At 44.4% G+C, this 288,358-nt stretch overlaps 6 protein-coding genes and 1 long non-coding RNA gene across 16 annotated transcripts; 3 read left to right on the top strand and 4 right to left on the bottom strand.

Moving 5' to 3' along the window:
• Positions 1 to 25,664: 25,664 nt before the first annotated feature.
• Positions 25,665 to 97,919, top strand: CTNNA1 (catenin alpha 1). 6 transcript variants are annotated; one of them, XM_083435300.1, is made up of 18 exons: positions 25,665 to 25,978; positions 34,237 to 34,343; positions 37,878 to 38,073; positions 40,220 to 40,386; positions 41,186 to 41,305; positions 43,098 to 43,364; positions 45,393 to 45,596; positions 60,382 to 60,462; positions 61,430 to 61,582; positions 68,675 to 68,767; positions 69,454 to 69,610; positions 73,146 to 73,346; positions 76,073 to 76,224; positions 80,387 to 80,497; positions 83,164 to 83,345; positions 88,703 to 88,808; positions 90,935 to 91,069; positions 96,573 to 97,919. In XM_083435300.1, exons 2-18 carry the CDS (start codon positions 34,239 to 34,241, stop codon positions 96,858 to 96,860), a joined length of 2,718 nt encoding a protein of 905 aa, XP_083291426.1. In that variant the 5' UTR covers positions 25,665 to 25,978; positions 34,237 to 34,238; the 3' UTR covers positions 96,861 to 97,919. The 6 variants fall into 6 exon arrangements, 5 of the variants coding, with proteins under 5 accessions (XP_083291426.1, XP_083291427.1, XP_083291424.1 ...); XM_083435301.1 differs by having other exon boundaries at positions 25,741 to 26,000; XM_083435298.1 differs by lacking the exon at positions 25,665 to 25,978 and adding an exon at positions 26,009 to 26,273.
• Positions 49,934 to 58,292, bottom strand: LRRTM2 (leucine rich repeat transmembrane neuronal 2). Its single transcript, XM_083435362.1, has 2 exons — positions 57,663 to 58,292; positions 49,934 to 57,384 (listed from the first exon to the last, which is right to left on the bottom strand). The coding sequence occupies exons 1-2, from the start codon at positions 57,664 to 57,666 to the stop codon at positions 55,838 to 55,840; spliced, it is 1,551 nt and encodes a 516-aa protein (XP_083291488.1). The 5' UTR covers positions 57,667 to 58,292; the 3' UTR covers positions 49,934 to 55,837.
• A 35,443-nt stretch (positions 97,920 to 133,362) lies between the features above and the next one.
• SIL1 (SIL1 nucleotide exchange factor) lies at positions 133,363 to 189,044 on the bottom strand. 2 transcript variants are annotated; one of them, XM_083435393.1, is made up of 11 exons: positions 188,823 to 189,044; positions 182,275 to 182,344; positions 177,827 to 177,940; positions 177,402 to 177,537; positions 174,543 to 174,663; positions 168,800 to 168,908; positions 162,870 to 163,061; positions 160,450 to 160,571; positions 144,176 to 144,272; positions 139,196 to 139,360; positions 133,363 to 133,791 (listed from the first exon to the last, which is right to left on the bottom strand). In XM_083435393.1, exons 3-11 carry the CDS (start codon positions 177,932 to 177,934, stop codon positions 133,438 to 133,440), a joined length of 1,404 nt encoding a protein of 467 aa, XP_083291519.1. In that variant the 5' UTR covers positions 177,935 to 177,940; positions 182,275 to 182,344; positions 188,823 to 189,044; the 3' UTR covers positions 133,363 to 133,437. The 2 variants fall into 2 exon arrangements, with proteins under 2 accessions (XP_083291519.1, XP_083291520.1); XM_083435394.1 differs by lacking the exon at positions 182,275 to 182,344 and having other exon boundaries at positions 188,823 to 189,024.
• A 1,903-nt stretch (positions 189,045 to 190,947) lies between these two features.
• MATR3 (matrin 3) lies at positions 190,948 to 221,755 on the top strand. 2 transcript variants are annotated; one of them, XM_083435318.1, is made up of 16 exons: positions 190,952 to 191,159; positions 197,721 to 197,820; positions 200,835 to 201,889; positions 206,422 to 206,483; positions 208,294 to 208,335; positions 209,978 to 210,078; positions 212,099 to 212,151; positions 213,848 to 213,973; positions 214,580 to 214,705; positions 214,866 to 215,036; positions 215,612 to 215,743; positions 216,844 to 216,887; positions 216,973 to 217,342; positions 218,167 to 218,533; positions 220,254 to 220,375; positions 220,760 to 221,755. In XM_083435318.1, the coding sequence occupies exons 3-16, from the start codon at positions 200,996 to 200,998 to the stop codon at positions 220,805 to 220,807; spliced, it is 2,658 nt and encodes an 885-aa protein (XP_083291444.1). In that variant the 5' UTR covers positions 190,952 to 191,159; positions 197,721 to 197,820; positions 200,835 to 200,995; the 3' UTR covers positions 220,808 to 221,755. The 2 variants fall into 2 exon arrangements, with proteins under 2 accessions (XP_083291445.1, XP_083291444.1); XM_083435319.1 differs by lacking the exon at positions 197,721 to 197,820 and having other exon boundaries at positions 190,948 to 191,159.
• Positions 221,756 to 226,152: 4,397 nt separating this feature from the next.
• Positions 226,153 to 248,182, top strand: PAIP2 (poly(A) binding protein interacting protein 2). 3 transcript variants are annotated; one of them, XM_083435516.1, is made up of 4 exons: positions 226,153 to 226,261; positions 240,993 to 241,152; positions 243,827 to 244,006; positions 247,075 to 248,182. In XM_083435516.1, exons 2-4 carry the CDS (start codon positions 241,015 to 241,017, stop codon positions 247,129 to 247,131), a joined length of 375 nt encoding a protein of 124 aa, XP_083291642.1. In that variant the 5' UTR covers positions 226,153 to 226,261; positions 240,993 to 241,014; the 3' UTR covers positions 247,132 to 248,182. The 3 variants fall into 3 exon arrangements, with proteins under 3 accessions (XP_083291642.1, XP_083291641.1, XP_083291640.1); XM_083435515.1 differs by having other exon boundaries at positions 226,244 to 226,378; XM_083435514.1 differs by lacking the exon at positions 226,153 to 226,261 and adding an exon at positions 235,534 to 235,675.
• LOC310675254 lies at positions 227,777 to 235,404 on the bottom strand. Its single transcript, XR_014510001.1, has 3 exons — positions 234,977 to 235,404; positions 229,128 to 229,307; positions 227,777 to 228,778 (listed from the first exon to the last, which is right to left on the bottom strand). It is a non-coding gene; the product is annotated as an uncharacterized lncRNA (long non-coding RNA).
• Positions 248,183 to 249,542: 1,360 nt separating the features above from the next.
• Positions 249,543 to 278,907, bottom strand: SLC23A1 (solute carrier family 23 member 1). The gene is made up of 14 exons (XM_083435355.1): positions 278,682 to 278,907; positions 273,989 to 274,108; positions 269,833 to 269,990; positions 269,639 to 269,727; positions 267,577 to 267,644; positions 266,392 to 266,573; positions 264,110 to 264,230; positions 260,708 to 260,864; positions 258,811 to 258,958; positions 258,177 to 258,282; positions 255,722 to 255,851; positions 253,574 to 253,717; positions 251,232 to 251,327; positions 249,543 to 250,181 (listed from the first exon to the last, which is right to left on the bottom strand). Exons 1-14 carry the CDS (start codon positions 278,715 to 278,717, stop codon positions 249,934 to 249,936), a joined length of 1,803 nt encoding a protein of 600 aa, XP_083291481.1. The 5' UTR covers positions 278,718 to 278,907; the 3' UTR covers positions 249,543 to 249,933.
• Between the last annotated feature and the right edge of the window lie 9,451 nt (positions 278,908 to 288,358).

Genomic DNA, 288,358 nt, shown 5'->3' with positions numbered 1-288,358 from the left:
CAGCAAACCATTTGCTGCCTTTTCATGACCTCCAAAATCTGATGCCTCTTCTGTCTGATAGTAGAACCGGCCCCAGCTCAAGTTCTGGGGAGCAAGACTTCTTCATCAGGTTCCTCTCCCTTGAACGGTGGGACACAGGCCCTTCGTGAGGGTGGGGGCAAAGGAGGTCTGGTAGCCGATTTATTTCCCCTCCCCATCAATGCTACTGTGGTGTAGTGGTAAAGAGTGGTGGACTCGTAATCTGGGGAACCCCGCTCTTCCACATGCAGCTGCTGGGTGACCTTGGGCCAGTCACACTTCTCTGAAGTCTCTTAGCCTCACTCACCTCACAGAGTGTTTGTTGTGGGGAGGAAGGGAAAGGAGAATGTTAGCTGCTTTGAGACTCCTTTGCTTAGTGATAAAGCGGGATATCAAGTCCAAACTCTTCTTCTTCTTCTTCTGCAACCTGGAGTCAGCTGTTGGCATCCGTCTGTCTTGAGAGACTGTGGAAGATTGTGCTGTTGGGAGGTGAATTTAGCATGATCACATTAGCAGCTGTGGGATGCAGTCAGTGACCATCTCTGGGCTCCATGGGCAGGGGCTGATATTGGTCTTCCCAATTTCAGCAGTGCCCTGCTCAATGCGAAAATTCAGCACCCTTCCTGCCTCTCGCCTTCCGTCCTGCTAAATTCACTGTGTCAAAGTTGCTTGCAGCACCTTTTGGCACACCCTAAACCCTAGGCGGAAGGGACGCGGGTGGCGCTGTGGGTTAAACCACAGAGCCTAGGACTTGCCGATCAGAAGGTCGACAGTTTGAATCCCTGCGACGGGGTGAGCTCCCGTTGCTCAGTCCCTGCTCCTGCCAACCTAGCAGTTTGAAAGCACATCAAAGTGCCTGTAGATAAATAGGTACCACTCCGGCGGGAAGGTAAACAGTGTTTCCGTGCACTGCTCTGGTTCACCAGAAGCGGCTTAGTCATGCTGGCCACATGACCCGGCAGCTGTACACTGGCTCCCTCGGCCAATAAAGCGAGATGAGCGCCGCAACCCCAGAGTCGTCCACGACTGGACCTAATGGTCAGGGGTCCCTTTACCTTTAGCTTTACACCCTAGGCGGAACTGGTCATGCTGCCCTAAATCTGCCTCTGGCAGTGGTATACAGTGGTACCTTGGATTAACAATTTAATTCGTTCTGGAGGTCTGTTCTTAACCTGAAACTGTTCTTAACCTGAAGCACCACTTTAGCTAATGGGGCCTCCCGCTGCCGCCGTGCCACCAGAGCACGATTTCTGTTCTCATCCTGAAGCAAAGTTCTTAACCCGAGGTAATATCTCTGGGTTAGTGGAGTCTGTAACCTGAAGTGTCTGTAACCTGAAGCATCTGTAACACGAAGTACCACTGTAATAAGAAGGTGCATAGTGCAAGTTGAGATTCTGTCTGATTACCCCAAAGACTTAAATAAGGGACAGGATGTTGTGCTCCTCCAGATAGCAGTGGATTCCAACTCCCATCAGCTCCAACCACTGTTGGCCATTATCCCACGGCAAGGGATGATGGGCTTTGTAATCCAGCATCTGACAGGGCCCAGGCTTCTCCAACCCAGCAATATAACCAAGTGATGATTAATCTTGCAGGGGCTTTGCAAACACCTTTTTAAAAAACAAGCAAACAAGAGCCCTTGTTGTGTGTGAATGCTGAGCAGGGCAAGAACATGTGAAATGTCAAAACTTTTGCAAAGCCCTTGAGTGGCAAAGAAAACCCTTTTCGAATAGGCGATGCTGTGCATCTTCACCCCTTCGTTCTGTACTCAAAGCCACTGCAGATGGACTCATATATCCCTTCTCGTAGAAGATACACTTGGAATGCAAATCTGCATTAATTAATAACAGCTAAAGTCACGTCAGTGCTTGGGGTCAGTGACTCATAGAAGGAAAGGTTTGTTTCTGCTGTACATTTGCTGAGGGGCATTTTCTCTCTCTCTCTCCTAAGGCTATGGTGATGTATTATACGAGAAAAGTGTGTGAACCAGAGGTGAAAGCGAATGGCTTCCATGGTGGCAGAGTGTCACTATGACTCTCCCCTGGGCCTTTTCAGAACGGCTTAAAAGTTTCTCCTAATTTCTCCTTGTTATACTGTTTATTGGAGGAGACTCTTGAGAGTCCCATGGACTGCAAGAAGATCAAACCTCTCCATTCTGAAGGAAATCAGCCCTGAGTGCTCACTGGAAGGACAGATCCTGAAGCTGAGGCTCCAATACTTTGGCCACCTCATGAGAAGAGAAGACTCCCTGGAAAAGACCCTGATGCTGGGAAAGATGGAGGGCACAAGGAGAAGGGGATAACAGAGGAGGAGATGGTGGGACGGTGTTCTCGAAGCTACCAGCATGAATTTGACCAAACTGCGGGAGGCAGTGGAAGACAGGAGTGCCTGGCGTGCTCTGGTCCATGGGGTCACGAAGAGTCGGACACGACTAAATGACTAAACAACAAATACTGTTTATTTCTGGAGAAATATATCAAACTAATACAGACATCCCATTTGTTAAATTCCTAAACGTTCCTCTGAAGTTTGCCTTCCTCCTGAAGTCCAGAACACTGCATTTAATTGAAGATGTTCTTGGAGTAGAATATAGTACTACACTATTGGGGGGGGGGTCTCAAAATATATACAGTATATTCATGTTATAGAGAGACGGTGTGGTACATTGGTTAGGTACAGTGTTTTTTCTAAAAAAATGTTTAGCGGTACTCTCATTTTCCCACTCAAATTGAAATACTGCCCCTCAATGAGGCCAAACTTAGGATTCACAAAATGTTTAGGGGTATGCGTACCCCTGTTCCCCCCCCCCCAAAAAAAGCACTGGTTACGTAGCTAGGAAGACCTCACAGAGCTGCAGTTCTCAGAGTGTTTCAAAAGTCGATCTTTCCTCCCAGTGGATTCTGGGATCTCCTAACAACTCTCAGCACCCTTAACAAACTAAACCTCCCAGGAGTCTTTGAGGGAAGCCATGATTGTTTAAAACGACACTGCTTTAAATTTATTGTTCATATGCGGCCAAGATTGCTTCTTAAATCTCTCATAACAGTTGCTGAAGAATTTTCATGTGTTATCTTTTCCTGTCTTTTGAAGACCTTCCCACTCAAAGGTCAGGCTTTGTGAAATCACGTTGCAGCTGTTTCTTCTCTAGTATCCCTTCATTGGCCTACAACAGAGTGTTGGTTTGTTGGTTTAAACCATTTATATAGCACTTCTCAAGAGACGCGGGTGGCGCTGTGGGTTAAACTACAGAGCCTAGAACTTGCCAATCAGAAGGTCAGTGGTTTGAATCCCCGCGACGGGGTGAACTCCCGTTGCTCGGTCCCTGCTCCTGCCCACCTAGCAGTTCGAAAGCACATCAAAGTGCAAGTAGATAAATAGGTACCGCTCTGGCAGGAAGGTAAACGGTGTTTCCGTGCACTGCTCTGGTTCGCCAGAAGCAGCTTAGTCATGCTGGCCACATGACCCGGAAGCTGTATGCCAGCTCCCTTGGCCAATAAAGCGAGATGAGCGCCGCAACCCCAGAGTCAGTCACGACTGGACCTAATGGTCAGGGGTCCCTTTATCTTTACCTCTCAAGAGAACCTCACAAAGCTGCTTACAAAAAACCCCAATAAGCATCAATTAAAGGGTTTTGGAAAAATTACAGACCACTAAAAATTTAACAATACAATAGGAACGTGCAAAATTAAAAGAAAATACAAGATAAGCTCTGCAGTTCTCATAAAATACCATCCGCAAATATTGTCAGTGAATATAGACAGACTCATCTCTCTGGGAGCCCTTGCAATTTTTTAAGAAGGTGTGTTTAATAGATTATGGAAAGCCTTAACCGCCAGTGGCTGTCTGAGATCTATGGGGCATGTGGTCTATGGAGCAGTTGCTCTTGTACTAAAGGCCCTAGTCTGCCTGGCTGCAGAACAACATCTGGTGCACGTTGAGACAAGCTACAAGGAAAAGGCTTTTGGAAAGCAATATATGTTCTTTCTTCAGGGCAAGATCCTTTTCAGTAGCTCTGTGATGGCAATAGGGGTTTGGGGGGGGCAGAGGCCACTTCAACTGATTTACTGAGTAGATAGTAGCCGGTCGTTTTGCCTTTCCTCTCTCCTTCCCTCAGGTTGAGATGTTCCCCATAAAGTCCTGTGTGGGGCAGTTGGGAGAGGAGAAAGGCTGAGCTGGGACACTGAGCACCAGATGGTGGGAAAGCTAACCTGGTTTTGTACCGCAGCTCATGACTTGATAGCACTGGCTGCATACCCTCCAACATTTCTCCGGTGAAAATAGGGGAGTCCTATTCCATACCCTCCAACACTTCTCCCATGAAAATAGGGACATCCAGAGAAAAAAGATGAGGTGACTCACAAAGCTATAGAAAATAATGAAAATAATAATAATAAATTATTATTTATACCCCGCCCATCTGGCTGGGCTTCCCCAGCCACTCTGGGCGGCTTCCAAAAAAAATATTAAAATACTGTAATACAGTGGTACCTTGGGTTAAGTACTTAATTCGTTCTGGAGGTCCGTTCTTAACCTGAAACTGTTCTTAACCTGAAGCACCACTTTAGTTAATGGGGCCTCCTGCTGCCACCGCGCCACCAGAACACGATTTTTGTTCTCATCCTGAAGCAAAGTTCTTAACCTAAGGTAATATTTCTGGGTTAGCGGAGTCTGTAACCTGAAGCGTATGTAACCTGAAGCGTATGAAGCGTGATGTACAGGTACCACTGTACATCAAACATTAAAAGCTTCCCTAAACAGGGCTGCCTTCAGATGTCTTCTAAAAGTCTGGTAGTTGTTGTTCTCTTTGACATCTGGTGGGAGGGCGTTCCACAGGGCGGGTGCCACTACCGAGAAGGCCCTCTGCCTGGTTCCCTGTAACTTGGCTTCTCTCAGTGAGGGAACTGCCAGAAGGCCCTCGGTGCTGGACCTCAGTGTCCGGGTAGAACGATGGGGGTGGAGACGCTCCTTCAGATATACTGGACCGAGGCCGCTTAGGGCTTTAAAGGTCAGTACCAACACTTTGAATTGTGCTCGGAAACGTACTGGGAGCCAATGTAGGTCTTTCAAGACCGGTGTTATATGGTCTTGGCGGCCGCTCCCAGACCAGGAAACCAAAACAGAATTAGATTTGGAGCTCTCTGACAATATGGCACATTAGGTTTGCGAAAGCACATGAGCTGTACATAAATGTCACACTGGTGCACACATGCAAACCTTTCCACGGGTAGGAGGGCACCAGTAAAATTGGCACAAAGGCAGATCTGTTCTTCCTTGCTGAGGGCAGGCTGGCTCCTCATACTGAATGGAGAGGTTGGCAGAAATGGCTGAGGGGCAATGCACAGCACTCTCGCAAAGATGGGCATATGCATCATGTGCCCCATTCTTTCTTTCCTGGAAGTGCTATAATAATTTTTTACTCTTTTCTTAATGCATATTTATGAATCAATAAGACAGGAAGGTAGGGAACTGAGATATGAAATAAAATAGCAGTGGATAAAGCCATAATGTAAAAAGAGCACACAGCAGGAATCCTAAGAAGGCATCAATCCTAAGGTGGCATCAAGGCTGTAATTGGAGACGATCCTTCAAAAGTGTGGCAGTAAAATAAGAAAAGCAGGCACACCATAATTTCACTTTACCACGGGGGCAGCTATGCACTGTATTCTTGCTGAATGTATAACTAGGCTTCGCCGGAACATCGAGGAGAACCTCGTTGACATTGCAAGTGGAATCTGCAACAACAAAAAGTTGCGGCGTACCTTTGCCACCTTGCAGGAGTGCTCCGGTTCAGAGTTTTTGCCAGTTAATAATAATAATAATAATAATAATAATAATAATAATAATAATACCCCACCCATCTGGCTGGGTTTCCTCAGCCACTCTGGGCAGCTTCCAGCAAAATATTAAAATACAATAATTCATCAATTATTAAAAGCTTCCCTAAACAGGGCTGCCTTCAGATGTCTTCTAAAAGTCAGGTAGTTGTTATTTCTTTGACATCTGATGGGAGGGCGTTCCCCAGGCTCCACTACTGAGAAGGCCCTCTACCTGGTTCCCTGTAACTTGGCTTCTCATAGTGAGGGAACCACTAGAAGGCCCTCGACGCTGGACCTCAGTGTCCAGGCTGAATGGTGGGGGTGGAGACGCTCCTTCCGGTTTGCGGGGCCGAGGCCATTTAAGGCTTTAAAGGTCAGCACCAACACTTTGAATTGTGCCCGAAAATGTACTGGGAGCCAATGTAGGTCTTTCAGGACTGGTGTTATGTGGTCTCGGCGGACGCTCCCAGTCACCAGTCTAGCTGCCGCATTCTGGATTAGTTGTAGTTTCCGGGTCACCTTCAAAGGTAGCCCCACGTAGAGCACATTGCAGTAGTCCAAGCGGGAGATAACCAGAGCATGCACCACTCTGGCAAGACAATCCACAGGCAGATAGGGTCTCAGTCTGCATTAGTCAGCTGTTCCATGAAGTACCTCAGCAGCACCTCAGCAATGCACCAAGTATTAGTGTCAAACCATCTGCTTCTCTGTCCAGCACTGGGTCTCTTAGTGTAGACCCGGGTCATCAGTTCCATCTTTCCACAGCCCCTGCCTGCCATGAACCACCATTGGCAGCAAAAGCAGCAGACTGTTTTATGTTCAGGATAATATTGTGCTCTCTTGCTAATTACGCTGTTCTAAATGTGTATTCTGTATTAGACCTCCTTTAGTAATGCTTTATTTTGAAATGTTGAAGATAAACAATTGTCAACTTTGCTACATTAAATGTGTATTCTAAACGCCACCTTCATTTGTAATGTCTTGTTTTGAAATCCTTGAGAAAACATTTTGCTTTCCTGTTCGTTATGTTGCTTTGAAGGTATATTTAATATTTTATTTTCTTCTGGAATGCTTTAGCTCAGAATATAGGATTGGAGGATGGCTCTGTCAGCAAGAGCATAAGGCTCTTAATCTCAGAGTCATGAATTTGAGCCCCGTGTTATATATATTTGAAGCATCTGAGAGTCACACCCAATCTGCATTTTAGCTTGCTGCAGCTTGAAGAAGTAGCGGGGAAAGGTGGGAATTTGCAGGATTATGCAATTCCTGGTGTGAAACTAAAAATAGAAGCTCTTGGGACATTTCTGAAAATACCCATCATTATGACAGTTGAGGATTAGGATCCTCATACTGATGACATGGGGACGCAGGTGGCGCTGTGGGTTAAACCACAGAGCCTAGGACTTGCCGATCAGAAGGTTGGCGGTTCGAATCCCTGCAACGGGGTGAGCTCCCGTTGCTCCGTCCCAGCTCCTGCCAACCTAGCAGTTCGAAAGCACGTCAAAGTGCAAGTAGATAAATAGGTACCGCTCCGGTGGGAAGGTAAACGGCATTTCCGTGCGCTGCTCTGGTTCACCAGAAGCGGCTTAGTCATGCTGGCCACATGACCCAGAAGCTGTACACCGGCTTCCTCGGCCAATAAAGCGAGATGAGCGCCACAACCCCAGAGTCGGCCATGACTGGACCTAATGGTCAGTACCTTTATCCTTGCTTCATACGGGGGCAAACCATGCACAAATATTTTGAGCTTACATTTGGGTACCACAGAAGGGGAGGGGGCTGTACTGTAAATGGATGTATTAAAGCACCTCTTATCGCAGATTTACAACCACCTGGAGCTTGGGGAATCACCAGGCCTCCATGTTTGATGGATAATTCCCCGACTGCAGGAACCCCTTGAGTAAGGCTGCTTGCCCCAATAAAGTATCTTTAGATATACTCTCACAGGCTCTTTTCTGCAAGCATATTTATTATTAAAATGATGTCTAGGTCATGAATACTTAACAACAATCATTGGAAGGCTGACATACAGTAAACGGTAGTTAATACACAAACGTTTTTCCTCTGTTCTTTCCCCTTCTGTTATTGAGAATTCACAAACAGGTACAGTATCTGAAACCACATCACACAACAATCTCCATCACCATCATATTAAATCAAACAGGCCTCAGATCATCTTTCTCTGCCGCCTGTTCTTGCAAGTCAGAACAACCCAGGCTGCCCTCTCTCCATTCTTCATTTCCCTCCCATCTTATACTATGCAAGATAGAACTATAGTTTTAGAGGCTGAAAAGGTCCCATCATCCCTGACATTCGCCATGCTGGCTGGGGTGGATGGGAGTTGGAGTCCAACAATATGTGGTGGGTCATTCAGGGTTGGATTTTCAGAAAAGCAAATGATTAAACTGGCAGGATAACTTCTCAAGCAAACAAAATGGTTCCCTGTTTCAGTTTCCAGGTGGCATTGTCAAAATACCAGGGGAGCACGGGGGAGCAATTAATTTTGACAGGGTACTTAATTTTTCTCTCTCTGCTATCCATGTTACTGATTAAGATCAACCTACCCATTCCAAGTTGATTTCTCCCCACGTGGTGAAAAATATTTGGGTGGTCTTCAGAATCCCATTTTCAAAGATGTACTAAAGTCATACTTTTCCACTATCATCAGGGCATCGTGGTCTATATGTGTGCTAAATTGTTAGGAATTTTGGAGCTTCCTGAATGATTTGACACTTCTGCCTCCATTTTGAGGTCCAGAACTGCTGGTTATCAGATTGTCTCTGGTAACAGAGTTGTCTAGGTCATTGAGACGAATCCTTGATATTCCCACGACTGTGAGACCAAGCATCATATGATTAGGCACAAAAATGCACACACACACACATTCTTTCTGAAATACCTGGCGTGTTCACATGCAAAGTTACCACCACTTAGCACTTCACCTATTACCGAGCAGGTTCTGGTAAACCGATGTGAAAACATGTGAAAGCAACCTTTTGAGAGATTGAGGGGGTTCTAGTTAGGTGCAAAATATTTGTGGAAACTTCCATGAACCTTAAAACAGGAGTGGGGAACCTGTGGCACTCCGAATGTTGTTTGACTCCAAATCCCATCAGTCTCAGCCAGCATAATCACGAGTCTGAGATGATGGCAACTGTAGTCCCATATCAAGAGAGTAACAGGTTCCACATACCTGTCCTGCTTGCATATATTAGATGTGAGTTTTAGGCCTGTGATGTTTCATACCATTTTGGTTGCACACGCACAAACATCCTTATTTTCATCGGAGAAATGTTGGAGTGGTTTCCCCAGCCACTCTGGGCGGCTTCCAACAAAGATGAAAAATACACTAAAATGTCACATATTAAAAACTTCCCTGAACAGGGCTGCCTTGAGATGTCTTCTGAATGTCAGGTAGTTGTTTATCGCTTTCACATCTGATGGGAGGGCGTTCCACAGGGCAGGCGCCACTACTGAGAAGGCCCTCTGCCTGGTTCCCTGTAACTTGGCCTCTCACAGTGAGGGAACCCTCGGAGCCCTCGGAGCTGGACCTCAGTGTCCGGGCAGAACGATGGGGGTGGAGACGCTCCTTCAGATATACTGGACCGAGGCCATTTAGGGCTTTAAAGGTCAGCACCAACACTTTGAATTGTGCTCGGAAACGTACTGGGAGCCAATGTAGGTCTTTCAAGACCGGTGTTATATGGTCTCGGCGGCCGCTCCCAGTCACCAGTCTAGCTGCCGCATTCTGGATTGGTTGTAGTTTCCGGGTCACCTTCAAAGGTAGCCCCACGTAGAGCGCATTGCAGTAGTCCAAGCGGGAGATAACCAGAGCATACTATAAACTTCATTTTATAGATGGCAATACCGTCAGTAGAAAAATGTTAGCTGAAACAAAAAGAGTCAAATCTAGAAGAAACTGGACATTCTAGTGTGAACTTAAATGCAGGCATTTGGAAACCCATCCCTCAAATTTAAGACACTGTAGTCAACACCACGCCAAAACATCTTTTTTTTAATACCAAAAATAGACTGAAGTATTACTTTTCTAATCAAGACATGGAATCAATCTGGACTTCTTTATTTTCGCCATATCTCTGCCTCATTAAGACTGATCATGCCTTTGAGAGCTATTTTCAAGATTTAATCTCCACACTGTTCGCAGGGCCTGTTTGTTTTTGCATTATGCACTGAGATTCCAAATGAGGCACTCTCAATCGCTTGAAGAGCTATAGAAGAAAATTCCACTGGACCAGCACTCCTGCATCTGTCAAGCTTGGGAAATCAAGAATATTTGCCACTACCATACTCCATGGTGTAATATTCATACAATCTTAGGGGGAAATTCATTGAGAAAATGTTACAGGGCCCAGATAAATCAGATGATTTGACAAACATGGTTTTTATCTTCTGTCTAATCAAGAGAAATGTGTCATGTATAGAGCTGTGAGATTTGCCATGGTTGTGCTGAAACTGCTCATGAAACTTATTGAAACAAATGTAAGGTAAAGTAAAAATTACGTATGAAATAACGCTTTGCTTTCTTTTATATTTAAAGGAAGTTTTGAATGTTTCAGATCTTGCTTTGGTTGTTGTAACAACTGCTGAAGTTCCATAATGGGACACATTGGTTAAAGAATGAACATAGATGATTAGGGTGCTCTTTTTGAGGAGATTTCACCCCTCCCATACTCAAGAATCACCTCATCAGTCTCCTGACACTGAGGAGAGGAGGAGGCGTGTTCTTATATCTGCATGTTCCAATCCAGCACTCAGTGTGAGTGTGAGTATCTCAGAGTGTGAGATAGAGACTCAGAGAGAGAGAGTCAGCCAGTGAGTGAGTGAGTCAGCAAGTCAGTGTGTAGAAAAGACTGAGAATCTCCATTTGTATATAGTGTATAGAACAGTAGCTGTTAGAGAATAAAAGAAGATATTCTTCAGCACTGTCGTCCGAGTATTTATGCTCTGCTGTATTCTGCTGCACAACGACTGTTTTCTTGGTGAAGTGATTTGCGGTGCTCACAGCTCTGAGTTGTGAGTCCACGGCACTTGGATCTGTTCTACAGAGGAAGGTGGTCTCTGGAAGTGCCATCCAGCTCGCCTAGCCCAGTCGGGGCAGAGGTGGACGAGTCCAGTTGGTGACACTGGCTCTAGGGCGATGCTGACATCGGTTATGGGCCCAGTCGTTGTTCCAGTCGTCTGACCAGGCGCTGTTCCAGTTGTACCAGTCATCCCAGTCGTCCCAGTTGCCAGAGGTTTCTGTTGCTGATTGCCGGACGGCGGAACAGAGGCTGCATGCTGGACTGATTTGTGGTGCCCAGAAGCAGAGCTGTTTTGGAGCAGAGTGTTCAAGCTGCCGCTGTTGCTGTTGCTGCTGCTTGATTTATGGAGGTATGTTGCTGACTGCCAAAGAAAGAAGATAGCATCCCTGTTTGCCTGTTAATTGTGCTCTGAGTGGGAGAGAGAGTGGCTGAAGGAGTCAAGGCTTTATCTGTGTTGCACGAGGGAAGTGGCTTGCTCTAAGTAATAGCAGACATGGCCTGTGCACATTCTGGCCAGATGGCTCTGTCTTTTCCTCTCCTGACGCCTGAAAACTATGCAGTATGGCAAGTAAAGATGAAAGCGCTTTTGCAGAGGGAAAAGCTATTTCACACTATAGAAGATGACCCTCCTGATAAGGATGATGCTGAATGGCCTGAGTGGCATGCTGCGGACATGAGAGCCCGAGGGACAATTGTTTTGAGTGTTTCAGATCACTTGCTGGTTAATTTAGAGGGTCAAGAAACTGCACGAGCTGTTTGGCATAAGTTGAGAGATATGCATTTGAGGCAGAATGCTGGTTCCAGTGTGATTTTCTTCAAGAAGCTGTGCAGGCTGCAGTTGGAAAAAGGTGGTGATTTGCCTAGCCATCTATCTGAGTTAAAGCGTCTCAGACAGGACCTTGTTCAGCGAGACTTGGCTATTTCAGAGGCTGTGTTTGCAATGCTGATGATAAATAGCCTAGACGATTCTTACGATGGAGTAGCTGCCCAGATCTCTACCATGCCTTCTGACCGGCTAACGGAAGATTATGTGTTTAGCGTGCTCCTGAATGAGTGGGATCGCAGACAAGCTGTTAGAGAAAGCCGGGGAAACGGTGCTGTTGAAAATGTGCCTAAGTCTCCAGCAGGGGAAAGTGAAAGTGAAACTGCTGCTGTTAAAGCACTAAAGTTGAAGCTGTGCTTTTCGTGTGGAGCACAAGGCCATTTGAGTTTTCAGTGCAGCAAGAAAACTTCAAAGAAGAAGGGAAACTTCAGAGGCAGAGGGGGAGGAGGACGAAACCCCCAAGCACCTGCTACTTCAAAGGCTTTGATCTCTCGCTGCTGCAATGAACGTGGGCGGAGTTTCTTCGTGGTCAACTCTGGCTGTACCAACCACGTAGCCAAAGATAAGGATCTCTTTGTTCAGCTTGAGAAGCAAGAGAAAGAAATTAATCAAGCAGATGGGACTGTTGTCACGAGTTTGGCTAAGGGAACTGTGTTCTTAAAGAGCCTGAATGCAACAATTAAGAATGTCCTGTATGTGCCTGATATTCAGGACAATTTGTTGAGTGTTTCCCAGCTTGAGCATCAAGGGTTTAAGGTGGTGTTTGCTAAATCTCGCTGTGAAATTCGTCGAGATGGCAAGCTCATTTTATATGCAAAATGTGTTAATGGTTTGTACCAATTGCCTTTTGTTTCAGGTACAGGTACTGCAGAAGCAACTAAGAAAGAGTGTTGCAATTTATCTGTTGATAAGAATGAGAAGTTGCATGACCAATGTATTCATTTTTACCACCGTGTTTTTGCTCATTTGAATTTCCAGGCTGTGGCAAAAATGCCTGATATGGTTCAGGGTATGAAGTTGAAAGAATGTCCCTACCACATGAAATGTGTTTCTTGTGCGGAGAGTAAGGCAAGGCAAGCTCCCAAAGGTACAGATTCTGGGAGAGAGGCCAAGAAACCATATGAAGTCATTCATGCAGACTTAGTGGGGCCTCTAGCGCTTTCTAGAGGCAATTCAAGGTTTTTCATGGTTTTGATAGATGCCTATTCAAGATATGTATGGGTCTATATGCTGCAGAAAAAGTCTGAAGCCTTTACCAAGTTTCGCCAGTTTTGTAAATGGCTCAGAAATGTGCATAATGAGAACGTACGTTGTCTTTTCAGTGACAGAGGAGGTGAGTTTTGTTCAGAGGAGTTTGAGAGTTTTCTTTCTGAACAGGGCATTGAGCATAGGACTGCCACGCCCAGATCACCCTGGCAGAATGGTTTATGTGAGAGAGTAAACCAGACCTTGCAGCAAGGAATCAGGACACTGTTACACGATTCGGGGCTGCCCAATCCCTATTGGGCCGAAGCTCTTTCATTTTTCTGTCATGTGTATAACAGGAGGTACCAGTCCGCAGTAAATTGCACCCCATATGAGATGCTTCACGGAAGGAAGCCATGTGTAAAGCATTTTAAAATTTTTGGGTCAGAGGTTTGGGTGCACACCTTGCAGGGTGACAAACTGAGCAAGCGTGGAGAACATGGCGTTTTCCTAGGATATGAGAAAGGGTCATATCGTGTCCTGATCACAGACACGAAAACCATCAGGCTGACCAGAAGTATTGAGGACAATCCACAATGGGACAGAGTTGGCATTTTTCAGTGCCATCCCATTTGTGATGATGGTGCAAAAGGGGCAAAGACAGTTAAGAGAGAGGCAAGTTCTGATGTGATTGATAATCCTGATGCCAATGTAGATTCAGATAGTGGCACAGATTATCAGAGCCCAAAAGCCTCAGGAGAGTCTGACGCAGATTCAGACTTAGCAGCTTCATATACTTTAGCTCCCCATTCTCCTAAAGAGGAGGAAGCACCAGAACAAGAGGATCAGAGAGTTTTGCGCAGATCCGAGAGAACAACCAAGGGTGTACCACCGAAAAGGTTTTCTGAAGAGTTCGCCAAGACTGCGGTCACGTGCAACTCTGGTGTGGTTTTTAAACCAGGCAGAAAGTGTGCTGAGGGTAATAGCACAAAACGCTTTATTTATTTCCTTACCTGATATAAAGTGGTTCATGTATAATATGTTAGAAGGATCAGGATTGAAGGAGCAAATGTGTTTGAATACTGAAAATGGTTTGTTCAAATCTGCCTAAATGAGCAATGTTAATTTGCATGTGAGAAAGAGAAACGTGTATGAAGATTTTTCTAGAAGCTGCTTATTCATTTGAGTGTTCACAATGTGTTTTGTGTAAATTGCAGATTGAGGTTTATGTTTTAACTCCTTCCTAATGGACACAGAGTGGTTACAGTGATTGTTTAATGGTATTGTTAAAGTGTCTTAGATAAAGGGGGAGAGAGGTACCTGCAAATATGTTAACCAAGGTTGTAAGCAGAGAACAACTTTTGGAGTGTGTGTGTAAATTGCAGTTATGTTAAAGATTCTTGGAATGGTCGGATGAAAAGGGGGAGGATGAGGAGATTTCACCCCTCCCATACTCAAGAATCACCTCATCAGTCTCCTGACTCTGAGGAGAGGAGGAGGCGTGTTCTTATATCTGCATGTTCCAATCCAGCACTCAGTGTGAGTGTGAGTATCTCAGAGTGTGAGATAGAGACTCAGAAAGAGAGAGTCAGCCAGTGAGTGAGTGAGTCAGCAAGTCAGTGTGTAGAAAAGACTGAGAATCTCCATTTGTATATAGTGTATAGAACAGTAGCTGTTAGAGAATAAAAGAAGATATTCTTCAGCACTGTCGTCCGAGTATTTATGCTCTGCTGTATTCTGCTGCACAACGACTGTTTTCTTGGTGAAGTGATTTGCGGTGCTCACAGCTCTGAGTTGTGAGTCCACGGCACTTGGATCTGTTCTACAGAGGAAGGTGGTCTCTGGAAGTGCCATCCAGCTCGCCTAGCCCAGTCGGGGCAGAGGTGGACGAGTCCAGTTGGTGACACTGGCTCTAGGGCGATGCTGACACTTTTAAGTCTGCAATGATATTAATGAGGCTTAATATTGTGCTTGTGGACTTCTTTTTGCCATTCATTAGTTCTTTTGTGCACTTCCTACAAACCTTTGCCTTGGAGTCTTATGGCATCCCCTTCTTTTGTGCCTTATATAAGACTGCTCTGTTTAGCACACTACGGGACGTGGGTGGCACAGAGCCTAGGACTTGCCAATCAGAAGGTCAGCGGTTCGAATCCCCGCGACGGGGTGAGCTCCCGTTGTTCCGTCCCAGCTTCTGCCAACCTAGCAGTTCCAAAGCACGTCCAAGTGCAAGTAGATAAATAGGTACCGCTCCGGTGGGAAAGTAAACGGCGTTTCCGTGCGCTGCTCTGGTTCGCCAGAAGCGGCTTAGTCATGCTGCTCACATGACCCGGAAGCTGTACCTCCCTCGGCCAATAAAGCGAGATGAGAGCCGCAACCCCAGAGTCGGTCACGACTGGACCTAATGGTCAGGGGTCCCTTTACCTTTATTTAGCACACTGCTGGACAACTGCCCCAGGTAGGTGCAAGATCTGGCCTTGGTTTCATCTTCTGGAAGGCAGGCAAACAAGTTACTGGAGAGGCATGCAGTACTCCCACCACAAATAATAATAATAATAATAATAATAATAATAATAATAATAATAACAACAACTTATTATTTGTACCCCTCCCATCTGGCTGGGTTTCCCCAGCCACTCTGGGCGGCTTCCAACAAAGATGAAAAATACACTAAAATGTCACATATTAAAAACTTCCCTGAACAGGGCTGCCTTCAGATGTCTTCTGAATGTCAGGTAGTTGTTTATCGCTTTCACATCTGATGGGAGGGCGTTCCACAGGGCGGGCGCCACTACCGAGAAGGCCCTCTGCCTGGTTCCCTGTAACTTGGCCTCTCGCAGTCAGGGAACCGCCAGAAGGCCCTCAGAGCTGGACCTCAGTGTCTGGGCAGAATGCTGGGGGTGGAGACGCTCCTTCAGATATACTGGACCGAGGCCGTTTAGGGCTTTAAAGGTCAGCACCAACTCTTTGAATTGTGCTCGGAAACGTACTGGGAGCCAATGTAGGTCTTTCAAGACCGGTGTTATATGGTTTCGGTGGCCGCTCCCAGTCACCAGTCTAGCTGCCGCATTCTGGATTAGTTGTAGTTTCCGGGTCACCTTCAAAGGTAGCCCCACGTAGAGCGCATTGCAGTAGTCCAAGCGGGAGATAACCAGAGCATGCACCACTCTGGTGAGACAGTCTGCAGGCGGCTTCCTTTCAAACCTCCTGCCTGCTTCCTGTAACATTTAGGCACACTTAGTTACGGTATGTCATTAATTAAGCAGCTTTTGCTGGGGGCTGTCAAACCATGACTGGGGACTGCTGGCAGGAAAAGGTATGATTCAATGGCATCACACCACAGCTAAATGTACCCAAGTCATGTAATTAAACATTTCAGAGGAGAAGAGGGAGAACTCAACATAGGATTGCTACTTTGGGTAGCAGCACCTCAATGTCAGGCGTGAACATGATGCATTGCTCCTTCCCAAACCCTCCGCATGTCAGCCATGACCGGCATTAAGAACAATCCACTTTAGGAGAGTGAAATATTCTGGGTTTGTGAACTCACCAAAAAGACGTGTCTAGTTATTTATTTTATCACATATGCATATATTTCCACACAGTGTCTCCAGTAATCAGCTGCCACATTCTTTGCTCAATAATTACAGTGGGCTCCATGGAGTTTGTTAATCACACAGAATAGCAATCAGCAGAAGGCATGACTGTTTTCCTCCTTAAAAAAATAACATCAGCTGGTGTCAAGCGGCTGGTTTTACACGTACATGGAGTGGCCTGGTTGCTGCTGCCTTCATGGTTGCTTACGTGTCCCTCTAGGATCATTACAAACTTTCACGCCTGTGGTTTCACTGAACAACATTCATTTCTATAGTGTATAAGTTATTTAAGTGATCCATGCCCCCCGGCAGATGAGTCACTTGTGTTTTATGTAAAGGTGTTGTAAAGCAAAGATCACGTGGATTTAATGTGCCTGGACTAGTGTGTGTGTGTGTACACTTAAATGAAGTTCATGCCAAAGTAAGCTACTGTTGCTTGAAGAGTGTGGTTGTAAAAGCACCATGCATCGAGCAAGCATCACCCTGAGCCCTGCCAACTGAAGACAGCTTGTAGCATCCTCTACTCTGTATTTATAGAACAGGGGTTTTGGAAGCAAGCCCTAGGGATCAAAGGAACACAGAGAGCGTCTATTGCAGGCTGCAAGGAGAGGAAGCAACCTTCTTTTCCCAACATGTTTTAGAGAAGTCTGATGGTAATCCACTGGCCAATCTCCAATAGATTGTCTAGTGCTTGTTGCTTGCTGCGATTCTTGCGTTATTGTATTGCTTTTGTGTACTAGTGTGGTGTAGTGGTTAAGAGCGGTAGTCTCGTAATCTGGGGAACCGGGTTCGCGTCTCCGCTCCTCCACATGCAGCTGCTGGGTGACCTTGGGCTAGTCACACTTCTCCGAAGTCTCTCAGCCCCACTCATCTCACAGAGTGTTTGTTGTGGGGGAGGAAGGGAAAGGAGAATGTTAGCCACTTTGAGACTCCTTAAAGGGAGTGAAAGGCGGGATATCAAATCCAAACTCTTCTTCTTCTTCTACTACTACTAACTGAAAGATATAAAATCTAACAAATACACTTTTTTTAAAAAAAAAAACATATTTGCTGGATCTTGACACTTGGGTTTTTAAGCAGGAGTGTAATGTCAGGTTCTGTTAACCATTAGGCAGAAATAATCTATGTTGACCCTTTAAAAGATCCTTAGTATGATTATTATTATTATTGATTAAATTTGTATTCTGCCCTTCATCCGAAGATGACAGGGCAGCTTGCGATATAAAAATATAAAATACCTAATACAACCACAACTAGGAGCCTCCCCGGAGACAGCATTCCACAAATGGGGAGCCATCCCAGGAAATACCTGTTCTCATGTTGCCACCCTACCGACCTGTTGTGGAGGAGACACACAAAGAAGGGCCTGAAATGATTATTGCAGGGTCCAGGTTAGTTCATATGGGGAGAGGCAGCCCTTAAGGTCTTGTGTTGCTGAGCAGTTTAAGGCTTTATAGCTCAAAACTAGGACTCTGAATTGGGGCCAGAAACTAATGTTGGGATACTGCCAGGGAGACAAAGTCCATCATGACTCCACGTCGTCTCCAGATGTCCATCGATCTCCCGTAGACACGCAGTATCAGCAATTAGTGACACGAGCTCCAGAAACAGCTTGCCACATTCCAGAGCCGTGCACACTCTATCAGCACATAATGCACACAGCGAAAGATGCACTCAGGAGAGCATTATTTACAAGTTTATTTAGCGTTGGTCAGAACAAAGAAAAACATGACTGCCTGCTTCAGTGTTCCGGCATAGAGAGAGAGAGGAAAGCAAAGACACAACAGAAACATCCTGTGAAACAGGAAATACGCAGGCTGTGACACAAACATCCTGGTCCCTTTTAAGGTGGAACGGAAATATCCTAACAACTAATTGGTACCCTGGAGTGGGAAGAACAAAGTAAGGCTGAAGCATCAGACCCCTTTTCCCTGGCCCTCGCCCCACACCCAGCCCATTGTCATTCCAAGCTGGGGGCGGGACGACGGCCGCCCTATAGCCGGTGGGTGGTCCTGGCCAGGTAGTCTCATGCGGTGTTGCAAACCCCACCCATCCATTGGGAGGGGTTGGGCGGAAATTGGTCGCCAGCGTAGTCAAGCCAGGATAGGTATTATATGCTCAAACCATCTTGCCCCACTGGTCACTGAGGTCCAGCTCCAAGGGCCTTCTGGCAGTTCCCTCACTGCGAGAATCAAAGTTACAGGGAACCAGGCAGAGGGCCTTCTCAGTAGTGGCACCCGCCCTGTGGAACGCCCTCCCATCAGATGTCGAGGAAATAAACAACTATCTGACTTTTAGAAGGCAGACTTGTTTAGGGAAGTTTTTAATGTTTGATGTTTTATTGTCATTTTAATATTTTGTTGAAAGCCTCCCAGAGTGGCGGTATAAATAATAATAATAATATGTTGTTGTTGTTGTTGTTGTTGTTGTTGTTGTTCAGGGAATAAAAATAACAGGGAAGTGTACAGGGAAGTTTTTAATATGTGACATTTTAGTGTATTTTTCATCTTTGTTGGAAGCCGCCCAGAGTGGCTGGGGAAACCCAGCCAGATGGGCGGGGTACAAATAATAAATTATTATTATTATTATTATTATTATTATTATTATTATTATTATTATTACTGTCTCTCCCCCAAGAAAAGTCATCAAACAGGGTGACCAAAGCAGTTTCTGTGCCAAAACCGAGCCTAAACCCTGATTGAAATGAATCTAGCATGTTGTACTTGGTCAATTGAAAAGAAGACTGATAGGCCACAAGGAATAAAGTAAAATAATAAGTGACTCACTCAAGCCTGATGATAGCTGTCCCTGCCTCGCAGGACTATATATGGAAGAGGTTACCCAAGGGTAGTGTCAGTCGGTTCAGACTTGGGAGGATATGAAACATAGCTTCAAAGCATTATGAAATTCATGTTACCTCCTCAAAGACAGGCATGAACTTCTGCATAGTTCATGATACTGCCTGCCATTCAAACATGAACAGAAGCTTGCTTGGTTTGAAAGGTCTGGATACATTGAATTGAATTGTCTGGATGCATCTATATGCTGGCTTTCCCCAATGATCCAACTTTGGCAGGCATCAGACACGACAATAAAGGACTGAGCAGCAGAATGGTATGTCTACAAGTGTTTCATAGTCGCAAAACAAATTAAGAAAAGCCAGTCACGATTGCAATGGCTCCCCCCCCCCCTTCTGCCATGAAGTTATATATGAATGTTTGGGGGCGGGGGGGGGTTGCTGTAGAAACTTTTATATCAAATGTCATCTCAAAAGCAATGAACGCACACACGCCAGAAATCTGTGAATAAGATGAAATCAGCTTCCTACAAAAAAGACAGTATTTCTTCATGAAAAACTTTGGGGGAAATTTGGTATTCAAAGATTTCTCTGCTCAAGCCTGCTTCAATTGCATTAACTATACATCCCACCAAAAAAAAAAAGAGCACTTCCTTTCTGACTAAAGTTATCCTGCTGTGTTAGTCAATGAGACATTTCAAATAGCATGCATCATTTTCTGAAGTCTTCCTCGTTCGCATTCCCACAGGGTGACAGCTATTTTATATTTTAAGTGATCTCCCCCCCTCCTCCCCTGGTATTTTTGTCTTCTGCAATTTTACAAAGAAAATCCATCTGAAGTCAAGACTCTTTTATTTTCTTTTTAAAAAAATAGAAAGAAAGAAAACTGTCAAAAATGTTAAGGTACAAAACATAGAGCCCGAAAAGAAAGCCAGAACAGGTGTTCTTATGACACTTCTTTTAAGGACACAAAATAAAAAATCTTTTTGATATATTTCAAAAACAGCTGCATGTTGGCGTGTATCCATGAAGCTTCTTGCATCTTTCCTTTGCCTCTCCACCCGGATCACCAAACAGCACCTCGAGGGCTGTCCCTAGGTCCTTGCAGGGCCCAGGGAAAATCATTGGGGGGGGTCTGCCTTTTACCTTCATCTCCCCTTCATGGTCTCTCATCCTGGCTTATCTTTTGCTGAGGTGGTGGGGTTTTGCTGCCATCACCACATTCCCCCTCTCCTTGCTTCAGTGGCAACAGGGCTAGTTAAGTCTTTGGCCTCCACCTCCTCCCTCCCAATCTGGTAGGCAGGAGGTGGAAAACCTCGTTGGGAAATTAAGCTGCGGGCAGGGGTGGACTCCAAGATCTTAAGAAGCAGAGACATCACCTTGACGACCAAGGTCCATATAGTTAAAGCTATGGTTTTCCCAGTAGTGATGTATGGAAGTGAGAGCTGGACCATAAAGAGGGCTGATCGCCGAAGAATTGATGCTTTTGAATTACGGTGCTGGAGGAGACTCTGGAGAGTCCCATGGACTGCAAGAAGATCAAACTTCTCCATTCTGAAGGAAATCAGCCCTGAGTGCTCACTGGAAGGACAGATCCTGAAGCTGAGGCTCCAATACTTTGGCTACCTCATGAGAAGAGAACATTCCATGGAAAAGACCCTGATGTTGGGAAAGATGGAGGGCACAAGGAGAAGGGGACAACAGAGGACGAGATGGTTGGACAGTGTTCTCGAAGCTACCAGCATGAGTTTGACCAAGCCCCAGGAGGCAGTGGAAGACAGGAGTGCCTGGCGTGCTCTGGTCCATGGGGTCACGAAGAGTCGGACACGACTAAGCGACTAAACAACCCTGGAGCTTCTGTGTTGCACCCCCTTGGCTTGGCGCCCTGTGCGGGGGAACTGTCCACACTGCTACATTGGGTACTGCTGTGGTTTGTGGCCACCACTATCAGGCATGAGGTGCATGGACTGGGACAATTGTCCTAATGGTCCTGAGCACCTCTCCTATGCTGTATTAACAAGGTTTTTTGTTATGTTTTGTTTTAACTAGCTATGTGGTTTGCATTATAGGGGGCAATGGGGGGGGGAGAGAGCTGTTTAAGATAACCCTGTTTCCTGCTACTCACAGGCTATAGTCTAGAGAGAGAAGGTACTGTCATAGATTGGTGCTATTACTGGGATGTTGCCTTGCTATAGCACTGTCATTGATCAAAAGTTAATGTGATAAGATGCCATGATCATTGGCACTATGGTTATGCCATGTTCTCAAGGGTGCTGTTAGCTTGGCATGAACTGCGGAAGAAGATGTTACTGCTTCTAACTAACATGCTATTGTAACTGTGAGCTCCAGGTATTGTTGGCTCAGGGCACTGAAAAACTAGTGACTGGTTTGGCACACCCAAACTCCTCTAGAAACAATTCATGTGTGCACTGAGTGGCGTACCTACACTTCTTTTGGCTATTTGCATCACCTATAACAGGTGATAAGGGACGCAGGTGGCGCTGTGGGTAAAACCTCAGTGCCTAGGACTTGATGATCGTAAGGTCGGTGGTTCGAATCCCCGCGGCGGGGTGAGCTCCCGTCGTTCGGTCCCAGCTCCTGCCCACCTAGCAGTTCGAAAGCACCCCTAAGTGCAAGTAGATAAATAGGTACTGCTTTATAGCGGGAAGGTAAACGGCGTTTCCGTGTGCGGCACTGGTGCTGGCTCATCAGTGCAGCTTCGTCACGCTGGCCACGTGACCCGGAAGTGTCTTCGGACGGCGCCGGCTCCCGGCCTCTTGAGTGAGATGAGCGCACAACCCTAGAGTCGGTCACGACTGGCCCGTACGGGCAGGGGTACCTTTACCTTTTATAACAGGTGATGCTTAAACATTTGATCCAGTCTTAGTAAAGCAAGGAGGTTGAAATCCCAGTCTCACTGATGCGTGAGTAAGCCCAATTGAATTCAATAGGACTTACTTCTGAATAGACTTGGTTAGGATGGGAGCCTAACTCCAGTGCCATTTTTGATCCTCATGTGCCTAGAGAAACTTACTAATGCTTAAGCTTTTAAAATTCAAGTAACATATAGGAGAGTGTAAGGCAGAAATTATACTATGTAGTCTGTTTTAGCTCGGCATTTAGCACCAAGTAGAAATCCTATTTTCTAGCTGGCTATGTTAGTAGCCCAGTTAGGGGTTCCACTTGTTCCTTTTTTACTGCCAGCTTTGCCAACTGCGTCCTTCTTAATTTATCTCAAAATTATATTACTTTAGTAGCAGAGAGATGAAATGTAACTGTGTTCTTCCAAATTATGCTCATGCAAAGCTCTGAATACAGTATAGTACATACACCGTATTAGTTACAGTCCAGTGCGTACATTTTTTGTAGAAATTATAGGCTCATGTAACAATCATGCAGACTACTAAATCTTTATATATTTTTCTTAGGTATCGAAAGCATTTCAGGTGACTCTTGGTCTGCGGTTATGTTTGTGTCCCTGATTAGGCTGCCTTGGTTAGTTGCTTCAGACCGAGACAAGAGCCAAATTCTGTAACTGATCAGTTTTAGCCTACCACCAAGGAAGATTTTCATTCTCACCATCAGTTAATAAATTATCACTGGTGAACTAGCCAGGACATTTCTGTGGGTATATAGAGAAGCACACATATGCACACAAGTAAATTAAGCTTGCATTTGGCAGGCAAAGATACATTTTATTGGCTGCCTTTCTCCCCAATTCAAGCCTGTGATTCAGTGGTGTGAAAAGGAAATATAATTCTCACAACACAACTTTCTGTCCCATATGTAGCTTTGAATGCTCTGTGCTGGAATTCTGGCCTCAACAATAATTTATATAGAATATTTATATCTGACTCAATAGCCCTGAGAACTTACCCCCCCCCCCCAAATAAACAAATCTCAAAATAAAAATCACACTCAAGTCTAGTACGGGAAAAGAAATTGTATGGTGTCCATATGGAGGTAGGATTGTGCAGGCAGCATTTCCTGCCCTTGCAACTCCCTTCAAAATCCTCAGAGGCAAGAGACTGGGGCTGAGCAGCTGGATCGTACTCAGCCCACAAGGGATGCAATTTTCCCCGTGCTGGCAGCTGGCTGTCTCCAGGCAACAACGGTCTCCCAAGGTCCTTTGAGGCAAGGGAGTAGGGCTGAGCAGCTGGAACTGGTGAGCTTCATGCCTCGCATTCTGATAGTCAGGTGTTTAAAATGTCCACTTGTTAGACTTTTCTAGCAGTAGGTGCATTGTGGGCTTTGCGTGTGTCAAATTTCATCTCTGATGGCGGTCTAGAAGTCCCTTAGCCAGGTAGCGGTATACTTTGCCACATGTTGTTGTTGTTGTTTAGTCGTGTCCGACTCTTCGTGACTCCATGGACAGGATCACGCAAGGCACACCTGTCTTCCACTGCCTCCCACAGTTTGGTCAAACTCATGCTGGTAGCTTCAAGAGCACTGCCCAACCATCTCGTCCTCTGTCATCCCCTTCTCGTCCCATCTCGTCCTCCTTTTGCCATTAATCTTTCCCAACATCAGGGTCTTTTCCAGGGAGTCTGCTCTTCTCATGAGGTGGCCAAAGTATTGGAGCCTCAGCTTCACGATCTGTCCTTCTAGTGAGCACTCAGGGCTGAATTCCTTAAGAATTTGATCTTCTTGCAGTATACCTGAAGGAGCATCTCCAGCCCCATCATTCTGCCCGGACGCTGAGGTCCAGCGCCTAGGGCCTTCTGGCGGTTCCCTCATTGCGAGAAGCAAAGCTACAGGGAACCAGGCAGAGGGCCTTCTCGATAGTGGCGCCCGCCCTGTGGAACGCCCGCCCATCAGATGTCAAAGAGATAAACAACTACCTAACATTCAGAAGACATCTTAAGGCAGCCCTGTTCAGGGAAGTTTTTAATGTGTGACATCTTAGTGAATTTTTGTTCTTTGTGGAAGCTGCCCAGAGTGGCTGGGGAAACCCAGCCAGATGGGCAGGGTACAAATTATTATTATTATTATTATTGCAGTCCATGGGACTCTCAAGAGTCTCCTCCAGACCATAATTCAAAAGAACCAATTCTTCGGCGATCAGCCTTCTTTATGGTCCAGCTCTCACTTCCATACATCACTACTGGGAAAACCATAGCTTTAACTTTACAGTAGTACCTCAGGTTAAGTACTTAATTCATTCCGGAGGTCCGTACTTAACCTGAAACTGTTCTTAACCTGAAGCACCACTTTAGCTAATGGGGCCTCCCGCTGTCGCTGCGCCGCCGGAGCACGATTTCTGTTCTCATCCTGAAGCAAAGTTCTTAACCTGAAACACTATTTCTGGGTTAGCGGAGTCTGTAACCTGAAGCGTATGTAACCTGAGGTACCACTGTACGGACCTTTGTTGGCAAGGTGATGTCTCTGCTTTCATTATTATTATTATTTCACGGGTGATTTCTTTTCTGCAGTCGCGCCAAGGTCTTAATTCTTGAGAAGCAGCAGTGAGGTCGGGAAGAATGGCAGATGAAGCTGATGGACTACATGGAATTGGCGGAAATGACTGGCAGAATCCAAGACCAGGGAGAAGAGTTGGTGGAAGAAGATTGGAAAAAATTCAAAGTATATTTACAGAAATACTGCAAAATTAATGAATGTTAGAAGAATGCTGGAATGAAGTTACCGTATTTTTTGCTCTATAAGACTCACTTTTTCCCTCCTAAAAAGTAAGGGGAAATGTGTGTGCGTCTTATGGAGCGAATGCAGGCTGTGCAGCTATCCCAGAAGCCAGAACAGCAAGAGGGATTGCTGCTTTCACTGTGCAGCGATCCCTCTTGCTGTTCTGGCTTCTGAGATTCAGAATATTTTTTTTCTTGTTTTCCTCCTCCAAAAACTAGGTGCGTCTTGTGGTCTGGTGCGTCTTCTAGAGCGAAAAATACGGTATATGGTTTTAGCAGAAATGTTATAAAGAATTAAGTAAAAACTGATTGTTAATGGGCTAAAGTGGAAAATTTAAAGTTAGATTGTGTTAAGATAAATTATAGAACAAAAAATTGAGAAAGATGGAAAGGATTTGCTGAAATAGCTAATTGAACTAGAATACAAAAAAGGGAGGTGTGAGGAGGTCGATGAAACAAGTAAATGAAAGGTAAAGATATGGAAATATTGGATGTGTTTTTAAATGTTTTTATTTTTCTTGTTGTTTTGATGTATTGATTTTTTTTGTTTTTCTTTTCGATGTATTGTTTGTTAAAATTTTTATTGTTTTTTTCCTTTTTTTTCTGTAACTATTAAATTTTTAATAAATATTATTTAAAAAAGAGAGAGAGAGAGAAGCATCAGTGACGTCATGCAGGGTTTCGCTCACGCTGACGGAACTTTTCCTCGCAAATGAGGAAAGGCCGATCCAAGGGAGTTCTCAGCGCCCGAATGAGATCACGGGCCCCTCCCGGAAGTGGCTGAATTGCACCTCGCCCGAGGCCAAAGAGCAGGAAGGAACGCCAGGCCTTATATGGGGATATACGGGACAGAGACGCACAACAAAAGTAGCCCTTGGGCGGGAAGTCCGCGCCCGCCTTCCCCCCTAGGATAAAGCGAAACCAAAGCAGTTTCGCCATGTGACCGGAATCCCAACAAACTCTCCCCTGAAAACTTTCCCCCTGATTCATTCCCTCTAGGGCAGCTGAGGCGGAATCTCCTCCCCACACAAGCCAGGTGCGCGGCTCCGTCAGGTGTTGCGTGAGGTAAATTTCGTTACCTTCTCAGGTAGGCGGAGGGCGGTGCTGGGGAACAGCCGGACGGACGGCGGGCCGAGGAGGGCGGCGCTTGGGAAGAGCCGGCGTCGTTGCGGAGGGCGGTGCTGGGAAGAGCCAGGCCGGGAGGAGGCGGCGGCGGCCAGGAGGGGGGAGGCGCCCGGAAGAGCCCGTTCCCTAGCCGCCTCCTTCGCAGACTCCGTGGCTCGGCTCGGGACAGGGCGCGGCGGCGGCGGCGAGCGAAAGGCCCAGACGGACGGGAGTCAAAGCGGCCGGTACTTCACGGGTGAGGGGTCGGGATGGGGGGGGGAGTTGTTGTTTTTTTCTCCCCCTGAGGTAAATAAGCGCCCCCGGTGCGGAAGGTTTGGGTGGGTTTTCTGAGGTAAATAACGTTCCTCTGAGGAGGAGCGGCCCGCCTCAGGTAACTTTCCACTCAGGCGTCGCCACTTTTCGCCCGCCTGGGCCTCCTCAGGCCGAGTTAGAAACTTTCAACTTCCGAAGGTGGTTTTAAAAGGGCGGCGGCGGCGGCGGCGGCGGCCTTGGCGCGGCGCCCCGTCTTTTCCCCTCGCCCCGGATATATTCTCTCGCTCCCCTTTCGAAGTGGGACACGGAACTGCCGTGCGTGTGAATGGGAGGGGGGGGAGAGATAATCCACTCAGATGCTCGAGGCCTTTTCCTCGCTTCCCCTCCCCCCCCTTTCTGGGCGGCGCCCTCATTCCAGGGATTTGTGAGCTGCTATCTATGGGAGGGAGGAAGCACACACACAGAGAGAGGATCTGGTTTTCTTTTCTTCCCCAGTAGTTAGTTGAGGAGGAAGTAGGGGTTTGGGTCTCCTTTCTTTCGCCCAGGCTTTATCTCTGGTTTGTTTTTTTTAATGTTGGTGGTTTTTTGCCCGCTTGTGTGTGTGGCGACATGTGCAAATGCACAGAATGGAGGGGGAGTTGCGCCCCATCAGCTACGGAACTTGCATTGGATCCTCGCCCGCAAAGTTAGGATGGAAGTTAAGAGTAAAGAAAAGAGAAAATGCAAGCTTTTTGCTGCTCCGCTTGACTTCACCTTGAATCAGCAAACTCCTCCTTGACACACCTTTTCTCCTTAAATCCAATTATAAGCCTAGGGTGATCTGATAAACATTGACAATCAAGATCTTGTGCGTGTCGATAGTAGTAGTGTCTGGATCATATTTTTTTCAAATGCCGTGGCCGCCTGCCATAAATTTACTTTTCTCAATCTTGGTTTAGTTCACATGCGTTGCGTTAATTTGCCCATTAGCAAAACATCCCATAATTTAATAAATCCAATCTGTCTCCTGTTAATAGCCAGGATGAGTTCCATTGTTGGGCTACAAGCATCTGTGCCGCAAGTAACATATGTTGTATTGATTTTTTGTAGGAAGGAACAAGTGGCATGTTAAGTGTTCAGAAAGTATTTATATAGTACTGTAATCCTGGGCACGTTTGCTTGGACTAAGCTGCAACTCGCCCTGCCCTGAGGACTTAAGATAGGTTAATGTGTTTGAGGTAGGTTAGGGTAGGGTTGCCATATTTCAGGAAGTGGAAATCCGGACGCAAAAGTTGGGGCAACGTCACCCACCAAGCTTGGTTGCTGAGTGGTGACTTGATCCATTACAAATTTGGATAATAGCCAGATCAGCAAGCACCGCCCCGCCCCCCATGCTGTCCTTTCCTGTTCTAGAATAAAAAACAAATACTGTATGAATTGTGGGGTGCCTGGTTGTTTGGTTGGCCAAGGTGTTCAGAGCTACTGTACTTATCTGAGCAGTGGGCAGCCTCTTGAGTCTCCCTTTTGCCTTGGAAAATTGGGCAAGCACAATTTCTGACTTTGTCACCAAGGCCAGCCAGAAATTATGGACCCATGCGTGGAACTTAAGGTGTAAAGAACTGGTGCGGGAATGCAATCCCAGCTGCTGTTTATGAACAGCAAATATTGTACCTCCCAGAACTCTGTCATATAACCGCTGCAGTGCCATAACAGTAGCATTTCATATTATTGAACTCACTTCCATTTAAATTACAAAACTACATCTAAAAGCATATTTTAAGAGCCTTTCCTTTTTGTTGTGCTTTATCATGTGGTACATTTTCCTTTAGAAACATTTTTTCTTACAATATAGTGTTTTGTAAACATTAGCATAATCTTAGAGAATACAGTTCTAAAATAGCACATTAAGCAATAAGTTATGTTTGTCATATGCCAAATTGTTATTGATACGATAAATCCAAGAAGAAGAGTGTAGCACATAATGGTTACTCCCAATGTCACCTAAAACATGGTTTAGTAAAATATGAACAAGCCTAGCCTCCTCCTGGGCTTGTGTTCTTCCTCCCACCGTTCCCACCGAGGAGGAGTTAAAATGCTTTTTGTTTAACCGGGGTTTGGCATACAGTATTAGATTTGAAACTTTGGTTAATTATCTAGTGGTTAACAAACTAGTCAGCTTCATACCACTGTATCTGAAGTGGCTTCTTTGAAACCAAGTGTTGAATGTTAACCACAGTGACAGGTCTGGACAACATGAGAAACTGCAATTAACCAAAAGCAGAAGTGAAAGCTTCCAAACTCCTTAGTGGAGGGGTAGAAGGAATGCATAAGCCCAGAGGATGCTAGCCTCATTCATATCTTGCTAAATTGTATAATACTGGAATACAGTAATACGTGTTAATATTTTGTTCCTGGGATCCCATGGATTATGTAGGTTTCCCCTGTTCTATACTTCTTGGAGACAGTATCTCATTTTTTCACTTTGTTTATAGAACCACTGAGTAAAAGTTACAGGTGTTTTGAGAATTGAACATAACTGTTATAAAACACTGTACACAGGGTTACCTTCTGGGTGATGACTAGCAGGAACATTAGTTGCACTCCTAGACATTGGTATAGTTCAAATCTAATTAATTGTTGCTTCCAATAGATAGAGTATTGCTTATTGTGTTGCATCAATGTACATGGTTAGTTTTTCAAAGAAGCCACTTTCAGAAAGCCACTGCAAAGTTGACTAGTTTTAAACCAACCGCTAATTTGTTCAACACAGTTGCAGGTTTGACAACATGACAAACGATTATGAAGTAAAAACAGGTAGGACAGGGCCCTACCCAGATAGTTTACAATCTCTTAATTCAACACACAGGAAGGGAGTGGGAAGTGGAGAAGGAAAGAATGTCCCATTTGAGTACCTTCACTTTCATTGAGAAGAGGTTAATGGAATCTAAGAAGGCTTTGATGTATTGTAACGATGAAATCCAGGGTGGGGTGAGGGCTTTGGTGTCTTGTCTTTGAAGTCTTTTTGGGTACTGTGCAGGAATTATATGAAATTCAGGGAGATTCATATTTTGCTGAAGCTGTAGGGGGCAGCTTTTGTTGCCAGCACACCACTGTACTTCAATAACCCCTAAAAGGAGCAACCGCATGGTTGCCCAGATAATTTGACTAATTTCCATGGTATCACCAGCACCCTCGGAAATGCTGATGTGGGAAGCAACTGTATCTCAACCCTGTGGTTACTTCTCATAGGTGTTATTGGGGTTTCGTGATATTGAGGCACCTGGAAGCAGCTCTGTGCTGTTCCTATAGCACAAATTAGCAAACACACTTTGCTTTCTGTCGTCAGCTTGTGTCTTTGGCACAAAGGGAACTTTAAGTCTGAGAAAACTGTTGCATCCCTTCTTGTTCAAGAAATCTCTCTGGAAAGGAAAGAAACCTTTCTTGGCATTTCTTTGCAGAACGGCTTGCTTTCAACTGTTTTTTGGGGTTGTTTTTTTTTTTTTTGGATTCTTAAAAATTCATTCTGGTTCAGATTTGGCCCTGGCTGCACCCATTTTCAGAGTAATCAATTTTTCCTTTGCAGCATACTGCCCAATGTACACACCACAATGTACACACCACTGTGTATCATTGAAAATAGCGCACGGAACTTGGTTAGGTTCTGAATTGTACCTAGTGAAAGAGATTTGGGGAGCAAGAAACAGGATTAGTTTATCTCATTGGATGAACTATTCATATCAGAGGATAAACATTTCCAAGTCAGGTTGAAATTTGATTTTGTTTTTGCATCATTCCATTATATGTTAGGCAACATTTTCTTACCTCTGTGACTGTTACACTGGGTGTGGGGCAAAGGATGTTGGGGAGGACTATACTTAAAAGATGAAAGTTTTTTATGATTGAAACATGATAGCAGATACATTGTATTGCAGACTTCTAAAGTATGGAGTAAGTACTACTTGACATAAAGTTAGTGGGCAGTGTTCTGAGTTGAGGGACAGATTAGGGCAAGAGATTTTGTTTCCCCTTCCAACTTGGGTGTATATTGTAAAACACTATAAACATCCATTGGAACTGAAAATTTATGTGTCAGTCTCTGGTATTTTGGTCTGTCTGCAAAAAGTTGAAGCTGGCATACTATTATCATCTGACTCACCAGTGTCAAAAGTTTTAGAGGCCTGCGATTTTAGAGGCCCTTTTAAGAATGTTAGGGGGGGAAGGACTACTAGTCCATGTAGAAAATGAACATTGTATTTTAGCTGCAGTTCATTCATTTTCAGCTTTGTATTCTTGTTATAAAAAAAGTGTGCCTAGACATTCTGTTGTTGTGCCCATAACCTAGATTTAAGGTGCCGTTTAGCTCCTAGCTTTCATATCCCAGTTTCTAACACTGTATGGAGGTGATTGCCACATTAATTTTAGCAGAAAGGTGCTAGTACAAACGGACTCATTAAAATTCTGCTACTTGAGGGAGGGAGCCAATCCTAATAAGGGAGAAATGAGCCTCAGCAGTTTCTTCTGACCTCTTTGGTAAAGGGGTCTCTATTTTGAACAGGATTTTTGTTTTTTGGGATGTATCAAGCCATATCCAGTACAACATTACTTTTTAAATCACTTTTTAAATCCATGTAAGCTTCATTCCTGCATGCATGCGTAGAATTACTCATTTTGGTGTACCTACTTGGAAATTTAGTTTCCTACCCCCAATTACAAATGCCATACTGTGATTCCACATTTTCTGTTAGGGCAAACAGGAGGGACAGGTAATGTTAAAAGTTCTGTCATGGGTGGATAAAATTGCTAGGCAGTGTAATTTTAGGGTGTACTTGCATATATGTGTTCTTTCTGGAATAACTGGTTTCTCTTGTCCCCCTACAACTGCTTCTCTACGGAATCAGTCAGCATTAAGAGGATGTGTTGCCATTCTTTCTTTCCTTTTTACTATTTGTTGAAGGCACTGCCTGGAATATGTGTGTGATGTGTAGTCAAAGTTCTTTGGATAGGATGATTAATGTCTGGTATGTAGTCTGCCAGACAAGTACAGTACTTGCATTAATGCAGTCATTTAATTGTCATCTAGGCCTCCTGCCAAAACTGATGCATTGCTCTATTCAATATTGGAGGTGGTCCCGTCCCCCCCGTATTCTCTCTGACTGGAATGGAAGCAGCACAGAAGAACAAAAGTTTGAGTGAAAAGATGACATCACTGCACAGATATTCCTTTTCAGCAACCATTGCCTTCCTCTTAAACTGATACTGTGAGCTGATTTCATTGTGAAATCTGTGGCACAGATTCTTTCTCCCTGCTAGAAGCCAATATGGTTTAGTGGTTAGATTGTTGGGCTCATATCTCAAAAGATGAGGGTTCATATCCCTACTCACTGAGTAACCTTGGGTCTTAGCATAATCTGCTTCCCGAAAGGTTGTTGTGAAGATAAAATGGGGCAGGAGGAGAACCATGTACAGTGCCTCGAGCTCTTTAGTGGAAAGGCGATCTATAAATGAAGAAATACTGTGGTACCTCGGGTTAAGTACTTAATTGGTTCCGGAGGTCCGTACTTAACCTGAAACTGTTCTTAACCTGAAGCACCACTTTAGCTAATGGGGCCTCCTGCTGCTGCCGTGCTGCCAGAGCATGATTTCTGTTCTCATCCTGAAGCAAAGTTCTTAACCTGAAGCACTATTTCAGGGTTAGCGGAGTCTGTAACCTGAAGCGTATGTAACCCGAGGTGCCACTGTAATGCACTTTCTTCTATTTAAATTTCTGCAGATGATGCTTAGTCTGCTACCTGTTCACCCTACTGTGAACCTCGGAGTCCAGAGATAATGTGGCTGAATGAGATCTGGTGGTGGGCTTAGAACTCAAAGGATCAGTGATAGCCAAGACTGAATGAAAAGAAGGGTGTAGTAGATAGGAGGGACAAAACAAAGCACACAATGGGTAGACCTTGCAAAGATTTCCAAGAAACAGAATTGATGCCACAATTCTGTAGTATTGGCAGGAACATTAATAAGGTAGAAAATATTGCACTTGTGGAAGGGGGGTGGAGTGTGTGACTAGAATCATGTTGTGTGGGTAGTGGAAGACTTTGTAAAGCTAATTTCACGTGGTAATGGACTCATTCTCTGGCCTCCATGCCCATCCTTTGCCCGGAGTGTAATAGAAAATGTGAGGGAAATTTTGCTATGCTTAGAACTACTGCTTCAAAGGTGAACTTAGGAAGGCACCATGGTGATAAAAATGGGGGGAAATCAGCACTTTTTAATGCAAGCATGTATTTTAGCAAAATGGCAAGACAGTAGGCAGCTTTGGGAAGTCATGCCTGCATTGCAAATGGCACCTGTTGCTCAAGGTCCTAAAAACAATTCATGTGGTTTGTGACAGATAAAATAAGCATTGCACGCTATCACTCCCTACAATGACTCTTAAGCCACCATCTTTTGTATGCATTACAGCAGTATAGTGTAGTTTTTGGCAAATTATTGAATTTGATCAGTTTCTGGGTTGTGACTGTGTAGCAGTAAGGATTCATGTCTCATTATCAGAATTGGATTATCTCCCATTTCACATTCAGTTGAGCATATTCTCACTGGATTTTAAAGTTTAAAGATGCTAGAGACATCTTTAATGCATGAATGTCATTATGGATTTTTTTTTATTTAACCATAATAGGGCAATTTATTTATTACACCAACCAAAATATCACAAAATCCTAGCTTGAAACTTGTCTGGCCTAAACCATAATAATAGCTACCGTTTAAGGAGTTATCCTTTTCCCACCCCCTGCTGTGCAAGATAGTGGACTCTTTGTACTGATCAGAGTGGAGAGAATGTGTTACCTGTTCCCACATATCAAAGATTTGTACCTGTGGTCAGGGTCAAATCATGAGGTGGTAAGGTAATATACTTAAAAGTACTTAAGCAGTGATGTTGTAGTCAGCTTTTTCTATATACTTGGCTATGGAAAACGTACAGTATGTGGATGCAGACTTGGTTGTATTATTGACTGTGTCTATTCTGGAAAGTGTAAAGCCAAATAATCTGTTTTCTACTGTGCCATGTAATATGGAACTGGATAGTTGGAGGGAGTTATAGAAGGACTAGGAGCTCAAGTGGGGGTGGGGTTCTTAAAGCATTGAAAGTACCACATTGTTTCCAGAGTTTGTGAGAACCGAGAGAGGAAATCCTTGTTTGTCTTCCTATGTTAATGGTGGATGTAGCTATTGTGTAAAGTATGAAGGGCTGTCTTAGTCCCAGCTGCACTGCATTTGTTGTCAGTCCCTGTCTTCTTTTTCATGAAACTTGAATGTGTGTTCTCTGAGGGTTTCCAGCAAGTACAGATAGGATGCTGCTGCTGTGTTTTTATTGCAGCACTTAAAAATCGTGGTAGGAATGACAAGGTGTCTATCCTCCTGTTCAGTCAAGACCATCAACACATTAATTCCTCATAGATCAACCTATGCAATCCACTTGAGAGAGAAATCTATTCTTTCTTTCTTCTCCCAACTGTCATCCAGCTCATTGGTCTTTGACTGGGGGGTTGCAGCAGTGACATATATAATTTTAAGTTTTGTTCTGTTAGGGGTGGCTCTCTTAGCAGAAAAAGACTAAGGAAAAACAGTAGATGAATATAAAAATAGTGGAGGTATATAGAGAAAAATGCAGGGATGGAAATCAAAAGTAGATCTCATTTTGCAGGTCAGGGCTAAACGATGGCTACTGATCCAACTCTTCCTTTGATGGATAGGACAAGAGTAAATTTTGTCTGCTCTTGTGGCAGAGCTCTAGTACTAGAAGTAATTTGTCCTAGCCTGCAGCTGAGGCATCCATTCTATGCATGCTTAACTTTTGAGTAAGCCCTGTTGAATTCAGCAAGTCTTCTAAGTTAAAACAATCACCAGTTTGTGCTGTATACAGAATTTTAGTAAGTGAAATAATAACCAGATATGTCTCTCTTCTTCCCCAGAAATGACTACCATTAATGCAGGAAACGTTAACTTCAAATGGGATCCGAAAAGTCTGGAGATAAGGACATTGGCAGTTGAAAGGTTGTTAGAGCCTCTCGTTACACAGGTAACAAAAGCTGTATGTGGTGATTTCTAATAATGTTTTGGATCAATAGTAGTGAGTTGGGTAACTATTAGTTTAATTGTACTAGTCGGTAAGATCTGCATTGGACTTCCAAGTATAAAGTGGGCACCATGGCAAACTTGCAATGTGTAGTCTTCTGCCCACATTTTCTTTTTTTGTAAAAAAAACTTCAAAATAAAACATGAACAAGTTAAAAAAATCACCTTTTTAAAATAGCTGGTGCATAGATAGTAAATATGATGTGATACTATCTTTCATAATGCCTTCTGTGTAAAATATTCTTGAATGTTGAGTTTGAATGGGAGAAATCCAAGTTCAAATCCTTGCTCATCAATGAAGTCCACTTGGTGAAACAGTGGAAATAAACCAGATTTTAATATAGATAGATAGATAGATAGATAGATAGATAGATAATTAAAGCAAATCTTATATTGGTCTCTTAAAATGGAATCTGTGGCCCTCCATTAAAACCACAAACCAATATCAAAGGTATTGTGCTCGATTCAAAATAATTCCTTGCAGTAGCACCTTAGAGACCAACTGCACTGGAAGGATTTTTTTTTTCCGACTACGGCAGACCAACACAGCTACCTACCTGATTCAAAATAAGTTAGTCTTGTTAATCAGTGAGGACACATTTGTTTAAATGGGACTTAATTAGTTAAGTTTGTCATTTCAATCAGATTTGAGTGCATCTGTTGAAGATTTTGTCGATAGCACTTGGTGGTCTCTAAACTATGTCTGACTTGACAGACAAGGAGCACCCAACAGTCCATTCACTCCTCCTGGTGCATGCACTCCTTCCCTTTCCCCTTTTCGGTGCTAATGGTTGGTACTAATATCTACATTGAATCAAGTGATGATATGGTTAGAAGCATTTTTCAGACACTGAGCATAGATAACTTTAAAGCAGAGATCAAAACCTCCTTCCAATTTATAGCTTCTAATTCTTGTTTAAAGTCAGCTATGAGTAGCATTCAACTTGAGGTAAGTGTAATACTGACTGTAATTATCTCAGGGGAGTGATCATGGATATCATAGCATATGAGCCTGAGTTGGCACATCTGATCCAACCATGATTAAGAGGCTGCAAAATGTCATATCTGCACCGCGCCTCACTCACTGACTCAGTTCCAAATAACATTAGAGTGCGTTTCTGTTCAAAGGAAATCATGACCAAAATATCTCCTTTTTGAGATCAAATGTAAGTGTGGCACAATAGGTCATGCATATTACAGACAATACTGAGGGTCAGGGCATGACAAGTTGTCTCAAGTTTTAATATCAATCTCCAGGACAATCCAACCTATATCTCATCACAATAATCTATTAAATTAAGAAAGAGGACAGAGTTGTGCAATCACATTATGGATATGTGATTTTGTTTCCTACAAACATGGAAGTTTCCCACATGGAAATACCTTGTTTTGGACCTTAACTTTCAGCTCTTTGCTTCTAAGAGATTCTGAGTGCTTGGTCTGTGAGCAAATCACTTTGCTAATTGTTCTTGCATTTACTTTTAATCACCATCCCAATGCAGCTCCATTATTTCTTGCAGCTGGCCCTTCCTGATATAGTCCAGCATAAAGGTAAAGGTAAAGGTACCCCTGCCCATACGGGCCAGTCTTGACAGACTCTAGGGTTGTGCGCCCATCTCACTCAAAGAGGCCGGGGGCCAGCGCTGTCCGAAGACACTTCCGGGTCACGTGGCCAGCGTGACAACGCTGCTCTGGCGAGCCAGAGCCGCACACGGAAACGCCGTTTACCTTCCCGCTAGTAAGCGGTCCCTATTTATCTACTTGCACCCGAGAGTGCTTTCGAACTGCTAGGTTGGCAGACGCTGGGACCAAACAACGGGAGCGCACCCCGCCGCAGGGATTCGAACCGCCGACCTTTCGATCGGCAAGCCCTAGGTGCTGAGGCTTTAACCCACAGCGCCACCCGCGTCCCTTCATAGTCCAGCATAGCTTGATCCAAACCACAATTAAAACTTTAAAACAAAATCCAATATAATAAGCAAGCAATAATACAATTTAGCAATACACAGTCATTAACGAAGAGTTAATGTGATATTAGCAAAAATATCACAAAATATTTTCTAAAACAGTGAAAAGGAAGTATCCTGTTAGGTAGTGCAAAGGCTTTCTTCAGTTATAAATCAACAGATTTGTGTAATGTTTGATCTCAGAAACTTAGGTATTTCCTCTGTGGTCTCTACGCAGATTTTCTTTTGCATATCTGTTGAGGAAATATTTGAAACATAAATGGGGAAACTTAAAATTGGTCTATCCTAGTGGGTGGCCTCAGCCAAGTAGCTTTCTCTATCTTGCAACTTTATTAGGATAAAATGGAATGGTACCATGAATGCCACCCTGAGCTCTTTAGAGGAAGGAATTCAAACATAAGAAAGCAAAATCCCATGTAACATTAAACTGATGTCTTGTGTATACAAAACAGTGACCTGTTTCCATAATATAGAAAGTAATTGTGAATAACCACAGACATGTAGTATCATGAGAAGAAATTGGCTTGGAAAAGGATGAGAGAAAAGCAGTTTTTGAGAAAAGCAGTATGAATATGAGCAATGCTTTTTTCGTAAATGGGGCGCGGGTGGTGCTGTGGGTAAAAGCCTCAGCACCTAGGGCTTGCCGATCGAAAGGTCGGCGGTTCGAATCCTCGCGGCGGGGTGCGCTCCCATTGTTCGGTCCCAGCGCCTGCCAACCTAGCAGTTCAAAAGCACTCCCGGGTGCAAGTAGATAAATAGGGACCGCTTACTAGCAGGAAGGTAAACAGTGTTTCCGTGTGCGGCTCTGGCTCGCCAGAGCAGCGAAGTCACGCTGGCCACGTGACCCAGAAGTGTCTCCGGACAGAGCTGGCCCCCGGCCTCTTGAGTGAGATGGGCGCACAACCCTAGAGTCTGTCAAGACTGGCCCGTACGGGCAGGGGTACCTTTACCTTTACCTTTTTCTTAAATGTTTACGGGTACTTTCATTTTCCTACTCATATTGAAATACTGCCCCTCAATGAGACCAAATTTAGATTTACAAAATATTTAGGGGTATGCGTACCCTGCATCCCCCCAGAAAAAAAAAGCACTGAATATGGGAGAGGGTGAAATTCAGTGCTAAAGTGCATCAGGGAAAAAGCAGGCAGATGAAAGATCCACAAAGTCAGAGTTTACCAACCAGGTAAGTGAAGATAGACCTAAAGATGCAAGAGTGGAGAAATAAAGGTGAGAACTGCCTGTAAAAACTGTTCTGGAGCAGAAAACTGAAAATTTGCAATAAAGTCTACACTCCTAATCAGCAACTAATGTTTCAGCTACTTAACTGTTTGACATAAAATTCTTTTAAACTCAGCAGACTCTTTTAGCTTGATGTGTTGTTTAATTAAAATGCAGTCGATCCTGCTTGAATTGTGATGCTTGTCCAACAAATAAATCTGGAACCATATTAGCAGGGAAGGTTCTTATAGTTTGTCAACTAATAATATGTCCTGTGTGATGCTGCTTTCCAGGTTACAACACTGGTTAATACCAGTAACAAAGGTCCCTCCAACAAAAAAAGAGGTCGATCTAAAAAGGCTCATGTTCTAGCTGCATCAGTTGAGCAGGCAACAGAGAACTTCCTGGAGAAAGGGGACAAAATTGCAAAGGAGAGCCAGTTTCTTAAAGAAGAGCTGGTGGCAGCGGTGGAAGATGTTCGCAAACAAGGTATGTAGTAATATCACATTGTGGTGGGAAGCTTAATTGCTGTCCCAGCCCTGTGAATTAGTTCACTAAAGTTATCAGTCTACAAAACTAGTAGCCTGCCTCTCAATACATGCACATATTTAAAGGTCAGTTTTCATTCCTTTGATTATGAGAAAGCAGCCAATATTAAGTAATTGCACTGATTTTATTTACAGGTGTGTTTCATTTTAATGTTGCCCTTTCTCCATGGAGCTCAAGGTGGCATGTATAGTCCCCCATCTTCTTCTTATCCTCACAATAATCCTGTGAGGTAGGTTAGTCTGAGACATAGTGACGGACCCAAAGTCACCCAATTAGCTTTGTGGAATGCCATTTTCATCTTCAGTAAGACAAACTACTAAAATTCTGCTTCTAAAATAAACTTAAATAAACTGAAGCTCAAACTATTTAAGACCAAGGCACTATTAGCAAGTGGTTCCATAGACCTGATGAAGGGGAGGTTACCTTCTCTTGATGGGGTTACACTCCCTCTGAAGGAGCAGGTACATAGCTTGAGGCCTCAGTGGTGCTGAGTGCCTTCCATCAGCTTCACCTTGAAGCCCAGCTATGCCCCTATCTCAGTGGTGGCGAACCTTTTAGAGACCAAGTGCCCAAACTGCAACCAAAAACCCACTTATTTTTTGCAAAGTGCCAACACGACAAAGTTGTTGACATTTTTATTGCGGGGAGATTACACAGGGTTCTGGAGGTTTTTAGGGGGCATGCAGAAAATAACTTAACACCACTAAAAATGCTGCAAATAACTTGCATCAGCAAACATGCACCTCCAGCTCACCAACAGCACACCTCCAGCTGATTCGCGGGCATGGAACTTCACTTCACACAACGTGTGCTTTTACGGAACGTTTACTGCTCACAGAGGATTGGACACCCTCCCAAAAAAACACCTCTCCCCGGCACCACTGTGGGCACAGTACACACGGAGGAGCGCTTCCCACCCATACTGGTGTAGGGGGAGCGGATGGCCACTGTGCTTGCTGGGCCAATGGCTCATGTGCCCGCAGAGAGGGCTCTGAGTGCTCACTCTATCACGCATGCCATAGGTTCGCCACCACTGCCCTATCTGGACAGGGATAGCCTAATTTATGTTGCCTACCTTCCGGTAATCTCTAGATTAGATCACTTTAGTGTGTTATATGTCAGAAACCGTAGCTGGTGCAGATAGTTTGCTCACCGAGGTAAGATGGTCTGAGCACAGAACACCAACCCAGGCCACTGCACTAGCTACCAATTACAATTTGAGGTGCTGATTTTGACCTATTAAGTCTTATGTGGTTTAGGACAGCAGTACCTCAAGGACCGCTCTCCCCGTATGAACTGACATGAACCCTTCAATTGTAATCTGAGGCCCTTCCATGGGAGGTCTGGAGGGTATAAGTATGTGTCTTTTCAGTGGTAGCTCACTGCTTATGGAGTGCTCTCCCCAGGGAGGCTTGCCTTGCACCATTGTTACATATCATTATTAATAAAATTAGGCACCTGCCAAAAACATACCTTTTAATCGGGCTTTTAACTATTGACAGCCTTTTTGCATGGGTGGAATTTTTTTAATCTAGAGGTTTTTTAATGCTGATTTTAATGTATGTATATATGTATGTGTTTGTGTTTTTTTGCTTAAAATATTGTAAGTTGCTTTGAGTGGCCGAAAAAGCAACTAATAAATTTAATAAATAATAATAGTAACAATAATGCCCCTTTGTAAAATGAGATCTCAACTATACAATTTTCTGATAATTACCTTGACCTCTCTGCTTTCGAGAGCATGGTACCAAATTGTCTGATTTGAGAAATTTTCTTTTAATTGAAAGAAATATCTCTGTCTTCCGTCTTGGGGGGGGGGGGGGATCCAGTGCATTATATTTTTCTCTTTTCAGAAGGTAGGATTTATTTTAATTAATTTTAATAGGATGCAATGTCTCTCCTGGCAATTTACAGCTATTTTCATAATTGCAGTAGATATTTATTAGGATTCTGCCAGTTTTGTAAGAAAATAGTGCTGTTTCCACATATTCATTTATTGCCATAGGAAGTGTAAACTACCTCATCCAGTGATAATTGGAAAGACTGAAGAAATGTAACCCCTTTTTTGCTAACTTTGTGTACGTAGGAGACTTGATGAAGAGTGCCTCTGGAGAATTTGCTGATGACCCATGTTCTTCTGTGAAACGGGGGAACATGGTGAGAGCAGCCCGTGCCCTCCTATCAGCAGTCACCCGGCTGCTCATTTTGGCTGATATGGCAGATGTGTACAAACTGCTTGTTCAACTTAAAGTTGTAAGTAGTGACTCAACTGTAACTTTCTGTCTCTTTTTAATTTGCTTATTATTAAAGTTGTTTAGAATAGTTTTTTGGAATAGCAGGGAAGATGGGACTGCAGTAGGGGAGTGCTTTTGCCTTCATTCCTCTGCTAATGGGCTTCCTAGGAACATCTGGATAAGCACTGTTGAAAACACATTGATGGATTAGATCCGGCCCGTGGGCCGGATGCGGCCCAATCACCTCCTCAATCCGGCCCGCGGATGGTCCGGGAATCAGCGTGTTTTTACATGAGTAGAATGTGTCCTTTTATTTAAAATGCATCTCTGGGTTATTTGTGGGACCTGCCTGGTGTTTTGACATGAGTAGAATGTGTGCTTTTATTTAAAATGCGTCTCTGGGTTATTTAGGCATAGGAATTCATTCATTATTTTTTTCCAAAATATAGTCCGGCCCACTACATGGTCTGAGGGTTGGTGGGCTGGCTCACGGCTGAAAAAGGTTGCTGACCCCTGGATTAGATGGACTAACAGATCTTCCTCTGTGATATGACCCCATATACAAGTCTTGGCTGACATTTTGGCCAATGGGCTAAGTATTACTATGTAAAGTCAGGCTAGAGCTATATGCCATTAAAACAGGCAGGTTGCATTGTCATTCAGATTGCATGCCTGTTTCGTTGGGGGTTGGAGGGGCCCCACAGATTACTACTGCTTAAGTGCTCTTGGAAGTTACTGGTACTACTTGTATAGAATCTGTATTACATTTTTAAAAGTTGTGTAGTCCATATAGCTCAAAATCTGATTTAATCTTCTAGGTAGAAGAAGGCATCATGAAACTAAGAAATGCTGGTACTGAACAAGATTTAGGAATACAGTACAAAGCTCTTAAACCAGAGGTGGATAAGCTTAATATAATGGCAGGCAAAAGACAACAGGTATAGTAACTTTTAGCATGTTTTCAAATATATGGTTGCTTTATATACTGGTATAGTATCTGACAGTATTTGTAACAGAATCACAAGATTACAATGCTATAAATACTTTTAAGGACTGTGGGTGGGTGGCTTTCATGTCCAGGAAATGGGTGTTCAGCCTCTTCTGGATGGAGTTGTAGGTACAATGGGAGGAATTCAATATCACAGTCTTCTGACCATTCCGCCAGTGCAAGTATTTCAGCCTGTCAGAGGAAACAATTCCCTCTCCTCCCTCTGCATCTCATTCTCCCAACACATACCCTGATCTAGTTTTTTTTGGCGGCGGGGGGGGGGGGGGGAGAGACCCCATTATGCAAGCAGGGCTTCTGCAGATGGGACTTGTTAGGTGAATCTTACCCATTGTCTGGAGACACTTATAGTTCTATCTCTGTCATATGAGGCTCAATTGGCTTATGTGCCAAGGAGTGCCCATCTCCAGTCTTGTCTACTTCATCAACTACAACTGTTGGGATAGCCTAGCTATAGTTATGCGTACTCTGGTAATCTCCCATCTTGACTTCTGCAATGCTATCTACACAAGGCTGCTCTTGAAGATGGTCAGGAAATTGCTGCTAGTGCAGAATGCTACCATCAGAATACAAACTGACTTTTTGGTGGGCAGACATACAGAATACCTATTTGGCATGATCTTCACTGGCTGCCTATACTGTATGTTACCAGTAGGGTTGGGCCCATGGACAAAAAGTTGTGTTGGGTCAGTTTGCCATGAAATGGCTCTAAAACCCATTCCATAGAATTTAAGGACAAGTCCCTATAAATCCACACAGAGTTCAATTAAAAATTGGGGGGGGGGGTGAGTGCTGATGAGTTGATCCAAGGACTGACTGTCCTTTAGTATGCTTTTTAATAATTTCAGCTGCCTAAGTGGTTAGCTAGTGTGCAGGACTTTTGCTGCTACATGCATTGAAATCTCCATGTAGCAAGCTCCCTGGAAGTGACTGGCATCACTCTCAACGGGAGTTCTATTTACTTTAAACTGAACTGCCACTCAGTCTCAGGAATTGGTTCATAATAAGAATCTGTTTTTCTTTGGTTTAAGATTGGAAAAGGAATCACATCTATGCATACCTCCAAGACAGTTACTGGAAATGGTGTGGGGCCTTAGAAGTTAAGTTCCAGAGTAGGCAAAGAAAATTGCATTCAGTTTTCATATGACTTCCAATTCCTTGGGCCTGTTTACAACCACCTGAACATCATTAGCAAAATATAGAGGAGAGTTCTGCCCTTTCTTCAAATTACAACTTAGCCATTATTCTTCTCAAACAACAACAAAATAGCAGCTAGCTCTGTGGAGGTGATGCGTGGTGGTTTTCTGCAGAATTTTAAGCTTCAGTGAGTACATATCATGGTCTGAGAGAATATTGTGTATGTGTATAATTATTAAGATTTGAAACCATAAGAGACCTGACTGAGACTTTGCTGCTTTACTATTAGAAGCTTCTGATGCAACTTGTGAGACTCTTGCTCATACTTCTCTCTGTTGCCTACAAGTTTTCTAATTACCTGAACTTCTATTAATGAAACCTAAACTTTCAGGAATCTACTGTTGCAAAATAATCATGTCTTGGAAGCCTTGCAGTTTGATATACTTCTTGATTAATGTTATGCTATTACACTACTTCTTCAAAGGGAACAATATGCAATGCTCTGTTAGTTATGGGGGAGTCTCAAGTGCTGACCTGCATCACATTTATCTCTTAACACATCTTGCTATTTGAAATATTCTCTGCAGGAATTAAAAGATATTGGCCATCGTGATCAGATGGCAGCAGCCAGAGGAATCCTTCAGAAAAATATTCCTATACTTTACACCGCTTCCCAAGCATGTCTCCAGCACCCAGATGTAGCTGCTTACAAAGCCAACAGGGATTTGATCTACAAGCAGCTGCAGCAGGCAGTCACAGGAATCTCTAATGCAGCCCAGGCAACAGCTTCTGAAGACTCTGTTCAGCAGCAGAGCGGTGGCGGAGAATTGGCATATGCACTTAACAACTTTGATGTAAGTACTTCATTTTGCAGGTGGGGAAATGTATGTTCCCTTTTCATAGTCAGTTGGTCGTAAGTTACCTAGAAACAGTTAGATCTCCTCAGGGTGATGAGTAACCATATCCTTGGTTTACACATGGCTATTCAGAAACTAACAGATTTGTAAACATCTGTACCATCTGTGTGAATATGATGATAAATTTACATTTCTGTAGATACACTTGGGCACCATGAGAACACAAACAGTTGATTACATGACTGCTTAAACATCAGGAGATGTGTAGTTAGCAAGACTGGTGCTTAGCTCTGGATAATCCACCTTCCTTATTATGACATGTTGACATGGTTATTTTCAGAGAACTATTAGGGGGTAGCAGTAAGATTTGGTGCTTAGCTTCATTCAAAACAGGGCTGAAATTAGGAAATAAACTCACTTTTCTCAACTTGCGCCATGACCTGATAGGAAAGCTGGAGATTTGAAACAGAATATTTTCCCTATTTAGGTTGCATTTCACATATTCACTTATATGCTCTTTTTTCCTGACAATGTCTTCTCTTCTTCCTCAGTCCTGTATGAATAAGTTACTTCACAACTCCCCCCACCCTGCTTTGACTCTGTCTCCTTTTAGCTCTGTACTGTTTTCATCCAGCTTTTGCATAGGCTGCTACTACCCCCACCTTGCATTTCAGCTTTCCAGATTTGCCTCCTTGGATCCATTTCCTTAATCCACTTTTGCAAGGGGCAGAAATAAAATTGCCTCTGACAGGAGTGCAGTGTCAGAATCTCCACCCCTTTCCCCAGACCAGGCATAGGCAAACTCGGCCCTCCAGATGTTTTTTGGGACTACAACTCCCATCATCCCTAGCTAACAGGACCAATGGTCAGGGATGATGGGAGTTGTAGTCCCAAAACATCTGGAGGGCCGAGTTTGCCTAAGCCTGCCCCAGACCATAGAGAAGAACTGGGACTTCTTGATCCAGAACTGACTTTTGAAGATATTTGAAAAGCAGTAAGGCATTAGGTTCCTTTCAGAATTGCTCTTGGGCTTAGTGCAGCAGGGATAAGCCACCTTCACAGATTTGAAGTGAGCAGGGATTTTGTTACCCCACAGTTACATAGGGGTTCAATATCCCAGACATCTTTGGGTCATAGGAGCAGGCAGGGTCATAGCAAACGCAAACTTTTCCTGTCTACCAAGGCCATCAAAAATGTGTTGCTTACCCTGTATCATACCCTGATCAGCATTTCTATGTCTTCTCTGTGTTCCTCCCAAAACCATCCAGCCTTTCCTGTCCTCATCCCTGTTTGAGGCTTGTTCTACATCTCCTAGGAAGCTCTGGTATAGAAAAGTTAATCAACCTATTAAATCAAATCTTGTTTGTCTTCATTGGCTGCAAATACATTCCAGGCTCACTACCATGTGCTAGTGTAATTTTTAAAACCCTCAACAGCCTTCTTATGGCACTTCTCGACCCAAGTGAAATTGCATTATATGTGAAATTCCTTTGTAAAGTAAAATTTAGGCTGTGATCTTGCACCCTCTTACCTGAGAGTAAACCTCATTGAACTCTGTGGGACCTCTGAGTAGACGTGTACTGAATTGGGCTATCAGTAGTGGTCAAAAACCCTTTTCAGTGGCTGTGCTACTGTGTAACAGAATCCCTAAGAGGATTAAACACTGAAAATATTGCAGAGTTGACAAACTGCAACACTTTGTCTGAAGATCCTTTTTAACATGTTAATATGACTCTGAAAAAGATTGAAGTGCAATCTGCTGTAGCTTTAACTTGGTATAAACTATACTGTTGCAAACTCTGTTAAAAAGGCTTTTAAGCCGGGAGGAATTGAGTTTGATGTACTACTTTGTTCTTAGTCCAAGGAAGATTTTAGCCCTGCATAGGTTGAAAAGATGTAACTGGGTGACATGCTCGATGTCAAAAGTATGAGTTGCGTTTCCTAATATTTCTAAGCTGTGTTCATCAAACTGACCCAGCGTAGTATGACACTTACTTGGAGTTTAAAACTTTTTCTTCCTGCCAGAAACAAATCATTGTGGATCCTTTGAACTTCAGTGAGGAGCGTTTTAGGCCTTCCCTGGAAGAGCGCCTGGAGAGCATCATTAGCGGTGCAGCCCTAATGGCTGACTCATCCTGCACACGTGATGACCGACGGGAACGCATAGTTGCTGAGTGTAATGCAGTGCGACAAGCCTTGCAAGATCTGCTTTCCGAATACATGGGAAATGTGAGTAACCAAATTATGTTGTGTGTTTATTTGTAAGTGAAATTTGAAGAGAGGCCGTAAAACGGTATGGTTTGAATTTGACTGGAATCTCTTAAGAAATAGAACTGGGAGTAAAGTAACTTTTTGCTTTCGGATATACTCTCTTGGTTTGTTGGTATAACTTTCCCCTAACTTCTAAATTACTCCGTATCTATTGAATTGAAATGAGGGTTGGATGGAAAAGCTGGATGTTGAGTATTCTGTAGCTCCAGCTTCCTGCAGCCCTAAATAGATGTGTTGTGGCCTTACATTGTGCAATTACTGTTGTGTATGAAATGGATCTTAAATATAGCAAGAGTCCTGCTGGGGAATATTAGCAGTATATAGTACTTTTGAAGAAGTAGGCTCTTGTCTATAAAAGCTCATGCTACAATTATTTATTTAAAACAGCACAGCTGCTCCTCTGAAACATATGGCGCAGCAATAATAAAGTATTTTTTGTACAGGATGTATTTTCATTCCAATGTGTGGACTATTTCAGTGACCTTCCCACATTCTACACAACTTGCATTGTGAACAAAAACCACTGGTCAGGTCTTGAGACAAGTGCAGCTCTAGAGATGCACTGAAGAAACACTCAATGCTTTAAGTGTACCAGCAGATTTTTTAAACATATGCAGCAGATATTGACAAATACAACCATATGAGTGCATGTTGAGGGTTAAAGTGTCTAAAGTGATGTGGTCTTTTAATGAATGACGACATAGCTTAAGATGGTGTCGATGCTGCAAATATAGCATCAGTGACATCTGTTTGCATAAGATACATTTCTGTTCATTCCACATACTGTAAAGAGATTTAAAAGATGGCAATAGAACTGAAACAATTCAGTGCTGACATCCAACATTTAAGCATTTGAATTCAGGATGGATTTTTGACAGCAAAATAAAAATCCTTGCTTCAAGTCCACATAAGACTTAACTGCATTGCACAGTGATAACTGTCAAACCTACTGCTGGTACCTGTCATATACTTTCAGACTGAAAATGTTCAATCTTCCATCAAATGCATATTTGTATATCCTTACAATATTTGTAGTAAACTTGTTAAAATGTGTGAAGAGTTTGTGAGGAGAGTTTCTTTCAGCAAATTTGGTGTCAACACTAATTACAAATGTAGGAAGTAAAAAAGATTTGTCTAAGGAGAATGAAGGAACAAAAGGCATGTGCAGTTTGGGTGGCTGCAGTGTCAACTATCTGCTGCTTGGTCTTCCTGTTGCAAGTTCCACACATTTCTGGATTTTCATCTATCTCCTCTCACCCACGCCCATGAGTACAGACTAAATCAATTAAGACTGCAGTTTGAGAACAACTAGGTTAACAAGCATCTCTTGTTTGCTTTATTGGGAGAATGAGTGTCTGAAATACTTTTACTACATTTACAATTCTTGCTGTAAATTGACTTGATGTATAACAACACAGGATGCATGATGATTTTAAAGCGTATGGAAATGACTGTTTGAAATAAAATTTGAGAACTGATGGTCATTGCCAACAAATAAATTATTGGAGGGGGGAGTTGTCAAATCCCTACGAGACTGAATAGTACTTATAGATGTAGCTTTGAGTGTGTGCATAAAATGGCTCTAAATTAATTTGACCTCATTTACAAAACAGGGCAGAGGGAATTTGGTAAACTGCTGCTCAAATTGTGTTGCAATCAATGAGTGTCAGATGTTTGCTCTAAACTGCAGGCATGACGAAACTTGGCCCTCCAGCTGTTTTGGGACTACAGCTCCCATCATCCCCAGCTAACAGGACCAGTAGTCAGGGATGATGGGAATTGTAGTCCCAAAACAGCTGGAGGGCCAAGTTTGTCTGCTCCAAATGTTTCTTTTGCTTCAGCAGTTAGTAATCTTTGATTGGCCATTGTAGTGTTTATTCCTTCCTAAGTAAAGTGTTAAGGGGAGTAGCAATAAGACATCATTTAGAGAGCTATCTATGGCTATGCTTGGGTGGGGTGCAAAGAAGGAATAAAAAGAAGGTGGTAGTAGTGGGAAGATTAAAGGCAAGTATATTATAAGCAGGGGAAGAATTGGAGGATTTTGTGGTGAGTGGCACTGTTTTAAAAGTTCAAGTTAGGATTATTGAGATTCCATTGGAGGGGTTGGTCTAGATCAGGCATGGCCAAACCTGGCCCTCCAGCTATTTTGGGTGCTACAACACCCACCATCCCTAGCTAACAGGACCAGTGGTCAGGGATGATGGGAATTGTAGTCCCAAAACAGCTGGAGGGCCAAGTTTGGCCATGCCTGGGCTGTTAAGGGTCCCTTCCAATTCTATGATTCAAGGAAATCTTAATTCTATAACATTTAAGTGTATTGAGCTGGTCAATAAACTTATTGAGGATGATTGTCAAGCAGTATACCTGGGGTGAAATCTAACAATAGCTGTCCACAACTAAAAGATACTGTTGGCATAACAGATTCCTTCTCCCCCTGTAAGCCCCCAGTATTATCTGTGAAGGGCAGGGAGAAGGATACTTTAGCATTTGTGGGAAGGGAGCTGTGGAATAAAGGTGTCCCCTTGCATAATACTGGATGTTGCCCAACTTCTATTAGAGGCTTTTGGTGAGGAGTAGTTATTCTATGAAATGCACATTCATGGTGTAAGTAAATTGACCTATTAATGGATCGGCAGCTAGATTTTAAAAACCGGAAGTCGAGTGTAGGAATCAATTACAGTGGTAGGGAAGCTTCTTCATATTTGATTTTTTTGCTGCCTTATATGCCCCAGAAACATTCTCCCAAAATTGGACTTCAGGCAGCATTCCAGGAGGTGCCACTACTTCTATGACCATTCCCCCCAATCCAGATCACAGCAAATAGAAGTAGATCTTATTTCATGGGAACATAGCTTTACTGGTTCACCTCATGCAATAACATTCCCAGTGAGCAAAGCTTTCAGATCATTAGCACTATTGCAACAGGTAATATCCTTAAAACTTCACCTAAATATAAGCACAAGATAGTAGAGGCAGCAACCGATTTGCACAGGGATTATTCTGGACCCCTACATGTGTCACTGGGGCCCACTTAAGGCTGCCCCAATCCGCCCCTTTTTGTGACATTTTTGGGACATTTCTGGGTTTGGGCCATGCACATGTTTGCAGTTGCACACATCGGAGAAGCGTAAACCAGTCTTTGCCTCTAGTGTGAATGAAACTTGTGTAATTAAGTAAAATTATTTGGTTCCATGAGAAATCTGAAGATGAAATCTCCGTGAAAAACACTTGGCAGAAAGTAATCTTATGGTGTCACTTGGCTTGCATATTGGACAACTGATGGCTAAGGGCGTTTGTGTTGAGACAATTCATTTCCTTCATAAGAAAGCAGAAACCAAAGTGGTTTAATCTAAAACACAATTAGGCATCTGTATCAACGCAACATTAGCAGAATGATGGTCAGAATCTAGAGAGTTACATTTAAGTGTATCCGAGGCTTTGGGCATATCCAGTGGAATTTGGCTTGTTTTTCTTTGACTTGCGATCCCCAGTACCATGTAAAAACTACTTGAGAACTCAGAAGTTTCAAACCAGGCTTGCAATAAAGCATGGAAAGGAAGTACTTGAGCACAGATCCAAACTTTTGTTAGATGTATAGAGCTAGCTGCAGTTGTTCAGGTCCTGGACCATATGTCTACTTCATGAAGTCCTCTATGCCATTCTTTTGTATGTTGAGGGAAGATAAATTGCTGAAGAGCTAATTTACCAGGTAATGCTTCGTTTCACAGTGCTTCTGCTTATATTAGAACATTATAATCTTAACTTTGAAATTAAGGCAGAATTGTTTTTAAACAAAAAACAAAAAAACCCCACCCCAACTTTCAGCATCATAGTGAGAAACGCTACTTTAACTGACTTGAAATGCATATGAAGGTGAACTTAACCACATTTAGGCACTAAACCAGCAGTGTGTTTGCAAGTGAGACATAGGTGCTAAAGAAAAACAAAATTTTGTAGTTTGCTATGCCATAACAAAATAATACTCATTGCAGCTGTTTTCCTCTCTTCACAACCCCAATCTAGAGCTGCATAAAAATTAATAAATAATAGTATTCCATCCATCTGACTGGGTTACCTTAGTACCTTGCTCATGCCACATGTGTTTCCGTAAAATCAGGAAATGCAGACTCAGCCCCCTTTTCCCAGTCCTCTCGTCTTACACAAGATTGGGTTGGAGGGTACTGATGGTGAGCACAAATAATGCTTTTAGTATGGCATGACTATCCTACTGGGCAATCCTATCCTTATCAAATGGACTGCCAGCTGTACCCTTGCAAATCAAAACGACATTCGCATTGTCCATGCTAGTTCAATTTAATGGTTGCAGGAAGAGTATTTAATCTTTACCTCTCAGACAGTAGTCTGACATAGAATTCTGAACATCCATTAAAAATGTTAGTTTTCAACTGTAGGGTCAGGATTCATTATTTGGTTCAGGATAAGATCACAACAGCAGTACAATCACAATTCATACATATATGATAAAAAGATGAAGTAGGTTCCCAAATGCATATTTGGGCTTAAAGCAGATTCAGTGTCTGAAATTTTGAAGACTTCTGCCTGTGAGCATATTGTGAAACTTAAAGGTGAACAGGTAATCCTAGCTAGGCAGATAGAGAAGAAGAAGAGAAATTTTTTTTTACATAGTGACAGATTCACAAAAACCCATTCATTGGGTTCCCAAATTGTAACTTTAAAATGGAAGCCAATGGAGCTTTAGCAATCACAGCCAGTCTAGGTCATGTTTGTTGAACAGCTAGGAAACAACCAGTTTATACACAAATCAGAATAAACACACAGTTCTTTTCCAAATATTGGGGGGAGGGGTTACTACTTTGTGTGGCACTGTCTTGTTCATGAGTCACTTTAGGATGCCATCCTAAACTAATTTGGAAAGCTGGGCAAACTCAAATCTGTGTCTTGAAAATAAAAGGATTTAAATCCAGCAGGTCCCAGGCTATTTCATGCTTGTTAGGTTCTTCAGGTCTTTAATATCAAACTATTAACCCAAAGTGTTTCCCATTTTTTAATCTCTCCACCCGCCTCCCTGATTCAGTAATTGCTGCTTTTCACTGCTTCTTCCGTGTAGTATTTCCTTCCATTGTTTGTTGTTCAGCTGTTGGTTACATTATTTTTGTTTATTACCATGTTATGAATTGTTGTGTTTTTATATTGTAAACCACTCTGTAATCCTCAGATGAAGGGCAGTTTAGAAATTTAATAAATTATTATTAATAATAACAATTCACTTGAGGATCCAGAAAGTTTGCAGTGGCCAAAGTGCTGCCCTCCATAAGCTGTCAGACTACAACTCCTATGAACTCTGACAGCAGGGACTGGTCTATGCTAATGTAGCTAACAGTTGCATCTCACTGGTGTGTAATGGAAGGTACCATACTCGGAGCCTTTCTAGACAGCCTATATTGCAGGAGCAGGTAATTTATAGCTGGTCCTGAAGACTGCCGTTGTTACATTTTGTCACCAAATAGATTGCATTAGCAGTATTTTTCATCTTAAAATGGCATCAATAAAGAGGCAACTTCTATTTTTACAGTATACACAATTTTAATGTTTTTTGTACACTGCAATTACTGCATTATGAACCTTTATCCTCCACCAGAAAACGCATCTTGGAACATTATTGGCACAAGTCATTTGGAATGTCTGTTAATATTTGATTTCAGAATTAGATGAAAAGTTCCAGGGGGAAAATTAGTAATGAGAGAAATGATAGACTAGAAGTACTGGAGAGACTTCTGAAGTTTGCATCATGGATGTAGCTACCACCTTGTTCTCTTAGGTGACACGACCTGCATTTATGTTGGGTAATGGTGTAACCTAAACCTTTATACCCCTGTAGAGTGATTTGTGTTTGTGTGTATCACACACAAAGCAAGTAACTACTTGAATATTAAAAATGATTCCAAAGTATTTAATGTTGCTATCAGTTGAAGGCAGATAATGATTGTGATGCAAACTCCCATGTATCTGATCTTGGAGTGCAGAAGATTGTGGCACCAAACATGATAAAATCTCGCCACCTTGTTCTTCCCACATGCAGCAACAAATTGTAATTCTGAATCTTGCTTGCAAGGACCTTAATGGACCATAATGGCAGTAATTCATACACTGAGGGATTTGTTGGGCAGTGCAGTTCCACAAATAAGATGTGGCTCTGCTTGTTTTGACCCCTCCCCTTCTAAGGCTCTGTAAATGTAGCTGTAGAAGACATGAAGGAAAGCATTCTGATATTAGCAAATAAGAGAAAACGTCAAGCATGTGTAGAAACCGTCACTATTGAAAACACATAGTGTATGAAGGTTGGGGGAGAACTACAGCTGCATGACACAGTTCATTATGCTAGTCTTGAGGTTGATTCACATGTGCATATCTCCATGATACATGTTTACGGTGCAGCTTCTATCCATTTTCTCTGTAAACAGTGTTCTGCTTTGATGTTGGTATTCTTATGCTTTATATTTCTTATTGCCAAAAGAACATATTTTTCTGGGAAGAATTAATGTTATGCCTTATACAAATTTGGTATATATATATATATACACATATGGTTATAAATCCCTACTTTTTTCATTCTTTAACTTTTGAGGGAGGCAGAAATAAAAGGAAGTGGCCAAAGGGAGAGGCAGGGTATTAATCTCATACTAGTGAATTAAAGGTGCCTGACCTTTTGTAAGCTAAGAGAAAACATAAATATTACTCCTCCTGAATAAATTTAGTAATTTATTTAATGATAAAAGGCCACCTGGCACCTTCACTGCATGGGTTTAGGCTTAGGCGCCAGGCGAAAACTTTTCTCTGTAACCAGGCCTTTGTCTGATTAACATTTTATGGTCTTTTACACATGTTTGTTTGTTTTTGTTCTTGTTATGTATTTTGTGTTCTATTTTTGTATTTTTACATTGTGAATTGCCCTGTAATGAAGGGCAGTATATAAATTTAATAAATAATAATGCATGAAAAACTCTCACTTATTTGATATTTGATGTATATTGGTCAAATTGTAGAAACCTGTCTTAACAGAATTTTTTTTGTGTTTGAATTCAGTCTGTTTGCATTTCATACATGTACATCCTTCGTAGATGCTATTGTCAGTGTGATTTTGCAGGTTTGAAATGATACTCATACTGTATATTCTGTTGGTTAAAATAATACTCCTGACATCTTTGCCTTATACAAGACTGAATGTGACTGTAGTAGCAGCCAGTTTGCACTCAATAAAATACCCTCTTTCCTAGCTAGACAAAGCAAAATAGAATTTAGAAATATAGTGAACATAACTAGTAGGCGGGCTTGCTGTGTACAGCTCAGTGTTGTTTGAAAGACTGGTCTATTTTTATGGATGCCAGTGAATCATCACGTAAGCCATATGATTCCTCTTACTGTGCTTTGAGTGATTGCAAGTTCAAACTTAGTAGCCCACATAGCTTTTGGTTAAAGCAGCCAAAGGTCACTATAAAGACAAGTATTCATTGTGGCAATGGAAGTATCTGCAAGACATGTCATATCTTTGTAATCCAAACCTGCTTGAGTATGGAAATAACATTGGACTGTCCTTGCTTAGGTGTCTACAAATACTAGCTCAAAGGGAAAGGATAGATAGGTGGGTTAACATGGCAGGGAGGAATAGAGAATTTCCTTGAAGGGAAAAGTAAACACAGATCAGACTATATCAGCAGTTCCACATACTCACTTGCTGCAGACTATCCCTTTCCTACCACACATTTGGAGGAGATAATGGCAGCAGTAGAATTCTACTGGCGTCTCTTGCAAAAGCCCAGCATAAGCCATAGAAAGTACCCTGGAGGGCAGGGCTTGTTGGGAACTAGAAATGTTGGATAATAAGTCCAGCCAGTTTCACAGCCCCTACATAATTTTTAAGTAATTAACTGGGATAATGTTGGGCTATTTTCAATTGGAAATATGCTATAGGAAGCAAAAAGGGTTTGTAGTGGTAATGATCTTGGGCATGTAAATGGTTCTGTGTAAAAACTACTGGAATTTATATTTCCCACTTTATACTAAATTCTACAGAGTTAGTGCATTGCTACTCAGCATAGTGAGGAACTGCAGACATTTTTGAAAGAAAAGCCTGTTTGCTACCTGTTAAGGAAGGGACCGGCTTCTGCTCCTTAAGCATTTATCTTTCATTGCCAGGTACCCACCTATGTCCACCTTCCTAACACACTTGTAGAGTTATGCACAGCTGATTCTTGGCAAGACATGAAATTATCTGTGTCTCCATATGGAGTGGGAGCTGGGAGAAGAGGCTGACAGTTTGCAAGAGTTTGGTATATAGAACACTAATCTCAATGAAGCTGAATAGATTCTTGGTGGCTGCAGTGTTTAAATGCAGAGAGAAATTCCCTTTACCCAGATGCATAGAATACACCGTATATGGCTAAAATAATGGCTTACTACATGAGATATTTGCAGATATCCTTCCATCTGTCCATCCATTTTCACTCTAGTAGTAAACAGTCAGTGGCTTAATAGAACTAGAAAAATAGGAACCCTCCTATTAGTTAAAATAGAGTCCAATATGAAAAGCTTAAGCTCATGGGTAGTGGACTTTGACTCGGTGGCTTTAAAGTCTTGCATCTCCAGACTACTCACTTTTATGTTAAAGCATTGAAATATATTTATCCAAGTACTTCACTAAGAGATATTACGCATATAAAAATGGATTTTTGAGCCAATGGTTAGGTTGAGAACTTTGCAGCATAGTACAACACACAATACTATATACTGATTTAAGAAATCCAAGCACCAATGTTTCTTTTCCCTCTGCATGTACTTGTAAATACTTTTGCAGCTGAACGTGGCATGATATGTTAGATCTACATATGTACATTTCCTTCTAACTTTATAGCTTTGGTTATGTGTTCATGATTTTTGAACAGTTGTATTAAATTCTCCTCTCCAATGGACTTCTGTCTACGTAGATGCACAGTAATATTCAATTCCATAACCCAATCTGGAAACTGTATTGTTATCCAGAAATCAGTTTTGTTCTGAGTAGTTTTGTACTGCTTTAAATATTTCTAAACCTTCTGTTCAGCAAAATAGTGTTCCTAAAATTGCTTTTTTTTAGTAAACCATCTCTGATATCCAACATTAAAATGTTCTTACGCCTCCCAACATATTTATCTGGAAGTAAGTCTCACTTCTGAATAAACCAGGCCACGATTTGAGCATAAATCTTAGTGGATTGTGATGTTACAATGGTAGATGAAAGCTGTACTGCAAGGCCTCCAGAGAAACCAGTAGTTGGTGCATAAAATAGTTTTCTGCTCTAGACAAACAGCTGGAGATGAAAGGAATAATTTTCTGTTTGCTTTAAAAAAACAACCATCTCAGCTTTCATTTGTGTAAAGTATATATTGATTCTTAGTCTGAAATGTGTCCCATTAAAAGTCAAGACAGATTTAATAAAAGTTGAAGTGTATCTAATACTTTGAAGACCAAACTGCATGCTACTGATTGCCTGTAGAAGGTTGATATTTCAAAGCAATGGGGATGTAATCCTGGTTTATTCAGAACTGTCAACAGCTATATTCTGAATCTGGAACACATTTAGATAAGCTGAACTCTCAATATGGAGTTAAGAAAATAATAATCTTTTTCCATGCTTCAGTACACTGGAAAATCCCCTCTTTTGCACCTTTCCACTGTAGATCGTAAGTCCCAAGAACCAGGGTTTTTTTTAAATGAAGAAAATTCCATTAAATCTCTACTTCAAAAGAAAACCGAGCCAGCTGAAATGTTGGGGATCATAGCTACAATGCTTCAATTGGTAAAATGTCCTCCCTTCACTGGGTCCTGTAAATAGATACCTAACATCTTTTCATCCAGACTATTTTTCTAAATCAAATCTGGAGGCTTGAGAGTAAAAATTTACACGTATAATTACATAACATGAAGCAGTTTACATATTTTGGGTTGAGCATATTTAGACTTCCAAACATTAGGAGTGCAAATTGAATGCAAACATTGCTGCTTTAACACAGAAAATACTATGGGTTTAAAAAAGCCACCCTTAAATACTGCATCACTCAAAACAAGTAGCCTAGAAAAATCCAAGCTTTCTCAACATTTGTAAAAAAATCAAAAATATGTGTAGGATCCCTGCAATTTAAAATAAGTTTATCTGATTTTGTTTTTTTGATTACCTGTATATATTATACTTCACATTCTTTATAGGGTAGTTGCTGACACTTGCACTGTCCATAACCATTAATGATGATGAAAGGTCCTTCATGGCTGGCTTCATATTCATTATATGGTCCTTGGTCTGACATGTTTGACATATGTAGCCGTGTTTGAGATCGTAGTTGCCTGTGGCTTTGAATCATTGAGCACTGCCTAATTTTTCTTAATGTGGGAGGGCAGCACTTCCTGGAGATGAACACTACAAAAATGATAAAAAAGAAAGAAAATAATAAAGCCATTGTTCCTGTAATTACCTGCTGGCTGAAGATGGCATTGTTCGGCTCAGGCAACTGCTCTTCTGTAGTAATGGGTATGCCTGTCGTAGTTGAAATTTCTTTGTCTCCCACATGGAAATTTGAGGAGCTTATCCTTTTTGTATATTCAGTCGTTGGAGCTCTGTAACTTGTAGCAATGGATGTAACAACAGTTGATAAATTCCAACAAAGCTGAAAACCATAAACTGCATCTAGAATATCCTCTCCCTGGGTGTGGTTTGGGCTATGACAAAGTATCGAATGCTCCCACCGACCTTGGAAGCCACTCAGCCATGTGGCTAGTGCACATATTTTGGGACTGCATTCCCAGGGATTGCTGGAGAGGCCCACTGTAGTAAGGGTTGTAAGTGAATATAAAACCTTGGACTCCAGAGTGGTTAGCTTGTTGTTATCCATTAGGAGTACTTTAAGATTAGGCATTGTTTCAAAAACTGTCATATCAATGGCTTTGATCTCATTTCCGGACAAATCTATCTTTTCTAAAGTGCCCCAGGTCCATTCCATCCCGCATGTCAAGTTGCTAATTTTATTCCCCTGCAAGAAGAGCATGTGCAGATTGCTTAGCCGTAGGAAATGAGCAAAGTTAATCTTTGTCAGCTGGTTGTGCTCTAGGTGAAGTTCCCTCAGTTTGATTAATCCTGCAAATCCATTGCGTGCCAAACTTCGCAAGCGATTTGTGCTCAAATCCAGAAAATCCAAACTACGGCAGTCTGAAAATAGACGGACTGGGATAGTCCTCAGGGAATTGGAACGTAAACTCAAGGTTTGCAGTTTGCGAAGGCCATAGAACAACTCAGGATGCAAAGCAGACAATTGATTGAAAGAGAGGTCCAAATGTTGCAGGTTAAGCAGTTGGCTAAAAGTTGTGTTTGGCAAATAAGAGATTTTATTTGAACTTAAAACTAATTCCTTGAGTTTATACAGTCCTTGGAAACCATCTTCTCTTATTGTATCAATTTGATTATGGTCTAAATGAAGCCAAGTAAGTTGACTGAAGCTTGCAAACTGATCCCCTTCAAGTTCCATAATAACATTGTGCCTCAAAGACAAACCTAGACAGCCCTTGTCAGTGGTGTTTGGCACTGAGTGAAACCCCTGAGAGTCACAGTAAAAGAGCAGCTTCTCGCAACGGCATTTTGGCGGACAAGCCGTGCCCAAGGCAGGCAGCATTTTAAAAACAATACTCATTGCATATACTGCTGCCAGCATAGGAGCCCCTAATGGCCACTTGAAATGTAAGCCTGCAGAATATAATTCAGGGAAACAACAAAATAGGATATTTTTATCAGATGTATGCTTCCAACAAAACGGAGAAAGAATGCTACAGATAAATCACATGCATTAAAATGCTTCAGGTCTTAAGAATATAAAACAAAACCTCGTGAGCATCTCTCTGAATTATTGACATTACTGATAAGGCAACTGAAAAGTGCCTTTAAAATCTATTGTTGTCCAAATGTGCATTTCTAAAGCAAGGTTGACTGCACATAGTGCAACAAACAAAAATATATAAACTTACCCATTCTTTTGAGTACGTTGGCGGTTGCATTCAGTCGCAGTTTTAGACTCAACACAGTGAGTCTGTAAAAGGCTCTAACGCTGACAACCTTTGAATAATTTACTTTCTTCTACTGTCCTCATCCAAGGAAAAAAATGACTTGACATCCTCTTTTCTCATATTCCTTTTGAATTCATTTCCTTGATTTCCAGCGGTAGGTCTGTTAATTCCTTAAACAGCGCTGAACCGGGAGTTCTTTTTGTACTGCTGCTTAATTGAAAATGCTTTCCACTGCTATGGCTTTTTTGTCTTAACTTGTTGATGGCAGAAGGGTGGCTTATTGCTGAGAGAAGCTTCTGTAGTCGCTTGGATGCATTTGCTGAAAAGCTTTCAGGGATACGGTACAGGAATGCATTTGCTTATGTGCTGCGACCACACAACTGTATATAGGCTGACGTCATCCTGTGACGTTCCTTTTTGTTTGGGTTTTCCAGAAGCTTTGCAGTTTAAGACACAGTGGTGCATACTGTGAATTGTGAGATTAGACTACCACTAAGAGGAAAAACTAATTGTAGGAATTTTTCATCCAGCATTCAAGTAATAGGGATGACTTTACATGAATCTCTCTCGCAAGTTACATGTTTATTACAATAGCCCTGAGCTATATATCTGAATTTGTGAAGTAAAGTTACTGATTTTTGTGACACAGTGGTCCTGCTGGCATTCTTCTGCCTACATGTGTGAGAGCAGGGTGCTAATTTTTTTTATTAAAAAAAATCTGCCAAGGGAGATTAGCATGTCAGAAATTATTTGTATTGCTATATAATTAAAGATCTAGTTTAAAAGGAGGATTTTCTTTTATTTTATTGCTAGCAATGGAGAAAGAGTGTTTTGGAAAAGACCACATAGGAGAGTCAATCAAATGCAATAGCTTTAATAAATCTCTTTCTACTTTAAAATGTGTTTTTTTTAATAAAATAAGATAATGTCATTCAAAGCTCTAATGGTTCTACTTCTGGATAGTTCGGATATTATTTGAGAACAAGCAAACTTGAGTCCTATTCCAATGAAACAAATGTGATAATGAGAACTTGAAGAACAAAAGCAAACCTGGGTGGACAGAGAGTTCACAGGGAAACTTGAAATAGATCTTGAGGATGTGTGCAGGCATCCTGGTCAATTTTCAGCCTTTTCTGGGGAAAAGTAAACTTTACTTTCCCCCCTACCTAGCCAAAGCAAATGTTAATTGCACGAGTCTGGGTTTGTTTGGCAAAGACTACCATAAATATTTAATTTTGCCATGTGGGTGATACAGTACAGGTAAAAAAAAAAAACTACCTGCAATTCTAATAAGCAAGAAGCTTGTGGCTTTTATTTTTAAAATAGAAGTGTTAATTGGAGGAATTTTGTTCAAGTTGTGTAGCAAATTATATCAATTGTTCAAATATCAGAATAAATAGGCTATGGCAGTAAGAATGAATGCTAACTAACAATGCTGTCTTAAGTATTTCGAGACTTGTTCTGTCATTATCTGTATTCTGCAACCTTAAAATGATTTTACATATAACAAACTCAGTTGCTAAGTGAAAGCTTTTCAGTTGTCATGCTCACTAGAGGGCAGCACTGCACTCACAGTGGTAAGCAGACATTTCAAAGCCTGCTTGAAATGCCAGTCTCACCCAGTAGCTCTGTCGGTTATTTCCCTTTTTGTACCTCTGGAAGGAGGCTTTCCCAGCATAAATTGCCTCCCCCACCCCCAAGAAAAGAATCCTGTTAGGTTCTCACCTCAGGCTGCCTGCTTTGGATTTTTTAAACCCCAATGCTAAGGACCTCTCCCTTCACTCCATCTGTAACGAGTATTAAACAGTTTGATTTTATGTTCCTACTGGCCAGAGGACAAGGGAAACTTCACAAGGTGTGTGAAGTTCTAACAACACAAAGAGTAGCATAGCCGACATGCACGTGGGGAAAGTTTTAATGAAAAATTCCAGAGTTTTTCCCTAAAACCAGCGAAACCAAGTGTTAAGATATGAAGAATTATTATTTGGGGAAAGAGGGAAAAGGGAAGAAAAAATGGAAGGCCACAATCACTCATAGACTTCTTGACAAAAATGTAAAGTTTTTGCAATGTCTGAGTCTTAGAGAAAGGCAGTTCTAAGAGAGTATATCTTTGGTCACCTAACTAGATGGTTTCAAGAGCCAAAATATTGAAAGGATGCTTCCCCTAGTTATAGAAATTTGAAACCACTATAAACCCATGACTCTCTAGATGTGGTTGAACTCCAAATCCCATCAGCCCCAACTAGCATAGCAATGATCAGGGATTATGAGTCCAGCAGCAACTGGAAGGCCACAACCCACCCCCACTGTGATTTAAAGTATTTTATTACAGAACTAAGTTTTTGCCAGGTTCAACTATGTATAAGTGCTTCATGTGTTCAGAGGTCCCATTGTGTGAGAGCAGCAGTCTGCTCGTGCAGTGTTTGATTCAATCCTATGTCTGTATCAACCAGTGTAAGTATTCAGACCCATAAAGGGGCTCCTTACTTGTGCATGTGACCTGAGCTTGCAAAGCATGGCATTCGGTTTGGACTTCAGTGTTGTTAGTCCATCATCTATGAGGCATTGCCCTTGACACTGAAGTCAGCAGAGAAACCAGGATGTTCAAATCTTTGGAAAAGAGCCATTGCAATGGGTACAATACATTAATGAAGCTTGTTTGTTTTCTCTAATTTTCTAGGCTGGACGCAAAGAAAGAAGCGATGCTTTAAATTCTGCAATAGACAAAATGACAAAAAAGACAAGGGATTTGCGTAGACAGGTACAGTATTAAATATGTATAAAGTGTTCATGAAAACAGTTACACTACATAACATTCCATTTATCATGTTAGCCTGATTCTAGCAGTCTTTACTGTTCTGTTCATTGTAGTAGAAAACTAAAAGATTGGATTCAATTAGAAGTTGAGTGAGCTGGCCTTGGAAGAAGGGAGTCGCAGTGTCTTCGCAGAAGCCTCTTAGGTGCAGCTTTGCTGGAGGCGGACACATAAGCTCTTCCTCCTCTTCTCTTCAGCAGCAAAGGCCAACCTAATCGAGCCACTGCTTACAAGGATTGTCTTCCTAGAATGAACTCTCTCCTTATGAAGAGAGAGCATCGAAGCGAGCCATTAGCAATGACTATTTTGTTTTTGTCTTTTTCCTTGGCCACACGGAAAGTCGAAACTGCTTTTGTGTCACTCTAATCTTGTCAAAACACGAGAAATGACCAGTTTCGATGCTCCCTGTCATGGGTCGCCATACTTTGTTATAAAGTCACCAACATCTCACAGGTAGTGGGACAAATCAGATCCAAAAAGGCCAAAACATTGTCATCAAATCTTGGATACATGGAAGACGTCTCACAGCTTTTTAAACATTATTTTCCCAACAAGTGAAATCTGATAGAACTTCTGCAGTGCCTTGATTTAAAACTTGATAGGGCTGCTGAGAACCAGGTTTTGTGGGCCAGATCCGGCCTGTGAGCAATACAGTGGCCTTACCTCATACTACCTAATTGTTTAAGCAAGTACTGTGTTTCCCCATTAAGATTATTATTTTGAGGCTAAAACGATTATGTGACATGAAACATTTACTGGGGGAGTTAGCTTCAGAATAGTCTCCATACAGCAATGCCAATTGCATTAAAGTGAAGGATTATGTGTGTTTAATAGTAGGGTTGCTGACAAAGTGAACTTTTTATTAATGCAGTTTACACTGAAGGGGCAACATTGTTTTGTTCTCTGTTCTTAGCTCCGCAAGGCTGTAATGGACCATGTTTCAGATTCCTTTCTGGAGACAAATGTGCCACTTCTAGTGCTGATTGAAGCCGCCAAGAACGGGAATGAGAAAGAGGTTAAGGAATACGCACAGGTTTTCCGTGAACATGCCAACAAACTGATAGAGGTAGAGTGATAATTTAAAATTTGAATAACTTGTATCAGGTTAATTATGTGTTGCGTGAAGTATTTATCTTCCATCTACAACCAGCCGGCTTCATTGGATCACTTCAGGTTCTGGTATGCTGATAGAGAAACCTCGCTCTTTCAACACCAAGAGTTTTCTGTCCTCGCTTCTCTTTTATAAAAACAGCCAAACAAATGAAGTATGTATCTGAAAATTTCCCTAGCTAGCCTTATAGCTACAATACTTGATTTCTAAAAATTCTCCTTTGACTTGCAGTTGAGTTTGGGGCAGCATGTTAAATACAGCTTTTCCTGACTGGTAATACTATGTGCATTATAGAGTTTTATGGGTTTTTTAACAAAGTTGTGGAGAGAAGTTTGCAAGTGTGACAGCCTAAGTGCTTAAGAGAAAAGGAGCCAGCTGGCTAGTGTCAGATAATAGAACATTTCAAGCTTTGGTAGATTTGGACCAAAATGATTACATTTGAAATGGCTGTAGATTTATCTGTTTCATAACTATGGGAAAAAGTATTTTTATTATTGAGGACATAAAAGCCAGAATTTCACCGATCACATTCCTGCATTTTGCTAACATTAATGCAAGATTCCAAGTGGCTTTACCAATGCCACATGCTGCTATTAACACAAGTATAAAAAGGCTTTGTACTAATATGGAATTCAATGTTATAGAGAAGCTATAATTTTGAAGACAGGCATTTGTCACACTTGAAAGCCTGTTTAATGCATACATATTTATAATTCTTTGTAGTATCAAGTGGTAACCAATCACCACAGACAAAAGACACCACACCAGCCAACACCAGTTGTTTTCAGTGGAGATGGTCTGTGCATGTGGTTGAGATGTCAACAGGGACTGAAAAACACTATAGATAATTCCATCATACAGAAAGTATCAACAGATCAGCACACAACTTAATGTAACTGCTGAGGAGGAATTTTAGGGAACTGCTAAATTAAAATTAAATGCAAAATCTGTTCAGCAAAACTTAAGATTCTCGGTTAATTAAAAATTCATGTAGGCCTTGTGTGAGAATACATCTGTGTGTTATCTATTAAGTATGTTTATCTGCCTTAGCCCAAGTGCCTCAGGGCTTTTATAGAAGAAAATGAGAGGCCCAGGCCTTGAAAAACAATGTTGTAACTAAGTTGCTTTAAAAAAAATTTTTTTTAAAGATTTTGCAAATACAGAGAGGAAAGCCATAAGGTTAGTCAAGACTGGTGAGAGCCAGTGTGGTGTAGTGGTTAAGAGTGGTAGCCTCGTAATCTGGGGAACCAGGTTTGTGTCCCTGCTCCTCCACATGCAGCTGCTGGGTGACCTTGGGCCAGTCACACTTCCTTGAAGTCTCTCAGCCCCACTCACCTCACAGAGTGTTTGTTGTGGGGGAGGAAGGGAAAGGAGAATGTTAGCCGCTTTGAGACTCCTGAAGGGGAGTGAAAGGCGGGATATCAAATCCAAACTCTTCTTCTTCTTCTTCAAGAACAGCATATTACCAGGTGTCACTATATAGTGATTAACATTCATTATAGTTACGTATAATCAGCGATATATACAAGATTTCTACAAATATATTTTTAATAAACCCTTTTGCAACCTAACTTAATCATTTGCCTTTTCAGCCAGGGCCACCCTCCACACCCTGTCATTCCATGCAGTAAAAGACAAGTTTAAGGCAAACTTCCAGTTTTTGGAACTCCTTCCATACTAATCTGTGCCTTGAAGACTGTCCAGAACGTCAAGGCCAGATAATTGTGAATGGTTTGCTGCATAATATCACAGCTTGGAATGCCAGCAACCAGAGGAGCGAAACAGGAAGCAGACCACTACATATGAAGGAGGGTCCTTTTTTCCTTTATGCCCCCTCTAGCATAAGGGCCTCGGACTTTTTTTAGATATAATGAAGTTGAACTCATGTTGGATGCCATCTAAATTTAGCCGAGTGACCCTTCTCTAATTAGGGCTGAGGTAGACTTGATTGATATGGCAATTCCATTGCCATTCACTGATTTCTCATGCTGATGTCAGTTTCCCAGGCACCTTTCAGGCTCATGGTAGAAGAGAAATCCACTTCAGATAAATGTTACATATTACTGAGAGGGGCAGCTTTGAAAAGACAAGTTCATCCAATAGCTTATGTTTTATATAGTCTTGAAAGTAACTCAATAGATTGATTTTAATTTATCTGCTGTTATGTGATTCAGTATTTTATAAAACACTGTGTCTTGTAAACTGCAATATGATGGCTTGTGGGTAATGGTGAGCAATTCAATACTCTAAAAGATATTTGTTTTTTATGATCAGTAGAGAGAAACATGGTTTAAACACAAATCAAGAAGTGCTGAAGGCTGGGACTTCAATCTAAAAGTGTGTTGAATGGGGTAGCTAACACAGAATCATAGAATCATCAAATTGTAGAGTTGAAAGGGACCCTGAGGATAATCTAATCCAAACTCCTGCAATGCAGGAATATGCAGCTGTCCCGTACAGGGATCCAACCTGCAATCTTATCACTATAAGCACCACGCTCTAACCAACTGAGCTATCCAGCTCCATCCATGTTGCCGTGCAGATACTTTGGACTACAATTTCTATCATCCCTGAATATTCACCATGCTAGCTGGGGCTAATGGGAGTTGTAGTTGAGTAATACCTGGAGCGCACCATGTTGGCTAATGTGGGCCTATATCAACATTTCCTTGCTCAAGGAACTGAGCCTTGTGCTTGCTTTCTACAAGTAAACTTAAAGAGTTAAGAATGCCTCACTTGAGACATCAACCTAATTTCCTGCTCCAGTGTCATTGTTAATGAATTTCAAAGCAATTTTTAAAGAGCTGATCCACATATAGAATGGACAGCCTTCTAGAAGACTACCCACCGCTTAACGTTCTGTCACCAGCACATTAGCTCAAATCATAGTGCAGTGTTTTAGGGAAGTAGTTGTAAGTACGCATTTGTTACTATTATATGTGGCAGGATTGTCACTTGGGGGTAAATAGAAAGTTGTTCATCCAAATGCTAGCAGCACCAGTAGGCAGCCCGAGGTCATCCATGCATCTTAAGATGTAAAGGGCAGATTCTTGGAGATGGGTTACAGAATTGGCTCAAAGAGTGTGTGTTTTTTTATAACTGTATTAAAATTAATTTCTTCCGCCTGTATTACAGGAAATACTTCCAAACTCGTAACTACTCATTCCTTTTGGATTAGCTAAATTATCATTCACAGCATATCTGTCACTTCTAAGCCTGGGGCAGGGGGTATGGTCATTGATTTGCTGTCAGTGTGTATGTATATTAGCCTGTCACATGGAATAGTGTATGGGGCAGGTGTCTGGCAAAAGAAGCAATCTTAAATTGTGTGCATTTGGCCGCTTTTGTCCCACACTGCAAATGTGCAGTGTTGGCTATTCCAAACATGGAGAATATATAGCAGGGATGGTCAGCTTTAGGTTGGGAGGCTAGGTTTTCCACAGTCAAGTTTTGAGGGACTACAGAACAGAAACACACACTAATGACATTCCCTAGTTTTAGCAGCCAGGTCAGTGGGGTGATTGAACCCCACTATCTCCTGAGCTGAATAACCTGGGGTTGGAAAGGCTAGGAAAATCATGTAAGGATCACACTTAACTGTCGTGGCTGTCCATTGTATTGGGAAATGGGGAAGCAGCCATGACATGGGAGCTTTTAGGATCTTCTTCAGTTTCCCAATAGGAGGCTGTGTTCCTCAGCCTAGTGAGGAACACTGCTTTGCCATCTCTCCCTGGGCTTGGTTGCATGAAATGTCCTGGACAACTGGGCAAGCAGCAGTTGCATGAGGACATTTCGTGGGACTGTCCCTAACAACATGGCAGATGGTTTGCAAGTCCTTCGACATTCACACAGTCCCATGACATTAGAATGTTTTGGTCATAATCATGTGAAAACCTTAACCTTTGGCAAGGATTCTGAAGTCAGCTCAGTAAGAACAGAATGATTTGATAGATAAGAGGGAGAAAATAATTCTTTAGTTTTTCAAAGGCCAATACAGGGAAAGAATATTGTGTCAGTATTGGTTGTCGCCCATATTTTCCTATCTTTTCCTGTGCAACCATAACAGTGAGAAGTTTTGTAGTATGGATTATACTCTCCACTACCCAGGCACTGAGTAGGACATCTGGAATCCTGCTAATATGAGTTTCTAGCCCATGTGATAGCCACACCATCTTCCTTGCTGACTTCTGACTCCAAAAAGGAGACAAATCCAGATTCTCTAAGAATATACAAAGTGAAGTGAAAAGACATTTGATCTTGCAGAGGATCACGACAACCCTATTTAGAAAACATTTATACCAATTATCTGGGAATGCTGATGGAAAGGGGTAATTTCCCTTGCATGCCTAGCAATTTATCTCATTACTAGGATTCTCAAATGTGGATTTAAAAACTAATGTTTAATGCAAGTTAGCATCATGCTGGGGCACACAGTTCAAAGTTTTCACTTTGTTCCTGCTGCTGTGCCACCAGAAAGCGAGTCAGTGTCTGACTTGTCACAGTGCCCAAACATGTTTCAGGTTCGTTTCTTTCCAAACAGCCACAGGTGGTAACCAAGGTTTATTCTTGTCTTACTGCTTGTGGGTTTTGGGGGGAGAAGTGTCAGCCCAAGTTCAGATATTGTGACAAACCAGATTTTGGTTTCTTTCCCAGCAGCATAGCCAGGAACAAGGGAAGAACATCAAGGAACTGCAATAGCATACTGCACACAAATAATAATATAATAATAATAATTTATTATTTGTACCCCGCCCATCTGGCTGGGTTTCCCCAGCCACTCTGGGCGGCTTCCAACAAAGATGAAAAATACACTAAAATGTCACATATTAAAAACTTCCCTGAACAGGGCTGCCTTCAGATGTCTTCTGAATGTCAGGTAGTTGTTTATCGCTTTGACATCTGATGGGAGGGCATTCCACAGGGCGGGTGCCACTACCGAGAAGGCCCTCTGCCTGGTTCCCTGTAATTTGGCGTCTCGCAGTGAGGGAACCGCCAGAAGGCCCTCGGAGCTGGACCTCAGTGTCCGGGCAGAACGATGGGGGTGGAGACGCTCCTTCAGGTATACTGGACCGAGGCCGTTTAGTGCTTTAAAGGTCAGCACCAACACTTTGAATTGTGCTCGGAAACATACTGGGAGCCAATGTAGGTCTTTCAAGACCGGTGTTATATGGTCTTGGCAGCCGCTCCCAGTCACCAGTCTGGCTGCCGCATTCTGGATTAGTTGTAGTTTAAACCATAGGGTTTTGGGTTGTTTTTTTACTGTATTTTAATGTGATGTACAAACCTATTAAGCTTTTAAGATTAGAACACGAGTTTTGAATTTGATAAAACTGTCAAAAGAGTAACAAAGCCTTTATCTCCAGAGGTATTACCAAATGTTTGTGTTCTTTTTAAGGTAGTGATTCCAGACTTGTCTTTCCAACGTACAGCAGATTTTTGCCTGTTCTAGAATAGCCAACCCTGTTATTCAAACCATCTAAGACAGCTCCTGGATGGGTGACTGGCTTGAGTTCTAGGTCAGGAGGATATTAATGTAAGCAAAAGAATTTGGAAGGTCAACAAAACATTCACTTAGTTAGAAAGAAGAAACACCTGCATTTCTTGCTATTTTTTCTATGCCCTTTTTTTTTTTTTTTGGTCTCCAAATAGCAAGGAGAAGGATGAACAAAAAAATCCTTTCATGCTTGTGTTCCACAGATTTGCTCTTAATAAGGTTAGCATCAAATAAATTGTCAACCTATGATCTGTGTGTGTTTTTAATGTAACAAAAAGCTTGATTATTTTTAGTTCTGTAGACTCATCTCTCCTAGCAGTTAATAATAGGGTTGGTGACAGAGATTCACAGTAGATAATACACTTGTCTTTATAATAAGCTTGAAAATAATCCTAACAAAAAGCTTTGATTTTTTAAAATGTAAAATTATTTATGAACAACTTTGTTAACGAGCCAGTTAGTTCTGTCACTGTTCAAAATACCTAATCTATACAATATGATTCTTATGAAAGCATAGATAAAAGTACAAACACAGGTGCAAAGATCCCTGAAAATAACTAAAAGCCTTTATCCTTAAGGCTCTGGTTCTGCCTGGTTTCAAGTCTTGACAGCAAAAACTTTGGCTTTCCTTCCATGGCAGTGTCTCTGCTTCTTTAACAAAACACATTAAAATGCTTTTAATTGCTTCTCTCCTTATTGGTGCAGAATGTTTATAGGCACGATAAATCTCTACAAGAAACCACCTGTTTACTAACCAGAGTTTAGGCTTCCTTTGGCTGGCTGCTTGCTAGAAAGAGGCGAAATTTTGCTGCTTATAGTGGGATGGAACACACTGTTCTTGTCTTTGTACTAATTTTTACATATTTCTGTGCGCAAATGTAGGCTTTAAATAACAAGCTGTCATTCACCTGTCAGTTAATAACTACAAACCCTTTTAGAATCCCTCCTCCGAGAACAGGTTCCAAAATATAGAACATTTTCACTTAAAAATAAGTGTGCCCTTCCATTCCCCTTCCAGAAAGCAAATGGAAGGACTTGTTTCTAGATAGCAGCTCAAGGTTCCAAGCAAATCTCTAGAAACGGCCAATTGTCATCTTTTTCTGCACCAGTTGGCAACAATGTATTCTGTTCTGAATCTTGGATGCACATAAACTGCTTGCACATGAGTAGAGGATGTTCCCACACCAGGCTACGCTTCTGAGAGGCCAAATGGCTAAGTGAAACTACAGTTCAGGAGTCTCAGTACACCTTTAGCTAAAGTATATGTTTTCTTTAGAATAGCCAAATGAACTGACTTCTACACGGGCGTAAAGAAATAATATCGGATAGCAATCAGTCTGTTCAAATGTTTTTTACTACATGGAATTTGGAAGACCAAATATTTAGAGGCTAGCCCTGAAGTGTATTACAAATGTTTGGGTTTTTTTTTGTAATTTAAGAATTGTCATTGCCAGTTGCAAAAGGCATGCAAACTGTAACAGTTTCCTTGTGAAGAGCGTTTGATTCCAGAAGCAAAAACACCTTCCTAAAATACCTTTCTGTCATCTGCACAGGTTGCCAACTTGGCCTGTTCTATCTCAAATAACGAAGAAGGTGTGAAATTAGTCCACATGTCAGCAAGCCAGCTTGAAGCCCTCTGTCCTCAGGTAAATTATGGATGGACCTATGAATTCTATAGTCTAATTTTGCATGAAATGTGGGGAGTGTAAATATATTTTTAGTGTGTATAATAATATTTTGCCTGCTAAAATCAACACAGTAGGGTAGGTGGTTTTTCAGATCGTAAAGAAAAGTTATTGTAGTCTCTTAATATAAAGCATAAGCCAGAGGTAGCTTTAAAGCTATTAACATAAAATATTCTGGTGAGTTGTTCCATCAGTGGTAAATAATATATCCTCTGTCATCTGTTTCTCTATTGAGCAAAGGGGTAATGTGTGCCTGACATTACTCCATTGTTTAGACGTTGGAAGAAAAACAAAATTGCAAAAAGATGTGTTCATGACATTGTTATTTAAGTCAGTTGAACATGTGCAGACTCTGTGCCAATCCCAAACATATTTATATCTAAATTAGGGGAGGGGAACCCTCAGTCTTCCTTGCTTTTTCTTCATACTGAGAGCTGCTGTAACGTAAAATCCCCAGTTTGATTATTGTCATGAATTAACTCAAGGGAACCTTAACCAAAACAGCTGTAGCCTCTGTTCCCACTCCCCCCAGTCAAAAAAACCCCTACTGATTTGTCAGTTTTGCAGAATGTAGTTCATATTTAGTACATAAAGTCTGAAAATTTGTAAATTCATAGTGTGTTTTTAAAAAACGCCTTGCGTTACAGGTAATAAATGCAGCTTTGGCTTTGGCTGCCAAGCCACAAAGTAAGCTAGCTCAAGAAAACATGGAGATGTTTAAAGAACAGTGGGAAAAGCAAGTTCGTGTGCTTACAGATGCTGTGGATGACATCACTTCCATTGATGACTTCCTGGCAGTATCAGGTAACGGGCTGCAGAATGCTAAGATTTCTTTCATGTTTAGCTTTATTGTTTATCCTGCTGCAGTGGCACTGGAATATCCTTTGGAATTCTGTGAACAGCACTGTTGGTTTGCTGCAACAAAGAATGTAATATGGTAGCAGCTGACTCAAGCAAGCAGAAGCTTTTGTAGGCAAGAGTCTACAGCATTTAGCTTGTGCACATTTATCTTTAATAGGGTTGCCATACGTCCTGGACATACCTGGAATACTGCAGTTGGAAGGAGTGTTCAGGGTTGAAACCTTTGAAATATGGCAGCCCTATCTTGAAGTTAGACAACAGTAGACATATGGGGTAAAAATACAGACAATCCACTTGACATTGAACCCCATATGTTTTGACTATACACAATTTTGACGTTAGGCGTGATCCCTGGAACGTAACCCCTGCATAAGTTGCAGGCTTACTGGATTTCATCAGTTGCGGGAGGTAAATGAAAATGGATGGTGAAGATGTTGATATATAAATATAGAAGAAGTGTAGATATACTCTTATCAGTCCTGTGGGAGGAGAACTTGCCTTACAATGTGAGAGTAGAGTTATATATATGGAAAACCTATATTGTACAGTCAATAGCACTGCCATCAATATATATACATCAATATATATATTTGTGGTGTACATGGAACAGTACTTCCATATCCAATAAACATTTTCTACTGTTCTGGAAATTCCTGTTTGCATTACGTGCACACAATACAATAAGGTGACAATCATTATGGTTTGTTGCTGTTGAATGATAACAGTTTTGTACAAAAGAGTGAAGTTTATTCTATAAATTATTGTAGATTGCTGGGAGAGTAGTCTATTTACGCTGCTTGACTTATTTGCTGGCATAATTGTTTGGATAAATGGATAGAAGATACAATGTATGCCAACTTTAATTTGCATGTTATTTCCTTTCAGGCAGCATTTTGAATACTTTATTTTATTAATCACACGGCTTGCAGCTAGGTTTTGTGTATTACTTTTTAAAATAAATGTCTGACTACCTCAGGCACTTTAGAGATAGCAATCACCAGTCATTTACGGTTGGTGTTCAGCATGTAAATAAAGAAGTATACCAGGTCACTAGAACAGCTCTTGTCTTCAGCTATGGCTATGCTGTGTTAGAATGTCAGGCTTGCACTAAAGCTTATGTCTAACATTACCAACAGGTTCAAGGGACTGTAGCTGAGCACTCATTAACAGATATTTCTTTTCCTGTAAACCTCACCTCCATGAGATGAATTTTTTTCTTAAAAGCCCTGCATTTCCTCAATCCAAATTTTAGAAAGTACTGCGAGCATATGCAAAAACACAGAAGCCCTCACTGCTGTTTCTACTTCTCTGGATCTCAGGCTGGTAGTGGAAGTGCAAAATATACCACTGGGCTGCCTCACTCCTTCCATATATGGAGCTAATGTAGACAATGAGGTGTTGAAAATGTATGCTGTGTGAGTTTGGAGCCGTTTGCCACATTTCCCACTGTGCTCTGCCACACACGCAACTCGCAACCCAGCCTTACTGCAGACTTCAGCAGAAGTTACTATTTATTATCTTACTACAGTGGTACCTTGGGTTAAGTACGTAATTCGTTCCGGAGGTCCGTCCTTAACCTGAAACTGTTCTTAACCTGAAGCACCACTTTAGCTAATGGGGCCTCCTGCTGCTGCCGTGCCACTGGAACATGATTTCTGTTCTCATCCTGAAGCAAAGTTCTTAACCCGAGGTACTATTTCTGGGTTAGCGGAGTCTGTAACCTGAAGCGTATGTAACCCAAGGTACCACTGTACTGCCAAGCTAAGATGCCTACAACTGCAGCCTTTACTTCTCTGGGGCTGTGGAGGATGATGGTGATAATAATAATAATAATTTATACCCCGCCCATCTGGCTGAGTTTCCCCAGCCACTCTGGGCGACTTCCAATCAAGTGTTAAAAACAATACAGCATTAAATAATAAAAACTTCCCTAAACAGGGCTACCTTCAGATGTCTTTTAGAGATAAGAAAGCTGCTTATTTCCTTCACATCTGAAGGGAGGGCGTTCCACAGGGCGGGTGCCACCACCAAGAAGGCCCTCTGTCTGGTTCCCTGTAACCTCACTTCTCGCAATGAGGGAACCGCCAGAAGTCCTTTCCTCCCCTTCCGTTAATAATTAGTTCCTTTATCTATCTATCTATCTATCTATCTATCTATTTATTTTGATAACAGCACTCTATAAAGATCTTTCCTAAAAGCATTGACCCGGGGTGGAAGGGACAGAAACTTTAGCCAATGACAGAGTGAAGCTGAGGAGGTTGGAACCTGGTGCTGCACATCCACTTTCACTGGATTCAGTCTCTGGATTTTATACTGTGCTAAGAATCCCCTATCCTAACTGTTCTGCATCCCCAGCTGCTTAATTTTCATTCTGCATTCACTCGTTTGCTCTTTGCTGAATAATGTTTGTTACATAGCTAATGACGGCATAAAGTTGCTCTCCAACGGTGCCATTTAAAAGACAGTGGAAACTTGAAACAAGCGGTTTGCAAAGGCTATGTGTGGTGGCCTGGCTACTGCTTTGTATAGTTCTGATTAACATTAGACTATTTCAGAATGGCTTAATGTCAAAAATAGGAACATGTGTGAGGACTTGGAATGAGGGGTGAATGTCAAAAGCATGAAGAAAAATCTTTCTTGTAGTACATGTCTCACTTTTCCATAAAGGAGCATACCGCTTCAGTGCAAACATTTAATACCTTCAGTGCCAGTAGTATCTGGAAAATTGAGTACCATAAAGCGTGAAATTGTCAGAGCTGCCTGAGGAACATGGGCAAATTATTGCCAATAAGAACTTGAGCATCTTCATCTTTCTTGGGCTTCAGAAAGATCTTTTGTTTCCTGAACAAGTAGATGTAGGAAAGTGAAAAGCATTCTCTTCCCATCAAATCATTGAGAACGTTCTTGGGTATTTGATTTTGTCTGCAGCTCTCACTTTGTTGTCCGATTTGATCTATAAAACTTTTTAGAAGAGGGGTGGTGGAACCTGTGGCCCTTAGCTTGGTTTTCTGCAGGTGTGGGGAACCTACAGGGAAGAGAGCAGGAAGGCGAGCAGAACAGGATAACCTGAGGGAAAGAGACAGGGGAGCCCTTTGCAAGTGATCTGCTGCCCCCAGCAGACTATCACTGAGGGAATGAGGTTCTCAACAGGATGGGAGAAGGAATTAAAGATTCCCACCCCTGTTTTAGAATGTTGATTGGAACGTGACTTATTTCATGTCCATATTGCAAATAAAATAAACTTTGAACTCGTGAATGATTACAATTTCCTTCAGTCATGAAATGGGGGTATAGGGGATTTTTTCTTAATTGAAATTTTTCTTAATTGCTGCATTTTGTACTCATCACGTAACAACAAAAGACTTGGATTTTTCACAGTCTTGACCAATCCCCTTCACCCTCCGCACTGATGCTGTTGTATACCAACCTAGGGCAGAATGTTAATTTTGAATTCTATTCTGTTCTATTTTACTACCAGAGAATCATATTCTGGAAGATGTAAACAAATGTGTCATTGCTCTCCAAGAAAAAGATGTTGATGGCTTAGATCGCACTGCTGGTGCAATTCGTGGTCGTGCAGCTAGAGTAATTCATGTTGTCACTTCTGAAATGGATAATTATGAACCTGGAGTGTATACAGAAAAGGTTCTGGAGGCAACAAAGCTGCTGTCAAACACAGGTAAGATAAACTACCTCATCAGGCTTTTAATTTCAGATACTTACCCTGTTCAGTGCTTTCTGCTTACAACTTTGTGTCGGTAGGTACAGCAAATTTATTAACTGTTTAAACCTCAGTGCTAAATCTAGTGTTTTGCTGGAATATTTGCTTGAAATGTGGGTCTTTTTATCCATAGCATTGTTCTGTAAGCCCCATGCTAAGTACAGATGATGTCATGGAGACCTGAGAGTCTTCAGATGCTGTTGAACTACAAGTTCCACCAGTCGAAGTTAACATCCCATCCCTGGGAAGTTACTGAGAAGTTACTGGCTTGCAATACTAAAATTCATGTCCTAATGGAACAAGTTTGCTCTCTTGAAAGAAAAAAATGTAAAGTCACAGATGAGAGCTAAGCGGGACTGTAATTGGTAAATTTAAAATGTCATTAATTTTAACCTACACACTCAATACATTTCTGGTCTGGAAGCAAGTTTGATACTCTGTTGAACTGTAAAATGCAAACCAGAAGGAATTTTTTATGACCATTCTGTCCATGTGTAAAACCACAGCAGACAATTAGTTCATTTTGACCTTGAATTAAAATGAATTAATCATAAAAGCAATATCATCATTCAGAGGAATTTAACTTCATTTTTTTTTTTTTAGGCTAAATGTGCTAGTTTTCAATTGTTTGAAAGATTTTGCAATCAATGGAGTTTGCCTTCTGGCATATGAAAGGAGAATTCAAACCAATTCATCTACAAATGTGACTTCCAGCATTAATTTTCACAGCTTAATTGTGTAAATCCTAAAATCTGGCACCAGATTAAATCTTTATGCCACTACTGCAGTCACATCTGGCTCTGGTGTGGCTGTGCTTGCCCTGAAAATGGAAGCAAGAAAAGAGCAGGATACCAGCTTCCCCACTGTACGAAATGCTGTGCCTTTTCCACCTGGTATACAACCCAAGAGGGGTGGAGGCCTTTTGGATAGAGCCCAAAGTTTGTGCCCCATTTACTGAGTTGGATTGAATTTGAGCTACAGAAGCGCATCTTAATAGTTTTCCCAATGAACTGAATGTGGCATTGATTGTACCATCAAATGTCTCGGGTGGTGCTGATGACAGATAAGCCAGAATCCTTCTGGCAGACTGATTACAGTGGTACCTCTAGTTGCGTGCACCTCTAGATATGTATCCTTCGGGTTACACGCAGCAAACCCGGAAGTATTTTTCCAGGTTTCTCCACGCATGCATACGCAGAAGTGCTCTACCACGCCCCGTGCATGCGCAGAACAGGCACCTCTGGTTGCGAAAACCTCGGTATCTGACCGGAGCTCCAGAATGGATCCTGTCTGTAACCAGAGGTACCACTGTAGTTCCATTTTGTTCCCAGCACCAATTTCCTGTATCACTATCATGCAATGATGATCTTGGTAACGCACAGTACATTTGGGGTCAGCGTTTTTAATGCTTCATTGCAGATCACTGTGGCTACTTAAAATTTCCTTAATTACCATCATCAGCATCATGTATTTGTATGCTGCATTTCTATAGTAAACTATGCTGAAGGGAGCTCACAACGTGGAGAATAATAACTTGATGAAAACATTTTCTTAATAATAATAATTAATAATAATTTATTATTTATACCCCGCCCATCTGGCGTGGTTTCCCCAGCCACTCTGGACGGCTTCCAATAAAACACTAAAATACAATAACCTATTAAACATTAAAAGCTTCCCTAAACAGGGCTGCCTTATATAATTTTATTGAGTATATTAAAAAATACTCAACAAAATTATATAATCCCCTTATAATTAATTATAAGGTCTAACAACAAAATACAAAAGCATAATCATGAAGATTCAGTGGATCCCCAAAATTAAATCTTGGCCCCAACAGCAGCCCCAGAACACCCCCACCCTGATAGTCTCTAAACATCCTGAGCAGCATACTTTTCTGGACTAAGAGCAAGAAGGTCCCCGGTACCTTCAGCAACTACTTTGATCTGGACCCCACACCACCAGGCCAGGTGGAAATTGACCAGCAAAGCAGAGAGCAGGTCTAGCCAGGACTCAGGGCAAGAAATGCAAAATTGAATATACGTTATTTTATCTGCCGTTGCACTGGCAGACTCCATTTTCTTGCTCGTCTTTTTGTCACACTAACGGCATCTTAACAAATTAGTATTCTTTATATGGCCCAACAAAATAACTTTTATTAGCAGCCATGGAATTGTAGAGTTGGAAAGTGATCGCAAGGGTCATCTAGACCAACCTCTTGCAATGCAGGAATCCTTTCCAGAGCCAGATCTGGACAGGTGGAAGCAAACCACCAACCTTCTGGTGAACGCACTAACCTGTTTATTAATGGCATTTGTATACCACCCAGCAACTCATGTTTTCTGAGTGGTCAACATCACCATCATCATGTCTCGTGGCAAAACCTTTTCATATGTACACATTTCAAATGCACAATACAATTAATGTACAAAACTAGCATGAATGTAGTCACATCCCCACCTTTCTTAAGTGTGTGTATTGTTTGCCCTTTGTAGGGATACGATTAGGAAATCTGAATGTGTGTGATCTGTAACATTTCAAGGAAAGAACAGTTGTACCAGTAATATTTGTGGATTAAAAAACTGCATTTCAGTACTGTGTTACTGCAGAATCTGCGTGCTAAGAGCCACAAATTTTATTGTATTCTGGTAAGCAGAATGTTTTTCCCCCTCTGTGTTCTTTAGTTATGCCACGTTTTACTGAACAAGTAGAAGCTGCTGTAGAAGCACTGAGTTCTGACCCTGCTCAACCAATGGATGAAAATGAATTCATCGATGCTTCTCGGTTGGTATACGATGGAATTCGTGACATCAGAAAAGCAGTGCTGATGATCAGAGTGAGTCAGCCTTTATTTCCTTAAAATAGCATTCACGGGTTTTTATTAAACAATAAGGCAGTACAATAGCACTAAGAGTGTCTGCATAAAATATACACACACGCATTCTAAATTTATACAGCTGCTTCACAGCATAAGCCCTCTGGGCAGCTCTCAAGGCATATATAATAATTAAAATACAAAATGAAACAATAAATGCTGTTCAACTAAAAACACATGACACAGATTTAATCCTAAATACTGCTTGTACCCCTAATTCCGCCCATTACCTGCAAATTGGTATGGGATCTTGTTTATATATTATGTAAACAATTGTGATCACTTCCCAAATGTTTTAACCGTGATAAGTCATAGGTCATTATTACAGTTAAAAGACATATCAGAGACGAATAAAGTCAAGTCACAGTAAACGTCGCACATTTGTTGGCTGAACTGTTTTTAGTTCATTAATGCTTTCATAACTGGCTACTACAGTATGCTTTATGTGTAGCTGTCATTTGGCAAGCATTCGAAAGCTACAGCTGGTGCAGAAAATGGTAACCTATTCCTTTTATCATAATATATACTTTGCTTTTTAAGAATTCAGAAACAACTTGCATCAGTATGCAGCAATCACAATAAGACAATATTAGAACACAAATTCATTGGGATGCTTCTTACAGGACAATTGATGCTGGTGCCTCTGATTAGAGGGGCACAGTGGTATGGAAACCGAACATTTCTTAGCCTGCATTACCTAATTGTTGGCTCTCTAATGTCAGTTGGCCCAAATTTGGGGGAGCGGGGGCGCTGAAGGTTCTTCAACCCTGCTTTAGACATATATGTGATTTGTGATCAAGTATCTTTGTGCTAGAAATATCTTTTTAGGAGTAGTATGACCACCTACCTATTTTCGTTCTTCCCCCGAAAAGTTTTTAATTATTTAACTGAAAGATATTTTAAGTTTTCATCTTGTTATGTGGTTCTGTACATGTATTTAACACTCTTAATTTACTGCAGCTGCTTTGAAACTTTTAAGAGTCTGATAAATAGCTCTAGGATTGACGACACAGAATAGAACTGTCAAGGCTAAGATAAAAAAGCAGGTTTTGATAGGCTCTTGGGGCACAGCAGGGGGAATAAATCTAAGAAAACCCTATAACGTTAAGATTACATCTAGTGCTTCAGGAAGCAAAGTCAAAAGACAGCCTGTTTGCTACTTCAATTTTACCAAATGCAGAAACTCAAACTCTAATGAATCAGTAGACTATTAAGTTAAAAGTGTGTCTCATCTTCTTGGGCCTATGTTGAAAAGCTCTTTTATTGAAAGCTTCACATTTCAATCTAAAATGCAAATTGGAAAGATGGTAGAAAGCTTTCAAAGCAAGTATAAGAATGAATCACAAATATTGGAAGTTTTAACTAATACGGTTCATTAATTGTCAACATTTAAATATAAAGCATGATAATATTAAGCATTTGTGTATATCTTGAATTAAGCCAATACGTACTGAGAATGTAAAAGCTAGGCGGAGAAACCTTTTTTATCTAACAAAGGTTAAACTACAGGACAACGGGTGGCAGATCTTCATTTCCTTGTGTTTTATGTATTAAAATAGGGATCTAGATTAAAGGGGCTTTAAAATTACAATGACCTGCTGTGACATTACCACATTGGCATCACTTGTATTCTAAGGCAGACATAGGCATGCATTCCCAGATGAGATTATGAGGGTTGCTTCATGTAATACTTCCCCAACTTCTTTTTTCCATTCTATGTTCCTGTAATTCAAATAGAATATATACTTTCCCCAAAAGCTGTATCAGTACTGGAGAGAAAAAAATAACATGAGCCAAACCTGAAAATTGAAATATTGCACCTTGTCTCAGCAGCTGTAGATTCTTTTGTCAGAGCTTGCTTCATACCTATTTGCTCCCCTGCTGCAATTATTCCAGTTTTTAGACACACACACACACCAGTGACAGACTTGGGTACTATGGCACCCTGTACAAGGCCACAGTGCGCGCCCCCAGCCCTCACGCTACCTTCCAAAAGGTGAGTAAGGAGGCACCTGGCTTTGGGAAGGAGGTACAAGAACGCTGGGAGAGTCCTCCTGCTTCCTTCCCAAAGCTGGGAAAGCGATAACTGGGCTTTGGGAAGGGGAAGGGAGGATTCTAGGACCCTTTCAGAGTCTCACACCTCCTTCTCAAAGCCTAGCGCTTCGCTTATGGGGCTTTGAAACAATGCCCCCCTCGTCTCAGCACCCAGTGCGTTGAGCACCACTCGCACAGCCCTAAATCCACCCCTGCGCACACACACTGGTGAAAGTAGTTTATCTAGTACGTTTCCAAGCACAATTCAGAGTGTTGGTATTGACCTTTAAAGCCCTAAACGGCCTCGGCCCAGTATACCTGAAGGAGCGTCTCCACCCCCATCGTTCTGCCCAGACGCTGAGGTCCAGCGCCGAGGGCCTTCTGGCGGTTCCCTCATTGCAAGAAGCCAAGTTACAGGGAACCAGGCAGAGGGCCTTCTCGGTAGTGGTGCCCAACCTGTGGAACGCCCTCCCATCAGATGTCAAAATGACATTCAGAAGACATCTTAAGGCAGTCCTGTTCAGGGAAGTTTTTAATGTGTGACATTTTTGTTATTTTTGGTCTCTGTGGAAGCCGCCCAGAATGGCTGGGGAAACCCAGCCAGATGGGCGGGGTACAAATAAATTATCATTATTATTATTATTATCCAAGCAAGCTAAACTGGGAGAGTAGAGCTGTCTCTGCCTTCCTTTCTCACCTCCATCCTAATACACTAAATTGGGGGTAGCCATGTGCAGCTCCCAACATCTCTGACCATTGGTCATGCTGGCTGAAGCTGATGGGAGTTTGAGTCCAACAATATCTGAGGTATTATGAGCCCATCTAGGTAGTGCATTAAGTTTCTGTCTCTGGTTAGATCAAGGAAACTGCCAACATGAATCCCAGGGCTAAAGTGACATACAATTTTGTTCACGGAAATTATTTCTGTGCTGGGAAACAACTTTTATGTGATGAGTTTGCATGTCTGCTTATTGTATATACAAGTATTAGTAAGCCATAGCGGATCGCTGCTTGGCACAACACAGCGTCAACAACTCATAATGCTACCTCTGCCTAGGGAAGCCAAGCTCATGCATTCACTGCTGTGTTGGCCTTTACATGAGTTCATTCCATAAGCAGAATAAATGCAAAAGTTTACTGCAACATATATTGTATACTAGGTATTACTAATAAAAGTTCAATATGGAACAAGGGCTTCATTATCTCATTGAGTAGGAAGACAAACATTGACTTTCCTCAGTTGACAGGGAGATAAATTTAACCGAAGATAAAACTAGTATAGCCTGCTGTCAAGCCATTAACACAGTCAAACGCTTTGCTACTGATGGCATCTGGATTATAACAACAGAAGGAAGAAACTGATATGAATGAAATGGTAGCTGCGTTTTTCCAAACTTATGAAAAGCAACTTATTAACTGGGTTGACTTGTAATCCAAAGTAGTAACGCTCTGAACTCTTGGATTAACTTCAAAAATTAATACTAAATTGTGTGTGCTGCAGATAGAGCTATAATAACAAACAGAGATTGTTGCATTTACTTTTGCTGACTGTCATCCAGCTCCATGCTTGAGACTCAGAGCAGATTGTAAGGTAACAAAGACAAACATACAGTAGCCAGAATAAATATCAAACTTCCCAAATCTTGAGCCTGTTCTCTGAAGGCTTACATCATTCTAAATGGGGAGTGTCTTATAAGTGTTGTGAATCCTATTTTAGTTGTCTTCGACAAAAAATGTGAAGGAGGCTTAATCTTGGAGTATCAGCTAATGAAGCAGGTGAGCCCGATGCTCTGCAGTTTAACATGTGCATCCCAAATCAGTTGTCCACAGTTTTTAAAATATTTATTTAAAACATTTATATTCATTTCTCTCCATCAAATTATCTACAGGATGCTGTAAATGTCATAAGCCGTACGTTTAGCACATGTGGTGGCGCTATTTCTAACTGCTTATCTGTAAACCACAAAATGTGAAAATTCATTCACGTTTAGTTTTAAAGCTTTTAAATTAGATGCATTCCAGAGGGAATAACCCCAGAGATGTTAGTTCACTGAATTGCTCTTGACTTTTTGTATTTTTGTTTTCCCAGACTCCTGAAGAACTGGATGATTCAGACTTTGAGACAGAAGACTTTGATGTTAGAAGCCGAACAAGCGTTCAGACTGAAGATGACCAACTTATTGCAGGCCAAAGTGCAAGAGTAAGGCAAACTGTTCCAAATCTCGCTGAACATATGCAGACCAGATCAAGAGGCTAGCATTCCTCTCTGCTTCTGCATTTTAGAAAAAAAAAAAATTGTGTTTCAAGGGTTTTATTGTCTTAACATCCATCTTTCTCCAACCATCTTTTTCCTTCTTTTCTGCTTTGGAAAAGGAAGTAGAATCAAAACGGAAAGAAGGGTTGCCAATGGGGCAGTCCATATTGGATCAGAACATGACATATCCAAGTGCCCTGTTCAACCGTCCAGCCCCCCCCCCCCCATATCACTCACTCTGCTATCCTCATCCTTAGTTGCTTCTCCCCTCTGATGCATGTACTTTCCTCCTGCCACACTAGTTAATCCCTAACCTTAAGATAATTTTACTCAAAGATCACGAACTCTTCTGGCCCTATCCTTTCAGCTACCGTATTTTTCACCCTATAGGACGCACTTTTCCCCCTCCAAAAATGAAGGGGAAATGTGTGTGCGTCCTATGGGGCGAATACAGGCTTTCACTGAAGCCTGGAGAGCGAGAGGCTCTCGCTCTCCAAGCTTCAGGAAGCTCTGCGCAACCCTCCGGAGCCCAGTGCGAAGCCGTGCCGGGCTCCGGAGGGTCACACAGAGCTGCCTGCTTTCCCGGGGTCCCCGCAGCTCTGCGCAACCCTCCGGAGCTCGACGCCAAGCCACGCCAGCCTCCGGAGGGTTGTGCAGAGCTGCCTGCATCCCGAAGCCTCGGGCGCGCTGAAGAGTGCGCCCGGGCTTCGCACAGCTCTCCGCAAGCCTGGGGAGACCGGCGCGAATTCCCGCTGGGCTCCCTAGGCTTGCGGATAGCAGGCTGTTCTGGGGTCGGGGGAAACTCGGGCTTCCCCCGCGCCAGCCCCGTGCCTGGGGGGGAAATATTTTTTTTTTCTTTATTCCCCCCCCCAAAAAAAAACCCTAGGTGCGTCCTATGGGGCGAAAAATACGGTATCCCAGTGAGTTCATAAACCTATCTTGAAACCCATGAGTCTTAGCTGTTTGTCAATCATTATGTAATCTGATAAATGGCATTTCTATTCCTGTTTTACCTTTCCTTCTGCCCCACATTTTGTAATAGAACCACAGACCTAATAGACAAGATCGTCAGATAAGAACATCTAATCTGATACCTGCATTAAAATTCCCTTTAATAGCCTAGGATAAGTTTATTTCTTTGTTTATAGGTTATATTTACATCCTGCCTTTCCTGCAAGGTGGAATACTTGGTTCTCTCCCACCCCCACCCCCACTTTATCCTCATGGCAACCCTGTAGGTTAGCCAAGGCTGAGAAATGGTGACTTAATCAAGGCCACTCCAGTAAGATATTTGGCGGAGAGGGGATTTGAACCTATATCTCCCAAGTCCGAGTCCAACATTTAACCACTGCACTACATTGACTCTTCACTAATTAGAATGTACCACTTAGGACTATTCTGTTCTGCTGCCAGCATATAAAGTGCTGCCACTTGAGACCATTATATTTGGTCTCAACTCTCTCCCTCATCTTTATTACAGCATTTATTTTCTCCTTATATTATGCCACCTCAACCTTTTCTCTTCAGATTTCACATTCCTTTACTTTTCCTAAGATTGCATGGCTTCCAAACTATTGATTCTGAACTCTTTCCAGTTCCTCTTCAGATTTCTTTTAAATGACGGATACCAAAATTGAACGTAATACTTCAATATTTGGATTAGCTTCTGTGTTGCAACCAAATAGCCCTTCGTGTGTATATTTTATGCTAAACGTCAAACTTGGCAACTGTCTTCCTTACAAAATTGTAGCAGACCAGAGGTAATTCTTGCCAAGCGCCATTGGTAATTTCTAAGTTTTCTGTGTGTACGTGCATGCAGTGTGTTTGCACAGAACACTACCACAATAATTAAAGGAGATGCTTAAATTCAAGTGGCACTGCTCCAAGGAGGACATGCCAGCACACTACTTGAAACTGCAGGTGGGGTACTTGTTTGTGAATAAACATGCCTTTTCAAGCCAGGCACCCTGGGCTATCCTGTTGTTTCATACAGCCCAACAGTGGTCTAGCTCTGTTATCATTTGCTTTCGCTTGGTGAAATAGCCCTACAATTTTGTCTGTAGACAGTGTGTGTTTAAACTTCCAAAATTCAATCCTAGATTAATTTGGAACATCATGATCTGGTAATTACGTAGGATGTGTCCTTGCTTCAAAGCTTTGCTTCTGAGCACTCTTGAACAATATTCAAGAGGAGGTTCTTGACAATAAACATAAATTTAATTTCTAGCTATCTACCTGAAGGTAGGTGAACTCTACAGCAGTGATTCTATAATGGTGTGAACCACCTTGCTGTAAAGGCTATTGTACTCTACAAAGAGAAAAGGAGGAAAAAAGAAAGAAGGCACCCTCAGGATGCTAGCAATTTCCTCTCAGCAGGACTTCAGAAATCAGCCTTTTATCAGTGACTTTCTTTCCCAATAGTCTGTACTACTAATGGTAGATAATTCATATAGGTGCAAGATATGGATCAAGATGGAAATAAATGTTCCTCTCATCCTTTCAGATATAATTTGATTCTGCCCCTATGAATTAGTTGGCTAGTGAAAATAACCTGAAAAGCCACCTTGCCAATGAATGGAAGTAATTATATGTGGAACCATTCTTCTTTCCAGGCTATCATGGCTCAACTCCCTCAGGAGCAAAAAGCAAAAATCGCTGAACAAGTTGCCAGCTTCCAGGAAGAAAAGAGTAAATTGGATGCTGAAGTGTCCAAATGGGATGATAGTGGTAATGATATCATTGTCCTGGCAAAACAGATGTGCATGATTATGATGGAAATGACAGATTTTACCAGGTAAGGATTCCTTATTGACACGCCATCTAAATAAGCATTTTGGGGGCAACTTTATTTCATATCCTTTGTCCAACAAGGCTCTGTTAGATTTACATTAGTTCCTAAATGCTATTGACTAACCCAACTAGTATTGTCTGTTTTCAATCTGGCTTTAGCTCTTGCTTTGGTACTGAAACTGCCTTTGTCAGCCTGCAGGGTGGTGATTAGCACACACACACACACAGAGAGAGAGAGAGAGAGAGAGAGAGAGAGAGAGAGAGAGAGAGGACTGATTATCCTGGATCTCCCATCAGCCATGGGATCCTGTCCAAGTTATATGTGCATAGTACTTTTCTTCTGTTGTTCTGTTCGTGCCTAGGTACCACTTCCGGGAGGTGGTGCTGGGGGATTTCTGCTCAGTTTCATGGCCCCTTGTCTCATAGGGCTCCATCTCATCCCCCATGCTGTTTAGCATCTACACAAAGCCACTGAATAAGATCATCCAGGGAGGGAGGGATAAAACGTGAATTATGGAAGTGCTTTATCAGTGCCTGGCAATGGTAATGGGATGAGAGCCAAAAGGCTGAAGCTCAATCCAGACAAGACTGAGGTTCTGCTAGTGCATGGTTCATCTGCCCAGATCAGTTGTGGTTCACCCTGTCCTTGAGGAGGTTGCACTCCCTCAAATACAAGATGGGTGACACCTGGCTTGAGAGCAGTACATGTAAAAAGGATCTAGGAGTCTTGATGACCACAAACGTGACATGAGCCAACAGTGTGACGCGGCAGCTAAAAAAGCCAATGCAATGCTGGGCTGCATCAATAGGAGTATAGCATCTAGATCAAGGGAAGTAATAGTGCCACTGTATTCTGCTCTGGTCAGACCTCACCTGGAGTACTGTGTCCAGTTCTGGGCACCACAGTTCAAGAAGGACACTGACAAACTGGAACGTGTCCAGAGGAGGGCAACCAAAATGGTCAAAGGCCTGGAAACGATGCCTTATGAGGAACGGCTAAGGGAGCTGGGCATGTTTAGCCTGGAGAAGAGGAGGTTAAGGGGTGATATGATAGCCATGTTCAAATATATAAAAGGATGTCATATAGAGGAGGGAGAAAGGTTGTTTTCTGCTGCTCCAGAGAAGCAGACACGGAGCAATGGATCCAAACTACAAGAAAGAAGATTCTACCTAAACATTAGGAAGAACTTCCTGACAGTAAGAGCTGTTCGACAGTGGAATTTGCTGCCAAGGAGTGTGGTGGAGTCTCCTACTTTGGAGGTCTTAAAGCAGAGGCTTGACAACCATATGTCATGAGTGCTCTGGTGGTGTTTTCTGCTTGGCAGGGGGTTGGACTTGATGGCCCTTGTGGTCTCTTTCAACTCTATGATTCTATTCTATGATTCTAATGGACCAGGTTCATCACTTGAGGGCACTCATCTGTCTTTGTATCTAGAGGTGTGGCATGAGACACTTTTTACCATCTTAGGCCAGAACTCTCTATGGGGGGCAGAGAGAGACTGGCTTCAATGATCCAAGTCTGGGTCATTTGTATTACTACAGTGGCTTGTATCCAGTGAAGTGCTGTTGGTACAACCTTGTGCACCAATTTCCTGTGTGCCTGCGCAAATTTGTTTTGGGTTCCCCCCACCAAAAAAACACACACTTCAGAGCAGATAGTTGGGAACATGGGTAGAGTTAGAGATGGTTCTGTTGCTTGGGAAGAAGTCCTTGCACTAACAATTTCATTTGGAAACAACCCAGTGTGCTGTGTGTGGGCCTGCTTTTAAAAACAGTGAGAAGCTTTAGTTGATACAGAATATAGGTACAATAATACACACTGGAACTGGGTATTCGGAATATAATATGCTTGTACCTTGTCGTTTCCCCTGACATGTTCCTCATTTTGTGCCCAATTCAAAGAACTGGTTTTGACCTTTAAAATCCTTCTTGGCTTGAGACCTCAGTATCTGGAAGATTACCTTTTCCCTACACTTTGAAATCACTATCCATGGCCCTTCTCTAAGTGTCCTCTACAACTGGGGAATGCCATGTGGCTTTGAGAGGGCCTTTCCGTTATTTGTCCTTTCAGTAGCAGCTGGGTACCTTTTTATTGTTGTTGTTTTTTTAAATAATGTTTATTGCTTTTTGAACAATTTAAACACTACAAAACCAAATAAAAACAGAAAAAAGAACAATACAATACAATATAAAGACACTACATAACACTAAACACATTAAACTAACAAAACCAAACAAAAACAATTTAAAACACTCAAACAATTTCAATATCTTATCTTTCATTCACTTATTTCACTGACCTCCTCACACCTCCCTTTTTGTATTCCACTTCTGTCAAATGTTTCAGCAATTCCTTTCCATTTTCCTCTGTTATCTGTCCTATAATTATCCTAACACATTCTAACCTTATGGATACCTTTTTATTGCCCCTGGCCTTTTAAACTATAATATGGGTTTGATACTGCCTCAGCTGTGTGGAATTTCCCCCCTCTGTCCTCTTTAGAATTTTAGTGCTGCAAAGTCTCTACTCTGTTTTAATGTAGTCTTTCTGGTTTTCATTGGCTATGTTTCATTTTATTCTCTTTGATTCTGGCAAGCTATCCAGAGAACTTCTGCTGTAGGGTGTCGTATAAATTGTAGAAATAAATAATAAATGTCTGAATAACTAAGCTCTCTCCAGCACATGCATTGCTGAACATAATTTCAAAATTATTTTGGAAATCCCACATTTTGTGAAGATTACCGTATTTTTCGCTCTATAGGACGCACCCGACCATAGGGCGCACCTAGTTTTTAGAGGAGGAAAACAAGGAAAAAATATTCTGAATCAAATGTTGTATAAACTACTGTAAACAACCAGTATATCAGAATCATATTACAGCAATGTTAAGTGAACAGCAGTCAACAATGGCATTAAGAAACATCATCACTGTCATTAACAAATGAAGAGAGACTAAGGTTTGAGTACTCTTCTAGTCTTCTGTGAACCCCAAGAACTCATCACTGCTAGAGTCAGAATTTATGAAGCTCAGTTGCTCACAATCACTGACACCACTTTCTTCGCTATCTTCATGTAAAATACCATCTTCGTTTCCATCCAAAGCATTGCTAATGCCACATTTTTTCCTCTCAATCCTCTTCCTCCCCTCTCTCAGCGAACAGCCTGCCTGCTGCTCTCAAACATTCCCTTTACTTGAATTACAGTCAAGAAACAGCTGAGCAGAGCTTCTCAGCGGCAGGCTTGGGAGGCTTTCCTTCTCCCCACTTTTTTCTCCCCCTCCCCAAGCAGCACAGTCCCCTTTTCCAGCCTCCTCCTCTCCATCCCTTTCACCCAAACTCGTCTGCAATTTCTTCCCTTCACTGCTCCCTCTCCTTTGCCCTCTACCATGACTCTCCACTCACACCTCTCCCTTCACCCAGCTTCTTTGTCCCCCTCCTCTCCATCCTCTTCCTCCCCTCTCTCAGCGAACAGCCTGCCCACTTCTCCAAAGCTTGAGGGGGAAAGGCAGGCTGCTGGCAGAGAGCACCCCCCATCCCCATTCAGCAGCCCAGGAACGTGGGGCAGGCTGCCTGCTGCTGCAAACCTTAAGGGGAAAGGGCAGGCTGCTGGCAGAGAGCACCCCCCATCTCCATTCAGCAGCCCAGGAACGTGGGGCAGGCTGCCTGCTGCTGCAAACCTTAAGGGGAAAGGGCAGGCTGCTGGCAGAGAGCACCCCCCATCCCCATTCAGCAGCCCAGGAACGTGGGGCAGGCTGCCTGCTGCTGCAAACCTTAAGGGGAAAGGGCAGGCTGCTGGCAGAGAGCACCCCCCATCTCCATTCAGCAGCCCAGGAACGTGGGGCAGGCTGCCTGCTGCTGCAAACCTTAAGGGGAAAGGGCAGGCTGCTGGGAGAGAGCACCCCCCATCCCCATTCAGCAGCACAGGAACGTGGGGCAGGCTGCCTGCTGCTGCAAACCTTAAGGGGAAAGGGCAGGCTGCTGGCAGAGAGCACCCCCCATCCCCATTCAGCAGCCCAGGAATGTGGGGCAGGCTGCCTGCTGCTCCAAAGCTTGAGGGGGAAACGCAGGCTGCTGGCAGAGCAGCACCCCCCCCACCCCCATGCAGCAGCCCAGGAGCGCGGGGGATGGGCGCACAGCCCTCCCGTTGCTCCAAAGCTTCCTGGGACTGCAGGGGGAAGTCGAGGCTGCCGGCAGAGGCGCGCAGCTTTCCCCACTGCCCCATTCAGCAGCCCAGGAGCGCGGGGGATGGGTGCACAGCCCTCCCCTTGCTCCAAAGCTTCCTGGGACTGCAGGGGGAAGGCGAGGCTGCCGGCAGAGGCGCGCGGCTTTCCCCACTGCCCCATTCAGCAGCCCAGGAGCACGGGGGATGGGCGCACAGCCCTCCCGTTGCTCCGAAGCTTCCCGGGACTGCAGGGAGAAGCCGAGGTTGCCGGCAGAGGCGCCCGGCTCCACCACCACCACCAAAGAGCAGTCCAAGAGTGTGCCACACTCGGGAAATTTCGCTCCAGGGACCACACATTCGCTCCATAGGACGCACAGACATTTTCCCTTACTTTTTAAGAGTAAAAAAGTGCGTCCTATGGAGCGAAAAATACGGTAAAATGTAACTTCCTACATTGATTATCTGTGATGCATACATGGAGATTCCAGGAAACTGCATAGAAATTGTGTTCAATTTGTGATCTGTATTCTGAAAAACTGGGCCAAAATGATATTTATTTTAAAATAGAGTACAATAAATAAGGTTTCATAGTACTTAAATATTAAGCAGAGAAGGGTGTTTGTTTGTTTGTTTGTTTGTTTGCATATTGCAATAATTTAATTATCTGACATTTGAAATTAGTTGACTTTTGGTTTATTTTTATTATAGGTTAATGACTGTGTTCCAAAGTGTATAGGAATGTCCAAGAGTTTGGGCCTGCCTTGTTTGTTTGTTTGTTTGTTTGTTTGTTTGCAGAGATTTAGATAGGTTTGTATATATACGCATACATACATATGATCCCACCAACCTGTAAAAGATCCTCTTTTTGTGAAAGTGGCGGGGTCTGTGTTCAAGAAATGTAAATGCAGTCTCCTCAGATACTCCGATCTACCTGCACAATTCTTTGGTTCCTTCCAATATGTAGTATGATACAGAACTATGTGAAGAACCTGGTTCACAAGTTTTACCTTTTTAGATCTGAAACATACTGTACATTAATAATATGAAGCAATTTTTTACAGTGTGCTTTAGTGCCACGTTAGGGCAGCCTAGTTGTAGCCATTCTTGTACAGCTGGAGAGAATTGAGAAACAAAGATGTCCTTGATTTGTGTTCCTGATTCTAATGGGCAAATGCTGTGCTCTCTTTTTTTTTTTGCAGAGGGAAAGGGCCACTGAAAAATACATCTGATGTGATTAGTGCAGCAAAGAAAATTGCAGAAGCTGGGTCAAGAATGGACAAGTTAGGACGGACAATTGCTGATCATGTGAGTTGGAACTGATTTTTCACAAGCTTCTAGTTTAATTTAAACATTGGTTTTAGGTTCACGAGTACAAGAGTCCTGGAGCTAGCAGCTTGTTTTATGGTGTCTTCTGACTCAAATTATTGATTCTTTGTTCTCCTCCACTTCAGCTTTTTTATTTGTAGCTGGATCGCTAGTTTGCCCTGAGTTTTGGGGAAGCTTGGTGTTCACTTCAAAAATTATCATTGAGCGTAGAGTTCTCCAAAGAAAGCTGTTACTTTCCACCGCTCGTCCCCCCCCCCCCATACATTGCTCTGCAACTACTCAATCCTTGTGGATGCTTGGACACCTTACTCAAAAAAAAACCACAAAAAAAAAAAACACAACCTTGAAAGAACTGCCTCACTGTGTATTCCCAGCATTAGTAAATGCAGGTTAAGTTGTAACCTTTCAACTTTGTTTTTGAATAATTACTCTCTGAACACTTGCATTATACCTCCAGTTGTACAATTTCATATTTGAGACACACATTCATTGTGAAGTTCTGCAAATTGCTCTGGCTTGGCACGGTCTGACCTTATGGAAGATAAGGAGCCTGAAGGCAAGCGGTCACACAGCACTTAACCATATGCGCTTCTAGAATGCAGTGGAATTACTACATTGCCCTTGTCTTGCATGCCACCAGCAGAGAGATCAGTATTTTGGAACTTGCATCTATCTCAAACTGTAGGACTGAAAGCAATAATAGCTTTTCCCATTTGCAGTTACAAAGTACTTTTTCTCACCATTTAGATGAATTTTCACGCATTGTGAGAACTTCATTCATTCAGTATTGCATCCCATTGTTAACTTAATTCATTCTGCCTTTTTTTTTTTAATTCACTTCGCAGTGTATATATTTTGGAATTCTCAAAAGTGAAGACATATATTTTGCAGCCAGATTAGTTAAAGCAGGAAAATCTGACCTTCTGTGCAAACTAGCACAATTTAAAGCATTTTAATGCCTTACAGGTGCAAGTTCAGGATGTTGCCATTATAGATTAAAAGGCAATGAATAGCTCGTGCAATTGCTCTCAACAAGCAATTATTCAAAGTATCTACTTTTGCAAACGAAGTGAACAATATACGTGATAATAATGAAACATTTGATTCTCAGCCATTCACTTTCGATTTTCCACTATGCAGCGTAGAAAGCCTAAATGTGCATTCACTAAATAGATACACTATTTATTTAAAATTAGAAGCAAAAATCTTTTGTTACATATTAGGCTATGGGATCCATGGGTGATATTTATACTGTGTGGGGAAATTCTTAGTGCTTGGTGTAATGGGCTGAGGCTGGAAACCTGAGTTCAATTCCTGCTCAGCCATGAAGCTCACAGGATAAATTCTTCGCAGACTTGTGATAAAATGAGAGGAACTATAAACCGCTTCGAAGTTTTTCTGCCATTAAACCATGTATGCTGCCACCTTAAGTTTTTTGTTTTAAAACAAAAGCATAATACATTTCAAAAGAGAGAAGCCTCAATTAGGCTTGTGGTGCCCCGCAAGACGAATGCCTCGCAAGACGGAAAACCCGCTAGACGAAAGGGTTTTCCGTTTTTCAATGCGCTTCGCAGGACGAATTTCCCTATGGGCTTGCTTTGCAAGACGAAAATGTCTTGCGATTCTTGCGATTTTTTTTCGCTCCCTACCCCCTTTTTCTAAGGCACTAAGCTGCTAATAGCCTTTTAGCAGCTAATCCGCTAATCCCTTAAGCCTTTAATAGCCGCTAAACCGCTAATAGCGCTAATCCGCTAATGGGCTTGCTTCGCAAGATGAAAAAACCGCTAGACGAAGAGACTCACGGAACGGATTCTTTTCATCTTGCGAGGCACCACTGTACCTGTATTATTACTGTTTATAGATCAATCAGCGTATATAGACAGGCATTTTGCCAAACCTTTTTTACAAGGTGATGACTGACCTGGTGGCCGTTGATATTATCAGTCTTTGTGCAAGAGGTATTCCACAACATCAGCTTTTTGCCTAACTTTGATATTTAGGGTAGCCTATATGTTCATTGAGGGACTGGAAACACTATTGATATGTGGTACACTGATCAGTTCTAATGTCTCAGAACTAAATACCAATTTTATTTCTGTCCTCAGTGCCCAGATTCTGCTTGCAAACAGGATTTGCTAGCCTATCTGCAACGTATTGCTTTATACTGCCACCAGCTAAACATCTGCAGCAAAGTGAAGGCAGAAGTTCAAAACCTGGGAGGCGAACTCGTTGTGTCTGGGGTATGTAAATTTCTGAACACTTCGGTTTTGGCTTCCTTCTACACCAACAGTTGTACAAACTTCATTTATGTTAATTTTTTTAGGATTCTGAACAAACTTTGTGTGTCTTCATTTTGTCTCTGAATATATAAATCTCCTTTTGGAAAGATTCCTGGAGCATCTTGGTTTTGCTCAAAAACTCATTACAATTGTTTCTGATGATCCTTACATACTTAGGTATTTCTGGTAAGTCAGAGGCCATGCTAGATACGCAAAGTATTGTGCAATTTTTCACAGTTGTGCTATACTTTTCATTCAGAGAGTAAATTTACTTTCATTCCTGTAAGATACAGGCTACATCTAAACTTTGTTCTGCAGCTATCCAGAGCTGAGACCATTCCACAGCTGCATTCTGAATAATGGTTTATTTTCTGAAAGCATCTTAGAATCTAGATCAAATCCTTTTACTTCTTTCCAAACTACCAATTCCAAGTCATTCTTTCCTGCCATCATGTATGCTTGTTTCTCATCACTTTTTACATCAAACTGCTTGTCTTTAAACCTCTCCACAAACCTGTCCCAGTCTATTGTTTCTGCTTGTGCCTTGTGCTCCTCCCAGTCTACCAGTCAGCCACTTGGGACTTCTGCTTTCAGGCTCCCCCACTTATTTCTTTTTCTGGCCCTGGAACTTCCTAGCAGAATAACCAAGCAATGCTCTCTTTCCCTTGGAAACCTGTAGTTTTAACCCTTTGGCCCCCAGCCTAGCTGTGCGCACATCATTTTCATCCCATCTTACCTTCCCCTTTTATCTTATTGCCACCATTGGAAACTTCTTCAGGCAGTAGTGAGAGTCTTTTTCTCCTCCCCGTAGGTCTATATTACGCCAGGGGTCAGCATATTTTTTTAGCCGTGGGCCAGTCCACCGTCTCTCAGACCATGTGGTGGGCCAGTCTATATTTTGAAGGAGGAAAATGAACGAATTCCTGTGCCCCACAAATAACCCAGAGATGCATTTTAAATAAAAGGACACATGCTAGTGATGTAAAAACATGCTGATTCCCGGACCGTCCGTGGGCCAGATTGAGAAGGCAATTGGGCCGCATCCGGCCCCCGGGCCTTAGGTTGCATACTCCTGTATTATGCTGTAAAGCACTTTGTATATTGATGGTGCTAAATCACTATCAGCATTTTCTCACACTTTTGCTATACGCACTGTAGTCTCTTCCACTTCCCCCTTCACTCTGCAAAACTGGAGCAGTTTTGAAAAAAAATTCATTGGGCGAGTGCGTTTGTGGTTGTGTGCTTGCACTGAAGTACAAATGTTTCTACCCAAATGTAAGACTTCATTCTCCCCTACAGCAGTGCAATTCCCCTGTCCAGTACTATGCTGACATCTTCAAGGGTTTACATTTAAGGAGTAAGTTTTTCCAGCACAAGAATGCTATCCCACTGTATCAAGGCTCCCCATTTATCCATAAAAAAATTATGCATTAGAAGAAGAAGAAGAGGAGTTTGGATTTGATATCCCGCCTTTCACTCCCTTTAAGGAGTCTCAAAGCGGCTAACATTCTCCTTTCCCTTCCTCCCCACAACAAACACTCTGTGAGGTGAGTGGGGCTGAGAGACTTCAAAGAAGTGTGACTGGCCCAAGGTCACCCAGCAGCTGCATGTGGAGGAGTGGAGACGCGAACCCGGTTCCCCAGATTATGAGACTACCGCTCTTAACCACTACACCACACTGGCTCTCAAATCAGTTAAAGGTCCCTCAAAATAAACAGTGATTGTGATAGAGATACCTTAGTGGTGGTCGGAACATGGTTCTTACTGCTCCACAAAACTAGTACATTCTCAACTTCTTTTTTCTGATCCTCAAAAGGCTTGTTCTTAGCTACACATTGTGTTTAGGCAATTACTTTCGCAGAAGGGAATTCACACTATAAGATATGGGAGAAATGAAAGGTTCAGATCCTAAATCTTGCTTGAAGAAGAAGAAAACAAGCGAATTCCGCCTTTGAGAATAATGGCAAACTAAAGCAGAAACATATAGTAGTGTTGGCAGCAGCACCTTCACGCAGAGTACATTTGGTGTAGCAATAGGCTCCTAGCAGATCTGTCACAACCAGGGGAATAGTGGATGAGCGCTGCAGAAAACACAACATGTATTGCTGTGGTATTCTGCATCTGAGGGCACTCTTTGGCCAGGCTCTCGGCATGGGAGAAAGACATAGCTGTTACCCCGACAGCCCGCTAACATGTTCCCTGGGGTTTTACTGAGACTATAAAATGCCTGTGTGACTTACATGGTCTTCTGCCATAAATAATTGTCTGTCTCCAAGCTAGACTCGGTAGAATGTAGTTTAATACACACTGAAAAAGAAAAGTGCATACACCGTGTAGGTATCCCTTTCCCTATCAGCCAGTTGAACAATGACCTAGTTTGTTACAGCACTTGCCTTCCCATTAAGTGTTTGTTTGTGATGTATAAACACAACATTTTGGAATCTGGGAAATAAAAAATAAAAGTTAAAATCGGCAAAAGGAGTCAGCAATCCCATGTCACTTGTTTATGCTGTTCTTGGTCAGAAGGATTTTGTTAAATGCAGGGCATACAGGAATGGTTATTCTCCACTGATATGCAGAATCTGAGAAATGGCTGCAATGGATCCTAACCCAGATTCTCTTTGTAAATGTCTACATTATCTGTGCTGCTGTAGAAATCATAAAAATGAAAAGGCAGTCTTGATCTGTTAATTAAGAGGCCTAAATCAGTTAAAGGTCCCTCAAAATATGCCAAGCAGTTAATCTTTTTGCAGCTTCCCTCATAGAGTCTTTAAATTCTGAATTCAAACAATCTGTGCCACCCTACCTGTTGCCACCTTCTGTCAATCTGCATGTCCTTTTTGACAGTGCAGTGATGTGATCCTTCACCGATGTTAATATGATACATTTCAATGCCAGCAGATAGTGGTCACTATGCAGTGCTTCACAGTGGACACATCAGCTATTGACAAAAAGTGATGGGACACAACAGAATGCTGGCAGAAATTGCGCAGTTCAATTGTGTGCTTACGATTCCATATTTTACCGGTTTGTTAAAATATCTTGACCTAGTAGAGTAGATATCACAATCCAAATTGACATATGCAAGAGCTGGCTTATCCTTCATTGGTGTGGTTTCATATTTCAAAAATTCTCCACAGGTTGTTTTTCCCCCCTTCACCTTGGCTTAGTTAAATTTTCCTTACTGTCCATCTCATTCTGCATGTTCCTCATTTGGATAGGCATGGAGCCCTCCAACTGAAAGCCCTGTCTCAAAATACATAGGCAGCTGCTAGCAGTAGCAGAATAACCTTCACAGTCTAGACCAGTGGTTTTCAACGAGTTGGCCATGGCACCCTAGGGTGCCTTGAATGATGGTCAGGGGTGCCGCAGGCAACACTGGCCTCTGTCCCTCTTTCCTTCCCTCTCTTCTCTGATGCTCTCTTATGTCTCTGCCCCCCAACAGCTTGCCAAGCTGTTGGTTGCAGCAGCCCTGACTACAAGCTCACTAGGAGAATAGTGCCTCTGGGGCTGGTCAGGGGGGGCTGGTTGCCAGGAGCTGAGGCAGCCTCAAGAGTGAGCAGGCCAGGGAGTCCAGCCAGCCAGTCCACCAGCCCTTGCTGTTGGGAATGGACAGGCAAGTACTAGTGTGAGGAAGCAGCTCTCTTTGGAGCAGCAGCAGCGAGGCCACAGGCGGCAGCAGCGGCTGCCTGGAGGACTCCCAAGGAGAGGGGAGAGGAGGCAGAGGAAACACTCCACAAGGGAGGGTGTTTGAAAAAGAGTGGGAGGCTACCACCTCTGCAGGCAAGGGGTGACATAACTGGACTCCTGAGCCCCACAGGGATGCCGCAGAAAGAATGGTCAAGGGAGCCATGGAATCAACAGTTGAAAACCTCTAGTCTAGACCATATAGTATAAGCAGAGACAGAACAGAGAAGAAGCTCTGTGGAACAATAGCTCCAGGTTCACTGATATGTCAACAAATCAATTTCCAGAGAGGTGGAGTGGAACGAGATCTTGCCCTCCTCTGTTGCTGCTACAAAATTTGATTTATAGCCGATGGGCTCAGAGCAGGTAGCAGTTACCACATGAGACAAGTTTTCAGGTGACCTGTTAGCATGAGCATCATTTATACTGAGCCAGCCACACCCTCCTGCTCTTCTAGTCTAGTCTACAGAAGCTTACGTCCTGATAAATGTTATTTTTTTTGAAATGCCAGTGACGGTTTTTGCTGCAACAGGCCAAAACACTGCCATACCTTTGGAAATCCCTTCCTAACTGCTTTTTCTCTCAAAGTACTGTACTTTTGCCCAACGGTCCTGTTAAAAGAAACACTCCATGGTTTTTTTAGTGAAGTGCTGAAGACTCCTTGGATAGTCCAAGACTACCGGTATGTCTGCAGCGCTAAGGCATGTATGTGTTGATAATTTAAAAAAAAAAATATGTGCTCCTCTTCCTTTGTTTAACTGCATATGAAAACACAAGGTTTTCACCCAGAAGCTTGGCGTGTAAGGAAGAATTCCTTAAACCTACGCAGGCAAAAGCAGAATACTGAAGTTATTTCAATTTAGCATGAAGACTTTTAATACTTCATGCCATGCCAGCAATCAGGGCGCGCTTTAATCTTACAAGAGTGCTTCTGTTTTGAAAGTGATGAGGATCTGTGTTTCATGATTGTGTATCCAGCCGTCAGATGACTGGGGAATCTTGACTGGCTGTATGCAGTGATTGAGTTCATATTATTCAAGAGCTATGGACATGCGTTCCTTGGATAGCAGCCCTTGTCTCCACCTCCACCCGCCCAATGCCAGATAGAAAACCTCTTTTGAAAATTAAGGGGACTTCCAAAAGTAGTCTGATTGGATGCAGGGTTCCGATTCTGACATTTTTGCCCTTTGAATCCTGCCCACTGCTTTCCTTCTTTAAAGATAAAGGGACCCCTGACCATTAGGTCCAGTCGTGGCCGACTCTGGGGTTGCGGTGCTCATCTCACTTTATTGGCCGAGGGAGCCAGCGTACAGCTTCCGGGTCATGTGGCCAGCATGACTAAACCGCTTCTGGCAAACCAGAGCAGCGCATGGAAACACTGTTTATACCTTCCCGCCAGGGCGGTACCTATTTATCTACTTGCACTTTGACGTGCTTTCCAACTGCTAGGTTGGCAGGAGCAGGGACCGCGTAACGGGAGCTCACCCCGTCGCAGGGATTCGAACCGCCGACCTTCTGATCGGCAAGTCCTAGGCTCTGTGGTTTAACCCACAGCACCACCCGCATCCCCACTCTCCTTCTTTATTCTCCTCCAATTCTTCTAAAGCAAGCACCATGCTCAGTTTCAACAGGAAACCTCTATGGTAAAGGAATCTAACGTATGTAAAGAGACAATTTAAATGGTTATTTGAAGCACCTTCCGTTCTGCCTTTCCTAAAATGCTGCACAATGAGCACTATCTGAAACTAAAGGGACTTTCTTGCTGACCTGCTTTTAGGTGGACAGTGCCATGTCGCTGATTCAAGCTGCCAAGAACCTGATGAATGCTGTGGTGCAAACAGTGAAGGCCTCCTACGTGGCGTCCACAAAATACCAGAAGTCTCAAGGGATGGCTTCTCTGAACCTGCCAGCCGTGTCCTGGAAAATGAAAGCCCCAGAGAAGAAACCACTCGTCAAGCGAGAGAAACAGGACGAAACGCAGACCAAAATCAAGCGCGCCTCCCAGAAAAAGCACGTCAACCCAGTGCAAGCGCTCAGCGAATTCAAGGCAATGGAGAGCATTTAAACAGAGGGAGTAGTATTTCTGGATTGCATTCCTACTATCAGATTTCCCCTCCCCCCAAATATTCTATGGATTATGTTAGAATTCATTTACACAATATTTTTTGATAAAATCACTTAGACTAAAAGGAGGTAAGCAAGATATATGAAGCATGAAAATACATCTTTAAATCTGAGAACATGGTTAATTTTAGTATGAAAATGCTGTTTAGAATTCTGTGGCATTTCCCCCCCCTAGCTTTTTTAAATAATAAATCCTGCTTTTAAATCTATTCTGTAACCAAAGTTGAATTTACTGTAACATTAATCCTTCACATAGCTGGATCATGTAATTCCTTTAGAAGAAATGTGAGCCTTCTCAACTTGGAAGTAGAATGGAACCTGTACTTTTATCAAATTTATATTATGCTTTGGGTGGATAGAGAGTATAAGTTTGGTATGTTGAAATAATTGATAAAATGGAAAACGCTAGTTGCTGCTTAAAACACTAAGACAACCGTAGAAAATGATTTTGAAAAAGTAATATACTATAGCATTCTTTTCTAATTTAAGCAGGTTTTGACTCCTTTATATGAAACGGAACACTTTGATTCATTTGTTCTGAATTGCTGGGTTGAAGGCTACCTTTCAGCGTGTGCATCTTGTGAAGACTTCCATCAGAGCCCATAGGGGAGCGAAAGTTTACTTAGTGTGTAATGCGAAGTGCATCACAAGGAAAACTTTAAATACTTTTTCTTAAGATGGTGAAAACGTTAAGCCTTACTTACACATAACTGATGTACTTTGCTGGAGGGGACTCTAATAAGTGGCTTGTTCCAGCCACTGTTGTAAATGTTGCATGTTTCCCTCGGCATTCAAATGCAAATCTATCATTGTGTTCTTCTCATAATTGCTGTGCATCCTGCCCTGGGCTTTTTAAAAACCTAGCAAATAGCATTGCATGCAGACTGCGATTCAGGCATTGTTTGTCATACTGGGAGCCTCATGGTATAATTTTGCTCTTTAAAATTTTTATGGATTTCTGTTTTTATACCTTTTCCAATAAAGTCCAGTATAAAAACCAGTTGTAAGGGTCAGAGCTTTCTTTGCAGTTCATAAAACACTCCTAATTCCGTAATGAAGTGGCTGGGCTATGCAACTAATTAGTGGCAATTTAAAGGGCTAGTCATTGGTGACTAACACATGAATCACTTGTTCACATTAGTTAAAATGTACATAATGGAGGGTCTGCTATAGTTTCATTGCACCATGGGCAAAATTACTATGCTCTTATTGTGACTCATACCGTGTGCTGGGTGGGGGGGAGGTACTCAAGAGTTAAATCAGCTGAATTCTTGGCATGTTATTGAAGCACTTGTTCCAAAGATTATCTGCTCGTGCTTTAGTTTGACTCTTTGCAACTACTCAGTTCACACCCCCCCAGTTTAACCATAGTTGAGGGTTTACCATGAATGCACAGGTGGCTCTCACTTTACTCCAACCCTAGTGCTAGCGGGAGCAGCAACCGCAACTCTGACTTCATGGTAAATGCCTTAACTTATGGCTTACTCTGAGATGCAGATGCCGCTAATAAGTCCTTAAACCAAACATACACAATTAAGATACATAGTAAATAAGAGAAACTTTAATACCAAATGTCTCCCAGTAGTTGTATTGCCCCCACAGTTAGATAGGAAGATATTGAGGTAGCAAGAAGTTGCAAAGCCACAGTGTTTATTAGAGGATTCTGATGCAAAACCAATGAATCAAAATGGCATGCTCTATTATACACGTGAAAAGAACCGGCTGGGTGTCCGAGAGAGCCTTCTAGTCACCCAGAGAGGTTAAAATGAAGGCAAGATATATTTTAGTGTGTCATCCCCTCCAGGCTGATAGGGCACCAGAATCTTCTTAGAGGCTGGTAATTAACTTTCCCAATGATTGGGGAAGGTCACTGTATGATGAGACATTCGGATTGAATGGAGCCCATTAAAGTTACAAGTTTGAAATAGGACTCTGTTTACCACTTATTCCAGTTTAATGTAAAATGTGGTTTTGAAATGAAGCGTTATTGTTTGTACAGAGGTACATCTATAAGGGGAAGTATCTCAGGTCAGCAATAACCACAACAAACAAAAAGCAGGGTTGAAATAATCTGGAAACAGTGGGATAGAAACTATATATACCACCAATAATATTGCAACAAAAATACTGCACTTGTATGCTGTCCGGAAAGACAGAGGAAATAATAACTTAAGTAAACTCCTAGCAGATAAACCTTTTCATATGGATTGTGTTGTTTAAAATTCCTACATTACATCCATAACACTGCTTTTTTTAATACTATCTCCAAGAGATGTCTTGCCCTGCTTTTGTTTTTGGTCATATTTTCTTGGAGGTGAATTCATTTCATATTTCCTCTCCTGGAAGTGTTGCCTACCTGACCCTCCTAGAGGTAACTTTCCTAGCCTTCACGTGCTCTCACTGTAACCTTTGTGTGAATTTATTCCTCATTTATCGCAACTGCCACATGATCTGTCCAGCTCACAAAGCTTGACTGTGCTATAAACAAAGCACACCTTTTCTTCTTAATCTCTGGTTTGGAATATAAAATTAGGTTCTGTGCATAAGCAGTCTGTGGGTTTTCAGCTGACCTTCATAATTTGACATTTTTCTAGACACTAACTACAGCTAAGCTGTGTTGAACAAAATACCCCAAAGGCTAACAATGAAGGTCAGAGCCTACCAAAACTTGGTCAAACAAGTTCTGGTATTGAACAGCTTCCTTGCCCTGTTCAGGAGCTTTGAACAGTGTCTTATGTCAATAACTTGGACTGCAGTGGACCAAGTAGGTGAGTTTGTAAAATCTTTATTAAACAAAACCAGCTTTTAATGAGAAAGATACCCCAAGCCCTGTGGAGCTTGTTAGGAAACCTTAAGACCATGGGACAAAAGATGCTGGAGGGTACCAAATAAACCAGATATATACCGTATTTTCCCATAAGACGCACTTTTTTCCTCCTAAAAAGTAAGGGGAAATGTCTGTGCATCATGGAGTGAATGCGTGGTCCCTGGAGCTGAATTGCCATGGGGCAAAAAGCAGATCGTCTTTTTTGAAAGTGGGAAGGGGGTGTGGCAAGCGATTGGGAGGGAGATAAGGCTGCGGGTAAAGGAGGCTGCCTGGGGAGGGGGGGAGGTAAAGACAGCGAACTTGTAAGGAGAGGAGACAGGAATATTAAAACAAGTGATAAGGAGAGAAATTAGAAGAAAAGGAGGAGCAGAAAACTGTTCCAGCTAAGGAAAAGACGCTAAGGCAAACAAGAGGGAAGGGGGAGTTGAAACGAAGCCGCTGAGCAGCTGATCAGCAAGCAATCAATAGGGAGTTAAGGGACGCTAGCAATAAAGGAGGCTGCCTGGGAGGGGGGAGGTAAAAGCATATGGATCCTCAGGATTTTTGCATTGGGTCCCCCCAAATTCACCATCAGATCACATAGCCTGTCCATGGCCATAGCCTGCACCCAAAAAATCACACATCCACTGTTTCATGGGGTGCAAAAACGTGGTTACAAAGCATGGATCCACATGGATTCTCAGGATTTTTGCATTGGGCTACCCCAAACTCACCATCAAATCACATGTCTGTGGCCATAGCATGAACCACAAAAATCATACATCCACTGTTTCGTTCAGAATATTTTTTTCTTGTTTTCCTCCTCTAAAAACGGTGCGTCTTATGGAGCCAAAAATACGGTAGTATTCAGATAAGACTGCCTATCTTCAGTTTCTCCTTCTGCAGCTTCAGACTCCTTAGATTTTCTGTAATCTGCCTCTCATCCAGGACGGTTACAGTTCATAAGTCGACACCTAGAAATCTCTACAGGAAAACTTTCTGAAGCCATGAATACCACTTTTCAAAGAAAAATATATTCTCTCTGGAGTTTGATAAGCATTCACCTTTAGCTTCTCTACCTGTTCAATGCATATATGAAGACAGATGACAAGTTTTGGTGGTGCCAAAAGCATGGAGCCATCCAAATCAGTTTTGATTCCACTCCAGCTGCCCTTGACAGATGAGACAGCAAAGCCCTTTGCGTGAGCAGTGGGATTGAAAAGAGTGAGAATTTATATCTTGTTTTTCCCATGCAGCACAAATCCTGCAGTTTCAGTGCCTAATGACAAGGGGAGGGGAGCTTGTCCCTTTTAGAGGCCAGTTTTTATACTTTATGGGGAGGGGGTGTTCTTAAGAGCAACCATTCAAAGAAGTTACATAAAAAGCTAAAAATTGTAAGTGAGAAGCAGAAAACTTAGTACTTGGTTGGTTGGTTGGTTGGTTGGATCATTACATTATCAAAATGTCCTTGAAGCATCCACATCTAGTAAATAGATAAAAAGTAAATAACACACCATCAAATACATCATCCTGGGGCAAGTGCAGATCAGAGAACTGGGCCAAAACAAACAAGATGAACTTTAACAGGGAGAAATGTAAAGTATTGCACTTGGGCAAAAAGAAATGAGAGGCACAAATACAAGATGGGTGACACCTGGCTTTGAGAGTAGTACATGTGAAAAGGATCTAGGAGTCTTGGTTGACCACAAACTTGACATGAGCCAACATTAGGAAGAACTTCCTGACAGTAAGAGCTGTTTGACAGTGGAATTTGCTGCCAAGGAGTGTGGTGGAGTCTCCTTCTTTGGAGGTCTTTAAGCAGAGGCTTGACAACCATATGTCAGGAGTGCTCTGATGGTGTTTCCTGCTTGGCAGGGGGTTGGACTCGATGGCCCTTGTGGTCTCTTCCAACTCTACGATTCTATGATTCTGTCCACAATATGCAACATTTTCTGCATTATTAAGCATGTATGCCCATCGCTGCAACTTGTCTTCGACTGCTTTGAAATTTGCACGTGCCAAATCAGGATTTAGGTCTTAAAATGAACCCAATTCACCATATTTCAATTAATCTCAAATGTTGCCAAATTTATGCTTATGGGGGCTGATCTAGCGTGTTCCTCTGCTACTTTCTGCAAAGCCAGTTTACCCTTCCTCTTGAAACGCACGTCTAAACCACTCCATTCTTCAAGCCAGCCGGAGAGTGTGAGCTAGCTGTGGATGATGTGCCTTGGGGGGCTTCAGAGTCAACGATGTAGTAAAAATCGGGAGGCAACAAGAGGGGAGGAAAAGCGCAGCCACCGTTTTGCAAAGGCGTGCAAGACAGCGAGAACTACCCAGGCTTGCAAGGGGGGAAAGGAAAGGGGGACAAAAGAGCACAGCACGTTTTACAGCCACAGGACCCTGGATGAAATGCAGTTATGCAGCTGCATAAATGGCCATGCAATTTCCCTCTTGGCAATACAGTACATCAGTGTTCAGAATGTTCTTTTTATTTCTAAGTGCTCCATGCGAAGAAAAGTGAGCGCTAGGAAAAGAACATAGGAACAAGAATGTAATGATAGAGATTAGGAAGATAAGCACCTATCCAATACTACAGTGTTCTGCTTTCCCCACCCTAGTCCACCCCACCCACAAAAAATCATTGGGGTGCTCCATTCCTTTCCTTTTCTACAAAAAGTTAGTAGCAGCACATGCGGTTCTAGATTTGCTTTCTTCCCTAGGGCTTGTGGCAAACTGAGCCATGAAATCATGGGTGTCTGCATTAACCTACATCTGGTAGCCAATAAGGGTGTGGGATCCTGAGATCTAGACCGATGAACAGATTCTTTGTATGCATCAACCATCCAGATTAGGATCACCTTTTTTCCACTTTCCCCTGATTGGGATGTGGGTGGCACTGTGGTCTAAACCGCTGAGCCTCTTGGGCTTGCCGATCAGAAGGTCGGCGGTTCGAATCCCTGCGACGGGGTGGGCTCCCATTGCTCTGTCCCAGCTCCTGCCAACCTAGCAGTTCGAAAGCACACCAGGGCAAGTAGATAAATAGGTACCTCTGCGACGGGAAGGTAAACAGAATTTCCATGCACTCTGGTTTCCATCATGGTGTTCCATTGCACCAGAAGTGGTTTAGTCCTGCTGGCCACATGACCTGGAAAGCTGTCTGTCGAGAAACGCCAGCTCCCTTGGCCTGAAAGCGAAATGAGCGCCGCAACCCCATAGTCGCCTTTGACTGGACTTAACCATCCAGGAGTCTTTACCTTTTTCCACTTTTCCCTGATAGGATCAGCAGATTTTCAATCAATAGGTTCTGCCACTCCCATATTGATCCTAGTTATGTGTTGCGTCTTCTTAACATTACAACCCTTTAGTAAGAGAATAACATTTTGGATTGCTAAGAGTTAAAATTCACACACCATCTCAAACCTGAATGGGTTCCTCTTCCCGCAGGTGGCCATTGCTCATCTGAATATGGCATATATATATATATTTCAAATGGTTCTTTGTAAACTGCTTAGAGGCTTTCTGCTGAATATGCAGTATACAGTTTAAAAATATGTGTGGATTCAAATATTTCTCATTGTGCGTACTTTGGGGATGGAGGCCATCTCATAGCCTGGCAAAGGGCTTGTTGTGACTGCAGAAGGTCCCAGGTTCATTATCCAGGTAGATCTGTTGTTGTTGTTGTTGTTTAGTCGTTTAGTCATGTCCAACTCTTCGTGACCCCATGGACCAGAGCACGCCAGGCACTCCTGTCTTCCACTGCCTCCCGCAGTTTGGTCAAACTCATGCTGGTAGCTTCGAGAACACTGTCCCACCATCTCGTCCTCTGTCGTCCCCTTCTCCTTGTGCCCTCCATCTTTCCCAACATCAGGGTCTTTTCCAGGGAGTCTACTCTTCTCATGAGGTGGCCAAAGTATTGGAGCCATAGCTGTCAACCATCCCTTATTTGGCAGGAAACTCCCTTATCCCAGTGCCGTGTCCTGCTGCTGTCCCAGATTGATGCTGTCCCTTAAATTTCCTGGGTTTCAAAGGAAGCATCTCCTCCCCCTCCCTCCCTCCCTGCTGGCCAGGGAGGAGGGAGGCTCCAACTGTGTTGCTTGGCTGCGTTGCTCACCCAATCAGGAGTCTAAGAATGACTGGGGGGTGGAGCTTGCATGCCTTGTGCCAATCAAATCGGCCGCGTTGCCTGGGGACTCGCCCTTGCTCAGCGCTTCCCAGCGGAGAGGTGACGGTGGTTTTCCTTGCTGCATCCCCTTTGCCGGGTTGCTGCGCTGTGGGAACCACCGCTTGAGGCTTCGTTTGGCTGCTGGCTGGGCTTTCTGCCTTTGTCTCGGAGGGGCTCAGAAGTCGAACATACTTGTGCCTGGGAAGTCCCTTATTTTGGCTGCTGATCCCTTATTTTCGAGGCTGCTGGTCCCTTATTTTCAAATCTGTAAGTTGACAGCTATGATTGGAGCCTCAGCTTCAGGATCTGTCCTTCCAGTGAGCACTCAGGGCTGATTTCCTTAAGAATGGATCGGTTGGATCTTCTTGCAGTCTGGCAAAGGCTAATTTCTGGAATCCTCGAGAGCCAACACTTGGCTGGCTAGAGCAAACAAAATTAGTTGGACTGATGGTATGACTTTGTATAAGACAGCCTTTTCTGTTCTCTACATCAGAGGCTCCTTGTAGAATCTAAATCACTATGTACTAAAGTAGATAGAATGAGGGAACAAAGTTGATATCCATCCCAAAGAGCTCGTAAGACCAATGTCATATATAAAGCAAAAATACAACAGTAATGTTGTTAAAACGTCACATTCAACCCAGATACTAAAACGGAACAAAAACAGCAACAGCAGAGTCAGCAAAGGAAAAAAATAGTTACAGCCAAAGGTGGTATTTTGACACAAATAGTAACTGTATTCTGTAAGCTAAAAAGGTAAAGGGACCCCTGACCATTAGGTCCAGTTGTGGCCGACTCTGGGGTTGTGGCGCTCATCTTGCTTTACTGGCTGAGGGAGCCGGCGTACAGCTTCCGGGTCATGTGGCCAGCATGAATAAGCTGCTTCTGGAGAACCAGAACAGTGCACGGAAACGCCGTTTACCTTCCCGCTCAAGTGGTACCTATTTATCTACTTGCACTGGTGTGCTTTCGAACTGCTAGGTTGGCAGGAGCTGGGACTGAGCAACGGGAGCTCATCCCGTCACGGGGATTCGAACTACTGACCTTCTGATCGGCAAGTCCTAGGCTCTGTGGTTTAACCCACAGCGCCACCCGCATCCCATTCTGTAAGTTAGCTGTTCCTAAATTCCTGGGATCGGACCGCACTTCCCTCAAGGGAATTTAGGAACTGTGGGTCATTCAGTTTTTCAGAGGCTGGAAAAAATAAAAGAACTTGGAAATGATTGACAAGCATTGAGCAGAGCTCTGGAAGTGGAGTATCCTATTTACTGCTCTTCGAATGTTCTTTCATTTCTTCAGAGTGACTTGCAGCTCAGAGGCAGAGCCAAGTCTGCCCACACTGAAGCCGCCCCTCTCGCCATATTTCCCCGAATTGTCAGCTAGTTAGAATTGATACGTTTTTAAGAGGAAAAAGCACATCCCTCTTGCGGAATGTAGAGTTCCCGTCAGACCCCCATCTGTTCTTGTCGGCTACCCCTAGATGAATTAAGGCTTCCTCTCTCCAAGCTCATCTGTTGTATATTCCCTTCTAACTTTGGTTTATGCATCTCCCCCCCCACCCCCAGTTCCCATAACCCTTTGCCTGATGGCACTACCCTCGCAGCTGCTAAATGGATTTAACATAATGGGCTCCGTTGTGCTGTCCTCTTGTCCTAGTATGGCTTGTCAGTGAGCTGATTTACTTACTCTTACTTGGAATATGAATTTTTATGATCCCACAAAGGGCTGTATTTCATGAATGGGATTTCAACGTTCCAGTAAAATACTAATGGGCATGAAATTAGTGTGGCATGACCTGTTGGCTGCTTGCTTGTATTTTCGATAGTTGCAATCCTAAAGATAAATGCCAGAGCGTAACTCCCATATCAGTCAGTGCCACTCATTTCCAGGTAAACACTGTGGTAAAATGGCCGGTGTGCTTCAGGTTCGACATTGCATGTGGGGAGCCCAGGGGCCACACGTGGCCCTCGATCTATCCATGCAACCCGTGAAGCCCTGCTGAATTCAGTCCAGTTGTTCATTCACCAGCTAAGGAGTAAACCCAACACAAATCCCTAGTGGAGTTTCTAAGATGGTTTGATGGAGAAATACGAGGGCTCCCTTGGACAAAAAAACAAGGACACCAGCCAGGAATACCAGAGCAAAACAGCAGCCAGTAGGCTTGTTCTTTATTGAAGACTGTCACGGCAGGACTCCCACCTGCCACCAGGTGAAACAAGATGGAAGCCCAGAACAAAAGAAGACCCCAACTTTTATTAGTTACTACTCCCCCAAGCTACACCCCTAGAACTCCATCACAACTACGTCCTGACTACATCACTGACACATCACAAAAAGGAGGGGTTGAGGGAGTTGTGGAGGTAACCTGAGTATCTTGTCACCTGGCTGGTTCCTCCTTTCCCCCTCCCCATGAGTCATTTCCAGAGGACAAAGGGGAGCTGGCAGTTTCCTGCCCCCACAGGGAAAATCTGATCATTGTCCTTTGTTGCAGTCCGTGTTGAATCCACTCCCATATGCAAGTCCTTTGTGACCTTGATGGTCTTCTGTCTGGGAACATCAAGGTTGTCATTCCAACTGGGTAGGGCTTCTCAGTATATGTTGGTACGCTTAAGAGATTATGGCCGTCCTGTATCAAACCATCCCCCTTTGATAGTCCTTCCTTCATGGAGCAAAATAAAAGTGGACCGGTGTAAATCCGATGCACGGTTGATTTACTATGAATTTATAACAGAAACATTGTGTATGTTGTGTGTGTGTGTGTGTGTGTGTGTTGTTTATGTACAAACTGAATGATTGGGGGGGTTTCCTGCAACACCTTGTATGCCTCCTTCTGGCAACGCCAGCAGCCCAGCAGTTGCCAAATCTAGTGCCTCGGCCTATATCATTCCTGAATGCTTACCTGACTCCAGGGTGAAATCTAGACACACGTTAAAAAAACCGCTATGAAAATGCTTTTTAAAAAAACGTTTTGGAAAATATATTGAATTTGCCATAAGCTCACCATCGCCATCTAGTGTCAGATGTGTATAGTGCACTTAAAACAAACTTGAAACCTTGTATTTGCAGCTATATAGCTGAGTCCCTGGTGTCAGCAGTTGCTGACCCCCCATCTTGAATCTTCAAGGAAAAGAATCTGCTTGAATACTTACAGTAGAAAATAGCTAAAGTTTGCAGAGTTGTTGCTGAAGAAATTTAAGGGGCAGGGGCAAGCCAGCAGGTAACGCAGAGACACCCAGGGTTGGTGGCAATTGGCTAGGCATCCCAAACCGGTTAACACATCTTTATCACAGTTAAAAAAAAGATAAAGTAATATTTTTTGTTCCCTCTGTTTATAATCTGGAGGTAGAATACTCACAACAGTAGGCTCCGAGTTAAGAGTTAGGCGACACCTCAGTCATATATACGATATATACGATATCTTTATTGTCATTGTCCCTTGCGGAACAATGAAATTGAAAAACTACCTAAAACTACATAGAAACTACATAAAACTACCACAAAACTACATAAAACTACATAAAAACGACATAAAAACTACATAAAACTACATTAAAACTACATAAAACATTCAAAAACCCCTAAAAAAACCTCTAAAACCCCATTTTAAAATACACTATACTACAGAGACCCCTTATGCTGTGTTTAGAACCAGAATTGCATTAGCGTAGAAACTGTTTTTCAGGCGGCGAGTCCTGGCCTTTATAACCCTATACCTTCTTCCAGAAGGCAGAAGCTGAAAGAGATCATTTCCGGGGTGCGTACTATCCTGTGCTATCTCTGCTGCTTTCTTATGGCACCTGACAGCATAGATTTGATCTAAGGTGGGAAGAGTGCACCCAATAATTCTCTCTGCAGTCTTTACAACCCTGGATAGCATTGTTTTTCCCCTGGCCGTGCAGCTCCCAAACCACACGCACAGACCATAAGTTAGTACGCTCTCCACAGTGTAATGGTAGAATGCCATCAACAGGTCCTTTGAGAGATTGTTTTTCCAGAGGATTGTTTTTCCGGAGGAAAGATGTCTACAAAGAAGCTACTTCCGCTTATCAGAATTAAACCTAGGCAATGTAAAAGGATGAGGGTGAAAGAGGAGAGTGCAAAATATGGCCTGAAGCTCAACATCAAAAAAACGAAGATCATGGCCACTGGGCCCATCACCTCCTGGCAAATAGAAAGAAAAGATAGAGGCAATGGGAGATTTTACTTTCTTGGGCTCCATGATCACTGCAGATGATGACAGTAGTCACGAAACATCACCTTGCCGACAAAGGTCCGTATAGTTAAAGCTAAGGTTTTTCCGGTAGTGATGTATGGAAGTGAGAGCTGGGCCATAAAGGGTTGTGCCCACCCCATGCTTTACTCTAATCCCCCCCCCCCCCCGCCCTCCTTCTTTCGAGGGAATTGGCATCTCACAACCCAGTTCCAATGCACAGGTCTCCTGCCGTCACATCTAATTTGTCCCTTTCTCAGGCTGAAGTAAAGTTGGGATCAGGCCCCAGGCTTTGGAGAGGTGGGTTTTCGCACACACACACCCCCTGTTGGTGGAGACCCCTCAGAAAGCCTTAAAGCCACATTACAACATTAAATTACTGCAGACAGCTTGTGCAGTGAGTTAGAAATGTAAGGCTCAAAACAGGCAAATGTAAGGCTCAAAACAGAAGCCGTATTTGAAGCAGTCTGTATGCATGAGCCCAGGGCCACCTGCAATTCCTCTTGCAAAAAAGCACATACCCCACAAAGCCATGTTGTAGCACCAGCCTATTTGTCAGCAACATCTTCTTTGGGAAAGTGGCCCTGATTCTTAATCAACACTTTCCTCTTTCACCCTTTCCATTTATACAGTCAGAGGTTTTTACTTGTTTGTTTGTTTTTAAGCACCTTTCACTAAAGCAGTTCCAGCAAAAAAAAAGCAATACAGTCAGACGTTTTTACTTGTTGTGTTTTTTTTAACTTATATGCCTGTTGTCTTTGACCATGGGGTTTGAGACAAAAGGCATATAAGTGAGAGCTGGACCATACAAGTGAGAGCTGGACCATAAAGAAGGCTGATCGCTGGAGAATTGATGCTTTTGAATTCTGGTGCTGGAGGAGACTCTTGAGAGTCCCATGGACTGCAAGAAGATCAAACCTATCCATTCTTAAGGAAATCAGCCCTGAGTGCTCACTGGAAGGACAGATCCTGAAGCTGAGGCTCCAATACTTTGGCCACCTCATGAGAAGAGAAGACTCCCTGGAAAAGACCCTGATGTTGGGGAAGATGGAGGGCGCAAGGAGAAGGGGACAACAGAGGACGAGATGGTTGGACAGTGTTCTCGAAGCTACCAGCATGAGTTTGACCAAACTGCGGGAGGCGGTGGAAGATAGGAGTGCCTGGCGTGCTCTGGTCCATGGGGTCATGAAGAGGTGGACACAACTAAACAACAGTAGCATTTTTTTTAACCGCCTTTTACTAAAGCAGTTCCAGCAAAAAAAAAAAAGCAGTACGGTCGTACCATGGTTGTCAAACGGAATCCATTCCGGAAGTCCATTTGACTTTCGAAAACGTTTGACAACCAAGGCGCGGCTTCCAATTGGCTGGAGCTTCCTGCAGCCAATCGGAAGCAGCGTCGGACATCCGGCTTCCCAAGAACGTTCGCAAACCGGAACACTCACATCCAGCTTTGCGGCATTCGGGCGCCAAAACATTTGATTCACAAGGCATTCAGGATCCAATGTACGACTGCACAGCAGACATCATACAAGCCAGATACCTAAAGTAGTTTGCATACCCTTCAACATTTTCCCGATGAAAATAGGGATGTCGTATTCAATAACAACCACAGTAGCAGCAACAATTTTATTATTTATACCCCACCCAGCAGATCTGGGGAGAGTATGAGGTGCACATGGGTGTGGAGTGGAGAGTAGGGAATTCTGACATGCTTCACCAATGAAGTCATACACATGGCTGTCTAAAGGAGAGACCCTATAAGTCGTGGTACCTCGGCTTTCGAACGTAATCCGTTCCGGAAGACCTTTCGAGTTCTGAAACATTCGAAAACCAAAAACTCGATATGGAAGCCTCAATACAGAAAACTTGATATGGTTGGTGGAAGAAGATTGGAAGAAATTTAAAGACTATCTACAGAAATATTGTAAAATTAATGAATGTTAGAATGATGTTGGATTGAGGTTAAGGGGTTTTTAGTAACAATGGTATGAAGGAATATGTAAAAATGGGATGTTAACAGGTGAAAATTTAAAGTTATAATATATTAAGATCAAGATAAGGACAAAAGTAAAGAGGGAAAGGATTTGCTGAATAAATAAATTGAACTGGAATACAAAGAGGGGAGGTGTGGGGAGGTCCGGGAAACAAGCAAATGCAAGATATGTTATGAAAAATTGAACTGTTTTTAATTGTTTATTTATTTATTTATTTATTTTTGTATCTTTCTTTTTTCTTTCTTCTTTTTGTGATGTTATGGAAAATCTTAATAAAATATTATTTATAAAAAAAACAAAAAACAGAAAACTCGATATGGAAACCGCATGGCGTGTTCATGTTCCAAGGTGTGTTTGAAAACTGAAGCATTTACTTCTGGGTTCATGGTGTTTGAAAACCGAAATGTTCATCAACAGAGACGTTTGAAAACTGAGGTACAGGGTCCCTAGCTCCCCGCACTGCAAGGGCTGCTGGACCAGCAAACAAGATCTGAAGCTTGCCTCCAAAATGTGTGTGTGTGTGCGATTTTTATTTTTAAAGTTAGGTACATTTTAGTTTGACAAATTCTGTCAAACATGTACCTCTTCATCTTTACACACGAGCAAAAGACTAGATTAAGGTGAATGTTTGAATGCACTAGATTAAGGTGAATGCACTGAAATTGACTCACATTGACTCATTGCAAACACTGTTGCTAAATTTAACAATTATGGAACTGGCCAAAAAAAAAAAAAATGAGTGCATCAATATTTTGGATTCTTTCCAAGAAATGTGTCATGCAAGGTTCTAATACAGCAGGCACGTCCAACTTCCAAGAGACTGCGATCTACTCCCACTCTAAAAGAACTGCCAGTGATCTACCCATTAGTCCCTGGATCGACCAGGGACATCCTGCGATCAACCAGTAGATTGTGACCGGCCAGTTGGATAGGATGTAGAATCTTTTTGAGGCTGAGGGCTGTGTTCCCCTTCTGGGCTGCCTTCCAGAGGGCACATGATACGCAATAAGTGTCCATTTTACCTCTGTGCGGTAGGTTAGCTTCTACACACAGCCCTCTATTCTCCAAGCAGGCAAGAAGCATTATCAGTGTTCAAGGTCACTTTCCAGTCTGGCAATAACAGGGCTAGTGAGGCGTGTGGATTGGAGTAAATTCTGAGGACCAGGGGCATTTCGAATAGGTTTTTTTATGGTGCTGTAAGGTAAATGGGACGCGGGTGGCGCTGTGGGTAAAAGCCTCAGTGCCTAGGGCTTGCCGATCAAGAGGTCGGCGGTTCGAATCCCCGTGGTGGGGTGCGCTCCCGTTGTTTGGTCCCAGCGCCTGCCAACCTAGCAGTTCGAAAGCACTCCCGGGTGCAAGTAGATAAATAGGGACCGCTTACTAGCGGGAAGGTAAACGGCCATTCCCTGTGCGGCTCTGGCTCGCCAGAGCAGTGATGTCACGCTGGCCACGTGACCCGGAAAGTGTCTCCGGACAGCGCTGGCCCTCGGCCTCTTTGAGTGAGATGGGCGCACAACCCTAGAGTCTGTCAAGACTGGCCCGTACAGGCAGGGGTACCTTTACCTTTAAGGTAAACGGCATTTCCGTGTGCTGCTCTGGTTCGCCAGAAGCGGCTTAGTTATGCTGGCCACATGACCCAGAAGCTGTATGCCAGCTCCGTCGGCCAATAAAGCGAGATGAGCGCCGCAACCCCAGAGTTGGCCACGACTGGACCTAATGGTCAGGGGTCCCTTTACCTTTACCTTTACCAGAGAGAGGGTAGGGTTGTCTTTACCGAATTCCCATTACAGTGGTACCTCGGGTTACATACACTTCAGGTTACAGACTCCGCTAACCCAGAAATAGTACCTCTGGTTAAGAACTTTGCTTCAAGATGAGAACAGAAATCGAGCTCTGGCGGCAGCAGGAGGCCCCATTAGCTAAAGTGGTGCTTCAGGTTAAGAACAGTTTCAGGTTAAGAACAGACCTCCAGAACGAATTAAGTTCTTAACCCGAGGTACCACTGTACCTGGTTTGTTTCCCTGCTCCGAACTCGAATTCACTGGTGCTGCCATCTGCATGTGCAATGGCTGCTTGAAATGGACACATCTCAGGTTTTCATTTTTATTATTAATATTTGATCAAGATAATTTCATTTACAAAAATACAGAATGAAAAAAGTAAATGAGAATGGAAAAAGAAAAATATACTGTTACATTCTCATACATTTATAAACAGATCTGTATATTCTTACTATTCTAATCCACATATAATTGTCACTAACCTAATATATTCTGCACACACTCATTCTAAATTTCATTGTATGTATCCAAAGGAAGTCTGTGTCTGTAAGCTGTCTATTCATATGTTGCCGATGTTGTCAAGCCATTTATTAAGGGGAATTGTATCTCTGTTCTTCCAATTCATCAGTAGTTAGCAACCATTAGGGCGCATAGAATCCATTTTTGCTATCCTGTTGTTCACACCTCAGCTTAATCGTGGCTTCAGTTTTCTAATCAAATGGTAGCTGGTTTGAGGGGAAGTGAATGAAACAGAAGAATTTTCTACAAGACGTTTGAAGCGCATCCTGGAGCTTGCTTTGAGATCAAGAGATTTGTTTGCAAAATGGGCCAAGTAACTACTTTGTTTAGAATATGTGCTTGAATTACTTGAGGTTCGCTGCATTTCTGCACAAGGAACAGACCTTAGTCTCCCTGCGTTTTAAGATGACACCAAACTGGGAGGGGTGGCTAACACCCCAGAGGACAGGATCACACTTCAAAACAACCTTGACAGATTAGAGAACTGGGCCAAAACAAACAAGATGAACTTTAACAGGGAGAAATGTAAAGTATTGCACTTGGGCAAAAAAAAAATGAGAGGCACAAATACAAGATGGGTGACAGCTGGCTTGAGAGCAGTACATGTGAAAAGGATCTAGGAGTCTTGGTTGACCACAAACTTGACATGAGCCAACAGTGTGACGCAGCAGCTAAAAAAGCCAATGCAATTCTGGGCTGCATCAATAGGAGTATAGCATCTAGATCAAGGGAAGTAATAGTGCCACTGTATTCTGCTCTGGTCAGACCTCACCTGGAGTACTGTGTCCAGTTCTGGCCACCACAGTTCAAGAAGGACACTGACAAACTGGAACGTGTCCAGAGAAGGGCAACCAAAATGGTCAAAGGCCTGGAAACAATGCCTTATGAGGAACGGCTAAGGGAGCTGGGCATGTTTAGCCTGCAGAAGAGGAGGTTAAGGGGTGATATGATAGCCATGTTCAAATATAGAAAAGGATGTCACATAGAGGAGGGAGAAAGGTTGTTTTCTGCTGCTCCAGAGAAGCGGACACGGAGCAATGGATCCAAACTATAAGAAAGAAGATTCCACCTAAACATTAGGAAGAACTTCCTGACAGTAAGAGCTGTTCGACAGTGGAATTTGCTGCCAAGGAGTGTGGTGGAGTCTCCTTCTTTGGAGGTCTTTAAGCAGAGGCTTGACAACCATATGTCAGGAGTGCTCTGATGGTGTTTCCTGCTTGGCAGGGGGTTGGACTCGATGGCCCTTGTGGTCTCTTCCAACTCTATGATTCTATGATTCTATGTGAACAGGAACTTTCCCCCTGTGCTCGTGTGTGTTTTTAGGGAAGGGATTAATGGTGATGTTGGCAGAGCAAAGCCACTTCAGAGCTAGTGAGGAGGTGGGGTTGCGGGCTTCACATCCCCCCCCCCCACGGTCTAGCCCCTGTGATGCTAGGGAATCCTCGGACGCGTCATCCCTGGGCCAGCCAATCGGGGGCGTGGCCTCGCACATTTAGGGTCTCCCTCTTTCCCGCGCAGCAGCTAGCCAGGTTTTTCCCTTCCCTCCCACCCGTTAGGATAGGCTCTATGACGATGATATGGACTTTGGTCGGTCGCCGTCAAGGGGCCTGGTAGGAATTTTTCCATTTGGCAGATTGGCACCAGCCACTTGGTTTTCGCCTTGTAGCAACTCCCCGGTATCACCTTCACCATCACCTTCCCCCAAAATAAAGGGTAGTCTGGTAAAGGATTCCGGGGAGCATGGCCTTGTCTTAGGCCTATGGAGGTGTGGGCCCACGGCACACCCCGAGCGGTAACTCTGGGGGGAGCAGGACTCCCCCTACTGGTGGTTAACCCTCACTGGTCTTCCATCCAGCGGGCTAAAGCCGGTTAATTGATAGGACCAATGCCTAAGCCAATACTGCTCAATTCCTGTAATCAATAAAGTTGTGGCCTAATTTGACCCATTAACTCGAATTCTTGTGTCTCGTGTCTTTATTTCTGAGGGGGGAGGGGGGAACTCGCCACGCAACTTTCTCCATTTCTTCATTTCCCCAATGTGTTTTTCACAAATAGGCTTTGGAGTAATGCTTTGGAGAACAAAAGAGATAATCAGGTGAAAGGAGCAAAAAGCCAAGTTATTGAAAACTTCATCTTCCATGTTGTGGAGAATCATTCTCTAAAAGACAACCAGGTGCCCATAATCCCAGGTGAATAATATTTTTAATGCCTCCTGACCTCCTTTGTTTTGCTTGCTTTTAGTACAGTCTTTCAAAAATGGCAGGAACAAAATAAAAATCTGAATATTCATAGGAAACCTATGTGGACCCATGTCTATTGTGTGCTGGTGCCTAAAAACATGCCTGTTCTATCTAAAAGGGAATAGTCAAATGTCTATTGAGCACAGCCCGGCCCTTACGAACTCAGTGCACAGCACTGTGAAAGCATAGAGGCACCACATTGCCAAGAAGAAAATGAATCTGAAATATTTAAGCTTACATGCACCGGGCAAGAGAGGGAGCTGCAATAGGTCTGTACTTGGTGGTCTTCATAAATGACAGTCGTGACCCAGTTTTAGCTAGAACACTTCCCCAGTGGGCTCCCAGGGTCTGTGAGCCAGGGAACATTAGCAAGCGAGATGATGTTACCGAGATAACCCTTTTCCACTCGGAATACTGCTTGCATAATCAATCATGCCCCAGCTTCCCCAATACATTTCCCCATGTAAGCTCACGACTCGATCGCTGTGATTTTTCAAACGAGCTTTCTGTGGGCTGTAAATATCAATCTGCTTAACGAGATCATGAGCTCTACATCTGATGGAGCTGAGTAAACAGGGAGTGGGAAGGGAAAGGCTGGGCTTTTCAGCTCTTTTACGAGTTCGCCTTATTTGGGGGTTTTCGCGAGGGAGGAGAAACCCTAAAGTTAGAAGTAGCGGAAGAACTGCGCTATTGGAAACTGGGGGGAAAGCTGGCTGGCTTGCTCTGTCGGAAAGGGACGAGGGTCTCTCCTGTGACCGGCGCCAGGCTAATACAAGCCATTGGGCTTGGGCTGATGGTGCTGCTCTCTGTAATTGGACCTGAGTGTGGAAAGGAACTGAACCCAGTTCGCAGCTTGGGTTGGGGATTAGATGGGAGCAGCTGGCTGCTGACTTCAGGACAATTCAGGAGCACATAGGCAGATTGAGGGGGGTCCAGACATCAATAACTTTTCCAGAATAGCGAGAAATGAAGGAGGGGCAGTAAAGGCCACCTTCTACCACCGGAGTGATGAACCTTTTTCAGCCTGTGATGGGCCGAACCAGAGACAAAAGTGGGTGAATCAACACCTGCAAATGTTACTGTTAAGTTGTGGGTGAACATATCAGACGACACAGCGATTCTTCAAACAGCTCTTGTTTATTCACAGGCCCAGAACAGAACTGGGCTGAAGGGTTCAGCCAACCTGCTTATATAGAGCTCAACTGCAAAAGCAACAGTAACAACTTTCTGTCACTATCCAATCACTGAACGTCACTTTCAATCCCTTATTTGCATATGTGGACCTGAGTGAAAACTATCTACAGTATCCCCATGCTGGCCCAGGGTGAGAACTTCAGTACATAACAGTTACCTTTGTACAGCAGGCTAGTTTCTGCAAACACTCACAGACCCCACTGTCCTGCATCTAAGCAAGTGCCTTTTACTAGCTTGTGCTGGTCCCGTGGGTCAACCGAGAGGCGAGGTCCGAGTCCAGACTGAGGCTGAAGGAGCAATATGGAGGCAGTCCGTCAAAGCTGAAGCTGGGTGCAGGGCAGGTGAAGTCAGGAGCTCAGGCAGAAGAGCAGGACAAGGTGCAGGCAGGAACAGGCTACCAACAATGTTGCTCCTGCAACTTGGGACTGGGGCTGGCTGGCTTTTATCTGCCCCGAGGCATAGGGTGGCCCCAATCCTCTGGTGACTCGCCTCTCCTGGCCTGGAGGCGAGCACTCCTCCTGCAGGAACTTAGTTCCCTCCGCCTCTCTGCCCTGAGCCTCTGCAGCTCAGGAGAGGCTGGAGGGTTACCGAACCCAGAGACAACCTCCACTTCCCCTTATGGGCCTGAGAGTGGAGCACCTGCAGGCCATAGGTCCTCCATCACCTCAGCAGCCAGAGCAGACTCAGCCGATGCCTGCACCTGAGGACCCAGCACAGGTGAGGACCCTTCAGGCTCATGCCCCAGCCGTGGCTCAGCTGGTTCTGGAGGCGAGGAATCCTGTGCAGGCTGGGATTCCTCAGGTTCAGCTTCTGAGTCCAACTCCCTGCCCTGCACCCAGCTTCAGCTACTACGGACTGCCTCCACGTTGCACCTTTGACCACGGACCGGACTTGGACCTCGCCTCTTGGGTAACCCATAGGACCAGCACAGAGGCAGAGTCAGGCTGATGAAGACACAGGGACATCTCCTCTTCCAGCTGCAACCAGCTCCTTCCTAGTCTCCCAGAACCAGGAGAGAGATGAAGTGGATGGAGCCAAGACAGGCACAAAGAAGCCGTCTCAGATTGCTTGGGGGAAACCCTGGAGAGAAGGGGACTTGGGCAGTTGTGGGCAGTTCTGTTTCACCTTAGGCAGCAAAACAAGACACGCTGCCCCTAACGGGGCAGACCATCATCATATTCTGCTGCTGCTGCAAGAATTTCACTGGCTACCAATCTGCTGGGAGGTTAAGCTCAAGGTGCTGGTGTTGGTGTGCAAAGTCCTATATAGCTTGGGTGTAGGAGATAGGCAAAACCTATTTGGTGTTTCACAACTTTCTGACTAGTTGCAGGACCTTAGCCAGACCTAGCAGAGTACACACAGAATCCACGGAAGCAATTGGCGACTTGGCTGCAGACAGGATAGACGAAGCAGGAACCAGGAACTTGTAGTTAGGTGTTTATTATATACAGTGGACTATTTACGGGAACAGAACACGGCTCTCTCTGACACCACTCACAACTCCTACACTGACACAGAACTCTGGACACGAACACTGAACTCCTGAACTAACAGTTAGTAGGCCATTAATTATCACTCCCTTGAGACAGCATGGCCAATCAGGGAGCAGTCTCCATGTCTCTGTTATCACCAGGCAGACTTACTCCTTCAGATTGCCTTCTGGCTGTCTGCCAAACCTTAATTGACTCTGTGTGAGTAGCTGTACGTACACAGTTTCCCAACATAGGATACCTAAAAGATTGTGTTGCCTCTTATATGCCCAATAAATTACTATGCTCTGCAGGGATGGTATCTCTCCTGTAGATACCATTGCCTTCAGAAGGTCTGTTCCATACAATGTGAGAATCTGCACTTAGTGTAGCAGGGCCTCCCCTTTGAAACTCCCTCCTGTGACATATCAGACAGGAACTATCTCTGTTGCCTTTTTGTCGCCTATTGAAAACCTTCCTTTTTCAACCAGCCTTTTAAGTGGGTATTTTTTATCCCATTCTGCATCTGTATTGGATATGAAATTGTTCTGGTACACGAAATTGTTTCAATTGGTTTTATATATATGAAATGGTGTGTTTTTTCATATTGCTGATGCTTTTATTGTCCTGGCACTTTGAAAGGTTCCATAGGACAGGATTCATAAATGGAAGGAAATAAATAAAACCCATTCTGCTGAATTTTACGACCCCTTCTCAATTGCTGTTGGTTTTTATATTTATTGTTCTTTCTTTATATTTATTTATTTTTATCTGTTTGTTGTAGGCCATCCCAGAATTTTTACTGAGAGGCAGTACATAAATGTCTCAAGCAAACAGGAAATGGGTAAGTTTGGGAAATCCTGGATGTACCTGTGTGACGAATAATGAAGACAAGTGAGTTATAGATTCATCCTAACTCATCTCCCCCACAACCCTAGAGGATTCATGCATTCATCTGAGTTTCCTAGGAGAAGGACCAGATCAGGGATGGGGAATCCGTGGTCCCCCAAATGTTGCTCCATTATATCTCACATAATTCATGAACTTTGACCATACTGGCTGGGGCTGATGGAAGTTTGAGTCAGTGGCTTAGCATTAGGGGCACAGGGGCAGTTGCCCCGGGCACAAAATGGTTAAGGTAAACGTAAAGGTACCCCTGCCCGTAAGGGCCAGTCGTGTCCGACTCTGGGGTTGCGCGCCCATCTCGCTTAAGAGACCGGGGGCCAGCGCTGTCCGGAGACACTTCCGGGTCACGTGGCCAGCGTGACGAAGCTGCTCTGGCGAGCCTGCACCAGCGCAGCACACGGAAACGCCGTTTACCTTCCCGCTATAAAGCGCTACCTATTTATCTACTTGCACTTAAGGGTGCTTTCGAACTGCTAGGTGGGCAAGAGCTGGGATCGAATGACGGGAGCTCACCCCGCCGCGGGGATTCGAACCGCCGACCATACGATCGACAAGTCCTAGGCACTGAGGTTTTACCCACAGCGCCACCCGCGTCCCTTACAAAATGGTTAGGGGCATGAAATTTCAACACCTACCGCTGCCTCAATACTGCTGCACACTTCCAACACAGGGCTCAGTTGAAAACTGATCCACGTGAACCGGGACGTGCCTTCTCCAGACAAGGGAATGACTCCGCAGCTACAATCTGCTGGGTGGCGCAGATGCCATTAGGCAGTTGAATGTGTATGTGTACTTCATCCCTTTTCCCTCCCTCCCAAACACCACATACCTTTGCATGGACTCGGGTGCTGGCAACCCATGCTACGCCACTGGCTGGACTCCAACGCAATCTGGAGTGCCACAGATTCCCCATTCCTGGGCATGGATCCTTAGGACAGGAGCATTAGAAAGCTGCCTTGTTCCGAGTCAGGTCATTGGTCCACCTAGGCGTATCATGCTCAATTTCACCTGATCATTTTTGTACTCTAATTAACAGTGCTCAGAATGTTTTGAGGGAAGGAATGTGCTTCAAATGTCCTTTAGAGGTGAAGGGTGTATGGCGCTTTGGCTGGAAGCAACCCTGTAACTGTACATTAGGCGATAAAGCACATCCACCTCTCAGTGACCATCCTGCAACACAATAAAATCTGAGAAGTGGCCATTCAGAGAGTGCTTAGACGTTTTCAACCACTTTTGTAAGCATTTTTCCTACACTGGACGATTTCAGCACTGAGCTGGTCCTGAGCTCCTTGAAAATATTGTCCTCTTTGTTCTGTACAATACTGTTCCATTGGCAGCCTTGAATGCCTGTGAGTATATACTGTATTTTTTCCTCTATAAGACTCACTTTTTCCCTCCTAAAAAGTAAGGGGGAATGTGTGTGCGTCTTATGGAGCAAAAGCAGGCTGCGCAGCTATCCCAGAAGCCAGAACAGCAAGAGGGATTGCTGCTTTCACTGCACAGCGATCCCTCTTGTTGTTCTGGCTTCTGAGATTCAGAATATTTTTTTTTCTTGTTTTCTTCCTCCAAAAACTAGGTGCGTCTTGTGGTCTGGTGCGTCTTATAGAGCAAAAAATACAGGTAGTTATTCATACAACGTTCTGTCTTTGGTTTCCTGCTGCTTTTCTAAATCGTTCCCCCATCTCTCCCCCCAGTTACAGAGGGGGAAAGCCCTATTTGTGTTGATACAGTGCACACAACTGCATTTCTATGTCTGTGTCACTGTGGCGTCCAGTTTAGGAGAGGTGCAGAATGAGAGTAGCTTGCCCACTTTCATGTTTTCTGTGCGTGTTTGAGGGAAGGGTAGCGACCTGCTGTTTAAAATCGACTCTGGGCTGCATCAATAGGAGTATAGCATCTAGATCAAGGGAAGTAATAGTGCCACCGTATTCTGCTCTGGTCAGACCGCACCTGGAGTACTGTGTCCAGTTCTGGGCACCACAGTTCAAGAAGGACACTGACAAACTGGAACGTGTCCAGAGGAGGGCAACCAAAATGGTCAAAGGCCTGGAAACGATGCCTTATGAGGATCGGCTAAGGGAGCTGGGCATGTTTAGCCTGGAGAAGAGGAGGTTAAGGGGTGATATGATAGCCATGTTCAAATATAGAAAAGGATGTCACCTAGAGGAGGGAGTAAGGTTGTTTTCTGCTGCTCCAGAGAAGCGGACACGGAGCAATGGATCCAAACTACAAGAAAGAAGATTCCACCTAAACATTAGGAAGAACTTCCTGACAGTAAGAGCTGTTCGACAGTGGAATTTGCTGCCAAGGAGTGTGGTGGAGTCTCCTTCTTTGGAGGTCTTTAAGCAGAGGCTTGACAACCATATGTCAGGAGTGCTCTGATGGTGTTTCCTGCTTGGCAGGGGGTTGGACTCGATGGCCCTTGTGGTCTCTTCCAACTCTATGATTCTGATTCTATGATTCTATGACTCAGGAGACTATGAAGCACTATCATGAGGCTCAGAGCCCACATGCTACATTTACAGCACAATCCTATACATGCCTACCCAGAGATATTCCTGCATTGTGGGGGGTTGGAGTAGATGACCCTTGGGGTCTCTTCCAACTCTCCTATGATTCTAAGTAAGTCTTGCTGTCTCCCAGGGCAGTCAGTTTCCCAAAGTCTAGCTGTGTTCTGCTACTTCTTATTTGTAAACTTGCACATCGCTATTTATAACGAAAGTCTCAAAGTGACTTAAAGGTAAAGGGACCCCTGACCATTAGGTCCAGTCATGGCCAACTCTGGGGTTGCGGTGCTCATCTTGCATGCACAACCGCCGAAACCCAGAGGTAACCCGTTGCAGTATTTCTGGGATTCAGCGGTCCACAACCTGAAAAAACGCAACTTGAAGCATCTGTAACCGGAGGTAGTAAAGGTAAAGGGACCCCTGACCATTAGGTCCATCCAGTCATGGCTAACTCTGGGGTTTTGGCGCTCATCTCACTTTATTGGCCGAGGGAGCCGGCATACAGCTTCCGGATCATGTGGCCAGCATGACTAAGCCGCTTCTGGAGAACCAGAGCAGCGCACAGTAACGCCGTTTACCTTCCCACCGGAGTGGTACCTATTTATCTACTTGCACTTCAACGTCCTTTCGAACTGCTAGGTTGGCAGGAGCAGGGACCGAGCAACGGGAGCTCACCCCGTCACAGGGATTCGAACCTCCAGCCTTCTGATTGGCAAGTCCTAGGCTCTGTGGTTTAACCCACAGCGCCACCCTCATCCCACCAAAGTGACTTAACAGTAAGTTAAAATGGAAAGATGTCGTGAAACAGACAGAAACCATAAAGCCAGGTATAATGCATACTGCAAGTGTTCCTCACCAGCAAGGAAAAATACCCTCCTCCACTGTAGTATAAGAAAATAGGCCATAAATTAAACCAAATCGAGATCCAAATGCCTGGGGCTGACAATTTTGGCAGCAGCCTCCTTGTAAATAGTATTTCACAACTGGGAGGGGAACACTGAAGAGGTTCATTATTTCGCTGCCACCCTCCCTCTGACAAGACACATAAGGAGATACAGTGGTACCTCGGGTTAAGTACTTAATTCGTTCCGGAGGTCCGTTCTTAACCTGAAACTGTTCTTAACCTGAAGCACCACTTTAGCTAATGGGGCCTCCTGCTGCGCGATTTCTGTTCTCATCCTGAAGCAAAGTTCTTAACCTGAAGCACTATTTCTGGGTTAGCAGAGTCTGTAACCTGAAGTGTATGTAACCTGAAGTGTATGTAAGCCGAGGTACCACTGTACCTCTGTTTCTGATGGATAACAGAAACAGGGTCATCTGAGTCACCAGAGAACCCCAATGGTCAGAAGCAGAGTTATACAACCACACAACACAAAAGCCTGCCAGCAGCTACCTTTGCCTCAGAGGACCACACTGAGTCCTTGGTGCTGCCCCCAATCCCAAATCTGCAAGCCCCTTACCATTCCTGTCCAATTTTTAGCCTCTTCTGCATGCAGTGGGAGGACCAGCTTGCCCCTCCTTGCAGACAGTAGATTTGGTTCAGGGCTGCTAGTCACAGACCCTACAGTACTTCAGAATGTCCTCTAAGTTTATTTCTGTTTTTTAAAAGGGCAGTTCTCTACGGGTACCTGTTTCTGCTTGCTCTCTTTTGCTTGTGGCATCCCATAATCTGGAAGTGGCCATCGTGCTTGTGAGAATATGCCACTGCAAAATCACCCGGTGCCGAAAGCAACCTCGACATTTGCACAAAACAGGGCAGTGCAGTGTGCAAGGTTCAGGAGGGGAAATGAGTTGTTTCTGCTTCTTTGGACATAATGTGCTGCCAGAGTTAGCACAAAGCCTCTTTCGGGATACACAGCTGACCGTCGCAGCTGCGTACAAAACAATGCCTGTGTATAGAGTCTCCCTCGCAGATCCCACTGTATTAAAAACAAAAGAAAACACAGCATTTCCTCGTGTGGGTGAAGAGGCGATATGTTTGCAGCCTGCCATCAGGTTTTTCTTCTTATTCTCCGCTCTGTCGTAGCTAACACACTTAACAGACTTCCAGAGCGTCTGTGAGGGTTCATTAGGGCCATCGGTGGCTGGCAGCCCAGGGGCAAAGGATGCCTTGGCTGTTCGTCGCTGCTTAATCAAGCTATTTTTGCCCGAAGCCAACTTTGCATGGCAAAGGCAGATCCCAGGGAGGAATGGCACTCCAACCAAAATTCAGCTTAACTGTTCTTTGAACATCGTATCTCTCTTCAAGAAGAGATGTGAGTGGACAGAGGAATGTCCCTGGAGGTCTTCCCTTTCTGCTTCATTCATTCCGTGGCATAAAATAATGTCCTCGTTTCCTTCTCTCTCTTTTCCCCACCTTTATATGAAAGAGGAAAGGGACTGAATGGGCAACGTGGATGCATTTCCAGAGGTCCTTCAGAGGTCTCCAGCACTTGCTCGGTCAAACGTTTCCTGTCTCAGCTGAGGAACCAAGTTAAGCTGGCCCTTGTCCTTATTCACTGTAATATTTTGCTCCAAGCCCTCCTGGCCTTTCTTTAACAAGGGAGACTTGACTAAATGAAACCAGAAGCCCCTGTTGCTTTGCTTTCTCTAGTGGACCCCTCCCTTCATTTCGGTAGCAGCAGCAGCAGCAGCAGCAGCAGCATAGGAATAGCCTTCTCAACAAAGCACTAAAACCTATGGCAGTCCTGTTTATGATACATTATTGCTATGATTTATGACGTGTTAAAGGTAAAGGGACCCCTGACCATTAGGTCCAGTCGTGACCGATTCTGGGGTTGCAGCGCTCATTTCGCTTTATTGGCCAAGGGAGCCGGCGTACAGCTTCTGGGTCATGTGGCCAGCATGACTAAGCCGCTTCTGGCGAACCAGAGCAGCGCACGGAAACGCTGTTTACCTTTTCACCGGAGCAGTACCTATTTATCTACTTGCACTGGTGTGCTTTCGAACTGCTAGGTTGGCAGGAGCTGGGACCGAGCAACAGGAGCTCACCCTGTTGCGGGGATTCAAACCGCCAACCTTCTCACTGGGAAGTCCTAGGCTCTGTGGTTTAACCCACAGCACCACCTGCATCCCTTTATGACACATTAGTCGCTTTATAAAAAGAAGTGTCTCAAAAAGACACAGCAAAATAACTGTTGTTGCGGGCATCTGTCTGTCTTGAGAGACAATGGTAAAAATGTGAAAGGTATAGGACCCCCTGGACGGTTAAATCCAGTCAAAGGCAACTATGGGATTGCGGCACTCATCTCACTTTCAGGCCAAGGGAGCCGGCGTTTGTCCGCAGACAACTTTCCAGGCCATGTGGCCAGCAGGACTAAACCGCTTCTGGTGCAGTGGGACACCATGACGGAAGCCAGAGTGCACAGAAACTCTGTTTAGCTTCCCGCCGCAGCGGTACCTATTTATCTACTTGCACTGGTGTGCTTTCAAACCGCTAGGTTGGCAGGAGCTGGGACAGAGCAACAGGAGCTCACCCCCTCACGTGGATTTGAACCGCTGGCCTTCCAGTCAGCATGTCCAAGAGACCCAGTGGTTTAGACCACAGTGCCACCCGCGTCCCTAGAAACAATGGAGTGCGCCTCCAAGGGGTGAAGTCAAACTGCTGAAGAATCACAGCGGCTGCTGTGGCTGCAGCAACTGGTAACTCATAACTGCTGCCTCCCATGTGGTTTTTGCTGTGCTAGCAGCACCAAAGTGACCTCTCCAGGGTCCAAGGCTGGGCAGTGCGTATGGAGGTCCTGGGCTGCCCAGATGACAAGACACACCCCCAGCCTCGTTGATGCAATTCAAAGGAAAGGAAAGCAATATGTTTGGCACCAGCTTGGCTGAGGCTGGAAGATGTAAAAGGCACCATCCAACTGCCAGAGGGCCTCCACTCCAATTAGTGTAGGGTTTTCGTAGCCTTTTCTTCTCCTGAAGATGTCCTGCAAGGCAGTGGGTACTGGTTTTTCCTCAGGGTTTCTTCCCAAAGCCTTTTTCACAAATGTCTGCAGCCACATAGCAGCGAAGGTTTAGGATCAGAGATCACCTTCTCCCAGAAAAATAATATACAGATTTAAAAAAACACAGGCATTCGCATCCTGCCATTTCCGTTTCAGGTGACTCTTCGTAAAGAATCCAGAAGTTTGGTATTCGCCTAAAAATGTGATTGACATTATCTGACAGGAAATGTGTTTTTCCGCCACGTGCACAGTGGGGAACTAGTATCCCTGTCACATTAAGTATGTATTTAGTTTAGGCACCATATTTACCTCAGTGGTGGTGTGCTTGCTCTTGATTTCTTGAGGCTTCTCTGTGTGTGACTTACAATTGTACGGGCATTTCTGTCATGGTACACCTGTAATGTCCGTGTTCTTCTTTGGGGGAGCTGGCAACTGGATAATATAAATCCAGCCTCGGCACATGAAAGTTGAGAGGGGCCAGTCCCCTCCTCACTTTTTCTTTAGCTGTTGTTGTCGTTTAGTCGTTTCATTGTGTCCGACTCTTCGTGACCCCATGGACTAGAACATGCCAGGCACTCCTGTTTTCCACTGCCTCCCGCAGTTTGGTCAAACTCATGCTGGTAGCTTCGAGAACACTGTCCAACCATCTCGTCCTCTGTCGTCCCCTTCTCCTTGTGCCCTCCATCTTTCCCAACATCAGGGTCTTTTCCAGGAAGTCTTCTCTTCTCATGAGGTGGCCAGTCTTGGAGCCTCAGCTTCAGGATCTGTCCTTCCAGTGAGCACTCAGGGCTGATTTCCTTCAGAATGGATAGGTTTGATCTTCTTGTAGTCCATGGGACTCTCAAGAGTCTCCTCCATAATTCAAAAGCATCAATTCTTTGGCGATCAGCCTTCTTTATGGTCCAGCTCTCACTTCCATACATCACTACTGGGAAAACCATGGCTTTAACTATACGGACCTTTGTTGGCAAGGTGATGTCTCTGCTTTTTAAGATGCTATCTAGGTTTGTCATTGCTTTTCTCCCAAGAAGCAGGCGTCTATTAATTTTGTGACTGCTGCCACCATCTGCAGTGATCATGGAGCCCAAGAAAGTAAAATCTCTCACTGCCTCCATTTCTTCCCCTTCTATTTGCCAGGAGGTGATGGGCCCAGTGGTCATGATCTTAGTTTTTTTTGATGTTGAGCTCCAGACCATATTTTGCGCTCTCCTCTTTCACCCTCATTAAAAGGTTCTTTAATTCTACTTTGCTTCGAAAATTCGTTAAGCTAACATCCTCATTGACCTCTACGGTGGTCTCTCCCGGGGCTATTTTCTGAGGCTAGGCTTGCCAGATCCTAAACTAGCTACACAGCCTTTGAACCTGGGGGTGGGGGGTGCGAGGAAAGATCTGGGGGTGGGGGGTGGGTGGGAGGAGAGCCCTTCTTTAGTCCAGCAACATCAGACACAATGCCCAATTGTATGCATCCAGAATAAGATGTTGCCCAACGTCCTTCCCAAGCTTCAGGCATTGGTAGCAATTATTATTTTTATTATCGCCATCCATTTCAGTGGTTAATTTCACTCTGCAGCATCGCTTTTTGCCTCAGCGCTCAGCCTTCAGATATATGGTGCAAATCCAGCAGAATCCGCAGGGATTCTGGCTTCTGCGAGCCTGACAATAATGTGAAACGTGTGACAGGTTCCAAATCTGAGATCTCTGCTGGAGGAACGGCGTCACGTCGGGGAATATCCCTCTTCAGCACAGTCCCACTCCCTTAATTTTTCACAAGCATCGCTGTATAGCTGTCAGATACAGAGAATGTCATCACAGGGCTTTTTAATGGCTTATACATTGAACTGCAAGTAAAATAAAAAGGCAAATGTAAGATGAAGCCGAAGAGCTGCAGCCCCTGTCCCTCACTGTTGCCGCTGCAGAGATGGTCGAGATACAGGTGCATAAAAACTGGCAGTTATATGGGTTTTAATGATATGGCTCCTTCTCCGCAGCTCCACATGTACAAGAAGTGCAGAGAACTTGCTGCACCTCTTAGCAGGACCAGAAAGCGTGATGATCTTTAACCAATGACAGAAAGTGATGGGTTATCCAGCAAATTCTGAAAAGGTATGTGGCAGGGCCACTTGATTGCCAAAACATCAAAAGCCCATTCGTCTCTAAAAAGGTAAAGGGACCCCTGACCATTAGGTCCAGTCGTGACCGACTCTGGAGTTGCGGCGCTCATCTCTTTATTGGTCCAGGGACCTGGCGTTCAGCTTCCAGGTCATGTGGCCAGCATGACTAAGCTGCTTCTGGCGAACCAGAGCAGCGCACGGAAACGCCGTTTACCTTCCCGCCGGAGCGGTACCTATTTATCTACTTGCACTTTGACGTGCTTTCGAACTGCTAGGTTGGCAGGAGCAGGGACCGAGCAACGGGAGCTCACCCCGTCGCGGGGATTCGAACCGCTGACCTTCTGATCGGCAAGTCCTAGGCTCTGTGGTTTAACCCACAGCGCCACCCACGTCCCAATTCTTCTCTAGATCACCACTATTTCCAGAAGTAACAAAAGAAAGAAAGAAAGAAAGAAAGAAAGAAAGAAAGAAAGAAGAAAAAAACCCAAACCTCAAGAGGCTTAAGTACAGAACAGAAATTAACAAAAGATTTTTAAGCCTAGAAATTCCATCATAGCTATTTGCCCGCTGATAGTCTTTATCCTCCATGTGTTTTCCATCCAAGTATAAAAGGTGAAAAGATGATAGCAATATCTTTTTTAAAAAAAATTATACTTTTCAGATTTATACATTTCACTGATTTTACAATCATTTTGACCTTTCAAAACTTGACTCCCCCCCCCCACACTTTCTGCGGTTCCTTAAATTTATTTTTAATATCTTCTGCATATGCAAATTAACTTAATTTGTTCATTTATTCATCTTCTTTAAATATATGCTCTTATGAAACTGCAGGTTATTACAATAATCCTGCCAATGTTTTGACAATTTTATCTGCAAATATTCAGTAAACCATTTCCATTCCTCTATAAAAAGTTTGTTATCTTGATTTCTTATTCTTCCGGCAAGTTTCGCCATTTCTGCATATTCCATAAGTTTTTGTATCCATTCTTTCTTTGCTGGGACTGCTTCTTCTTTCCGTTTTCGGGCAAGTAACATTCTTGCCGCTATACATGAATAAGTGTCTATACATTTTAGGTAGTTCAGTCCCTATAATTCCCACGAGAAAAGCTTCTTGGTTGTTTTTGTTACGAAAGTTACTTTAAACATCCTTTTCATTTCATTACATATCATTTCCCAGTAAGCCTTCACCTTACTAGCAATCTCACCTACTTTAGAGAGACATAATTGGAGTTTATTTACTTATTACAGTTTTAGCCAGACTTTCCTCCACTGGGCTTAGCGTGGGAAATACGAGTTGACCATATTCCTTGCCTTTCAAACCCAATTGCTCTGGGTAAATTGGGAGTCCTGCAATACTCTTGCACATTTTTTTTAAAAAACGACTCAAGTGACAACTGAATCAGAAGCGTGCAACACAAAAGGGGGACGCGGGTGGTGCTGTGGGTTAAACCACAGAGCCTAGGACTTGCCGAACAGAAGGTCGGCGGTTCGAATCCCTGCGAAGGGGTGAGCTCCCGTTGCTCGGTCCCAGCTCCTGCCCACCTAGCAGTTCGAATGTCAAAGTGCATGTCAAAGTGCAAGTAGATAAATAGCTACCGCTCCGGCAGGAAGTTAAACGGTGTTTCCATGTGCTGCTCTGGTTCGCCGGAAGCTGTACACCGGCTCTCTTGGCCAGTAAAGCGAGATGAGCGCCGCAACCCCCAGAGTCGGTCACGACTGGACCTAATGGTTAGGGGTCCTTTACCTAACACAAGAGGAGGAAGAGAACTTCTTCCATCCCCTTGCTCTGGAAGGCGTCAAGAATCTGCGTCTCTACTGCCATAATTCCTGCCCATTTGTCATGCTGGCTGAGGCTGGAGTTGGGAGTTCCAACAGTCCTTATGGGTTTCCCACCGACATTAGGTTGGCCACTGTGAGAATAGGATGTTGGACTAGATGGGCCATTGCCCTGGTCCAATGGGTTGTTCTTATGTCCTTAGCATCATCTGAAAGGCCACAGGTTATCCACATCCTCTACTAGGCAGGAACTGTTGGAAACAACGAGCGTGGCCTTTTCTTGTAAGTGGCACCCTGTGTCTGCTTGCCAAAAGTCTGACATATTCTGAAGCTCCAATGTTTTACTGCTTCTAATAATCACATACTGTTCTCTAGGGAACATTTCCTGTAAAATGCCTTCATCTCCCCCCCTTCCCCCCTCCATTAAAGATAAACAACCCAAATGCCACTGGAAAGAAAATCAATGTGTATAATTACTTCTGCTACTTAAATAGCAAGAAGCAAATGTGTGGAATCTGCAAAAAGTAACAAATATTTCCGAGCCTAAAAAGGAAAGGGCTATTAGCTGTTAAGCCTTAAAATAACCCGATCGATAAAAAGCCAAGTGCTATCCATTCACTTTTAGAAGGAGGCTGTCCACTTCACCTCCAGCCGGCATAAATTTATTTTGGTAGTTGCAGCCTGCACATTGGGCTTTGCAGCCCAGCACAAATCATACATCCTTTTCGAGGGGTTGGATATTTTTCATGCGTTACTGAGCATGTGCATGTGGGGCACATGCTAAAATAAAGCTAAAGGTAAAGGGACCCCTGACCATTAGGTCCAGTTGCGGACGACTCTGGGGTTGTGGTGCTCATCTCGCTTTACTGGCCAAGGGAGCCGGCGTACAGCTTCCGGGTCATGTGGCCAGCATGACTAAGCCACTTCTGGCAAACCAGAGCAGCACATGGAAACGCCGTTTACCTTCCCACCGGAGTGGTACCTATTTATCTACTTGCACTTTGACGTGCTTTCGAACTGCTAGGTTGGCAAGAGCAGGGACCGAGCAACAGGAGCTCACCCCGTCGTGGGGATTCGAACCACCAACCTTCTGATCGGCAAGTCCTAGGCTCTGTGGTTTAACCCACAGCGCCACCCACGTCCCATGCTAAAATAGTGATGGATAAAAAGAGGCAAATGTGCATTTTGAAAGCAGGCCAATTGAGTAGGAAAAAGATGTACCAGGAAGTCAGCAATGAAAAATGCAACAAACACGCAGTGGTACCTTGGTTCTTGAAGGGCTTAATTGTAGAATAAATCGGCTCCTGAATGCCGCAAACCCAGAAGTAAGTGTTCTGGTTTGCGAACGTTTTCCAGAAGCCGAATATCCAATGTGGCTTCTACTTGAGTGCAGGAGGCTCCTGCAGCCAATTGGAAGTCGCGACAGTTTTGGGTGTCGAATGAACTCCCGGAAAAGATTAAGTTCGATAGCCAAGGTACCTCTGTATAGCTCTACCAGTGCAATCCTGTGTGTGTTTACTTGGAAGCAAACCCCACTGATTTCAAATAACAAAAGCATGCATAGGATCGCAGCCTAAAAATACCTGTCTGCCTCCTTTGCACATGAAATGGTCCTGAGAGCACTTCTTGAAATGTACAGCTTGCAGAATTTTAAGACATTTGGGTTTCTCAACCCCAGCTCAATGTTTGAAGTGGGACTCACAGATCTCACCTTCCGAAGATCTATGCACGTCCAAATGTCACCCAGAGCCCACCACAGCTGCACAGTTTGAGGAAATGTACACAGACAATCCATATTTTTTTACAGTTTGGCTTGTGCTGACTGCCTAATTAGGCAAGCGGGAGATTGACGAACCTCAGTAGACACTGGAAAGATTTTTAAATGGGCAGTTTTCAAGACATACCTTCTCCGCCATGTGTCCCGGCCCTATTGCTTAAGCTACTTCCAGGATTAGTTACTTTATACAAATTAGCAGACGGGTACTTCGACCCACAGCCCTGTTAAATCAGAGACATTTGGATTCTGGAAGCGTTTGTTCACCAAAACAAATACGAACTAAGTCCGACACCAACTCTCTGTGGAGCTGTCTGTAAGGCCAGGAATAGGATCATGCACTGATATGTATACCTACTGGGCAGAGCCAGTGTGGTGTAGTGGTTCAAGTGTCAGACTACGACCTGGGAGACCAGGGTTCGAATCCCCACTCAGCTATGAAGTTCACTGGGTGATTTGAACGCTTTGAGGATTTGAATGCTTTGAGTTATTGAGGAAAGGAGTAGAGCCACAGGTGAGATACCACTAGGGCAGAATTGGTCGAGTTGAAGAACGCAGGTAGAACCTTCATAATGGCATACTAAACAAAATAACAGTAATACAGTGGTACCTCGGAAGTTGAATGGAATCCATTCGGGAAGTCCATTTGGCTTCCAAAATGTTCGAAAACCAAGGCGCAGTTTCCGATTGGCTGCAGGAAGCTCACTTCCTGCAGTCACTTCCGGGTTTCGATCGTTCGGGAGCCAAAACGTCCAAGTTCCAAGGCGTTTGACAACCAAGGTACGACTGCAAAGCCAAAAATGGCTCAGGACTGCATTGCCTCTCCCCATATGAACCAACCCAGACTCTGCAATCATCACCTGAAGCCCTTCTTTGTGTGCTTCCTCCACGAAAGGTCCGGAGGGTGGCAACATGAGAACATGCCTTCTCTGTGGTGGCTCCTTTTGTGAAATGCTCTCCCTAGGGAGACTCGCCTGGCACCTTTGTTACGTATCTTTAGGCTCCATGCAAAAACATTCCTCTTCTCCTTCGGGCTAACTAAACAACAGGTGGCCTTATAAACTGTGTTGCGGGGGGTGTTGTTTTCATTTGTTACCATGTTGTGTGTTTTTGTGTCTTTATGTTGCAAACCGCCCTGTGATCCTTGAACGAAGGGCAGTATAGAAATTTAATTAAGAAGAATTGACAGAGCACATCTTAAAAAGCCACTCTAACCTTCTCCTGCAGCTGCACATTGCAGGGAAAGTTCAATAATGGACAAGATGTCTTTAAGAGCAACTCATCTGCTTTTACTGTGGTGGTGGGGGATGAATGTTCAGACCCCTGAGCTCTCACTTGTGGGGTGCCTCAGGGTTCTGTCCTCTCCCCCATGCTTTTTAACATCTACATGAAGCCGCTGGGAGAGATCATCAGGGGGTTTGGACTGGGTGTCCATCAATATGCGGATGATACCCAGCTCTACCTCTCTTTCATATCAGAACCAATGAAGGCGGTGAAGGTCCTGGAGGTGGTTGGAGGATGGATGGCAGCTGATGGATTGAGGTTGAATCCTGACAAGACATAAGTACTGTTCTTGGAGGACAGGGGGCGGGCTGGTGTGGAGGACTCCCTGGTTCTGAATGGGGTAACTGTGCCCCTGAAGGACCAGGTGCGCAGCCTGGGAGTCATTTTGGACTCACAGCTGTCCATGGAGGTGCAGGTCAATTCTGTATCCAGGGCAGCTGTCTACCAGCTCCACCTGGTACACAGGCTGAGACCCTACCTGCCCACGGACTGTTTCGCCAGAGTGGTGCATGCTCTAGTTATCTCCCGCTTGGACTACTGCAATGCGCTTTACGTGGGGCTACCTTTGAAGGTGACCCGGAAACTACAACTAATCCAGAATGCGCCAGCTAGACTGATGACTGGGAGTGGCCGCCGAGACCATATAACACCGGTCTTGAAAGATCTACATTGGTTCCCAGTACGTTTCAGAGCACAATTCAAAGTGTTGGTGCCGACCGTTAAAGCCCTAAATGGCCTTGGCCCCATAGACCTGAAGGAGCGTCTCCACCCCCATCGTTCTGCCTGGACGCTGAGGTTTGGCTCCAAGGGCCTTCTGGCGATTCCCTCACTGCAAGAAGCAAAGCTACAGGGAACCAGGAGGAGGGCCTTCTCAGTAGTGGCACCCACCCTGTGGAACACCCTCCCACCAGATGTCAAAAAGATAAACAACTACCTGACATTTAGAAGACATCTGAAGGCAGCCCTATTCAGGGAAGTTTTTTATGTGTGACATTTTAATGTATTTTTAATTTTTGTTGGAAGCCGTCCAGAGTCAGATGGGCGGGATACAAATAATAAATTATGATGATGATGATGATGATTATTATTATTATTAGTAATATCTTCTCACCTGAGGAACTGCCTGACAAACAGCCAAGGAGGAGCCCGCAGAACATAGTTTGAAAAATAGTTTGAGCTAGATGAGTTTTTGGGGAGTAAAACCTTTCTACACAATCCACCGTTCAGTCCCCTTTACACTCGGGTTCCAGCTGGAAGATCAAAATCAAGCGTTGGGCGGACCGAAGAATGTTTTTTAACAACGGAACTACGGACAAAAACCAGAAAGTTGAAACCGGCTTCGAAAATACACAGGAAAGAGACAACAGTTAAAGAAAGCATCTTGTACATTTTGGGTAAAATCTTTTTTCACAGGAAGTTGCCTTTCCAAATAAGAAAGAGAGTAGGATACACTCGCCCTCTTAATACTCACATTCTAAAAATATTTCTATTGACGTGACCAAGGCAGCAGACTTGCTCTAACCAACTCCATGCGCTGGCTGAACTCCTTTGTATAGACCATTTCCCCTTCAGAGAGTTGTTTTGAAATGCGAGGCTCTTCTTTTCGCAGGTGATGACTGCAGGGACACCTTAAACCCTGCTTCTTATGGCGATTTCCCGAAATAAAACACACCATCAACTGCAAATACGAAGCTAGTCTTCACTCTGTAACGAGCGTATGGGCTTACTCGGCACCTAAGGGACTGCACAAAGCCAAAAGGTTTGTTCAGTGGTTTATTCTGCGCAACGTCCCCAAATTTACCGGCGAACGTCTCAGCAAGGCTACGTTAAAGTCTTCATTTCAGCTGCTGGGCCAGGCTATTTATAGAGCTGAGGACTTCCTTAAAATAGCCGTCGTCTTCCCCTTCCTTTTGTTCGTCTGCCGCCAGCACTTCGTATTCTTGGCGAAGGAGGCTCAGTGTATGGCTGAGGCTGTGATCCGCTTTGTAGCTGTCCCTGCAGGAAGCTAGCAGCACATGCACGGTCTTCAAAACCTTCTCCCTGGCGTCGTGCTCTGGCATCCTCAGGAGGTTAGGAATTATCCCACACCAGCCTTGTTCGACAATGGCTGGGAGCAAGATCACTTGGCTGTACTGCTGGGCTCTCTCCCGGAACTGGTCGTCGTCATCCGGCGAGTCCTTGAGCGACAGCTGCAATAAAGTTCCTTAAAATTATTATCCTGCACTTTCATTTATTTTATTTTATTTTGGTAATAACTTCTTATTAATTTTTCAAAAGCTTAACATATATAGTAAGGACCCCTGACCAATAGGTCCAGTCGTGGCCGACTCTGGGATTGCGGCGCTCATCTCACTTTACTGGCCAAGGGAGCCGGCGTACAGCTTCCACGTCATGTGGCCAGCATGACTAAGCCGCTTCTGGCGAACCAGAGCAGTGCACGGAAACGCCGTTTACCTTCCCGCCGGAGTGGCACCTATTGATCTTCTTGCACTTTGACATGCTTTCGAACTGCTAGGTTGGCAGGAGTAGGGACCGAGAAACAGGAGCTCACCCCGTCGTGGGGATTCGAACTGCCGGCCTTCTGATCAGCAAATCCTAGGCTCTGTGGTTTGACCCACAGCGCCACCCTTGTCTCAAGTATAAGGTATATACTTCAATACATAAATCCTTCTTCCAACTTCCCATCCCATTTTCTGTGGTGTTTTAATTTCTCTTCCCACCCACCCCCCTGCACAATATTTTCAATGCTGTAGTCTCTCATTCCTTCTGTTGCTCATATTTCAAATTCTGCTCGTGAAGTCGTCATATTTACCGTATTTTTCGCTCCATAAAACACACTTTTTTCCTCCTAAAAAGTAAGGGGAAGTGTCTGTGCGTCTTATGAAGCAAATGCGTGGTCCCTGGGGCCCAATTGCTCAGGGCTGAAAAGCAGATTGTCCTTTTTTTTTTTTTTTTTTTTGAAAGTGGGAAGGGGGTGTTGAAACAAAGCCGCTTAGCAGCTGATCAGCAAGCGATCAGGAGGGGAGATAAGGGACTCTAGCGATAGAGGAGGCTGCCACAGCATGAACCACAAAAATCATACATCCACTGTTTTGTTCAGAATATTTTTTCCCTTGTTTTCCTCCTCTAAAAACTGGGCGCATCTTATGGTCAGGTGCATCTTATGGAGCGAAAAATACGGTGTATATATTTCTTTAAACAGTCCGAAAAAGGCTTCCATTCTTCAACAAAACAGTCATCATCAAGTTCTCTTATTTATTTCAACCACCTTGGACGCTGCTTCGCTTTGCAAATGTACTAGCAGTTTTATTATTACTGGGCCTTTGGCTTTTTTGAAATCGAATTTTCAAACATCCACGATGTGGATGCCTAGTCTCCTGTAACCCTTAAAGGAAAGGAGAAGCTCCTCTAAGGATTGAAATCAACCAGACCAGAAGCTGGCTACAACCCGGGCTGGATCTAGACACATCAAAGAAGCGTTTTAGTTAAATGCGTTGTAATCTTCACATGAGAAATTGGGTTAGCAAAAATGGAACTCCACAGCGCCATCTGGTGACACAGTGCTATAATGTATATACAACGCACATAAAACGCTTTTTCTTTGCTAGTGTAGCTGAGTCCCTAGTACGATCTATTTCATCCTTCTGTTGCTTCCATGAGGAAGCGGAGGCAGTTACCATATTTTTCACTCCATAAGATGCACTTTCCCCCTCTTAAAACCTAAGGGGAAATGTCTGTGCGTCTTATGGAGCGAATGTGTGGTCCCTGGGGCTGGGGGGGGGGCGGGCTTCCCTCGCCAGCCCCACAAGCGCGGAGAGCAGCGGAAAGCGTGGGGAGCTGGCGGTGGCTTTCCCCAAAGAGCAGGTTGGGGAGCAGTGGAAAGGCTGCTCCCCGAATTTGTGGGGCTGGCGGTGGGGGAAAGCCACGCCAGCCCTGGGGAGCAGCGGGAAGGTTGTGCACAGCCTTTCTGCTGCTCCCCGACCTGCTCTTTGGGTCGAGTAGCTCTGGGGTAGCCCAGGAAGCCTCCGCAGGGCAGCGGGGAGCCTTCATCCTGCTGCCCTGTGGAGGCTTCGCGCGGCTATCCCTGGCTTTTGCGGGATGTGGGGGAAGGGACAGAGCGATGCTCTCTCACTTCCTCCACCTCCTGCAAAAGCCCCCAAGAGCTGCATTTTTTCCCCTTGAATTCCCCCCCCCCCAAAAAAAAGTAGGTGCGCCTTATGGTCTGGTGCGCCTTATGGAGCGAAAAATATGGTAGGTGTGAAGAAGAAGGAGGAAGCAGGATTTCGCACACAGGGAGCTCCCCCCAACCCCCGCCCCCCAAAAAACCATCATGCTGTACAATTATCGAGCTCCCCCTGCTAGATCAGGGCTACCGCAGTGGTAGTCAAAGGGGAAATGGCTCTTCTTCTTCCACAGGAAGAATCAATGTGGACGCAGCCAAGAAGCTGAGCTCCAGCTGCAAGACTCACGCATTGGCACGGCCAGCCGGCCAACCATGTGCAGTAAAAGGGTTGCTTACAGCACAGTGCTGCGAGACACAAAACTCAGGAAGTTGGGGTGCTGTATTATTTTTTAAGCATTCCTGCGCTTTTTTTTTTTAACTTGGCAGCCTCCTGTGGTAATTGCTATATATGTGCTTCATTAATTAGATCTTAATCACAAGGATCTCCTAGCTACTATATTATCATTAAGGAAGATTGCTCTTCTCAACCCATCGAAACAGAGTCAAATCAGCCAAATTATAGGGGAACGCGCCCTGGGAACATGCCATGCTCCCCCGCATTTTGGGCTCCGCTAAAGACTTCCTGAGATGCCTCGCTGTAACCTGCACGTTGGGTGCATAAGCCAAAAGGGCAAGCAGAACAGCAGCAATGCATTCTGCAAAGCCAGGTGGCCACTCAGGCCCGAGAGACTCGAGGTGTGGAGAAAGCTTACTCAGATGCCCTTTGCAAGACTTGCCAACTCTGCCACCCAACCCCACCCTCCTCGCCTTTTCCTACTTGCTATATCATGAATTTGATGCACAGAAGTGCAAGGCAAACTCTACCTCTCTACCAAATCAGACCCAGTGAAGGCGGTGAAGGTCCTGGAGGAGGTGGGAGGATGGATGGCAGCTAACAGATTGAGGTTGAATCCTGACAAGACAGAAGTACTGTTTTTGGGGGGACAGGGGGCGGGTGGGTGTCGGGGCCTTCTTGGTGGTGACCCCCGCCCTGCTGAACGCCCTCCCACCAGATGTCAAGAAAATAAACAACTATCTGACTTTTAGAAGACATCTGAAGGCAGCCCTGTTTAGGGAAGCTTTTAATGTTTGATGTTTTGTTCTGTTTTTAGTCCTCTGTTGGGAGCCGACCAGAGTGGCTGGGGAAAACCCAGACAGATGGGCGGGGTATAAATAAAATTATTATTACAGTGGTATCTCAGGATGCGAGCAGGATCCATTCCGGAGCCCTGTTCGCATCCTGAATAGAACGTAAGATGCGACGGCGCGTCTGTGATTGCGCGGGTTGCGTTTTGCCACTTCCACGCATGCGCGTGACATCATTTTCAACATCTGCGCATGTGCGAGCGGCGCAACCCGAAAGTAGCGTGCTCCGTTACTTCCGGGTTGCCATGGAGCACAACCAAAAGCGCTCAACCTGAAGCACATTGAACCTGAGGTATGACGGTATTATTATTATTATTATTATTGAGCCAAGCCAATGGCTTTTGAGGAAGCAGGTTGTGCCCAAGCTCATCTGCAATGGGTTAAACAACATAGGCAGGTTCAACTGCACCTTGAGATGCAGTCTTCATCTCCTTCCATCATCAGCTGAGGAACTGGAGCAGGTGATACCAGCCATGCACTAAATTAGGAGTGGAGAACCTTCTGTCCTCCATAAGTCATTGCTCTACAGCTGATCTCCCATCGTTCTGACCTTTGCACCTTGCTGGCCGAGGGCGATGCAGGTTGGGGAATCCAACCTCATATGTGGAGGGCCACAGCCATCTGTGCATTAAACAAGCCTATGTACGAAAATGTTACACTAGGTAAAGGTAAAGGGACCCCTGACCATTAGGTCCAGTCGTGACCGACTCTGGGGTTGCGGTGCTCATCTCGCTTTATTGGCCGAAGGAGCCGGTGTACAGCTTCCGGGTCACGTGGCCAGCATAACTAAGCCGCTTCTGGCGAACCAGAGCAGTGCACGGAAACGCCGTTTACCTTCCCGCCAGGGCGGTACCTATTTATCTACTTGCACTTTGATGTGCTTTCGAACTGTTAGGTTGGCAGGAGCAGGGACCAAGCAACTGGAGCTCACCCCGTCGCGGGGATTCGAACCACCAACCCCTAGACTCTGTGGTTTAACCCACAGCGCCACCCGCATCCCTAAATGTCACACTACTGAGCTCTAGAAAAAGGAAGTATTCAATAAACAGAATAATGCATTCAGAGGATGGCCTCTAATTTGTAACTTGCCGCATCGCGGCATGCCAAACGCAATCGTCCACGGCTTTTTCAAAGTTTTCCCTGTAAAGAGATTCTGGGCAATGATGAGTCATCGATACAGAGCAAGATAATTGCCTTTTCCAGAGGAGACACACGAGGTTTGAGCAAACAGATTCAGAGCTGCAATTCTGGAAGACTTAGTCTGAATTTCTGTCTTTGGACAAATTAGCCAGGTGGCAGCGGGAAGCCAGCCACCTTCTCGCAGGGGAACGGTGATAATGCCCTAACTTGCAGGATTCCTGTAAGGGGTGTTAGGTGAATCATTTTGAAAATGGATGAGAGCTGGGGAGACTCTAGCAAGTTGCCACCTGATGCCGTCGTGGTGTCAGGTGACTGACAGATGAACAGCCACCTGCCAATGGAAGGAGGTCACACTTATTCGGCTCCACCGTTCCAGTTCTTCTACTCCAGTAGTGATGAAAATACAGCTCTCATATTCTCTCTCTCTCTCTCTCCCTCCCCCCCACCCCCCGGCTAAAAGGAGGGTTTGGATGAATTTCTTCTTCCAGGGGCACCTGACTCCTCCTCACTATTATTGTATTTTAGTGTTCTGTTGGAAGCCGCCCAGAGTGGCTGGGGAAGCCCAGCCAGATGGGCGGGGTATAAATAAATACCCGGGGACCGCCTCTCCCGGTATGCCCCACGGAGAGCCTCAAGGTCCATAAATAGCAACACCCTAGTGGTCCCGGGCCCTAAGGAAGTTAGATTAGCTTCAACCAGAGCCAGGGCCTTTTCAACACTGGCCCCGGCCTGCCTCATGAGACCCGGGCCCTGCAGGATCTGATTTCTTTCCGCAGGGCCTGTAAGACAGAGTTGTTCCACCTGGCCTTTGGCTTGGAGTCAATTTGATTCCCTCCACTCTCTTTCTTTTTTCTTTTTCCTTTCTCCTCCTGTGATGAGGCTGCATTTTAATATTTTATTGTTTCAATATTTTAATGTTGTATTTTAATCTCGTTTTTAAGTTGTATTCATTCAACTTATTTTTATTATTGCTTGTTAGCCACCCTGAGCCCGGCCTTGGCTGGGGAGGGCGGGGTATAAATAAAAATTATTATTATTATTATTATTACTCCCGCTAATCTGTGCCGCACAACAGCTCCGCTTACCTTTTCCACGACTAGGTCATAGAGAAGCGTCACAATGCGGATGTGCAACATCTCCGTCCCTTTCTCTGTGCAGAGATGCCGAAGCACTTGAAGGCCTCCAAGCTTGAGGAACTGCTGTTGAGCATAGGGGAACTGCCGCAACATGGACGACAAAGCAAAGAGAGCCTGGGAACAAAACACAACAAGGGCGTTGGCGACGCTTCTGGTCCGCCGAAAGCTTTCCCGCACAACTCCTCCGACACGTGCCCCCCCCCACATCCTTTGCCCCTAATAAACAATTTGTCTATACAGTGGTACCTCGGGTTAAGTACTTAATTCATTCCAGAGGTCTGTTCTTAACCTGAAACTGTTCTTCACCTGAAGCACCACTTTAGCTAATGGGGCCTCCCGCTGCCACCACGCTGCTGGAGCACAATTTCTGTTCTCATCCTGTTCTTAACCCAAGGTAATATTTCTGGGTTAGCGGAGTCTGTAACCTGAAGCGTATGTAACCCGAGGTACCACTGTATTTTCATCACGGTTTCGCTTTGGGGAATTTGTAGAGCCAAAGTCTGAAGGAACCCAATAAAGAGGTTTTCACTCCGGGAAACGGTCTCATAGATTACAATCATTTATAAATAACAATACTTTTCGGTTTCTGAAAATGCCCAGGCACCTGGCATTCCCTACTGGCTTCACAATATTTTGCAGACTTTCACAGACTCCCACCCCCTACGCAGACCGAGTAGAAAACAGGCTCTCTTCCATCGCACAGCTATCTCTTCTATATCAACAATGCTCGGTTTTCTTCCTTCCGTCCTTTCTTTTCTCTTCTTATAAAAATCTTTCAATAAATTATTATTATTATTATTATTATTATTATTATTATTATTATTATTACAGTGGTACCTCAGGTTAAGAACTTAATTTGTTCTGGAGGTCCATTCTTAACCTGAAACTGTTCTCTCTTTTTAAAATCATTTTTATTGATTTTCCGATAAAAAACATCCAATTGAATATCCAATCATAATACTTCAATTAAAATAAAAAACTAAAATAAAAAAGATCAAATTATAGTCCAAATTGTATTTACAGTGGTACCTTGGGTTAATGACTTAATTTGTTCCGGAGGTCCGTTCTTAACCTGAAACTGTTCTTAACCTGAAGCACCACTTTAGCTAATGGGGCCTCCTGCTGCTGCCGCGCTGCCAGAGCATGATTTCTGTTCTCATCCTGTAGCAAAGTTCTTAACCCGAGGTACTATTTCTGGGTTAGCAAAGTCTGTAACCTGAAGCGTATGTAACCTGAAGCGGATGTAACCTGAGGTACCACTGTATTAATTTCTCGGAGTTCCCCGCGGTCTGGATCTCTGAAGCATAACTCCACATCTTAGTCCGGCCTCTCCTAACCTGAAACTGTTCTTAACCTGAAGCACCACTTTAGCTAATGGGGCCTCTCGTTGCCGCCAGAGCACGATTTCTGTTCTCTTCCTGAAGCAAAGTTCTTAACCCAAAGTACTATTTCTGGGTTAGCGGAGTCTGTAACCTGAAGCGTATGTAACCTGAAGCGGATGTAACCCGAGGTACCACTGTATTAATTTCTCGGAGTTCCCCGCGGTCTGGATCTCTGAAGCATAACTCCACATCTTAGTCCGGCCTCTCCTAACCTGAAACTGTTCTTAACCTGAAGCACCACTTTAGCTAATGGGGCCTCTCGTTGCCGCCAGAGCACGATTTCTGTTCTCTTCCTGAAGCAAAGTTCTTAACCCAAAGTACTATTTCTGGGTTAGCGGAGTCTGTAACCTGAAGTGTATGTAACCTGAAGCGTATGTAACCCGAGGTACCACTGTACTAGTGGATGCTGCTAAACTATTTGGATGCTGCTAAACACCCGAGATGGAGACAAACATTAAAAACAAAACAAAAAAACCGACAATATACTTTAAGAACCTAACTTTGGTGGACTGAATGAGGATGTTCTCCACTCTCTGCCTGCCTTCCCTCTAGGAGACGGTTAGAACACTTTGTAAGATTAACAATACGCTCAGTGCAGCTTTCAGGAACATGCCGTAAATATATTTCCGCTTTATATAAGGGTCTGCATCTAGTGAGGGATTCTCAATCGGGAAGCATTTCACTGTTACATGAACCTATCCATCAGTCTCTTGTACCTTTTTTTGCTTCCCTGTGGCAAGCACACATCCAGAGAAACTCGGGGTTCTAAACACAGTGAGAAGGGAGACCTAGCCTTTGTAACATTCTTGGCAGCGCAGCCCTGAATACAGTAGAGCCTCGCGAATTAATACAAGGCGCTACCTATTTACTCTGCCGTTGCAAAAGGGTCTCTGAATTAAACGCAGAGGCTTGGAGGTTTATGGGGGAACATTTGTGGCTGGCAACAACAACAGTAACTCTGCTGGATAAGATAAGGGTAACTGGATCTCATGCACCAGGGAGTAAATTGATCGCTGAAGAAGCGGCGAAGCACCGACCCACTCGGGCCCATCAGTCCTGAACATTTAGCTGGGGGCATTATCAGGCGTTGCCCCTTGCAAAAGCATCCGATATCGGTCACTGCTGGAGGCGGATTACTGAGCTGCATGAAGCAATTATCTCATCCCCTGAATGTCTATTCCGATGTTCGTTAGCCTCCGAAATTTAAGCCTGCCAGTGGGGTGAGTTAAGTTTCCCTCCTGAAAGTCTGTACCGTACAGGGCAGTCTGCCCCGCAGCGCTCTAGAAAACAGACCACGCAATGAGAGCGCCTTGCCTTTCAAAAGGGCCTCGGTGCTGCGGATGCAATCACAAAAAGCCAATCCTAGCAAATGGCAACGTAACCCAGGAAAGAGCATGCAATTGCGCTTTCGTTATAATTCCCAGAGAATAACCATGCTCAAATTATTATTATTATTATTGCAGCAGAGAATAAATTCAATTAGCACAACGTAAGAACTAAAGAGGGGATGCGGGTGGCGCTGTGGGTAAAAGCCTCAGCGCCTAGGGCTTGCCGATCGAAAGGTCGGCGGTTCGAATCCCCGCGGCGGGGTGCGCTCCCGTCGTTCGGTCCCAGCGCCTGCCAACCTAGCAGTTCGAAAGCACTCCTGGGTGCAAGTAGATAAATAGGGACCGCTTACTAGCAGGAAGGTAAATGGCGTTTCCGTGTGCGGCTCTGGCTCGCCAGAGCAGTGATGTCACGCTGGCCACGTGACCCGGAAGTGTCTCCGGACAGCGCTGGCCCCCGGCCTCTTGAGTGAGATGGGCGCACAACCCTAGAGTCTGTCAAGACTGGCCCGTACGGGCAGGGGTACCTTTACCTTTTACCTTAAGAACTAAAGACAACTGGAATACAGTGGTACCTCGGGTTACATACGCTTCAGGTTACAGACTCCACTAACCCAGAAATAGTACCTCAGATTAAGAACTTTGCTTCAGGATGACAACAGAAATCGTGCTCTGGCGGCGTGGCAGCAGCAGGAGACCCCATTAGCTAAAGTGGTGCTTCAGGTTAAGAACAGTTTCAGGTTAAGAACGGACCTCTGGAACAAATTAAGTTCTTAACCTGAGGTACCACTGTACATAAAGACCCTTGCACATGATGGCTATATATTGACTCCAGTTAACAGACGCAGCATGCCCTCCGTACATTCTTATGAAATGTACTTTCACCGAATTGTAGAGTTGGAAGAGACCCCGAGGGCCAGTGTGGTGTAGTGGTTAAGAGCGGTAGACTCGTACTCTAGTGAACCGGGTTCGATTCCCCGCTCCTCCACATGCAGCTGCTGGGTGACCTTGGGCTAGTCACACTTCTCTGAAGTCTCTCAGCCCCACTCACCTCACAGAGTGTTTGTTGTGGGGGAGGAAGGGAAAGGAGAATGTTAGCCGCTTTGAGACTCCTTTGGGCAGTGATAAAGCGGGATATCAAATCCAAACTCTTCTTCTTCTTCTTCTTCTTCTTCTCTAGTCCAAACCCCTGCAACTGCAGGAATATGCAGCTGTTTCCATACCAGGATCAAACCCACAGCCTTGGCATCATCAGCACCACGCTCTAACCAACTGAGCTATGTTCAGAGGGTACATGTTTGAACCCTCTGATCGCCGTCAACATTTATTTGAACTGATCAGGTGCCCAGTTTTGCCAATTGGAGGTGGAACCTAGATATACTTGCTTTTCCTTATCTTGGGTTCCTATTAAGATTACAGGACAGAGGAGAACCCAACAAAAAGTGTGGGGAAACGTGTTAATGTGGCCTCTAATATATCTCTAGGCCACACATACTCCCATCTCACTGTTTCCTGCTCTCTCAAAGCTAATTTTATTTCAAAATACAGCATTGGAGCTCTGGGGCATGCTTTAGATTGTAGCTGACTGAGAATTTAGTTCACGGAGGAATAGGAACGACATTTTTTTCAGACCCCACAAGGAGAAAAATGTGCTCGGACCGACACATGTGATGTACAAAAGGCGGCAGAGGATAACCAACTTCCTGAGTAAATTTGCAATCCTGATAAGGTTGCAAATAGTCCTGCAAAAACTATCTTCTACAAGCACCCAACAATGAACGAATTCGGCACGAAAATCTAGTATATCTAGAGAAAATCTAGTATTTTCTCTCCGTAGTGTCATTTTCAATCTAACATATACTGGGAACCACTGGGACAGATGCCTCTCTAAGTGGTCTGATACTATAGCTGTGCAAAAGCACGTCAGATAACCAGCCCTCTCAAATTAAATGAGATTATCAAGTCTGGAAATGACTAGGTCTGGCTACTGCAGGAGGAAGATTGCAGCCTAAGGAGCTAAACTTAGCTGTCCAGTGAAGGGATGCAACCATTTTTAATTTGAGGGGTGACGCTTGTTCAGTGCATTGGCCTGATCTGTTTGCACAGCCAAAACACAGCCTAGCCTTAGGTCTACGTACGTCCACCTACAGAGGTCTACAGGCGTTCTCGTACAAAATGCAATTATCCAAGCTGCTCCTGAAAGACAGCCAGGCACACCTTACCTTTTTCTTCACAGCCAGGGGCTGATCTGTGGCCAAAATCACCAGCAGTTTTTGCAAAGCGCCTCCCTCAATCGCAGCGACTTGTATTTTGGGGTTGCTGGGAAGAGAAATGGAACTCATTAGGCTCAGAGATACTTCAGTGTCCTGTAAATTTTGCTGCAATCCCACTTCTACAAAAGACAATTGCAGGGCAGGTTACTCTGAGAAAGATACTGCAAGGTTTTAAACGAAGCCTTTGAGTCCTATTGCTATCACTCTAAAGCGTCCATGTTTATTTTGCCTCGCAAGGCGCCACCTGCTGACTGAAAATGCAAGCAGCTCTAGTTCATTTCTCACACAGAGTATACACCGTATTTTTTGTTCTATAAGACTCACCTTTTCCCTCTAAAAAGTAAGGGGAAATGTGTGTGCGTCTTATGGAGCGAATGCAAGCTGCGCAGCTATCCCAGAAGCCAGAACAGCAAGAGGGATTGCTGCTTTCACTGCGCAGTGATCCCTCTTGTTGTTCTGGCTTCTGAGATTCAATATTTTTTTTCTTGTCTTCCTCCTCCCAAAACTAGGTGCGTCTTATGGTCCGGAGAAAAATACGGTATTTACCTGTGTGAAATACACACGTCTGCAGAAATAAACAGGGAAAGCCCCCCAAAACGAAAACGAAAACGTTACTTGCCAGCTGTTGCATGCTCAATAGCAAAGGGATCGTCTTGCCTTAATAAGATTTCATCAGACAATTTGTCCGTCTTAGCATCACAGTGCAAGAAAGACGTTCTTGCGTTTCCCTCCTGGTCAGAATGGCTAAAGACCAAAAGGGTGCGTCTGTTTCACACCGCGATAGTCACAAGGGAGGGTGTGTAACATTTGCAAGAGGCTGGAGGAGGAGCAAGACAATCTTGAGGCTTCCTCCTCCCCATTTTCCCATCCAAATCGTTGCACGGGACAAAGGGCATGTCCATTTAGAAACTCCCAAGTCCGGAGCATGTGAGCTCACAATGCCGCCACATGGAACTTCTGCGACATCTTGTGCGCCGGGAATACAAAACCACGTCCCCCGTTCACACGGGAACACTCAAAGTGGAGCATCAAGACTTTATGAGGTTATTTCATTCGAAATAATAGATAAGGTAAAAAAATGGTAAAGACCGTGGACAGTGAAGTCCAGTCAAAGGCGACTATGGGGTTGCGGTGCTCATCTCGCTTTCAGGCCGAGGGAGCCGGCGTTTGTCCACAGACAGCTTTCTGGGTCGTGTGGCCAGCAGGATTAAACCGCTTCTGGCGCAACGGGACACTGTGACGGAAACGAGCGCACGGAAACGTTTACCTTCCCACCGTAGCAGTACCTATTTATCTACTCACATTGGTGTGCTTTCGAATGGCTAGGTTGGCAGGAGCTGGGACAGAGCAACGGGAGCTCACGGGGATTTGAACTGCTGACCTTCTGATCGGCAAGCCCAAGAGGCTCAGTGGTTTATACCACAACGCCACCCAGGTCCGTATTATTTCATTTGAAATAATAACTGCGGATGGGAATTCGGTAATGAACTGAAATAAGCCGAAAATAAAGGAACAATGAATTGTGATGAAGGGGATATGCAACAGGTAGAAAGTATGCTATATAATGCAGCAGGAAAGGGCAGGAATGGAAACCCAGTAGTGATGTATGGAAGTGAGAGCTGGACCATAAAGAAGGCTGATCGCCAAAGAATGGATGCTTTTGAATTATGGTGCTGGAGGAGGTTCTGGAGAGTCCCATGGACTGCAAGAAGATCAAACCTATCCATTCTGAAGGAAATCAGCCCTGAGGGCTCACTGGAAGGACAGATCCTGAAGCTGAGGCTCCAATACTTTGGCTACCTCCTGAGAAGAGAAGACTGCCTGGAAAAGACCCTGATGTTGGGAAAGATGGAGGGCACAAGGAGAAGGGGACGACAGTGTTCTCGAAGCTACCAACATGAGTTTGACCAAACTGCGGGAGGCCATGGAAGACAGGAGTGACTGGTGTGCTCTGATCCATGGGGTCACGAAGAGTCAGACACAACTAAACAAGTAAACAATCACAACAGGCAACCTAAGGTCTGTGGGCCGTATGCGGCCCAATCACCTTCTAAATCCGGCACACAAGACTGTCCGGGAATCAGCATGTTTTTACATGAGTAGAATGTGTCCTTTTATTGAAATGCATCTCTGGGTTATTTGTGGGTCCTGCCTGGTGTTTTTACATGAGTAGAATGTGTGCTTTTATTTTAAAATGCATCTCTGGGTTATTTGTGGGGCATAGGAATTCGTTCATTCGCGCGCGCCCCCCCCCCCCAAATATATAGTCCGGCCCCCCACATGGCCTGAGGGATGGTGGACCAGCCCATTGCTGAAAAAGGTTGCTGACCCCTGTTTTTAGTAGTGTTTCTTGTAGGCTTTATGTAAACTTCCATTGCCAGCAAGGACCTTGTTGAATATGAAATAACGGTTATGCACCTTTGGGCTTGCAGTGAACTTATCGAGGCGAAAGGCTTTGGCAGAAAGAGGCATCTGGAAAAATGGCAGCGGGAAGGAAACAAGCCTTTTAATGTAAGCAAGAAGTGCCAGCTACCACATGAGCTTAATTCTGTGATGCGAGAAACATTTCAGGACCGTAAGCGGCAGATGGATGTTGGAAAACCACTGTATAATCGAGCAATGCAATTGGAAGTGAAATATGACTAGCGTAACTTGAACCAGTGGAAATGAGATGGAGGCCGTAAGGGGCACATGAGGCATTTGGGCTGAGGCTTTAAGTGTCACAGCAACTTGTTCATAAAACACTCCGCCACAGATTGCTGCTTCAGCGAGGGAATCTCTCCCCCTACCCCAGAGTTTCATTTTCACAGATTATTCCATTAATCTGCTCACTTAAATGTCACATCTGTTCCTTAATATTTTTAATTCAAGCTCATTTTCCACCTCTCCTTGGCTCTTCTGTTTCGATTAACTTGACGATTTATTTAAACACTTATTATCCAGGGCTGCATAATCTTATTCTCGGATCAGTCTTTCAGCTCGGAGAGAATAGGTGCTTCCTCCACAAAAGTCAAGGTGCACCCAGTCATATGCCGTTTCCCTCGAGGACTGAGAGAGAGAAAATGGGCTGAATTCTCTGGAGATCAGTTGGCACTGCAATTCTTCCCTATCACATGACTTTTAGAATTCGCCTTTATTCCATGGAGCTAAATGCATCTTAAAAAGTAGAGACATCACCTTGCCAACAAAGGTCCGTATAGTTAAAGCTATGGTTTTCGCAGTAGTGATGTATGGAAGTGAGAGCTGGACCATAAAGAAGGCTGATCGCCAAAGAATTGATGCTTTTGAATTCTGGTGCTGGAGGAGACTCTTGAGAGTCCCATGGACTGCAAAAATGAGAGGCACAAATACAAGATGGGTCACACCTGGCTTGAGAGCAGTACATGTGAAAAGGATCTAGGAGTCTTGGTTGACCACAAACTTGACATGAGCCAACAGTGTGACGCGGCAGCTAAAAAAGCCAATGCAATTCTGGGCTGCATCAATAGGAGTATAGCATCTAGATCAAGGGAAGTAATAGTGCCACTGTATTCTGCTCTGGTCAGACCTCACCTGGAGTACTGTGTCCAGTTCTGGGCACCACAGTTCAAGAAGGACACTGACAAACTGGAACGTGTCCAGAGGAGGGCAACCAAAATGGTCAAAGGCCTGGAAACGATGCCTTATGAGGAACGGCTAAGGGAGCTGGGCATGTTTAGAGGCCATCCTCTGAATGCATTATTCTGTTTATTCTGTTTATTGAATACTTCCTTTTTCTAGAGCTCAGTAGTGTGACATTTAGGGATGCGGGTGGCGCTGTGGGTTAAACCACAGAGCCTAGGACTTGCCGATCAGAAGGTCGGCAGTTCGAATCCCCGCGACGGGGTGAGCTCCCATTGCTCGGTCCCTGCTCCTGCCAACCTAGCAGTTCGAAAGCACGTCAAAGTGCAAGTAGATAAATAGGTACCGCTCCAGCGGGAAGATAAACAGCATTTCCATGCGCTGCTCTGGCTCGCCAGAAGCGGCTTAGTCATGCTGGCCACATGACCCGGAAGCTGTACGCCGGCTCCCTCGGCCAGTAAAGCGAGATGAGCGCCACAACCCCAGAGTCAGCCATGACTGGACCTAATGGTCAGGGGCCCTTTAAGGTGCTCCTGACCTGGACCGTAATGTGTGGCAGAGAAACAAAAGACCCTACCCTGTGATTTCACAACAGGTCCATGTGTTAGGATTAGACCGACAGATACTGCTATTTAACTGTCAAATTGGAATAGATTTAGGAGAGATGACAACGGTGCTGAATTTGCTCCCCTCCCTGTAACCTCTTGCCAGTGATGTTATACATATGGTCTTTTATCCGTGAAACACTTGATCCATATATACGCACTCAACTGCAAGAATATTTAAGTCTCCTTCGCACAATCAGACAAAACACACCCCAGCTCGATTCTATCCTTCGCACAATGTACTTGCAACCCTGACTCAACAACCATGATTTTTAATGATGTTTTGTATTGTGTTTTTAACGCATTGTCCTACTAGCACTCGAAAATGCAAACAGGATTTCCTGGTCCCCAGTGTACTGTCTGGGAATCAGGCCCCTGCATCCCCTCACCCCAAATCAATCTATTGACAAGATCTGCTGCTTATGTACTTATATATTCACTTAACTCTAGCCTACTTTCTGCAAATATAAAAGGGGGAGATCACGTATATAACCTTGTACTCCTAGGTGGAAAATATACAAATATACATCGCACAGTAAAGATATATATACACACACAACACTCCGCCAACCTCGAGAAACAAAAAATAATCCTTGTGTAAAAGCACAGTCAAATAGGAATTTTAAATATAGGATTTATTTATTATTATTTGCTGCTTTGGGAGGACACCCTTCAAAGTCCCAGTTGCGGGTGGTCAACATTCCTCCCTCTGACTGCTAAGCAACCGTGATTAAGCATCCTTAGCAATGGTGCTGCCTGCTGAGCCAACACCTTAAAGCTGCCTCTGTGTTTTGTTTTCTAACTTTCTTTAGGAGTGTCTGATTGACTTATTTTTTTAAGAAAGCTAAGGGTCTGGAGTCCCTGCTAGCTTGGGGCCTGGTACATGTGCAAAGGCAGCCCTGCTAGCACTTAACTGTTGGAGGTATGCGGGGGGCAGGGAATTATGATTGCTGGTGTTGCTATTTCTATTTGATCAATTTAAGCCGATTTTTCTTAAGAGCTGGTCCAGCACAGGAGAGGGTTCCCCACTCCTGCTCTGTTGTCTATTAAAAAGTTGGAAACATGCACAGAATACTGCAAGTGGCACTACAATCCCCATCATCCCTCACTACTGGTCTTGCCAACAAGGGATGATGAGAGCTGTGGTCCAAAGCCACTTCCGCCCTTCGGAGGAGGTGGAGTTGCGGGCTTCACAGCCCCACCATGCGTGCGGCGGCTGGAACCCAGCCCTGCACCATTGGGGGGGATTCCCGGCCGCATCACCTCCTGGCCAGCCAATCGGCTGGCTCCGGGGGTGTGGCCTGCCTTATTTAAAGCAGGACACGGCCGGGGATCTCCCTTTTTGCCGCCTGCCAGCTTTTCCCACCCTCCCACCCTATAAGGTTTTCGTTCCTTGACCTTGCTATGGACCTTGGTTGGTCGCCGTTGAGGGGCCTGGTAGGAATTTTTCCACTTGGCAAACTGGCACCAGCCACTTGGCTTTCGCCTACCTCATAGCAAATTGTCACAGCTTTCTTGGTATTGACGGTTAGGCATTGGTATTGTTCTGTAGATGGAAGAGGGGAGTTAGCGCCATCACATGCCTCACGTATTGAAGAGTAGTCCGATAAAGGATTCTGGGGTGCGTGGCCCTGTCTGAAGCCTAGGGAGGTGAAGCCTAAGGCACGCCCCCTATCGGTGACCCCGGGGAGTTCCTAGTTGATGTGCATCGGCAGGACTCCCCCTGCTGGTGGTTAACCCTTCCCAGACTTCAAGCGGATGGGCTGAAGTCAGATATACAGTGGTACCTCGGGTTAAGTACTTAATTCGTTCCGGAGATCTGTTCTTAACCTGAAACTGTTCTTAGCCTGAAGCACCACTTTAGCTAATAGGGCCTCCCGCTGCCGCCACGCTGCCGGAGCACAATTTCTGTTCTCATCCTGAAGCAAAGTTCTTAACCCAAGATATTATTTCAGGGTTAGTCTGTAACCTGAAGCGTATGTAACCTGAAGTGTATGTAACCCGAGGTACCACTGTAATAGGTTAGGACCAATGCCTAAGCCAATACTGCTCATCACCTGTAACCAATAAAGTTGTGGCCTTATCTAGCCCATTAACCTTAATAATTGTGTCATGTGTCATTATTTCCACTGGGGGGGGGGGGCTCGCCACGCAAACTAGAGCTGGAGACTGTAGTTTGGGAAACACTAGATTAGAAGAACTCCCCACCCCAGCCTACCCGGCTTCAGCATCAAACCTGAACAATGGCCGCTTTTAGGGTCCCCTTCTACCGCTGCAGCAAACCCGCCACCCTAACTCAACAACGGCGAGCCTGCGGCCTACTCTGCCATTCACCTCAGGTCTTCCTCCCCATCTCAACACGCATTTTGAGTGATTGCACCTCCTTCCCAGAAACCCTCCAGTCTTCAGATGCCGCCTGCATTTATTTCTACCCGAGTCTTACAAATGGGCTTTAGAAATGAAATACTGCCGACATTTTCCGGCCTCGGAATCGTTTTGTGAATGGGATAATAATGAGCGTGTTTGATCGAATGTAGAGGAGGAGGAGGAGGAGGAGGAGGGTTATGGCTCTTATGAGTATAGCAGGACGGCCAGCTGAGCACAGCATGGGTTTGATCCTTCTCCCTTCTCCACGCCCCCCCCCCCCCCAGCAAGGTGTGATGCGGCCTGTTTGTAAAGTAGTTCCTTTTGTTCTCCGCCAAGCATGCCTCTCTCCTGGTACGGAGGCCTGCCCCCGGCAACTGTTGCCATGGTTTTTACACTTCAGTGCATCGGTGAGGGGAGGCTGCGCCATGCAGCAGCTGTTATTTACGTGGCAGCGGCTATGAAAAATGGTCAAGGAAGCCAGGAGCCCCCACCATTTTTCGCGTTGGATCCTGCTGCCTTCCTCCTGATCCGTGCCAAATTAAAAGTTGCACCGCAGAGAAGTCGCTCGATGTGCGCAGGGGAGTCGACGTTTCCTAAGAGGGAAGGGAAGCCTTTGCCCGAAGGGAATGCATATTAGAAGCAATGCTTTTCAGGGAAAACCCACTTTTTGACAATCCATCCCCCATACAGTACCATATTTTTCGCTCTATAAGACACACCAGACCACAAGACGCACCTAGTTTTTGGAGGAGGAAAACAAGAAAAAAAATATTCTGAATCTCAGAAGCCAGAATAGCAAGAGGGATCGCTGCGCAGTGAAAGCAGCAATCCCTCTTGCTGTTCTGGCTTCTGGGATAGCTGCGCAGCCTGCATTCGCTCCATAAGACGCACACACATTTCCCCTTACTTTTTAGGAGGGAAAAAGTGAGTCTTATACAGCATAAAATATGGTATATACAGTGCTATTTTTCTAGCAAAAGATGTGCCGGAACTCACCATGAACGCCTCCCTTGTTCTCTTAGAATAGGGACGCGGGTGGCGCTGTGGTCTAAATGACTGAGCCTCTTGGGCTTGCCAATCGGAAGGTTGGCAGTTCGAATCCCCATGACGGCAATTTTTACCTTTTACCTTTCTCTTAGAATGGCAATGGAGCCCACCTGAGAGGTGCCAGAACTATCTGAGAAGAAGGCCACGGTTCACAAGAGACCCATTAAAACATGACTCCAGGCCAGACTCAAATGGGAGCGGGTAAGAAGAGAAGAGAAACCAAGCCAGGACAAGCTAAGTGCGTTAGCAGCACCGAAGCGGTCTCCCCAGGACGCAAACCTGGGCAGTGTGCAGTGCTTTTTTTTCTTCTTTAAAAAATGTTTAGGGATACTCTCATTTTGACTCAAGAAAATCACCATTTTATAGTTCAAATTGGGGGAAATAAATACAGTAAACTGACAAAAGTCTGAAGAACACGCATTACTCATATTGAAATGCTGCCTCTCAATGAGACGAAACTTTCGTCAGTAAAACACCACACATACACATTCCACACTGCTTCACACATTAAACGCCCGCTTCCCTCTGAGACTCAGGAAACGCCGGCAAAGGAAATGAAGCCGCCATCAGGGGTAGCAACGGAACTAACAATTCACCATGCTAGAGAAGAAACTATTTTAAAAAAACCAACAACAACCAGTTTCTTCTCCCATTAGATTCACAAAATGTTTAGGGGTATGTGTACCCCTGCGTCTCCCCAGAAAAAAAGCACTGGCAGTGTGTATGGAGATCCTGGGCTGTCCAGATGAGAAGACCCCCCTCTCGGCCTCACTGATGTGATCCAAAGGAAAGCAGACCAAGATGTTTGGCACCAACTTGGCTGCAGGACTTGTCGGACGGAAGGGACTTAGGGACTCCACTCTAGACTTGTGAAGGGTCTTTAGCCTTTTCTTCTCCTGAAGACATCGCTGAAGGCAGCAGAGGTTTAGGGTCAGAGTTTTCCTTCTCCTAGATGGGCTCTGTCAGGAGTGGTGCAGGAGCCGGGCCCTGTGACCAGTAGGGCTTCGCAGTTTGTTCTGGAGAGGCAAGGCGTGGTCGCACAGGTGAGGCCGCTTGGTAACACACGGCACCTGGTGGCTAGAGCCAGGAAGGGCTATAAGGTCAGCAATATCCCTTCGGCTCTTTGCCACAGCAACACGCTTCCTGCCTTGGGCTTCGTGACTCTGCTGCTCGACCCTCAGACCCTTGAACTTCATGACTCCTTGCTTCTCGACCCTCGGACCCTTAACTTCGTGACTCCTTGCTTCTCGACCCTCAGACCCTTAACTTCGTGACTCCTTGCTTCTCTACCCTTGGACCCTTGACTCCTTGCTTCTTGACCCTCAGACCCTTGACTTCGTGACTCCCTGCTTCTCGACCCTCGGACCCTTGACTTTGTGACTCTTTGCTTCTCTACCCTCGGACCCTTGACTTTGTGACTCCTTGCTTCTTGGCCCTTGGACCCTTGACTTTGCGACTCCTTGCTTCTCGACCCTCGGACCCTTGACTTTGTGACTCCTTGCTTCTCGACCCTCGGACCCCTGACTTCGTGACTCCTTGCTTCTTGACCCTCGGACCCCTGACTTCGTGACTCCTTGCTTCTCGACCCTCGGACCCCTGACTTCGTGACTCCTTGCTTCTTGGCCCTCGGACCCTTGACTTTGTGACTCCTTGCTTCTTGGCCCTCGGACCCTTGACTTCGTGACTCCCTGTTTCCTGACCCTCCGACCACTGGCTTCTGGACTCCTGTTTCTGCTCCCACACTGCCATCTTGCCCCCGGTCCGGACATCCTCAGCCAGGACTTCGATTGCCCATAGACCGGACCGTGACAGGCTCCCTTTCCTGCTTGACAAGCCCCACCTGCCCCTCACTTCCCTTTATTTACAGCTCTGTACAAAGAAATGCAGATCCCGGATGTGTTACAGGATCTCTCCGCCCCACAGAAGGCAGGCCACATACACTGAGCTGTTTAACCCTGTAGGCTCAGGTTCTCCTCACAACAGCATGTGCAGAAACCGCCTTCTTGACTAGTGGTCTCTTCCGCTCAATCCTCCAGAGCCTGTCTTCGCATGCAGGAGAAGCCCCTAACTCACTGAGAGTTTGAGACCCATCGGCTACCCTCACCTGGTTGAGCCGGCCAGTCAAAGCCGTTTCCCGGGACGTGGCCACTGCTGCAGACTGACAGCTTCAAGGACCCACAAGTGAGAGCAGAGGGCAGGTTGGGGACCAAAGGTGGACAAACGGCAACGTGTTCCCCACCGGAGGTACAGCCTCTAATGCCCCATATACCATAATAAAATGGTTAAACCTTTAAGGTGCTGCAAAGCTCCTTGCTGCTTTGGCTTTAGAAAACAGCTGCTCCTCTAGAAATTGTAATGAAAAATAAGCACTTGTTAAGCGGCTAAATGAATTGGAATACTCTATGGATAGCTAAAGAAAACAACCAGTACCTTTTCTTTAAATTTTAAGGTGCATAAAAAGGCTCACTCCCACATAGATGACTCACAGCAAGGCTCTTATTCTCCTGCAAATTCATGGCAGAGCCAGGAAGACGAAGGAAGCAACTCCTTGCTATAGATCTCACATAGGTAAAGGTAAAGGGACCCCTGACCATTAGGTCCAGTCGTGACTGACTCTGGGGTTGCGGCGTACAGCTTCCGGGTCATGTGGCCAGCATGACTAAGCCGCTTCTGGTGAACCAGAGCAGCGCACGGAAACGCTGTTTACCTTCCCGCTGGAGTGGTACCTATTTATCTACTTGCACTTTGGCGTGCTTTCAAACTGCTAGGTTGGCAGGAGCAGGGACCGAGCAACGGGACCTCACCCCGGGACCTCGCCCCGTCGCAGGGATTCGAACCACCGACCTTCTGATCGGCAAGTCCTAGGCTCTGTGGTTTAACCCACAGCGCCACCCGCGTCCCTTTATATCCCAAATAAAAAGGGGCAATTCCAGCCAGGGGATTCAACGTTCGGATAGTCTGTGGGCTTTAAACCGCAGATCTGATTCCTGTGATGGAAACAGTTGAGGCTGTACCTGGAAACCAACGAGACAATGCTTTGACAAGACACAAGACAAGTGTGGAGAGTGACGGGACACGACTCAGGAGCAGAGCATGCAGAAGGGACCATTTTCAATCTTTTCTCCAGTTAAAAACATTGCAGGCAACAGAGCCAGCAAAGGTCTGTTGGTCCAAGGCATGGGTAGGCAAACTAAGGCCCGGGGGCCGGATCTGGCCCAATGGCCTTCTAAATCCGGCTCGCGGATGGTCTGGGAATCAGTATGTTTTTACATGAGCAGAATGTGTGCTTTTATTTAAAATGCATCTCTGGGTTATTTGTGGGACATAGGAATTCGTTCATTATTCCCCCCCCCAAAAAATATAGTCTGCCCCCCCACAAGGTCTGAGGAACAGTGGACCTGGCCCCCTGCTGAAAGTTTGCTGACCCATGGACTCCAAGGCCTTGGGAGAGACCCCGTCCACCACAGAAAACACAATGCTGGTCTAGATGGACCAATGAAAGTTCATCGGCAAATTTGCTTTCAAGGCAAGACGCCACCAGAAGTGCCGCGAAAGAGAGAAACCGGTTTCAAGCACAGCCAAGTTATTTTCTTTGTTGTTCTGCTGTTGTCACCTCTGCTGCTGCCATTCAGCTGATCACTCTAGGGGTGGCTTTTCCCACCGCGGCCAACGTGCTGCGTCTTGAACAACAAAGCCACATGACACATCCCGAAATTCCTCCTCGAAGAACGGCATAATAACCAGCTTTTATTCGCTTGTCTAGGGCACCGGTTGTCTGCGTTTTTCTTTCTTGATAACCACACACTAAGCACAACACGGTTTTAATAATACACACAGCCTCTAGAAATCTGGATTCAGGCATTCAAAGAAAAATTCATGCAGTGATAGAGAACCTTCACTAGTTTTTTAAAAACCACAACCACATCAATATTATTTGGACTTATTTGGCTTCTACAGAGGCTTCTTACTGTTGCTACAATTCAAACACGTTATGAGGAAGGCAAAGGAAAAATGGACAAATATCGATGCTGTGGGGAAAACAGTGCTTGAACCACACAGCAAGAACTGGGACCGGCCCAACCTTGAGGCAAGGTGAGGCAATTGCCTCAGGTGGCAAGATCCTGGCCTTTGGCTTAGAATCAGTTTGATTCCCTCCCCCTCTTTCTTTTTCCTTTCTCCTCCTGTGAAGAGGCTGCATGCTAATGTTTTAATGTTGTATTTTAATCTTGTTTTTTAAATTGTATTTTAATCAACTTGTTTTTATTATTGGTTGTTAGCCACCCTGTGCGCGGTCTTGGCTGGGGAGGGCGGGGTATAAATAACATTTATTATTATTATTATTATTATTAAGATCCACTGGACCATAAAGAAGGCTGATTGCCGAAGAATTGATGCTTTTGAATTATGATGCTGGAGGAGACTCTTGAGAGTCCCATGGACTGCAAGATGATCAAACCTCTCCATTCTGAAGGAAATCAGTCCTGAGTGCTCACTGGAAGGACAGATCCTGAAGCTGAGGCTCCAAGACTTTGGCCACCTCATGAGAAGAGAAGACTCCCTGGAAAAGACCCTGATGTTGGGAAAGATGGAGGGCACAAGGAGAAGGGGACGACAGAGGACAAGATGGTTGGACAGTGTTCTCGAAGCTACCAGCATGAGTTTGATCAAACTGCGGGAGGCAGTGGAAGACAGGAGTGCCTGGCGTGCTCTGGTCCATGGGGTCACGAAGAGTCGGACACGACTAAACGACTAAACAACATTAAGATCCACAGGGGCAGCAGATCCCAATGTCAGTCTTTCTTCTCTCACCTCCGCCCTTGTTCCTGCTGTAGATCTTCCCTAGCAGAGAGGCGGGAACACCATTTTGGGGTCAACACCAGGTTCCAAAATGTATTGGGCCTGCCCTGGCCAGAACCATGAATTCACATGGATTGAATAATGGAGCAGAAAACAGTTTCATGGATTCAGTCCTCCACAGTGAAGAGCCCCCAATGTGGCTTACATTTGCCATTACTTTGGGTACATGACATGAATTTCAGCCATTTTCTAGGCAGTTCACAAAGGCTGCAACCCTATACATGCAATTACCTGGTAATAAGTCCCACCGAACTCAGCAGGACTTATTTCCAAGTAGATTTATGCATAAGAGTACGCTGTAAATCAATAAGGCTTGCGTTTCTTTCCACTGCCCAGTACTTAATTTCTCTATTGATTTTTTTTAAAAAAAGCATTTCTGGCAGGTGTGAAGGTTGTTTGGTAGCCGAAAGAATTTCAGCAGCACAGAAAATTTTCCTTATACCATAAATAGCGCTAATGAAGTCCCAGGCCGAAAGCAGAGGATTCTGGAACAAAAAGCTTCAAATGAAATTTAAGAATAAAATGGACTGGAAGTGTCTTAATATTGCCTTTGACGGCATTACCTTGCAACAGAATGCAAGCTAGCCTCTCAGACACGTAATATCACAATTACTGATGATATTTAGTAAGTGGGAGCTTATCGGTGGCTAATAAATAACAGATCCTAAAGGGCTCAGGTAGAAGGTCAACAACACTCACAACCACTTTGACCCATGGCTTACGTGCCTCTACAGTGTGGAGCAACAGCAATCTATTCCCACCAATTGGTATCAATGGGCACGTTTGTCATTCATTTATTCATCTAAACACATTTATTCAAAAGCTACAATACAGCTTTGTCCACTGTCATATTGCCACAGAGCGATCATGTCAATCCTCAATCCCTCATCACGCCAAATACCCTCAATAGGAAGCCAGCTACTGATCTGGTTTACTAGACGTTTTCAATTCATATATCCCCTCCACTCTGTAATGAGGACGGCATTAAAATATCCCGTTCTGTGCTAAGAGATGGAAATGAGAAACGGTTCCTACCAAGGAGGACTGGCAGATAAAACAGCTGGACTATGCAAAAATGGTGGAACTTACTGGAAGAAAGGGACACAGGTGGCGCTGTGGGTTAAACCACAGAGCCTAGGACTTGCCGATCAGAAGGCTGGCGGTTCGAATCCCCGCGATGGGGTGAGCTCCCGTTGCTCGGTCCCTGCTCCTGCCAACCTAGCAGTTCAAAAGCATGTCAAAGTGCAAGCAGATAAATAGGTACCGCTCCGGCGAGAAGGTAAACGGTGTTTCCGTGCGCTACTCTGGTTCGCCAGAAGCGGCTTAGTCATGCTGGCCACGTGACCCGGAAGCTGTATGCCAGCTCCCTTGGCCAATAAAGCGAGATGAGTGCCACAACCCCAGAGTCGGTCACAACTGGACCTAATGGTCAGGGGTCCCTTTACCTTCACCTTTACTGGAGGAATGAGAAACCAAGAAGAAAAAGAAGAAGAAAAGCATTAAATAAAGAATGGGGAAAATTTATAGACTATTTGAAAAACTATTGCAAACAACTTAATTCATCAGCAGGATTAATATGAATCGAGCAGTGGTGTGTGTGTGAGAGAATTCTGTTTACTGATTACTCCTTAGACTTCGTGTGTGTGTGTGTGTGTGTGTGTGTGTGTAGAGTCTAAGGAGTAATCAATAAACAGAATTAATTGGGATCTGCAGTAGTAAAGGTGAAAGTATAAGAAACCACTGAGGGGGAGGAGGGAAGTAGAATCAATTAGATGTATTTTAGTATATGTGTATTTGTGTGATTATTGTAAAACGAAAAGTAAAATCATACAAACACACCCACACACTGTTCTTCTTCAATAAAAGAGGAAAAAAGAGACCAAACTGGAACACGTTCTACTATGCATGCCACATCACCATAAACTAAAGGAGTCCTATGTCAAATTAAAATCTTTGTGGACGCGAGACATTCTAAAGCTGAAGTGGTTCAGTACTTCGCTTCTGAGAAGGAAAAACCCGAAAGGTGCATACATGACCTGCCACAGGACTTTGCCCTCTCTGGAAATCTTATCCAAGCAACGCATCTGTCTTCTCTGCGTTGGTACAGCATATGTTATCATTCGGCGTTATGTTTCTGAAGGGCCTTGAATCCTTTCAGCAAGACATTTATTTTCATTTTCATTTTTAAAATGAATCACCATCTGATTACCATAGTCTCTGCTCCAGCATCTTGTTTCTTTGCTGTGAAATATACCTGGCATCCTGGAAACCTCTACCTGAACAACTGAACGAAGTCACTCCTTTAGTCACACTGAAGCCATTGGGCACCTGTTTGGTCAATTTTAAGACCAGTAAGTAGCTGTCAGGGAACTGCCATCAGTGTCCGAGGGAGAGCGCAAGCTCCGACGGGATCCCAGAGAGTGTCCCGGGAGTGGGAGGGGCAGCCCATCTTCTGGGGGAGAGAATCAGCATAGCTCCAGTGGAGAAGGGGGGGAGATGGGGGAAGCGGCGAGGCGATCCCATGACTCCTTGCCTGGGACCAGCAGGGAGAGAAGGGGTCCTCCGCTGCCCACACCCTCCTTGCGCAGAAGGCTTCCGCGCAGGGAGAGTAGGCGTCGACTTGGCGCCAAAGAACTTCTTTGCTGGAAGAAGTTTAAGAAACGCCCACTGATGGATTCTGCCAGCAATTGAGACGGTCACGGGCGAGTGGCTGCCCGGACAGGAAAGGTTCACTCAGGCAACCCAGCCAGACGTTGGGACAAGCTTACGCACGAGCAACCCCTAGAACCATTACAGTAGCCTTGCGCAGTTGTCCAGTAACCACAGGGCATCTTTAATCTTTTCTGAAATTACTAATTCTGACATTGAGGAGCACCAAGCAGTTCACCACACAGCACGGTGGCCAAATCTGTGCCCACCCTGCCTAATGAGGGAGACTATTACTGCCCATTTCTTAAGGTTAATCTGGTCTGCCGCATTCTTTCTCAACTGCATCAAGCAATTGGTCCCTTACCTTTCCTGCCCCGACCTGGCCACAGTGATCCATGCGACGGTCACCTCCAGGCTTGACTACTGTAATTCGCTCTATGCAGGGCTACCCTTGAAGCTGTCCCAGAAACTCCAGCGGGTGCAGAATGCTGCAGCGGGGCTCCTGAAGGGGTCTCTGCCATGGGAGCATATTCACCCAGTGCTTTTCCAGCTGCACTGGCTCCCGGTGAAGTACAGGGTCAGATCTAAGGTGCTGCTTTTGACCTTTAAAGCCCTTCACGGCCTAGGACCCTCGTACCTACGGAACCGCCTCTCCTGGTATGTCCCACAGAGGACCTTAAGGTCCATAAATAGCAACATCCTAGAGGTCCCAGGCCCTAAGGAAGTTAGATTAGCTTCAACCAAAGCCAGGGCCTTTTCAACACTGGCTCCAGCCTTGTGGAATGCTCTGTCTCATGAGACCAGGGCCCTGCGGGATCTGATTTCTTTCTGCAGGGCCCATAAGACAGAGTTGTTCCGTCTGGCCTTTGGCTTGGAGCCAATTTGATTCCCTCCCCCTATTTCTTTTTCCTTTTTCCTCCTGTGATGAGGCTGCATTTTAATGTTTTAATGTTGTATTTTAATCTTGTTTTTAAGTTGTATTCATTCAACTTGTTTTTATTATTGCTTGTTAGCCGCCCTGAGCCTGGCCTCGGCTGGGGAGGGCGGGGTATAAATAAAATTTATTATTATTATTATTGTATCCACACAGATACTCACCTGGACAGTGCAGCTCCCAGGACGAAGGACGCATATTCCTTCACCAACGGCTCCGTGCTGTTCAGCCCATTAATCAAAAGCTGGAGGCCACCAATGGAAAGCAAATCTTTTGCATTGTCCACCTATAAAATATGTTGTTCCACATTCAAGCAACGATTTGTGCATTTACACGTAAGGGTGGGTGTTGATTTTTCTATTCAGAATTTACACACGAAGTACAACAACCATGATCAAAACCTGATCCATCCACTTAAAAAAGATTAAAGGCAAAGCAAAAACCTCTTGCCTTGAATCGTATGATGCCGTCTCGCTACAGGAACATCATGTTCGAATTCTGAAGATACAATAATACAAGATACAAAGGGATCCAGAGTGTTGCTTTGCAGAATAGCTCCTTTCATTTACTGAAAGGATCAATACCCAGCAATATATACCACCAAGGAAAGGGTGGGAGGTGATTTTTGCCCATTCCCCCTGCAAACCCCCACACTTCTAGAAGGTCTCTCAACTAGAAGCTGTGGGGGGAGCAGGGAGCAACAAAAAAACCCCACCTCTACACTACCATAAACTCCAGCAGAAGTTTCCTGTGAGCAGAGTTCCACTCAAAGGAACTCTGGACCCAGCCCTGTCACAACCATCAAATACAGAAGAAATTGCTGAAAACCAACACATTATTAGCTTACTGAAAGCTTCCCCAGAAAATACTCTTAACTGAAAGGAATGACGCTATCAAACAAAGATGAAAATTTATTTCTCTAGGAGACCATAGTTGGGAGCCTGAGGAGTTCTGTGTCTCTTACCAATACAAAATGTTTTATATTTTAATTTAACAGGCAGGGTTAGAGAGTCAGAAATACTCACGGACTGGCAATAAGCATTTGTATTATTGACTAGAAACTCATCAACCAGAACAAATGAGGTGGAAAGAGGACTTGAGATATTGATCGTAAGATGACTGAGCCAACAGTGTGAGACGCTAACTATGGCTGGCCATTTTAGCCATGACAAATTCCGGCAGGCCTGTCTCAGAAGAACAGGAAGGGAGCAGTACTTTTCTCACACAGCACAGGAAAGGCCATATATGAACCACTGGGTCCAGATTGCTCAGGTTCAAGAAGGTTGCATTCCAGCTATACAAAGTGCAAAGGAACAGAACTAAAATGATAGCTGGAGTTGAGAATTTATCATGAACCGAGAATTTGGGTCAGCTCAGCATAGGAAAGGCCGACGGTAGGCTAGCAGTCTACAAAAGCTACAAGAGGAATGAATGCACAAGGGAAATTTAAGCTAGGTTATGGCCTAGGCATGGGAAGCGGGTGGCGCTGTGGGTTAAACCACAGAGCCTAGGATTTGCCAATCAGAAGGTCAGCGGTTCGAATCCCCGCGACAGGGTGAGCTACCGTTGCTCAGTCCCTGCTCCTGCCAACCTAGCAGTTCGAAAGCACAAAAAGTGCAAGTAGATAAATAGGTACCGCTCTGGCGGGAAGGTAAACGGCGCTTCCGTGCGCTGCTCTGGTTCGCCAGAAGCGGCTTCGTCATGCTGGCCACATGACCCGGAAGCTGTATGCTGGCTCCCTCGGCCAATAAAGCAAGATGAGCGCCGCAACCCCAGAGTCGGCCACAACTGGACCTAATGGTCAGGGGTCCCTTTGCCTTTACCTATGGCCTAGGCTAGGGTACAAGAATCAACAGAACCCTCTTTTGGTTTCCCTTTTCAAATTCCTCATATATTCTGCCTAAGGCCCATCAGCAAAAATTCACTTTGCATTCTGCTCTCGGGGAAATACTTGCAGCACCACCAGCATTAACTCATACATGTTTACCTAGATTTAAGGCCCATAGATTTTAGTGCAATTTGCTTTTGACTAAGCGCGCTTAGGACTGCAGTCCTAAATGAACACTGCTCTGGAAGACTTTCCTTTTGGGCAAACAAGGAACCCATGATTAATTCATAAAAGGACGGATGCCAAAGCTCAGAGCAGCCTAAAAGCTGTACCACGTAAGCCAAAAGCATCTCCTCGAGCCTAGGAAAATCCAGTGGCAACATCACTTTCCACATTACTTTATGCGTCCCAGGTGATAAGCCCTGGCACTCAAAAACAAACAAATTCCAATAATGATTTTTGGCACGCCCTGGCACAAATTAAAGCCTCTTCATTATTGTGTTCAATGAAGACTTGGCATCTAATAATGTCATGTTCCAAATGTTTACAATCCACTTACACAATTTCACACACAACAGTGTTTACACCCAAACGCTTACAACTGTGTTCATCTGTCTAGGTAAAATGCCTTGTGAGAAGAAGCCGGGTGCCACAATTCTGCAACATCTGGTACTGCAAGAAATCTATTTTTACGATTCCACGTTCCCGGAACATTGCATACCAGCTGCCAATGTTTATTTTAAAAAATCTTCTTACCTGATGAACGTAGTATTCGAGATCATGAAGTGCTGTTATTTTCTCCTCCAGCGTCGAAGTGGAACTGTTGAATTTGTTGATTAATTTAAACATAATTTCAAAGTCTGTTTCTAGCTGCAGGTTGAGCTCTCTGAACTCTTCCTTAAGTTTTTCAATGGGACGGAACCTTCTCCTGACATCTTCTTGATGAGCCTTGGAATCAAGGGGAAAACAAACCGAAATAGCACACACCAAAATTAAAACACCGCCAAAGTTAATTATTTTGTTTGTGTTTAGGTATATATGAGTAACCTCTGTTAATTCAGCAAAAAACAAGGGGCCATGTATAATTTTATGCATGCTGAGGATGCAACTAGATATTCTAAGGGACAAAACAAGATGGAAGATATGTGACTGGATCTTAGGTAAAGGTAAAAGGACCCCTGACCATTAGGTCCAGTCGTGGCTGACTCTGGGGTTGCGGTGCTCATCTCGCTTCATTGGCCAAGGGAGCCAGCGTACAGCTTCCGGGTCATGTGGTCAGCATGACTAAGCCGCTTCTGGCAAACCAGAGCAGCACACGGAAATGCTGTTTACCTTCCCGCTGGAGCGGTACCTATTTATCTACTTGCACTTGGACGTGCTTTCAAACTGCTAGGTTAGCAGGAGCAGGGACCAAGCAACGGAAGCTCATCCCATCGCGGGGATTCCAACCGCCGACCTTCTGATCAGCAAGCCCTAGGCTCTGTGGTTTAACCCACAGCGCCACCCGCATCCCTGACTGGATCTTACGGTTGTTTTAAACATAAAAGCAGCTGTGGGGAGGCAGGTTGCATTAATTCTTCTGACCTCCCACTGCTTCCTATTACTCTCTCCAAAGCTGTGCTTAGACCCTGTGGTCTACACCTTGCTCTCAGGAGCTGAGCTGTGGTATTGCACAAGTCTCATCTGTTGCACTGCTCACATACGAGTAGACCATGACTTAAATATTCAGCAGCACCTGCAATAGGTGATATTCAACATATGAATTAGTTTTAGGACAGGAGCCTCCAGAGAAGCAAAATGACTTTCTCCAAGTTCAAAGTCAAGCAGCTGCCAGAATGCAGTGAAAAGACAAGAACTGTGATTTGCAAACAGCAAGCAACACTCCTCATTATTTACTAATTATGTTTTCTTTAGATTCTATTTGAGGCTCTTACAAGATAGTTAATTAAAAATGCTTAACAGATTAGGCTACCCCACAGACATCAGAAAGGGAAATTAGGTGCTCTCCTGTGAAATCTCGTCCCTCACACACAGCTCCTGGAAATCAAACCCGACAAGATGTCTTTTCCCTAAAAGCCGGCTGGGACTTCCTCCAAACTTTCACGCACAAGGGGCTGGAGACTATTCCCAATACATTTTTAACTGACAATTTCCAGCAACGTCACCTTTAACCCTAAGCATTCAGGGAATAATTGAGCTTCATATTAATGAGTATTAATGGGCCAAGGTGAAGGGGCTGCATTACAGCTTCTGAATTTTTGCTGATTTAAGGGCCTCTTCCTAAAATGAAAAAAATATAAGGTTCAAGAGCCCCACTTAAAGAGGGGGAAAAAACCCTTCCATGAGCCTACAGTACCTTTTGACGTCACAGCCAGGCCCCAAAGCATTGAAAAATGATAATGAATTCCTAAGGAACCTACTCTTAATTGGCAGCCGTGGCTCATTTTGCTAATGTTTTGTAGCAAGGGAACTGAAAAATTAGACTCCATTCCCTAAGACTGGGGTGTGTGTGTGTGTGGATTTTTGGCATTCCTAGATGTTGCTGAACTAAAACACCCATCTTCCATGGCCGCTGACCATGCTGGCTGGAGCAGTTGCGAGTGAGGAGTCTCAACATCTTTTTCCATGTGTGGTGGACTTTCGGGAAATGATACATAATGAATTGAAGAAGATGGTGAGGAAGAGGTCATTCCCCAAAAAAGCCTGAAGCATTTCTTTGGGGAATAATAGGCACAGGGGTCCCCCCAAAATTGGTTAAGCTATTTAGGTTTGCTCCTACCGCAGCCAGAATTCTGTATGCACAGAAATGGAAAGAAGTTCCGTCAAAAGAGGGATGGATTTTGAAATTATTGGACAATGTGGAGATGGCAAAAATAAGAGACAAAGAAGAAGAAAAGAATGGAGACCCTTTTTGGATTATCTGAGGAAAATATTATAGTAAAATGAAATCGCTGGCAGGACTTGAAATATAAGCGAAGGAATGAGATTGATAAAGGAATGTAATGTAGGATATATGTTTTAGAGAAAGATTACATTCATGGCAGCAGATTTGAATAGAAACATCATGGAAGTAAGAATGGGAACCTTAAGGGAATATTGTATTGAAATTGAATTGGTTAAATGTTTGAGAGCTAATAAAAAAAATATGAAAAAAGGAGTCTCAACAACATCTGGAGGACCAGAGGTTAACCACTTCTGCTGTAGGTTGTTAAGTACCTCCCTCAGTTTACGAAGTCTAATAGGCTGACAAACCTAGACAGCATCTTAAAAAGCAGAGACATCACCTTGCCATCCAAGGTCCGTATAGTTAAAGCTATGGTTTTCCGAGTAGTGATGTATGGAAGTGAGAGCTGGACCATCAAGAAGGCTGATCGCCGAAGAATTGATGTTTTTGAATTATGGTGCTGGAGGAGACTCTGGAGAGTCCCATGGACTGCAAGAAGATCAAACCTCTCCATTCTGAAGGAAATCAGCCCTGAGTGCTCACTGGAAGGACAGATCCTAAAGCTGAGGCTCCAATACTTTGGCCACCTCATGAGAAGAGAAGACTCCCTAGAAAAGACCCTGATGCTGGGAAAGATGGAGGGCACAAGGAGAAGGGGACGACAGAGGACGAGATGGTTGGACAGTGTTCCATCACTCAGGACTGGTTTTCTGGCAATTCATGGATAATTACTAGAAAGGTTAGGATATGAGACCAAGTAAAATAATGTCATCTCTCTTAAGAGCACTCTTATGATTTGCCTCAAGTGCAGTGTTAGAAACTCACGATACACAAGCTAGGTGCCAAATGGCTCTTTAAACCAAGGTTACAGTCGCCAGAACAGAATATCTAGTTTATTTATTTAGTTTATTTATTTATTGTATACCGCCCTATAACCGGAGGTCTCAGGGTGTTGCTGTTTTGGGGCAAGGCGACTCTAAAGTCTTATTTTTCAAATGATGGACTGGCCGTGATTGATATCAGTTAAACATCTGCGCCAGAGTCCCACCGGCACCTTGGCAGGGAAGCTGAAGCTTCAAAGAGGGAAATGGAAAGCTCCAGTGAGAAAGCAGGGAGTTTCCTGTTGCGGTTTGCTGGGTGCTGCCCAAGTTTCTTTTCTTTCCCCCCTAAATCCTCTTTAATCTGTTCAGGTTTGTACACATTGCTTCCATCTGAAACACAGCTGGATACAGCTATAGGTTACCATCAAAGTGTTAAGTTCTCCTAATTGGCAGCTTACGCTGTCGTAGAAATTATTGAATTTATAGAATGAAAACCAAAATGTGCGTGAGGAAATCTGAGCAAGTGAAAGCGGTGTTTGCAAGAGAAACATGGGAGAAGGGCTGAACGAACATGTAAAGGTAAAGGGAGCCCTGACCATTAGGTCCAGTCGCGGACGACTCTGGGGTTGCGCGCTCATCTCGCTTTATTGGCCGAGGGAGCTGGCGTACAGCTTCCGGGTCATGTGGCCAGCATGACGAAGCTGCTTCTGGCGAACCAGAGCAGCGCACGGAAACGCCACTTACCTTCCCGCCGGAGCGGTACCTATTTATCTACTTGCACTGGTGTGCTTTCGAACTGCTAGGTCGGCAGGAGCAATGGGAGCTTACCCCGTCACGGGGATTCGAACCGCCGCCCTTGTGATCAGCAAGTCCTAGGCTCTGTGGTTTAACCCACAGCGCCACCCACGTCCCAAACGAACATGTACGCGTGAGCTATTCCTATAACCGTCAAGGACAAGGGAAGGAAGGAGAGATAAGATAGTTGCTGTGCCGTGTGATTAAATCAATATAAGCTAGTAGAAGAAAGCACTGTCGCCTATGGACAGTATAGAAGTATATAAATGCTTCTGCTTCTTCATATTTGGTGTGCCATCCCTCAACTACTTGCTGGCTGAGGTTGTGCCACGCTGGCCTTGCAATGCCTACAGAAATGTCCTGTTTGAGTCTGGATTTTATTGGCCATCCAGGCTGAACCCACAGGGTATTGGGTTACTGATGCCCAATATTTCCCCAATTCCACCACAGATTTTCACAAAACCAAAGCCAGGTAATGCATCTAATTGTGGAAGCCGGACTTGTTCATTAAAGTGAGAGGGACATTTGCTCCCCTCCATACCACACCTCGCTAGAAAAAAGAGACAGCTGTAAAACACCCATGCTGCTACAAGATTTAATCTCTGCAACCAAAACAAAAAACTCTACACTTGCACTATATAAAACCCTAGGTAAAGGTAAAGGGACTCCTGACCATTAGGTCCAGTCATGACCGACTCTGGGGTTGTGGTGCTCATCTCGTTTTATTGGCCGAGGGAGCCGGTGTACAGCTTCCGGGTCATGTGGCCAGCATGACTAAGCCGCTTCTGGCGAACCAGAGCAGCGCACGGAAACACCATTTACCTTCCTGCCAGAGCGGTACCTATTTATCTACTTGCACTTTGACGTGCTTTTAAACTGCTAGGTTGGCAGGAGCTGGGACCAAACAATGGGAGCTCACCCCGTCGCAGGGATTCGAACCGCTGACCTTCTGATCAGCAAGTCCTAGGCTCTGTGGTTTAACCCACATCCTTTCATATAAAACCCTACTCAACAGGAAAAAATATGATTTAGAATATGAAAGACAAAAATGGAGTGAAGAGTTAAGAGTACAGATAACAAATGATATATGGGAGTCAAGTCTAAAATCAACAGAAATAGCCTCTATGGATCTAAGACTAAGACTTATTCAACAGAAAATAACATTCAGAGTCCACTGGACTCCAGCAAAACTATACCAGAAGAAAATAACAAGTGCAGACAACTGCAGGAGATGTTAGAGTAAAAATGCGAACTTAGTACATATGATGATTAACTGCCCGATGATAAGATCAATTTGGTGCGAGGTGAGGATATTTATAGCAAGAGTAATAAAAAGAAATTGTTATTTAGGGGGATTGAATTGAATTCTAAATTATATTCCAGAAACGTGGGAGATTTCAAGGGGTCAAAATAATAATAATGGATGTACTGTGCTATATTAGAAGCAAAAAAACTTGTTTTGATGAATTGGAAGAGCTGCAAAAAGATTCCATTGAGCACATGAATTGACAATATGGACAGACTAGCTACATACGAACGAATTGGATGTCAACGCAAATTAAGAATGGATAAATATGAAGAAATCTGGAAGGAATATTTAAGCGATAAGGTGGACAGTGGTGGGAAGTAGGGGGAGGAGAGAGAGGTGGGAAAATATTGTTAAAAAAGGTGTAGTCATAGGTATATCAGTGTATTCAAATCTGAATTGTCAAATTGTGTTATTATTGTTATTATAGTTTTTGCTGTATGTGTCTTTTGCGGTTGTTGTTTGTATCGGAAAAATGATTAAATAAATTAAAAAAGAGAGACAGCTGTAAAACGAAAGCAGAAATTATTAGGAATCTGCCGAAACAAAAGGAGTCTGTGCTAGAAGTTTGCGTTTCCCATTTCTTGCCAGGCAGCATAGTTTGACAAATCTCGTATGAAATTTCAAGTGGAAGCCCTGTATTTGCGGCAGATTTTTCGACTCCGAAATTCCATAGCAACTCTGCTTTGAGTTGAGTTTGCCTCAGAGTATAGGCTTCCCTCATCTATTTCCCCTCTTTTGAGCTAGGAACATAATAGCTATGCTTTCAGTGCTATGTTTGCTATGTTTCAACGCCATGTCGCATTTTCTCGGATACTACCTTTTGAGCCAGTGTATCATCTGTCTTCATGCTTTTCTTCATTTTAGACAAAGCCTTCTTGAGTTCTTGCGTTGTGAATGAAGTCGGGTCGATATCTATGTGCCCCAGCCTTGCAGAAAACAAAAACATGCGTCACACAGATGAACAACTGATCCGCAGTGAGGAAGAAACAAGTATTTGATGGGTAACCCAAATCTTGGCCTTGTTTATTACTTTATTTAGCCCAGGACAGACAGCCCATGTTCGATCTTGCGTTCATTTACTACTGGGTTAATAATAATAATAATAATAATAATAATAATAAAAAGCTGGAATTTGGCAATCCAAGTGCATAAATTGATAACACACTAAAACGTTTCTAAGTTCTAATTGTATCTCCCTAAAGCTCTTGTCTGGGAACAAATAAAATAGGTTAGTCACCTCCCCAAGGCAAAAGCCAGATGTTCACAGTCATGGAAGTCTTAATATTAAACTCTGACATAAACAAGCTCATTTTCAAATGTAACAGATAAACAATTGGGGGGGGGGGAGGAGAGAGACATATAAACCTACAAAAAGAAATATAAGACTGAAGAAGAGGGGGGTTTTTTTAAAAAAAAAATTGAGTGTATGCTTTGCATGTATAAGGAAGCAAACATTCCAGTCCATCTTAGAGAACAAAAGAAGCCACTATTTTGTAAATTTTGTTCCAATGAACACACTCTTCAAAAAAAAAAAGGGGGGGGGAGCTTCTAAAACAAATAATCAAAGAAAGGGAGTGTCCAAGGAAATTTGCATCAAGCAGGCCACGCAGATCTGCCAGTCAAGTCTGCCGTTCCTCCTGCAGTTCCCTCTGCAATCTTTCATTTTGACTCTTTTAAGATAATATTTCCATTTCCTGTCCATTATGTTGAAGGCACACTCTTCCTGGGACAGCTCAGTCGGCAGAGCATGAGACCCTTGATCTCAGGGTCATGCATTCGAGCCCCACATGGGGTCAAAAGATTCCTGCATTTTACAGGGTTGGACTAGATGACCCTCGTGGGTTATTCCAATGCTACAATTCTGGTGATTTATATTTTACTTTCTTCTGGACAGTGCTACCTTGGATTACAGACGCTTCAGGTTACAGACGCTTCAGGTTACAGACTCCGCTAACCCAGAAATAGTACCTCGGGTTAAGAACTTTGCTTCAGGATGAGAACAGAAAATGGGCGGCGGCAGCAAGAGGCCCCATTAGCTAAAGTGGTGCTTCAGGTTAAGAACAATTTCAGGTTAAGAACGGACCTCCGGAACAAATTAAGTTCTTAACCTGAGGTACCACTGTAATACCGGGACGCAGGTGGCGCTGTGGGTTAAACCACAGAGCCTAGGGCTTGCTGATCAGAAGGTTGGTGGTTCGAATCCCCGCGACGGGGTGAGCTCCCATTGCTCAGTCCCTGCTCCTGCCAACCTAGCAGTTCAAAAGCACGTCAAAGTGCAAGTAGATAAATAGGTACCGCTCTGGCGGGAAGGTAAACGGCATTTCCGTGCGCTGCTCTGGTTCGCCAGAAGCGGCTTAGTCATGTTGGCCACATGACCTGGAAGCTGTACGCCGGCTCCCTCGACCAATAAAGCGAGATGAGCGCCGCAACCCCAGAGTCAGCCACAACTGGACCTAAAGGTCAGGGGTCCCTTTAGCTTTACCACTGTAATGTTTCATTCTGGGTTGTTTTATTGGCTGTTTTCATGTAGGTTGAGAATTTCCACACACACCCTTAAAAATATAAATCGGTATAGAAATGAAATGAAAAATTATGATTTTTTAAAAAAGAAAGAAAGATCCACAAGTACAAGGGGTAGGCTGCTATCCCTATCCCGGATGCTTCTAAGCCTTGCTCCCATGTCTAAGCATGCAGCAGGCAATCTGAACCCCTCCCAGCACAGAATTCCAAATGGCACACATAGGATCCTCTGCTCAGAAACCCATACCCTACACAGGGATGGTGGAGAGGTGGGACGGGCAATTGGAAGATTGCCAGCGGCTTTTTTGCGGGTGATTGGTGGGTGTGGCAAGGTCCCCTGGCTACTGGCAATTGGGCGGGTGATTGGCGCTTGCTTTCGGCGAACCTGCAGACAATTGGTGGCTTCGTCGATGTCCATTCGATAGTCTGTGGTGGTTCTGCGGGTGAGTGATTTTTGGTAAAGGTAAAGGGACCCCTGACCATTAGGTCCAGTTGTGGCCAACTCTGGGTTGCAGCGCTCATCTCGCTTTACTGATCAAGGGAGCCGGTGTACAGCTTCTGGTCATGTGGCCAGCATGACTAAGCCGCTTCTGGCGAACCAGAGCAGCGCACGGCAACGCCGTTTACCTTCCCACCAGAGCGGCACCTATTTATCTACTTTCACTTTGACGTGCTTTCGAACTGCTAGGTTGGCAGGAGCAGGGACCGAGCAACGGGAGCTCACCCCGTCGTGGGGATTAGGACCACTGACCTTCTGATCGGCAAGTCCTAGGCTCTGTGGTTTAACCCACAGCGCCACCCACATCCCAATTTTCAGTAACTCCCTGCAAAAAATCACAACGAGTCCGGCAATCGTCTCCGGGAAAACGCTCAGCAACTCTGGGCAATCTCTCCCCCCCCCCCCCCAAAATCTTAACAACTCTTTTTTCAATTTTGAGTCCAAAAAAAGAGGGGGCATGTTATATACGGAAAAATACGGTAGTTCAGTGGCCGAGAAGCCATTCTGCAAGCAGCAGGAGCCAGACCCAAGCTCCAGCAACTGGGAAAAGGCCCCCACTCTGTGACCCCGGAGAGATGCTACAACAAGGAGGCCTGATATTTCTGAACTATACATGTGCCCTGATACATTGCTAATTTCAGAACTGTAAAGGCAATTTCCCTCGAGAAACAGCTTCTCAAATAAAGGATAGCGCTTCACCTTATTCAGGTCCCAACCCAAAGACATGTCAATCTAGAAGTCGTATGCAAAAATTCTCAATGCATCCCAAAATACAGAAGCACATCTTCAAAGCAGAAGGGAGGGGGGAAGGAGAGAAGCCTGTTTGTCATCCTAGATTATCACAAGCGAACCCGGCTTCCCTCGTGGTAATTATACGATTAAGACTAAGGCGACACACCAACACCACCATCTGGCTTGTTTGTAATATCAATGAGCCCAAGCTCTTCTGTAATAAATTTCCCTTTGTCAGATGTATAGATGCACATATCTCATATTTCCCTTGGAGGAAGGGAGAGATCACTTCAAACGGCGAGGCCTGCTGACAGTCAACCGTTTCGGCTGAAACTTAGAAAGAGCGAGATTTAAAAGAGTGAGTTTTCAAGAGGAAAGGGCTGAGCGCTGATGAATTGCTAATTCCATCTTCAGATTTCCCCCTGCAGTTCTTGAAATCTCTCTCTTCTGCCAGTTGTTTATATGAAGTTGACAATGTTGTCTCTTCTCTACTGATCAGTCCCACGATATTTGCTAAGCCTGAATGCCACCACAGCCCCCACCGGCTCATGAGGGCTGGCAACCCAAAGAAGGACAGGCGTTCTCAACATCCTGTAGCAAACTCCACAGTATTGACTTGCTTTCCTAGTTTATGTCCTAATGCCTCTGTTTGTACAGTTTCTTAACAAATTGTACAGTCATACCTCGGGTTACGGGACGCGGGTGGCGCTGTGGGTTAAACCACAGAGCCTAGGACTTGCTGATCAGAAGGTCGGCAGTTTGAATCCCCGCGACAGGGTGAGCTCCCGTTGCTCGGTCCCTGCTCCTGCCAACCTAGCAGTTCGAAAGCACGTCAAAGTGCAAGTAGATAAATAGGTACCACTCCAGCAGGAAGGTAAAAGGCGTTTCCGTGCACTGCTCTGGTTCGCCAGAAGTGGCTTAGTCATGCTGGCCACATGACCCGGAAGCTGTACGCCGGCTCCCTCGGTCAATAAAGCAAGATGAGCGCCACAACCCCAGAGTCGGCCACAACTGGACCTAATGGTTAGGGGTCCCTTTACCTTTACTGCCTTGGGTTACAGACGCTTCAGGTTGCGTTTTTTTCGGGTTGTGGATCGCCGAAACCCGGAAGTACCGCAACGGGTTACTTCCAGGTTTCAGCGGTTGCGCATGCGCAGACGTGCCGAATCACAACCCGCGCGTGCACAGATGTGACGCTGTGGGTTGCGACCATGCATCCCACACGGATCCCGTTCGCAACCCAAGCGTCCACTATCTCCTATCTATGGGTCTGGCTTGCGAGGAGATGATTCGATTTCCCGCAATTCAAAAACTGCATTTGATACATCATCAGCTCCTGGCGAACCCCCCGCTCCTATCACATGGGGTGGCATCCGAGTGCTGTCCCTCCACCGATGGAAGGTATCCCCCAACAGAATGGAGAGGGGGACCATTTTCGGTGGTTCCCCCCTCTACTCTCATCAAAAGTTGCTTCTGAGGGTGGAGGGATACTCTGCGGTGAACTGGAGGGGAGAGCTTAGGAGCAGAGGAAGGGTTGCCCAAAATTGACCCCTTATCCATGTTGATATATTGCCATAATAAACTTGAAATGAGCCTTGAAGCCCATCCTTTGAGACACACCTAAAACATCTGCTATGCAGATGAAGTTGAGCGTGAGACACCCCGTGTGGCTGCCAGAACATGTGAAAGTCTGTGAGCCTGTTTCTCTGGCCGGATAGCTGAAGGGAGCAGAGATCTGTACAGTGGTACCTTGGTTTACAAGCTTAATCCGTTCCGGAAGTCCGTTCTTAAACCAAAGCGTTCTTAATCAACTTGATCCCCTTCCCCTCTATCCTTTTTCCTTTCTCCTTCTGTGATGGAACTATTTGGGGTCTTCCTGGGCTTTTATTTGTGGCCCACGTAGGACCAGTCTGGATAGTTGGCCTTGGTGAAGATTTGATGTTTCCATCCCCAAAAAGTTTTTGATTTGAGTTTCTACTGAAATGAGGCTGCATTTTAATGTTGTATTTTTAATCCTGTTTTTAAGTTGTATTTTAATCAATTGTTTTATACCTGGTGTTAGCCGCCCTGAACCCGGTCTTGGCTGGGGAGGGCGGGGTATAAATTATTATTATTATTATTAAACCAAGGCGTGCTTTCCCATAGCAGCGGGGGACTCAATTTACAAATGGAACACACTCAACGGGAAGCGAAACATGTTCTGCTTCCAAGGCAAAGTTCACAAACCAAAACACCTACTTCCGGGTTTGCAGCGTTCTTAATCCAAGTTGTTCATAAACTAAGCTGTTCTTAAACCGGGTTTGCAATGTTCTTAATCCAAGTTGTTCATAAACTAAGCTGTTCTTAAACCAAGGTACCACAGTACATAGTTTTCTCATTTTATACGTAGACCAGTAGCATTGTGCGACTTGTAAAGGGAATAATAAATACTTTAGAGAAGAACTGGATGGGTGAGGTGGTTACTCCTGTCAAGGGATTTCACCAAGAGAGGGCTAGACTGCTGCTGCTGTTGTGAAGATGCAGGAAGACTTAACTCTGCTGAAATTGGGGGGGGGGGGGGAGGAACCCAAAGAGTTGGGGCTCACACACCAACAATCCATTCCACTGACAGAATGGAAGAATGGAGCAGCTCTAGGAGGTATCAGGAAACTGCGGAAAACGACGCTGGAGGCCCCACAAACCACAATGTCTCACAGGTTGCCCACCTGCCTCTATGGAAATCCCAAACCGTCCTCAACGGACGGCAGGGAAAACATAAGTTCATCTGCTTTCTTCTTAGAAAAATAAGAGTTGTCTGAAGCTACCTTACCCTTTACTTTTCTGAGGGTCTTTCACGTCACTTTTCTTATTTTCATTATCTGGAAGCTTGGCTAATTTTTCTCCTGTCTGAAGATTTAATTGCACATGTAAGCCGGCAGGAACAGCCTGACCTGCAAGTAATAATAATATAGATATATAAATTAGCACACATTTCTTCTTCTCAGTGTTTCATTTCAAGACCAACATTTTCTATCAACATTATACAGCAAAAGGCAGCGAATTAGAAATCATGAAACATGACTGAAGTCAAAGTCAGTGAAATTTGGGGTCACATCTACTTAATTCAGGAGGGTTCTGAAAGCTTCTCTGTGTGAGGGAAACATGCAGAAGGTTACTGATGTTTGGGTTATTCCTTCCGAGAAGCTGAGTACAGCTGGTTTAAACTGCTTCTGTTATCTCTTTCTGCCCAGGTCAGGCTGACTGTAAAAGTGAGGCCAGAAGGAGCCTGGGTTTCACTTTCTTTCTATCTCTTTTCGTTCTGGTTTGATGTTCCATACATAGTGTTAAGATCTAAACTTATTATAAGTTTGTAAGGCAAAGGTAAAGGGATCCCTGACCATTAGGTCCAGTCATGGCCGACTCTGGGGTTGCGGTGCTCATCTCGCTTTAATGTCCGAGGGAGCCGGCGTACAGCTTCCAGGTCATGTGGCCAGCATGACTAAGCCGCTTCTGGCGAACCAGAGCAGCGCACGGAAACACCGTTTACCTTCCTGCTGGAGCGGTACCTATTTATCTACTTGCACTTTGACGTGCTTTTGAACTGCTAGGTGGGCAGGAGCAGGGACCGAGCAATGGGAGCTCACTCTGTCGCGGGGATTCGAACTGCCGACCTTTTGACTGGCAAGCTCTAGGCTCTGTGGTTTAACCCACAGCACCACCCACAGCGTATAGGTTTGTACGTTTAAGTTAAGTCTGCTGCAACTGGATTTCTTATGGACAGTGCCAAATCCTGAATGTATTGGATTTGTGACCATTATGCTCATTTGTCTTCAGCAGTAAAGCTCTGTGGATGAAATTCCCCTGTTCTATTTTTTTTTATTTTGGAAACTCTGCAACGTGTTTAAGTTGTAACTCTGCTGACTATACATTGGAATCTACTCTGGATCAATATTGAGTAGAATTTCAATGACAACCTCTCCTTTGAGCCTTTTTTTTTTTTTGAGGGGTGGGAGGACTTCTTAAATGGTCAATCCAGTTTCATTGCTAAGCAACTAGACCAGGCGTCCTCAGACTAAGGCCCGCAGGCCGGATAAGGCCTGAGGGACACATTTATCTGGCCCACGGTGACCCCCGCTGCCTGCTGCCGCCGCCCGCTCTTACTGGCGTGGCGCAGCTGCCCACTTCTGGGTCTGAGGAGCACCGGAAACAGCTTATGCGCATGTGCGTTATTTCCGGTGCACATCCGGGTCGTAGGAGGCCCATGCACAAGCGCACAAGCTATTTCCGGTGCTCCTCCCACCTGGAAGTGCGCTGGAAATAGTGTGTGCGCACAAGTATGGACGCGCGCTCCCCTGCCCTCTGGTCCGCCACGCGATCGGCGCTGGAGACACCGGCCCGAGGCGCGGTAAGTTTGCTGACCCTTGAATTAGACCCGGCCAGGTCTGATAAGTACAGTGGTACCTCGGGTTACATACGCTTCAGGTTACAGACTCCGCTAACCCAGAAATAGTGCTTCAGGTTAAGAACATTGCTTCAGGATGAGAACAGAAATCGTGCGGCAGCAGGAGGCCCCATTAGCTAAAGTGGTGCTTCAGGTTAAGAACAGTTTCAGGTTAAGTACGGACCTCCGGAACGAATTAAGTACTGAACCCGAGGTACCACTGTATCTGCTTTGTTATGTAAGCTTGGGACTGTGTGCTGCCATAGGAACTAATTAGCTGGAGAACCTTCTGGAAAGTGAGGCGAGGGAGGCATGTGATTGCATGTGGGTCTGAAAAGAGAAACAAAGGCCTGACTTGCTCTCTGTGCAGAATCCAAAGTGATGGTTTTGGTGGTCCCGTTAGAAACCTAATGGGGGAGAGTTACTGCTGCGAGCCTTCCATCTTAAGGCGGGCCTATGTATGCATGTAAATAAACTTTATTTCACAGAAGGCAATCTCTGCCTCCAGTGACATGTAAGGTAAAGGTAAAGGACCCCTGGACGGTTAAGTCCAGTCAAAGGCGACTCTGGGGTTGCAGCACTCATCTTGCTTCAGGCCGAGGGAGCCAAAGTTTGTCCACAGACAGCTTTCTGGGTCATGTGGCCAGCAGGACTAAACTGCCTCTGGTGCAACGGAACACCGTGACGGAAACCAGAGTGCAAGGAAACGCCGTTTACCTTCCCGCCGCAGCGGTACCTATTTATCTACTTGCACTGGCATGCTTTTGAACTCTAGAGGCTCAGTGGTTTATACCACAACGCCACCCGCATCCCTCCAGTGACCTGCACCCCAAATTAATCTAACCCAAGAAATGCACCGATTTCCTGAAGGCTCTCCCTGCTCAGAGACAGGAGAGCAGGTAACAACACATTAGTTAACAGTGCCCTTTTGAACATTCACTAAATTATTTCATATTTAGTTCAGCCATTTCCCTCCGTCACTGGGCTGTTTAAGTAGATATATGTGAGTAAAATTAAATGCAATTATGCTGTTGATTTTGGGGAGGAAAGATATTCCCTATGAATAACGAGGATCCAAAACAGGCTATTAGATAGGTCTCCTGACAGAATTGGGATTAAACTGAAAAATTATTGGCATTTCTTGGTACAGGATGTAGTAGAATGCAGCCTCTACCTGTTTCATTGGAGTTTCTCTTGAGTAGCAAAAATTACATAAAAAAATAAAAATCTCTGCCAACTTTAAATTACCTGGCCGGACAGTTTGCCATTGATTCGTCGGGTAGAATACTTCCAAGTCTTCGGAATCAAAATCGTTTTCCTCCACGACTCCCTCTTGACTGTCCTCTTCCTGCGAATCACCAACTTTTTCTGTGAGAGCAAATTCCTTCGGAAATAAATAAATGAATAAATAAATTATTATTTATACCCCGCCCATCTTAGGACTGCATATAGCCAGCTAGAATGAATGCCTTTTAAGCACTCAGTTAAATAGCTGATTAAATATTTGCATTGAAAACACAGGATTTTCTCCTGTGCTAGACAGACAGACAGAGACAGAGAGTTAAAACCCAAAAAAAATACAAACGGGTAAACCCACCTTGCCGGCACAAATGAATTCTGATTAGTTAACTTTCCCTGTACTTTCTCAAGATTCAGTTACTAAAGATACTCACTGCAACTCTGTCGTTTAAGCACGAAGGGAAACTCGTTACAAATAGCAGCAAAGCCACCAAACTGAGCTTAACCACACTGGATCGTGGACAGCAGATGATGCGAGACATTGCAACCTGAAATTAAGACAGTAGATGAATTAAGATTCCTCACCATTTCGAGTATTGTTAGCCCAGAAATGGAAACAAGAAGAAATTCTGACGAAAGAAGAATGGCAGACGAAATTAATGGACTATGCAGAATTGGACAAAATGACAGGAAGGATTCGAAACCTGCGGGACCAGAGATTTACAGAAGACTGGAAGAAGTATATGAATTATTTGAAGAGCAACTGTAATCAACAAATTACGCTGGTAGGACTACAAGAAGTTTTGTAAGGAGAAATATACGAAGTGTTACAAAGTAGAAAAAGATAGAGATATTGGTTATGTGTTTGAAATGTAATAGGGAAGATAAGAAATGCATACTGAGAGATTAGATTGGAAAACTTTCAGACAGGATTGATGGAAGTCAAAAATTTGAATAAGATGTAAAAGTATGTTTAATGACTGTTGAAAATGATATGTTAAAAAAACTAATAAAAAAATTTATATAAAAAAAAGATTCCTCACCATTTCACCTTGTGACCTTCACAGCATTGTACCATTCTACAAGCCAGCAATACTCCGAAGAATGTAAGAATGCCACTAAGCATTCTTGACACATAACTGAATCGCACGGAAATTAAAGCTACAAATGTGCATTGAACGAAATGGTTTAGTTTACAATATAGGTGTACATTCTGTAACGCATAGGGCACAACCTATGTCGACCCACGAGTAGTTGAAGGCATTTTGTTTCATCTTGTGTGTCTGGGCAGATACATAATAATACGTGGGAGAGTTTAAGAGGCTTTGTTCCCCTGAATGCATTTTCTTTTTGGATGATAAAAGCATACATGGTCTCCCCACCCACGCACCGACTTTGATGGTATAATGATTGTGCTCTATCACTAGCTGCTATTCACCGCTCTCCCATGCTTTCAGCGTGCATGGAGACAGCAGCAGAGAAGCTGCAAATTACAGCCCACCAGAATGATTTCAGCTATTATCACTGGCAGGGCAGGTCTGCGGGACCAGACTGCGGAAGCAAACAACAGCGTGTCAAAACCCAAACAGGTCAACCTGCCTAGAAAGGAAACTTGCACTGGAATTTGCCAGGAGGCATGGTTTCAATCATATTTGTGACTCTTAACAAGACAGGTTTCAGGTGCCCCTTCTTTTAAAGGGGCTGTCACCTGGTTTTAACCTTTAAAGCCCTACACAACCTAGGACCCTCGTACCTACGGGACCGCCTCTCCTGGTATGTCCCACGGAGGACCTTACGGTCTTAAAACAAAAACATCTTGGAGGTCCCAGGCCACAGGGAGTTTAGGCTGGCCTCGACCAGAGCCAGAGCTTTTTCGGCTGTGGCCCCGATCTGGTGGAGCGCTCTGTCACAAGAGACTAGGGCCCTGCGGGACTTGACATCTTTCCGCAGGGCCTGCAAGACAGAGCTATTCCACCAGGCCTTTGGCCAGGGCACAGCCTGACCCCCTCCTTTGGCAATCCTCAGAGAACTCTAGCCCAATGGTTGCCATTAATTTGATTTTGAACTGATTTTAGAATGAAATGATTTTAGAATGGTGTATTATTTTACTGTTGTTAGCCGCTCTGAGCCCGGCTTCGGCTGGGGAGGGCGGAATATAAATTTTATTTTATTTTATTTTATTCTATTATTATTATTATTATTATTATTATTATTATTATTCTAGCACGATTCCTTTAATTCTCCTTACCTGTGCATGCTTGGCGTTTACAAAGTGGCTAGTTAAGCCCCACTCTCCACCTGAGGACAGGTGATGCCTGGCACTCACCTGTGTGGCACTCAGGTACGTCTCTCTTTCCTACCCTCCGTTCCCTGTAAAACTGGAGTACAGTGGTACCTTGGGTTACATACACTTCAGGTTACATACGCTTCAGGTTACAGACTCTGCTAACCCAGAAATGGTACCTCGGGTTAAGAACTTTGCTTCAGGATGAGAACAGAAATAATGCTCCGGCAGCGCAGCGGCAGCGGGAGGCCCCATTAGCTAAAGCGGTGCTTCAGGTTAAGAACAGTTTCAGGTTAAGAACGGACCTCCGGAACGAATTAAGTTCTTAACCCAAGGTACCACTGTAATGACCAATCTCTTTGGACTGTTAAAAGAGCAAGCTCAGTATCCCCCCCCCCCCAACAAAATTAGAGCCCTTCCCACCACTTCCTTCTCTATCCCACATCTTTTGGTTTTGCTTTTTCCCAGATCTCTTTCCACCTCTTCCTCCTCAAGTCTCTTTCTGCTTCCTTCCCCCCAAACCTTTTCTTTTTCCTCTCTCCTTTTTTTCCTTTCTCCGTTATATTTTATCCGCACAAACCCAGTGCATTTCAGGAACCCAAAAGCCGTACAGTGGTACCTCAGGTTAAGTACTTAATTCGTTCCGGAGGCCCGTTCTTAACCTGAAACTGTTCTTAACCCGAGGCACCACTTTAGCTAATGGGGCCTCCCGCTGCCACCGCACAATTTCTGTTCTCATCCTGAAGCAAAGTTCTTAACCCGAGGTACTATTTCTGGGTTAGCGGAGTCTGTAACCTGAAGCGTCTGTAACCCGAGGTACCACTGTACCTGGAATTGTAAGCATTGTAGACTTCTAGCATTTGCAGATCCAGGAACTATGTGCCCTGCTTTCCTAGGACTTGCCGATCGCATGGTCAGCGGTTCGAATCCCCACAGCGGGGTGCGCTCCCGTCGTTCGGTCCCAGCGCCTGCCAACCTAGCAGTTCGAAAGCACCTCCGGGTGCAAGTAGATAAATAAGGACCGCTTACCAGCAGGAAGGTAAATGGCGTTCCGTGTGCTGCGCTGGCTCACCAGATTCAGCTTGTCACGCTGGCCACGTGACCCGGAAGTGTCTGCGGACAGCGCTGGCTCCCGGCCTATAGAGTGAGATGAGCGCACAACCCTAGAGTCTGGCAAGACTGGCCCGTACGGGCAGGGGTACCTTTACCTTACTAAGTTGTAATACCACTGACGCCCTACTCCTGTGCCTCTGCTACCGTAGCTGGAAGATGACAGAGGCATCACCAGCAGCCCAGTAAAAGGGAGAGGATAACAGAGCTTCTTTATGGCCTCGCTTGCACAACTGTCTTATAAGGTAGGCTGGCTGTGATCAAAGCAATCTAGTGATGTTGCCCACACCCCCTATTAACCCCCATGACCCCCAAGTGGGGTGAATTCTGGGAGGCCACGCTATTCCTTTGAACCAATTCACCATGCTCTTCTCAGGCAAATCCGTCTTGATTGATCAGTAACAACAGCACTAGCATCCAGCTACCTTCCTCACCTAGGCGTTCTGCACAGACTGCTCTTTCCCCTATGAAATCCCCCACTTGTGCCTATGCGGGCAGGCACATGGGATATTACCAGAATCCTAGTTTGGCATAAGCACACATCAGATCCCAAGAGCCAAATTATGCGAAGTTTTATTAAGAATGTTAAAATGCAAGAGATGAGGGCAGTAGATGAAGCAGAAACCACTTTTGTCTTTAAAAGTAAAGCGGTATAGGGAAGGGACGCGGGTGGCGCTGTGGTCTAAAGCACTGAGCCTCAGGCTTGCCGGTCGGAAGGTCGGCGGTTCGAATCCCCGTGACGGGGTGAGTTCCCGTTGTTCAGTCCCAGCTCCTGCCAACCTAGCAGTTTGAAAGCACATCAAAGTGCAAGTAGATAAATAGGTACCGCTCCTGCGGGAAGGTAAATGGCGTTTCCGTGCGCTGCTCTGGTTCACCAGAAGTGGCTTAGTCATGCTGGCCACATGACCCGGAAGCTGTACACTGGCTCCCTCGGCCAATAAAGCGATATGAGCACCGCAACCCCAGAGTCCTTTGCGACGGGACTTAACTGTCAGGGGTCCTTTACCTTTACCTTTTTTAAGTAGTAAGTAAAGGTAAAGGTACCCCTGCCCATACGGGCCAGTCTGGACAGACTCTAGGGTTGTGCGCCCATCTCACTCAAAGAGGCTTGGGGCCAGCGCTGTCCGGAGACACTTCCGGGTCACGTGGCCAGCGTGACATCGCTGCTCTGGCGAGCCAGAGCCGCACACGGAAACGCCGTTTACCTTCCCGCTAGTAAGCGGTCCCTATTTATCTACTTGCACCCAAGAGTGCTTTCGAACTGCTAGGTCGGCAGGCGCTGGGACCGAACAACGGGAGCGCACCCCGCCGCGGGGATTCGAACCGCCGACCTTTCGATCAGCAAGCCCTAGGCGCTGAGGCTTTTACCCACAGCGCCACCCCACTCGCGTCCCCTTTTAAAGTAGTATAGAAATGAAATAAATAATATTAACAACAATCTTCATCATCACCTTCAAATAAAACACACACACACACATATATATATACCTCTCTCCTCTGTGACTCTATATTCAGGGGTTCCTCACTAGAGCAGCACTGTAGAAAGGTTTCGCTGAGGCTAGGAAACAGATTGAAAACCACCATTTCAGGAGACACAGAAAACTCGTATTTCCGCATTGAATCATAATCCCCTCCGCCAATACTGCACTAGATAAGATTAACGCCCAAACCCACAAATGAATTAGACCAAACATAACAGTATCTACAAGAGCTTTGTCCCATTTCTACAGCAGCTGCAACCTCAACACACTTTCCCCCAAATTATATCGTAAGCCCAAAAGTCATCTTGATGTACAATAAGTTCCATTTTTCATTTACCGTGCCTCTGTGGAGACTGCAGCCAAAAACAACGTAAGTTATTCAAGGTAGCGTTTTAAATGTAGATCAGTAAACTTTGTAACAAAAACTATTGACGTTTCAAGTGTATAGGAAACGCAAGTTAAATATGACTTCACAGAGTCCTCCTTAATTCATGCTGCTGTTAGTGTTTTAAAAGAGATTATTTACTAAATGATTCCAAAGTTTCTGGAAAGTGTCCCAGTTTTCAACTAACTACAAGACACAGGGCCTCCTGTACGCAAAGGGGTGAGGAAAGAGGAAATCGGTCCCCAAAGCATTTTTTTTATGCTCCCTTAGAAAAACCATAACACTTCTGGGAATGCTAAGTAGCTTACTAACAACCGAGGGAGAAATATAAAGGGCTATGAACAAGGGAATGAGAGCCAAACGAATGGAAAAAACACACTGGAAGGGATATTAACCAAATGATTTTTAAGTAAGTGCCACGGCAGTAAGGAAAGTGGGTGGCATAATAGCATCAGGCTGGCATGACACTGTAATTGTGGCATCGTAAACATATTCTGTTCAAAACGAAGTGGGTGTTTTGCCTGTGCAAATACTGCCCAAGTTGGGTTTTCAGAGCTGTGTCAAAGGCATCTCAACTGCTCCTGGTGCAGATCTTCCCAAGTAAATGTCGGAAGACCTAAGTAATGTTGCATGCAATGCCTTAAAAGAAAATGCGATGAAAATGTTTTATAGATGGTATATCACACCCGTTAAACTCGCAAAAATGTATAAGGTAAGCAACAAATGTTGGAAATGTAAAGAAAAAGAAGGAACATTTTGTCATATGTGGTGGGAATGTAAAAAGGTTAAAAACTTCTGGGAAATGATATATAATGAGATGAAGAAAATGTTGAAATATACATTTATTAAACAACCAGAAGCATTTTTATTAGGCATTGTAGGAACTGATATAAATAGAAATGATTGTAAGTTGTTTTTGTATGCAATGATGGCAGCAAGAATTTTAGTGGCACAAAAATGGAAGCAAGAAGAATTACCGACGAAAGAAGATTGGAGGATGCAGTTGATGGACTATGCAGAACTTGACAAACTAACGGGAAGAAATTGAAACCAGCGGGACCAGAGATTTACAGAAGATTGGCGTAAATTTACGGACTATATGAAAAGTAATTGTGATGATTCGATTGCATTCGTAGGTTTGCAGGAAGTTTTGTAAGGGGAATAATTTGAATTATTGCCTTATTGAATGAAAAGGTTGGTATTGGTTATGATGTGTAAAGGTAATATAAATTTAAGAAATGCAGGAGAAATCGTAAAGACGGGAGATCATCAGAGGAGCTGATGGAAGTCCAAAAGATTGTATAAGATATGGAAATTTGTAAAATGTATGACAATATAAATGTTTGTAAAATGAATAAAAATTATAAAAAAGAGAAGAAGACCCAAGTCACATGGCAAACACTCACACTGCCACTCCTTCCCACCCCAGCATTGCCCCTTCCAGATCTGGGGCAATGGTGGCACAGGAAGAAGCTCCAGTCTGGACTTCTCCTTCATGGCCTGGGGTTTGTGGGTATACCTTCGTGGCATGGTGGGCAAAGCTTTCTTGCAGCATCTCCGAGACCATAAAGGGGACTTATGAGCAGTGTTAGATACTCAGGTATATAAGCGAGGCGCCAAATGGCTCCTTAATCCAAGGTTACGGTGGCCAAAATGGAAGGTCTAGTTGCCATTTTGGCGCAAGACAGCTCTAAAGTCTTACTTTTCAAATGATGGACTGACGGTGATGGATTATCAGTTAAACATCTGGCTAGTCCAGATGACAATCTAGCTCAAGAGCTTTGAGAACTTAAATAAGAAAAGTCATCCAGGGGCCATCCAAATACAGTGGTACCTCGGGTTACATACGCTTCAGGTTACATACGTTTCAGGTTACAGACTCCGCTAACCTAGAAATAGTGCTTCAGGTTAAGAACTTTGCTTCAGGATAAGAACAGAAATCGTGCTCCGGCGGCGCAGCAGCAGCAGGAGGCCGATTAGCTTAAGTGGTGCTTCAGGTTAAGAACAGTTTCAGGTTAAGTACGGACCTCCGGAACAAATTACCGTATTTTTTGCTCTATAAGACTCACCTTTTCCCTCCTAAAAAGTAAGGGGAAATGTGTGTGCGTCTTATGGAGCGAATGCGGGCTGCACAGCTATCCCAGAAGCCAGAACAGCAAGAGGGATTGCTGCTTTCACTGCGCAGCAATCCCTCTTGCTGTTCTGGCTTCTGAGATTCAGAATATTTTTTTTCTTGTTTTTCTCCTCCAAAAACTAGGTGCGTCTTGTGGTCTGGTGCGTCTTATAGAGCGAAAAATACGGTAAGTACTTAACCCGAGATACCTCTGTATATACAGTGGATGCTCGGATTGCGAACATGATCCGTGCAGGAGGCACGTTCACAACCCACAGCGTCACATATGCGCGCACGCAGGTTGCGATTCAGCGCTTCTGCACATGCGCAAAGCGCAATTTAGTGTTTCTGCGCATGCGCGAGCACCGAAACCCGGAAGTAACCTGTTCCGGTACTTCTGGGTTCGGTGTGGTGCGCAACCGAAAACGCGCAAACCCGAAGCATCTGTAACCCAAGGTATGACTGTACTGGCCTAATCTTCCTTCTTCTTCTTAATGGTGACACGGACCATTCATAACGTATGGACATTCTTCACAACTGTGAGCACAACTGTAAAGCAAAGAGAAGCGACAACAATTAACTATAACATCGTCGGCTGCTTTTGCTCAGGCTGCACAGAAATGGCATTTTGGTTCCTGAAACTCATTCTGATTGTGAGGATAAAATATAACTGATAGAATTCTACAGGATGGAGTATTAGTGTTTGAAAACACTCCAGATCAAAGGATCCCCAGGTATGCACCTTCAGATGGTGGAGAACGTCAGGCACCATCCTGACACCCGGGCATCTTCACTTGGTTGCAAGTGGCCAGTAAGGTAAAGGTAAAGGGACCCCCTAACCATTAGGTCCAGTCGTGGCTGACTCTGGGGTTGCGCGCTCATCTCACTTTATTGGCCAAGGGAGCCGGCATACAGCTTCTGGGTCATGTGGCCAGCATGACTATGCTGCTTCTGGCGAACCAGAGCAGCGCACGGAAACGCCATTTACCTTCCCGCTGGAGTGGTACCTATTTATCTACTTGCACTTTGACGTGCTTTCGAACTGCTAGGTTGGCAGGAGCAGGGACCGAGCAAAGGGAGCTCACCCCTGTCGCGGGGATTCGAACCGCCGACCTTCTGATCGGCAAGTCCTAGGCTCTGTGGTTTAACCCATAGTGTCACCCACGTCCCTTAGAAATGAAAATAAAATTGAGCTATTGTTCCTTTACTGAGGTAGTAAATCTATATATGGACTGTAGCACTTCAGACTACAGGCAAAGGCTTATGAAACAGAATCCTGTCTGGCAGGAAACCTGTTGATGGATTTATCCGGAGAGCCTGGCTATTCTTTTGTGATGATAAATACTTAATTCCTGAGTCCAGGTCACAGGCTCACCCTAAAAGGTAAAGGTAAAGGGACCCCTGACCATTAGGTCCAGTCATGACCAACTCTGGGGTTGCAGCGCTCATCTCGCTTTACTGGGCGAGGGAGCCGGCGTACAGCTTCCGGGTCATGTGGCCAGCATGACTAAGCCGTTTCTGGCGAACCAGAGCAGCACACGGAAACGCCATTTACCTTCCTGCCGGAGCGGTACCTATCTATCTACTTGCAGTTTGATGTGATTTCGAACTGCTAGGTTGGCAGGAACAGGGACTGAGCAATGGGAGCTCACCCCATCGCGGGGATTCGAACCGCCGACCTTCCGATCGACAAACCCTAGGCTCTGTGGTTTAACCCACAGCGCCACCCGCGTCCCACAAGTGGCCAGTAGCCAGGTACAAAACGTGGCTGGCTAATTCAAACACTGCTCAAAGAGGGCTTGAATCACTCCACCCCTCAAGATGACCTGAGAAGGAGATGGGTAAGGGCAGATAACTTTTTTCAGTCCACATTCCTTTCCGGGTAATTTTCTGAAGGCCACATGGTTGTGGGTAACAGGCCAAACACACAAGTTTGACTTTGTAGAGTAGGTTAGATTCTAGGGACAGAGTCACACACTGCTCTGTATCCATCCAAACAAGTATTATCAGAATTCAAGGACACATTCCAGACAGGCCAAACAGGGTGCAAGGAAGTGCCGGTGACCTGGAGAATTTTGCGGACCCGATGGAGAGAGGAGGACTACTTTCACAAGGAGGTTCCCCGCCCCCAGGACTAGGAGCACCCACACAAGTTACTCTATATATCTATATCATTAAAAAGCAATGTGTTTCAAAAATTAGTGACATGCCAGAACTGTACCACATGTTCACAAGAATGCTAATGGACCAGGCAGGGGCAGAATAAGAAAATTCAATTACTGAGGCAGGTTTTAATGACTATAGTAATACACACACACACAAACATCAAGCATCAAGCTGCCTGTTAATTCTAGATGCAGGAATCATGAAATTAAGGTCCGAAAATACACTGTGAGTCTGCAAGTTAAGAAAAATACAAGCCACCACAAGCAAGGTACATAAAAATTAGCGAAGGCACGCCTCTCGTTAAGAACAGTTTCAGGTTAAGAATGGACCTCCGGAACGAATTAAGTTCATAACTAGAGGTACCACTGAACTTAAAGTTCATGTCACTATTCCACACCAAAAAGGTTGTTTTTTTTTTGGTAATTAACCTAAGCGTGGATGTTATTTTTTATTGATCTGCAAGTGCTCGCTGAATTTTTCTGGCTAAAGTGTGTAGTATTAATGTATAAATGCTACTAAAAAAATAAATAAATTCCAGACTAATTGAATAGCATCCTCTCAGTGTGTGGTAGAAATGTATAAATGCTACTAAAATATAAATTCCAAACTAATTGAATAGTATCCTCTCAGTGTGTGGTATAAACGTATAAATGCTACTAAAAAAATAAATAAATTCCAGACTAATTGAATAGTATCTTCTCAGTCCACGTGCCATTTTGTGCTTTTAAAAGTACTAGACTGCCATTTGACCAGTCAAACACCCAACCAGTCATGTCACGGGCCTGCTACAATCACCATGCAGAAAATAAAGATAAGGGGCTCCTTTTTAAAAAGACAAGCATGCTAGGCAAAACCCTTATTTATCCACCACCTACTCCCCCCCCCCCCCGCTTCCTTCCCAATAGAGATGCTACAGAGAGGTAAAAGGCAAAAGGATGCTTCTACACCAGCCACCCAATCCTCTCCTTATTACCATCAAATCCCCACGAGAATCTGGAGCATTGGAAGGAAGGGACCCAAGGGTCATCTAGCCCAACCCCCTGCAATACAGGAAACCTTTTGCCAGTAGACCTGTAGGAGCATCTCCACCCCCATCGTTCAACCCAGACACTGAGGTCCAGCTCCAAGGCCCTTCTGGCGGTTCCCTCCCTGCGAGAAGTGAGGTTACAGGGACCCGGCAGAGGGCCTTCTCGGTAGTGGCGCCCGCCCTGTGGAACGCCCTCCCATCAGATGTCAAGGAAATAAACAACTCTCTGACTTTTAGAAGACAGCCCTGCTTAGGGAAGTTTTTAATGTTTGATGTTTTATTGTAATTTTATTATTTTGTTGGAAGCCGCCCTGAGTGGCTGCAGAAACCCAGCCAGCTGGGTGAGGTACAAATTATTATTATTATTATTATTATTATTATTATTATTAACAACTATCTGACTTTTATGAGACATCTGAAGGCAGCCCTGCTTAGGAAAGTTTAACGTATTTTTAATCTTTTGTTGGAAGTCGCCCAGAGTGGCTGGGGAAACCCAGCCAGATGGACAGGGTATAAATAACAAATGATTAATTATTATTATTTTGCCCAACAAGGTGCACGAACCCACGACATCCTGAGATCTCACGCTCTACCCACTGAGCTAGCCCATCAGCTTTATATGCCTTGGTCTAACTTGTGCGTGATTTTAAAAGGGCAACGGGGCTCATATTAATAATATTGAAAACTTCGCCGTTATTATGGAAGTGGAAACAATAGAAAACCTTAATTTTAGGAGAAGGGTCCTAGGCTATTCTTCACCCCCCTCCCCGAAATGCTGGCTTTCTAAGCAGGCAGAGGGACTCCCGAAAAGGTCCCTCCATTACCGGAGCGCCCTTAGCCCCGCAGCAGACCGCGAGCTCCTACCTGCAGCGCAGTTTGGGAACAAGACCTCACTGAGGACTAGAATGCTGCGCAGTGCGTCCGGGGAGAGATGCTGCGATGCGCGAGCGCCCAGCTGCCCGCTCGCGGAGTTCCAAGACCAACCGCTTCCTCCGATCCGCGAGGACTAGGGAAAAGTTAAGGCAACACGCTCCGCCAATCAGGAGCGGCCGCGTCACCCACCATCCTCTCGCCTTCGTCGCTAAGGGGCCGGGAGGGCGAGTGGCTGGCTCCGCCCATCGAGCGGAAGCCACGCCCCCTCGGCGGGGGCTGACACAGATATAAGAAAGAACTAGAGAGGACCGTGCCATGTTTCCTCAAACTGTTGTGGGACTACAGCTCCATCATCCTTTTTGTTTTGTTTTGTTTTGTTTTTTAATTTATATACCACCCTATACCCAGAGGTCTCAGGGTGGTTCACAGAAAAGATTAGAAAATACTAAATTAGGGAATTTAATTTAATTTAATTTAATTTATTTATTAAATTAAATTTAGGGAAGCTTTTAATTTTTGATGTATTACAGTATTTTAATATTTTTTTTGGAATTCGCCCAGAGTGGCTGGGGAAGCCCAGCCAGATGGGCAGGGTATAAATAAATTATTATTATTATTATTATTATTATTATTATTAAATCAAAATAACAATGACCCAATAACAACATACACACCCCAAAAAAGAGCCACATTTTAAAATATAGGATGTTGGCTGTCAATCGGGTCAACCAAAGGCCTTATTATTATTGTTATTATTATTATTTATACCCCACCCATCTGGCTAGGTTTTGTCAGCCACTCTGGGCGGTTTCCAGCAAAATATTAAAAATACAATAAATCACCAAACATTAAAACATCCCTAAAAAGGAACGTTTTTGCCTGGTGCCTAAAGGTGTATAATGAAGGCGCCAGGCGAACTATCTTGGGGAGAGGAAATCTTTTCCTCCAGCCCTGTGTTCAAAAGACATCGCTGTTACTTTAATCCTAAGTAGAACCGCGAACGTAGTAAACTTAACCACGTGTGCTCTGGAAAATTCTGCTGACCTGGGCGGGAATCACTCCCGGTAAATATTGTGCAATGCTCTCCTTAGGCTTGCCTGGTGCCTCCATCACATACCTTTAGGTGCCAGGCAGAAAATTCCACTTCAAAAAATAATAAATACTGTAGATGAGATAACTCAGTCAGTAGAGCACTAGACCAGGGGTAGGCAATCTAAGGCTCGGGGGCCAGATCTGGCCCAATGGCCTTCTCAATGTGGCCCATAGACGGTCCAGGAATCAGCGTGTTTTTACAGGAGTAGAATGTGTTGTTTTATTTAAAGTGCATCTCTGGATTATATGTGGGGCCTGCCTGGAGTTTTTACGTACATGAGTAGCATGTGTGCTTTTGTTTAAAATGCATCTTTGGGTTATTTGTGGGGCATAGGAATTCGTTCATTTTATTTTTTTCCAAAATATAGTCCGGACCACCACATGGTCTGAGGGACCACGGCTGAAAAAGGTTGCTGACCCCTGCACTAGCCTCTTAATCTCAGGGTCCATTGGGCAAAAAGATTCCTGGGGGTTGGACTAGATGACCCTTGTTGTCCCTTCTACAATTCTCTTTCTCTGATTTTCCCAAGCCTATTTAAACAACCTATCTGTGTGGTGGTGGGTTATTTTGCTTGTTAGGATAGCATGTATTTTTCTTTTATATCGTAAACCGCCTTGTAATCGTCAAACGAAGTGCGGTACAGTATAGAAGTGAAATTATTAATACAATAATTTAATTATTAATAATAATTAAACAACAACAATTTCCTTTCAGAGTCCTGTTTACAGCTGAAATCCTGGGGGAAACTGAAAACAGCAGGTCTTCAGTTCCCTTCGCTTAAGCACATAGAAGGTCGGGTTAAAGGACACCCTCTTGATAATTTAAGGAAATGTAATTTTAGCACCAGCCAAAGTGTCTAGAGACAAAAGGCAACAGCCGAACACGTCATCAGACCCACGTGATCCCTTACCCTTTCAAGAACGAGGAAGCGAGAGTGCGGGAAAGGGGGGGGGAAACCTTTTATCATCTCGCGATAGGCGCGGAGGGGGGCGGAGCAGTTTAAAGTGCGCAGCTTCTCGCGCTGGGGAGCGCATGCGCACAACAGTTCTCCGCTGACCAGACGGCGCATGCGCTAGGCGGATTAGCGGTCTAATACAAGCGTTGTGGGGGCGACGCTCACGCAGCTTCGTTCGTGGAGGGTCTTTTTTTATTTTCTGAAGGGGGGGGTCCCTTTTCCTCACATTACGTTCGTGGTGACGACCGCAAATGCGTGAGAGGCTCGCTTTCTTTCTGAGGTAGGAGAGGTGTGAGCGGCCTGTGCCTATTCCTGTCAGGCCGAGAAAGTGGGTTTTTTTCTCTCGCCGTTCCAGCTGAACCGTTGGAAAGACGGACGGAGGGTGGGGAAAGGGCGCGTTATACTATAACCTGAGGAGAATAATCCGCGCGTGTTGGGGCCGGGCCGGGGAGGCCATGGCGCCGGGGCCTGAGAGCTGGTTGGTGCGCATGCGCGGGCGCGAGACAAACCATGGGGCCTAGTCGGAGACGGGCATGTTGCGCATGCGCGGGTCTTGGGCGAAAACGCCTTTTTTATCCGTTGGTTTCCTCCTCTGGCAGCCTTTTTGTTCTCTCGTTTGCCTTATGGATAGTTCTCGTATCTCTTTCTAATTTAGCTATTTCGCAGCTCGCAAAAATGGTGTCTTCTACTTAGTTGCTGCTGCTGCGAACTGGTTAAAGGTAAAGGTCGCACATAGTGTTTCTTTGCTGGGTCCCCTTACCAACGCCATCCACAAAGGACCCGGATGTTTTGTCGTTTTTTACAAAAAAAAATATTGGTTTTCACAACATTATAAACAAACACATAAGACAAACAAACATAAATCATAGCCCTATTGAAAATTATACTTATTAACATTCTTATGTGACTTCCTCGCTTCCCCTTAGTTGAATTTCATTGCATATCCTTTTAACGGTTTTCCAAATCACTGTTCTTCTAAAATTTAACTTAAACATTAACATCCTTAGATCTTCACATTATGAAATTAAACATATTAATTCATCCCTTAACCTAAATAAAATCCTAAGCCAATTAAGTATCTGCAAGCTGTATTCAGTTAATTTAACTTAACATATTTAACTAAGTAATCATTAAAGGACCCGGATACTATTTTGAAGTTGCTGCTTTCAGCTATAGTAACACCTGAGGTATATTTGAATAATTGTATGCTGTCACGTCTTCGCAGCAAGGAGTACCATTGGTTCTTTGTCACACAGTGCGCTTGGTAACCTGGGTTTTTATCAAGCAAACTTAACTCCGCTCACAAAGGAGCCAATGTTTACTGAGTCACTGTCCTCCAATGTAGCATAATATACATTTTACAATAGTCCTAGTAAAATGCATTGTAGTCGACATTGAGATAGCCAAGTTATTTCTGCACCGAAACACTGAAGACTGCAGGTGGGAGCTTACAAGGTGAAATAATGCACCCCACTACCATTTATTTTAAATTATTGTATACGTCCTACTTTGTCACATGCTAGCTTCCCAAGCTAGAACCTTTCTCTTCATTCTAGTTTCTTCCTGTGCCCAGAAAAACAGCAGATGTTTGGTCACACATTCACCATCTGGTTGAGAATTAATCTTGGTCAGCAATATTTGCAGCCCTCCTCCCGATTTTAAAGATTATAAATGGTATTACATTTGCTTGCTCAACATGTCCTGTGAGAACTGTTAAAATCAAAATGGCAACCATTCATACATGCAAATTATTAAGTTGTGGTCAGAATCTTCATGAAAAACATGCTTATGTAAAGCTGCTTGGCTATTTTGAGTTGATCGATTACTCTCCTGGCAATTGTAATATCTGTTTGGACTGCAACCAGAGATGTGTGACTTTTTGGATTTTTCCCCCCTGTTGTCCATACTTGAGAAGAAGTCTGAGTTACATATAGTAAACTAAAACGTCTGTTAATCTTGTTAAATTTACATTCTGTATAAATATTTGAAAGCCCCAGTAATGATAATTAAGATATAACAATATAAAAGTGTTCACTTGTCATACATTTATATATATTTTTAAATGCAGCACTGAAAATTAACATTCCAAACCCTGAAGAGCTGTGAGCATAAATATAGAAGTTCTACATCTTTGTTTTTGAGTTGACTAGTATTGTATCCATTACAGTAGCCAAATTGACTTCTAGAATGTGTTCTCATTGTGTTAAATTTTATGAAAAATTTCCAACGGTTCTATTTTCCATCCCACATCTTTGGTTGCAGTGATGAATTGGTTAAATATTAATCAGCTAAAAAAAGTTCCCTGGTTAAATCAGGCAACATATTAACCATTTTAATAGACATGTTTCTAAAAATTGATGCTTAGTGTTGTCTTTGCCATTTGCATTCTCCCTTTTCTCACACAGGAGGAATGGCTTTTCTAAGTTGATGCTCTTGAAGATGTAGCATCTAAAAATAAAAAGTGTTTCATTCTTAGAAATTAAATATAATAGTTTAATCTCCTAGATCCTTTATGGTGAATCAAACTTTATGTTTACAGCTTGTAGGCCTACTTATAATGTGATATGAACATGTTGGGATGGGAGGAAAGATCTAATGTGGTATCATCTCACTTATCAAATGTTGATTTCAATAATATTTTAAATGTTCTTAAGTAAATTCAGTGTTTTATACTTCTGCAAACTTCTCTTAAAAGGTTTTCATATAATCAAGTGATATAACAATTTTGTTAAATAATCATCTACTCTATTCCACCTTTCTCCCTAGTGATAGCTGCAGTCCTGGTAAATCCCATTGAATGGAAAAGCCAGTCTGGGGAAAAGCACAATATAAATATATATAAGAATAAAATAATAATACCTCTGAATAAATATGCCTTGGTTTATGGTGTGTGTATCTTAAGTATATGCTTACTGTCTCCAGCACTCTTGGTTCATGGCTTCATTTCCATCTAAATTGCAGGTTTTTCTTGTGCCAATACAAAATGCAATAAGTATGTCACTAAAAACTCCATTTAAGCAATACATCTAGTTTGAAAGATACCAAAGTAAAGTAATGCTATTAATATTGGCCTTGATTTGTCTGAATTTTACTTGTTGGGGATCTGTTTGGAATTCATCTAACTCCAGTTTTAAAATAGTTACATTGCTTGACAATTTGCTTCCAGGTCCAATTCAAGGTGCTCGCATTTGGGTTTAAAGCCCTAAATAATTTAGACCCCAAATATCTGGCTGCATCCATCCCTCTCATAACACCTCAGATGGCCGCCTTGGGAGTCTACCGCCCAGGTCTGGGGTGCATAGCAGTCAAAGAGAGGGCCTTGGCTGTTGGAGCCCCTAAACTGTAGAATTCCCTTCTCACAGAAGTGTGGGCAGTTTCATTATGTAGTTTTTATTGTATGCCGAGTACATACTGCTCCCCAGGCCTTTTATACCTGGATGTTACTATTGTATCACTTTGATGAAATAAAACTCTGGTGCTCCTCCTACCTCTTACGTATTTTTTAAGGAAAACAGTGGCAGTACAGTGTATAAATCTCAAGGCCACTTGCAGCTGTGAGGCAAACATCACACTGGTGCTAATAGAAGATAAAAAATGGTATAGGTGATTTGACAGTATTTTTTCCAAGCATAGTAATTCTATTTCAGCAAAGCATTTTCTGAATTCTGGATCTGAAATTTCAATAGACGTTCTAAAAAGTATTTTTGCCACTCAGTAATATCTATTTGGCACCAGGTTGAGGTTTGTCTTGCAGCTACATTGAGGTTTTTTTTGCCACTTTCAGTGTTTCTTTTCTTGTGCAGATTCTTGTAACCATGATTCTGCAGTACTATCGCTTGACGTTCTCAAATGACATTCCTTCAGGATTCATCAGAAGTTACTCTGTTCTGAAAAATCTAAAGTTTTCTTTTCTCAACAAGCCTCAGCTTTACTCCAGAATGTCCAACTTTTCCTTTGTTTTTGTGGGGAGAGGCCATTTTTTCGGAATTTTTCAGATTTCATCTTTTCACATCTGTGTTTTTTGGTTATCAAGGGTGCTGGGTTTGAGACATTATTTGGTTAACCATACTCCACAGGTTTGAATAAACCAACGTACATATTAGCAATTGGGTCAAAGAAGTGGAAGGATCAAGATTACATTTGGGGGTTACAGAGAGCAAGGGTCTTGCACTGGCTTGGAAACAAGCATTTTGATTGGGGGTGGAGAGCTTGAGGGCATACCAGTGAATGATTGGATCATTTTCTTAGGAAATCTGTTTATTTTCCTCATCAGGAGGCTGCACTACTTTATCTGTTTTTTCATTGAGCCAAATGAATACCAAGAATTCTTGAGGATACACCGAATGTTACTGTGTATCTTGAAACCCTGAGAGGAATATGCCTGCTCAGGGATGCTACAAGCAAACCATTCTTTCTGCCCTCTACTCCCAACCAGTTTTGTGTTTTTGTTTTCCAGCTGGCACTCAAAGCATATTGTGCCTTGTGGAGGTCCCAATTGAGTTACAAGGGGAGGGGTGCCCCTTCCTAGGTCTTTCTGTTGCCTTTCTGCATATGTTGCAGTTCACCAGAGCATGGTGATTTCTCCCTCTTGTTTCACAGTGAGCGTATTCTGGCTCCACTTTTGCTAAGACTCATCACTACCTTAGTTTTCTGTTAAAGGGACTGAGGTATCTGTGAAGTAAATAAAGTCTTTAATTTAACCACTAATAGAATCCATTGCTTTCTAGCCTTGCATAATTCTTGGTAAATATATGCATGGGCTTAATGTAGAAATGGACACACACTAGACTGCACTATAACTATATAATATCTACACACTTATTCTACTATAGCTAATTTTTTAAATAGTTTGTACTTAGGCTGTCCCTAGGGTTCCAGCCTAAAAGCCAATAATTGCTCTGCACAAGGCTTTCTTAGTTCTGTTAAATAGATATTCTGATTATTAACCATTATTGACCACTTCATTATGGAACTTGCTCCTGCAGGAAGTGAACTTTACTACCTCAATTGTTTTTAAATGGATGCTAAAGAGCTGGTTGTTTGCATCTAATTTTAACTGATTATGGGCTGGGCTTTTAAGCATAATTTAATTGCTGGTTTTATTTATATTTACTATTTTACTGCTGGTTTTTATTGGTTTCTTTTTTAAGGTGATCTGAACCACCTTTGAAAGGGCTGTGCCAAAGATGAAGAAAGAACTGAATGTTCTTGATTATGTTTAACTTACAAACATTCGCATAAAATTATTTGCAACTCACAGATGGTGATGGTTAAAAAATATGGCTGTAACTTCAGGTGTTTGCATGTGAAATGCAGTTTCTTTTTCACAGAGACATATCACATCTAGAAGATACAACCTCAACTGATAATTCCCATTTTAAAATGGGCACAATTAAAAAATAGGCTCCTATGGTAGTACGCAAGATTTGATAAAATATATAAGGCTGACAAAATTAAGTTAGTCTGTATTCTGAAGAGCATTTCCTCTCTTTTTTCTTTTCTTTTTGCATAAGACATAAAATGATGCCATATAGAATGTATCTTTGTCTCTCATACTCCATTGAGATGTAAATTTTCCTGTAATTAAATTCTCTCATATTATTATGTACATTTTGCTCCTATGAAGTTGTCACTTTCCAGTTTTCAGCCAGTTCTATTCTAGCAGCTACTAGCAATGCCCCACTTATGTGATGCATCTCTTTTTCAGGTTCTTAAAAACTATCTAGTGATGTTATTCCAAGATCCTTTGCTAGATGATGGCAATGGTGTATTTTATGTTCTCAAACATATTTTTAGAGATCTCTCTAATAGAGGGACTGAATCACCACATGAAGATCTTGTTTCTCTGCATCCCTTGCAGATCTGCTTCTCAACCTTAAATGGCGTGAGGTTCCGTCATGACACTTGACTAAAAGAGTACCTAAATACTGGCATTTGACTACTTTCATTCAACGTGGGAGAGAATTTGGCCTCCTATTTGTGTTTGCCTCTTTCTCTGCCTGAATTCACATCCCAGCATGCTCTGAGCCATGTAGATTCATCACAATTCTAATTACTTGTTTTTGACAGACTCTCCATTAAAAGCTTGCATCTCTTGTAAGACAAGTATTTTTTTGCAGTTTACCCTGTAGTGCTTCCCCTTAACAGCAGCTGTATTCAAATTCGTTGGGGATTCAAGTACTACTACTACTTCAAGATTTCTGTTCATATGAAACGGTGAAACTGTTGTAGAAGTTGAATCAGATTCTAAACTTGAAAAAGTTTAGCAGCTCCTTTCTCAAGGGAGTGTGTTGGGTTTGACAGAGGCCCATCTAGTCCACCATTCTGTTACCACAGGGGCTAACCAGGTGCCCATAACCAGGACATGAGTGCAGTTGTCCTCTCCCATTGTGATCTCTAGCACCTGGCATTCAGAGAGATTGCTCTGATACTGAAGTACGTAAGCCAGTATGACTAGTATCCATTGATAGCCTTATCATTCCTCCCTGTTTTTAGGGTACTAGAAGAAATACCCATAAGAATGCTAAAGATATATTCCTATTTTCTTTCTAGTTCATATTCCTTAATCATTAATACGTTTCAAAATACAGTTAGGCTGTATTCCAATTCTTCTTACCTGGGAGCAAGCCCCACTGAATTCAGTCAAACTTCTGAGAAGATATGGTTAAGATTGCACTGTTAGCTGAACCACAGAGAAGTAATATTGGCCCTATTTCTATGGGGGTATTGTCCCTATTGTCCCTATTCCCTCTTCCCCAACTCAATTTCTGTCAATGCACTACCTCTTTTTAGTGTTCTGTTTTTAAGGCTTGTTTCTCTCATATCTTCTTTTTCTTTGTAGGTTAACATCGCTTTCATAATAAGCCTGAGCAGTCGCTCCTTGTGTGGAAACCAGGCTGTGCAGTGAAACCATCTGCTGTCCAGCCCAACTCTGTCAGGAGGTACTCTTCAGATGCTCCTGGGCCTGATACTGTCCAAAACCTTCAGCAGCTAACTCAAAGCAGAGGTGTAGAGTTCTGAATTTTGTAAGGAACATAACCAGCCTTGCAAATAAGTCTGCCCATTTATATGTGGACTTGAAAATACTTCTCAGAATCCGTATAATGTTCTTATTTTAGGCCTTTAAGGAACTGTTCTGGGGTTGCAAAAGTAAAAATCAAAGAAAAACACACAATTGGCGGTGTTTCTACCTTGAAGTAATTTCAGAGAGGTAGTCATCCACACTACAGAAAGAGGAACACATAGAAAATCCAGCCTGCTGAAACACCTGAAAAGGTGCTTATTGGCTCAGACTTGCACTGTTTTAAAATTTTATTTATTTATTTATTTCATGTCTTTGAATCTAAAGGTTGACATCCCTTTCCTTTATAACTGAGCTTGAATATCAGGCTTCTATGGTTACTCTCACCTTTCTTCCAAACGAGCCTGTTTACATTTTATCAAAAAGAGCTTTTGGTAGTAGGGCTTTGCAGGTCCACTGCACCCTCCAGGGCTTAATGCAAGTCAGGCCTTGTAGTGCAACGTCCCAGCATCTTGTTTCTAATTCAAGGTTCTGTCTGAATAAATCTTGCAGTACCAGGGCACCTATGTATCTGCAGAGCCTTCCTACATCACTATATAACTGTAGATGACCCATGCACATCTACAAAGATGAAATGTGTGGATTTAAAAAAATCATGATTTAGGCCCCTTTCTTTGATTCTAGCCAGTTTGTTAACTACAGACAGCTCTATGCATTAAATTAATAGGGTTGTAGTCAACTAATATATACTCAGAGTAAATGACCCAATGAGATTAATGGCCATGACTAACTTGGGTTCATAAATTTCAATAGTTCTACTCTGAGTAGAGGTTAGTTGCCTACAACCCATAGTTATTTACTAACCTTTGCTGATGACTTAAGTCTCAGATCAAGCAGGATTCTGGGAAGTTAGGTGGTGAGCTATTAAATTACAAATATTCCAACTGACCTCTGTCATCGCAGGTAACAGAATCTGAAAGACAAGCAGTAGCTTTGCTTCTGCAAGGGAAGGTGCTGGCTATATAATGCACATATGTACAGAACGCTAGCCGGGCTTGGTAGTGATCTTTTTAATTCATCTACTGTGGCTGGCACCTACTAGTCTGGGAGTGAGTCACTTGCTCAATAGACTAGTGGTTGTTTACAAGCCTGAAAAACTTTTTCTTGTGATCAACAAAAGTTCTTGTTCAAACTGTGTGTGATGCTGTTGCTGAGCATGAGATTGCCAGCACCTCATGCACACTTGTTAGAATACCATTTTGCTCAGAAATTCTTTCTGTTTGGCCACTGGTATGGATGGTATTCTTTTCACTTGACATTTGCTCTCTCTTCTACTTCTGTTGACATCTGCTCTGCACTTGCAATATCTGGACCATCCTTCTAGTTCTACACTTGCATCAATGCTTTTCAATTGTTCCCCACCCACATGGTACTCAATTTGACAAAATGTAACTGGACGTTACAGTGAAAATTCTCATTACTATAATAGTGACACAACTGGTAATCAGTTAACGAGAAGTAACCATTTGCATCACAGTGTTTGAGAGCTGTGTGTTAAAATAGCCCCTGTGCTATCTCTTCGCAGGTGATAAAAGTTGCATGTAATACAGGTTTTCAAGCAATATAAATATCCGTCTATATGGTTTAGCGTCTTAACACTATCAAAGTTAATCAGATCTTTAGTAAAACATTTTCACTTATAACTGAAACATAATAGGTAATTCTAAGAAAATGAACATTTCATTAAAACTTGCCTGACGGTTTTGTCATCTTTCCCTGCTAATTGGAGAACTGACCACGGAAAACATTCTTCTGCCCATCCCTAAACTGTTCCTCTGTAGGTAGAATACTGAGTATTAGAAGACTGCAGTTAGTGGGATTTTCGGAAGTGCCTGAGTAACTTGAGGCCTCAGTTTTCTGTGGAAGTTTATAAAACTTTCACTCTTGGGTACTTTAGAAAAATCTTCTCTTCTTTTAAGATGACTTTGTAGAGAGACAAGTGGGCTTCTTAATGTTCACTGTTGGCATAGGAAGACCTAGAAAAGCACTGCAAGAATAAAAAAGGGCTTGTTAAAAGAATAGTCATGTCATGGGAAACTTACTACCACCTGTGGCTATAGCTTACAGTCAAGTCTCATCTGAAAGATAACAGTTGAACAACTTGCTTGATTGGAATAGTGCCATAGCATTTCTCTTCTTTAAACAAAATTGTAGTTTCCCAATTCAAGTATTAATGAGGTCTGGTCTTGGTTGGCTTGAAATCTTAGCGCAGACTAATGTGCCATGTTCACAATGTAATGTTAAAAATATGCAGGTACAGTTCATATGTGGTACTAACAACATATAAACTATTACTTGAATGAGAGGTCTTGTGTGCTTCTACCAAACTTTAAACCTGTTTTCCTTCACAAATCTTATAGTACTAATTCAGTTCTACTGAGTGTAAATTATTTGGTCTCACTTAGTAACTCTTTCATTAGACACATGTCCAGATATCAGCCACTCCTAAGTTCCTGCTATCATTTCCTCTATAGGCTTAATGTTCAACAATTTGAGTTACATTTCTTGGTTCCATGACTGGTGTATTGTCTTTTTCCTGGAATCCAGAGCAGTAACATAAGATGTATGCACCCTGCTATTCAGTAGGGGGCTTGAAAACAGACGGTTCTGTACAACCAGTGCTTGAGAACAATTTCTCATCAAAACAAAAGTGCACATTGATTGGCAACAATTGGTGCTTATCTGGGGGGAAAGCTAGATTTTCACCTGAGGGCTATGTATAATAGGGTTCTGGGTTGCATCTTCAGTCTGTTGACGTTACATAATAAAAGCCATGTAAGATCTTAAATTGGTTTTAGATCAACATGATGCATACATTTTAAAACTGCATCTTCATAAAGGGATTTATGACTAAAACTGCTTGTTTTTCTACAGACTTGTCTGGTGTTCTCAGCTTGAAGAAGATCTACAGTCATTATTGATCCCTTATCTTGGCGTTACCTTTTTGAAGTGAAGTTTACCTAGCTTTCTAGTGTGAGCTTTCTTTTCAGACATCTCTAACGTTTGATCCATAATAGACAATCTCTAGTTCAGCAATGTCCAAGTCGTTCCACCAGTCATCTCTAAGTAGGGATTCCCAAGGTCATGGACGTGACCTGTCTGCAGGAATAGGCCTTCTTGCTGCTGCTACTCAGTCTTTAAGTGTGCCAGCATCTCTTGGAAGGATGAACCAGGGTACTGCACGCCTTGCTAGCTTAATGAATCTTGGAATGAGTTCTTCATTGAATCAACAAGGATCTCATAGTGCGCTGTCTTCTGCTAGTGCATCTTCCCATGCCTTACAGTCTATATTTAACATTGGAACTAGAGGCCCACTCTCTCTGTCTTCTCAGCACCGCGGAGATACCGAGCAGGCCACTAACATTCTGGCCAGCTTTGGTCTGTCTGCTAGAGACTTAGATGAACTGAGTCGTTACCCTGAGGACAAGATCACTCCTGAAAACTTGCCTCAAATACTTCTGCAACTTAAAAGGAGGAGAGCTGAAGAAGGCCCTTCACTGAGTTATGGTAGAGATGGCAGATCAGCTGCACGGGATCCACCGTACAGAGTTCCTAGGGATGATTGGGAAGAGAAAAGGCATTTTAGAAGAGATAGCTTTGATGATCGTGGTTCTAGTCTCAACCGAGTGGTTGACTATGATCATGGAAGTCGTTCTCAAGAGTCTGTTTATGACAGAATGGATTATGAAGATGACAGATTAAGAGATGGAGAAAGGTATAGGGATGACTCTTATTATGGTGAAGCCTCGCATAAGTATCGTAAATTTGACAGTGAGTATGAGAGGATGGGTCGCGGCCCTGAGAGATCTCTCTTTGAGAAAAAGAGAGGTTCTCCTCCAGATAGCAATGTTGAAGACTTCCATGGACTCTTACCGAAGGTCTATCCCCATCTGTGCTCTATCTGTGATTTGCCTGTTCATTCCAATAAGGTGAGTTAAGCATCAGATGCTTATTTTTCTTTACTTTGTAGTCCCTGTTGCTTGTTTCTTTGCCTCAGTTTCTATGTTCTGATGACTCGCACAAAGGACTCAAAAGAGTTTGATACGTGGTTTATTTTCAGGGCGTCATTAGCAAACACATTAAACCAGGGCTTTACATTAATATTTGTTTCACCCATATGGCTTAACTGCAGGGCAGTTATCATCTAGTCTATTTTATATTTTGCATCTGCATAGTCTCTTAACTTAATTTGGTGCAGAGGTTTTTCGTTTTGGTTTGCAGTTATTCAAGAGGCTAGATTCAGCATTCCTTCCCATCTGTCTTGATTGCTGATTGATTTGTAGTTAAGATATGTCCTTGCACAACTCTGCTTTTTCCCCTCTTGTCCACGGCCAGCCAGAAAGCTTAATGTAGAGTCCTTGAAAAGAATTATAGGATTGCAGCTCACATTTTTAAATGAGTTCATTCTTTTTAAAAGTCACTTTAAAAACTGTTTTCATACTGTGTCTGAGACTTCTCATTTTTTCCTCCCCTTTCACAACCTTCTTAAACACTTCAGAGTCACTTTTTATTATTACATATTGCATCTATCCCTTTTTAAAATCTCAGAAACATCAGTCTGCTGCTGTGCTATATCATGCTCTTGTTGGCATTCTCTACTTATAAGATTAGTTCCTTATTAAAATGTTGATCCAACTTCATTCTTCGTAATTAGGTTCTTGAACAAAATAGCAAGTGTCCTAGTGTAGCTGAATTCAGATTTTCTGTTTTATAAACTAGTCATCTATTTGTCAATTGGATACTGTCCTTGCTTTTATTTTTTAAAGCATGATGCGTAGAATTCCAGGTAAGCATGCACATTGTGTTCTTAAGTTGGTTTCATTGGGTTGTCACTAATTTTATTCTCAGAAAATACCTTTATGAAACAAATCTGTTTTAGCAATAGTGAAAAAATGAAATGTATTTTCTCATCTTATTTACTGTTTGATTATCTACATATCAAAATTCACATTTTTTTCCTTACCAACAATACCTAATTTGAAGCCTTTATGGGTTACACTGAGGTGAATCTCAGATCTACAGAAGTTTAAAGGATGCAGTTATTTAAAACCCTAGGAACAGAAAATATCTTAAAATGGCATTTTTGTGATGTTCCATTGTGCACTTAAACCTACTCTTCTGGACAAAAGCTCTTTTCCTTAAAACATCTATTTCTCTTCAGCATATTAAAGTCTATAATTTCATTACAGTGTATATTCACTGATTGATTCAAAGGTTATACATTCTGAACTCTACATGCAGAATTCAGCTAATTGTTAAATGTTTAAAGCAGTTAAAGCTTTTATAGGACTGATTAAAAAACAAAAACCTTAATGGAAAATGTTGCTCAAAGTTGAGGAGACAGAAATCAATATGCAGTACAATTTGTTCTCAACTGAAGAAAACTTACGTTATAAAATTTGTATCTCATTGAAAGACAAAATGCATGTTAAAACACCTTTGTATTGTTAAAATTAAGAGCTACGTTGCCAATTTTGTTCCTTTGTGCAAGCAGTTCTGCTGAGGAGAGGGACACATTTTAAGGGGGAAATCTTGTAACATAGGTTATGTTAGACCCCCTATATACCTGTGGGTATAGGGCAGTATACAAATTTAATTTGTTTTTGTTGTTGTCTCTTTTTCTGGAAGTTTAAAGTTAACTTTGTAAATGGAAGCACTTATGCAATCAGCATGTGAAATTCTGGGAAATTTCCTAATACATGCATGACATGAATCAGGTTTTTTAAGTACTGTATTTGTCATCTTAAAAAAAAACCCCACTGACAATACAGCAAATTCATTTGAGACTGATCTAGCTAAAAACACATAGCCATGCTTCCAGGCGTGCCTGCCATGGGGCCAGATTACATATGATAGCTGGAAGAGGGGAATTAATTATCCTCCCACCCAGCACTTTATTTGCTGAAGTGCCATCTCGTCATTGTGGACAGTTTTCATCAGGGCTCCCCTTCCCCATTCATAAGATAAGCATGCACACCCACACACCCCTTTGTGTCTGGTGTGTGTGTGTCCAGTTGTCTGTCTATTGAGTGATATCCAGTGTTAGTCATACTCAGAGTAGACTTACTGAAATCGTTGGGCTCTGGGCCATTGATTTCAAAGTATGATTTAAATGGATGTCACCAGTCATGTCTAGTTGAACAGTTCAGCAGACAACTTCTTGTTTACACTTGTTCTGACTAGAAGAAACATCCGGTACTTATGCATTAGTGGGAAAAGACTGTGGCTGTTGAAGAATGTTTTATCTTTTTGGGGGGGGGGGGGAGAGGTGGGAAGTAACAGTTAATTATTCCTTACCTCTGTTAATCAAATATCGCTGCTAATACAATCTGTAGTGGGGTTAGTCAGGAGTGCTTTATTAAATTGAAGAAAGAACCAGGAAAACTCCCATTTACTCAGGATCCTCTGCTTGGTAATCAGACACAAATGTCTGGCAGTCTGTTGAATGCTGGCATTCATGCAGCTGAGCGGGGTATCCTGTTTTATATGGGAACCAAGTGTTGACGTCCTTTCACCGTAAATTGTGTGTAAAATTATAAGATGTAGTAGGCCTTCCGTATTTTAAAGTGGATATATTAAATGCCTTATGATCGCAAAAACAACAACATTGAATATGAGAAATTGTACCCATGAATCTGTAGCACATTGCTTTTCATGGGTCTGCCATTGACTGCAAATGTCCTATGGTTTGCAGGGGCCGGTATTGTACTTTATGCCACTTCTCAAGTTGGTGACCCCTGCCATAGACCTATCTAGCTAGTTACCATATTTACTCAAATGTAATTCTCACTTTTTTTGGCCAATTAAATCGCGAAAATTAGGGTGTGCATTAGATTTGAAGCCACATTTACATTTGCCAGCAAATACTTTTTTGGTTTCAAGGTTTTTGAAAATTTAGGTGCAAATTACATTCAGTGGTGCGTTGCATTCGCATAAATACGGTAATATCATTCCTGGTCACTTACCTATAGCTAACTGTGTTAGTCTTTAATGTTAAACGGGGATTAAAAGATAGTTAAGGAACTGGTTAATGTTAAAGCATGATTAGTATATGTGATTCTTTCTCCTTTTCATTACAAGCTGGTCTTATGAATGATACAACACAAAATAAGGCATGCTATCTTATTAGCAGAGTCTTGAAAATAATGAAAGGAATGTGCCCTCTTGCTGCATCTCTATTTTTTCTTCTCCTAAAAGTATTGTTCTGTGCAGCAGCCACAGTATTCAGTTGTTCCTCCCCAGCCTGGAAATGCAGCAAACTATTTATCTTAGTAGGGACGCTGGTCGCACTGTGGTCTAAACAACAGAGCCTAGGGCTTGCTGATCAGAAGGTCAGCGGTTCGAATCCCCACTATGGGGTGAGCTCCCGTTGTTCAGTCCCAGTTCCTGCCCACCTAGCAGTTTGAAAGCACATCAAGTGCAAGTAGATAAATAGGTACCGCTCTGGCAGGAAGGTAAACAACGTTTCCGTGTGCTGCTCTGGTTCGCCAGAAGCGGCTTAGTCATGCTGGCCACATGACCCTGTCTGTAGACAAATGCCAGCTCCCTCGGCCTATGGAGTGAGATGAGCTCACAACCCCAGAGTCGTTTGTGACTGGACCTAACGGTCAGGGGTACCTTTATTTATCTTAGTGGAAATGTACTTTTGCAGAAGCATTTTACACCAACAAAAGGCAGCCTTCTATTAGACTTGCATTGAAAACAAGTTTTAATAACTTCTAAATGTATATTCAGGTACGCTGCATAAAAGTCTGTTAAGGATGGCCAGAATGTGGGTTCTTTGAATCTTCTGTTTTATATCCTGATAGCTCCTTTTCCAACTGTTTGTAATCATTAGAATGCAAAACTCATAAGCAGTAGGTTCCATCCAATGGAGGCTTTGCACAAGTGGGGAATAACTTCAGTTTACACACAATGAGTTTCACTCAGTATTTCCCATTCACCCACTACAGCTCCCCTTGTCTCCTGAAAATCTGCTCTTGAAGAGTTGGGGACCCTCTGTAACAGTATCTGATACTATGCAGAGTTGTAGCACATACGATGTGAATTGGCTGCCTAACGTGCTTCCCACTGGCACAAAGCTACAATTGGATACAAACTAATCTGATGTTTGAATGTCAAAAAGAGGAACATAAAAGTTAGGCTCTTTTGTGCACTTACCTGGGCATAAGCACCACTGAACACTTGCTTCAGAGGATACATGGATAGGATTGCATAGTTAGATGGCTGATTTAACGCTCAGGTTTACACTTTTTCCAGAATACACTGGAGTTCTGATTGTCATTGTTTGGATGACACTTTTGGTACCCTTTTGATCATGATACGAGTCTTCTAAGATAAAGGCATTCGTTCACTTACACGTGAGAATTTGGTTGACTTGCAAATGATTCCGTAGGGTGTTTGAAGTAAGTTTCAAAATAACTTTGTTGTCGATAATTTTGACTTTGTACTTTTGCTGCAGGAGTGGAACCAGCATATCAATGGAGCAACACACAGTCGACGTTGTCAACTTCTCCTGGAAATGTATGGATCTAAATGATTTTAAATGTCCCTTTTTCATTGTAATTGCAGTGTATATTTGTTTCAGGAAACTTCAAAGTTACAGTATGCAAAGTTTGAAAACAATTAGCTTATTCAAACTGTTCCAGCAACAAACAAGACTAGATCACATCTTCAAGCTGACACTTGGCATACTATTTTAGATTTGCTTGAAACATTCCATGAAGCTATTTATCTTTTGTAGGATATTATACTGACATTTTTGGCAAAGCAATACAATATCTGCATTAAAAGCCCCAACCTTCACATCTGACTGACATCTACATAATTAACTACTTGGGGGTCCATATTAATATCACGAATAAATGTGGATGATTGGTTATGGACTTGGGGCTCTTCACCAGATTTATAAACATTTTACAGGTGATAGCCAGCTATGGCAGCCTGCCTACATACTGGACTTCCCATGTCTTTCCTCTCCCATGTGCCTCTGAAATCTGCTGTGGAGAGTTGGGGAACTGTAGGTGGGAGACCAGGAGGTCATGTCCCAACTGCTGGTGCAAAATTGGATCTCGCTCCATATCTTGTTAAACCACTCTTCTTTAAAGCCATCTATAATTATTATTATTCATTCATTCATTCCCCGCCCATCTGGCTGAGTTTCCCCAGCCACTCTGGGCTGCTCCCAATCGAGCGTTAAAAACAATACAGCATTAAATATTAAAAACTCCCCTAAACAGGGCTGCCTTCAGATGTCTTTTTAAAATAGGATGGCTGCTTATTTCCTTGACATCTGATGGCAGGGCATTCCACAGGGCCCTCTGTCTGGTTCCCTGTAACCTCACTTCTCGCAATGAGGGAACCGCCAGAAGGCCCTCGGCGCTGGATCTCAGTGTCCAGGCTGAACGATGGGGATGGAGACACTACTTCAGGTATACAGGACCGATATTAGCGACTATGAAAATATTCCATGGGAATCAGTCTTATAGATTAATGTTAAGGGGGAAATATATTGACGTGAAACCTGCTGCAAATCGGTTGTAATTGCATGACCCCAAGTTTTAACATGTTGAGTATGTGGAAATAATTTCTCTCCATACCCTTAATATAATTCTCTCATGGATAATAGTTCATTTTATAAATCTCCCAAGTCTCCTCATCAGTTTTCACCAGACTAAAAGTGAATTTGAGTATTCTGTCATAAAATCTCAGGGTGCATTGAGATGTGGCATTGATGTAAGCAAACTTACAATTCAGGTTCAAATGGTATACAGTATTCAGAATAGGTTACATTATTGCGATATCCACAGAACTCACTTCCAGGTATGTATGCAATGGATTCTGGAAGCTAAAGGTGGATTGTAGTGGCCATTTGGTTTCACATTAACTGATACGTTTCATCAGTTCAGATATATTTTAACAGTACCTTTCTAGTGACAGAAGCCTCTTTGAGCCAGTGGAGACTTCCACGAATGGAAGGGGGTGCAAGGTTCACAAATTCCTCCTTTCCTGTAGCCTCTTCCGTCAGCAAAATTATTCCCAAACACTCTGGAGCAAATCTGAGAGGCTGAAGAAGGAATAATCTGAAATTTTCTTACTCTTTCTGTTCATGAAAGCTTCTCTACAGAAACCTTTCATCAGCAAAGGGACACAATTGGGTATAATCCATCTGAAATAACATAAGGTTAATAATGCTGAGGGTTTTTTATTTTCTGAATACATTTTTTTTAAAAAAAATTAATGTGCTAAGATGGAAAATATATCTGCATAGTAAATCTCCAGCCACAATATGAGTTGCAGACATTGATCTTACAGACTTTGTTTTCCTTTAAAGATATCCTGAATGGAACCCTGAAAGCGATTCTGGACCTGGAATGTAAGTAAAAACTACCAAGTAGAAGGAAACAAGTTTACAGCTTCTCTCAATACCATGATACAGATGAGCTCTGGAGCTAGTTGAGTAGTTTCCTAGTATAGTACTGAGGTTCAGTGCTAGGTGATTAGAAAATGATCCACTTAGCTTGAACCTGAGCAGTGCAGTGGGGAGTATATTTCCAGAACAGCACACATGGAATGGAAGGGGGACATCATTCCCTCAAGCAAGCTGAAATGCTTGCGCTGGCAAAACAATATTCTACATTGAATTCCACCCTAAGCCACTTAGGTGGCATTCAACTACGTTTTACTCATGGTAGACCCATTGGAGGTTTGGTTCCTGGACCTGAGCTTCCCCACTTCCGCCTTAAAGTCTGCATCTACATGGCATAATAATGCCAGCACCTTGCAAAAATTTGACATTGCAGCATTTTCCATCTGAGCAGCAGCAGCCATGTATGTGGTTTTCTCCGCAAACACACTTCTCAGGAAAATCTGTGGGGAAGCCCCATGAAAGCCTCCCTTGACATTTACAGTACACTCCAAGGTTAGACACTCATGAATCAGCAGAGGTGGCTTTTAGGGGGAGAGAGTTGCAACACGCACGTCTTCTCACAGGTCTAATTACCGGCTGTAATGTCATTCACCCTGGAGTTAATTAGCCAGGACACATCCTGTCAAAAATAGATGCTGCTAGACCAAGCGTAATTGTGAATGGCTCTATTTCATTGCCCTGCTGAAAGGCACTGGATCACCTTTTAGTAATCAGAAGAGTTAAAATTGTCAGATATTCAAAATGTTACTCCCAGTCCATATCACATCCTTTTCTGCAGCTTCTCTAGTAATGCCAGTAATCCTCATGGAACAGTATTCAGTTTAGTGCAGGGGTCAGCAACCTGCGGCTCCGGAGCCACATGTGGCTCTTTTACACCTTTGCCGTTGCTCCGGGGCAGATACTAGCGAGGGGAGGAGGCGCATTGTGCGCCCCGACACTCCCCACTGTGGTGGGCGCTGTACTGGCTGTGACGTCGCCTTCCCGCCCGTCCGCTACATTGTAAGGGACATGTACGCTAGTCACTGCTTTGAAAGGGGGCATGTACGTTGGTCACTGTTTTGAAGGGGAGTGAGGAACACACACACACAAAAAGGTCACTTGTTAATTTAACGTTTATTTCTATGAGGAGGAGTAATTCTGAGGGTTCAAACAAAGAAATAATAAAGTGACAAAAAAGTTATTTTTATAATGACGAGTTTTGCGGCTCCCAGTTTTTTTTTCTTCGGAAACGGGTCCAAGTGGCTCTTTTTGTCTTAAAGGTTGCAGACCCCTGGTCTAGTGGAATGTTTTTAATATCGCCTGTTAGAACGTTTCCACACAAACTGCATGCATGAATATCGCTGTCAGAAGTGATGTGTAAATGGATTGGCTACAAGCTTATCTGAAATTTGCGTGAAGAGGCCTGCAGAGTAAATACCCACGACTATCTGCAAATAAAAATAAACTGTGATGTGGTGCGACTCCGGCTCGCCTCCTGTTGACTTTTAGTCTGACATCTTTGCATTTGTATTCAAAACTAGATTGAAGATTATGTAAATATTTTATTTGAAGGTTAATGTGGATTCATTTTTTGTGTGTGAACTTCCAGGGGTGATCCGTTTATGTTGCAGTCAACAAATCCTGCCCCAGGAATTCTGGGGCCGCCACCGCCACCATTTCATCTGGGACCGCCACCAGCTGGGTCAAGAGGTAATATTATGAAATGCATCTTGAAGTGGACTCTTAAACTTGTAGTTCCTGGCTATATATAGTATGCTTTGCTGGTCAGTAGGGAATTGTGCTGTGCAAATATCTTAAGATCCAAGTGTCAGGGATAAGCAGGAGTCCAAACGACGGGCATGGGGGCAGGAGGAGGATCTGGGGAAGGTGCCAGTGATTTGCGTGGTTCTATGCCACCCTTGAGGGACGCGGGTGGCGCTGTGGGTTAAAGCCTCAGTGCCTAGGGCTTGCCGATCGAAAGGTCGGCGGTTCGAATCCCCGCAGCGGGGTGCGCTCCCGCTGTTCGGTCCCAGCGCCTGCCAACCTAGCAGTTCGAAAGCACTCCCGGGTGCAAGTAGATAAATAGGGACCGCTTACTAGCGGGAAGGTAAACGGTGTTTCCATGTGCGGCTCTGGCTCGCCAGAGCAGCGATGTCACGCTGGCCACGTGACCTGGAAGTGTCTCTGGACAGCGCTGGCCCCCGGCCTCTTGAGTGAGATGGGCGCACAACCCTAGAGTCTGTCAAGACTGGCCCGTATGGCCAGGGGTACCCTTACCTTTACCTTTATGCCACCCTTGAAGCAGAGGAAAGAGGACAAGGCTGGGCAGTCAGAGATGGGGGAAGAGAGGGTGGGGACTATTGACAAAACCTATTGGTGTTTCACAACTTTCTGATTAGTTGCAGGACCTTAGCCAGACCTAGCAGAGTAAATGCAGAATTCACGAAAGCAATTGGCAACTTGGCTGCAGACAGGATAGACGAAGCAGGAACCAGGAACTTGTAGTTAGGTGTTTACTATATACAGTGGACTATTTACAGGAACAGAACAGAACACGGATCTTTAGCTAGCTCTCTCTCATACATGACTCAAAACTCCTGCACTCGAACTCGTACTAACACACATTCCAGTTAGTAGGCCATTAATCATTATTCCCGTGAGAGAGCTTGACCAATCGTGGAGCTGTCTCCACGCCTCTGTATCACCAGGCAGACTTACTCCTTCACATTGCCCTTGGCTGTTGGCCAACCCCTAATTGACTCTCTGTGTGTAGCTGCACGTATGCAGATTCCCAACAGGATGTTGCACAGGCCCATCCTGAGTTGCAGAATAACGCATCGATTGAAGTGACAGACCAGAGAGAGTTGGGCCATTAGAATCTCCTCCATCCCCTCTCCCACTGTCTCCCAAGGACAAAGAGGGACATAAAGTGACAGTAGCATCTGGAGCTGCCACACAGGAGAAGTCGATGGTTGCTTGCACCCACTGCATCAGAAGAGAGGGGTTTTAAATGTGCTGATGGAGGCATGCTAGCACTGTTGCTCCAACTGTCCAGATCAACAAAAGTTTGAAGAATTAGCTATTTAGTAGGAATGGTACATGTAATTCTTGCACCATAGGAGCTGATGCAATCAAGTGCTTTGCCAATAAAGAATAAAATTTCCAATAATGTTTCCTCATTGGGGGCTGGGTGTTCTTAGGACATCAGAAGACAGAAAATGTGAATCTCAAGAAATCCATAACACTACTATAAAGCAAACTGTCAAAGAGCAGTGAGAGTCTTACCTCCAATCAGAAGACAGAAAATGGGAATCTCAAGAAATCCATAGCAGTACTATAAAGCAAACTGTCAATGAGCAGTGAGAGGCTTACCTCGAATCTGAGTGCTAAGCACCACTGTGCTAAAATCAGAGATAAGTCTTCTCCTGCAGCTTGCACTTTGAATCACCTGTTGTCATATGAGTCTGGTGACTGACAGATTGGGGAACCCAGCTGTCAAAATGACCCACAAAGGATGGGTCAGTTCTGGATCTCGCCTCTGATTGGATTCAGTGCCCTACTGAACTAGGCCACATTTTGTTACATACTCTACTCAAGATTACAACACATATGAAAGAATTTAACGTTGTGATATGTCACAGTTCCAACAATCTTGTGAATTATAATCATTGTTTTTGTTCTCCCTCCCTTCCTGTTCCCCTTTTCTCTCCCCCACTGTGTTTATTTTAAGGGTCTGGAAATGGAAGTATGCAAGGACCAAGGCACCTGCAGAAAGGCAGAGTGGTTAGTATTGACATAGGAACTGCTCTATAAAGACAGATATTTCCACTGTGTCTGTGGTTGTTTTAGACAATAAATATTGTTAATGAGGGTCTACATCTCACTTAGGTAGTCAGTTGTGCCCAGGCTGCAGTGTGGAAAGAATTCACTTCTATACCACCTCTGTTTGTTACCCAGGTGAGGGACCACCTTTTAAATAAACCACAGAACCAAGGAAACTAATTTCAAGTCTAGCATCCAGTTATTACAGCTATTGCAGAGCTCAACTCAACATACTGGTTTAAAAAGTCTAACCTGAAGCACTCCAGAACAAAAGCTTATATATAGTAGTTCAGACACAGCACACAAATAGTCATAAAACATTCTTGGGCACAAAATATCCCCTTTACATACGTCAAGAAAGGTCACAAGTCATTGGATAGTAGACACGTATGGCGTCTTCCTGCTTTCAGCTCTTTCCCCCTCCCCCGCTATTGCTTTTACCTGAGGATGCCCAGAAGTGCCTAGGTCATTTGACCATGTTAGGTTATGGATGTCACACGTTACTCTGGTAACCAAGCCTGTGTTCAGAACTTGTTTACATTCTCTGTCTCACTCTTTCACCCCTTCTTGTCTCTGAGCCTCTTAGGAAGCCTCAAGGAGAGATTGGGTTTGCCAATGTTAACCAAAACAAGCTTGGAGCAACCTCCATAATGACCATTTGTGCCACTTTCAGGGTTAGATAGGATTTCTTGATTATGGCTAAGAGAACACAGGGATTGTAAGGTATAGCAACACAGGAACTGTATATAAAAGGGATGCGAGTGGTGCTGTGGGTTAAACCACAGAGTCTAGGGCTTGCCGATCAGAAGGTCGGCGGTTTGAATCCCTGCGACGGGGTGAGCTCCCGTTGCTTGGTCCCTGCTCCTGTCAACCTAGCTGTTCGAAAGCACGTCAGAGTGCAAGTAGATAAATAGGTGTCACTCCGGCGGGAAGGTAAACGGCATTTCTGTACGCTTCTCTGGTTCGCCAGAAGCGGCTTAGTCATGTTGGCCACATGACCCAGAAGCTGTACACCGGCTCCCTTGGCCAGTAAAGCAAGATGAGTGCTGCGACCCCAGAGTCGTCCGTGACTGGGCGTCCCTTTACCTTTAACTACACATAAAACTACTTAGTGAAGCATTCTGTCTTTCTAATAGGTTCAAGGCAATTACTATTTGAAACGTGGTTAAAATATACACCCTGCGTCTCTGATTCTTATATCAGTGGGATGTTTGTTCTTCCACTAAAAATCACTTTTAAAAAAGAGTTTGGAAAAGGATTCTACCCTGTGAACCTGCAGCCTGTATTTACCTGCAGTTTGATGTAATGTTGCCGAAACAGCTGAGAACATGATACACATTAACTGGCTTTGAGACAAGATCTCAGTGATGGTTTTTTCCAAGTCTCTATTCAAGGCATCCATGCCAAACATTTTTTTACAATTAAGACCAACATCTGCAAGCTTTCTGAGACCATTTGCTTTCCTGCTAATTAGGTCCCCCACCAATTACTTCACACTCATCAGACTGAGATGAAATATTCTGTTTTTAAATGTTGGCATTGACTGGTTCATCACAAAATCAGCCAGAAGAGATCATGTTCCAAAATGGGATGGTAATTTAACATTTACTTAGCTTAACAATTTAATTTATTGAATGCTACTACTTGTCATTAACAGGAAACAAGCAGAGTTGTGCACATCATGGATTTTCAGAGAGGGAAAAACCTGAGATATCAGCTACTGCAACTTGTTGAACCATTTGGAATAATTACAAATCACCTAATCTTGAACAAAATTAACGAAGTAAGTGTTAAAATCATGTAGAAGGGTGTTACAGCGTGACATTACTTGGGGGGAAAATACTTCAAATGTTGCTCTATTCTAATTTGACAAGCAATTTCTTGAACTGCAGCAATTACGGTGCCTCTGTGCACAAAATCAGAATTTTAACCAGGAGAGGGAAGTGTATGACCCCAAACTCTCTCTTGTACTTGGGAGCCAAGGCTTTGTGATGTCAAAGTAATTTTCTAGTCTGAATAGTTGCAAGGAGAAACTTTAATATGCAAGACTGAAACTGTTTTAAAGTAGTTTTCAACATCCGGTTGCCCATTCCTGGTGTAAAATCAGATGTTTCAACATTATTTAAAGAATTCGTATCCCATTCTTTATCCAGAAAGGATCTTAAGAGTGGCTTGCAAATAACAGTATTATTAAGTGGATGCTGATTGGATTTGCAACACTTAACCGTGCTTTAGAAATGCTATAGAAAACGTACAGTACTTATTGATGCTCCCTTGACAGCTTAAAGGCTACAGTATTTTTGTATTTCATTTTTGCTCATATTTCATTCTTAGACGTAGTTCCTCTTCAAGAGGGACACCAAAATTTATTTATCTTCTGCAATTTCAGGCATTCATTGAAATGTCTACTACTGAAGATGCACAAGCTGCAGTAGAGTATTATTCAGCAGCCCCAGCCTTAGTGTTCGGCAAACCCGTGAGAGTCCATTTATCGCAGAAATATAAAAGAATAAAGGTAAAGTCAGTTCCATTAATTTTGCATTTCCACTTGTAACGTACAATCTGCATTCTGTGCTTTAGTTTCTGACATTAAACTAAGGTCTAATTTTTTATATATGTATATATATATATATATATATAAAATGGATTACTGAAATATTCTCTCAACTTCTTAGAAACCAGAAGCGAAGCCTAACCAAAAATTTGAGCCTCCGAAACAAGAACTTGGTCGTGTGATCCATCTCAGCAATCTGCCGCATTCAGGATATTCTGACAATGCTGTACTTAAACTAGCTGAGCCCTATGGAAAAATAAAGAATTACATACTGATGAGAATGAAGAGTCAGGTAATTTATACAATGCTTGCATAACTAGAAACCAGTCCTTAGGTATATTTAGTAAAATGTTGTTTAGTAAAGCATTCTTAAGCATTTTGGTAACATCATAGAAGAAAAATAGGTGCTTACATGAAACACTGAAACTAAGGCTTACAACATCACTTCCATGGAGAGATGGGCATGTGCTCCCCACAAATAGATGTTGAGTAGATTCTTGTAAAAGATATTTCATACCTATGTGTGAATAGACCAGGCGAAAGAACCAAGGGCATCAGGCAAGATTGGGGGTGGAAAATGGAAGCTGGGCCAAAACGTCTACTTGTTTCTCCACATCTCATCTTTATAGCCTCATTTTGGTATATGACACCACTATATTGTGAGTTTCATTGCGAGTTCCATTGGCTGATAGCGTAGAAAGCATTTAGGCACCCCTCTTCCAAGAGTTTGAGGCAAAAAGCAAGCTCATCAACTTTATCCTTCCACCAGTGGGGTTTCTGTAATTTTAGTGATTTACCTAGGTTTAACTTTGTAGGAGAATCCTATTGAAATATTGGACCCTGAAATCTCTTTACTCTCATCCATAGGCATTCATAGAAATGGAGACCAGAGAAGATGCTGAAGCAATGATGGAGCACTGCTCCAACAAAGCCCTTTGGTTCCAGGGAAGATGTGTGAAAGTAGATTTGTCTGAAAAATACAAGAAACTAGTACTAAGGGTGGGTACCATGTGCTGGAGTAAGTTTTCATTTTGAGTATTTGTTCAGTAAGTAATGTTGTAATATGAAATGTGATACTCTACACCAGTCTTATGCAGAGTAGACCCATTGAATGGACACTGACTTAGGTTTATTAACTTAAGTGGCCCATATTCAAATAACTTGGTGTGCTAGTGGAAGCCAGCACAAAGGGGTTCCCCCGCCTCTCTTCCCCCAGATCTGGTCTGCAGTGTTATGAGAGAAGGGGGCCGTCATTCCACATGACAGATGGAAATGCTTGCCCCGACTGACCAGTCAGGAGACACTGACATTTTCTACTCTGAGTAGGACTTGGTTGAAAACAACCAAAGTGTTTAATGTTTTCTTAATAGTTAGTGTAAAAGCCTCTGACTAGTGTTGCTGCCACTTGCCTAGGGATCTGGAGATCACTGAAGAATCCAAGGTTGATTCAAGCCAGAGCCAGTGGTGATACATTTGGAAAAATGCTCTTTTTTTAATGTTTTATATGAATTTCAACTGTTGTGCTGAATGTTCTTGGTAACGGTGATTATATAACTTCTCACAAGTTCTGCTCATGCGAAATGCAATTTTTCCTGTTCCTGTAGCTTATAGACAGGGAGACATAATTCCACATCCTGTACATCTGGCATCCACACGGTTACCGCTTATAGTTAATAAGAATAGGGAGAAGCCCCATCCTGAATACCATGGTGCATATAAGAAAATAACTGAAGTCTTGCAGTTTGTGGCAGTTCTTACTTCAGCTGTGTTTTCATATGCCTTGAAGACTGGAACCATTTTCACTTGAATAGCTGTGCGCAGCTCCTAATACAGAAATCCACAAAGTCCTTTATAAAGAGTTGGAAGGGAACCCTGAGGATCATCTAGTCCAGGCATCCCTGACCACTGGTCCTGATAGCTAGGAATGATGGGAGTTGTAGTCTCAAAACATCTGGAGGGCCGAGTTTGGGGGTGCCTGATCTAGTCCAACCCCTTGCAATGCCGGAATACGCAGCTGTCCCTTACAGGGATCAAACCTGCAACCCTTGTTGTTATCAGCACTATGCTCTAACCAACTGACATCATTATTCTTATTACAGATTCCCAACAAAGGAGTAGATCTGCTGAAGAAAGATAAACCAAGGTAATAATCTTTCTGGTAGCTTGAGTTTGTTTAAAAAATACAGAAAGGAAATGGGTAAGCAAGATTTCCCCCTTTCTTTTTATAGAAAAAGAGGTCTTTCTCCAGATAGCAAAGACTCTGGAAGTGAGAAAAAATGTAAGACTGAAGATAATGACAAAATGGAAAGCAATAGCACTGAAGATAAAGAAGAGAAAAGAGATGAGGCAGATACAAAGGAGAATGATCAGGCAGACCAGGAGGAACCAAGTTTACTCCTTGAATCTGAAGATGAACTATTAGTGGATGAGGAGGAGGCAGCAGCTTTACTAGAGAGTGGGAGCTCAGCTGCAGATGATACGGATGTAGCTAACTTGGGTGATGTGGCTTCTGAACAAAAGGAGGCAGCTGGTGATGATGCTACTGCAAAACCTGAAGACAATTCTACAGCTACATCAGCGGCAAAAAAACTCAAAAAGGTAAACAGAAAACAATCATTTGGAATAAGTTTATGCTTCACCATCAGATTATTTCTTGCCACAAAAAACTTTCCGCCTTTCGAGAAAAGGTGCCCCTCGTAACTTGATATCTTAATAAGGGTTTCAGAAAGGAAGCTTCTTGTGTAGTCTGTGTGCATACACCCCATAACTGTTTTGGGTGGTATAGATGACTGTAGTCTGCAGCAGTATCCTGTCCTGTAAAAAGTATTTCCCCCCCTCATTTTATTACTTACTCATGAGACCATGTGCAAGTCCCTAGCTTGCTTCATCTCTGACCATGAAACAAAGATACGTAGTGACAATCTGCAAGGTACTCAAATGAATTACAAACCTAAACTTTGAAAGTCACAAGTTTAGGAGGGAGGCAACCCTGCCCTAGGGATCCGGAGAGAACGCTTTCACCAGTGCAAGCAAATAAATAAGTAGTATTTGTTCAAGGAAAGTGCCAGATTCCTAGTGCTTCACCACAGGAACATTTTCCTTGTGGGAGTTTGTTGCCTACATGGTTCCTTCTTGTGCTCCTTGCCCATTCCTGTTGCTCGCAAAGTGGGGAGATACTGAGCCCTGACCCAGTTTTGCACTGTGGCTGGGCCTAAACTCTGGCCATTGGTATAGTCTTTGGTACCCGACCACTCCAAAAGTCATCTCTTTTGAGGAGCACTTCCTAGAGAGGGAAATAAAAGTGGGTGTTTGCATGTGATGGAATTACCCTATTGGACTTCAAGTGTGTATTTTAAATGAGATAGCTTGATTTGAGAAAAGCCATATCTAATGTAATAAATGAAAATAAATTGTCTCAATAGCGACATGTAGGTGGATTTCCAAGGAGCATGGAAGGCTTTGTGACTCTTGATGAAGTTGGTGATGAAGAAGATTTAGAACACCAAAAACGTAAATCTGGTATTACATCTGCTGTAAAAACTGAGGGCAGCATAACAGAAACTCAGACTGTAAACACAGAAGAAGGGCAGCAAGAAAACGAGGCACTGGAAAATGGTGCTAAAAATGAGAATTTGAAGTCAGAATCATCCGAGGTGACAGACAGCACAGTGTCAGAAGAACAAGATAAAAAAGAAAACACAGAAGGGCAAGAAAGTCAGACTGCCCATGACGCACAGGCCACTCCGGATGAAAATAGGATCGGACCGTATCAGCCAAGTGTTCCTGTTGGTAAGAATGCTTCATCCTCCTCTAATGTAACATGTGTTGTAAATGGTGTGGGAATGTTCTGGGGTGCAGGAGAGGATATATTGTGAGATTATATCCTAATCCAACTTGTGCTAACAAGTTCCCAAAATATCAGCAGAGTTTACGACATTCCCCTTTAAGTTCGCAACAGTAACGTCTGCACAGGTTCGCTAGAACCTCTATAATAAATACTCTGGTAATTTCCCCTTTGTTCCCTCTTAAAATACAAGACACAACACAGTCTTTATAAAAGTATAAAAGAGTTTACTCACGTCCTGTTCACAATATGATCCCAGAAGGCAGACAGCTTAAAAAAGGTTACATAGAATCTATCTTGTAGCAAGATAGTCCTTATCTCCTCTCTTGGCTGAGAGCCAAGAGAGCATCCTTAGATGTTTCCTCATCGAAGGAAGATGGCAGAGAGAGAGATGGCTGGCTGCCCTGTGCTTTTATCATTTACCTGCACAGGTGAGGCCACACCCACCTCTGGCCACATGCGGAGGAAGTCCGTCCCCAGGAAGTTTACCTGCTTGCTAGACAGACATCCCTCCCCATGTTCTAACATGTACACTCTAGGAATGTTGTCATTGACTGCTCCTGTGTTTACATCCCACAAATGGACCACAAGAAAGAGACTTCCTTTGCTAAAGAGGTATTAGCTTAGAATTTGCCAGTCAGTTCAGGCTCAATCATCAAAACCTTATGGGCACAAACTGTTAAATCACTAAATACAATACAACATATGTGCACATCATGCCAAGCCATAGTTTAGTATGATGTAATTAAACTGAAGAGACGCAGGTGGCGCTGTGGTCTAAACCACAGAGCCTAGGGCTTGCCGATCGGAAGGTTGGCGGTTTGAATCCCCGCGATGGGGTGAGCTCCCGTTGCTCGGTCCCAGCTCCTGCTCACCTAGCAGTTCGAAAGCACGTCAAAGTACAAGTAGATAAATAGGTACCGCTCCAACAGGAAGGTAAACGGCGTTTCAGTGCACTGCTCTGGTTTTGCCAGAAGCGGCTTCGTCATGCTGGCCACATGACCCGAAAAAAACTGTCTGTGGACAAATGTCGGCTCCCTTGGCCTGTAAAGCAAGATAAGTGCCACAACCCCAGAGTCGTTCACAACTGGACTTAACTGTCAGGGGTCCTTTACCTTTACCTTTTAATTAAACTGCAGTCAGCCTTAAAGCGCACACACAGCTAGAAGTTCAGAAGTTTTGCTTAACTGCAGTTCATTGAATGTAAATAAGTTGTGGTTTTATGTTGTGAATCATCCTGAGATCCACAGGTATTGGGCACCATGCTAATTACATAAATATAAGACTAACTTACTATGGTTATTTTTGTTTTCAAAGTGACTAGCTTCATGTAAACCCTAGTCAATGTTAACCACAGTTTGTCAGTACAAACAACAAACTTCTTCCAAACTCCCCTGATTGCGTTGGAAGAGAAGAAGGAAGTGTATGTTCTGAGACTGCCGGACTCGGTCGTATTCCATTTATATCACATTAAATAACAGTTCCGTGAGGTGTGAACCAAACCATTTTATTTAAGAGCATTTTAAAGGCAAGGATGCATGTGTAGCCAGTACAAAGACTACTGATTTACAGATCACCTATTCAGTACAGAGGGAACTTTGGGACTCTCTTTCTGGCACTTCTGTTCTGGATCAGATTTGCAATTATGTGCATGTTTCTATCTAGGTGTGAGCTTTGTGGTGCCCCGAACTGGATTTTACTGCAAGTTGTGTTCCTTGTTCTACACCAATGAAGATGCTGCAAAAAAGGTCCACTGCAGCAGCCTTGCACATTATCAGAAGTTGAAGGTAAGGTAGAATTTCTCACCTTCATGCAGCTATTGGAAGAAGCTTAATTAAAATCTGAGGATAAGTAGCTCTTTGTTAAGGCTCTGGTTTATTTTAAGTGGCAAATTTAATCTCAAGTTATTCTACACCACCTAGTTCAGAAGCTCATGCATACGCCGTGTCATATGCAATCCAGCCCAAATTGGAACTTGGACATCCCATTGTGGTCAAAGTATAGAGACTGGATTATGCCCAATGTACACATCAACCTTAGTACTTGATTTAACATGAGATGCAGCAAGCTTAAATTTGAAAAAATTATGGAATGTTGCTTATGATGCCATTGAAACAAAATCCAGGCAACAGAAACAAATTACAATCCAATCCTCCCTTTGTTTGTTACAGAAACACATGGAGAAGGCTGAAGACAAGAAACAGAAAAAAGAGACTTAAATGCAAAAAAAGAGGTTTGCCAATTTAAGGAAAAAATGGTTTTATTTTCAACGTTAATTTCAATACAGTAAAACTGGGGAAACGCTATACTACTTAGATTTTAGTGGAATAAAATAGAAGTATAATTCTGTTAGTGTGTTTAATGTTACAGCAAAATCTGCATTGTCAAAACGATCTTTTTTTAAAAAAATGGGAATGACAATACAGCTTTTTGTGCTGATTGATGCTTGAAGCTACCAAGGAAATGTACAGCATTCTGAAGAGTTAAGAAAGGATTTCATCAGCATTAATATTTTCGGGCTTCAAAGAACATCCCTTTAAACGTTGGTTCTGTTCAGTTCAATATAAGCAGTTAGCTTTTTTCCCTCCTCTGGAACATTCCAGTCTATGTCCAGCTGACTTTCATGATTTCATTTCACTTTTGAGAATCTTTACTAATTTTTTGTGACTTTTTAAAAAGTGGAAATGCTTTATTTTAGTCTAGGTGTGTTTGGTAGTGAATAGAAAAACTGATAGTCAGCTTTTAAAATGCTGTGTTTCTTCTGCTTGCGCAGAAAGTAAATTCTTACTCTTCTGACCAGTATTATTTTTCTTGCTTGCAACTTGAATTTAGTACTTTTCATACATCTCAAGTATAAGCAAAAGCAGCATTTGAACCATAAATTGTAAATGGTTATCTTTTTATGTTTGTATTTCAATTCTGATCCTAGACCAGTTACTAAGGTGTCACTGAAATTGGTGGGACTTGCTTCAAAGTAACAAGTTTACCTCTTCACATTTGGTTTTATCTTAGAACTGTGCTCTTGATGTACCTTCGTGTGGCTGATGTGATTGGGAGCTTGCGTGTATAATCTGTTTTCATGTAGCTCTATTAATGATTTTAACAGCTTACATATATGTCAATTCAGGTTGTTATAATGTCAAACCAATAAACCAAACCAGCCATGAGGTTTTTGTGTGTGTATATGTGACTCTCTATAGCCAGTTTTTTTAAATACAGACAACCAGATCATCTGTCATGCTCTTTGCCCACTCAGCTTTTCCACTAAAGGTCAACCAACCAGCTACAATGGCATTAAAGGTTCTGATTTTAAACCTCACAGCATGGCCTCCACTTCCATGAAGTTTCCATAATTTATAGTTTGTGTTAACTGTCTGAACAGCATGTGGTATAGCTGGTCTTTACTGTACTTAGGCTAGAATTCAACAGCACACATTCCAAAAGAGCTTGTTTAGTGTAATCAGCTGAATTTGTATGTTTAGCTCTGGAGCTAGTATGTGAAACCTTTATTCACAAGGGCAATAAACTCCCCAGTATTTGTCAATAAAAAAAATCATGACTGTAATAATTTGTTTGCATGGAATGGAAAGATCTCTTCAATACCAATGCTAAAACATTCAGTTTTGCAAACTTCATGCACAGAATAACTAAGCCATTTTCCAGAAAACATGGAATGTGTAGGTATCTGCGTAGTTGAAATCTGCCAATAGTTGACTTCACACAATTCAGAATAACTTCTAAGGTTAGTGCCATTATTTACAGAATATGGAAGCATTATGAAAACTAGGTATTGAAATTCCCTCTAATATATAAATAGTTATAGACCCCTTGTTCTGATTAGTCTTGTTTAGCCATAGCTAAAGGTAGGGCAGGAAGAAGACAGAGACCAGAGAAGAAAGCAGACAGAACTGTGGAGATTGAGGTGAGGGGTGAAGAAAGCTGATGTTCTGGAAAAGGTTTGAAGGAAACAACCCAAGAAAAAGGAAATTCTAGTAGAATGTGAGTGGTAGGAGGCAGCAAGCAGAGAAGAGTTTGGATTTGATATCCCGCTTTATCCCTACCCTAAAGAGTATCAAAGTGGCTCACAATCTCCTTTCCCTTCCTCCCCCACAACAAACACTCTGTGAGGTGAGTGAGGCTGAGAAACTTCAGAGAAGTGTGACTAGCCCAAGGTCACCCAGCAGCTGCATGTGGAGGAGCGGAGAATCGAACTCAGTTCACCAGATTACGAGTCCACCGCTCTTAACCACTACACCACACTAGCTCTAGCTAGTGCATGGCCAAAAGAAGAGAAACACAAGAGACTTAACATGAAGAGCTAGGTGAAAATGTGGGGCAGCAACAGTTTGGAAGTTAGGATGAGTACCATCACCACCATGTGGGTGGTCTTTAGCCAAAAGAGAATGAGGTGGTGACAGAGGGGATTCGGAAAGGGAAATTTTTGGAACTCGTGGCAAAGCTGAGTCATTGATAACCCTTCTTTGCCTGTTCTCCTAAAGCTGATCTATCACAAAAACCTGGTATGTACAGTGGTACCTTGGGTTACATACGCTTCAGGTTACAGACTCCGCTAACCCAGAAATAGTACCTCGGGTTAAGAACTTGGCTTCAGGATGAGAACAGAAATCATGCTCCGGCAGCATGGCAGCAGCGGGAGGCCCCATTAGCTAAAGTGGTGCTTCAGGTTAAGAACAGTTTCAGGTTAAGAATGGACCTCCGGAACAAATTAAGTACTTAACCCGAGGTACCACTGTACTCTCATCACAGGCTGAGCATCTCTGAGATCCAAGAAGATTGTCAGCTTGTTCTGTGGTTGAGTGAAGATAGCCAGCTCACCTTCAGCTGTCAACGTCACTGGACATAAACAACAAAATTAAATGAACATTTAAATACAGGTCCACTGTGCTAGAGGGGATGTGATGGAATTGCCTCTTGATACGGGACTTTTTGACATGAATGTTCCACAAAAGTGGATTGATCACAAGCCAAACACTCCAACCAAACCCACTGATGATACTATTACAGTGGTACCTCGGGTTAAGTACTTAATTCGTTCCAGAGGTCCATTCTTAACCTGAACCACCACTTTAGCCAATAAGGCCTCCTGCTGCTGCCGCGCCGCTGGAGCACAATTTCTGTTCTCATCCTGAAGCAAAGTTGCTAACCCGAGGTACTATTTCTGGGTTAGCGGAGTCTGTAACCCGTATGTAACCCGAGGTACCATTGTACTGATTTTTGATGGAGTGGGATGTATTTTTCTAAAGAACTACCAACTTACTTTGTGGCAGTAAGAGTAACTGTTACAAAATATTGGAAACTTGTAAAACCATGAGGATCTAATGAAGAACTGGCATAAACAGGTGTAGTTAGTTGCCTAATGGAAAATCCAGCTCAAGTCAGAACACACAAAAAATAACATTTTAGCTGCATTTGCTGAACAGTGGTTCTGCTTCATCTCATAATGTGCCGCTTGGTTTTTCGGGCATATATCAGTATGCTGGAGGATAGACATCTGCCAAGGTTTGCCTGGGGCTGTTTTGAGGGAGATTTTGACTCATCCCTGGTGAATCATGTAATCCAGGGTAGCCAGTTACCACCATTTACACTTTGCCTCTATATTTAAGGTGTTTTCAAGAAACATGTTCCAAGAACTGCATACACACCAAAAGTCTTGTGGCACCTTTTAAGACTAACTATAATCTTTATGGGGACGCGGGTGGCGCTGTGGGTAAAAGCCTCAGCGCCTAGGGCTTGCCGATCGAAAGGTCGGCGGTTCGAATCCCCACGGCGGGGTGCGCTCCCGTTGCTCGGTCCCAGCGCCTGCCAACCTAGCAGTTCGAAAGCACTCCCGGGTGCAAGTAGATAAATAGGGAGCGCTTACTAGCGGGAAGGTAAATGGCGTTTCCGTGTGCGGCTCTGGCTCGCCAGAGCAGCGATGTCACGCTGGCCACGTGACCCGGAAGTGTCTCCGGACAGCGCTGGCCCCCGGCCTCTTGTGTGAGATGGGCGCACAACCCTAGAGTCTGTCAAGACTGGCCCGTACGGGCAGGGGTACCTTTACCTTTTTATAATCTTTATGGCATAAGCCTTCATCAGTTGGCAGGTCTCTTCGATGGTAGAGCACGAAACTTAATCTCAGCTCATGAGTTCAAGCTCCACAATGGGCAAAATATTCCTACATTTCAGGGGGTTGGACTAGATGATCCTCTGGGTCCCTTCCAACTCTACAATTCTGTGATGATGAATTTTTTCTACAGTGCATGCCAACTGAAATTTCAAGATGCATCTGATGAAGCAGGGTTTTAGTTCATGAGAGCTTACGCCACAAAACTTTTGCTAGTCTTTAAGCGGCAGCAAGGCAGTTTTTTGCTGTAGCAAAACCAACACGACTTCTCACCTGCCTGGGAAAATGATAGAGAAGGCAGTGTAACTTTCTTTTTGGATGTGGGGGAGGGGTGTGTTGGTAAACGGGGGTGTAAAAACTGATGACGTGTCTTGACATTTCTACACAAAGCTCAGATGCATGCAGAGGTGCTACTGCTTAGAATGAGCATTGCAGCTGGCAACAACCCAGTCACCTGCACTGTGCTAAATTGCACACTTTTATCAGGCACTGGCAGATCGGTTGAATGTCATTTTAAGCAGGATGCCTAAAAATTTTTGTTGTTTAGTCGTGTCCGACTCTTCGTGACCCCATGGACCAGAGCACGCCAGGCACTCCTGTCCCCACCTCCTCCCGCAGTTTGGTCAAACTCATGCTGGTAGCTTCGAGAACACTGTCCAACCATCTCGTCCTCTGTCGTCCCCTTCTCCTTGTGCCCTCCATCTTTCCCAACATCAGGGTCTTTTCCAGGGAGTCTTCTCTTCTCACGAGGTGGCCAAAGTCTTGGAGCCTCAGCTTCAGGATCTGTCCTTCCAGTGAGCACTCAGGGCTGATTTCCTTCAGAATGGAGAGGTTTGATCTTCTTGCAGTTCATGGGACTCTCAAGAGTCTCCTCCAGCACCATAATTCAAAAGCGTCAATTCTTCAGCAATCAGCCTTCTGTATGGTCCAGCTCTCACTTCCATACATCACTACTGGGAAAACCATAGCTTTAACTATAGGGACCTTTGTTGCCCTAAAATTATCAGTATCTTAAAAGCTGCGCAGAAGTCGCCTTTTTCTGGTGGGAGATCCCTAGTCCCAATTAAGTTGGCATGTGTAAAATCAAACCATAGAATTGTCAAGTTGGAAAGGACTCAGGGTCATCAACCAGCAGTAAATAATCTCATCTAGATCATGACGGATGGCCATCCAACCTCTGCTGATAAACCTCCACGGAAGGAGATTCCACAACCTTCCCAGAGGGTCCACTTCACTGTCGGAACAATTCCCGATTTATTTTTCAGCAGCTGCACACCTTCCTATATTTCCCTTATATTCACAGCGTCTTTCTTCCTCCCTCTTGGAAAAATGGCGACCATAGAGGTAGGAAAAGTAAAAAGAGAGTCCCGCTGCGGCACGACTTCCGGCACACCCCAGAGAGTCTTCCCCTGTTTCGTAGCTCTGTGGTGACTGCGGCCTGCGTATATTTTCAGAGAGGAAGCCCGGCTCGGTCGGTCGCCGAGCGGAGACCATAGAGACGGCCGCCAGACGGCGGAAGTGACCTCACATCCGGCCTGCGGAGAGATAGGTTGGAGAGGGAAGGGGGGGGCGGTTGTTGTGTTTCCAAAGGGAAGGGGGCGGCGAAGGAGAAGCGAGGCAGCCGAGTAGAGAGCGGCGAGGAGCGGCTGACCCACTTCTTCGAAAGGTGCGGCTGCAGCGGAAGTGGGGCCGGGGCCTAGCGCCCTGAGGCGGCGCCGTGGACGTCGGTCTCCCTTTGCCGCCCACACCCCGCGTGAGGGAAACCTTTGGGGGGGGGGCAGGACGACGACGAATCCCTCTGAGGCGATAGAAGGAGAAGCGAGGGGGGCTGGTCGGAGAGCGGCCTAATGGCGCCCGTTGGGGGGTTGGAGGGGGTGTGTTTTTCCCCCCCTTCATCCGGGTACCCGGGGCAGCGTACCTGTCTGTTAGGGGCGTGGTGCATGATGGGATACGTGCCACGGCTTTCCGCGTCTAGTGTACTTCGAACTATTCCCCCCCTTTCGCTCTCAGGGGGTGGGGCCTGCGCGCTCTTTAGGCGGTGAACAAAGAGGGCGGGGCGGGGCTTAAGCCATGAGGGGCGGGGCTTAAGTGAAGGCCTAGTTAGAGACCTGCTCCTCCAGCCTGCTGTGCCCTGTGGGTCGGGGCTTCTCTTTGCTTTGGCTTAGCATCTTGACCGAGGCAAAGGAGGACTGAAGTGGGGGGGGGGTGGGAGGGAGGGGGGCTTTTCGTTCAAATAGGGACTCTGGGGGTCATCTAGTCCAACCCTCTGCAATGCAGGCATCTTTTGCCCAACATTGGGCTCGAACCAACAACCCTGAGATTAAGAGTGTCATGCTCTGTCTTGTTGTTTTCCTACGCAGAAAGGAAAGCAGCAGTGGTTGTCGGGAACATGATATAGAGGGCTGTTGTATATATTTGTTTGTTTACCATGTTTTAAGGGACACGGTTGGCGCTGTGGGTTAAACCACAGAGCCTAGGGCTTGCCGATCAGAAGGTCGGCGGTTCGAATCCCTGTGATGGGGTGAGCTCCCGTTGCTCAGTCCCAGCTCCTGCCAACCTAGCAGTTCAAAAGCACGTCAAAGTGCAAGTAGATAAATAGGTACTGCTCCGGCGGGAAGGTAAACGGCGTTTCTGTGCGCTGCTCTGGTTCGCCAGAAGCGGCTTAGTCATGACCACATGACCCGGAAGCTGTACACCGGCTCCCTCAGCCAATAAAGCGAGATGAGCGCCGCAACCCCAGAGTCTGTCACGACGGGACCTAATGATCAGGGGTCCTTTTACCTTTACCTTTATTGACACAAATGGGGCTCACATAAGTGAAGCTGATAATTAGATTCACGAGAGGTGGAAGGCAGCACTGCTGTCACACAGCACACACATTTAACTTTCCATATGCAGGTTATATTGTGGGCATATGCAGCTGTCACCATGCTGAAGGTGAGCAGGCCAGGGTCTAGTTAGTGCATTTATACCCCTTGGGTTCCATACTAGAAGAAAGATGGGATCTACATCTGCTAAGCAAATAAAAATGGCATTTTTGGTGATGAGCACAGGATTCGGGGATGTATATTTAATAAACGTACACCCTGTCTTTCCTCTAAAGGCCTCAGGATGGTGTACATGGCTATCCTATTCATTTTCCTCCTCTCAACAACACTGAGGGTAGGAGAGGTTGTGATTGACCAAATGCCACCCAGTGGGTTTCATGGCCAAGTGGAGATATGAACCTGGATATTCCCACTCCTAGTCAGATACTTTAAACACCTATTCTCCATGAATTTGTCTGCCTGCAGATTTTTGCCATGATAACTAAAAGGTGCCTCAACCTGCATACTGCATGCATCTGCATCCTGGTTGCATGGTGACAAACAGTAGAGGAGGGCTGCTGTTTTGATGCCTTTCTTGCTGGGATTCCTAGAAATATACTGCTGGCCACTGTTCCTCTGCCTCATTTTCTCTCTGAATTCTCTAATCAGATACTGAAGTAAGATGGTATGGGATGACATAGTGTGCTTTGGTTATTCTGCTAGGCACCATCTCTAAAGTCTTCATGTTTGAAGCAGAATTAGTAAATCAGATGCGTTTCGCTCAGTAACATTTATTCTTTGTTAACTGAGAGAAAAACAAGAATCCAGAAAGGTACAGTTAAGCTGGCAGGTATCGGCATCATATTTCTCACCTACATATTACCTTTAGAGAGGACAGTGGGAAGAAAGACAGGCCACAACAATCCTTTACTTAGTTTTTCTGATGTTGCAGACTGTCACTGTTCCTAATGCCCTTTTAAACAGATTGCTATATCCTGGCTTTTTCAGAAATGTGTGTTTTGTGTGTGTGTGTGTGTGTGTGTGTGTGTGTGGTTTTTTGGTAGAAATAATTTGTGTACCATTCAGGCTTGCAAAACAGTGCATTGATACTTGGGCTGAAGATTCAAAATTCAGTAGCCATTTATTTTTCCCTCATTCTGTACAGAATATTTCATTGTTTGAAGAGGCAAATTAGTTTATATATATATATAAAAAAAATTACTCTAATTTGCATTTTTATTTAGGGCCATATTTCCAAACTACAGTGGTGCCCCGTAAGACGAATGCCTCGCAAGACGGAAAACCCGCTAGACGAAAGGGTTTTCCGTTTTTCAGTGCGCTTCGCAGGACGAATTTCCCTATGGGCTTGCTTCGCAAGACGAAAATGTCTTGCGAGTCTTGAGATTTTTTTCCGCTCCCCAACCCCTTTTGCTAAGCCGCTAATAGTCTTTTAGCAGCTAATCCGCTAATCCCTTAAGCCTTTAATAGCCGTTAAACCGCTAATAGCATTAATCCGCTAAGCCGCTAATAGGGTTGCTTCGCAAGACGAAAAAAACGCTAGACTAAGAGACTCGCCGAATGAATTAATTTCGTCTTGCGAGGCACCACTGTATTTGCTTCCAAGAAACACTTTTTCCACATTATCTCATCAGATGAGGAACTCCCACAAAACTGCCATGGAACCCCAGAGCATTGTGGAGGATTGTTGGTATGAACTTCGAAACGTAATGTACACAGGGACAGCCTCTTGCCCTATGTTAAGTCAGGATGCTGTTCTATAATACTGTGCTGGTCCCGGGGGTAAGGTACCTTGGGTGTAGCAAAGTCCACACGAAGAGGGGCAAGGTCCGAGGCAGAGTGCCGGGCGGTGAACAGGAACGCTGGAACAGGAGGCTGTGCAGGGAACAGGTACACCGGATGGTCGGGAACAGGAGGCCGAGCAGGGAACAGGAGTACCGGATAGTCAGGAACAGGAGGCCGAGCAGGGATCAAGAACGCAGGAAGGTCCGAAGCCAACAACGACGTTGCTCCCGCAACCTGGGGCCGGGCTGACTGGGCTTTTATCCTCTTCTAAGGCCAGGGGCGGTCCCGGCCCCCAGGAGCCCCGCCTCCTCTGGCCTTAAGGCGAGCACTCCTCCTGGGGGCAACCAGTTCCCTTCGCCTCTCTGCTCTAAACCTCTGCAGATCAGGAGAGGCCGAAGGGTTACTGGGCCCTGGAGGAGGCTCACCTGTGGCCACTGAGTCGTCAAGCCTCTCTGGGGCCAGAAGGGCTTCACCTGGGGCCAGCTCCTGATGCACTGCCACAGGTGCAGGCTCTTCAGCATCTAGGCCTGGCCCCAGTTCAGCCGGCCCTGGAGGCGGGGACTCCTGTGCAGGCCGGGATTCCTCTGTTTCATCCTCCGAATCGGAATCCCAGGCCATCACACCATCCCCCCTCCCAGGCCCCCCCCTCAACCGAGGGTCCGGACCCGGCTTGCCGGGGTACGTCGCATGGAACTCTCGGAGGCAGGCAGGTGCGTGGACGTTGGCCGCTGGTTCCCAGGAACGGTCCTCCGGTCCGTACCCCTTCCAGTCAATGAGATACTGCAGCTTCCCCCTGCGGTATCGGGAGTCCAGGATGCGTTCCACCTCGTACTCAGGCTCTCCCCGAACCAACACTGGCTGCGGTCGGGGACGGTTCGGGTGGAACTCGTCGGGTGGGGCCACCGGACTCAAAAGGGACCTGTGGAAGACCGGGTGAACCTTCAGGGTTGCGGGTAACCGGAGACGAAATGCCACAGGAGAGACTTGGTCTACGATAGGGAACGGGCCGGTGAAGCGGGCGTCCAACTTCCGCGAAGGTCGAGAGGGGTGGAGGTGGCGAGTGGAGAGCCAAACCAGGTCACCGACGCGAAGTTCCGGCCCCACCTGGCGGTGGCGGTCGGCCTGGGCCTTGTACGCTTCCTTGGCCTGGTGCAGTTGCTCCACCAAAAGCTGTTGCTGGGACTGGAGCTCTTGAAGCCACTCCGTCACCGCCGGGACTGCGGATGTCGGCAGCACCTCTGGAAACAGCCGTGGATGATAACCATAACTGGCCTGGAACGGGGTCTGCTGGGTGGACGCATTCACCGCGTTATTGTAGGCGAACTCCGCCAATGCCAGGTGGTCGACCCAGTCATCCTGCTGGTAGCTGCAGTAACACCGGAGGTACTGCTCCAGCACCGCGTTCGCCCGTTCCGTCTGGCCATCGGTCTGTGGGTGGTAGGCTGACGAGAGGCAGACCTCCGTCCCGAGGGTCCGGTGTAGTGCTTGCCAGAACCGGGATGTGAACTGAACGCCCCGGTCGGACACCACGCGCTCAGGTAGGCCATGCAGGCGGAAGACATGCTGAAGGTACAGCTGAGCAGTTTCCTTGGCTGTGGGTACAGATGGACAGGGAGCGCAGTGCACCATCTTGGTGAAATGGTCGGAGAAAACCAGAAGGCAGGTACAGCCACGAGACGAGGGTAAGTCCACTACAAAGTCCAACGAAACCGTGTGCCAAGGGTGCGGTGGAACTGGCAATGGCTGAAGTAGGCCGGGGGGTCGCCCGGTAGGTCCCTTGGCGCGCCGGCAGACATCACAACCAGCAACGTAGCGAGCCACGTCAGCCTTCAGGCGGGGCCACCAAAACTCTCGACTGACCAGATGGGTGGTCCGATACCGTCCAAAGTGCCCCGCTGCTGGGGCATCATGGGCCATCCGGAGAACCTCCAGCCGTAGTGGCCCTGGCGGGATGTACAAACGACCGTGGTGCAGCAGAAGGCCCTGATGCAGGACCAGCCCCGGATACTGTGGGCTGGACCCTTCAGCCAGCTCCCGGAGTCGTTCCTGGGCCCAAGCGTCGACCCGCTGCTGTTCCCGCACCCGAACCTGCAGTGGCTGCGCCTCCTGGGTGGCCAGGAATGCAGCCGGAGGTAGGATCGTGGTGGGTTCTGCTTGCTGTACCGTGTCTGCGTTGTCGTCAGGTTTCCGGGACAGGGCATCCGCCTTCTGATTCTGAGAGCTAGGGATGTAGCGGATCCGGAACTGGAACCGGGAAAAGAACAACGCCCACCGGATCTGTCTTTGGTTCAGCTTGCGGGTGGTCTGGAGGTACTCCAGGTTCCGGTGGTCGGTTCTCACCTCCACCGGATGTCGTGCCCCCTCAAGATGGTGGCGCCAGACCTCAAAGGCTACCTTGATGGCCAGTAGTTCCCGCTCCCACACAGTATAGTTACGCTCCGCTGGTAGGAGCTGGCGGGAATAGAAGGCACAGGGTAAGAGTGGCGCTTCAGGACCAATCTGTTGAGACAAGACGGCACCGAGAGCCGTACTGGAAGCGTCGGTCTCCACCACAAAGGGTCGAGAGGGGTCAGGATGTTGTAAGATTGGTGCCCTCTGGAAACAGGCCTTCAACCCCTGAAACGCCTCCTCTGCCTCCTTGTCCCAGGAAAACGGCGTCTTTGGGCGCAGTAGCCGGGTCAACGGGGTGGTGCGATGAGCATAATCAGCGATGAAGGTCCGGTAGTAATTGGCGAACCCCAGGAAACGCTGTAGGTCCTTGCGGTTCCGGGGTGCCGCCCATTCTTGAACCGCTGTCACCTTCCCCGGGTCCATTTGCACCCCATCTGGAGAGAGCCGGTGACCAAGGAAGTCCACAGTCCGCTGATGGAACTCGCACTTGCTGAGCTTTGCGTACAAACGGTGCTCACGCAAGCGCTGCAGCACGGTCCGGACATGCCCCTCATGGCGAGCCGGGTCACGGGAGTAAATCAGTATGTCATCCAAATACACCACCACGTACTTGTCTAACAGGTCCTGAAACACGTGGTTGATGTAGCGTTGAAACACAGCAGGCGCGTTGCACAAACCGAAAGGCATAACCAAATATTCGAACTGCCCGTACCGGGTCCCAAACGCTGTCTTCCACTCATCCCCGGCTCGGATCCGAATCAAGTTGTAGGCCCCCCGGAGGTCCAGCTTGGTGAACACCTGTGCCCCTTGCACCCGCTCCAGCAGCTCCGAGATAAGGGGCAAGGGGTACCGGTCTGGGACGGTAATTTTGTTCAGGGCTCGGTAATCATGGCAAGGGCGGAGTTCCCCACATTTCTTCTTAACAAAAAGCACCGGCGCCGCGGTGGGCGAGGTGGAAGGCCTAATGAACCCACGCTCCAGGTTCTTGCGCAAGAAGTCCTGCAAAGCCTCGCGCTCTGGCTCTGTTAGGGAATATAAGCGACTCACTGGTAAAGGCGCTCCGGGTTGGAGGTCTATGCCGCAGTCAAAAGGCCGATGCGGCGGCAGCTGGTCTGCTCCCCGTTCCTCGAACACGTCCTGGTAGTCCTGGTACACGGCTGGGAGCGTGGGTGCTGCCTCCTCTGAGGGCGCGGCCGCCAGCGTTCCGGATTGAGCATGGGGACATGGGTCTGGGAAGTGCACGGTCCGTTTGACCCAGTCAATCTGAACGTTGTGGGCCTCCAGCCAGTCCATCCCGAGCACCAGGGGGAAGCGGGGCATAGAGGCAATGTCCAAAGTTCGCAACTCCCGGTGCTGCTGGAGACACAGGACCAGAGGCTGGGTCTCCTGAGTAACGGCACCTGAACGCAGAAGTCGTCCGTCAATCGCTTCCACCTGGACCGGTACTGGCTTGTTCCGAAGTGGCACCTGATGATGGGCGGCAAAAGCAGCGTCCATATAGGAGCGGGTTGCCCCTGAATCTACCAAAGCATGGGTGAGGATCCAGGGCCCACCTGGAGGGTATAAACGTACCGAAACCATAAGATGTTGCAAGTCCATTGGTGCGGGCCCATTCTGTACGGTTTGGGACCCCCGGTAGCTAGGGCCATCAGCTACTGGGGTTGGCGGTTTCCCTGCGGCTGGCGTTTCTCAGGGCAGGACCGAGCGAAGTGTCCACTTCCGCCACAGTAAAGACAGAGATTTCCATCCCGACGCCGCGCCTTCTCTGCGGGGGAAAGGCGTGGCCGCACTGCCCCGAGCTGCATAGGCTCCTCCGTTAAATCAGTTGTGACCGTGGGGCTGCCGGAAAAAGCTGGTGCCGTGAACTGGAAGTGTCGGCGACCCCGGGCCTGACGACGATCCTCCAACCGGTCGCCTATTTGTAGACTCCGTTGAATGAGAGTGTCCAGCGTGGTGGGGCGTTCCATTGTGGCCAACTGGTCCAGTACCTCGTCCGAAAGCCCTTCAAGATACTGGTCCCGCAGTGCCGAGTCATTCCAGGTCAAGTCCTGTGCCAACAGCCGGAACTCCGTGGTATATGTGGCCACCGTGGACTTGCCCTGTTTCAAATGCCGAATCGCCCGGTTGGCTTGACTCTCTTTCTGGGGGTTGCCGAACGCGGCCTCCAAACGATTGCAAAACCCCGTATAGTCTGCCAGCAAGGGGGAGTCTTGCCTGAGTAGCGGCAACGCCCACTTGGCCGCCTGGTCCTTTAACAAGCTAATCAAAAAGTGCACCTTGGTACGGTCGTCAGGAAAGTTCCGGGCTCGCCCCTGAATATACAGTTTGGCCTGGGCCAGGAACATGGGAAAGCTGGCCGGGGCTCCATCAAATTTCTCAGGCAAAGCCACTGGGTACTTGCCCGGAGCCGGGGCGTCGGCCCCAGAAGCCGGTAGGGCTTCCAAGCGTTGCTGAAGTGCCTCAACCGCGTCACTGAGCTGCTGCACGGTGTGAGACAAGGCCTGGTTCTCCTGGGCCAAAGCCACCAGTGCAGCCGCCTGTTCAGCCATGGCCTCTGGCTCTTCCCGAACGCACCCCGACGAAGGGGGAGTGCGGGAGGTGGCGGGAGCAAACTGTGCTGGTCCCGGGGGTAAGGTACCTTGGGTGTAGCAAAGTCCACACGAAGAGGGGCAAGGTCCGAGGCAGAGTGCCGGGCGGTGAACAGGAACGCTGGAACAGGAGGCTGTGCAGGGAACAGGTACACCGGATGGTCGGGAACAGGAGGCCGAGCAGGGAACAGGAGTACCGGATAGTCAGGAACAGGAGGCCGAGCAGGGATCAAGAACGCAGGAAGGTCCGAAGCCAACAACGACGTTGCTCCCGCAACCTGGGGCCGGGCTGACTGGGCTTTTATCCTCTTCTAAGGCCAGGGGCGGTCCCGGCCCCCAGGAGCCCCGCCTCCTCTGGCCTTAAGGCGAGCACTCCTCCTGGGGGCAACCAGTTCCCTTCGCCTCTCTGCTCTAAACCTCTGCAGATCAGGAGAGGCCGAAGGGTTACTGGGCCCTGGAGGAGGCTCACCTGTGGCCACTGAGTCGTCAAGCCTCTCTGGGGCCAGAAGGGCTTCACCTGGGGCCAGCTCCTGATGCACTGCCACAGGTGCAGGCTCTTCAGCATCTAGGCCTGGCCCCAGTTCAGCCGGCCCTGGAGGCGGGGACTCCTGTGCAGGCCGGGATTCCTCTGTTTCATCCTCCGAATCGGAATCCCAGGCCATCACAAATACACACCATATTCATCTGCATTGCGCTTTGTGGAAGATTCAGAAATGGTTGACAAACTTGCTTTTCAGTGAAGCTTGTTGGCAATTACTGATCAGAAACCTCTGGTAAGTTTCTGAGGAGCCTCAAGATTCCTCTGAGCACAGTTTGGAAGCCAGTGATCTAGAATTTCCATATACAGTGAAGACACCCTCCCATATGGGGAAGAGAGAGGTTGGGCAGGTGTGAGAAAAGCTATACTTACTAAAAGTTATGTCAAAGAAGGCATTTGATGCAGTTTCTCTACTTAAGTCAACCATACCTGGCCATCGGCAGTGCCTGAGCCGCGTGGAAGCTGATCTGAACTCTTCTGCAGAAGGCATGGATAAAATTATAATAAGCTTTAAAGATACACTGGCCTCGCCTACCCTTGCAGCTATCTTATCCATGAATCAAATGATATATCATTGGTTTCAGTACATAATATCACCGGGTAGATGGAGAACCGGTTCTTTTAGAGCTAAGTTATATAACTGTTTGGTGTTTGCCCACATACATCATCTCTCTCAGGTGAGGTTTGTGACGTCACAATCTCATTTGACATCAGGATCCTATGAATTGCAGGATTTAGTAGGAAGAGACATAGAGCTGCCAGAGGGAAGTCTGTACTTAAACACAGCTCCCCTTGATTGTTGCAAATGGAGAGAGGAACATGATGACATTTCTAAGGTGACTTGCAGTCTAGTTTCCCAAGCTAAATCATAGAAATGGTGTACATTTTGAAATCAAAAGTGGACACAGAACAATAATTATTTTTTGTTTGAATGTAATAATCAGAGATGTTTTCAGCAGAGCCTGGAATATCTTGCAAGATACATTTTAAAAACTAACCTTTTAAGTGTTCTGGCCCTATCTTCGAATCTGTAGCAGTAGCAGAAGGTTGCATCAATATAATGTGTTCTTGTTTACACAGTCAGCAGATATGGTACTTCTAGTAAAGAAAACTTTTAAATTGCAAGTGACAATAATTACAGCAGTTTTGCTATTAATAAGTAGTCTCTGAAATGTTTGGTCAGCTGTGAAATAAACCCTCCAAATACCATGGGGCTTTATTATGATGTATAGTCCGACAATAAATGCTTAACTAAATATTGCAGAGCTAACCTTGAAACCTGACCGTGCTTCTCAAAAGAGAAAGAAAAATAACTGGTATTTCTCATAGTGTTGGTACTTAAGTAACTTTGACTCCATGCTCATCCTCTAGCATGAGCATCCCTTGTACAGAGTTCTGCTCAGAAGATGAGCCTGCTGGTGGGAGATGAGGCGGGGGGAGCACTTCTGCCAGCTCTCCCTTTAATATGTAGCCCCTTGTAGTCTCTAAAAATCTGCTCTGGATGGTTGGGACTCTGGAAGTTAGGATTGTCAGACGGGAAGTCACCATCAAAAAGTCTTCAGTGTACAGAAAGAGCTGTTCCATTATCAGATGGCTAAACGTCTGTTAAATCAGGGATGGAGAACTTGTACCTGTCAGAGATTGTTAGATTCTGTATATTAAACAGTGGTTTATTTTTAAATGCAGAATTCATTGCTTCAACAAGTGGACTTTCCTTACTAGATTGGCAGAACAATATACAATGGGTGTTTCCAGTAAGAACTTAGTCCTCCCTGTGTTCTGAGTGGTGGTTGAAAAACATTTCCGTCGCTTCCAGTGTGTTAAGGCCGGAAATAATACAAAAGAGGGATAGACAGAGAAAATATATATATAGGAATCAAAACTTTCCCAGGCCTGCTTACCAGCGTTCTAGACTCCCATTGTTCTAGGTGCGTTTTGCGACAGGGAATTTCATAAATGCAAGCAGTTTCTCAGCTCTGGGCACAGTACTGCACCTAAGACAGGGGCCAGCAACCTAAGGCCCATGGGCCACAAGCAGCCCATGGGGGTTGCTTAACCGGCCCATGGACCCCCGCCACCCACTTGATCTGCTCCCGTGCGCCACATTAACCGGCGCAGAGCAGGGATCGCCTTCCGCGATGCTGGCCAGTTTCCCATTGGCTGCAGGAAGCTCCTGCAGCCAATGGGAAGCTGCGCACGCCTGTTCCGCGCCGGAAGGAGCGCTGGAAATAGCATCTGCGCTTGCACACACACTCTGGCCCACCGTGGCGTCTGTGGGACCGTGAACCAGCCCAAGCCACCAAAACGTTGCCAACCCCTGGCCTAAGATTTCAGATTAAAATGCCACTTTAGTGTTTTGTTGGAAGCCACCCAGAGTGGCTGGGGAAACCCCGCCAGATGGGCGGGGTATAAATAATAAATAAATATATTATTATTATTATTATTTTATTTTATTATCAACCAAGTTAAATGGGACTTCCTCCCAAGTAGAATGTGCATGGATAGGGGACCTGAAAACTTTTATTTTTTCTTTTTAAGCCCAACATGTTTTACTTAGGCTTTAGTTGCCTTGTTTAATGTACTTTTAATGTATGATGTGCTTTTAATTTGAAATATACTAGCCAGTAAGTTATGGTGGTCTAAGTGGTGTATGTTAAAGTGTTACCTACCTCGGACTCTCACGGTGATACTTAAAACCAAAACAGATTTTGGAGTGGGATCATTGAAGGACTGGACACTCAAGATGGGTGTCTCTGCCATCAGTTGTATAGGCCATTAATATGTGTTAATTGTGGTGCCAAAAATATATATTTATGTGAAGGAAAGGGGGTTTAAGGAGAATCCTGGGCTTTTCTGCAGAGTGGAAGGAAAGGAGGACCTTTTGCTGCCTCCCCACTTCCAGCCACTCTGAAGATTGTAGAAGGGACCCTCTTAAGAATATTAGGGTGGTGGACAGGGGGAGCATGGCTTTGTTTTTTGCAGTCTTCAGATGAGGACTAGACCATGTGAAAAGTGAACACAAGATTTTAGCTGCAGTTCGTTCATTTCCAGCTTCATCTTCTTGTTATTAAAAGTGTGCCTAGACATTCCATTGTTGCACCCATAACCTAGGTTTAAGGTGCCATTTAGCTCCTAGCTTTCACATTTCTGTTTCTACTACTGCTGCTTACTAGCCCTTGAAGCCACCCCAAACAGGAAAGCCTTGCCATGCTTTTGGAAGGTGTTCAGAGTCCGAATTTGATAGACTGCTAAGGTGAAGGACATTCAGCAACTATGATAACCACACTGAATATCCCTCTTGCCTCCCCCTTATTGATCAATCTAGTTACATGATGGTCCAATCAAGAAGGCACACTTCGGTGTTAAAGAAGGAGTAAAGGAACGAAGATACTTCTGAGATTTGTTAGGTCCACACGGTTGAGGACTTTTGTGGTACAAAGCCCAGGCATCTTGCTTTGGGTGCAGAAAGCAGTGACATTCCAGGGCACACATTAGTGGACTATTGGTGTGTGGTAGACTTATGTTTAACTATGTTAAAAAATATTAAAATATATTTTATATCTTAACTTGGCAACATAACAAGAAACAGTACCCCCCCCTCCCAAACTGAACAGTTTTCAAAGTTGCATCAGTCGTAGTGAGAAGGACGGAGTGCAGTTAAGTTGCCTGCCAAGTTTTTGCAGATTAGAGCCATTCTTTAGCAAAAGAGAATGGTGCTCCTACCAGTACTAGATAAGATTTATCTCCATCTCAACTGGAACTAATACATAGTGAAAGTGGTTTTACAGTGGTACCTCGGGTTACATACGCTTCAGGTTACAGACTCCGCTAACCCAGAAATAGTGCTTCATGTTAAGAACTTTGCTTCAGGATGAGAACAGAAATCGTGCTCTGGTGGCACAGCAGCAGCGGGAGGCCCCATTAGTGAAAGTGGTGCTTCAGGTTAAGAACAGTTTCAGGTTAAGAACAGACCTCAGGAACGAATTAAGTACTTAACCCGAGGTGCCACTGTACAGACTTTGGCCAGGTTTGTATGGCATGCTGTGTCAAACCATGACTTCTCACAAGTGCGTCGTCTCTAGGAGAAGAGACTGCAGTAGCTTTGCTGCTTCCTGTTCATGAGATCATGGTTTAGCACTCCTGGACAAACCGCAGCCCATCAACCATATGACAAACCTTGGTTAGAGCTCACGGTTAGTCAGGAAGGAGCTAAGCCAAAACATGATTTAGTGCAACAGCAGAAAGACTGGGGAGGAGCAAGTGGACAAGACTGGCATACCATACACACAGTGCTTTACGCATACTAAAATTAGTGTGCTAAAAATGCCCAGTGCCTTAATTTTTCCTTCAAATTTAAATGATGGAAGGGGATGTGTGCTACTGATTTTACGTATACTAACATACTTGCACTATTTTATTCCCCCCACCCCCCAGTAATGCTTTGCATTTGAGGCAATGTAACATTTAAAGCCACTTTTAAGTGCACTTAAGTGAATCTTTTCGCCAGTCATATATTCAGGGGGGTTTTCTGGCTATCGGTTTGAGTGTTGTGCAATGTGTGAAAACTTAACATGGCACAGCTGTTTAGTTTTGCTTAGTAAATAAAGGTAAAACATTCAACTTGGAACATCAGAAAATCTCAAGTTCAAACATTTCCCAGCACCCCACAGCCATGAATGTAACACTGTTGAGAGATCAAGATCGACTATGTTTTGCATCAAAATTAAACTTCTGAATATACCGTAATTCTCAAGGGAAACCCCATAAAGAGCTGTTTCACCTCAGGGTTCCAACATGTGAATGAAGACAGCAAGATATTCATTAGATGGAAAGGATTTGAGGCATTTTTCAATATGGGAGCTGATGAAAGATACATTAGCTTAACATTGTAATCTGCATCTACTACAAAGCAGAGACTGGCAAGGCTAAACACCACCAGTTAAAGTTGTCTGCATCTTCTCTCCCCTCCCCCAGTCAGAAAATATGCCAGATATTGTTGCCTTGCTCCCATATTTCAATTACCAGTCAGCATCCTTGCATACAAAGGGTACCGTATTTTTCTCTCCATAAGACGCACTTTCCCCCTCCTAAAAAATAAGGGGAAATGTGTGTGTGTCTTATGGAGCGAATGCAGGGGGGAGGCAGGCAGGAAAAGCCGCACACAAGCTCCGTGCGGCTTTTGCGGGCTTTTCCTCAGGAGGGAGAAGGGACAGACACGCCTTTCTGCTGCTCCCTGACCTGCTCTTTGGGGCTGGCAGTGGGCTTCCCCAAAGAGCAGGTTGAAAGGAATTCCCGCCGCGCTCCGGAGGCTTCGGGTTGCCTTCACTGAAGCCTGGAGAGTGAGAGGGGTCGGTGTGCACTGACCCCTCTCGCTCTCCAGGCTTCCAAGGTAGCCGCCTGAAGGCGATTGAACGGCACCTTGTTTTAGAGGGGGAGAACAAGAAAAAAAAATCCCCTCTTTGCGCAGTGCCTCCTGCCGCTTCGCTGAAGGGGCGCTGGGCAGAGAGGGGGAGATTTTTTTTTCTTGTTCTCCCCCTCTAAAACAAGGTGCGTCCTATGGTCGGGTGCGTCCTATAGAGCGAAAAATACGGTACTTAGATGGCATCTTGTTCAAACCTGATTGAATCTTGCCTATTGGACAATCACAGAGGGAGAGAGGAGTGTGTAGAGATGACAAAATAGAACCTTACCAGACTCTGCAGGGAAGGCTTTGAGGAAGATGAAGGGACCCTTTGCTATCCGTTAATCTTCCTGCCAGAAATTATCAGAACTGCTCTCCACTATTTCTCAGTCAGATTGTCAGACAAGTCAGTGTTGCCTTGCATATTGTCTAACTTGGACCATAATTGCATTATTTTTCACAGTCCGTGTAAAATGCAGGTTTTAATCTTTGTGTTTGTTTCCACCCTAAAAGGACCAATAGGAGAATTTTGATACATGCATAGTCACATATAGTGTTGTCCATAGATATTCCATCTTCACTGCTTGGGGAGGAAAATGCAGGAATTGGTCTTCCCAAACTATGTGTCTCTTCCAGCATTGCAGACACTGGATCACGTTTCACTGAAATCAAAAGGGAACTTTCAAGTAAGTGCAGTTATGGATCTGACTGAGCGTCTTTAAGACCGTGGTGTGTTTCTCCCCCCCTTTCAGGCTTAAGCTCAAAGGCACAACCATGAAAGACCCAAGTCGCAGGAGTACTAGTCCAAGCATTATCAATGAAGATGTGATCATGAATGGTCACTCTCATGAAGATGATAATCCATTTGCTGAGTACATGTGGATGGAAAATGAGGAGGAGTTCAACAGGCAGGTGGGTGAGCAGATAATGTGACCCCTTCCATATGTTTAAAAAAAGAAGTGTTTTTTGTTTGTTTGTTTTTGTTAAACCAATATTGAGGGCATCTGGAATAGACTGGACTCTCATGTCAGGTTATTGCTAACAGACTATCCGGGAGCAAAGGTCCTGCTCGTGGGCGACCTAAACACAAGGTTAGGTCCTGATGACCCCAGTTTAGAAACCAAATACAGTGGTGCCCCGCAAGACGAATGCCTCGCAAGACGGAAAACCCGCAAGACGAAAGGGTTTTCCGTTTTCAGAGGCGCTTCGCAAGACGAATTTCCCTATGGGCTTGCTTCGCAAGGCGAAAATTGGCGAAAATTTTTGAGTTTTTTCCCCGCTCCCAAACCCCTTTTTCTGAAGCGCTAAGCTGCTAAAAGCCTTTTAGCAGCAAAACTGCTAATCCCTTAAGCCTTTAATAGCCGTTAATAGCCCTTAAACTGTCAATAGCGCTAATCCGCTAATGGGCTTGCTTCGCAAGACGAAAAAACCGCAAGACGAAAAGACTCGCGGAACGGATTCTTTTCTTCTTGCGAGGCACCACTGTACAGGCAAAAAATAGGGTACCCTGACGATTTGGGCCTGGAGGTTCTACAACTACCAAGGCAGTCAAAGGATCAACATTCAAATTTTGCTGGAGCCTGCCTCCTCAAATTCTCTAGGCAGCTAAGTCTTCATATCCTAAATGGTTGCACCATGGGCGACATCCCCGGGGAATATACATTCATGTCTGGGGTAAGATCCAGCACAATTGAGACTTCCGGGTCTGAGCGCCAGCGGTTATGGCTGCCTTTCTCTGATCCTCAGAGGAAGAGCTCAGAGAAGGACGGGGTTGATTATATGTTGGCGGAAAGCGAATTGCTAACAAAAATAGTGAATTTAAAAGTGCTCCCATTCATAGAGGGGGACCATTTCCCTTTGCACCTCCAGGTGTCTCCGTTAAACGAGTCACCCTTCCTGAGAACAGTATACCCCTTCCATATGTTTAAAAAAAGAAGTGGGTTTTTTGTTGTTTTTTGGTATCATATTTTATTAGAAATTTCAGAAGGACTCTTGCCTCTTTTCTGCAGATAAAGCCTTTGCAAAGAATTGTTGTTCTCTCAACATGTATCTCATTTGCCTATATTTTCTTCCAGTTCTTTCCTTGATAGTCTTGTCTCTCATTCTGAAACACAGCTTCGTACTCCAGTTGCTTAATCTCTGCTCTCTGCTTAAATTGCGTACTTAAATATAGAGGAATGCTCAGTGCTGTAGTTATTGGGGGGTGGGGGCTAGCCAGGTTTTTTGCACCGGGTGAATTTTCCAGAGGAGTGCCATTGAGGCTCCCAGCCTCTCTCTCTCTCTCTCTCTCTCTCTCTCTCTCTCTCTCTCTCTCTCTCTGTGTGTGTGTGTGTACATGTACACAAATGCACATGGTGGGGGCAAATGGAGTCTTTGACCCAGATGAAATAAAGCCTAGTTTTGCCCCTGGATGCTAAATAAATACACAAGTTAGCAAGGCCTTCTGAGATTGAAGAATTCCTTGCCATGTGTAATTTTTAACTTACTAGCCATTTCTAACCCTCTTATTCCACTGTCAAATAGTATCAGTGATTATCTGTGTGGGGCTACCTTTGAAGGTGACCCAGAAACTACAACGAATCCAGAATGCGGCAGCTAGACTGGTGACTGGGAGTGGCTGCAGAGACCATATAACACTGGTCTTTAAAGACCTACACTGGCTTTCAGTATGTTTCCGAGCACAATTCAAAGTATTGGTGCTGACCTTTAAAGCCCTAAACGGCCTCGGTCCAGTATACCTGAAGGAGCGTCTGCACCTCCATCGTTCTGCCCGGATACTGAGGTCCAGCGCCGAGGCCCTTCTGGCGGTTCCCTCGCTGCGAGAAGCCAAGCTACAGGGAACCAGACAGAGGGCCTTCTCGGTAGTGGCACCCGCCCTGTGGAACGCCCTCCCAGCAGATGTCAAAGAGAAAAATAACTACCAAACTTTTAGAAGACATCTGAAGGCAGCCCTGTTTAGGGAAGCTTTTAATGTTTAATAGGTTATTGTATTTTAGTGTGCTGTTGGAAGCCGCCCAGAGTGGCTGGGGAAACCCAGCCAGATGGGCGGGGTATAAATAATAAATTATTATTATTATTATTATTATTATTATTATTATTATTATTATTATTATGTTAAATGCTGTGCGTTGCTATATTACAAGAATAAGAAGTAAAGTGAAAAGGCAATTTCAAAGAAATTTATATTAGTGTTAGAAAAGAAGTGAGGTGTGTTCTGATGGCCTCTCAGATTCTTCCTCTCCTTATTTCCCAAGCTCTTAGTAGCTGTCTTTAAAGTTAGCCTGCCTCGTTTTACATAGGATGTCAGCTCATGTGGGATGGGAACTAAGGGAAATAAACTACTGTGCAACTAAATTATTGCACAAACTTGCCACATCAAGGCTACTTACTGGAAAATATGACTCTTGCTAGAACCAGCTGAATTGTAAAACAAAACAAAAAAAACCCCTTTATTTTCCAAGATGAAAATACTGAAGTAGTTGCTTGAGCAGTGCTGTAGCATTTTCTGTGTGTGACCTCTGTGAAGAAGCCTTAAGATTGGTGGCTGCGGTAATGGTAAAGTTTCTCTCCTATATTTTAAATGCAGATCGAAGAGGAGTTGTGGGAAGAAGAATTTATAGAACGTTGCTTCCAAGAAATGCTGGAAGAGGAGGAAGAACATGAATGGTTTATTCCAGCCAGAGATCTCCCGCAAACGATGGATCAAATTCAGGACCAGCTCAATGATCTTGTTATCAGTGACAGTTCGTCACTGGAAGATCTGGTGGTAAGTGCCTGGTTTTAAACATTGAGTTTATTTGTACCAAGACTGCCTACAATCCTTGTCAGGTATTTATTTCAAAGAGGAGCTAAAAAAGTAAATGGAAGAAATCAAGCCACTTCAAAACATATTCATATCAGAACCTCCTCTTCTGTCTTGTTCTCCTTCCCCTCTCCCTGCCACTTAATGTCTTTGCAGTGGAAAGAATGGAAAGAAATAAGGAAAGCATGTGTTAAGAGTCTAGGAGAAATAGTCTGGGGCTAGGTAGTTAAGAGAGGGAATGTGTGCTTGCAGACCTCCAGAGCAGCTCTCATTTTGGCTTTTGGATTCTGTGACAATGTGGCTTGCATGTCTGGTGGCTGAAGCTGGAGGTGGCCTCAGTGTCTGTCTAGCGCCTGCCATGTGATCAAGTCCGTTGGTAGCGCGCAAATTGTAATAACACATATCCCAAATGCTGGGAGGCTCGGGGCAATCTTCTGAATTTTAAAAGGCAGTACTTTGGGATCGATGAACGAAGCGTGCCTCCAATTTTAGTAGACTAAAAGCATAGAACTAGCCAATGTAACGTATTTTCCTTTCCTCGCACTTTCCAAGTCTGTTCCAAAAACACCTTGAGCATAGATAATGACTAAAATGAGGGAAATTGGCTGAATATTGGAGTAGATCCAAAGTTAGTTGCATTTTGGCACCATTGATTTCATTGGGACCAAAGTTCAACTACTTGTGGGCACCTAAACATATCTGCTCATTGTTCCATTGAAGTTTCCTTCTTGTGTGCACATGAACCACAATGCCTAGACTGAAAAATTGCCTTTCCACAGGGGGAGCTCACCTGCAATATTTGTGTATATTTTTTCCCCTTGCCTATCAACCTTCTCTGAGCGGCAGGTAATTTTGACAATCTCACTGGAGTCCTTACTTAATAAAGCACATTTGTGCGAGCTGGCTCACAATTTGGGAGTTTCCTACCTTAGTACATACTCTGCACCCAAATTCAGCAGAAGTTTTTTTGGACGGATAAACTTGCAGAAACATGTGAATCTTTACTATTTTTTTCATTGATAGGAACCTCGTGTTAAAAGTGCAGTGACAAAAAAAGTCATAGTGAAGCCTCAGGTACAATAATAAACAAGAATGTAGTATTCGGGAACTCTGGTGTGTTAAGTTAAAACCAGAACTACTTAAAAGTAACCACAAAATGACATCTAAATTGCCACATTAATGTTTTTGCTGTTGATGGCTAAGGATTCACTCTTAAATTTAGAATTGGGAACAGTGGCTAAGACATCCAGGCTGCTCTGTTTTAATCCATTATCTAATTAGGTGAGCCTGTGAGTTAGGCTCTTTGACTTCTTTTGTGACACGGCTGTGGATCCATAGGCATGGTTTTTTGATAGAAGCTAATAGGCTTGTACCAGATGTATTGGGGTATACTCTTAAGAATGGAATTCCCTAAATACTCTTTATATATCATGGTGGGGGCTAAACATCCAAGGATCTGTATTAATCTGGTGACAATTTGTTCAAAACTGTGGGAAATCAATAAAAATAATTGGTAGACATCCAAGGAGGATCCTTCAAGCCCTACATTCAACATTCAGATAACTGTGTCCTTGACAAACAGTGGGGTTTCCTCTATGGTTTTTACAACAGTTTCTTAATCTTAAACATTAAAAAATTAATGTTTGTGCCCAGGGGCTTTAGCTCAGTAGCAGAGAACATGCTTTGCATGCAAAGCATGCCAACTCGGTCTTGGTGAGTTTGGGACTTCCTTTGCATGTGAAGAATTGAGTGGATGAGACCAAGAGTTGGTCTAACAGTCAATAAGGCGGTTTTTGCACGAGCTGTAGAGCAAAGTGAGGGGCAGGTGGAGCTTGACAACCTGGAAAGGTAGCCCATCCAGGAGAAGGAAAACTCCTATGCTCAACTGCCAGCTGCCTCGCAGGATGTTTTCAGGAGAAGAAAGGGCTAAGGAGTAAACGAGACCCAAATCCAGAGTGGAGTCCCTAAGACAGTTGGATGGAGCCTTGTATGCCTCCTTCCTGCTGCTAAGCTGCTTTCTTTTGGACCACATTCGTGAGGCTTGTCATCTGGGCAGCCCAGGACCTCCATACACACTGCCCAGGTTTGCACCGCAAAGCGGTCACTTCGGTGCTGCTAACTCACTGGTTTGACTTCAGCCCCGGAGGCACACTCCATTGTGTGTCTCAAGAGACACATGGATGCCAACAAGACTCCGTAATCTCCAGCTAAAAGGATTAGTGCAAGATGGCAAAGACTCCTGGCGATGCAGGCATGCCCAAAGTCTGTTTCAGGGGCCTAATTCAGCCTGCTGTTTGGTTTAATCCAGCCTCTGTGGCAGTTTAATTCCTGGGGTAAAATCCTAAGAAAAGCTCAGCAACTTGGGTTGGCCCTCACTTCATCAAATCTGGCCCTCTTTGAAAAGTTTGGACACCACTACTGGAGAGTCACTGACCGTCAGAGTAGACAGTACTGGGATATATGATCACCTAGTCTGACCCCTGTATAAGGCAACTTCTTTGTTTCTATGATAAGACTAAAAGGTAAAGGTAAAGGTACCCCTGCCCGTACGGGCCAGTCATGTCCAACTCTAGGGTTGTGCGCCCATCTCACTTAAGAGGCCAGGGGCCAGCGCTGTCCGGAGACACTTCCGGGTCACGTGGCCAGCGTGACGAAGCTGCTCTGGCGAGCCAGCACCAACGCAGCACATGGAAACGCCGATTACCTTCCCGCTATAAAGCGGTACCTATTTATCTACTTGCACTTAATTGTGCTTTCGAGCTGCTAGGTGGGCAGGAGCTGGGACCAAAGACGGGAGCTCACCCCGCCGCGGGGATTCGAACCGCCGACCATACGATCAGCAGGTCCTAGGCACTGTGGTTTTACCCACAGCGCCACCCGCTTGACTACCTTGTTCTTTAGAACACTTTTCTATGATTGCAGCTTGCAGCTCTTGGCTGTTAAGAACTTTTGTTGAACCTTGTGCAAATGCGTCATAGATGCATTTTGCCCCATAAACTCAATCTATAATGTCTCTTTTTTCCCCCCTCCAGGTCAAGAGTAATCTGAATCCAAATGCAAAGGAGTTTGTTCCTGGGGTGAAGTACTAAATATATGAGTAGACTGGGCCCTCTTTTGGTGGATGTAGCACAATTTCCACACTGTGAAGCCAGTATTAGAAGATTTAATTGTTAAAACGCTCTCTCTTCTTGTCACTGTGTTACACTTACGCATTGCCAAAGTTTTGTTAGTCTTGCATGCTTAATAAAAGTGCTGAGACTGTTATTAAGTCAACTGCTGTCAGAGGTTAATGGAATGGAGGAGAAAAAAATGAAATAACACTTACAATTGGACCCAGGCTCTTTTTGTGAATGAGACAGTGAGGTTGGAAGCACCAGTCAAGTTGAGAAATGTACCAAGTTTCTGAGAAACTCTTGGAATTCTACTTTTTAGAAGGATTCGTGACAAAGAGTGGTCTGTTTTAGCTAAAGCAAGAGTTGGTGTCGATATGCACCTGATAATGCCTTAACATGAAAATAAAAGCAAGGTTTATCTGATTATGCAGATTAGCTGGATTTCAGAACTGCTACTAACTCTTCCCATGATGAAGCAAAATTTCACATCCTGCTCTTCTTTTTTGAGAAGAGAGTGGATAATGTATTATACACGAACTGCTTTTACAGACCTGTACAAAGTCCTTTATCTTGGCTACCAGATCTGGTGGAAGAGAAACAAAAATGACTGGCAGATGAGATTGTATTACACCAAGTTATCATGTTGGAATGTTTGTCCCACTTAATACATTTATATTTAAAGTGATGCGAGGTTGTGCGTCACAATTTCATCCAGAAATCCAGAAACACGGCACTGCCTGTATAAAATTTTACAACCTCAAAAGAGTTGGTTTTACCTGTAAAACTTTATAGCATTAGTGATTTGAGTGGTGCTTTTCCCTTGCTTTGTTTAATCATCCACTACACAGTAGTCTGCAGCACAATTTTTTTTTTAATACAACTAGAACAGTTTTGGCTTCTTAAACTTCATATTTGGGTAGCTTAAGCTGCCATACGTGTTCAGTGTGAATAGTGTTTAAGTTGAAAATATTGTAAAAAAATTATATTTTTTCAAAAATATTTAAAAAAATAAATAATAGTAGAAACGGCTTCTTGGTTTTTTTATTTCCTGAGCGTTCATCTTTTTCAGAACTTGTGTGCAGGCCTGGAGGGAGAGAGAGGGTAATAGACTTGACATAAGGAAAAGATGTAAAGGATGTGTGCTGTTATTTGTAAAGTGAAGCAAATTAGGGGAGACATGGGCCTGAATTAATGTTGCCCTTTTTTAAGATTACTCCTTGGCATGTAATTTCGCTAAATGCCAACAACTTTAAGCCTGTTGCTGTGGAATTACAGTAGCTTTCTTTACTTCCGAGGTATTGACAGTAACTGTAGTCTTGCACCTCGTTACATGCAAATCAAAGCTATCTTAAGTCTATGGCACATACATTACCAGATGCAGGGTAACAGCGATTTGTAACTGTCAGAGATAAATTATAGAAAGTGTTACTTAAGCCCTGTATTTCACTGTACACAGGTTGTACATTGACAATAAAGGTATATTATTATTATTATTTTCCATTTCAGAGCAATCATAACCTGAGCTGGGAAACAGTGAGGAGGTTTCAGAGGAGGAGATTTCAGAAAAATGCTTAATAATGAAGTAATAGTGCCACTGTATTCTGCTCTGGCCAGACCTCACCTGGAGTACTGTGTCCAGTTCTGGGCACCACAGTTCAAGAAGGACACTGACAAACTGGAACGTGTCCAGAGGAGGGCAACCAAAATGGTCAAAGGCCTGGAAACGATGCCTTATGAGGAACGGCTAAGGGAGCTGGGCATGTTTAGCCTGGAGAGAAGGAGGTTAAGGGGTGATATAATAGCCATGTTCAAATATATAAAAGGATGTCACATAGAGGAGGGAGAAAGGTTGTTTTCTGCTGCTCCAGAGAAGCGGACACGGAGCAATGGATCCAAACTACAAGAAAGAAGATTCCACCTAAACATTAGGAAGAACTTCCTGACAGTAAGAGCTGTTTGACAGTGGAATTTGCTGCCAAGGAGTGTGGTGGAGTCTCCTTTGGAGGTCTTTAAGCAGAGGCTTGACAACCATATGTCAGGAGTACTCTGATGGTGGTTCCTGCTTGGCAGGGGGTTGGACTCGATGGCCCTTGTGGTCTCTTCCAACTCTATGATTCTATGATTCTATGATTTAATCCCTTTCATAGTAATGTGCTTCAAGGTTTGGTGTTAATTAGCTAGCATATTTTTTTTACAGCAAGGTCATTATAATAATTATTTACTTTTAAGTGTCCACAACACTTTACTTAGAAGTGTACTGGAAACAGAACTGGTTCCTTGAGGAATCCAAGCAGTCCTCATGTTTCTGTATGTAAACAATACCTTCCACCTGTTGCATCATTTCTTGCCCAAATTCCTTAATTTGAATCACAACACTAGGCCAGCTGTAAAAATCAAAGTACGTTCAAAGCAATTACACTTGACTGAATCATTTTGACTGTGGGATTTACTTATTTCGACAGGAGGATACACACAATTCTGCTAATGGCCTCCCAAAAACATAACATAGCACCAATACATCTTTTTCTTCCAAGCACATACCGGATAGACAGAACTGAAGGGGGGGGGGCAGAATTCTGCCCATGAACAAAGGTGTCTTGCCAATTTACAGATTGCTAAACCGTTCGCCAGGCTGAATGTTAACTGCTTTCTCTTTCACTCAGCACGTTGGCAGAGGAAAATCTCCTCTGCTGGTGTGATTTGCTTGAGGCATGGGGTATGATTTAAATACCCTCGTATCTGAGATTGTCCAAACTTCCATACCTTATGGGAGTCTCTTCAAACTTTTGTACATATGACTGTAATCTCTGCCGTGTTTGCTGTCTGTTCTGGGGTGCTGGAATCCCTCTTTGTTCCGCAGTGAAAACCCATGAAGACTGGACAAATTGGCACATATTTTAACCACTGGATCCTTCTAACCGCACCCATTCCAAATGGAAAATCGTAACTCTTCAGTTTTGCAGACGTGCCGCTGTTTGCATGTGCCCCAGCCTTCCACTGTACTAGACCACGTTCCTCTAGAGTCCCTGGGAAGGAGTATAGATTGGGGGGTGTTCAAAACAAAGAGGAGAACCATATAATCTCTTAACAAAATAAAGCAAGTTTACAACCGCAGATTAAACTGAGATTTCTCAACTTAAAAACTATTTTTCCTCAATGGCAGCTGCAGCAGTCTTGGCCAAACAGCGACAGTAGTTAAAAGAAACTGCAGCCTCTGACCAGTCCTTTAAATGGTTCAATTGTTAGACGCTCCATTTTGCAAATGGTTAATTCAAACTTGGTAGAAAGCACACAATTCTTACCATCTGCAATATGGATCGTTCATACAAACAACCCTCCAGCAAATGCGTAACGCTCCAAATTCAGAAAATGGTCAGTGTGTGATCAGGATTCTACTAAAGAAATTCTTGCTGCGTTTAAGTGTAGACACATATGTGCGTGTGTGCCCGAGCCCTCCACAATCACTGCATATTCAAGTGCGCGCTCTCAAGCCCACATCAGTTGATGAAGAGTCAATGTCAACGTTTCGACACTCCACCACTGTTAGTGAGGTCAAGGGTAAAGGGACCCCTAACCATTAGGTCCAGTCGTGGCCGACTGGGGTTGCGGCGCTCATCTTGCTTTATTGGCCAAGGGAGCCGGCGTACAGCTTCCAGTTCATGTGGCTAGCATGAACCAGAGCAGCACACGGAATTGCCGTTTACCTTCCCGCCGGAGTGGTACCTATTTATCTACTTGCACTTTGATGTGCCTTTGAACTGCTAGGTTGGCAGGAGCAGGGACTGAGCAACGGAAGCTCACCCCGTCGCGGGGATTCGAACTGCCAACCTTCCGATCAGCAAGTCCTAGGCTCTGTGGTTTAACCCATAGCGCCACCCGCGTCCCGTTAGTGGGGTAGGAGAGCTAAAAAAATTGTCACCTCTGACAAGCAATGCTCGCCTTGGGTTTCGCAGTTTCGATTTGATATCCCACTTTTATCACTACCCAAAGGAGTCTCAAAGCGGCTAACATTCTCCTTTCCCTTCCTCCCCCACAACAAACACTCTGAAAATACTGCAAGAAAATGAAACTTGTACCTGGGATGGTATTGTCCAGTATGAATGCAATGCCACCTCCAACAAACATTTCTGTGGTTAAGAGCACTGTTAATATTTGGTCCACTTCAGCAATACCTAGAAATAAGATTGACAACATGCCTATCGTATCACAAATTCAAAACTGCTTTTCGAGCTTGAACTGAAACTTGCAGATGGATTGAGCATGAAAACGTTAAATTTAGTAAATTAAAAACAACCCATTTACAATTGAAACGTGGGTATATATGCTTTTGTATGTCATTTTCTCCTTCCCCAACCCACCTTTCCATGGAGTTCAGAACCCTATTTTCTTATACTAACTCATTTTCCTACAAAGGAAAATGGCACATCAAACCAGTTGAAGGAAGAGGCCTTTTTACCATCCTTTGCCCTCACCATCAGCACATACCCAGACCCCAAGTTATTTGCCCCCATTAGCCAAAGATAAAGGTCCCAGAAAGCACATGTTTTTGGTTTGGTAGGTTTAGGCAATCTAAAGGAGTCTTTTTGCCTCTCTCTCCCACCCAATCCACCCATCGCTCCATTCACACATGCAGTGTACTGCATACTGTATTTTTCGCTCTATAAGACGTACCAGACCACAAGACGCACCTAGTTTTTGGAGGAGGAAAACAAGAAAGAAAAAATTCTGAATCTCAGAAGCCAGAACAGCAAGAGGGATCACTGCGCAGTGAAAACAGCAAGCTAAGTAGTTGGCTCCTTACCTCTCTCGCCCTGACCTAGCCACTGTGATCCAGGCGACGGTCACCTCCAGACTGGATTATTGTAACTCGCTCTACGTGGGGCTGCCCTTGAGACTGACCCAGAAACTCCAGCGGGTGCAGAAAGCTGCGGCGAGACTCCTTACGGGGTCCTCACTGCGAGATCACATTCAGCCAGTGCTATACCAGCTGCACTGGTTTCCGGTGGAGTACAGGATCAGGTTTAAGGTGCTGGTTTTAACCTTTAAAGCCCTATACGGCTTAGGACCCTCGTACCTACGGGACCGCCTCTCCTGGTATGTCCTGCAGAGGACCTTACAGTCTTCAAACAAAAACATCTTGGAGGTCCCGGGCCACAGGGAGGTTAGGCTGGCCTCGACTAGAGCCAGGGCTTTTTCGGCTGTGGCTCTGATCTGGTGGAACGCTCTGCCACAAGAGACTAGGGCCCTGCGGGACTTGACCTCTTTCTGCAGGGCCTGCAAGACAGAGCTGTTCCACCAGGCCTTTGGCCAGGGCACAGCCTGACCCCCCTCCTTTGGCAATCCTCACAGAACTCTAGCCCAATGGTTTGAACTGATTTTATAATGAATTGATTTTAGACTGCTGTATTACTTTACTGTTGTTGTTAGCTGCTTTGGCTGGGGAGGGCGGGATATAAATAAAATATGATGATGATGATGATGATGTACCATGCACATCATAGAATCCTAGAACTGCCACAAACAATTATAATCACTATGTGGAGCCACAAGATGCCTGAAAGATCTATGTGTGTCTTTAGTTAGAAGCCAGGCTGGCCCATACAGAAGCTAACCAGACTGGGAGGAGACACAAGACTGACAAGCAAGCTTTGCTGCTCTTCCTGCCAGTGGCGTAGCGTGGGTTGTCAGCACCCGGGGCAAGGCAAGTAATTTGCGCCCCCTAACCTGGGGCAAGGCAAGTAATTTGCCCCCCCCCCCCGCTGCACTGTCCCTCCCCCAGATAGTCCCTCGCTCTCTCTCCGCACCGCACCGCACGCCTGGCACCCTCCCCTCCACAGTGGGCGGCAACCCGGCGGCTCGGATCGGATTCGCACAGCCAGCACTGCAGTGAGAGAGAGTGAGTGAGCCAGGTAGGGGCAGAGAGCTGCGAGTGCGAGCGCCTCCCCCCAGATGTTGCGCCCGGTGCGGCCGGGCCCCCCTGCACCCCCCACACTACGCCACTGCTTCCTGCTCCAGCTCAGAAGGAGGGAACAAAGTGCTGGGAGCTGAGGAAGGGCGTATGCTGGCTGTCTCTCTCTCTCTCTCTTAATTGTAGGACCAGTCCAGTCCTGAGGTTCTGTATGCCTCTGATTAGGCAAAGACTTTCCAGAGACTTTTCAATACAGTGGTACCTCTGGATGCGTACGGGATCCATTCCGGAGCCCCGTTCGCATCCTGAAGCGAACGCAACCTGCGTCTGTGCGTCTGCGCATGCGGCGATTCACGGCTTCAGCGCATGCGCATAATGTCATTTTGAGCATCTGCACATGTGCGAGCAGCGAAACCTGGAAGTAACACGCTTGGTTACTTCCGGGTCACCGTGGAGCGCAACCCGAAAATACTTAACCTGAAGCTACTTCAACCCGAGGTATGACTGTACCTGTGTTGATAGCATTTGGGCGCGAATCTAAGTAGTTTGGGACGGTGAGCCCAAAAAACATTGCGAAGCCCAGGACGAAAAGGTTGCGGGAGGAGTTCATGTCGACAAACTGCAGGTTGGAGAGACCCACGGCTGTGATCATGCCTGCAAATGGGAAAGAGGAAAAGCTCAGCTTTATTATACATGCGCGGTAGACTTCTTAAAGAGCCAGTGTGGTGTAGTGGTTAAGAGCGGTAGTCTCGTAATCTGGGGAACCGGGTTCGCGTCTCCGCTCCTCCACATGCAGCTGCTGGGTGACCTTGGGCCAGTCACACTTCTCTGAAGTCTCTCAGCCCCACTCACCTCACAGAGTGTTTGTTGTGGGGGAGGAAGGGAAAGGAGAATGTTAGCCGCTTTGAGACTCCTTAAAGGGAGTGAAAGGCGGGATATCAAATCCAAACTCTTCTTCTTCTTCTTATAAGGTTGCAGAAAAGGCCAATGCAAGGGACCGACTTCCCCAGTCAGTGCTGCTTCAGAAAAATCCTTGTCTGTTACCTGTTTTTCTGGGATCGCACACATTGCAGCAGCCCCAAGTGAAGAGAACATTACCGGGGAAGAGTAATGTGGGAATGCGATTGCCCCAAATGTTTTATGGTCATCCTTAAATTTTTAGTACTGCTTTACTTAAACGGAGCAGACAGTTTTGCTCTCCCTCCAGTAGCTGGCAAAATAAAATACAGCTATGTCAGATTTGGAAACACTTTTGTGTGTGTGTTCTGAGACAGAATATTAAAGTGGGAGAAATAATATTGACAAATCCCCTTTAATATATAGATGCTTTCCTAATACTTTTGCTTTTGTGTTTTTAGCTTGGGAAGTCTCTGAGTTGTTTTTAAACTGCTTACAGCTTCGCTCTTTGTCAAAACTTTGCAAAACACACTTCACTCTTCACTTTAATTTAATAGTCCTCATGTGGCCACCTCTAAAACTTTCATTCAGATAAATGTGTATTCTGGAAAAAGAGGAGGAAAAATAGGGCAACCTCAGGCCTAATATCTGAAATGCTGGCAGGGAATCAAACCATTGCAAGCTTTTACTATGTTCAGGTTCAGCTGTGGTTTAAATTGTGCTTTTGGCTCTGCTTGAATTGATGCTTTTGAATTATGGTGCTGGAGGAGACTCTTGAGAGTCCCATGGACTGCAAGAAGATCAAACCTTTCCATTCTGAAGGAAATCAGCCCTGAGTGCTCACTGGAAGGACAGATCCTGAAGCTGAGGCTCCAAGACTTTGGCCACCTCATGAGAAGAGAAGACTCCCTGGAAAAGACCCTGATGTTGGGAGAGATGGAGGTCACAAGGAGAAGGGGACGGCAGAGGACGAGATGGTTGGACAGTGTTTTCGAAGCTACTAACATAAGTTTGACCAATCTGCAGGAGGCAGTGGAAGACAGGAGTGCCTGGCATGCTCTGGTCCATGGGGTCACGAAGAGTCGGACACAACTAAACAACAAACAGCAACTTTCATTAAGATCCTGGTCATGACTAAAAACACATAGCTATTTCCACATGACTTCTTCTTCTTCTTCTTCCTTGGCAATCACTTGTAGCTGAGTGAGATTGTCTTCCATGAATATGGCCTTAACAGTGAGTCCATAAGTGATTATGGAGGCCACTTCTGGATCCTTCCACAGTGGGGACACAGGTTTCTAGGCAGGAGTTGATCACGGTGAGGCTTTGCCAAGCATGCCTTCCTCTTAGCACATTTCTCTCTTTCGTCCTGAGTTTGAGCATCTTCAAAGTCCATGACACCTTTGGTAAAGGCTGTTCTCCAACTGGAGCGCTCACAGGCCAGTGTTTCCCAGTTTATGTTTATACTCCATTTTTTTAAAAAAAAAGATTTGCCTTGAGAGTGTCTTTAAACCTCTTTTGTTGTCCACTGGTATTTCGCTTTCCATTCTTAAATTGGGAATAAAGTAGTTGCTTTAGAAGATGATAATCAGGCATCCGAACAATATGACCAGTCCAACAAAGTTGAAATTGAAGAATCACTACCACATTACTACAAGTAAGTGACTATATTCTATAGGTTTTCTTGCACGTTGCTATATTTATAAGAAATAATAATATCCTGCTTACTGTATTTTGCACAGCAGAATAAAGGTAACTTACCAAACAACGTGCAGAACATCCCTCCAAGGATTGGGTCAGGGAGGGAGGCAAACAAAGCTGTAAATTTGCCAATGGTTCCCAAAATGAGCATGATTCCAGCACCGTACTGTACCACTCTTCTGCTGCCTACCTGTATAGGAAGAGCAAAAACACGAGTAACAGCCAGTTAATCATATGTTCATCCTTAACAATATTGTTATTCATCTCCATGTCTGCTTCCCATATTGCTGCAGGGAGAAGGGGGTTCTGTTGCATCTATTTATTGCGCTGACGTCTCCAGGACGGGAGAATTTGCATTTCTTTTGTATAGTACCCGACGACTCTAGGCTTTGCCCTTTCAGTAGGGTTTCTGTCATAAGAGATCATCAGTCCCATGTCTTCATGAGCAAAGTGAGATTTTAAGCTTCAATCCTGTTCCACTACCTGGAAGTAAAGGTAAAGGAACCCCTCACCATTAGGTCCAGTCGTGACCAACTCTGAGGTTGCAGTGCTCATCTAGCTTTACTGGCTGAGGGAGCTGGCATACAGCTTCCGGGTCATGTGGCCAGCAGGACTAAGCCGCTTCTGGTGAACCAGAGCAGCGCATGAAAACACTGTTTACATTTCTGCTGGTGCGGTACCTATTTATCTACTTGCACTTTGATGTGCTTTCGAACTGCTAGGTTGGCAGGAGCAGGGACCGAGCAACGGGAGCGCACCCCGTTGCAGGGATTCGAACCGCCGACCTTCTGATCGGCAAGCCCTAGGCTCTGTGGTTTAACCCACAGCGCCACCTGCGCCCTTACCTGGAAGTAGCTCCCCTTGAATTCAGCCACCCAAGCTTTGTGCCTTTAAATTCTGCATGTGAAGCTGACTTATAACAGGTCATATGGAGGAAAGTTGACATGGTGCCCTCCAGATATTGCTGGACTTCAGCTCCCATCATCCCTGACAATCAACCATGTTGGCTGCGGATGACGGCAGCTGGAACCCAACAGCCTCTAGAGGCTACCTCTCAGCCAGGCCTCTAGCCCAGCACTCTCTGCTCCAGCAAACAGCAGCACTCCCAGGTCTCAGGAAGAAAATGGGAGTCTCGCCTCTCCTTTCATCTCCTGCCACTGACTCTGGAGACGCCAGGGGTTGTACAGGTGGGGCATTCTGCATGACAAGCAATACAGGTGGGCGAATCTTTCTGTTATGTACTGAGTTGAACAGGATCCAAAATGCAGCAGTCTGATTGGTCCTAGAACAATAGGATTCAGAATGCAGCAGTCTGATTGGTCCTAGAACAATAGGCTCCAGAATGCAGCAGTCTGATTGGTCCACAGGAGCCACCCAATCCAGCTCCAGGTGGAAGTGAATCTGCAACCTGATTGGCCTGCAGGAGAATCCCGGAATTAGCCAATCACGTGGGGCCCATTGTGTAAATAATGTATATAAAGCAGACATTCTGGGGGAACTTCCATTCCTCCTCACCACTATGAGCTGAATAAAGAGCATGAAATCCACTCTCGACTCCGAGTATATTTCACTTTCAATGGACAGAGCTACACCTGTAGAACCACTGGTGCAAAAAACGGCCCATTCCTTCACATATAAAAGTTCTGATGCATGCTTCCTGATGTTCTGTCCTTACCACAGGGATAACTTGGCCAGAGATGGAGCTATAGTTCAGTGGCCTCTGAAAAGCCACAGCTTCTCTGCCCCCTGACTTAACATCTACAGTTTAAAAATATGTTAAGGACCTCTGCCAAAACCTTAGATGGACCAACAGTCTGACCTAGTCATAGAATCATAGAATCATAGAATTGGAAGAGACCACAAGGGCCATCGAGTCCAACCCCCTGCCAAGCAGGAAACACCATCAGAGCACTCCTGACATATGGTTGTCAAGCCTCTGCTTAAAGACCTCCAAAGAAGGAGACTCCACCACACTCCTTGGCAGCAAATTCCACTGTCAAACAGCTCTTACTGTCAGGAAGTTCTTCCTAATGTTTAGGTGGAATCTTCTTTCTTGTAGTTTGGATCCATTGCTCCGTGTCCGCTTCTCTGGAGCAGCAGAAAACAACCTTTCTCCCTCCTCTATGTGACATCCTTTTATATATTTGAACATGGCTATCATATCACCCCTTAACCTCCTCTTCTCCAGGCAATGGGAGCTTCCTCGTCTTCTTTACCCTGCACCCACTGAAATAGTCCCAGGATTCCATGGGAGGCTGCCACGTACATGAAATCAAAGTAACCAGAAGCCCAAACTAGGATGGAACTGGAAGATCAAAACCTGCGGCTGATCTTGCCCAGGTTCCAGAAACTGGGAGCCACGTTCTGCTTCTGGAGCGGAGGAGAGAAGCAAGCAGCTGCTGCGTTCAGCTCCGGCAGTTGTTCCCGACTCTCCTCCCAGCATAGCCCCAGGAACTGTGACTGGCAGAAATCCAGCAAGAAACAGAAGGCGAAATCAAACATCGCGGGGTGGTACCTTGGTGATGCCCAAGACGCCAATGTTGGGGCTCGAGGAAGTAGAACCATTGCCAGTGCCCAGCAAACCAGCAATGATACAAGAGATTCCCTCTGTAAAAATGCCCCTGAGAGGGAAGAGAGAGAAAAAGAAAAGAACTCCAGTTATTGCATTAGGTTTTCCACATGCCTACCTCCAATAGTTTATTTCATTTCATTTTTTATTAATTTTTTGCAGGAGGGAGCTGCAAAAAATACTGTATTTTTTGCTCTATAAGATTCCCTCCTAAAAAGTAAGGGGAAATGTGTGTGCGTCTTATGGAGCGAATGCAGGCTGCGCAGCTATCCCAGAAGCCAGAACACCAAAAGGGATTGCTGCTTTTGCTGTGCAGTGATCCCTCTTGCTGTTCTGGCTTCTGAGATTCAGAATATTTTTTTTCTTGTTTTCCTCCTCCAAAAACTAGGTGCGTCTTGTGGTCTACGGTTTAGATTATTTTAACCCCTGCAGTTTAGATTATTTTAACCCATGAAAGGTGGGATCCTAAGAAGACCACAGGCTCCCCATCTCTGACCTAGTGCCCCGGCTACTGAACTACCATTGCCTGAGGTAATGCGTCAAATATCCATGCAATGCAAGGATGCTGCATCTCTCCTACCTGTTAATGGCATGCACAGGTGGAGGTGGAGCGCCTGCAAGCCTAGCACAAGCATAATAATCGCCGATAGACTCAACGATCCCACACAAGGTAGCGCTGAACATGCCCAGCACGGCGGCAGCTGTCACTGTGGGGATGCCCCACTGGCCTAGAGCAAGCAAAGGGGAGCAGCTGTTAGCTGGAGAAGAACGTTGCCTTCACTTTAAAACTGAATAATAACAGCAGCAATAATCACAATAAATTCTATTATTTGCCCCAGCCACTCCGGGCGGCTTCCAAATATAAGAGCATAATAAAACACCAAATATTCAAAACTTCCCCATACAGGGCTACCTTTGTTAGGATATTTCCGTTCCACCTTAAAAGGGAGCAGGTTTTTTGTGTCAGAGTCTGCGTATTTCCTGTCTCACAGGATGTTTATGTTGTGTCTTTGCTTTTCGTTTCTCTCTCTCTCTGCCGGAACTCTCAAGCAGTCTGTCACGTTTTTCTTTGTTCTGATCGACGCTGAATAAACTTCTATATAATGCTCTCCTGACTGCATCTTTCGCTGTGCATATCTGTTGATAAGAGCGTGCATCGGCTCTAGAATGTGGGAAGCTGTTTCTAGAGCTCCTGTCGCTAATTGCTGATACTGCGTGTCTACGGGAGATCGATGGACGTCCGGAGACGACGTGGAGTCAAGATGGACTTTGTCTCCCTGGCAGTATCCCAACAACCTTCAGGTGTCTTCTAAAAGTTGCATAGTTCTTTATCTCCTTGACATCTGATGGGAGGGCGTTCCACAGGGTAGGTGCCACTACCGAGAAGGCCCTTGGTATAACCTGAACACTTTATTCCTCATCCAAACCACATCAACTCTCTCACAGATTAACCCACACAATCCTTTATACCAGGCCAGTCCAACACACGGCCCCTGAGGGAATTTTTGAAGGTCTTCAACAACATTTGACTCACCCCACCTTTGCAACCTTCCCCCTGCTGTTTACCAAACTTTGGGAAGGACGTGTGAGGGCTCTGACAGGGTCCTAGAATCCTCCTGCCTCATTCCCAAAACCTAGCTAGGGACATATCCTATACCCTTTTAAAATGTGGCTCTTTCCTGGGGGGCTGATATTGGGTTATTGTTTTTATTCTGATTATATATGTTGTGATCTTTTCTGTGGACCGCCCTGAGACCTCCAGGTATATGGTGGTATATAAACTCAATCAATTATTATTAATAAATAATAATAATAATAATAGCAACAACAATAATGGCTAGCACTTAGTGAGTATGTGTGAAGACAGAGATTCATGAAATTTTGGACTCTTCCCCCATAGATGCAGCTATGGACTATCCTGAGGGCTGTGGCTATGGGGGGTGTTCTAACAAGGTCCTGCACATCATACATTTGGCATGCAGGTGGCGCTGTGGTCTAAACCACAGAGCCTAGGACTTGCCGATCAGAAGGTTGGCAGTTTGAATCCCCATGGCGGGGTGAGCTCCCGTTGCTCGGTCCCTGCTCCTGCCAACCTAGCAGTTCGAAAGCACGTCAAAGTGCAAGTAGATAAATAGGTACCACTCCGGCAGGAAGGTAAATGGCATTTCCGTGCGCTGCTCTGGTTCGCCAGAAGCGGCTTAGTCATGCTGGCCACATGGCCCGGAAGCTGTCTGTGGACAAATGCTGGCTCCCTCAGCCTATAGAGCGAGATGAGTGCGCAATCCCAGAGTCATCTGTGACTGGACCTAACGGTCAGGGGTACCTTTATCTTTACATTTGCCAATAAGTCCTTACTCAGCTCTGAAGCTTACTGGGTGATTTTGACCCCACAGATCTACCTCAGAGGGTTGTTGTGAAGATGGAAGCTGGGGAGATGGAGAAGCAAGAGTCGGAAGGGAATATCCATCGTTACTTACAAGGGTAAGGGAGACGGAACCACGGTGCAATGGATATTATTTCTCCTCTAGCGTCTGTTCTGGCCTTGAATCCATAGGCATCTACATCACGAGGAAATACATCTGTCACTGTCAGAATGTAACACAGCAGCCAGACCACCAAGATGGCCAGAATGATCTGAAGAGGAAACAGATATGGCAATGGTACCCACTGCTTTCACTGCCCTAACTTGCCACACACAGCCACACACAGCAAATCCTGTGAACATTTACTCAGACGTAAATCTTGCCAGGGGCGCGGGTGGCGCTGTGGGTTAAACCACAGAGCCTAGGACTTGCCGACCAGAAGGTCGGCGGTTCAAATCCCCGCGACGGGGTGAGCTCCCGTTGCTCTGCTCCTGCCAACATAGCAGTTCGAAAGCATGTCAAAGTGCAAGTAGATAAATAGGTACCACTCTGGCGGGAAGCTAAACGGCGTTTCCATGTGCTGCTCTGGTTCGCCAGAAGCAGCCTAGTCATGCTGTACGCCGGCTTCCTCTGCCAGTAAAGCGAGATGAGCGCCACAACCCCAGAGTCGGCCACGACTGGACCTAATGGTCAGGGGTCCCTTTACCTTTACCTAAATCTTGCCAAGTTCAATGAGACTTACTTCTGGGAAACTGGACAGGATTGCAGCCTGACTAATTCAAAGAGGGGAAGGGAAACAGGGGCATAAGCTTTCTGCTTTGCTATACTCGCTACATATGCCTTTCCCAACTAGTAGCTGTACTGAATTTACATAATTTTATTTATGTGCGGTGGTTGTTTTAAACTCTCTCTCTCATATGTGATTGTTTAAACCATAGGTAAGCAAACTAAGGCCCGGGGGCCAGATCCGACTCAATCCGGCCCACAGACAGTCTGGGAATCAGCGTGTTTTTACATGAGTAGGATGTGTGCTTTTATTTAAAATGCATCTGTGGGTTATTTGTGGGGCATAGGAATTCATTCATTACTATTTTTCAAAATATAGTCTGCCCCCCCCCCCCAAGTTCTGAGGGACAGTGGACCGGCCCCCTGCTGAAAAAGTTTGCTGACCTGTGGTTTAAACTATTTTTATACATGCAACTGTCGTAAATCACTCTGGGGTGCCTTAGGGGAGGCAATCCGTAAATTAAATAAAAGTCTTTGCTCGTTCCATTTTGAAATTATTTCTGGTATCCAAGATGACAAGACTCCAGAGAGGCTGTTGAATTTTACAACCCACAGGTTAGGGTCCTTTCAATATGACGTCCGTGCTTGTATTAAACGTGCTTCAATATTTACCCTCATCCATAGCACGGAATCCAAACTTTGCTTCTCTTGAAATTGCATTTTCCTCGCATCCATCCTGCTACGTTTTGCCACTGGGAACATTAGATTCTTCCCTGAGACAGCTTTTTCAGCACCACTGCAATTGCTGTGAGGAACGGGGTTGTGCAAGTTCTCAAGCTCCCTATTCGTCATTCTGAGAGACACTGTGACCATCGACACAATTAATTCCTCACTCACAGCATTCGCCGCATGTCAACCCTTTCATTCCTTTTTATTGCGTGAAAATGGAAACGCTCCGTTTTTCTTTGCCCTCGAGCCAAAGTAAGCTCTCGATAGAAACAGAGAGAGAAGTTCCCTTCCTAGTTTCACATCTGTGTCTTGCTAAGGGTTTAGCTACATGTTCTATGCATTTGCAAGATAAGCATGCGCCCGGGACCCCCATGACTGGGGAAACAGATGGGGAAAGTGGCAGGAAACGGAAGAGTTAAATCCTGTCCCTTTTTTCCAGCTCCAAATGAACAATTTGGCCTTCTGGTGTTAGGTGTGGGGTGGAAACTGTTGGTTTCTATGTGTTGCCACTGTGCAGTGCTTGGAGTCACAGGACTCTGTTTACATTCCAGAGATTCCATACTGTTGGAAGTCTCACGGAAGACAGGAGACGGATGTGATGTTTGCCGGTTTCCTGTTCCTTTGTTTTTCAGTTACTCTCTGCTCTCACAGAGAGAGAATGTATTTCTTTTCTGTCTGTGTAGCTTGGTAATAAAACTCTTAGCTCATATTTCATATGTAGCTCTTATTTCTCATCACTTCTGCTGCTTTGTAACTCTGCAAAATGGGAACCTGTTTGGAGCCTTATTAGAGGCTCAGGTCGTTAATTATCGTCGGAGGACGATTCCGGAGGAGCTCGGTTGAACGCAGGTTCCGATAGAAACAGCCTCTTGGGACAAACTGACATCTGTGTCAGGCCAAATCTGCCCTGCAGACAGGAGGTTCCCCACATCTGTGATCTAGGATATGGTAGGGGTGGTATATAGCAGATTTCCTTGGAGGGATGCTGACAGTGGACAGCTTAAGCCAGTGAGGCACTGAGGAGAACCAAGCCATCCCCTCTTTCCCCACCCTTCTCTCTTTCTGCCACTCTTTCTCTCTCCCTCTTGGCTAGGGAAGAGATATTTCATCCTCGCCAGGTGATTTTCATTGATACTCAGCCCAGTATACCTGAAGGAGCATCTCCACCCCTATCGTTCTGCCCGGATACTGAGGTCCAGCGCCGAGAGCCTTCTGGCAGTTCCCTCACTGCTAAAAGTGAGATTACAGGGAACCAGGCAGAGGGCCTTCTCAGTGGTGGCACCCGCCCTGTGGAACACCCTCCCATCAGATGTCAAGGAAATAATCAACTATCTGACTTTTAGAAGACATCTGAAGGCAGCCCTCTTTAGGGAAGTTTTTATGTTCGAGCCTTTATTGTGTTTTTCATGTTCTGTTGGGAGCCGCCCAGAGTGGCTGGGCAAACCTAGCCAGATGGGTGGGGTAGAAATAATAAATTATTTTTATTATTAGACTCTGTTGAGTTCCCTTGAACCAGTCATTTACTCTGAGCTTAAAACTATCCCACAGGTGGTAGGGAAGCCATATTTTGAAGAGAAAAAAAAAAAAAAAAGGACACATTTGTAGACTTCTGCTTTTAGCTATGGATCGCTATGACGACTCTCATTTTACATGCCTATGAAAATGAGGACGTGTCCTGGAAAACAGAGGACATTTGGTATGTTGTTTTTGGAATTAAAAGGCGCAGTCAGCTTAAACCTTCCAGTGATGGACCAGAGTGAAGACTTGCTCACTCCATTCTGCCCACAAAGGCCATGATTAGCCGATTCAAATAAAGAATTTTGGCGGGAAGTCCCACAAGCCGGGAAAGAATTCCTCCGTGTTCCGGGGGGGGGGGGGGGGCTAAGCCAGGCCGCAACAGCCTCCCACCCAGAATTCAGGTAAGTGAACCTTATATACTACCCTGAGGTTGTTTTTGGAATTAAAATGTAATAAATAAATAAAACAAGCCCTTGGATAATGGAGTGAAATCATCAAAATCTGACCAGACTGTGACCATTGAACAATGGGGACCTTTCTTACCGGGAACATCTTGAAGATCTGAATTCGGAACACAGTGCACCCTTGTCCCCATTTGTAGCCGGGGAGGAGAAAAGACACGTTTCGCAGGTACTGAGCAAACAAAATGATTAAGAAAATCGACCTGTTCAAAAGAGAAAAAGGCATCGTGAAAAGCGGAGATCAAGAGCAATCAGGGCACAGAAACATTAGAACCCATTCACACAACTTCAAATTGCACGACTTTTGCTACTGTTAAAGATTCACTCGCCAAGAACGTAATGTTATCTGTGCAATTTTGACTTCTACGTTTTCAAAAACAAAAATTGGCATTGCTGGCAGCGGCAAGTCACATGAACTGGCCTCGAATCTGTTCTGGATGGAGAAATTTAACGGCACTCAGTGGCGTAGCGTGGGTTGTCAGCACCCGGGGCAAGGCAAGTAATTTGCGCACCCTAACCCGTGGATTTGCGCCCCCTAACCCTAACCCCCAGATGTTGCGCCCGGTGCGGCCGGCCCCCCTGCACCCCCCACGCTACGCCACTGACTGCACTGGAGCAGGATTTGGCCTTATAAAGTGATTTGTGCTTAGGAATTACAACTCTGCAGCTGTTCTGTTCCTTCGCGGATTTGATTCGTTCTTTCTCCACAAGTTGAAAAATTAGTGCAGTAGAGTCCCTAATGTGCCTCTGATTTTAATCTGACACTAACACCCACAAACCTTCTGTTTCAGTGTGTCTGAAGAAGTGTGCATGCACACGAAAGCTTATACCAAGAACAAACTTAGTTGGTCTCTAAGGTGCTATGGGACGCAGGTGGCGCTGTGGGTTAAAGCCTCAGCACCTAGGACTTGCCGATCGAAAGGTCGGCGGTTCGAATCCCCGCGGCGGGGTGCGCTCCCATTGTTCGGTCCCAGCGCCTGCCAACCTTGCAGTTCGAAAGCACCCTCGGGTGCAAGTAGATAAATAGGGACCGCTTACCAGCGGGAAGGTAAACGGCGTTCTGTGTGCTGCGCTGGCTTGCCAGATGCAGCTTGTCACGCTGGCCACGTGACCTGGAAGTGTCTTCGGACAGCGCTGGCTCCTGGCCTTTAGAGTGAGATGAGCGCACAACCCTAGACTCTGGCAAGACTAGCCCGTATGGGCAGGGGTACCTTTACCTTTAAGGTGCTACGGGACAATTTTTTTACATATTTCGACTGCGTCAGACCAACAAGGCTACCTACCTGAATCTAGACCCACAACCCTGAGATACTTGAGCCCACATAGCAGTAATAATTCATGTCTAATAATCTCAGAGTACAGTGGTACCTCGGGTTACATACACCTCAGGTTACATACGCTTCAGGTTACAGACTCCGCTAACCCAGAAATAGTGCTTCAGGTTAAGAACATTGCTTCAGGATGAGAACAGAAATTGTGCTCCAGCGGCGCGGCGGCAGCAGGAGGCCCCATTAGCTAAAGTGGTGCTTCAGGTTAAGAACAGTTTCAGGTTAAGAACGGACCTCCGGAACGAATTAAGTACTTAACCTGTGGTACCACTGTACCTAGTTTGCTCTGGATTATACCCAGTATATTTAAGTTCTGTTTTTATTTTCTGATTTTATGAAGATTTTATGTCACAGTGGAATATATATCAGGATTTAATTGAGATATTATCGAGTCAAAACTGACGTACCAGAGAAACACATTTTGGAATTTAAACCTGAATCTTGATAATTGTCAAAGCACTAGCTAGAAAATCCTATAGCATTCTGTGACCTTTTCCTTTCTCTCTCCCTTTCGAACGACATCATTGCAACTAACATATCAGTGAGCACTTTACACATTTCATCTAAAACTGAGGATCAATTAGGAAATGCTCCAAAATTAGACACATAATCACACACAAGGGAATTGGCCCGGCAGTCGAACAACTTGATGAGGAAGTCTTTCGGCAACTGGCTAGTTTGTGCATCTGCAGTTTGTTGCTTTTGAGATTATGCAGTACAGTGGTACCTTGGTTTAGGAACAGCTTAGTTTATGAACAACTTGGATTAAGAACGCTGCAAACCCGGAAGTAGGTGTTTTGGTTTGTGAACTTTGCCTTGGAAGCAGAACATGTTCTGCTTCCCGTTGAGTGTGTTCCATTTGTAAATTGAGTCCCCCGCTGCTATGGGAAAGGACGCCCCTTGTTTTAAGAACGCTTTGGTTTAAGAACGGACTTCGGGAATGGATTACGTTTGTAAACCAAGGTACCACTGTAGTTCTGCAACTCTACTTTTGCGTCAATTTGAAATTCTGCAGTACTGAAAAAGTGGTGCTTACAGTGCTGCAATGCCCCAGTGCGATCCTGCTCTGTCGCCGGCAGCTTGGAACACGGACAGCCCAATTAAGGAGACGGTGGGAGTGACGGTGAGGGGCCCAATGTAGTTTAGCATGGCCCCAGGGAGGCCCACCAGACCAATGACCACCTCAACCAGGCTGGAAACGATGATTGCTCCTTGGATCTGTGGGAGAAAAGAGACACAACGTGGATCAGGTCACACCACAGATACTAGTATTGGCGACAAGAAATGTGGGAATGCTGTGGATAGTAGGAGAGGATATATTGATTAAATATTATCCTTCCACACTCATGCTAGTGAGCTAATAAAAGTAAAGGGACCCTTGACAGTTAAGTCCAGTCACGGACGACTCTGGGGTTGCGGTGCTCATCTCGCTTTATTGGCCGAGGGAGCCGGCGTACAGCTTCCGGGTCATGTGGCCAGCATGACTAAGCCGCTTCTGGCGAACCAGAGCAGTGCACGGAAATGCCGTTTACCTTCCTGCCGGAGCGGTACCTATTTATTTACTTGCACTTTGTTGTGCTTTCAAACTGCTAGTGGCAGGAGCAGGGACCGAACAACAGGAACTCACCCCATCGCGGGGATTCGAACCGCCGACCTTCTGATCGGCAGAGTACATTTCCCTGTATGTTGGAGGAAGCTAGTTGATAGATTCGTTTGAATCGCTTGAGTTAAGCAATCCAGTCTGGCTTGTTCAGATTGGATTGTTCCTGGTAAATTCCCCTTTAATCCCTCTTCAAAGAATAAGGATACAACAGTCTTCTCTTAAAAGTAGTTAGACGTTTACTTGCATTCAATTCACAGTATGATCCTGAAAGCAGGCTTTAGCTTGTAGTTACAGAAGAGAGTGTGGGTTCATCCCATGTGGCAAATGAGCCCATGTAGACAGCAAAAGCATCAAGAGGGAACAAGGCGAAAAAGCAAAAGGAGGAGGGGAAGATGGCTGCGCAACCAGCCCTTTTGCAGGGTCTGCCAGGGTCACACCCATCTATCAGGTCACACACAGGGGCAAGATGCTCCAGACCAGGTATGACAGGAAGTCCTCCTGGCTGGAGTAACATTCCCCTGTGTGTCCACTCTGGCTGAACTCTGGGATGCAAATCCCAGGATCTGCATTACTTTAGAGATGAGGCCCATTACTGGAAAAGGCTGCTGTTCAACTTACCTCTCTCATCCTCGGCTGCCAAATGTGGGACGTGTTTAAAGGTAACGTCCAGTTGCCATAGATCTCCCCTGCATAATGAGGCAAGAAAGGTCAACAGATAAATATAAGCACAAGGCCAGTAGAACGAAGCAACCTGTTTAATAGAGACTGAGAGAGAATCAGTTAGCAAATGAAGCTTGTCAACCAGTTGCAGCAAAGCCTTAAGCTGTGTTACTCAACCCTTCTGAGGCAATTTCCACATGGTCAGCAATAAACACAATAGGTGCACAGTTGTCACACGTTTGTTGCACACGATCCAAGCACTTCCCCTTCCAAGTTTGCGCTTCTTGTTGTTTCCCGGCGCCAGTCACATAATATTTTTTTACACGGAGCACTAAAATTCTTACCCATCCTCTCACTCTATCCCTGTACATTCACTGCTATTATAATTGCCGCATGAGATATGGTTGCAAGGTCCTTTTGGCCCTAAACGGCCTCGGCCCAGAATACTGAAGGAGAGTCTCCACCTCCATCGTTCAACCCAGACACTGAGGTCCAGCACCGAGGACCTTCTGGTGGTTCCCTCACTGCGGGAAGCCAAGTTACAGGGAACCAAGCAGAGGGCCTTCTCAGTAGTGGCACCTGCCCTGTGGAACGCCCTCCCATCTGATGTCAAGGAAATAAACAACTATCCGACTTTTACAAGACATCTGAAGGCAGCCCTGTTTAGGGGAGTTTTTAATTACTAACGTTTTAATGTATTTTTAATCTTTTGTTGGAAGCTGGACCACAGAGTCTAGGGCTTGCCAATCAGAAGGTCGGCGGTTCGAATCCCCGTGACGGGGTGAGCTCCCATTGCTCGGTCACTGCTCCTACCAACCTAGCAGTTCAAAAGCACGTCAAAGTGCAAGTAGATAAATAGGTACCGCTCCAGCGGGAAGGTAAACGGCGTTTCCGTGCACTGCTCTAGTTCGCCAGAAGCGGCTTAGTCATGCTGGCCACATGACCCGGAAACTGTACGCCGACTCCCTCGGCCAATAAAGCGAGATGAGCGCCGCAACCCCAGAGTTGTCCGCGACTGGACCTAATGGTCAGGGGTCCCTTTACCTTTACCTAACGCGAGTCGTGACCCTCCTCAATTCCCATCCCCATGTCACGTGGCAAGCAATTCATACTTTAAACTTTTGTTTAATGCCCTCGGTGGCTGTCTGTGTGTTGTGTTCAAGCACAGGGAACTGAGAACTGTAAGAAACACACACACCCCTCTGTATTCTCCGCTTCTTCCCTTCACAACCACATCTAGCACAGTCCCCCACCCCCAGTCCCTAGCCAATTTCCATGAGAAATGCCACATGCAGAGAGGGGAGATTTAAGCCTTATCTTCCCAGCTGCAGTCTCAACAAAAATTGCATACCCACGCTCAAAATTGGGTAAGTTAGTTAAGTTAGAGAGCTAGCCACCAGTTATCATCTACTATTTATAAAACCTATATATATACAGTGGTACCTCGGGTTACAGATGCTTCAGGTTACATACACTTCAGGTTACAGACTCCACTAACCCAGAAATAGTACCTTGGGTTAAGAATTTTGCTTCAGGATGAGAACAGAAATCATGCAGCAGCAGCAGGAGGCCCCATTAGCTAAAGTGGTACTTCAGGTTAAGAACAGTTTCAGGATAAGAACGGACCTCCAGAAGGAATTAAGTACGTAACCAGAGGTACCACTGTGTGTGTGTGTGTGTGTGTGTGTGTGTGTGTGTGTGTGTATATATATATATATATATATATATATATCTGAAGACAGGCAAGGGGTAGTGAAAGGGGCACCTCTGAGAAAATCTCACCTGAGAAGCAGGTTCATATGCGAGAAAGTGATGTAGGTTTCAATTAAAGGTAAAAAGGTAAAGGACCCCTGGACGGTTAAGTCCAGTCAAAGGTGACTATGGGGTTGCAGCGCTCATCTTGCTTTCAGGCCGAGGGAGCCGGTGTTTGTCCACAGACGGTTTGCTATGCCTAATAAAGGATTGACTTTTATTATTCCTATCTCCTAACAACCTTCAGGATGAAACAAGTTTGAATTACCTTCTGGAGGACATTTCCATTTCTCCAGGGCCAGAATAGATTTGGCGGGAACCAGGAACGCTAAGGCGCTGGCTTGAAACAGAGGCAGCCTAGATTGCCAAAAAGAAAGAGAGAGTGGCTTGCCACCATCAGCCACCCACAACTTCCTTAAGTTCGCTGACGGGTAGGGAGGTGGGGAGCTGAGCAAAACATACCTAATTCCCACAGTGCTTTGGATAAGAGTCGTGATCCCCACGCAGCTGAAGATGGTACCAATGAGTTGGCTGATGGTGTACTGGTCCTTCCCTACGCACAGGGATTCTGCCAGTAGGAAGGGAACTGCGATGGTGCCACTGAAACATGTCAAGTAATGCTGGAGGGGGGAAATGGGAAGGAGGCTAGGTCAAAAGAGCACCTGATTAGACACATTCCCAAAATTTAAACCGCAGCTCAGGACCACAATACTTCCGTATAATCCTACTCCATATAAACCTACCCCTGAGATTTCATCCTCTGAGGTGTGGGATGTAAACACAGGAGCAGTCAATGACAACATTCCTAGAGTGTACATGTTAGAACATGGGGAGGGATGTCAGTCCAGCAAGCAGGTAAACTTCCTGGGGACGGACTTCCTCCGCATGTGACCAGAGGTGGGTGTGGCCTCACCTGTGCAGGTAAATGATAAAAGCACAGGGCAGCCAGCCATTCTCTCTCTCTGCCATCTTCCTTCGATGAGGAAACATCTAAGGATGCCCTCTTGGCTCTCAGCCAAGAGAGGAGATAAGGACTATCTTGCTACAAGATAGATTCTAAGTGTATGTAACCTTTTTTAAGCTGTCTGCCTTCTGGGATCATACTGTGAACAGAATGTGAGTAAACTCTTTTATACTTTTATAAAGACTGTGTCGTGTCTTGTATTTTAAGAGGGAACAAAGGGGTAATTACCAGAGTAATTATTATAGAGGTTCTAGCGAACCTGTGCAGACGTTACCGTTGCGAACTTAAAGGGGAACGTCATAAACTCTGCTGATATTTTGGGAACTTGTTAGCACAAGTTGGATTAGGATATAATCTCACAATATATCCTCTCCTTCACCCCAGAACATTCCCACATGAGGCCCTTCCTCCTCGAGAGGTCCAGAGGTTGGCAACACGAGAACAGGGCCTTTTCTGCAGTGGCTCCCCATTTGTGGAATGCCCCCCCCCCCCAGGGAGACTCGCCTGGTGCCCTCCCTTAGGCACCAGGAGAAAACGTTTTTCTTTAAGGCACCAGTCTGGAGGGACCATTATGTGACTGACTGACTGACTGATCAAATTTGTATACCGCCCTATACCCGTAGATCTGAGGGTGGTTTACAACATAAAACGACAGTATTAGAAAATGCAAAATGCACAATAAAAACAAGAACAGGCCTTTGGCTGATTAACATTCTATGTCCTTTTAAATGTGCTGTGGGATTGAGGTTATAGGGTTGTTCTTGTTTTTATTGTACATTTTGTGTTTTCTAATACAGTCATACCTCGGGTTGAATGTGCTTCAGGATGAGCGCGTTCGAGTTGTGCTCCGTGGCAACCCGGAAGTAATGGAGCGCGTTACTTCCGGGTTTCGCCGCTTGCGCATGCGCAGACGCTCAAAATGACGTCATGCGCAGAAGCGCTGAAACGTGACCTGCACCACACAGACGCGCGGACATGGGTTATGTTTGCTTCTAGATGCGAATGGGGCTCCGGAATGGATCCTGTTTGCATCTAGCGGTACCACTGTACTGTCATTTTATGTTGTAAACCACCCTGAGATCTACGGGTATAAGGCAGTATACAAATTTGATCAATCAATCAATCAATCACATAAGGGTCCCTCCAGACTGGTGTCTTAGTCCATGTGTATTCTGCCATGTGTGTTTTCTCTTTTGGGCTGTTGATTGAGAATAGCATTATTAGCAGATATAGGTCATGCATGCCTAAAAAATATCAATCGTCTTTTCCCAGGCTTTTTCCAATTCTTTATGTGTCTTTTCCCAGGCTTTTTTAATATTAAAAAAGCCTGGGGAAAGACATATAAAGATTTGGAGAGAATGTGGGAAATGATTGTTGTTAAAAAAATCCTGAAGTTATGGTACTGAGATTGTATAGGACCTGATGGACTTATAGAGCAAAAGACTTTGTCCCTGCAAGATCAGCCCATCCCTGTAGAAGGAAGAAGCCACCGCCAAAGAAGATAAGATTGGGGGAAATTAATTAATGAACTATGCAGGACATATTAGTTAATTTGAAACCCAAGAAAGAAGAGGGCATTGTCTTTTTTTTAAAAGGGGGGGGGGGAGATGTTTAAGGCATACTTTTTAAGGGTTGCGTACAGATTTTTACATTAGTAGAACTTTTAAAAGTCACTTGTATTAAGATGAATAAGGTTTTAAAATTGGATTGTTAAGAATATAAGGCTTTATGGACGTGCATGATTAAGCTAATATAACCATGAGGGGGAGCGGAGGGAAGGCAACTGAGTTAAGATTTAGGATTTGAATTTATATATTTGTTTTGTTTTGCTTTAAATTTGTATTGTTGTTGTTCCGATTTTTGAGGGTCTTTTGCTATTTTGGGGGAAATTAATAAAATGTTATTGTCAGGGGTTCAGGAGCAGAGTCACAGGAGAGGGAGGAAACGGAGAGCGAGGGGGAGGAGTCTGAAGGAAATGTCAGCGACGACAGTAGTCCGAGGTCTCTGAGTCTCTCCAGTGACTCGGAGGATTCACAGAAAGGGGCCCCCATGGTCAGGGCAAGGGGAGTGCCCAGGGGGACACCTCGGGAAGAAGGGGCCAGAGGGGACTCAGAGAGTAGCAGCTGGAAATCCGGACCAGCGTCCCCCCCAGAGTGCAGTAGGGGGGAGGAGTCCAAGGCATCGGGATCAGGGAGCGCGCAGGCAGAGGGAGAACGTGAGGCAGGAGTGACCACACCCTCGTCAGGGAGCGAGGAAACGGTCATCCGGAAAGTTAAACGCGCGCGCGCGCCAAGTTCAAATGTACAGGAGGGCGGCAAGGTGGGCAGCCCGGGTAGGGAGCCAGGTCCTAAAGCCCGCCGAAGAGAGGGGGAGGAGTCAGAGGGGTCAAGCTCTGCGTCAGAAGAGTCCAGGAGGAATGAGACCCCGGGGGGTAGTAAGACCCAGAGGAAGAGAGAGAGAAGGAAGAGGTGGAGTAAGATTAGAGTCTTAAACTGGTGCACAGGGGGCGGAGACCCAGACAGAGCTTCGCCGGTCTAAAGTCCAGACGTAGAGCTGGGACGCTGAGACTTGTAAATGGAGACTATTCTTCAATAAAGACTTTGATACTGTACTATCGGCTAGCATTGGTCCTTGGTGAGCTGGGACCCGGAGCCAGCTCTGACAGTTATCTAAAAAAAATTGTGAGATATCCAGATCACTCCTTTTAATAGCAAAAGGTGTCAAGCGATAGGACTGAAGCCAAAATGGAGCTACTGACAAATAATAGGGAGGTGTCCACACGTTCAAAGAAACCCCAAGGGTTTGCAAAAGTGGAAACATCTTTTTAAATACACCTGGAGGGACCCCAAACGTCCAAATACTTCCCCTACAGTCCGGTTCAGTTCCTGATATCATGAAAAACACACCTGCAATTCATAGAATCATAGATGCATAGAATTGGAGAGTTGGAAGGAACCCCGATGACATAGCTGTCAACTTTTCCCTTTCCTTGCGAGGAATCCTATTTGGAATAAGGAAATTTCCCTTAAGAAAAGGTAAACGTTGACAGCTATGCGATGATTATCTAGTCCAAGTTGTAGGAATATTCAACTGTCCCGTATGGGGATCCAACTTGGCACCTTGTTTGTGTATATAGCTGAAGTGTAAGTATGCACCCAATTTATCACTAAACCAGCAGCTAGGATTATAGGACACTATTTAGAATTTAACTGGGTGGGGGGTGGCACAGCGTCTTAGTTAACTCTGCACAGAATTTAAGTGATTAAAATGCATTTTATATAAAGTACGGGGAGGGGGAGTCAAAAGGGAAGATCGAGGCAAACAATTCCATAGAAATCAACACTGTAAATCAACAAGGCCAATTATTTAATCAACGTAAACAATGAATGGAAAGTTATAGGCACCTTATGTGTGCCCCTAGTAACTTTTACTCCCTGTACTTTTACAACAATAGTATTGCTAATGAGGCTACTATATCATATAACAAAATCTGAATACTTAACAGCTAGAGACCTTGATAAAGTGGTTTCAGAAAAAAAGCAGCGTGAGACTCATTTGGAATGGGGGAATAAACAAAAGTCATGAGGAACAGTTGAGTTTCTTTGGCTCCACACCTCAAAGCATGTCACAGGTGGAGCTTGATTACACCTTTACCTGAAATCCCAGCAGGATGCAGAGATACCAAGGTGGCGCATCTTCAATTCTATAGATCATATCAAAATCCTTCTGCTCAGGATATATCGGTGGTCCGGCATGGTTCCCATCTGCCTTTTGCTGGAAATAAAAGAAGAGGACCGTTAAGAGACTGAACCAGGGATAGCTAACCAGGGATATGTCCTGCAGCTGTGGACTACAACTCCCATCATACCTTAGTACCGACCATGGTGAGGGAAGTTGTAGACCATCACATCTGGAGGGAATCAGAGAGTGGAATGCAGGAAGAGTTTGTGTTCTGGCTTGAACCTGGTGCTGCTATGCTAATGCGCTGGGTGTCATCAAGGCAGGTGGGCACATTATAGCCACATTCCAAGCCACATTCCAGATGTACCTGTGGGAGGGGGAACAGGACTTTGCAGTAGGAGGGGAACGGGGTGTCTGTGTTGGTTTGCCATTTCGTTGCTCTTCCAAGAAATCTCCCGCCTGGCAGAAATTGAAGCCGGATGAGGGGAAACAGGCATTCACCTCCAGGTGAGGAGAGGCTGCCAGAAAGATCTTGCAAACAGGTATAGGCTTTGCTGATCAGACGATACTAGCTGTAACATTCCTAAAGGAATTCATAGTTCTGTTGAGAATCCCCAAATAGTGGAGAGCCATAGAATGACAGCCACATCAACCCAGCTTTGGATGAACTGTTGGAATCCATTATGAAATATACTCGGAGTCGAGAGTGGATTTCATGCTCTTTATTCCGCTCATAGTGGTGGTGAGGAATGGAAGTTCCCCCAGAATGTCTGCTTTATATACATTATTTACACAATGGGCCCCACGTGATTGGCTATTTCCGGGATTCTCCTGTAGGCCAATCAGGTTGCGGATTCATTTCCACCTGGAGCTGGATTGGGTGGCTCCTGTGGACCAATCAGACTGCTGCATTTTGGATCCTATTGTTCTAGGACCAGTCAGACTGCTGCATTCTGAATCCTATTGTTCTAGGACCAATCAGACTGCTGCATTTTGGATCCTATTCAACTCAGTACATAACACATTATATAAGCAATATTGCAGGTATGTGGTTATTGGAGGATGTGGATAGTGATGGGGGGAGCACTTTTTGCAATATTTTGGGGGCAAACCCATACAGGTACCTACCTATACATAAAGATTGTCAAGGGGGTGCCTCCTATGGGTGCCCTCAACTTCTGAAGTGAGGATGGTAGCTATCGGAGAGGGGGTGCCTTTTCAGTGGTGGCACCCCAGTTGTGGATTGCTTTGCCCAAAGAAGTTTGCCTGGCACTTTCTTTACTGTCCTTTCTACATCTACTTCTTTTTAGATGCAGTTTCAACTCTGCTGACCTGACTGTTTTATGCTGCTTTTTTTCTTTTTCCTTTTTGCTGCTGTGAGCAGCACCAGATGAACTACTTAAAGAGCTAGGAGCTTGACTTGAGACAAACAAAATGGAGCAGTACACAAGTAGCACATGTTGTTCCACAGGGCTACAGCCCAGTACTTCTTTCAGTTCTGGGCAGTGTGCCCAGGAGTCCTGGGTTCAGTGTAAGAAGGTGGAGGCCAGAAAACGGTATGTGTGGCAAGCCAGACCTCAGCGGAGACTACAAGAGTTCAGCAATGAATGCTTTCTTTACCTGCCATCACTAGGGGTGTTTTGAGATGTGCACAGTTTAGCAGATCCAAATCATAGAATCATAGAATCATAGAGTTGGAAGATCACTGCTGTACTTTTTTTAAAGCTGAGAGTGGAATAACAACACTGAGAATCCAAATCACATCCTGTTGTTAATTGGGCTCTCTCATAATAATAATAATAATAATAATAATAATAATAATAATAATAATTTATTGTTTATACCCTGCCCATCTGGCTGGGTTTCCCCAGCCACTCTGGGTGGCTCCCAACAGAATATTAAAAACATGATAAAACATCAAACATTAAAAACTTCCCTAAACAGGGTTGCCTTCAGATGTCTTCTAAAAGTCAGATAGTTGATTATTTCCTTGACATCTGATGGGAGGGTATTCCACTGGGCGGGTGCCACTACCAAGAAGGCCCTCTGCCGGGTCCCTGTAACCTCACTTCTCGCAAGGAGGGAACTGCCAAAAGGCCCTCAGAGCTGGACCTCAGTGTCCGAGCTGAATGATGGAGATGCTCCTTCAGGTATACTGGACCGAGGCTGTTTAGGGCTTTAAAGGTAACCCCCACACTTTGAATTGTGCTCGGAAACGTACTGGGAGCCAATGTAGGTCTTTCAGGACTGGTCTTACGTGGCCTCGGCAGCCACTCCCAGTCACCAGTCTAGCTGCCGCATTCTGGATTAATTTTAGTTTCCAGGTCACCTTCAAAGGTAGCCCCATGCAGAGCACGTTGCAGTAGTCCAAGCGGGAGATAACCAGAGCATGCACCACTCTGGCGAGAAAGTCCGTGGGCAGGTAGGGTGTCAGCCTGCGTACCAGGTGGAGTTAGTAGACAGCTGCCCTGGATACAGAATTGACCTGCGCTTCCATGGACAGCTGTGAGTCCAAAATGACTCCCAGGCTGTGCACCTGGTCCTTCAGGGGCACAGTTACCCCATTCAGGACCAGGGAATCCTCCACACCTGCCTGCCTCCTGTCCCCCCAAAACAGTACTTCTGTCTTGTCAGGATTCAACCTCAACCTGTTAGCCGCCATCCATCCTCTCTTTTCCCAATCCCTGCTTTGAGGTGGTTGTGGGTAGATTTTTATTGGGACCATTGTATGTGGGGAAAGGGGTAAACGCTCCCTTCCTCCAGTCTCCCCCTTTGCATGAATCCCTGCCCCATCTGCCCCAGAGGAGGTTAAGGGGTGATATGATAGCCAGGTTCAAATATATAAAAGGATGTCACATAGAGGAGGGAGAAAGGTTGTTTTCTGCTGCTCCAGAGAAGCGGACACGGAGCAATGGATCCAAACTACAAGAAAGAAGATTCCACCTAAACATTAGGAAGAACTTCCTGACAGTAAGAGCTGTTTGACAGTGGAGTTTGCTGCCAAGGAGTGTGGTGGAGTCTCCTTCGTTGGAGGTCTTTAAGCAGAGGCTTGACAACCATATGTCAGGAGTGCTCTGATGGTGTTTCCTGCTTGGCAGGGGGTTGGACTCAATGGCCCTCATAGAACTCTATGATTCTATGATTCTAGGTGCAATTGAGAGGCTATAGAGTAAAGAAAATAAATAGAAGGCAATACTATTTGGAAAGAGAACTGTTATGGTGATAACAGTTGGTCTCTAGAGGGGAGAGATGGTCTATAGAGAAAGAAATGTCTAGAACACAATCTGTTCAGGTCACTACCATCCTGTATAGGGAGAGCTGGAACAGCAACACATTCACAGCTTATCTACACATGAGGAAATATTGCAATTATTCTGTTATTACGAGCTCTGGGAGGAACAGTTGCTGAACTGGAGAAGCACGAGAGGCGGTGCTTTGTTCAGGTGCCCCATGGCTTGTTTCACAGTAAATGAACACTGTGGAAGCCGCTTTTATCAACCTGGGAATAATCCATACATTTCGAATGGCACAAAGCAGCAAGTCGGGTCATGTAGGGACTGGCACCTAACTAAGTTTGGCAAAAGGTTGCGTTAGAAATTGCTTGAATGTCAAATTGGGCATCTGTCACCATATGCAGAATGATAGTCACTGAAAACTTCTGAGATAGGGATATGTACAGTGGTACCTCGGGTTAAGTACTTAATTCGTTCCGGAGGTCCGTACTTAACCTGAAACTGTTCTTAACCTGAAGCACCACTTTAGCTAATGGGGCTTCCTGCTGCCGCCACGCCGCCAGAACACTATTTCTGTTCTCATCCTAAAGCAAAGTTCTTAACCTGAAGCACTATTTCTGGGTTAGCGGAGTCTGTAACCTGAAGCATATGTAACCTGAAGCGTATGTAACCCGAGGTACCACTGTATTAGAATCAATGTGAAGCAGGGTTGATTTGTATTCTTGTTTGAAGAGATTTACTTTATTTTAAGCGAATGTCCCATGTTCCGTGAACTCCATGCAAACATCTGTGGTCTGTTTTGATTCCCTATTTACCTTCCACAGTGCTAAAAAGAGTTTTCAATGTTTGTTCTCTGGTCTCGTGGTTTCCTTATCCTCTTATAATAGCTACAAAATACACTTCCATCACCTCTGCCTCATGTAGAGATGGGGGAGAAAGTTGATTCAGTTTGGGTTGAAAGGAAAATCTACCTAATTCACGCTTTAAAAAGAGTGCGCAAACCTAAACCATCAATTGGAATTTGCATTTCTCTGAATTTTGCTGCGCAGCTCTCCAACTGAGTAATGTGCACAAAATCGTATGTACTACGGTAAAGTGTGCATATAAATGCACATTGGTGAAAAAAAACATTCAAAACCACATTGTGGCAAAACTGTTGCTGCTGCAAAAAAGTGTGTACTAGGCAGAATTGTGTACAAACGTGTATTTGAAAGAAAATTGCAATAAAATGGTGAACTTGCATGAGGATTTTTTTAAAAAATACAAACCAATGTAGAAATGCAAAGAATCAAACCTAAGCCTAGAAAAAAAATGATAAAGAGAGAAACAAAAACTGACAGATTTCCTTATCCCTGGCCTTAAGCCATACTTAAACATTTCCAAGCCATAAATTTCATGCAGGTCTATATGTTAATTTGAAGCCGTCGATTTACCTTGAAGTGAGCCGGGCCTTCGGAGCTGCTTCCCATTCCTAGGCAGAACCAAAGAAAGAGGAAGTCTGACTCCAGGCATATTTATAATCTCTGTGAGGACTTTAGCCAACATACCAAAGATTGCCTGTCAATCTGTAACCGCAGCGATTGGCTGCTGATTGTGAAATAAATTTATGGTATTGAAAGTTCACACATCAGTCTCTATTGAGTAGGACATTACACGGATAAAACTCATCCCTACCCAAATTTCTAGAATGTCAGTTTTCACAGCTTCGTTGGATAAACATTAATAGAATGGAGTTATTGCACAACCGACTGGCTAGATGATAGTTTGCACAAAAATTCAACTCAGGCAGCTAGGATCCAAACGTGACATTTTGTTGGAAACCACAGAAACGAAAACATCTCAGTTAACATTGTTTTAATAGGTGGGTTAACAGCAAGAAAACAAGCCAGCCCCCACACACTGTTTTCTTTCATATTATTCTCTAGTACCAGTAGTATTACACTGTGTGAATTACTTTAATTTCTACATCTCCACAGCCAAATCTCAGTCTGCACTGAGACACTAAGGTTACGGATGAGATCAAGCAGTTTCATTAATGATATAATTGTTAGAGAAAGAATAGGATGTAGAATAGAAAATAAACATACCGGATGATATCCAGCATAACTCAGAGTAGACCCATTGAAATCATTGGACCAAAGTGGCTTAAGTTTGCTAATTTCAATGGGTCTTCTCTCCATAGGACTTGGTTGGATATTGCCCACTAGCTGTGAATCAAAAAAGGCATATATTATCGGCTTGACTGTAGTAGTTCTTTTCAAATCTGAAGATTTTTAAAAGCCAGGACATTGCATTAGAGATGGGAGCATATCTGCGCTTACCTGCCCTTTGCTGTTCTTCACAATTCATATCTGCTTGGGTTGTCTCTTATCAGCCTTTCTTAAGCAAATGTGCTCCACATCATATATACGCCCAGTGAAAAGGTGCTTTCTTCCTCCTTTCAAGAGTATGACTCAGGATTCCTTGTTTTGTTGCTAGTGGAGTTTTGGTTTTGTCTTTTTTAAAAACAACAACAACACTGAATTTGCATGTGCAGTGCTGGTACACACTCCAATATCTTTGCCCAACTGTGGCAAACCCCACCCACTCCAGTTCCTTGAGCCATTTATCATGGGATTGTGAAGTAATCGATGTAATCTACTGCCATAAATAGCCCTCCTTGGAAAAAAGAAATAAATAAGATGTCTGTTGGAGGGTAGGTGCTGAATAGGTGCAAAATGCAAACTCTGCTTAAGAATGTTTTAAAAGGAAATGGAGGATCTGTGATTCTGTGGGGGAAGCAGCAATACTGGAAGGGTGAGATGACGGATTGTTACTTAAATTTAGGGGAGAAACGAGTGCTTTCTGCTGTTAGATGATGTGGAAAGTTCCTGTTGGTTTTCAGAGATAAAGTGTTTACACAATGCAAAATTTAAACTAGTTAGGCTGGCCTAATAAAGAAGACTCGGGGCATACCTGGATATGAAATAATACAACCAATTAATTTTTTGGATGTTTAGGACTAAACAAATATGGTTCTTCGCTTTCTCCCAAACAACAGTTCAGTAGGAAAGAGTCCTGTAATTTAGCGTAGCCAAGGTTGGATCTGTGTTTGAATCCTCTGTGTTCTAGATCATTCTTGACACCATTTTTCACCAGCCCATTAGACTGTGGATATCTAGGACTTGGAAGTATTCACAGGGTCAGTGTTCCTTCACATTACAAAGGAACACAGGGCCATTCCACGCCAAATCACCTGATTTTAATACTCGACCGTGCTCTCACAACTCAGATTTCCTTTTTTAAAAAAAATTATGAGATAATCTCAAATTGATATTTTAAATTTTTTTGGTCCAAAATTGGGCACAGGACAATTTTTTGAAAGTTTTGATTTTTGCGTGATTTAGGCTAATGCAATTTCTGCGTCAGTTTAGAAAAAACCTCCTGTTGCGCTTATTTTTCATGGCACCAGGGTGATTTGGCATGGAATGACCCCACAGGGATGCCATGGTTGGTCCCATCACTGTGTTTGCATGTAACATCCTGCCCTCAGAAACACACTGAGGATGGAGCATCTAGAGAGAACACTGATTGCACCTCAATTATAATGCAACTCTGAGTAGGTCTGTGAGAGGGCCTTCTCGGTGGTGGCGCCCGCCCTGTGGAACGCCCTCCCATCAGATGTCAAGGAAATAAACAACTATCTGACTTTTAGAAGACATCTGAAGGCAACCCTGTATCAGGAATGTTTTAATGTCTAATGTTTTACCATTTTTATGTGTTGTAAGCCACCCAGAGTGATTGGGGAAACCCAGCCAGATGGGTGGCGTATTATTATTATTACAGCGGTACCTCGGGTTACAGAAGCTTCAGGTTACAGACTCCGCTAACCCAGAAATAGTAACTTTGCTTCAGGATGAGAACAGAAATTGTGCAGCGGCAGCAGGAGGCCCCATTAGCTACAGTGGTATCTCAGGGTAAGAACAGTCTCAGGTTAAGAACGGACCTCCAGAACGAATTAAGTTCTTAACCCGAGGTACCACTGTATTATTATTATTATTATTATTATTATTATTATTATTATTATGTCACTGCCAAATGACTGGACAACAGGTGACAGGTACATATTTAATAACCACAAGGAAACATCATGTTTTTTCAGAGTGCCTACTACTATTACAACAAGAACAATGACAAAGAAGGAACAACAATGCCAATTTTAATGTACAAATGGTTTAAAAGGACACATACCATAAATATACTTCTGCTGCAGATATTGTAAGCTCTCTCTAATCCATCTCTAAACAGTTGCACTCTTTTTCACCTCTTTGTCCCACCCGAGACCAGAAACAGGTTGGACAAGCCCAGGCTTGTCATGCTATAAGGCCTATTTCAGAGAAGGCAGTCTGGGTAAATAAGGAAATGTATTTCAGTTGACAGCCAAATTTCATATAAGTGTATAACTAAATCTCATTTTTGTAAAAGAGGAGTCGGTTCACGCTGTACTTCCTGGTTTCCACGCTGCACCTTCTGCCTAAGGTGGCAAACACACACACACACACACACACACACATATATATATATATATATTCCACCTGAAAGTCAATAATAAGAGAGACAGGTACACTTCAGCATGGAGGGCATTCCACAAATGAGGAGCCGCCACCAAAAAGGCCCTGTCATGGGGCAGCACCAACCAGGCAGCACCACCAACAAGGTTTCACCTGACATTAATTCTGATGTGTTTCATATGTATGACAACTGGAGTAGCCTGATCATTTCTACTGGAAATGTTTACATAGTCCACTCCCGTGGTACCTTCTGCTCCATGCTGGTGATGCTCAGAAAAGGCACTGTTGTTGTGGCCATGTAACCATGCAATCCACTCTAATCATCTGAATGGGATAGGACAATGTTCTAAAAAGTACAGGATGAGCTCCATGATCACTGCAGATGGTGACAACAGTCACGAAATTAAAAGACACCTGCTTCTTGGGAGAAAAGCGTTGACAAACCTAGACAGCATCTTAAAAAGCAGAGACATCACCTTGCCAACAAAGGTCCGTATAGTTAAAGCTATGGTTTTCCCAGTAGTGATGTCTGGAACTGAGAGCTAGACCATAAAGAAGGCTGATCGCCGAAGAATGGATGCTTTTGAATTATGGTGCTGGAGGAGACTCTTGAGAGTCCCATGGACTGCAAGAAGATCAAACCGATCCATTCTGAAGGAAATCAGCCCTGAGTGCTCACTGGAAGGACAGATCCTGAAGCTGAGGCTCCAATACTTTGGCCACCTCATGAGAAGAGAAGACTCCCTGGAAAAGAGAAAGATGGAGGGCACAAGGAGAAGGGGATGACAGAGGATGAGATGGTTGGACAGTGTTCTTGAAGCTACAAACATGAGCCTGACCAAACTGCAGGAGGCGGGAGTGCCTGGCGTGCTCTGGTCCATGGGGTCACGAAGAGTCGGACACGACTAAACAAATAAACAACAACAACATAGAAATCCTCTCACGGAAAGGCTTGTGTCCACAGCGCTACACTGAATTCCTCAGGTGGTTGAAAAGAAACCCTGGTGGGCTTTTCTCATGCCATAGTTTGTTCTTGGTGAAATAGCTTGGTCACCATCTTTTTGTGTGAAGAGTATATCTCACAGCACCCATTCGTTTAATTTTAAAAAGAAACAAGTGATTAGCAAGGAAAGAGGAAGGTGAATGGCATTGTGAGTGGCCTTTGGGGGAGGCTGGAGACAGAAAGGTCGTGATCATCAATTCTCCCCTTACGGTGAGGAATGTGTAGCAGAATTATTAGACCCAAGAACAAAGAGAGGCAGAATGCTAAACGGTTGGCAGAGGAAGTTGCTCATTCCAGTGTACACTCATTGAATTAGGACTTTTGGCCAGTGTCAGCAAGGAAATGGTTAGATTCAGCACTTACAATTCAGGCTTTGCCACATACTCAGATCAAAGTCCATCTCTTTAACCACAGCTCTTTTAACTAGGGGTCTATTAATAAAAGTTGCAGAGAAATTAAGAATTAACTTCTTTGCAAGGCCTCAAAGAACATTTGCTACTGTTTTAGTTGAGAAGCAAGTTTTTACAAGCTGGTGGGACCGCAAATACGCTAACAATGTTAAAAAAGGTTCCCCTCCACCTTCCTCAAGGACCCCACAGATTGTCCCCCAAATCCAGTTTAAAAATAATAATAATTAAGAATGCAAGTGCAAACCACACATATAAGATTAATGAATAATGGGGAAGAATACTACCGGAACCTTTCCTCTTGTATTGCTGAAACTGTAAGAGCAACAACCGTTTGCGGAGGAGGGAGGAGGAAAGATAAAAGCAACTGAACTTCATAACTAGACTCCATTCTGTAGAAAAATGCAGTCTGTTTATCATTTACTAAAATTACAAAAGGCAAGATTTTAATCTATACTCGTTAGAAGGAGTGTATTATATGGACCACATATTATTGCTTTGATATGTGATTAGTGTTGTTGATATTGCTATCATTTAATAAACATAAGGAAAGGCGGGAGGTAGAGATTAATAATTATATGCAGGTGCAATATATTTATTCTTATGTCTTTTATGACAGTATTTTAAATGAATTATAAAATCTCTCCACTGGTTATATGATATTTATTATTATTATTATTATTTATGTATTTATATACTACTCTTCATCCAAAGGTCACATTTAGTTAGTATACAATGGAATATTATCTCTGTCAAATATCTTTTTAATTTTTTATGATTTTTAGTAATGCAGTAGCATATTTATATTATTCTGTGCTATCAAAAATATATATCTTTTTCTTTCTTTTTCTTTCTTTCTTTCTTTCTTTCTTTCTTTCTTTCTTTCTTTCTGGAATGCATACAAGGAATACACAAAGGCAACAAACACACATGCAGGAAAAATGAAAATGAATACATTCTGCTGGTTTATTTATTTTTTAAACCCAAGATTCTGCTTTAAACACATCACCATAAGGCCCTCAGACTACCTTCCCAAAAGGTCTCATAATGGAATTGCTGATACAACTTGTTTATGTCAGGTACCAGTTTGCTTAAAGTCATTAAACAAAAAACCTTGAACCCAGGCAATATGGAGGACGAGCCTGCTGCAGATCTTAGTAATTTGTGCTCTAAGGACTTGTCAAGCATGTTATGGTAGCTTCCAATTCGTTCATATACTGTACTGCCAAATTCCGGTAGTGCAGTTATAGCTGATCAGGAAGTCTTGCACAGCAAACCCAGGAAAATGCACCGGAAAGTGTGGGATAATGCTTGCTTTGATGTGATGTCAATTCTCGTTCCCACAAACATATCAGAATGAGTGCTCATTAAATAGCCCACTCGCAAGTCCTTTTAAATGTGTTTGTGAGAGTGATGGGTTATTGATTTCCTTTTGATTTCCTTCTTGTTTTTCTTCTGCATTCTGTGCTCTCGTTTTGTTTTTGTTTTTTTTAAAATGATATTTATTAAAAATTTAATAATTACAGAAGGAAACGAAAGAAGAAAAAGCACAATAAAAAAGAAAAGAATAAAAATAGAGAAAAATTAAAAAATACATAAAACAACACCTCCACCCCACTAGGGAGAAACAAAAACATTTAAAAACACTTCCATTTTTCACAATTCTATCCTTCAATAACTTAATTCCTCGACCTCCTCCCACCTCCCTTTTTGTATTCCAGTTAATAATTAAGTCAGCAAATTCTTTCCATCTTTCACTGATTACTACCATAATTATCTTAATCCATTTAAACCTTATCTTCCCATCAACATCTTAAGAGTTATCTATGCTTCAGTCTAATAAAGAGGGAAAAAAAGAACCTTAACTCTTATACCCTTAAATCTTAAAATCTAAAGTCCTTATCATATTTCAACTAAAGTCATATAAATTCATTCCACCATCTCCCAACATTCCTTAGTTATACAATATTATACTGAATAATATTTTTAAAATTTCCAATCTTCTTCCACCATCTCTTCTCCCTGGTTTCGGATTTTGTCAGTCTTTTCTGTCAATTTTGTCAGTCTTTTCTGTCAATTCAATATATTTCATCAACCTGGTGCTCTTGTGTCTGAGGCTCTTAACTCTTCTCCCTGTCCTGTCTGCAAGTTCTGTGCTCTCATTTTGTAGTTAGATGTTGTGAAACTGCCCTGTGATCTGCGGATGGTGTTGTTGGCGTCCGTCTGTCTCAAGAGACAATGGAGTCCACCTCCAGAGGTTGCAGTCAAGCTGCTGGAGAATCGCCGCGCCTGGTGTGGCTGCAGAGAGGTAACTTGTCATTGCTGCCTCCAGGGCCAGCTTACCCATAGGCGCTAAGGGTGCGGGGCACCCGGGCACTGGGCTCTCAGGGGCGCCAGGCTGAGAGTCCGGGGATTGAAGAGCCAGGCCAGGCGACAGCCGCAGCAGAGCAGAGCTCATTGGCGTGCCACAGGCTTTTCTGCTGCGGGCGCTGAGGCAGCCAGCTGGCTCTCCCCTCCTGCGTGCCTGGGATTGGTGGGCCGTCAAGAGGCCCACTCAGCGCACGCAAGCTGCTCACATGAGGCGCAGCTTCCCTCTCAAGCCTCTGTGGGGATTGCTCTCCTCCCTCCACGTACAGCAGCATGGGAGAGAGTTGTGTGCCCCTCCCAAAAAAAGCTCAACAACTTGGAGGAGGTGCTGGGCTGCCCAGACGTCAAGACCCACTTCTTGGCCCCATTGATATGGTGGACAAACTGCCCCAGAAGGAGCATGATGTGCCTGTCTCCCATCAGAGGTACTACCCCTCCCCTGGCACCCATAACCCCCTCTTTAGATGAAGGGTGGCATATAAATTTAATTCGTCATCATCTAGTCTCCAAACAAATCATGATGAATGTGAAATAAACAGGTTGTCTAATGGGACGCGGGTGGCACTGTGGTCTAAACCACTAGGCCTCTTGGACTTGCCATTCGGAAGGTTGGCGGTTCGAATCCGCTCGACGGAGTGAGCTCTCATTGCTCTGTCCCAGCTCCTGCCAACCTAGCAGTTCGAAAGCACACCGGTGCAAGTAGATAAACAGGTACCACTCTGGTTCCATCTGTTGCACCAGAAGCAGCTTAGTCATGCTGGCCACATGACCCGGAAAGCTGCCTGTGGACAAATGCCGGCTCCCTCAGCCTGAAAGCGAGATGAGCGCCACAACCCCATAGTCGCGTTTGACTGGACTTTTGCGGCCAGGGGTCCTTTACCTTTTACCTTTACCAAACAGGTTGTCTAGAAGCACCCCATGAAAGCATTATGGGTGAAACCGTCTGGGCATGACAACTGAGCTATGTCTTGGTTGGTGCTGCTGCTGTTTGCCTCTTGCCATGCTCTGATCCTCACAGAGTGAAGATCAGGACTCTGCCGTCCTTTTCCGTTATGCTAACTTTTGCTGCCACACAGAGGCACTGTGGAGGAAAAGGCAGGGACGTTCTACTACCAAAACAAGCTTATGAGTTAGAGGAGTTGAGTGCTAGCTGTTGGGAGTTTGTTACCGGGGTGGGGTGGGGGGAATCATAGTTCTGAAAGGGGTAAACCACAGTTCCCAGAATTTCTTTGTGGGGCAAACTGCTTTAAATGTGCAGTGGCGTGCGGTGAATATTTTTGTAGGGGAACAGTTAGGGCCAGAGGTGCCACCATGTGAGGGCGATTGGGGGGGGCAGATGACGTGATGTGGGCATTACAGCTCTCTCCCTAAACTCCGCAAATTTGGGAAGGAGGTGCCAGGCCTCTGATAGGATGCTTGAGCCCTGCTGCCTCCTTCTTAAAGCAGGGCTAATATGTTATGTGCCAGCCACAGCAGTGGGAGTCACTGGACCTCGCTCGTACCAGGTGGCACTCGAAAACGGACGTTTGTGGCGCCGGCACATAGACCAGCTTAGGCGCAGGGTTGGGGACTTGGACACTACCACGGTGCCTCCAACTGCGCTCGTGGCTCCGGAAGAGACACTTACAGATGGTGAGGCTCCACCTCTCTCGCAAACTGCCAGCGTGGAGCTGAACCAAGCCACTTCAGAGGGTCTGCCAGACTTACCACAAGCTCAGACCACTCCACTTGCAGAGGCTCCACCCACAGCAGCGGATCCAGGGGACTTGGTTTCAACGCCACATAGGGTCGCACCACAGCCTCAGCAAGAATTGGGCGGCCCCCCCCCCCCCGGACCTGGGTACCGGTCCCCGGCAGTCTGGCAGAGTTTCCAAGCGCCCAACTTATTTAAAGGACTATGTTGTTGGACATGTAATACTGTCGGTCTAATGGAAGTAGGTGAAATGTAACCGATATGCTTTTGTGCCTAATTGAACCATTACGTGTAGTGCTGTATATAAGGAAACCATTACGATTGTAACTAACGCCTTATCTCAGTGGGGAGGGGTGTTATGTACGGAAGTTCTCACCCTGGGCCAGCAGGGGGATACTGTAGATAGTTTTCGCTCAGGTCCACATATGCAAATAAGGGACTGAAAGTGACGTTCAGTGATTGGATAGTTTTAGAAAATTGTTACAGTTACGTTGTACTGGAGCTCTATATAAGCAGGCTGGCTGAACCCTTCAGTTCAGTTCTGTTCTGGCCTGTGAATAAACAAGAGCTGTTTGAAGAATCACTGTGTCGTCTGATATGTGCACCCACAACTTAACAGAATATATGAGTCCTGGTCTGTACTATGATGTGCTGTACATTTGTAAAACGCTTTATGAGACAATATCATTGTTAATTGTTTTTCCATCACAAAAAACCCTACTAAGAGGGTATGGAGTTATGCAACCCCCGAGCCAAGGAGATAAGTAACTATAAAACCTTTCAGAGACATCTGAAAGCAACCCTGTTATAGGGAAGATTTTTAAATGCTGAATGTGTTGTTATATTTTTACACATGTTGGGACCCACACAGAGTGGCTGGAGCAACTCAGTCAGATAGTCAGGGTATAAATAGTAAAATTATCATCATTATTAAATAGGACACCCCTATTTTCACTGGAGAAATGCTGGAGGGTGTGTGTGTTGTATCCAACATTAGTCATGCTCAGAGTAGACCCATTGAAATGAATGGACAGGGCTAACTTGGATCCTTAGGGCTAACTGGGTATATTTTAAGTAATCATACCCTCCA

This window comes from Podarcis tiliguerta, assembly GCF_965153285.1.
Source record: "Podarcis tiliguerta genome assembly, chromosome: 3".
Taxonomy (NCBI): domain Eukaryota; kingdom Metazoa; phylum Chordata; class Lepidosauria; order Squamata; family Lacertidae; genus Podarcis; species Podarcis tiliguerta.
This window is presented reverse-complemented; position numbering and strand designations above follow the sequence as displayed.

What these genes read in the sequence shown, in the direction of transcription:
- CTNNA1 (XM_083435300.1), top strand. Translation starts at nt 34,239, where the DNA reads ATGACTACCATTAATGCAGGAAACGTTAACTTCAAATGGGATCCGAAA. An exon ending in CAAGGGATTTGCGTAGACAG is followed by an intron (nt 60,463 to 61,429) that starts GTACAGTATTAA and finishes CTCTGTTCTTAG; the next exon opens with CTCCGCAAGGCTGTAATGGA. An exon ending in GACGGACAATTGCTGATCAT is followed by an intron (nt 88,809 to 90,934) that starts GTGAGTTGGAAC and finishes TTCTGTCCTCAG; the next exon opens with TGCCCAGATTCTGCTTGCAA.
- SIL1 (XM_083435393.1), bottom strand. Translation starts at nt 177,934, where the DNA reads ATGTCTCGCATCATCTGCTGTCCACGATCCAGTGTGGTTAAGCTCAGT. An exon ending in GACCCTCAGAAAAGTAAAGG is followed by an intron (nt 168,909 to 174,542) that starts GTAAGGTAGCTT and finishes GTTTTCTGCAAG; the next exon opens with GCTGGGGCACATAGATATCG. An exon ending in CTGGGAGCTGCACTGTCCAG is followed by an intron (nt 144,273 to 160,449) that starts GTGAGTATCTGT and finishes TTCTCTTCCCAG; the next exon opens with CAACCCCAAAATACAAGTCG.
- MATR3 (XM_083435319.1), top strand. Translation starts at nt 200,996, where the DNA reads ATGTCCAAGTCGTTCCACCAGTCATCTCTAAGTAGGGATTCCCAAGGT. An exon ending in ACAAGAAACTAGTACTAAGG is followed by an intron (nt 215,744 to 216,843) that starts GTGGGTACCATG and finishes TTCTTATTACAG; the next exon opens with ATTCCCAACAAAGGAGTAGA. An exon ending in CGGCAAAAAAACTCAAAAAG is followed by an intron (nt 217,343 to 218,166) that starts GTAAACAGAAAA and finishes TTGTCTCAATAG; the next exon opens with CGACATGTAGGTGGATTTCC.
- PAIP2 (XM_083435514.1), top strand. An exon ending in AGGAGGAGTTCAACAGGCAG is followed by an intron (nt 241,153 to 243,826) that starts GTGGGTGAGCAG and finishes TTTTAAATGCAG; the next exon opens with ATCGAAGAGGAGTTGTGGGA. An exon ending in CGTCACTGGAAGATCTGGTG is followed by an intron (nt 244,007 to 247,074) that starts GTAAGTGCCTGG and finishes TCCCCCCTCCAG; the next exon opens with GTCAAGAGTAATCTGAATCC.
- SLC23A1 (XM_083435355.1), bottom strand. Translation starts at nt 278,717, where the DNA reads ATGGGAAGCAGCTCCGAAGGCCCGGCTCACTTCAAG. An exon ending in CACTGGGGCATTGCAGCACT is followed by an intron (nt 264,231 to 266,391) that starts GTAAGCACCACT and finishes TCTTTTGAACAG; the next exon opens with GTCGATTTTCTTAATCATTT. An exon ending in CCCAAATGCTATCAACACAG is followed by an intron (nt 251,328 to 253,573) that starts GTACAGTCATAC and finishes TCTTATTTCTAG; the next exon opens with GTATTGCTGAAGTGGACCAA.